General features: G+C 42.8%; 1 protein-coding gene across 2 annotated transcripts; it reads right to left on the bottom strand.

The window, feature by feature from the left end:
* Nucleotides 1-100,059: 100,059 nt before the first annotated feature.
* TLE1 (TLE family member 1, transcriptional corepressor) lies at nucleotides 100,060-179,318 on the bottom strand. 2 transcript variants are annotated; one of them, XM_033164501.1, is made up of 20 exons: nucleotides 179,092-179,318; nucleotides 177,995-178,095; nucleotides 176,064-176,127; nucleotides 175,616-175,660; nucleotides 153,666-153,728; nucleotides 151,534-151,638; nucleotides 141,859-142,063; nucleotides 141,068-141,084; nucleotides 126,330-126,446; nucleotides 124,025-124,078; nucleotides 123,439-123,591; nucleotides 122,306-122,450; nucleotides 120,843-121,033; nucleotides 118,050-118,126; nucleotides 112,088-112,337; nucleotides 109,534-109,781; nucleotides 103,192-103,339; nucleotides 102,375-102,525; nucleotides 101,618-101,694; nucleotides 100,060-100,703 (listed from the first exon to the last, which is right to left on the bottom strand). In XM_033164501.1, exons 1-20 carry the CDS (start codon nucleotides 179,113-179,115, stop codon nucleotides 100,596-100,598), a joined length of 2,343 nt encoding a protein of 780 aa, XP_033020392.1. In that variant the 5' UTR covers nucleotides 179,116-179,318; the 3' UTR covers nucleotides 100,060-100,595. The 2 variants fall into 2 exon arrangements, with proteins under 2 accessions (XP_033020392.1, XP_033020393.1); XM_033164502.1 differs by having other exon boundaries at nucleotides 151,564-151,638.
* Between the last annotated feature and the right edge of the window lie 109,040 nt (nucleotides 179,319-288,358).

Genomic DNA, 288,358 nt, shown 5'->3' with positions numbered 1-288,358 from the left:
TAGAGATCATTTGTTGCATAAACTGGAATAGCAGGGAAATCTCAGGTAAAATATGCCAGCTGAAATGTCCGAATCCCCTACCCTGCAAATCACTGCAATTGGAGTGCACTGGGGATTTAATTCACTGTGATTAAAAGCTAGATCTGTCCATCAAAACATCTCCAGCCTCCCCCCTCTCAGATTGTGGGTGTTTCCCCCAAACAGCTTGCTTTTGCTCCAGTAATTTTTGTTTCGGAAGGGCTTGTTTCCCAAACATGGAACAACTGTTTACAGGTATACCTGTATATACAGAACCACAGTGATGGGCAGTCATGGTAACATACAGGTGGACTTGCCTGTGGCCTGATATATGTGGCTGCATTGTAGTAAAGCAGGCTTCCTCAGCCTGGTGCCATCCAGATATGACATACTACAACTTACAATGGACAGCACAGCTGTGTTGGGCTCCAAAAACATCTGGGCGGCATCAGTTTGGGGGAAGGCTGTACTGTACAGTTTGTGCCATCCTCATGACTATGCAGGACTGGTTGGGTGGCACAAATCCATGGGCATGGCCTGGGGGCGGGGGGGCAGCTGCCCTCCCAATCAAGTAAATAAATAAAAATACTGACCAACTGTGTCACAGATAACTCGGTTCTGCCCCCACCCCTAACAAAGAGCCTGCCCGCCCCCCAAAATAAATCCTGGCTATACCCATGCACAAAGCTACCACTGCTTGCCACACCTTCATAAGTTAGGTGTTCATGGTTTTTACTGCATAAATTACCGTATTTTTCCATCTATAAGACACCCCCATGTATTTGGGGGGACTCAGATTTAAGAAAATGGGGGGAGATGTATCCATGTATAAGATGCCTCCTAATTTTTTACATTTTTAAAGGAAAAAAACCTAGTCTTATACATGGAAAAATACGGTATATTATATGCTGCATATAGTGTTGATACTGCTGGTTTTAACCTGCTATTTATTTTTTGCCATTCTTTCATTTTACTCTGTCCTGGACACCCATGAGTGGAAAGACACAGTATCAATATACTGAATATGCTTATTATACAATAAGCATGCCACCTTTAACGCCATTTTCATCATCATAATTTAAAGTGCCAGCATTTTTGTGCATTTATCTTTATAAATGGTTCTTTTAAACTGCGCTTGTGAAAATATTTCATTCCTGATATTGCCTGCAATCAAAATGAAGACACTCAGAAATGAAGCAACTGAATGCAAAAGTCAAATGACATTTTATAATACTGATTGCTATGCAACTAAGTCATTAATATGAGGTCAGGTCAAATAATCCAGATTTATTAAGCCAGGTCAATTTTCTTTTCTTTTTCAAAATAAGAAATGCAATTTTTTAAAAAAGGAAAAGAAATGGAAACATGGAAGAATTAAGTCTGAGATGATAAAATTACCACAAGGAGACACACTTTAAAAAAAAATTACCTTTCATTCTCAGAGTCTAGATACAGTAGCTTTGTTTGTGAAAGCTGATATAATTGGCAAAACACTATCATTTTAAATCCCAAAGATTGCTAAAATGCCATTGTTTCACACTAGAGGTCACCACCGGTAAGAAAATATAATTCTAGCATCTTTTATTTTTCAACCTTGTCACTGTAACAGTGTTGAAAGGTTCCCCCACCCCCATCCTCCTGGTAAAGGGATGAAGTTCTACTAAATGTCTTTATAGTCCAGAGAAATTTGAATGGATCAAAGCTAGGTTTTTAATGAACCTTTGTCAGTAATATAGGCAGCAATATTTTGCGATAAAATAAGACATCATTCTCAATTCAAAATGGTTTTAAAACATGGATGTGATCTCTGAATAGCTTTACAGAGGCAGCACAATGTGGTATTTAGCCCTATTCTGTACTGCATTATTTTATTTTCCTTAATTCTATTATGGACCAAAGTAGACATTGTGGTAAATGTGTGACAAGTATACACACACACAAAATCTAGTTCACCAATCCTTTTACTTCCCCATCCTTGCTCCTCACAGTCAGTGATGCAGAGCTAAAAAGCTGAAGGTAAAGGACCTCCGACAGTTAAGTCCAGTCACGAACGACTCTGGGGTTGTGGCGCTCATCTCGCTTTACTGGCCGAGGGAGCTGGCGTTTGTCCGCAGACAGTTTTCCCTTGTCGTGTGCCCAGCATGACTAAGCCACTTCTGGCAAACCAGAGCAGCGCATGGAAACGCCGTTTACCTTCCCGCCGGAGCGGTACCTATTTATCTACTTCAACTGGCGTGCTTTCGAACTGCTAGGTGGGCAGGAGCAGGGACCGAGCAACAGGAGCTCACCTCATAGTGGGGATTCGAACCGCCGACCTTCCGATCGGCAAGCCCTAGGCTCAGTGGTTTAGACCACAGCGCCACCCGCGTCCCAAGTCCCAAGATGCAGAGCTAGGGATGAAGAAATGCAATTATAATGTCCCAAGACGAACCAAGCATTATAAAGGGGGAAAGGGGAACTAAGTGCACAGCTACCATGTTTGTGTAACCTATTGTCTGAAGCGGGCCAAGAACTTTAAGGGAAACTTAGTAACTTTTCCCCTTTTCTTTGATGGGGTTCCTACTTCTTACTTTAATTAAAAGCTAAAGTCTGCATTGCAGATTCTGGGGTTGCGGCGCTCATCTCGCTTTACTGGTCGAGGGAGCCAGCGTACAGCTTCTGGGTCATGTGGCGAACCAGAGCAGCGCACGGCAACACTTTACCTTCCTGTCAGAGCGGCACCTATTTGTCTACTTGCACTTTGACGTGCTTTCGAACTGCTAGGTTGGCAGGAGCTGAATGTCTTTTGTTGAAGCCCAGTGTGTTTTACAAATTGAACCTATACAGTCAGAAGTATCCCTGAATTCAATGATTCTTACTCTCAGGCATCAATGCATAGGATTTCAGGTATGTGGGATGTAAACAGAGAGCAGTCAAACTCAACATTGCTAGAGTGGACATGAAGGTAACTCAGTCCTCCAGGCATAACTTCCTGCTACCTGGACTGAGTTAACTTCCTCTGTGACCAGAAGTCGGTGTGGTCTCACCTGGGAACAAGATCCCACGACCAGTCACCATTTTCTCCTCGTCTCTTCAAGGAGCAACAAGCATGTTCTCCTGGCTCTCCGCCAAGAGAACAAAGGGAGCTACTTATCCCTATGGAAGTAGCAACCACATGTAAATACTTTTTACTAAGCAAGCCTGCCTTCTGAGAACGCTGTGTAACTCAGGAAGAATGTGAGTAAACTCTTTTTATTCATTTAAGATACATTGTGTCGTGTGCAGTCTTTTTAAGAGGGATATAGGGGAATTACACCAGGAATATATATATTATTTTAGGCTTTAGCAAGCCTGTGCAAGCGCATCTGCTGTGTGTGTTTTAAAAAGGAATGAAACTCTGCTAAGTTTGGAGCTTGCTATCACAAGCTGGGATTGTATATATCTGACAATATATCCTCATCGGTAGGCTGAACCTTTTACAAGTGGGTGATAACTTAACTTATATAATGAAGGATCACTACAGCTGCCTGCATTTTTTGACTGTCCTTGGGGACATGACAATAGGAGCTGACATGCTGAGTTTGTGCATTTCAAAATCATGCACTACAGCACTGCACAGAAGATGAAGTTGGGTTCAACTCTCTAAGTATAGCTGGACGTGATCTGCTGGCAGTGCCCCAGCATTGTCTGTGGTATTGCAAGGAATCTGCCCATTGGATCACAGAACAGGCACTTGATTGACATCCAAATGAATTGCTGCCCCAAGTGAGTAAGTTGTGTGAGCACCAAGGCCATTCATGCATTATACTTTTGTTACAGGAGTTATCTTGGAAAATTTTACCACAGAGCTAAAAAAAATAATTAAGTGAGAGTTGCCTGTTCTGGGAACTGTCAATATTCTTATCACCAATAGTAGCTGGGGTGGTAGAGCAGAGCAACGGGGCTGCTCCCCTGATACCAACATCACTACCTCTTATCTGGACTGTGCAGGGATGAGGTGTTGGGCATGGCAGCAGTAAGGGCAGGACGGTGCAACTGCGGTGGCAGAAAGATCAAATACAGAGTGAAGCACCATCAGATCTTGTGTTTTTGTAGGTTTCTGATTTCTATCATACAAATTTATGGACTGACCATTGAGTCCAGTCGCGGATGACCCTGGGGTTGTGGTGCTCATCTCGCTTTACTGGCTGAGGGAGCCAGTATACAGCTTCTGGGTCATGTGGCCAGCATGACTAAGCCACTTCTGGTGAACCAGAGCAGCACATGGAAATGCAAGAGCAGTACCTATTTATCTACTTCCACTTTGACGTGCTTTTGAACTGCTAGGTTTGCAGGAGCAGGGACCAAACAACGGGAGCCCACCCCGTCGCGGGGATTCGCAAACAAAGCAGAAGCCATGTTCTCTATTCTCAAAAATCACTTTTGAGGACACTTCTCTAGTGTGACATTATGAAAATTCTCAAGTTCACATTTACCCCTGCTTACTCACTCCATGATGTAGAATATTGTAGCAGAAAAAAAGTCATTCATGGAAGAGATGCCATATAAAATGCTCAGACTCTGAAAATCTGAGTGCACTGAACAAAATGAAACTGACAAGATCAAGCCACTGTGTTTGGGTTACTATAATTCTGGATGGCTTAAAATGATAAATGAGCCAAACCACCTTGGAGAGTCAGTGAACCATAATAACTACCATTTCCCTGAATACTCTAGACAATTACCCATCTGGCAGGCTTGGATTTTTCCAGCTTCACTTAGATAGGATGTTCATTGTACAAAATGGATGGTGTGTGTCGAAGCTGAAATGCTGACTTATGAGATGTTGTGTCACGTGATCTTGGTAGTCTTTGGCTCCTTGTCTGTGGAAAACACAGGGCGCTTCAAATAATCCTGGAGAAATCAAGAGAGAATAAGGAAAGCAATCATGTGCACAGCCAAGTATCATACATGTTGTGTAGTCCTTTTGATATGGTATCATACGGTCTGAATAGACATAAAACATTTGCTTTTGTTCTACCCTTGAAAGGACATGAAGAGGGCAAGTCAATACTGATTATTTAAGATAGTACAAAAATCACTTTAACAATAAAAAATGGGTGGTTGCTTGAGGAGAGGAGACAAACTGAAATGTTTATGGAAAAAAAAATAGTAAAATGTGCTTTTGTATGTGTTTGTGATAGCACCTTGCAGGCAGAGGTCCAGTTAAGCCATATTGCAAGTTCCCATTCTTAATGGAAAGACATTTCCTACCTTGTTAGTCTTGCTGTTTAAATAGCACATGCAAATGGTTAATGCAGGGATGCTGCTGTCTTATGGAAAGTCACAGCACTGGGGTAGTGGGACAAGCAAAGGGTTCAGATCAAAGACAGTGGAGAGAAAATGAAGAAATGAATTCAGCTCTGCTTCAGGCAAGCTCTGGGAATGGCCTACGACAGCATGAGATCAAAAGCTGGGACAAAACATTGCATCACCAATAAGATCTCTTTTCCTAGCTGTTAGTTCCAGAAAGACTTTTGAAAGGGCAGTATAAATACAGCAAGACTCATAGTCAAGCATCATTGTAAGCGTGGGGTGGAGAAACGGGGGCCTTTCAGATGGTGTGGGACTCCAACTCCCATCAACCCCAGCTAACTTGGCCTCTGGTCACAGGTGATGGAAGTTACAGTCCAGCAGCTCCTGGAAGACCATCAGCTTTCTATTCCTGCCATACAGAGCCAGCCCACTGAGAGGAGGGGGCATTCCTGTGCGCTGCTTGTATTCCCTGCCTCTGCGGTGGAGAAGACAAGTGTCGAGATCTTGCAGAACATCGTTCCAGCATGCGGTGGAAATGTGGGAGGTGGGGCACAGCGATGGGAGGGTCAGAGGGAAGCAAATTCACATTTCACCTCAGGTGGAGAAGCGGGATCGACTGTCCCTGGTCTCTCTCTGTGTGTGTCTCTGTCTCTCTGTCTCTCTGTCTGTCTGTCTGTCTGTCTGTCTCTCTCTCTGATTCAGGAATGATAGCTCTCCAGGATTACAAGATACTGAATTAGGGAGTAGAGCAGTTTAAGAGCAAGGTACAGTACTGGTTTGAGAGATCTATTCCCAGCAAATGAAGATTCCCAGGGTACCCATGGTTAATTGTAGGACAAAAATGTAGCCTGTGCTCACAGACTATTTTCCAGAAGTACCCATCTCTGTTTCATCATAATTATTCAATTTTGTTGGGCAGCTGGTGTTGATTCGCTGCATTCTCCACTGCCCCTCATGAATCTGAAAGCTGGACCACAGTAGCTAACCCCCCAGCTCCCCTAACTCCTCATATGTCAATCTTAGCCAGGGTGTATTAGCCTGTGCTATTCTGCTGTTCTGAACATCAACTAATGCATTAGGTATAGCTATTAAATACATACTTACAAGTAACAGGAACTGGACTGTGACCCCATCCTGAATGATCTGGGTTTCTGGGCTTCATGAGAAACATGTGTCCCTATCCTCTCCAAGGTCACAGACAACTTGTGATTGTTTATATCATCTTCAGTTTCAGTGCATATTAGCCACAGTGGCTGAGCTGAGCTTCTCATTTAAAATACAGCACGCAGTATCGGACAGGATGATGAAGCAGCTCTGAATGGTTCTAACTCTATCACACAGAAGTGGCTGTCAAGCGCTGGGGCCAAGGAGGCAAAAGGCTTACCAGGCAAATTTACATAATTCACATGTTGCTCCTCTTTACTTCGCCAAACAACCAGATTCAGCCTGGAAGGAGAACAATGCAGGCTCCCCTCCTCCTCCTCCTCCGCAACCAAAGCACATCTTCATTTGCATGTGGAGTGCATTCAGCGCATCTCCTCCAGTATCTCATTTATTATAGTGCTCAGCACATGTTGGGACTTGCTTTCAAAAGCCAGCTGCACTCAAAGACAGTGTTTCATTTCTTGACACCATTAATTGGGTTATGAGTCAGAGCTCTAATGAAGACAGGTTATCGTGTCTCAGCGCAACTGTCTTGGGAGAGAGGCAAAACCCACAGAGGGAGGGGATTTAGTCAGCCTTGCATTGTTTATCAGGCACTCGGGGGTCACTAGATAAATGGTCAAACCCATCAGATGCTTCTGTGGGCAACTTTATAATGATTCTGTGGCCTCAAATGGATCTTGGATGTCCCTGAAACTTTAACCCTGGGAAGCCTTGTTAACAAATGGAGGAGTGAAATGAAGAGGAGAAAAGCAAGCAGACAGGAATAGATAAAACGATGTATTCTGAGTAGACTAAATGAACAGAGTGTTTTAAAAGCCCCTAATTGCTTTGCAAAGTCTACCGGTACATGCTCTATTTCAAGTTACTGTAAGGTAATTGGCAGTATGTCTGCAGGCTTATCTTAACAATGGATGAACCTGATGTAGTCTGGATGTTTTGAGTCAGAGAAAAAAAAAGTTTTAATTCTCCTTGAGATTTTCCAACCTCATTTAGACTCACAGAATTTCAGCTGAAAGTTACTCTGGGTTTCGGGCATGCCCAGGGATGCTGCCCAGTGGTGATACATGAAAGCAAAGCCTGTGGGCAGAGGAAGTAATGTCTGACTTGGTGCAACCGTTCCTTCTCATCTTGACAATACTGGAGTTCTGTTGACAACAGGGTTGCAAACAGTCTGGCACTTAATGGTGAACTGCACAGTCTTGATGCGGTGACCGGCGGATGGAATATCTGAGCTCCTGAAGTGGGTCATATCTATCTGATTGTGCAGAGGGACTATGTGTGCATCCCAAATGGAGACTGAGAACAATTAAGCCTTCTGAGTTTTACAGCTTTGTTGTTGTTGTTCAGTCGTTCAGCCGTGTCTGACTCTTCGTGACCCCATGGACCAGAGCACGCCAGGCACCCCTATCCTCCACTGCCTCTTGCAGTTTGGCCAAACTCATGCTAGTCGCTTCGAGAACACTGTCCAACTATCTCGTCCTCTGTCGTCCCCTTCTCCTTATGCCCTCCATCTTTCCCAACATCAGGGTCTTTTCTAGGGAGTCTTCTCTTCTCATGAGGTGGCCAAAGTGGGCAAAAAGGATAGGAGGTTCCTGACTGGTAGAAGCAGCTCTGGAGGTTATGTGAAGAGTCCTTCTTTTGGGGTTAGCACAACCTGTTTTGCTGCCTCCTCAATATTTGTAAGAAAGCATGTTATTACAAAGCCTACAGTTTTGATTCTTTCAAAGAAAGCTGGCCTTGCAAAGCTACCTTGGAACTTATCACAGAGAGCAAAGTACAAACCAATTGCCTTCACAAGGCATAAGAATAAAAGGCCTGTTGCTTCAAATATCCCACACTACATTGTGTAGTGGTTTGTTTGTTTTTTAAAGTTGATATGGGGAGGGAAGCAATTTTACAGCAGGACTACAGTGCTTGCGGAAGGAAGTTTAATCTTTTGTTCCACAGTCATGGAAGGATACAGAGAACCCAGAGATGGGCGACTTGGGATTTTTTTATTTATTTTTTTGTTTTGACTATGGCAGACCAACACGGCTGCTGTTCAGTCGTTCAGTCGTGTCCAACTCTTCGTGACCCCATGGACCAGAGCACGCCAGGCACGCCTATCCTTCACTGCCTCTCGCAGTTTGGCCAAACTCATGTTAGTAGCTTCGAGAACACTGTCCAACCATCTCATCCTCTGTCGTCCCCTTCTCCTTGTGCCCTCCATCTTTCCCAACATCAGGGTCTTTTCCGGGGAGTCTTCTATCAAGAGATAAAAGGAACAACTGGCAAGTTTGGCCTTGGAGTTCAAAATGAAGCAGGGCAAAGACCAACACGGCTACCTACCTGTAATTGGGAACATCAGGCAGACCTACCCAGAACTGAGAGGACCGGCGGCACCTCCTACCCTGCCTCAAGTCCTTGCTGTGCCCAGTGGCAGAGCTTCATGCTCTGGCACCGGGGGGCAGAGAGCAGGTGGGGCGGGGCTAGTGCACGTCCCGGGAGCGTGATGCGCCACCCACAGGGGCGTGGCGCATGTCCTGGGCGTATGGCACACCATCTGCAGGGGCATGGCGCCCATTGTGGGCAGGGGCGCAGCTGCGATGGCACCCCACTGGGATCACGCTGCTGGGGGCAGTGCACTCCCCCCACACTCCTCTTCCTCCGCCAGTGGCTGTGCCTCAAGCTCTTGCCATGCACTCTCTCTAATCACGAGAAGTGCCATGTGCAAAGCATTTATGCACACTGACCCGGCAACAGAGCTGTGATGGGTGGAAGAGAAGGGGAGGAGCTGCTGGAGACCATGTGAGCACATTTATATGAGTGCAAGAGTGAGAGCCAACATGCACAGCCCGCTTCCCTCCTCAGATCACCCCCTGCCCCCAAGTCCCAACAGAGCGGTGATGGGTGGAAGAGGGAGGGGAGCCGAAGAGCACAAGTGAGTACCATGTGGCAGCCATGTTCCTGGCGCTTTCTCGCAGGGGCAATGGCAATCCCCATCAACTTTTGGGGGCCCATCCCCCTCAAATATGTTTTTTGGGGGCTGCCAAAGACACCTTGGCCCCTAAGAACTAGTGCCTATGCCTGGAAGGTTTAAGTGTACAGCAAACCTCCCGTGGTCACACCAGATCAGTGGATTCTCTTCCTCTTGCCAACCCCCTCTCCTTATTCAACAACAGAAATAGGCAGCAGGTCACCCTCCAGGTACTGGGGCTACAGCTCCCATCAGCCCCAGTCAACATGTCCAATGGCCTAGCAATAACACAGGCTATCCCTCATCTACAAGGACAAGAGTGAGGCTTATCCTGTGCCATCGTTTTGTCACCCTTCACTGAACAACATGAGTGAGGCTTCTGATTTGCAAGCAAGCTTTATAATCTCTAAGGCTGGCGTTATTTAAATACTTTGTTTCCCCCTCATCCCATATGCCAGACCATTCATTCATGCCACACCCTTTAGCAAAAAGGGGAAACAGGCTGAACTTGCTTAGAGGTAGTGGTGGTAGTGGCATCAATAAGGAAGAAGTGTGGCAGACTGGCCTTCCTTTCAGTGTGCCAGAGGCCTCCTGAAGAAGTAGAGTGTGGAATTCTAAGAAGACCACAACTAGTCATCCGAAGAATCTAGACTGAATCATCTGGTTAGGAAGGAAAGTGCTGGCTTCCCTAACAGCATTAGTGGCATGCACACCCAGCTCAAGCTATATTACGGTGCTTCACAAAATTGAATTTTGATTGCACTTTGATGACATCTTGTTCTATTCATTCTTCCTCAAGGATTTTTCCAATCGCAGTTCCATGCCTGAATTAAGCAAGGCCACTTTTGTTCCAATCCCTTGTATGAAACGTGTGCTGGTCCTGAGGGTAATGCAAGAGGCGAGGTCCAAGTCCGGTCCAAAGTCCAAGGAGTCAACGAGGGGTCAGTCCGATGAAGTCGAGGCAGGGTGCAAGGCAGAAATCCGGGCAGGGTCAGGAACAGGAACACAGGCAGGATCTGGCAAGCAGCAATGTTGCTCCCGCAACCTGGGGCAGGATCTGACCACCCTTTATCTCTGATGGGGTAATGGCCGGTCCCAATCCCCTGATGACTCACCGCCCTGTCTCGCCTGAAGGCAAACACTCCTCCTGCGAGTACTCAGGTCCCTCCTTCTCTCAGCCCTGAGTCTCTGAAGCTTGGGAGACGCCGGAGGGTTACTAGACCCAAGGGTCACCTCAGCCTCTGATGGCCCAGCTGATGGCAATGAGGTATCCTCAGCACTGACTCGGCCCAGCTGGTGCCTGCGGGAGAGGATCCAACGCGGACTGAGCCTCCTCTGGTTCTGAGTCCGAGCCCAAGTCCCAAGCCATCACAAAACGAGAGGGAAGAGGCTGAAATAGGGGGAATATACTCACCTTGGGAGAACTGTATTCTCTCTAGAAGGCTTTGTATTCCTGGGAATGCTACCTCCAGAGACAGCTGCCTGTGCCACCTATTAGACCAGACCAGTCTTGGCAGCATAAATCACATTGGACTGTGAATGCCAAGGATCTAGAAAAGGCAGGTGATTCATGGTGTATCACTGGTAGCCATTCAGGTGGCAGTGGGACAACCCGGCCACTGGCTATTGTGAAAGTCGTACAGGAACTGAATTTCACACTAAAATGGCTGTACGCTGCCATGCAATGTTCAACAGCAACAAAATAATAATAATAACTTTTTATTTGTTTAATATGTGCTTATCGCTTTTTGAAAGTAGAGCTGTAATTTTTGGCTGAGTTTGGAAATGGAGACATTTTTGCATGCTCCATTGTATATTTGAATGCACTAATACAAGATGGGAGAGGCAGGTTGTCCCCTCTCCAGCACTCCTTTCCTTCCTCCCCCAGTAACTGCTCATTGCTCTGATGCACAACAATGATTACACAGTTGAAGTAGTCACCATTCATTCAACTTTAATGATGGGCAATTCACACTGATTTGCTGCCAGCTCATGCATTCATGCATCTGGATTTAGGAGGCAAAGGGAAGTGAGTGGGGTAGACATCAGACTGGCACCTTCCTCTGCCCTGAAAGTGAAACATATCCTTTCTTCACAGAGATTGGTTCTACAGCGTTGCTGTGCTTCCACAACCGAGCTCCTAACTGCTTTCAGTCTGTTGTGTCATTGGAGGGCAGCCAGCTAGCCTGGTGCTACCCAAGCACCATTTTTGCCTTTCCACTGCAATCGGTGTCCTTGGAGAGTCACATTAAATACTCAGTTAAGTGGTGATTTGCAGTGAAAGTGGCTTAGATTAACTTGAAGGCATCCAGCTTGATCCAGGCTTAAGTGTTTCTAGGCTCACTTACCCATTGCCCCAAATCACAGTGTTTTTCACTGAGATTAACACTCTTTGACATAGCAAACAAGCACACCATGTAACATTTAAGGGAATAAACTTGAAAGTGAAAAGAGACCAAAAGGCATAATTACCCAAGGCAAACTGTTTTGTTCATTCAGTGATTACAGTGGCTTTAAAGGCTTATAATTTATCATGGTATAGAACAATTTAAATCCCAGTTGTGTTCAGCTGTGGAACTGAAGCATTTCTCCTCCACCGCCCCATACGCGTCCCTCCCTCCTTTCCCCCTCTTTGACAGACTATTCGTTTAATATCATGTTGATTTGGATATGACATATGTCTGCCGAACAACTCACCGCGCAGGAGGGCGAAGGCAGCCAATGTCTTTACCTTTGCATTAGGTTTCAGTACACAAATAAGCAAACAGTTTAATGATTTCAAATGGGTGTAATTTCTTTCAGGTTCAAGTATCAGTTTGCTTGTTTTGCTACTGCTAATCACCTCTTAAACAAACAATTGCTTTATCTATGTACTGTGCCTCATTTCACTTTCAAATTATGTGTGCGTTTCACTCCTAACAGCTTATTATGATCTATAATTAACAATTTTGCTGAAAGCCGAGCTTTGCATTGAAGAGGGACCACATGTTATCTGGGAAGCACTTGAAACAGAAGGCCTCTGGTTTAATAACAAAGCTGACATTGACAAGGTAGTAGTGTACATACCCTTGTTTTGCCTTCCCACACAGATATTCAACAGGTTTAGGGATAACTCTGTGGAACTTCAATGAAGAGGGCAAGGCCGCATTGGGCTCTGGGCTTCAGGGCCCAGAGACCCCTGGCAGAAGGCAGAGTGGGGGTCCCTGTGTGAGTATGCCTGGCTTGTGCCAGGGGTTCCCTGGCCCTCCCCATGCTTTCCTCCCTCTTCATAGCTGTCAACTTTCCCCTTTTTTAAGGGAAATCCCCTTATTCCGAATAGGATTCCTCACAAGAAAAGGGAAAAGTTGACAGCTCTGCACATTGCACCATGCCCCTGGCCCCCTCTCTAAATGGCCACCTGGTGTCAGGAGTCGGCTTCACCTGCTGAGCAGCAGCCTGAAGGAGCAGAAGGCGAAGTGACCCCACCTGCTGCTGATCAGCCTTCTTGCTCCTGAGGAGAACCAGCTGGCTCCAGCTTTCTTAAGCAGGCTTTCCAGCCTCAGCCAGTTGCTGGAAACAACATTCGTCATTCCTGAAAAGACCTTGATGCTTCTTGTGATCTTGGACCCTCGGCTTTCTTCACTCCTGGATCATCTGGCTACGCGAACTGAGATACTCCTGACCTTAGAACTGGAGTGGATCTTGTATATGGACTCTGCCTCCAGGTCCAGGCAACTACCCCCCTGAAACTCAGCTGGTTGGCTGACTTCTCCCTCCCCTGAGCTCTGTCATTACTGGCACCACAGGACGACACCTGGCCAGTTTTGGGGGGAGGTGTGCCCGCCAAGGGCTGCATCAGCCAACCAGGCTCCTCCCCTGCATGGGTGGGTGGCATAGTGTGGTCCCAGGAACCCTCCATGCCCCAAGCCCACCTGGTGGCAGCAGCAACAAGGTTAAGGCTGGCACAGTCGGTTTTGTTTACCTTCCGCGCCCAGCCCCTGGTCCCACCTGGCACATGGACGTATGTGTGTGTGCCCCAAGTGTGCACAACAGCACTGATGACCACCCAAGGCACTTCCAGGAGGCTCATTCTGCGGTCACTCATAGTGGATGGCCCAGGCTTTTATTTATACCTCACGCTGCCAATTCCCTGACACAGTTCATGCATTTGAATGGAGCTTTGGTTATGCGACCACACAGTCACCAGAGAGTCAGAAATAAAATGGAAATATCGGATCTTTATTGTGGCGGAAGGGTTCACAACTTTGTGAAGAGGACATTTGGCTAAAAACCCTTCTTCATTTGCATATATTTTCATGTCATGTTTGTCAATACCTGGGCTTAACAAAGCAGGTTTGCATAGGGCCCTACAGGCAAATATGCATGCAGTCACACCTGAGGGCAATGCCAAAGGGTTATGTTTCTGTTGCCTTGGTATCCTTTCATTCCACTAGCTTTGCGTGAGATCTTATTATCCATTATCCATTGTTTGCCCACTATGTCATTAATTTTGACCACCTAAATTGTTCACTTCCTTACATCTTAACTCTGATTTTCTTATGGTGTTGGAGAGAAGCAACATTTTTTTAAATAAAAGCTTTTCCGGTCAGGACACCAATCTATACCAGCTTTGTTGGGCATATATGGGGAGAGATGCTTCATCTACAGCTTTTTTAATGTGGTGGGGCAGGTCATTGCATTTTTTTAAAGGAAGGCAATAATTTAGAGCCTTATGATTCACCATGTCGGGTGTCTGCAGTCAAGGAAAGTACTGGCTTTTCTGAGGGACCAGCAAAGTAATTCTGTGCCATGAGTGGGAAAATTGCAAGAGCCCCCTTTGGCCAGTAGCATATATGTGTGCACTGGAATACCAAAGGCCAAGATATTGAATACTGTGCATGCCAGAAAATTCTCACAACTCCCTTAACAAAATGAATGGTTAAAAAAAAAAGTTTTCTTGAGTAACAAAAGTACATACAGTGTCTCTGCTTTAATTTCATAGTCATTTCTACAGCTCAGTTACATTTGATGCAAGACACTAATGCTATGGATAGTGTAAGGTTGGGGGAGAAAAGAGATGCAGAGATAAAGCAGGGGGGAGAAGGGGAGATATTAAACTTTTGTTCTTTTACTAAGTATGTGTGTGAGGTTGTCAGCATCATATGGGTAGGTTCTCTTTCTATATTCATTTATTAGTTTTTGTTGGCAGTGAGAGAAATTGGAGGGCCCAGGGCATTGTTGGTTACGTTCAGTTGACTGCAGTGAGTTTTGTTTGCATGTGTGAGCGGGAGAGGGTTGTTAGGTCAGGTTAGCTATATTGATTCATATGCTGTTGGGGGGGGAGGTTGCTGTTGTCTTGGTGGGCTGTGTATCTAATAAAGGGGAGTCACAACAGGGTGAAGGCATCCTCTTCAGTTAGTTGGTTAGTATTTCTAGTAGAGCTGTTTCCCATACAGTTTGGTACCAGTGGTCCATGTTCACTCCTGGCGGTTCCCTTCAGTGGCTAGATATGATGCTTCTGGCTACTGAGAGTAGGTGGCTGATGAATAGGAATAGGAATAGGAATAATTTTATTGGCCAAGTACCAACATACTTGGAATTTTGCTCCGGCTACATTGCAATATAAACATACCTTATACAACACTATTCCGTTCACAATACAATAACACAGCAAAGGAACCCCACCCATAACTGGCCTCCCCTTCCACTACATAACTACAAATTTAACAATTTAATGGTGCAAGGGAAGAAACTGTTCCTGTGCCTAGCTGTTTTTGTATATAAAGCCCTGTAGCGACATCCAGATGGAAGTAAATCAAACAGATAATGACCAGGATGCAAAGGATCTGTGACAATTCCCTCTGCTCTCTTCCTAACAGAGTTTACTCGGTGAGGCAGTCTGTTTCCCCAGCCACCTGTTGGTGAGTGGCTGTTCCTGTTTCTCTTCCAAAACCATAAAAATTGGGTTTTCCTCCTGCCTTAAAAAAGCTCAGCAACTTTGACCTGAACCCCCCAAGAAGGGGGTAGATCACTGCCAGTTTTTAATTCTGTAAGTAGATCACATTCTCGTGGGGGCTGGCCACCCCGGCATAGACTATCCCCCCCCCACCCTTTTGACCCAAATTGGCTACAAGGATTAAGGTTTCTGTCTGTTCATTTTTGGTCAACTTAACAGTGTAAACAGTAGTTAGGTTTATTGATTTTTGTTGGTTTTTTGTGTTTATCCCAATTGTTTAATGGGATGCGGGTGGCGCTGTGGGTTAAACCACAGAGCCTAAGGCTTGCTGATCAGAAGGTCAGCGGTTCGAATCCCCGCCACAGGGTGAGCTCCCGTTGCTCGGTCCCAGCTCCTGCCCACCTAGCAGTTCAAAAGCACATCAAAGTGCAAGTAGATAAATAGGTACCGCTCCAACGGGAAGGTAAACGGTGTTTCCGTGCGCTGTTCTGGTTCGCCAGAAGCGGCTTAGTCATGCTGGCCACATGACCCGGAAGCTGTATGCCGGCTCCCTCGGCCAGTAACGTGAGATGAGCGCCACAACCGCAGAGTCAGACACTACTGGACCTAATGGCCAGGGGTCCATTTACCTTTACCAATTGTTTAATAGCTCACAGCTGGTAAGTCAGTGAGAGTAAAGGGGTAAGAAATTAAGCTGCAGACATTATTTGGAGAGTGAATGGGCTTCTGCCTAGACCAGTTTCTCAAGGATAATCAATTTAAGGGGAGCTGAAATTGGACTCTTCTTTTTCCTGCTTGCTTAGTCTACTCGGGGCTAATTGCAGGATGTGTGACTTCAACACATCTTGGATGTTTGGGGCAACAGGTGACTCAAGCAGAAGTGGTAGCTGCTCTGTTTGGTGTCACCAGATAAGCAGATGAGGAGGATGGCATTATCTTACCACCTCTCATCACAGTAGAGATTAGCCACCTGCACTTGATAGTTGTTAAATGGGATTAAATACAAATAGAAATAAGCCAGCGGCACATCCTAAAAAGTAAGCAATATTGCTTGAGCCTTGTCTATTTGGTTCTTGGCTCATGCAAATTCTAGAGGAAACCACAAGGTGAAAACAGCCTAGCACTAGAAATGACTACAAATTCGACTAATTGACATGGCATCTGTGACACAAAGGTAGAGAGAACTGTGTGTGAGGGCTGCCAAAGGTTTGGTAAAATCTAGTCACCGCACATTTTACATTCAAAATGGAAGCGGGAGATAGAAATGGCAAAGGAGAGATGGGCTTCCAGTGAAGATGGTTAAGCTAGGATTTCATGTAACCAAGGGGATATTCTACTATACATTGAGTTCATCTGATTTTCAAACCCTTTTTTAAGGGGGGGAACAGCTAAAGTCTTTCAAATTGATCTCTTAAACCTTGAGGACAACTGAAGTGCTTTTAAAACATTCCATGCATGCTTTTGTGTGCCTTCATACTTGGGAGTCCTTAAAAAGATTATCCAGAAAAATAAGAATAAATTCTGCAAGAGATGGGGGGGGGAGTGCAATTTTAATTGCATGCACAAGATACTTTGATAATAAAATCAATTTGTCAGATCAATTTTTCTTAAACAAGTTCATCATACTCTAGAGCCATGGGCTAATCAATAGGGACTGTTTTTCACCTGCTTTGCAGCCAGCCCTCTCCGGCAATTGCTAGAATTTCATATTGACAGGCAATAGGATGCTTTGAAGGCTGAATTGATCTGTTAGCCTGTAGTGCCAGAAGGCAACACCGCAACAATAAAGATCTATCCCCAGTGGACCTCGGGTTGGAAATCAAACAGGAGGTAAGCTGCTACATTATGCATTTGACCCTGGAGGTAATTCACAAGGGTACACATTTCTGCTTTTATTTGAAGCCAGGAAGGAAGAATATTACTGGAAGATCTATTGTAGGAAGATAGATTGGGACCTGCCAGTAGATCTCTGGGTGATTTGTAAAAGGGCAGCAAGGATTTATCAACTCCTAATATTTTAACAATTGCAATGAGAAAGAGGGTTTCCTTCCCTCCAAGACAATTAGGCTGTTGGAACAAAAGAAAGCTGGGAGGAAATCTAGGAGTGGAATTTTATGTAAATGAGCTGGGAGCTCAATTCTGCAACTGGAAAAAAAAAATGAATTCCTGGTTTGGCTCTGTGCTCAGGGACACCCTGGTTTTTTTTCATTGTAAGTGCATATCCACCACTATCCCAGCTGTCATTTCACAACTGGATCAGATTGATGGATCTTGGGGGTTCAACAACAACAACAAAGTATATCTCCAGAACCCATCCCAGATGCTTAAAACGTTTTAGCAAAGATGGGACGGTCAAGTTTAAAAACGCAGAAACAAATAAAATAATAATTGGTGTTCCATTCTTAACTTTTGATTAAGGATTTTCAGTTGAAACTGCAACATTTGGGAACTTACAAGAGAGAGAGAAGTGCAAAATAATAAATTATAGAGGCAAAATTGCCCCGTGAGCATTCATGGTTAGCTGCGGTCTGCATTTTATCCAATCCATTATTTCATTGTATTTATTTCCCAGGGTTCTCAGACTATCTTGCAGCAGAGTTAAAAGCAAGCTTAAAACAAAGCAAAGCAAGAAAAGCAGCTTTTAAAAGAACATATGGCAGAGAATCATAAACTTCATAAAGCTAGCCACAAACCAAGGCTTAGATATGGGGCCATGAAGCAAGAATTTGATGCACAGAACCCTTAATAATAATAATAATTTCAATTTATATATTGCTCTTTATCAGAAGATCCCAGGCAGTGTACAACAGCAAAACACATTACAGAACATCAATGATGAAAACATAATAAAAAAACCATAATGACAGATAGCCTAATAGCAAAATAATAACAGTCCACTCCCCCACTGCCAGTTAAGGGTAAAATCATTCACAGTGATGCTATCAGCTCTGTTAAAATCAATAGCTACTTTGCTATTGAATTCAGCATCTGATTGGTGGTGGGGGATGCATGACTTATGCTGTGTTTCTAATTATTTCTAATGTGCCCTTCAGAATCAGTAGCATACTCCTACATTAACTTCAGAAGTGAAGTGTTTCATTTCATAGTGACATTATTGTGGTTCCTCTGAGCTGTGTCTCCAGGCTGGGATAACCAGATGCCAAGGAGAACTAGGCTGTTGTATATTTCATAGTTGCATAGAATTATTCCACCCATTATAATCGCATTTGTATTCCTTCCTCCAAAGTGCTTGGGGGTTGTCCTAGTTTATCCTCACAACTTGATGAGTTAGGTTAGGCTATATTTATAGAACCAAGTTCACACAGTAAAGTTGACAGACAGCTAAACCAAGGCCTCTTACATCCAGATCAAATATTCTAGCCACTATACCACACCACCTCTCACAAGTAATCTACAGAACTATTAAATACACATACCCCCTAGGTTCCTTTGCACTTAAGTCGCCCTACTGCAGGCTGAGAAGAAGTAATGGCACCAAACTTCAGAAATTGGGAGGGTACACGCGTGCATGCAGGCAAACTCACAATATAAATTCACACAGTCTGGAGCTAAGTCCAAATCTTCTGAAGTTTTGGGTTCACCCATAGCAGCTGGCCTTTCCTAACATGGTTCCCCCCCACCCAAGCAAATCTAACTTTCCAAAGCTGGAGAGAGGAACACCATTTGGGATATTTCTAAGTGTGCTCAGGTGTATTACTTTCTGTTCAGGTGCATGGGAAATTGTTTCCAGTTCCTCTCAAGCCAATTCATTGATTTAAGAGTCACAGAGAACTAAAACTCCAAAAGCACCTTGGCAGGAAATACTGTTTCTGAGCTTATTTATGAGCACCTAGTTTCCAAGTATGAGGCCTACGGGCTTCTTCTGATTCCAGTGAATCTGTTCTTTGCAAACATAATTTTCTTGGGATGAGAGATGGGGAGGAAGGGCTGAGAATGAACTGCCCTGGGTTTGTTTTTTCCAACCTTTCTCAGCAAATGTTCTGGAGAGTCTCCATGCGTACAGGACGTTCCCCATCTCAGACATGTTGGCAGGCACTGGGGATGATGGCAAGGGTGTGAAAATGCCACACTTGGCCACATTGCTCCCTCCCCCAGCTCATGTTTTCCGAAAACTTAATGGTAACAGCTGAAAGGGGCTACTGTGCTTTTATTCTTCTTCAAAAAGCTACATACATTTTTGCTAGTAACAATGCGCATGTAGGGAAACCTAATCAAAAGGAGCAGGTCTTCTGTAACTGAGGGTAGGACAAAACAAAATAGAAAATTCTTTCCAGTAGCACCTTAGAGACCAACTGAGTTTGTTCTTGGTGTGAGCTTTCGTGTGCATACACACGAAAGCTCATACCAAGAACAAACTCAGTTGGTCTCTAAGGTGCTACTGGAAAGAATTTTCTATTTTGTTTCGACTATGGCAGACCAACACGGCTACCCACATGTAACTGAGGGTAGGACAGGGATTTGAATTTCAACAGGTGCAGCTAGATATGCAAGGGTAAGAAAAGCAGTCACTGATGAAATTCACTAATAATAATAATAATAATAATAATAATAATAATAATAATAATAATAAACAAATAAATTGATTATTTATACCCTGCCCATCTGGCTGGGTTTCCCCAGCCACTCTGGGCGGCTTCCAACAAAATATTAAAAATACAATAAAACATCAGACATTAAACACTTCCCTAAACAGGGCTGCCTTCAGATGTCTTCTAAACCCACACTATGCAAGGCAGAGGAGTTCACTCCTCCCTTGTATCTAGTATCCTATTTACATGGGGATATATTAGTGCTTTACAACCCTATTCCACGCATGTCATTTGGAAGGAACTCCTGTTGGTTTCAGTAGAACATACAGGTAAAGATAAAGTGACCCCTGACCATTAGGTCCCGTCGTGGACAACTCTGGGGTTGCGGCGCTCATCTCGCTTTATTGGCCAAGGGAGCCGGCCTACAGCTTCCGGGTCATGTGGCCAGCATGACAAAGCCGCTTCTGGTGAACCAGAAGGAAATGCTGTTTACCTTCCTGCCAGAGCAGTACCTATTTATCTACTTGCACTTTGGCGTGCTTTTGAACTGCTAGGTTGGCAGGAGCTGGGACCGAGCAACGGGAACTCACCCCATCGCGGGGATTCGAACCGCCGACCTTCTAATCGGCAAGCCCTAGGCTCTGTGGTTTAGACCACAGCGCCACCCGCGTCCCTCAGGCTTACCAGGACACTATTTCCTAACCATCACTAGGAGGCTTGCAGCACTTTTGACCTTAACTTTTATTTTGCTAGATAGTTGTCAAATGCATCAGGTAAGAAATTCAATATTTACAAACTTCAACATATGCAGACTAACATTGTCACCCTCTGGCTCTTCCTTTCCTGAATGTTCATTGTTCAAAAATAATGTAAAATGTTTTGAAATGCATAGAGAGAGAAATATATTTAAAAATATGTAATTTCAATAATTTTTTGTGGATTTCTTTAAATCCCCTAGATTCATGTTGAAATGGGATGCAATGGACTTTAACACATGCAAAAGTGATGTGGACCACAGATATTCTGATCCACCCATCCCTAATACAAGGCAGCAATTACAGTCTCCACCTACTGTTTACAAAGCATGATCCATCTGGAAGTTTTTCTCCTTTGAAAATGTGTAATAGATATTGCCAAAATTGATGCAAGCTCTCACTAAATCCCCCGACTTCCACATTCCCCGAAGAGTGCTTAACTACAAAGTCTTAGCTCCACCACAAATGTCTTTATAATATTGTTTTCTAAGTCACAGGTGCTAATTAAGCACAGCTGGGCCGACATCAACACAGCTCAACTGTGACAAATAAGCCAGCAAGAAATAATCAATTATCATTCATCACTAAATCCATTTACTCATTTTTTTTCTTATTTTTTTTAGAAGTACTAAATGGCTTTGCTCATGTGGTTTGGTGTGACTCATTCCCAAATTCTTGACAGTAAAAGTGAATTACGCTGCAGAATTTGGACTGCAATCCTACATGCTGTTGGGCTGGGTATTGTGGGTAAATCACCTGGTATTGAACAGAATGTAAGAAGCAGTTTTATTGCATGCAGTATTGCAGTAAAACAGAGCACTCCAAAGAGTACATAATGTTTACAGATTAAGAATTACATAGAGAAAGATATAGGATGTTGGGCATTGAGTGGTCAAAAACTAAGTAGGGGAACGTAGGAAGCTGTCTTATACCAGATTAGACCCTTAGTGCATCTATCTTGGGATTGTTTATGTTGAGTTGCAATGGCTCTCTGGGGTTTCAGACAGGAATATCCTCCTGTCTGAATTGTACCTGGATATAGCACAGATGGGGACACGGGTGGCGCTGTGGTCTAAACCACTGAGCCTAGGGCTTGCTGATTGGAAGGTCAGCGGTTCGAATCCCCACGACAGGGTGAGCTCCCGTTGCTCTGTCCCAGCTCCTGCCAACCTAGCATTTTGAAAGCACGTCAAAGTGCAAGTAGATAGATAGGTACCGCTCCGGCAGAAAGGTAAACAGTGTTTCTGTGCTGCTCTGGTTTTGCCAAAAGAGGCTGTCATGCTGGCCACATGACCCGGAAAAACTGTCTGTGAACAAACACCAGCTCCCTTGGCCTGTAAAGCAAGATGAGCGCTGCAACCCCAGAGTCATCTGCGACTGGACTTAACTGTCAGGGGTCCTTTACCTTTACCTTATAGCACAGATGCTCCGCCACAGAAGGGCAACTTTGTCCCACATGTTCCGTTTCTGAATGAGAAACAACAGCATTGTTTCTCTTCAAAGTTCCCATATGAAACATATTCCTCTGAAGTAAATCCTATTGATTTTGCTGAGGCTAACTTTCAAATAAACATGCTTAGAACTGCAGCCTTCCTTTAAAGTCCAATTAATGATTCAGTTATAATTTGCATGTCAAAAAATTATTTCTTTCAAGTAACCGTTGGGGTCCAGCTAAGTGGGGCAAGCTATTTGTCATGGGGCATGTTTCTCCCAGCTTTCCTCTGCTAGCCTGTATTACCTAATTCGGAGGCCTTTCAGATAATATAGAAAATCAATAGGATAAGAACTTTCACTGGACTGATTTCTATATTATGCAACCTTCATAGCTAACCACAGAATGAAACAGTAACTTACTTTTGGAAATGGGGGGTTTCAAAATAATGTGTTTTAGTCACTATTTATGCTTCTATTTTTTGCTAAGAATAGTCATTTTATTCTGTGTGAACTTCTCAGTGCTTTAGGTTGTGGTTTTTTTTTTAATGGTACTACAGCCTGTTCTGCAAGGAATCTGGCAGTTCTAAGAATCAGAAACCTATCAGGGGCTCAGCTACACAGCTGCAAATAAAATGTTTTAAGTGTGGTTTACATGCAATATACAATGTGACACTAGATGGCGATGGTGAGCCTTATGGAAAATTCAATGTATTTTTAAAAACGCTTTCAAAAAACATTTTCAGAATGGTTTTCATATGTGTGTAGATTCCACCCTGGGTTCCATATGAAGCAAATACGAGAAAGCCTGTGGCCGCCTCTACATACTGCTATACTACAGCTCCCATATTTCATGACTTTTGGCCATGCTGACTGAGGACCCATGGGAGTCCAGAAAGTTTCTACAGACTGTTTGTATGCTTCATCTTGCCATTTCTTTTTAGTGGCCTTGCTCATGTTCCTTTAGTAGCAGCCTACCATGCAGATAATGAGATAAAACTCTTCCCATCATCTTATCTGAGGTGCCATGAAAGGTTTTACCTGATTATTTTCTGTGTGTCATGTTGCCGTTAAAGTCAGGGAAGCAACTTTTTTTTTTTTAAGCTATCAACCCTAAGTCCACATCACAAACATTTTTGTGGGCCGCTGGTGTTGAGCTTTCAATGGCAGGAGATTCCTCCTGGTTACTGTTGGTTCTAATTTCCCATTGATGTAAACGCAGGCATGTCCAACAGGTAGATCATGATCTACCGGTAGATTACTGGACGTCTGTGGTAGATCACCAGTAGATCAGTGGCTGTCCCCAAAGAAGCTAAAAAAACTTTGGCTCCCCTAAAAAAAGCTTGACATCTTTGCCCTGCACCCCTAAAATGACCTGAACCACCAAAAATATGACTTTCCTTCCTAAAACGAAAAGCTCAATGTCGCTTTCCTCTTCCCCAAAGAAGCTCAACAACTTTTACATGAACCCCCACAAAAGGGGGTAGATAACTGCCAGTTTTTAACTCGGTGAGTAGATCAGTCTCTGGGGAGTTGGCCACCCCGGTGTAAAGTGTCAACATTTTAAACTTATTGCTCACTAGATGAAATAGTGAGCATTTTCTCTTCCCAAATCTCCCACAAAAAAAGTTGAAAGAAACGTGGTGAGATTAAACCAAGAAAGCATTCATCACAGTCTGTGAGAGGAAATAGCCCAGAGGTCTCCCCAGTGAGAGAGAAGTGCGGTGGTTCCTTGTGGACTCAGCTCAGCCTTAAGACATTAAATATTGATCTGGGGATCATGACTGAGCCCCTGGCCATGAGGCCATCACTTTAGCTGTGTGTGTCTGTTTTCCCATTGTCCATCTTGACTAATTAGAATCTAAACTTCATAAAAGACTGGAAACAGAGTTCTGGGGAAATGCCTGGCAGTCATTTGGCTCTATGCGGAGAGCGGCTGCATTGAAGTGCTGTGTTTTGGCCCATTAAGCATCCACACTCACATGTTTTTCATTTTCAAGGCTCCCAATAAACTGGGCAAGAACAATATCCCATTCCTTTGGGAAATAAATAGGACATTGTAAAACAGTTGGGCTACAATTAACCCTTCTGGAATTAACAGACAGTCTCCTGGCTCAACTCAGAGTATGTGGAAGGAAGGAAGGAAGGAAGGAAGGAAGGAAGGAAGGAAGGAAGGAAGGAGAGTGGAATGTTTGTGCATGAGGACGTGCAAACTCAAGAAGGCCACTTTTCACACGCAAAGCAAGGTGGTTCCTATTGCTATCTATGTACAACATCTAGAGGTTGGGGGAAACTGCATTAAGTTCACATTTAAAGGCAAACATTCGGCTGATCGCCGAAGAATTGATGCTTTTGAATTATGGTGCTGGAGGAGACTCTTGAGAGTCCCATGGACTGCAAGAAGATCAAACCTATCCATTCTTAAAGAAATCAGCCCTGAGTGCTCACTAGAAGGACAGATCCTGAAGTTGAGGCTCCAGTACTTTGGCCACCTCATGAGAAGGGAAGACTCCCTGGAGAAGACCCTGATGTTGGGAAAGATGGAGGGCACAAGGAGAAGGGGACGGCAGAGGATGAGATGGTTGGACAGTGTTCTCGAGGCTACTAACATGAGTTTGGCCAAACTGCGGGAGGCAGTGAAGGATAGGCGTGCCTGGCGTGCTCTGGTCCATGGGGTCACGAAGAGTCGGACACGACGGAACGACTGAACAACAACAACAACATACCAGATTTGCACTTTCTGAAACAAGATGTGAACCTAAACATACCAAGCCTTCAAAACCCTACAAATTTTGCAATGCAGTTTTCCAGCTAAGTAAGGTGTATAAAAGTGCATATACTAATGTAAGGTGTTCATTTACATTACATACATTAGTGAAAAGAACACAAAGAATGCATTATATGTGCATATTAGGAAGAATGCATACAAAAAGGGGAATATTAGGATAATTTTGTACTAAAATGCTGAGTTTTTATGAAGGAAAACTGCAAACTGATGTGGAAATGTGAAGATCTGAATTTAAGATTGGTGAAATGAGGAATGGAGAGAAACTGAAGTTGACATATTCGCCCCACCGAACAACAGCTGAATACATAGTTGGGGTCATTTGCATGATGTTAGTGCAACAACCATAACAAAAGGTTTGTGGTTGCATGATAAGAATTGGTTGGTTCATATAACAGGCGATGCAGTAAAAGCTGCACCGCTATATGAAAAATATGGAAAAGTCTACTGAAAATTATGAACGGGCATTAATGCAACTATTCTTGGTTGTATGGGAATAGATTGGGGCAAATGCATCATAGCAGAAAGGGTTGTGCATAACAAAATGTGCCCTTTGGAGAGGAACAGGGTAGGAGGAGTTGATGTACACATGTTGGGGGTCTCAAAAGACCCTCCTAGGCTCCTAAGCCACAAATCTGTAAGGCCAATTCTGACATCAGGCATCCTTTCCCTAGAAATACACGGGATTGGTTCACACATTCCCTATTTGTCACTTGATACCTGCAGAGTTAACTGATGCAGAGAGGTGGGGTTTTTTCCCCCCACATCTCAAAAAAAGGAAATTTTTGTTGTTATAAAATGGAGTCTCTTCACACATTCTGCTTCATGCCATCAACCATTGAGACATTTACCCATGCATGTGTAGAACACTCATCTGTGTAACAAGCCTGCCTTTTGGTTTTGCTCCCAAGCATTAACATACTTGGGAGAAGAGAGTTAGGAAGGTAGAGCCTCTCCCATTTCTGAATCATATCTAATGAAAAGATAGCATTCACTCCTTCCTTGCCCCCAACACACTGATCAAGAGCTGAATGAATTCCAGCCACTTCTGGACCCTTTAGGAGATATATATATATATATATATATGCGCGCGCCTGAGGCATTCAGAAACTTTGCCTGTTGAATGAATTATAGAACAGGAAGCAGATGGGCTGTGTATATGAAACAACCACTATCTGGCATGATGTGCTGCGCAATTTGGCTGCAAAGATTAAATTGAGCTATTGAATGTTTAATACACTATGCATAACAAATACAGCCACAGCCACAAAACAGCATAAATTACAGAATTGGTATGCACACCGACTTTCCTTGGAATCAATACACTGCCACAGCTCATAAGAGTCTGTTGTTTAATACACATAAAGAAGAGAAGAATTCTTCTATTAAAATGAGTTATCTGGGCTATTTACCAAAGGCAGTGATTTAGCGGTGGCAAAGTCTATGTAGTGCTGTTGAATGCAGATGATAATACTTCTTGTCCTTGTCGGCCTATTTCATTGCTCCTATCAGTTGCTGCTGCTCCTGCAAGGTCCCCTGGGTACATTAGCAGTCAGCCCAGGAAGTGTGTTTAAGTAATGGACATAATGTTCACATTTGCTAGACCAGCCTTCTCCCTAATCATGAATTATTCTTCCCCAAGGCTCAATTGGAACATTACTTTAGAAGCAGAAGATTTAATCCTTTTCAGCTGATTGGAGGGAATGATTACAGTATTATTTTCGTGTACCGGCTGTCTACAGTGAAGGTGCCTTTTTCTGTCCCCATCTTTAATAGGCAGCAATCTTTATTTCCCTGGAGGGAAATGGCAATGAATTCAAAATGGAATAAATCTTCAGGAATGCAAGGTGCTGGGGCCATAGATCACTGCTGGTTAGTTAATTAGTTTAGCCCTCGCTTGTTTCATCTCCAAGACGGAACACCTTGTGGCAAGCAAGGAGGGTGTGGAGAAGGCGAGAGAGAAAATAAATGATTATCTTTTGAAATAAATGTAGGTTGGGTTTTATTTTTTCTCTCCTTTCTTTTCTTTTAATATGTTCTGGAAATTTGGTTTTTATTTGATACAATCAATAAAATAACCAGCACATGTCTGACTAGAACCACTCTAGCTTTTAAGAATTATTCGATTTACTGAAAGGGATTACATCTCTATCCAGTGGAAACAGTTAAGAGATAGAAGCAGAATACTGGAGGTTTATAGACTAGCATGAATGTGATTGGAGTTGACAGATGGAGACATATTTACACTGAGAGTCCTGCATCCTCAGAGATGAGGAAGGGAAAGCAAATATATTCTTCATAGGCAGACTATAAAAGACACCTTTGAACACCTGAGCACAGAAATGCAGTTTGAGCTTTTAATTATTGAGGTGGTTCAGATCAGAGAGAAACAACCATACAACTGACAGCAACGTCAGAAGACCCCTGGTATTCATAAAGTGAGCTAAAAAGTGTAATACACTTTCCCCCTGATTTTTCATATTGATGCAGGGACAAGGCTGTGACTTTGTATAAAGGAAAGGAAGGGGGGATGCTGATGCAATTGAATTAGAGGGTAATCTGTCTCCCCTGTGTATAGATGCAATTTTCAAATTCCCCTGGAATTTTGTTTTCTAGGGTGTTTTCTTTTTGAAGTCATAAATATCAAAAAAATACCCTAAAGAGATTAACTAAATTGCAAAGGCCTTGGAAAAAATGCAGCTTTGCTTCTGATTTAAACTAGACTCCCTGCCCCCAATCACAAGCTGGCTGGCTGGCTGAGATTTATTTAAAATCAAAACCAGGTCATGTTGCCTTGGCCCTGATTATAAATATATTGCATTTAAGAGATGAACACGGTGCTTGTGAAGAGCTGGAAACCAGGAGTGCCCGAGGCTGGCATTTTTATTCAGTCTTTCTATAGCATTGGGTAAGAGATTAAAACCACCACCTTTTCAAATGAGTTTCACAAGTAGAGTGGGCTATAGAATAATGGCCATTTATTTTGTTTCCTACATGACACATGAGAGTGGAGATGGGAGACAGACCATGCAGGTGTTTTGGAGAGCATTGGGTCCAAGTTATTTTGTTTTGTTCCCATTTCCATAATTATGGCACAAGCTTAAACCCACTAAATGCAGTTCAGTTCGGATTTTCATGCAAACCTACCCAATTTCCAAAACAATATGCAAACCACAGATATTCTTCAAAATGTGCACTTTTCTGAATTCTGTGATGCAAATATAATGCACAAATAATGTGTATATTAGGGGCAAGTGTGTATCAAAATGAATATATTAGTGAAACTAGCCTATAAAATGCATGTGTTAGAATATTATATTTGCTTTTCCCTCCTCATCTCTGAGGATGAAGGACTCGCAGTGTAAATACGTCTCCATCGGTCAACTTCAAAAATGTGTATAAGCAAAACTGCATTCATAGTTAAGCATATATTACGATAAATTTGCACTAAAATGCTAATGAATTTTTGTAAGGACCTTTAAGAAACTGATGCAGCACAAGACTGGGAAAAGGAGAAACCGAAAGACAGAAATATCAATCCCTACTTTAATAGAATTTACTTCACCTGGCTGTGTTTGAAGGCTAACCTATTTCGCAAAAGATACTCTCCAGCTAGAGGGAGTGCACAGACACATGTAACTGAGCTCATCTGAAGGACAGCACTTCTTCCTTGGGGGAAAAAATATTCTTTTTAGTATTAAGAAAGAAAACAAACTTAAGGAAGGGTGTTATAGAGGCTTACAGAGATCAACTATGGGGAGAGAGTGAATAGAGACAAATTGTTTTGTCTTCCACAGAACTCTGGGACCAGTGGCGAAGCTGCATGCTCCCGTACCGGGGGCGGAGAGCAGGCGGGGGCATGGCTGCTGCGCATCCCGGGGGCATGGCTGCTGCGCATCCCGGGGGCATGGCATGCCACCCACTGGGGCATGGCATGCATCTTGGGGGGCGTGGCGCACAGCCCGCAGGGGAGTGGTACCCGGCGCGATGGGCATGGGCGTGGCATTTGTTGGGGGGCTGCGATGGTACCCCCCTCCACGATGGTGCCAGGGGCGGTGTGCTCCCCCGCCCCTCCCCTCCCTTCCTCCGCCAGTGTCTGGGACATCAAAAATAGGTTCAGGAGAAATAAATGGAACTACTAATTCAGCCACACATCATTAACTGTTTGGTCAAAGGCTTCTAATATGGATTGGGCATAGCTGTATCAGTGGATTTTCACCACAACAGTTAAAAATGGGCAGGGCAAGTTTCCTTGATGGCAAGGGGCAGGAGGCAAAAGTAGGGGCCACCATTATGATTTCCTGCTTTTGAGCTTCCCATGGCCATCTGGCGGGCCATTGTGGGAGACAGGGTCCAACACTAGAAAGATATTTGATCTTATCCTTTGATAAGGTATTTTTATGATTCCTTAAAAAAAAAAGCCCAGCATGAGGTTACATTGGGACACTGAATGTTGCTAATATGCATTTGCGGTGTTGCTTATAACTTGAACCATGGGGGATATTTACAGACTTTATTCCCCACCTCTTTATCTTTATTTATTTTTTAATGTCCAAAGTGACATACAGAATATTAAATTCATGTTAAATAGCATTCGTGATAAAGTAAGGAAGGAAAAAACTAAAGTGACATAAAAAGGCATTTTAAAAGGCCGAAAAGATTGTAGTGGCAAGGGAGAAAAAAAATCAGGTAAAAGTGTTCAAGAACAGAAAAGTTGTAAGGCAGTGCCACTAAGCTGCCTAGAAAACTACAAAGCATCTGCAGCACTACAAAGCAGAGGAGGATGTAGGGCAGTGCGACTGGCTCTGCCATGCTAGGCACTGAGCCAGTGTCCGCCCCTCTACAAAGACAACTTCCTTTCCTGACCAGATATGAAGTGCCCTGTATGTGCACCTGTACAAGGAAGGAGCTTGCTATGTGTGCTCTAATAAATGCACTTAGGTAAGAAGTTTCCTACTGAAAGCAATGGAAAGCAAAAATGCACGGCAATAAGAAAAACAGGTGGAAAATATTATGAAATTATGATTCTAATTAACAAATAAATGAAAAAGCGACTAAATGATACAAAGAAAATATTGCCTTAAAACTGTGGGATGTGATACATAAGCCAGTCGAAAACTTCCTGTTTCCTCCTGGCTGGGACATTCTTCCTTTGCATGTGACTAGAGGTGGGTGTGACCTTACCTGCCCAGGTAACAAAAGGGCAAGGCACGCAGCACACCCTCTCTCAGACTTCCTCTTTTCCATCTTCCTTTCATCGTGTGAACTGCAGTGACTGCCAGTCTACAGTCACTGGGATTAACTCCCATATGGGGTAGATCCACATGTATATACTTTGTAACTAAGTCTGCCTTCTGGGATCCAACTGTGAACAGAATGTGAGTAAACTACATACTTTACACAAGATTGTGGAGTGTTTGTTCTTTTAAGAGGGATTAAAAGGGTATTTACCAGGAACGTACAATTCAGTCTTAGACAGATTGAACTGTATAATAACACCGGTCCTGAGAGATCTGCATTGGCTCCCAGTACGTTTCCAAGCACAATTCAAAGTGTTGGTGCTGACCTTTAAAGCCCTAAACGGCCTCGGTCCTGTATACCTGAAGGAGCATCTCCATCCCCATCGTTCTGCCCGGACACTGAGATCCAGTGCCGAGGGCCTTCTGGCGGTTCCCTCACTGCGAGAAGCAAAACTACAGGGAACCAGGCAGAGGGCCTTCTCAGTAGTGGCGCCCGCCCTGTGGAACACCCTCCCATCAGAGGTCAAAGAGATAGGCAACTACTTGACATTCAGAAAATACCTGAAGGCAGCCCTGTTTAGGGAAGTTTTTAATCTGTGATATTTTAATGTATTTTAATATTTGTTGGAAGCCGCCCAGAGTGACTGGGGTACAAATAATAATAATAATAATAAAATTATTATTATTATTATTATTATTATTATTATTATTATTATTATTATTATTATTACTACTATTGTGAGAGGCTTAAACAAGCCTTCAACCAGCTATCTGCTGTGCATTTAAAAGGGGAATGTAAAACCCTGCTAAGTTATAGAAGTTAGGAAGGATATTAACAATTTTCTGAATCCTGCCATTCACTTGCCCTGGGAGTATAGGCTTGCTGTCAAAACTGGCAGCTATTCTTAATAACAAAGCTAATTTTTAAACGTTGAAAGCAAAGTTATTTTTCACAAGATGCCATAAAATGTTGGGCCAAGGGTCCGTTCTGCCTTTACCACACTTCAGAAGTTTTATTCTGGTAAAGCTGACGCAAGGAAGGAGAGTTAACCTCTCAGTGGTGGCACAATTTACCCCAAACAGCTGTACCTGTAAGGCTTTCTGCGCATGTTGCTATGAGCATGTGTATGTCTTGTCAGATCCTCCTGCTTCATTGCCAACATGTGGGTTTGTTCTGTAAACTGTTCAGTTGTGGGAAGAAAAAGCCCCACAACTGGTGCAGAAACCTGAGTCAGCCATGGTGTCCAGCACGCCTCTGCTGTGCTACGTTGCTCTCCAGGTTTCTGAGTTTTAGCAGAGTAAATTTCAAAGTCACTCACGCAGCAAAAGATGGTCTGCGTGCGTACCTCTATGTAAGAGGCTTGCAGCAATGAATCTCTCTTCTTTCTAATCTAGAAGCATTTATTTATCTACAGCACAAAGGACCCGGGAGATAGAAGCAGAACAGAAAACGAAAGTGCGTACACACAGAGAGCAAAGACCCGTATGTAGACCCACCCAGGGTACAGCACGTAACATAGCAGAGCAGTTGAACGCTGTCAGCTCTTCAGTGTCTGGAGGGCTTTTGGAAAGACACCCCTCAGGGGGCTCCTTCCTACAGTGAGTGTAGCTCCTCACTCCCAGTTATCACCAGCTCCCGTTCTTTTTCATTACTGTAAGCACCCACTTGCTTGCTTGCCAGCAGGGGGCGTAGCAAGGGGGGCGGGCCGCCCCAGGTTCCATAATGGAGGGGGTGACAAATTATCAAGGAACAATTTTTTAAAAAAAAATTGAAAATTTTCTTTGAAAATTTTTTTTGAATTTTTTTTTTAAATGCCTGCTCCAAAGGTCTTATCTTACTATACTAGGGATTATATAGCTATATATGAAATTTCATGCATATCAGTTAATATCTTGACCCTCCTCCACCCAAATAGCTGTTCACTTGCCTGTTTTCCTATGTCTTGAAGGCTGAAATTTCAGTTCAGTGGAGCACTTACTGTTCCCAACCCTAACCCTGTGGAAAGCCATCTAATTGGACTTTAATTTGATTTTGAGATGTTTTTAGGAGGTAATTTAATTATTGTTTGATTTTATACCAATGTTATGTATCTGATGTTAGCCACTCTGAGCCCGACTTTGGCCGGGGAGGGTGGGATATAAATAAAAGTTTTTTATGATTATTACTTGTTATTATTCCTTTGTAAGAAAATATGAAATAACATAAAACCATTTTGGGGGGAATCAATGGGGGGGGGTGACAAGAAATTTTCCACACCGGTTACCACCTGACCTTCCCATTCCTCTGGGGGAGGGGTGACAAAAAATGTTTGCCCCCGGGTACCAATTTACCTTGCTACGCCCCTGCTTGCCAGGCAGAGTGCCAGGCAGCAAGCAAGCAGTGGCAGCTACTGCTCCTCCTCCTCATCACGACTGTTGCCAGGATCAGAGCCCAAAGGCAGTTGAACAAGCAAGCAGGTAGCAGTTGGGAAGGGGGAGGAGCCTTCTGGGGCGTGGGCCTGGCCAATGCTATCCCTTGTCGCTGCCCCTGCACACATTCACTCTGCAGGAATGAATGTATGAAGAAGGCTGTTAAGAAAGCAATATTGCCTGCAAGTAAGTGAGGCAAATCCATTCCAATTTTATTCTGTGCAAGGAAACCTCATACCTTCAGGGGAAGCCAGGTAAACTCTCTGCCCTAGTTTCCTCTGAAGCAACATGGAGGAAGCTAGAGATAAAATTAAAGTTTGTAATGCACGTCGTGCATGAACATTGCTAGGTATATACAGGTATATCCCCCCCTCCAAAAAAAAAGATTATGTTAGCTGTGTTCCAGTACTTAAATAACAAGGCAGCTGCTGTCTAAGGGTGTACTTGGATTTCTCAGCTCCAAGGTTATGCTTCCAGAGTATCCTCCTGCTATAGCCATTTCATATTTCTCACAAAAATGAGCCTGAAAATCCCCCACAGGGATTTTGCTTCCCATCTATGGGATTTTCTTTTCTTTTTCTTTTTTTAAAACCTCTTTCTTACAACAGGCCAGCAGAAGGTTACTGAAAGGAGGGGTAGCTAAAAATGAAGCAAAGATAAGATGTTAAACATGAAATATGGGTGTCTACTGGGGGGCAAGGAAGGTTTCCACCACGTCCTTGTTTTATTCTCTAGACAGTCCTTTCTTGGCAGCAGTCCAAGAGATGGGTAGCAATACAGTTTTTATGAGTTGCTGTGGAGCCTCTGAGTAAGTTTTGAACTTGCTACCCACCTATCAATTCTCTTTACTTCCTTCCCCATGTAAGCAGTGGCAAATCCCATATGAGTGTGACGTATCATGAGTGCCAACAGCGTTTGTGACTCAGCAGCAATGTTCCTGCGGAAAAGCAGCATTGGCTCTTGGGCTCCATCAACAGGTTTGCTTCTAGGACTGTAGTCCCCCGAACCTGGGGCCATCTGCTATCAGCATCAGCCAACATGGTAACTGCTCAAGGAGGAGGAGGGTTGGAAGTCCAGCAACTGGCTCCCTGATCCTGGGTTGTTTTTTTTTTTTTTGTAAATTCAAATATAAATTCCATTCCAAAGCATTCAAAATTATTCAAATTCAAATTCAAACTTTATTTGCGTAGCCGACTGGCCATAGTATCTAAAAGACAAACACCAACAAAAATACAACAAATATGGCTACCAATAAAACCTTATAACCTATTAAAACTCAAGGTAATAGCTCCTTGGACCTTAACATAAATAGTAAAATGAAAATAATAATGATAATAATAAAATCCTATGCTGGGAATCCGGATGCCTACACTGTTGTCGTTCAGATAGCAGCTCTCAATCTCATTGCTCTCTCGATAAATCTGGCAACCTTCTCTGTTATCGAGCTGTTCTGGTCGGCTAGAAGTGAAAACAATTTGGCTTCACAAGAGCGGCCCGGGATGGCAGATAGGAGTGGCGTGATGGTCTCATCCCTCCGGTCTTTATATAGGGGGCAGGACAAGAGTACGTGCGACACAGTCTCTACATAGCCGGATCCACAGGGGCATAGCCGGATCTCGATTGGAAGTTTTTGGTATCTACCTTCAAGAACAGCTGAGGGTAACATATTTAGCCTGGCCAGTGTAAAGGCCCGCCTAAATTTTGGGATGGTTAGGGTTAGGGTTTCAGACAGGGCAGAACAACAATAGACCACTGCTTTGTACTATCACATCTCATAGATAAATATGTCAATAAAACACGTGGGATTCTATACGCAGCCTTTATTGACCTGAAGGCGGCCTTTGACTCAATTTCACGAGTCAAACTCTGGGCTAAATTAAACACTTCCAGCATTGATAAAAGATTACTATTCTTGATAAAAAGCCTATACAAAGACTCCAAAATATATGTAAGAACCTCAGTTAATGGGCAGCTGATTGGCCCTGTACCAACCAACAAAGGAGTCAAACAGGGCTGCATTTTAGCCCCAGCCTTATTCAATCTATACATAAACGACATTCAAAATTATTGTGAACTTGTTATCAATCCAGTACTAACCTGCACCGATTTTCAGAAGATTCAAGGCATGGGGTTTAAAAGCACACCTTCAAGCATCCCCAGGTATTTCATACTCCAGGAACTTTTTAGGAAGCCTGTCTCATGCTATGTCCCCAGGCCGACTTACATGAGCAATGAATGCAGATATATGCCAGCACGAAGAAGGCTAGGGAATTCCATTTAAGCAGCAACATTTTTAAGACCTCTAGCCCTTAGGAGATAATACTTGCTGAACATAATTAGATCTATATTTAATTTTCAAATGTTGAAGGATATGTGCCTATCAACCAAATATTCTTAATACTTTGAGTTTAGGATTGTTGGCTATCTAAAGAACTTTTAACTGATTTAAGATTTAAAAGGGATATGTACAAAAAATGGAAAAAGGGGGAAGTCACCAGAGAGGAATTCAAACAAATAGCCAGCAAGTGTAGAGACAAAGTCAGAAAAGCTAAAGCACAGAATGAACTCAGGCTTGCTAGAGAGGTTAAAAGCAATAAAAAGGGCTTTTATGGGTATGTCCGTAGCAAAAGGAAGAACAATGAAACAGTGGGGTCACTTAGAGGAGAAGATGGTGAAATGCGCACAGGAGACAGAGAAAGGGCAGAACTCCTCAATGCCTTCTTTGCCTCAGTCTTCTCCAAAAAAGAAAACAATGCCCAACCTGAAGAATATGGAGCAGATGATTCAGCGGGGGAAACACAGCCCAGAATAAGTAAAGAGGTAGTACAGGAATACTTGGCTAATTTAGATGTATTCAAGTCTCCAGGGCCAGATGAACTACATCCAAGAGTATTAAAAGAACTGGCAGAGGTGATTTCAGAACCACTGGCAGTAATCTTTGAGAATTCCTGGAGAACAGGCGAAGTCCCAGCAGACTGGAGGAGGGCAAATGTTGTCCCTATTTTCAAAAAGGGGATAAGAGAAGACCCAAACAATTACCGCCCAGTCAGCCTGACATCAATACCAGGAAAGATTCTAGAGCAGATCATTAAGCAAACGGTCTGTGAGCACCTAGAAAGGAACGCTGTGATCACTAAAAGTCAGCATGGGTTTCTGAAAAATAAGTCATGTCAGACCAATCTGATCTCATTTTTTGACAGAATTACAAGCCTGGTAGATGAAGGGAACGCTGTGGATGTAGCCTATCTTGATTTCAGCAAGGCCTTTGACAAGGTGCCCCATGATATTCTCGTAAAGAAGCTGGTAAAATGTGGGCTAGACAATGCTACCATTCAGTGGATTTGAAACTGGCTGACTGACCGAACCCAAAGGGTACTCATTAATGGCTCCTCTTCATCCTGGAGAGAAGTGACTAGTGGGATGCCACAGGGTTCTGTCTTGGGCCCAGTCTTATTCAACATCTTCATCAATGACTTGGATGATGGGCTTGAGGGTAACCTGATCAAGTTTGCAGATGACACCAAATTAGGAGGGGTGGCTAATACCCCAGAGGACAGGATCACACTTCAAAATGACCTTAACAGACTAGAGAACTGGGCCAAAGCAAACAAGATGAATTTTAACAAGGAGAAATGTAAAGTACTACACTTGGGCAAAAGAAATGAAAGACACAAATACAGGATGGGTGACACCTGGCTTGAGAGCAGTACATGTGAAAAGGATCTAGGAGTCTTGGTAGACCATAAACTTGACATGAGTCAACAGTGTGATGCAGCAGCTAAAAAAGCCAATGCAATTCTGGGCTGCATCAATAGGAGTATAGCATCTAGATCAAGGGAAGTAATAGTACCACTATATTCTGCTCTGGTCAGACCTCACCTGGAATACTGTGTCCAGTTCTGGGCACCACAGTTCAAGAAGGATACTGACAAGCTGGAACGTGTCCAGAGGAGGGCAACCAAAATGGTCAAAGGCCTGGAAACGATGCCTTATGAGGAACGGCTTAGGGAGCTGGGTATGTTTAGCCTGGAGAAGAGAAGGTTAAGGGGTGATCTGATAGCCATGTTCAAATATATAAAAGGATGTCATATAGAGGAGGGTGAAAGGTTGTTTTCTGCTGCTCCAGAGAAGCGGACACAGGGCAATGGATTCAAACTACAAGAAAGAAGATTCCACCTAAACATTAGGAAGAACTTCCTGACAGTAAGAGCTGTTCGACAGTGGAATTTGCTGCCAAGGAGTGTGGTGGAGTCTCCTTCTTTGGAGGTCTTTAAGCAGAGGCTTGACTGCCATCTGTCAGGAATGCTTTGATGGTGTTTCCTGCTTGGCAGGGGGTTGGACTGGATGGCCCTTGTGGTCTCTTCCAACTCTATGATTCTATGATTCTATGAATGCAAGCCATCCATACCACCTGAGTGACCTCAAAGTAGCTGTCTTAATACAAAGGAATTTCAGAAATAGACTGGAAAGAGAGTGGCTGAATTGCAATTAATCACCAAACTTAAAACCATGGAGAAACCTGGTCTGAACAAAGACATTGGATTCTTATCTCATTATACATGACAAAGCTATCTTTAGCCATCTCACCCCTTGCTTTTTCCTGTAAGACCAACTGCAGTCGTTAACAGTCGTCAACAGGTTTTCCACACCTATCAGCCAATCACCCATTCCCACCACCCTTCAGAGTAATACCCCTCCTCACTCTCTCACTATATATAAGGGTCTGGTGACTTCCATTTCAGTGTATCTGAAGAAGTGTGCATGCACATGAAAGCTCATACCAAGAACAAACTTAGTTGGTCTCAAAGGTGCTACTGGAAGGATTTTTTTATTTTATTTTGTTTTGACTATGGCAGACAAACACGGCTACCTACCTGTAACTCAATCTGAACGGAGTGACACCAATATAATTTTCATTTATATATATCACAACAATTATTCAGTCATAATTTTTTAAAATATTTTTATTAAAGATTTTCTTGATTTACAAAGGTAGTGCAATGTCTCTCTCGTATTTTTCCATATAACATTTTTACAAATCAGTTTTTGTTGTTGAGACATTAGGAAGAAAAGGGGGAGAGAGGTGGGTGGGATGGGGAGATAGGTGGGGTGGGGTGGCGATGTTTCTTTTTTACTTGATATGAGTAGGGTTTGGTGTCAGCGTTGTTTGTGTAGGTTCTCTGTTGATTCAGTGATAATTTTAACATTTTCAAACACCGACTCCCTTCCCCCTCTTTCTGTGGTTCTTTACATTTCATCTTCCTGCATACTCCAAATTATCTCAACATATTCTTTTATTTATCTAGTCCCATATACATCCCATATATTTTGGAACTGCAGGTTTTTACATTAATCCCGCCAATGTCTTAATCTGTTTACAGTTTTTAAATACTCAATAAACCATTTCCATTCCTTTCTTTAAAATTGTTGTCTTGATTGCTTATTCTCCCAGTAAGTTTCACCATTTCTGTGTAGTCCTTTAACTTCTGTATCCCTTCTTCTCTCGTTGGGACCTCTTCTTCTTTCCCTTTTTTGGCAAATAAGATTCTTGCAGCTATGGCTGCATACATAAATAAATTTCTATACTGTTTAGGTAGTTCTGATCCCATAATTCCCAAAATAAAAGCTTCTGGGTTTTTTAAAAAAATAAATGTTATCTTAAACATCTTTTTCAGTCCATTATATATCATTTCCCAGTAAGCTTTAACCTTATTACAAGACCACCACATATGAAAAAGGCACCTTCTTTCTCTTTACATTTCCAGCACATATTCAATTTGGATTTATACATTTTAGCCAATCTACTAGGTGTTTGGTACCATCAATACCAAAGTATTCAAGTTGCTATTTAAGTGTGGAGCAGAGAGACTGCAACCTGTCTTTATGTTTGTGGTTTTATAGACTTGCATAGACAATAATGTCATGTACCTTTCTCCTCTTCTTATCTGCCATTTCCCGACAGTAGAAATAATACCTTGATATCAGTGTCATGGGTTCGAGCCTCATATTGAGCAAAAGATTTCTGCATTGCAGGAGATTTGACTACATGACTCTCAGAATCCCTTCCATCTACAATTCTATGCTTCTGTCATTCTAAACTAATTTAAAAAAACCACTTCTAATCACATCATCCCATGAGACAAACCCAAATTTGCTAGAGCAGATCTTCGCATGCCTCTCTTTCTATTCTGTTGCAAATCCTTCACAAGAAGGGTGCTCTGCTCCTTAGGATTTCTGTTCTTGGATGAGCAAACTGCTTGGTTCTACCAGAGAATTATTCCATGTGCATCCCTTAGATGAGAGACGGGGTGCTACAGATGTTGTTGAACAGCTACTTCCATCATCCTTTACCATTGGCCATGCTGTTGGGGATGCTGGGAGGTGAAACCCAACAACATCTAGAGGACTGCCGGTTCATCATCCCTGCCTTGGATCAATGGGCTTGCTTCCTGAAAAATGTCACTTATATTAGCACCCATGAGACTATCCTCAGGATTATTTTTTCAATGTTATTGCTGAGTAATCATTCCTCTTTATGTGCCATGGATCCTCTTCAACTGATGTAAGATACACTTCCTGATTTTTATTGCTGTTTTAGTAAATGTAAAGGGACCCCGAAAATTAGGTCCAGTCGCGGACGTCTCTGGGGTTGCGGCGCTCATCTCACTTTACTGGCCGAGGGAGCCGATGTACAGCTTCCGGGTCATGTGGCCAGCATGACTAAGCCATTTCTGGCGAACCAGAGCAGTGCACGGAAACGCCATTTACCTTCCCGTTGGAGCAGTACCTATTTATCTACTTGCACTTTGACGTGCTTTCGAACTGCTGGGTTGGCAGGAGCAGGGACCGAGCAACGGGAGCTCACCCCATCGCGGGGATTCGAACCGCCAACCTTCTGATCATCAAGCCCCAGGCTCTGTGGTTTAGACCACAGCGCCACCTGCATCCAACCTATAAATGATAATTTTCCTTTCATTTGTTTTTATTAGGCTGCATATCCATGCTCATCTGTAAATCATAGCCAATAAATTTCCACCTTGTTTAAATGTTCTGATATGGGTAAATCTTCAAGAGTCCCATTGAACTCATGGGGTATTGCTTCTCAATTAATGTACATGGAATAAGCATCACACTCCCCTTCTCCCTCTTCTGGCAGAGATCATTGATCAGGGTGACAAAGGCAGATTCAGATAGCCAGAATCCCCAGTCTGTCTGCCTTGACACCAGCTACAGGCACTCAAGGCCAGTCTCAAAGTGAAGAGGGTTCCTGGGGAGCAAGATAGAAGATTTAAGGACCATGGCAACACCTCCACCTTGGCCTTCAAGGCTGTGCTGATGCTGCGCTGAGTAACTGGACAGGCAGAGAGGGATAAGATCCACTCTGCCCAGCTCTTCCACCCAAGTTTCAATGACAAAGGCCAGATCTGCAGTCAGTGTATTTGTATGCAACTGGTCGTTGTCCCATATGCATTTTGTAATCACAAAATAATAGAAGGAAGTGAATTTTTTAATATAAATTATCTTTTCACTTTCTCTGTATAATTGGCCTTGGCTGCCTGGCTGATTGCATTATACTAGTTTACTTTTAAAAAAAAGAAAAACCATTACTTACTTACTTACTTACACACACACACACACACACACACACACACACACCTTCCTGGTCATGCCACGTATTTAAAAGGACAATAAAACAGACCATTTCATAGATTAAAAAAGAACCTATTTTACCAAAGGAATCACATTTTCATTACTAAGCAAGCAAAGGAAAGCATCTGTGGGAGAAGTCAGGTAGTGTTTGATTTTTTTGGGGGGGGGACACGACAAATTGTAGACAGTTCTGACATGGTGTCTTCCTCTTTGACCATACTGCAATTCAAAACATCAGAAGGAGTTGACTAACCTCTGACCAGAGAAGTGACTTAATCTACCATGGCAATTGATTTGACTGTTAAAATGGAAATGGCCTTCAGCATAGGTACATGAGCTCAGAACTGCAAATTGTTTAAAGATGTACAATTTATAAGGGAAGGTGTCTGGTGTTCAATGAAGACTTAAATCTAAGCCCGCCAAATTGCTGTATCTCTTGCAGCTTTCAGATATCCAACTTGCCATCCAATGCATATTTGTTTGGAAGTAAGTCCCTTTGTTCTCAAATGAGCTTATTCCCAGGTATGCATTTGTAGCTTGGTAATCATTCAGAATAGGCACGGCCAATGTGGTGATTACAAATCCCATCATCTGTGACCACTGGCCCTACTGGTTTGGTCTGGTGGTGTTTGTAGTCAGATGACATCTTACTTAGTGGGAAGTGGGAGGCTCAGATCCTCAGTCCTGGCAACTGCCAAACCGGGGCTAGTCCTGCCCATGGAGTTCTCTGTTGGTGTTTTGTCTCTCTGAATTTATTTATTTAATAATAAATAATAATAATAATATCCTGCCCATCTGGCTGGGTTTCCCCAGCCACTCTGGGCAGCTTACAGCATATATAAATCATTGTAAAGCATCTACCCTACTGCTCATGTCTGAGTCTCTGTGCTGAACCAGCCTTGACAATGCCTGTCTCCTCCGCTGCTCAACTTCCAATTTTGTGGTATTGGGTGGGAAGGCTTGAATTGGTTTAAAAAAAAAAAAAAAGAGCTTTGAGCTCAATGCAAAACAAAATAAAAAACAAAAAAATTCCTTCCAGTAGCACCTTAGAGGCCAACTGTCGGAATACACTTCGTGGATCCGTTAATGATCCGCGGTTATTTGTTTATTTTAATGGTTATTAAGAACTACTTTTCGTATCCTTACACTTAAAAGTGAAAGTGAAAGTAAGAATGAAGAGTCATTTTGCCATTAGGATTACTCCGCCTTTAACTTGTAGTCCCGGTAATGTTTCAAAGTTATCAATGAACGTTTATCCTGCTTCCCGCCTTTTTGGAGGGCAGCAACAGTGGTTTTATTGGTTGAATTATTTGTTGTGATGTCATACCTGTTCCTAAATAAAAGGCTGAGGCTCCCCGCTTAGGCACGTTCTTCTTTAGTTCAGTCAAGTTTAGTTTAAGGGGTTTTTGGGAGCGGGCTGGACGGGCTGGATGGGTTTCTTTTAGTTAGGTTTAGTTTGCGGAAGATCTTTCGGTGAGGTTTTAGTTAGGCTTTTAGGTTTAGCCTAGGGCTAGATTTGCGGAAGATATTTCGGTTTAGTTTTATTTAGTTAGCATCGCGGAAGAATTGGCGCGCAGGGACTGAGAGCTCAGGGAAACTTAGCTTAGGGCCAGAAGACGAGCCTATGTGGGTTTTGCCAAAGCCACTAAAGATAGATTTGGTGTCTGTCGTCAATTTGGGGAAAAGGGAAAAGGTTTTAGGATTTTTTTATTTCTGCCGGTGAAATCTTATGCTTAAATAACATCCTTGGTTTGGTTTCCTTTATTGCTAAACGTTAGTGCAGGAGGTTACAAGTACCGGTAGTTCCAATTCAGATTCGAGGCATCCATTAGTTTTCGAGGCATCTATTTTATTTTGAGGCATTCATTCACTCACGCACCTTCGGAGTCATTTTCCGTCTTACTCAGCTACCTTCGGATTGTGAGACTTGGCCGGCGCCCGTGCTCATAAGCACGCGGGACGCTGGCCGCTTTCCCCCCGCAACTGGTACCTCGTGCGTGGGCAGCCTAAGCTCACGCACGGGGAGCTCCAGCACCGAACCCCGGCAGCCAACTAAGTTTGTTCTTGGTATGAGCTTTCGTCATACCAAGAACAAACTTAGTTGGTCTCTAAGGTGCTACTGGAAGGAATTTTTTTGTTTTTTATTTTGTTTTGACTATGGCAGACCAACACGGCTACCTGCCTGTAACTGGAGCTCAGTGCAGGTAGTCTCCCAGTGGCCAGGAACTCTGATTGTGAAGAGTGACACAGAGGGAACTGCAAGGGTGGTCAGCTGACCAGGGCGAACGTGCATTTCCAGTGGAAAAACTAGTGATCACGTTTCCGCCTTCTCTTATTTATATATTGAGGATACACTTTCCAGTTTCTCCTCAGTTCCCAATGATGCAAGAACATTCCTGCAATTTTATTATGCTTGTTTTTAAAACTGCTGGTTTTATCTAATTTTGATAATTGCACCGTGTCTACTATTTTAAAGTCCTTTTGTGCTATTTTAACATTTTAGAGTATTTTTAAGTTGAGTGGTATATAAATCTTGCTAAATAAAAATAACGTTTTTGAATCTGATTTTTTTTTTTTTTAGAGGGAAACCAGTCTGGGTCTTTGTAAGCCTTCTCGCCAGAAAAAAAGATTTCGATAGGTGAAAATTTTTGCCCAGTCATTTTACATATAGTAGCAAGTGTCATGAATGAGAAAAGTCATAAAGATGATGTGGCATGATACAATCCGCAAGGCATCATTAGATGTGCTTATGCCTCTTTCTCAGCAGTTTTTCAGTGTCAGTAAGAGAAATAAACACTGTTGAGAGTTGGCTGAAGGATAATAAATACACCAGTACCAAATGATGTTATATATGGGCATAGGTAAAATAGATTAAAAAAAAAAAAACCCTGTTTATGCTTCTTTAATATTCACAGCTGTTGAACACATCTATTTCTTATCTTTATTTACATTGTATTCTCCTCTGCCTGCCCTGCCTCCACATCATGGTTGGTAAATGGGAACCTTTTCCTTTACTAATTCTTGTAGCTATGTAGAGGCACTGTATTTGAGGGGACATGGCTGGGGGAGAAAGAGAGAAACCACCCCCCCTTCCCACATGCTAGAGGTACACCCAATAGCAAAAGGGCCATCACAGCTGCATGCAAGACATACTTGCATTCCAAACATTGAACATATTATGTAGCTTGACCATAAGACTGCAATGCTTTGCATATTTTCCTGGAGGCAAGGCCCACTGAATATAGTGAGACTTGCTTCTGAGAAAACATGCTTAGGGTTGCAGTGTAAGGCTAGAATTCTGTCCACGTTGTGGTGGTTGTTAGATATGTATAATTATATTCCATCTCCAAACAAAGCAGTCAAGGTGACTGACAAATCAAATGCAAAGGTTAAAAGCAAAAAGCAATAAAAATTAAGGACCCATTTTTTAAAAAATCATATCCAATCCCATTACAAATACAGGTTAATAAATCAGGGTTAAAAGGCTTGGAAAAATACAAAAAAAGTTGCCAGATGAGCCTTTTGGAGAAAGGTTTTTCCAGAAGTAAATCCTGAAATCCCATTCAGTGGAATTTACGTCAAAATAATGCATACAATTGTACTACATGACGTGGACAGGAAATAAAGCAAAAGTATGCTCCACTATTGAACTGTGGTCCATCCTTGGAGATAAATGGCCTGCATAGCAGGTAGGAGGGACGTGGGTGGCACTGTGGGTTAAACCACAGAGCCTAGGGCTTGCTGATCAGAAGGTTGGCGGTTCGAATCCCCGCAATGGGGTGAGCTCCCGTTGCTCAGTCCCAGCTCCTGCCCACCTAGTAGTTCGAAAGCACGTCAAAAGTGCAAGTAGATAAATAGGTACCGCTTTGTCATGCTGGCCACATGACCCGGAAGCTGTACGCCGGCTCCCTCGGTCAGTAACGCAAGATGAGCGCCACAACCCCACAGTCGGACACGACTGGACCTAATGGTCAGGGGTCCTTTTACCTTTTATAGCAGGTAGGAAGCCATTGGAATGGGCAGAATGACAGTAGCTAGACAGAGCAGAAACTAAGGACTCAGATAAAAGGTAAAGGCCTGACCATTAAGTCCAGTCGCGGACGACTCAGGGGACGACTGGCCGAGGGAGCCTGCATTTGTCCTCAGACAGCTTCCAGGTCATGTGGACTAAGCCGCTTCTGGCAAACCAGAGCAGCACACGGAAACACCGTTTACCTTCCTGCCTAAGTGGTACCTATTTATCTACTTGCACTTTGACGTGCTTTCGAACTGCTAGGTTGGCAGGAGCAGGGACTGAGCAACAGGAGCTCAATCCGTTGCGAGGATTCGAACCGCCGACCTTCTGATCAGCAAGCCCTAGGCTCTGTGGTTTAGACCACAGCGCCACCCAAGGACTCAGATATAACAGCTGCAAATAAAACGTTTTAAGTGCAATATACAATGTGACGCTAGATGGCGATGGCGAGCCTTATGGAAAATTCAATGTATTTTTTAAAACGCTTTAAAAAAAAATGATTTTCAAAACAGTTTTTATATGTTTGTAGATTGCACCTAAGAGTGTAGGGAGGGTCCCCAGACTGCTTTTTGTTTTGTATAAGTAGCCTCCGCTTGTGGTCTATTTACAAATAAATACAATTATTACAAATACCATAGGTCTCTGGAACGCTTTCATCCAAAGCACAGAATTGTTTTATTGTTATGAACCCAAGGGCCACATTCCCTCAAAGGAAAATTCTGAAGGGTTGCATGCCTGTGTTGGGCAGGGACAAAGGCTGTGACGCCTGCCTTAGTACAGTAGGCTACATTTTAGCCTTGCTAAAGTCTGGTTTCTACACACAGAGAGACATCCTTTCACCCTTCAGGCAGGAGAGCAAGAGACGTTGTCACAGTTCAAGGATCCGTTCCAGGCAGGTAAGAATGCTCAAGGAGGACAAGAAGCAGGGCCAGGGAGCTAAGTGGTTTGAGACATGGGTTGTGGCCTGGGGAAAGTCTTGAGGGCTGCATGAAGATATCTAGAGGAGTGCACTGAACCTCTGGATCCGAGCTTCCCCACCTCTGGGGAAACGAAGTACCGTCTCTCAAACTTCCACCGCACAGGGAAGTGGTGAGTCAGTAACAGCACACAGTGAGTGTTCTGGCACGCAGTCATCTATAAATGGGCAACTGCACCTGATTTTCCTATGTAGTGTCACTCAGGCTTGCTCAAATGGCACATATATCCTAAGGCTAACATTTCAATGGTTAAACTATATCTGGAACTATGCACAGACTATTCATAATGTGCACTCACCCCCGATGATAAGTGTTGATCTTCCCATAATAAATAGAGCAGCTTGCTAGATTTCCAATGGAGTGGTCACAGGAATGCCTGTGTGCAGTGCCCATAAACGGAACCACTCCCCGTGGAAATAAACAGAAATATACACACTGGGATGCTTTTGGACCCTAAATACACACAGTCAGCATATCAAATCCCACATGCCACACTGCAGCTTGATGCTTAATGATAGCACATGCAACAGCCTGGAGGAATTGTGAGGCTTCCCCGTAGACATACCCTAAATATATAACACGATTCCCATTTTTTAAAAATTGCTAGGATAGTTATGCAAATATCTACTGGTAGAACTAAGAGAGTGACACACCACCTCTGAAATTAAATAAGGAGTCTTGATAAAATAAGAATGAATACACGTAACATTTTTTCCCCAAGAAAGCACATTCCAGCTATGCATCCCAATCCCCTGATTTAGCCCAGACATAAAGGTAAATGAGACTAAAGTCAAGTAGTCTGAACCTAACACATGTTTACTCAGAAGTACAATGCAGCAGCAGCAATAAGATGGAATTTATCTAACAGGTGAAGAGTTACCAAGAAGATAAAAGACTCTTTCCCCCCCAAAAAATTATTGATTTTTTTTTTTAAAAAAAACACAAACAAACAACACATACAACAAAAAACATTACAACAGAATACACAACAAAAAATTAATAAAAACAGTTAATTAAATCTATCTAACCCTCTTTTATAACATTGTATATTGACTTCCTCACGCCCTCTCCGTCTGCTTTCCTTATAAATCATCTTTAGTAATTTCTTTACCTTTTTATATTCTAATGTTAATGTAAAAAACAACTTTTTCTTGATTTTTAATGCCTTAACATTACTTCATCTATAACTACGTCTTATCTAGCTTCCATATCTGCTGCCTATCTATTTCTTCCTGGTTGTTTTAAATACAAATCTTAGCCTAATTCTTTAAATATACTTTAAATTTATTCCACTCTTTCTCCACCATTTCATCCCTCTGGTCTTGGAGTTTCCCGGTCAGTTCAGCAAGCTCCATATACTCCATCATTTTCATCTGCCATTCTTCAATCATTGGTAGTTCCTCTGACTTCCAGTTTTTGGCTAGTAAGATTCTTGCTGCTGTTGTGGCATACATAAAGACGATAAAAGATATTTTTTTGTATGCAACAATGGCAGCAAGAATGCTACTAGCCCAGAGATGGGAGGAAGGAGAAGAAGAATGGCAGATGAAACTCATGGAGTATGCGGAAATGGCGAAACTGACAGGGAAATCCGAAATCAGGAAGATCAAGTATTTACTAAAAATTGGAGAAAATTTGTAACTTACTTAAAAGATCACTGTAAGCAGTTAAAATCTTTGGCAGGGATGTAAGGACAATTGTAATGTGGAATTATTTATGATAATTACGGTTAATTAATAGATAGATAATGGTAAAAGATGCGGCAAACTTAAATATGGAATCCATGGAGAGAGGGAAGGAGGTTGAAGGCTCAGAAGAACTTTGTATTCGAATGTTTGGAAAGGTATAATATGTATAAAATTATTAAAAACCTAATTGAAAATTAGTATTTTTTTTAAAAGATGGATTTTTTCAGGTTGACTGCCATGCTTCCCATACCTCTGAATGGAAGATTTGGGTCTGCTTGACCACCCAGGTCTCAGTGATGCATACAAGGTTAGTCCTCTAATCCATGACTGTACTGTATATGAGTAGGTTTTCATTTTGGAATGACTTGGCATTCACCAGCAGGGCCGTTAGATGGGAGCGTTGGTTTGATGAATCGGGGCAGCCCAGAAAGGGGGAGAGTCTTTAACTGTCTTCCATCCCATCTCCTCAGATGGCCTAAAATGCTCCTCTTGCCATATCTAAAGCAATATAATTAAAGTGCATTGCGTCCACACTCCAAAAATATCATATTCATGTGGTAACTTGTAAATCTAAATCAATTTCAGTTACATTCAGAGTCACCTTTTTGTACCTTTGCATTTCACAGTTCTTTGTAAGTAAACCATACTATGAAATTCAGCTTCTACTTTGCAAGCAGAGACACCTTCCAGTCTGTAACTATAAATCCACTTCCCTCAAACAATCACTGGGTGAAGCTAATGTTCCTACAGCCATGCAATCAAACGAGAGTCATAGTCTCATTTGCAACTCCCTGTCCTGATAGAAATACATATGTTCTAATCTCAGCCTTTGCTAGCAATCAGTATGTTGTACTCTTCTGTATAAAATAAGACAGATTTCTGTCTGTTCTAAAACTATCCTACCAATTAATTTAAAAGGCCATTGCCAGATGCCAAAGTGGACAGGGCATCTGTACAGTGCTGTCAAGTATCCCGTTTTCCCCGGGATTCTCCCTTATTTTAAGCAGTTTCCCGCTGCTCTCCCTTATTTTTTATTTCCCTTAAATTTCCCGTTTTTAATGGAAGCAGCTCCTCCCCTGCTGGCCAGGGACTGGGTGGGAAGACCTCGCCTACTTGGAGAGAAAAGCCTCAGCCCTCAAAGCAAGTGGGAGCCGTTTCCCGTGCTTACAGGGGGGTGTATTCCTCCCCCTGCATCAGCCCCTATCCGTTGCCACCGAGCCCTTCAGCCAGCCAATAGGCTGGGTGCCTTTGAGCAGCTGCTGCTTCCTGTCCTGTTTTGATGGGATCAGACAAGAAGACAATGGGGCTCCATTGCGCGGAGCACATGGCTGCCGCCCTCTTTGCTGGCTGCCCTCCTCTTTGCTCCGCTCCGAGTCCGAGCCCGCTTGGAGTTTACATTGCTGCTCCGCCCACTTTTGCTTCTGGCTCCACCCACCACTGACATGTGACTGTCCCCAGGATAGGTGAGACTGCTGATCCCTTATTTTCAAATCTGAAACTTGACAGCTATGCTTCTGTACCTTTAATAGTTGTGTGGAACAGAAGGATGTGGCAAGTATAACTTGTCACTCTACCCAAAAGTCAGCCAGAAATTAAGGCCCAGTTTATACATCACACTAGTGGTGAGCTGCTATCAAAATCTTGGATCATGTAACAGTGATTGTCTGAGCACACATACTTGGTAGGAGAGGATCATAATCAAACTAGAGCATGGGTAGGCAACCTAAGGCCCGGGGGCCGGATGCAGCCCAATCACCTTCTCAATCTGGCTCAATCTGAGTAGAATGTGTACTTTTATTTAAAATAGCATCTCTGGGTGATTTGTGGGGCATAGGAATTCATTCATTTTTTCCCTTCCAAAATATAATCTGCACCCCCAGGTCTGGGGGACAGTGGACTGGCCCCCTGCTGAAAAAGTTTGTTGACCCCTGCACTAGAGTAATCCTTCCATAGCTCTTTCTAGTAGCGTAGAAGTAAGCAGCATAACAATTTTAATATCCCTGTGGGACGGTCAGGCTAAAACACCTAGATATAAACAATACCACTTTGGGGTTATGTGCATGCAGAAACATATTACATTTATAAGCATAGTACATGTATATCCTACTTTTCCCTATATGGCAGATATAGTTCTCCCCCTTCCTATTTTATCCTCATCCTGAGGAGTAGGGTTGACTGAGAGATAGTGACTGGCTCAAGGTCACTCTGTGAGCTTCATTGGCTATGTCAGAATTTGAACTCTAGCCTCCAAGGTCCTAGTTCAACCCTCTCTGACCACTCCACCACTCCTGCTCTCTGATACAGAATACTGACCTGCAGTGTTATCAACTGTTCCAAATATAACATTGCTTAGAAATGATCAATGAGCTGTTTCTCAGCAAGTTAAGCAAAGCAAGCAAAATTATGCTGTTTTTGTGTCAGGTACTTAGCAGAAATCCCTTAATAATGTGTTTGAGTGCTGAAATCATTAATAAATGCATAATTCCCTAAGACAGGCTCGATTAAGTCATACGTGTATCCTCCTAATTAAAAAAGAATGACGTTAGGCAAATGAGTGGAATCTTTAAGAGGAAAGTTCAATGGTGATTCTCCCCTCTCCCCCAACCTTTTGGTGATTTTTAAAGCCTTAATTTTAACAAAAGAAGAAATTCTGTGACTTCTTAAAACCAATTCAGCATTCATTTGCTAATTTGCAGCTTCATTGCTAATCAGGTGGCTGCTTGAGTAATCCAGACAGTTAAGATTTGAGGGACAGCTGGTGCTCTTATGTAAGTAAACAGACAAGGGAAATGGGGCCAATATAAATCAACATGTAGAGAGGCTCAAAGCAAGGTCTTAAATGAGTGTTTTGAACTTTAGATAGTTTACTTTCCCTGGGCTTGTTAAGATAGCATGGCATATTTTGAGGGTCAGAACCAAACTCTTCGTACTTAACATAGGGAAGCAAGACCAAAGTTTCATTTCTAAATAATAATAATAATAATAACACACACACACACACACACACACACACACACACACACACTTTTTATTGTTGCAAAGTACTTTGGATGGGCCTTACCTGTCAAAGTGACATATAAATAGTTTTAAATGAGGAGTTTACAATGGTGTGAAAAGTTGAAAACCCTTATTAAGTTTGGTTGCAATTATTAAAGTCAAAGTCAGTTAAAACAAAATTATGACCCTTTCTGGTTTCATTTCATATTGTCTGCTGTGTCGCCTGCATTGTAGGGCTCAGCTAGTTTCTGGCATCCTTCTAGAACTTGCATGAAGTTTCATGAGGGAAGAAAAAGTGAGGTAAACCATGCAAGGTTAGATGAAATGGCCTGTGACAGTTTGAAGGTGGTTTCTCAGTGTCCCCAGGTGTAAGATGCAAGAAATCATAGAAGCATACACATTTTCTGTGGAGGCTTTATTTTGTAATCTCTTGGTGTTCCAAGTTATACAGTAGCATGTTGGTGAATGCTGCTCCCACGTTTATAATTCCTGCTAGCAGAGGTGTACTTTGTTCCAGGGCACTCTGGGATGGGTGACCCAGTGGTACAAGCACATCGTAGTATGCACATATAGAGCCCTTAAGTATTTCTGCAGTTTGAGTCTTAACTCAAACACTACTCTTTAAACATGGGAACTTGACACAGCTTCCTCCTCACTTTCCCACAGGACAAGGTGGGCAGAAGACTGACATGCAGTGCTGTCAAGTATCCCGTTTTCCCTGGGATTCTCCCTTATTTTAAGCAGTTTCCCGCTGCTCTCCCTTATTTTTTATTTCCCTTAAATTTCCCATTTTTAATGGAAGCAGCTCCTCCCCTGCTGGCCAGGGACTGGGTGGGAAGACCTCGCCTACTTGGAGAGAAAAGCCTCAGCCCTCAAAGCAAGTGGGAGCCGTTTCCCGTGCTTACAGGGGGGTGTATTCCTCCCCCTGCATCAGCCCCTATCCGCTGCCGCCGAGCCCCTCAGCCGGCCAATAGGGTTAGCTGGCGGGCGGAGCCTGGCTGCCTTTGAGCATCTGCTGCTTCCTGTCCTGTTTTGATGGGATCAGACAAGAAGACGATGGGGCTCCATTGCGCAGAGCACATGGTTGCCCTCCTCTTTGCTCCGCTCCGAGCCCGAGGCTGCTTGGAGTTTACATTGCTGCTCCGCCCACTTTTGCTTCTGGCTCCGCCCACCACTGACATGTGACTGTCCCCAGGATAGGTGAGACTGCTGATCCCTTATTTTCAAATCCAAAACTTGACAGCTATGCTGACATGTCTTCTTTTGTCCTCCCTGCTCTCTCCCCATACACGCTGGAAGGCAGCCTCCAGACAATGTGAAAATAGTTCATTTCCCCAGGAGCATGACTCAGGGAAACCTCCCCTCTTCAAAGAGCGCTATGATCAAAATACTATTTACCTCACAGATACACAGAGTATTTAGTTAGGGTGGGAATGTTAACTCTCACCACTGTGGCATGAGATAAGGAGGCTGACATGGCCTTGCTTTTGTTTATTTGAACCAGGGCAGGATCAAGGCTCCAGGATATCTCTTGCTGTAGAGCCAAAGCTTGTTTTGTGATTTGTAGTCTCCCTCCTTAAATTGTGGGATTACTGTTATGCATGAGGGAATGTGCAGATCAAGAAAATCCAAAGAAGGGGAGGAGGAAGCTACACTCCTCAGGCTTAACTTAATTTAAAGCAGTCTGATTGAAGTGGTTTGAGGTTTGTTGTATTACCCAACCTGAAAGTAAAACTGAAGATAAAAAGTTGACGGACTTTGCCAGATGCAGTTTCCACCACTAAGAGTATGGGCAGGAAGCGATGATCAAAATGCAGCTGGTTTTCTAGGTCTATTTGCAAACCTGGCTAACACGAAACCAAGGAGGAACATCAATTTGCAAATGCATCTTTATAAACAGCCACAGGAATGTCATAATTAAAGCTTTGCTTCTCCTTGTAAAGTCCATAATCGAAACAAAAGAAGCTCCAGAAACAAGCAAGGTTAGCAGACAGTGGCTAGGGAATAGCTCATATTGTACCAGAATATCTAATCTCAATCTCTGGCTGAGTGGGGGGAAAGGCGAACCACCAGTTATTAATTGCATTGATGTGTAGAGATGTAATGTAACCAAGGTTCTTATCTCATGGCTAAGATAATAAAAAGCCCACAAGGTGGGAGAATGAGTCTAAACAGATAATTAGAGTACATTGCATTTATATCCCGAAGACATTCAATTAGTATGAGATACTGATATAATAGAATTCTGACAACAATACAGTCTGGGGCCTTAGTCCCACAGTAAGATGCACTTACCCACACAAATGCACATTTCTCTTCATTTTAATAATTCTGCATTTACCAACACATATGCACAAATAAATCTTAGCATATCAAAAATATTTTCCCCATGTGTGGTGACCTACACATTTGAAATGGAGTAAAGTACACATGCTAGCTCTGCCCCCACCCCTGGTCACTATTTCTGTCACATGCCAATTCGCAGATTGGATGTATTTTGACATATTTTCACAGACCCTCCAAGTGTCCCTATTTTCCATGGACGACCCTGATTTAAGAGAAGCTGTCTTAGTTTCTGTTTTGATCCTGGAATGTCCCACTTTTCCTTAGGACATCCCTATTTTCATTGGCGAAATTTGGAGGGGTATGAAGTTACCCAACCCCTGAGCCATCTGAAGGCAATCCCATATAGGGAAGGATTTTTTTATATGTTTAATCTTTTATTATGTATTTATACATTGTGGAAGCTGCCTAGAGTGGCTGGGGCAACGCAGTAAGATGTGTGGGGTATAAATAGTGAAATTATCATTATGGAATGGGACGTCCTTATTTTCATCAGATAAATTTTGGAGGGCATTTTTTCATGTTTTGTAGACGATTTGTTTTTGGTGGTTCTTGGTTATTTTACTTATGTACATTGTTTAGAGGTTTTAATAAGTATGTACCAAGCATGGAAACCTTTGGCTCTTACATGATCTTTCCAATACTACATAGCCCAATTTTTTGAAAATTAAAAAGATATTAAACACTTGGACTACCACTCAAAAAATATATGTAAATGCCCTCTTTCCTCTTTCTTTCCGTTTGCTTTCCATTTCGAGAGAGAGAGAGAGAGAGAGAGAGAATGCTTTTGGGTTACAGAAACGAAATGGGTGCAAGATGACCCTTTCCTACCTTGCCCCTTCATGAACACAAACTCTAGCATGGCACTAGAAATACTTTAACTAATTAGTTGTTATATATAAATGATCATTGCCCCTAAATCAGGAAAACTGTTACATGCGCTGTGCTACCTCCTGGTAAAATCTGTAACACTGTTGTTTTTTAAATAATTGACAGAGTAAGTCACTGCAGTAAGATAAGGATTTATTGAGACATGACAGGTATTTCTGATATGGTGAAAGGTTTTTAACCCATGTATTCATGTTGCAATGATTCACCTAGACCAGTGTTCCCCAACCTTGGGCCTCCAGATGTTTTTGGACTACAACTCCCATCATCCCTAGCTAGCAAGACCAGTGGCCAGGGATGATGGGAATTGTAGTCTGAAAACAGCTGGAGGCACAAGGTTGGGAAACACTGACCTAGACCACCAAGGAGGTCTGAAAGATTGAAGATCACTTCAACTTGTTTTGGACATGTGCCCTGCAAGTGGGACCTAAGTTCCCTGCTAAAGAAAGCTCTTTAGTCAGTACTGAGCTGTCATAAGCCCAGACCACCTCAACTATACTTGCCTAGAGAATTCATCAAGCAATTTCATACTTAAAATCTTCAATAAATGCTTGGATCAGAAAGGGGCTGGTGCTGGGAAAGATTGGCAGAGATGGAGAACCTATGACCCTCCAGATGTTGTTGCACTCCAACTTCCATCACCACCAGCCAGAGTGGCCAATGGTCAGGGAAGATGGGAGCTGGAGTCCAACAATATCGATGGATAAAATTCTAGGAGTCTCCCATTTAAAGTAATTCCTTGAAACTCCTGCTAATTTATGACTATGTGCTAATATCTCAGACTCTGTGAAGAACTATTACATAAATCTTTTAAACGGTGTTATCATCTCTTGCACACAAACCATAATTTATCCTAAGGACTTCAAAAGGTCATTAGTTATCTCGGTTTCACTCCAGCCTGATATGGTAATTATTAAAAACAGAGACACTTCAGCCAACAAAGTTTTTCAGTTCACAGTTTCGTTCACCTGGTAATTTATAACCACTCTTTTTCAGGCAAAGACTTTTCATATTTTAAGAAGCATAAAAAGCTTCTGTTCAAGTTATTCACAGTTTATTATGGTATTAGCCACCTCCTGCAGCCTTTATTTTACAATATTCCTTTTATGATATTTTAATGCACACTCACTTTGCCAAACTCCTCCCCCCCCTTCCGCATAATTTTTGGATAAATAAACTATGTACATTCAGACTGGTCTTGCAAGCAGTCCTTTCCTTTGCAAGGAAAAAGGCAGCCCTTTCTGCAAATATTTCAGGGATCTGGTTGCAGTTGAGACAGTCTCAGACAGCCTCACATCTGTGTATGCTCATAGTTTGAATTTCCTTTTTATATCAAAAGGATAAACCTTCTGTAAAAATATTTGGAGTGTTTCGCCTGCAAAGTCTGAAACCCACCTCCAGAGGAACTGAAACAATATACAGCCCGAGGGGGAAAAACAAATACTGAACGGCAGGAAAACGTCTTCACACAAAGAGGGATTTGCCAAAAGAAAAAGAAAGCAGTAATGGTTGAACTCCTTTTATCAGTACCCTAACAAATAACACCTCCTGTGCTTTAAATATTTAATGTGAAATCATGGATTTATATAGCTTACAAAATGCCAGTGGCTTATTATCTTTACAGTTTGCATGACAGGAATATTCATATTCAATTCCACCAACTAAGACAACAGGAATTCCTCCAGGTGCTAATAGTAGATAGCTTGGCTTGCTGCTCCAGTAATCTACTAATTATAGAATCCCTCAGGTTGAACAATGTCATTAATCTGATTAAATTATTTATATTGAGGGAAAGCTAAATCTTATTAGGCCCTCGGTATTTTGGATGTTGTACAGCAGTATGAATGGCATCTTGGAACAGCTGTGGAGCATGGATGATTGTCACAAGATCTGTCAAAGAAGTTAGAAGCAACACACACACACTCAGTCCTCACACACCTAAACCCTTTATGAATTATTATTATTATTAGAGGTACACCACCAGGGAAAATCATCCATGTATACTCTGGAAGCATACAACTTCCAGAGTATGCACTGTAGCACTTTATACAGCTGCAGCACTGCTGAAGCTAAGTTGATGTTGACTTGGTAAGTGTCTGAGTCGGAGGCCTCCTGGAACCACATGTAGATTCTGCCAGCTGGTTTATATGTAACCAGAACAGTTATGGTTGCTACTTCCTCATAGCTTCTTCCCACAATGGTAACTGTGGCGATCACACAGGGTCCCCGGTCGTTTGACGGACTATTGATCCCTGTGCCACCACGCGCTTTGCTGCCACCAACCAGGATCCCCTCCCTGGTAATAACTTTCACAGTCAGGGTGCAATTTTAAACAAAATAATAAGTGTTTATTTAAAAACTTCAACAACTTAAGATAATGGTTACAACCCTGCCTACGCTCACCACTCTACCTCACCACCAACCCTCACACTCAACAACCACCCACCAACCAACTCCCTCGATCAACTGCTCTTCCTCAACTCCCTCAACTCCCCGCTCTCTAACTCTAACTGACTCCTTCAGCTGCCCCTAGCTCCTCCCCCCCTCTGTTTATTGGACCGCCTAGGGCCAGCCACTTAACCCCTTACTTACTTCTTCTATATGTATTCCCTAGAAAGGCAAACGCCACATACCTCCCCCCTTAAATAAGTTTGATTCAGGAGGGATAACTGCACAGAGTTATACTCCTGATCAAACTGCGTGACACCTTAATTCAAACAAACATTTTCTATGTTTACTAACCTTAACTCCTCATCTTATACTGGCTTAATAATTGTTTTTTTTTCACATTATATACAATAGATCATGCAATATTAAACCTTTAGTTAACTGCAAGAAAATTTGCAACTGTCCATTTTAATCTTTGCCTTTGGGTCTTCGTGATAAGGCATCTGCAACGATGTCCAGGATCCTTTCACGCTCCTTATTGTCCTTAACCGCCACAAGAAGTGTCTTTCTCTGGGCACCAGTCTTTTCTCTGCCACACGTGATTGGATGCAAGTTGGATGCAAGTTGACACAGTCCAACTCCGATCCCTGCAGTCGATGCGTCTGTAACTATTGTGGATTCCAAGCTGTGTAGAGTCTTTGTTTCTCAGGGTCAAAAGCTCTCTTGGGTCACCCTCTCTCTCCTTCAGGATCTCTGTTAAGTGTTGAAGCCTGAGGTCTTGTACAAACGTCTCCATGTCACCAAAAACTGCATTAGAACTAGTTGTCTGGCTTTTTAATTCATTGGGAACTGCTTTCAGAAGTTTGTGGAAAGCTGCTTTTTTAGTCAGCTTGCTGAAGCTTTTTGGACACACGGGTTTACTTAATGAAAGTAGATTAAAAAGCTCTGATTGCCTATTGCTGTTAGCAATCTCCCTTGCTGTCAGTCCATCTTTGATCTGTATTGAATTATCAGTTCCCACTTCAAGCAATTTGAAGACTACTTTTTTATGTCTTTGACGTGGTGGCCACGTTAATGCTGTGTAACCACGTTCATCTTGGGCATTTATTTGTGTTGCATGAGCAGCAGGGTACCCAACTTCCCACCACACAATCTCTAGTGTAGGAAACACTTTCACTTTCATAGAAAGTTGATGGGACACCCTGGCAACTATAACTTTCAGTATGTTTTTCTTTCTATATTTCCAACTGATGAATGGTTTATCATAACTTTGAATAGTTGTTCTAACTGATCTCACAGATAGGTCACTTTTTAAAACAACTCTGACTCCTCTTGAATGGGCGTAACCCATAAGCTCAGGGTCATATTTTCCAAAAATCGCCACTGTGGTAAGATGTGACCAGTCATAAACCTTCCAGGCCTGCCCCCCAATGTCAAATATAAAGACCTTGCATTCTAAATATGGGGCTTCCTGTTCCTCCTCCCACAGGATCCCGGAAATAAAACTGTTTACTAGATCAATGTTTACTTTATATGGGCGCTGACGTCCTGCCACGTCACTGCATGGAGCCCCTCGGAAAGGAACGTTTGCAATTGAACAAACATGGGCCTTAATTGAGCCTAGACAGGTATAATCATAGCCGTACCATGGAACACCCATCACAATCTTCTTTGGATTAATGCCCATGTGAATGTATTTTTCATATTCCATTATGGTGTGGTTATATGGAGCATTGGCTCTGGCTTTGCATTGCAACCACACCTGACTCTGTTCATCGTACGGCATAACAAATATGAAATCGCAAGACTCTGCAATCCCGGTGTCAATGTGTTGGACTACCCCTTTTGCTAGTCTTGGAGTATTACTGAAAATCGTTTTATATTTTTGTAGGATGTTTCTTATTTCTTCCTGCTGTGAATGGGTTAAGGTAGGGGCTAGCTTAACTTCTTGTATATTACATTCTTGCTCCCCTCTCCCCTCCCAGCATGGTATTTCTGCTTCTTCTGGGTCCTCTCGGATAGCACAGAGAGCCCAGCTTTCATTTCTCTGGTAAGGCTTAATCATGTTTATGTGAACTACCTTGCGCCCCTCATCCCCCTGCTGGATAAGGTAGTTTGCATTATTTATTTTGGACACGATTTGGGATGGTTCCTCCCAGGCTAGTTGCATTTCATTCCCCTTTTTGGTCGCTCTAGGCAAGGGTCCTAACCTCTGGAATGGTGTGGAGATTACAGGTAAAGGACACAGTTTTGCCTTGGTTTTGTCCTGACCTGATCCCTGCCTTTGGCAAATCTCACAGGCTTGGCAATACATTCTAATTTGCTTCCCCATGCCTGGCCAATAGAAATTTTGTGCCACTCTTCGTTTGGTCCGAGTTATCCCCATATGTGCCCCAAAAATACTATTATGGGCTTGCTTTATGATAGTTTCTCGGTACATGTGAGGAACCACTAGTTGTCTGCGGTTTCCTCCTCCCCCTTTATAAGGTGTGCTAAGGGCTTCACGATATAACAGCCCCTCCTCTAGGCAGAACCTCTCTGGGCAATCAGGGGTTAATGGAACAGTAGATTTTGCTGCCTCAAAACAGCTGTTTAGTCCTATGTCATTCTTTTGTTCCTGAGAGAAATTAGTCTTTTGAGTAGTTTTAAAAGGTATTAGGAAGCCTGGCTCACTCAAAGTTTCAACTTGAGGACTCTGAGTCCTGCCCTCATTGGCAACTGTTTCGCTTCCCTCAGTATCAGTTGACAGTCGGCCCCCCTTGGTGCGGGTAATAACAAACGCACTCTGTACATGCTCCAGGAGATCCCAACCGATAAGCACCGCAGTGGGGATTTCCTCTGAAATGGCCACTTGCCACTTTCCACTCCAGTCATGTAACTTAATGTTTACCTCAGCCATTTGGAGTCTAACTGGCTCTTTGGCGATTCCTTTTATTTCTATAGTTTTTCCTGGAATTACTTTATCGGGACTGATTACCTCAGGATGAACAATCGTGATTTGGGATCCGGTATCTTTTAACCCTAGATATTTTTTGTTTTCAATCCAAATATTTTCTCCTGACTTTCTCAAGAGCAAATCATTCTGTTTAATCAAGTAACAGTGTATTACTGAGGCCTCAGGAATCTCCTCTGTCTCAGGCCTAGCTAAAGCTTCGGTTTCCGTGGCAACCTGCTTAGCCTCACCCTGCCCTACTGAGTGGATACAATAAGAGTGTTTTTGAGTGTTTGTGCTCCCAGATTTAACTTGTTCACCAGTCTTACATTCAAAGCTTCTGTGGCCCAGTTTATTGCACGACCAGCACCTCATATCTCTTCCCCCAGTATAATTAGATTTATTTTCTTTTACCTCAGAGGTATGGGTGTTAGTTTGGCCCACGTCACTTGGGCTTTTTGACTGTGGTATGTTTCCCTTTTTCATTGCCGGAGAAGAGCTTCCTTTAGCATATTGAAATTGGTTTCTGGGGTTCCCCCACAATTTCCCGCCAAATTTTGGACTATCAAATCCATGGTCCCTAATTTCATTAATTTGGTCAGCTATGTTTGCTGCCTCCTGGATGGTTTTAGGACTTCTTTCCTTTACAAGATATTTCAACTCCCCAGTTATGGTGGCATAAAATTGCTCCAACGCAATAACCTCTCTGATTTTTTGAATTGAATCCGCACCCTCCTGCTCTAACCATTTTTTGAGGTAATTTGTAATTTTTGCCCCCAACTGAGCATACGTTTCTTCCCTCAACTTTGTCACACTCCTGAATTTTTTTCTTAGTTGTTCTGAGGTAATTCCAAACCTCGTATAAATTAATTGTTTAAACATCTCAAAGTCTGTGGACTGTTCTTCTGTCATTTGGGCGTATATTTCTGCCAATACCCCACTAATTCTAGCCCTTAAGATCACCATTTTCTCCTCATCCTTCACTTGGAAATCTTTACAGGCTCTCTCAAATGATATCAGAAAAGCCTCTGGGCTATCTTTCTCCTTGAACTCAGGGAATCGCTTTAAATCCACTTTCCCTGGTGTTTGACTACCGGTGTTATTACTATTGTTTTGATTCTCCATTGCTGCTAATTCTAGTTTCCTCATTTCCAACTGAAATTGCATTCTTTCGCTCTCTTGCTGAGCTCTAATTCTTTCTTTTTCTAATTCAAATTTATATTGTTGTTCTAGTTTCCACTTTTCTAATTCTATAGAAACTTGTGGCTCTCTCGCCTCAGGTAAAATATTAGTGGCATCTTCTAAGCTCTGCTCTTCCCTCAGAGGATTCCCATTTTCCTCCCCTTCAGAGCTATCTTGAGCTGGTTCCCTCACAGGGTTCTTTGTCTTTTTAGGTGGCATATTGTGTGATTGAGGATTGACAGTTAAATTAACAAAATAAGAGAAATCTCCTCTCAGCACTGTTCCCCCTGGCTAGGTTTCTCCAGACTCGGGTCTCAAAGTTCTGCTATGGGTCTTCTCTCTACCCGTTAAGCTTACTTCCTCGGACCCCAAGTCAAAACCCCCTGCCAGAACAGATTTGTGAGCTCTCTTTTCTCCTTTTGTTATCTTAGCCTTGCAGCGTCCTTGGGTACCCACAACTACACCCCCGGGCTAGGTTATCACTTCACAGATTTACCCTTCCCCTTCCAGGTGTATTGTTTAACCCCAGCTGCTTCTGCCAATTTTGTGGTGAACAGGCACAACGATTCCAATATCCCTCCACGGGCTTATTGATGTCTCCTGCCGGCGTATTGATCTTATCCCGCCGCTGCCGCCAGTTTTGTGGCGATCACACAGGGTCCCCGGTCGTTTGACGGACTATTGATCCCTGTGCCACCACGCGCTTTGCTGCCACCAACCAGGATCCCCTCCCTGGTAATAACTTTCACAGTCAGGGTGCAATTTTAAACAAAATAATAAGTGTTTATTTAAAAACTTCAACAACTTAAGATAATGGTTACAACCCTGCCTACGCTCACCACTCTACCTCACCACCAACCCTCACACTCAACAACCACCCACCAACCAACTCCCTCGATCAACTGCTCTTCCTCAACTCCCTCAACTCCCCGCTCTCTAACTCTAACTGACTCCTTCAGCTGCCCCTAGCTCCTCCCCCCCTCTGTTTATTGGACCGCCTAGGGCCAGCCACTTAACCCCTTACTTACTTCTTCTATATGTATTCCCTAGAAAGGCAAACGCCACAGTAACATCTCTATTGGTGCTGCAGCCAGTAAATTCTAGGCCTGTTACTTGAGATGCAACAGTGTCCAGTGTCAGCACCCTCAATGGAAGAAGTGGTGCCAGTCGGATTATTTCCCCTTTTAGTCTATCACAAGCGAGAAATTAATTCAGACACTAGTAGTACACTGTAGGACAAATCCATGCTTAGTAACCAGATGCTCTCTAAATGTTGAATTACAAATACCTCCCTCCAGTAGTTGGGCTGTTGGTTATGGATGATGGAAGGAGAAGGGCAGGCTTTTGATACATGGACTATAGAGCCAGTGTGGTGTAGTGGTTGAGAGTGGTAGACTCGTAATCTGGTGAACCGGGTTCGCGTCTCCGCTCCTCCACATGCAGCGGCTGGGTGAACTTGGGCTAGTCACACTTCTCTGAAGTCTCTCAGCCCCACTCACCTCACAGCATGTGTGATATTGTCCATTAATGATTCTATTCCATGGGTAGGCAAACTAAGCTCCGGGGGCCAGATCCAGCCCAATTGCCTTCTAAATCCAGCCCGTGGATGGTCCGGGAATCAGCGTGTTTTTACATGAGTAGAATGTGTGCTTTTATTTAAAATGCATCTCTGGGTTATTTGTGGGGCATAGGAATGCATTCATCCCCCCCAAATATATATATATATATATATATATATATATATATATATATATATATATATATGTTCCCATTGCGTGCGCGGCCGACACCACCTTGCTCCGTAATCACTGGACCAAACCACATCAAATTTAGGACAAAGCATAACATGACCATGGGAGAAGGATCTAGCATAATAAAAATTAAAAAAAACCACACCTGTCATGCCTAAAATATAGAATAAAAGCCAAAAAAGGCGCACACATTACGTGTCACCAGCAACAGAACTGAAGACTCCAACAGCATCCAATAGAAAGGCGGATTGCCCGTTGATGTCATCAGACTTGCGCCAAAAAGAAAACCCCGTCCACCATTTTATAACTGCCATCTGTAAGCACCCAAGGACTTTCTGACACAAACTGCTTAGTGGAAATGTGGGAAAAAGACAGAGCAGGAGGCAGGGCAGTTGCGGAAGAGAGGGGGGAGGAAAAAAATGCGGGAGCAAAATAAGCCGAAGGCTGCCTGAGAGGTCGCACTGAGTAAGACCGGCTCTGAGGGGATTTTGTCGCTGGGGTGCGTAATTTTGGGACTCGGATGGGGGAGAATGCTCTTTTTAATGGCGTAGAGCATGGGGCCAGTTAATTGTGAGGAGGGGGGGTTGTGGGGGGGTTGCGCTTTTACAGTAAAAAAAAAAAACCAGAGCAAGGCCCGCAGTAGGGCTCCATAAAGTGGCCCGTGCCCTCACTTAAAATGGCCGCCGCAGCTTCGCATGCTCCGAGGGGGGGGGAACACGGAGCAGGAGGCATGCCTGAGAGGTCGCACTGAGTAAGACCAGCTCTGAGGGGATTCTTTCGCTGGGGTGTGTGATTTTGGGACTGGGTAAGTTTGGGACTGGGGTGGGGGAGAATGCTCTTTAAGGTCGCCATTGCCCTCTCCTAAAATGGCCGCCGCAGCTTCGCGTGCCTGGTGTTTTTACATGAGTAGAATGTGTTCTTTTATGTAATGGGAATCGGTGTGTTTTTACATGAGTAGAATGTGTTCTTTTATGTAAAATGCATCTCTGGGTTATTTGTGGGGCATAGGAATTAGTTCATTCCCCCCCCCCCCAAAAAAAAATATAGTCCGGCCCACCACATGGTCTGAGGGACAGTGGACTGGCCCAAGGCTGAAAAAGGTTGCTGACCCCTGCTCTAAAGGGACAGGGAAGAATGAAAACAGGAGCTTCCAGAATACTCTCGGGGTCAGGAGAATTTTAAAAAGCAAGGGGAAGAAAAAACCCACAGCAATGCGTGGCCGGGCCTAAAAACACTTACCTATGACTGGAACATGCCAAGTTCTTTGAGATTTTTCAGAACATGGCATGAAGCACAATGGGTGGGATTCACCTAACCTTTCCCCCCTCTTCCCGCCCTGCAAGTCCCCATGCCCAGTCAAACTGACACTTGTGGGGGTCAGGTAAACCCACAGAACAGTATACAGAAGGAGGAAAGGGGGATCATGTTCAATTCCCCCATTCAACTTTTTGAGTGTGTTATATGCATGAATCAGCAATACAGTATACGTCCAGGTAACTGAGTAAATTTTGTATATAATGAAGATCGTACAGTTTTCTCTTTCACTTTTTTTTCTTTTGGAAGGCATCACCGTCAAAGTAAAAATACCCAGGAGCATTTCCCCCCTAGATAAATGCATTTCACTGCATAAATGCTTTCACTTTAAGAACTTTAATATCAATATGGATTTCACATGCAATTCACATAAAAACCAGGCCAATATAATGAATGCACTATATAAGAGATTGAATTATAGTTGTGCATATTCTGCATGGTATGCAAATGTTAAACTAACCATTGCTTTCCGTCGATGGCGCACTTCATTTGGACTTCTGCCTTCTGCATTATTTTCTGTATGCACCAATCAACCTGCGAAAGCACACAAATCTCAGAGGAGGGCTAATTTTCTCTTATGTTAACATTCTCTGAGGATGTATTATTAGTGCTTAATGGTTTTTTAGATTGAGTGTAATACTCCTCAGCATTTCCATTTTGGGTCGGAGCACAAGTCTTGCTAGTGATAGAAAAATTAACATGCTAGACAGAATTGCCCTGAGTTGTAATGTTCCTTAAAATTGACACACAAATTGGCTCCAATAGGTACCCATCTCTTCTTTTTGCTGCTATTTGAATTGGCTGACCTGCAAGTCTGGTTAACTCCACCGCGCACCAGAAAAGTGGATATATGAACGAAACACAGCTATCTTTAGCCCAGTCAACTGCTCCATATGTTTACCCACCCTCTATTATATTAAGCTTTCTGCACAGGAGTTATGAACTTAAACAAAAACATTATTAAGTGTGGACTCATTCTACTCTAACATTAATTACTGTTTCATAAATCTATGGAACAGACAAAACGAGGAAGGATTTCTTGACCAAGTTGCTTCTTCCATCTAGCATGACACTTACGGCTAATTGCATGCTGAAATTCCCCAGGAGGTTCCACGTACACCGAAGAACAAAACATTTGCCTGGTATATAATGGAAAAGGGGGGAGAAAGGAAACTCTAGCAGCTTTAGCCAGAACTCATTGCTGGAGTAGGTCACATAGAAAGACATTTTTATAATGAGCCATATGTATACTTTCTTATGGAGGCTTAAATTATCCTCGGGAAATATGATTTCTGTCATATTTACTCTTATCATTCTAGCTAGTCTTTAGAATATGTGAAAGAAGCTACACTAAACCTTCCAGACTGAGCTTCCCAACCAACTTTTCAATCAGATGGGACCAAAGATTTGTTGACCATTTTTCTTTGTCTTTTTTTTAAAAAAAGAGCAATAAACAAACTGGAGATGACTGAATAACATACAACGCTCTTTTGCCGTGCAGACGTTGCTTCTGCTTCTCTTTGTTCTTAAATCTTTCCCACTTACCTGTTTGTGTGTCTGTGTTTGTTCTTTTTGTTCACTTCATCTTGTACTGTGAGTGCTGGGAAAGATGGAGCAAAGGAGTACATTTCTAATAAGGATGTAGAAAACAACATTCTACGGCTGCACTTTCCTAAAGCTAATATATACTGGGGAAATGGTCTATAAAAGCCATTCATTTGTATGTTCAAATTATATAAAGAAATGTGTGCCAAAAATGCCAACTGCTGATGGCGTTAATACTTTTAGTAAGGACACAAATTGGGCATGCTAGGTGTTAGAAATCTAGTGATCAGCCAATTGAAGAGTTACTAAACAAGATACAGGAGGAGCTTGAAATGGCATGGCTGGTGACATGTGTTCAGGAAGGACGGCTGGCTGTAGCTGCCAATTATAAGAATGTTTGATGGTTCGGTTCAAGAGGCCTACAGCATGCACTTGCATTTGATTTACCAAATTAAATGATGTAAGAAATGAATACTAGCATTCTAAATAGCGTGCATGTAACTGTACACTGACAGGCAGTGTAGTTTGGTGGTTAGGATGTTGGATTAGGGGCTGGGGGGGGGGCAAAGTTCAAATCTCCACTTAGCCATGAAGCTCAGTTGGGTTAGTCATAGTCTTCCAGCCTTCCCTACCCCACAGAATTGTTGTGAGGATAAAATGGGGATGAGGAGAGCCATGTATGCCACTTCAATCTCCTTGGAGAAAAGGTGATATGCCCTTGGAAACATGATCAAGTGAAATCAGTGCGAGTTTGGACAGGTTTACACAGACACATTCCACCTCTCAATGGGCTGAATTATCAAGTGATCATCATGAAAGCCGGGTAGGTAGCCGTGTTGGTCTGACGCAGTAGAAATAATTAAAAAAAAATGTCCAGTAGCACCTTAAAGACCAACTATGTTTGTTCTGGGTATAAGATTCCGTGTGCATGCACACTTCTTCAGATACCATGTACACAAAAGCTTATACCCAGAACAAACTTAGTTGGTCTCTAAGGTGCTACTGGACAACTTTTTATTTACCATGAAAGCCATCATAAAAGGTAAAGGGACCCCTGACTGTTAGGTCCAGTCGCAGACGACTCTGGGGTTGCGGTGCTCATCTCGCTTTACTGGCCGAGGGAGCTGGCGTACACCTTCCAGGTCATGTAGCCAGCATGACTAAGCCGCTTCTGGCGAACCAGAGCAGCGCACTGAAACACCATTTACCTTCCCACCAGAGCGGTACCTACTTATCTACTTGCACTTTGACATGCTTTCGAACTGCAAGGTGGGCAGGAGCTGGGACCAAACAACGGGAGCTCACCCTGTCATGGGGATTCGAACCACCGACCTTCTGATTGGCAAGCCCTAGGCTCTGTGGTTTAGACCACAGTGCCACCTGCATCGAAAGCCATCATAGATGATTGCAAATCACAGAGAAAACGTTTACATCCCTTCATTTAGTTTTTTCATTAAGTCTCCAAGGGAGGCAGTTTGTACATTCAGCCAGCAGGAAGTGAGTAATAAACTCATTGGACCAGAGTCAGTCAAGTTGTCCCACTAACAGGCTCCAGTGCAGAGGTGCCAACCTCTGAAGGAGAATGGGGGTGCCGATGTCACACGGCACATGATGTCAGGATGTTGGGCAGAGCTGAAGAGGTGGTAGCAGGGAAGCAGCACAACTTCAATGGCCACAGCTCTGCAGCAGGAAGAGGAGGAGCCAGCCATGGCGCACTCTGCACTTACCCTCCTCCACCCTTTTTGAACATGGGGGGGGGCAGTCCCCATCCAAAAATATTGGGGGCCCAAAAGAGCTCAGCCCCCTAGGAGATGGTACCCCTGTGCCAGTGTAAGGGCTCTTGCTAATGCAATGGGGCTTCCCTCTCCCACTTCCCCCCCCGTGCCCCCCTCAATTATCTCTGGAGGGTCAAGAGAACTTCCTGAACAAATGTACTTGGGAAGCAGAAGAGAGGGCCATTCCATTGGGCACAAATATTTGCCTTGCATCAATGGAATGTTTGTTTTATTATGACATTGAATTCTTCTCCCTGAGTGATATGTCACTGAAGGGCATAAATGCATATATGAATCTGTGGCCCCATATGACAGCATTCAAATAAATAAACCTTCAAGCAAATGGATTATTGATGATTACAATATAGTGAAAGAAAGCTAGATTCATCATTAAATCTCTAGCAGCTCTGCTACAGAATAGCCACAATAGTACAGTATTTCTCAGAATGTTTTTTTTTTAATTATTTGCATTTTTGTGGGGTAAAAATATGTTGTTCTTGTTAAATACTGTGGCTAGTCCAACGACTATATAAAAAGCTGCCATAGTATAAATCAACCAATAATTTTGATTACCACTGTTTATACTTATTTTACACATTTAGTGTAAAATCCAGCCAAATTATGATTTTTAAAAATGTATTTTCAGTTTTCAAAGAAGTTGTACAACGGGGAAAAGAAAGGAGGAATCAGTAATTACTTTTTTTGTGAAACAAATTATGTTATGTTTCCTTCCACAAATAATGCATGCTTTGGGGGTTAACCGTTCCCATAGATGCAAGTTATTTGTCTGACGATAAGACTCTCAGTCATGGTTTTCTTCAGTGCAGGGCTGACTTTTTTTATCTGATTGTAGTTTTGACATCTGACATTTCCGCATTCACCCTTCATCTACCAAGACCGTCCCCTACTGACAAGCCAGTACTGTCAAGAATGGCTTGCTCTGTTCTTCAAGATCTGTAACACTGGGCTATTTTAGGAAAGCCTTGTCTTCAAGCATGGGGTTCCTTCAAGCTTTGTGTGATGCCAAACTTTAAGAAATCGCTACAAATCAAGATGATGATTGAAGTGGCAACCGCAGAAGTTAAATGTCTCCATGCCAGGAAGTCTTTTCATGCCCTCCAGTGGTTGTGGACGTCTCAAACAGTTCACTTTCCGTGCATCTGAAGGGCAGAAGCATTAACAAACACCTTTGGGAAGAATGGTGAAGAAACATGCCATGTACTTGCTTTTTTGGTGCTAAAAATGGGTCACTATTGAAAGAATATTATCTTTTAAGCAGAGTCTTCAGTCCAGCTTCATTTCAACTTAAAGATACTGTAATGGCCTTGTGGCCAGGTAGCTTGTCCTTAGGTGGTTCGCAGTGTTTAGAGCTGGTCCCCCAAGCATGGGGTCTGGCTGGCTAGTGGCCACAAAGCTAGAGACCATTTGCCTCACCTTTTCCCACTGCTCACTCTTCAGGAAGGCCTTGTAAGCAAATGTGAACACAAACTTTGCATTTTCAAAAATGATTTCTAACAATAAAAGGTAAAGGGACCCCTGACCATTAGGTCCAGTCGTGGATGACTCTGAGGTTGCAGCGCTCATCTCGCTTTACTGGCCGAGGGAGCCAGTGTACAGCTTCTGGGTCATGTGGCCAGCATGACTAAGCTGCATGGAAACGCCTTTTACCTTCCTGCCAGAGTGGTACCTATTTATCTACTTGCACTTTGACATGCTTTCAAACTGCTAGGTGGGCAGAAGCTGGGACCAAACAATGGGAGTTCACTCCGTCGCAGGGATTTGAACTGCCGACCTTCTGATCGACAAGCCCAGGCTTTGTGGTTTAACCCAGAGCGCCACCTGCGTCCCTTTCTAAAAATACGTTGCCATAAAAGTTTTGAAACTGCTAACAAAAAAATGCTGTTAATTTATTTAGCAATATTTGCATGCTGCTTAATCTAATAAAATAAAATAAATTGCTAAGCAGTTTGCAGAAAATAAGGGTGCATTTCTGGTTGCAACTGAGTGACTCCACAAAGAGTAACGATACCATTGCAAAGGTTCAGTGACAATGATGTGGGGACCAGAGAATCTCAATAACAACTGAGGCAGAAAGACTCTGCCAGCAGCAACCACTTACCTTCTCCTTCCAGATTCAACCACCTGCACATGGAGGAATCAAGCCCTGAACTTTTGCAAAGCTTCAGTTTAGATACAGGGAAAGAGGAGAAGCCAAAGAAAATTTGGGACTTTTCAGTTACCATGTTGGACTAGAGTTAAGAGATGGCCACCAGAATTCTGGTGCCTCTATTTTGTGATACATTTTCTTCCTAGGCAGTTTACTACAACACTGAATCCCACGCATGGCCAACAGTTACAAATGATGTGAGTTGTAGTCTAAAATCTTTATCTCAGTTGATATCTGTTTTAGATTGGTTTAGGTTGTTTTAGATTGGAATTTCTTTTTCTTTTTTGTAGAAATTATATATATCTATAATTGTCCTGTAGCACCTTAGTGACCAACTAAGTTTGTTCTTGGTACAAGTTTTCATGTGCATACACACTTCTTCAGCTAGGTAAGGTATCTGAAGAAGTGTGCATGCACACGAAAGCTCATACCATGAACAAACTTAGTTGGTCTCTAAGGTGCTACTGGACAATATTTTTTATTATATATATATATATATATATATATTTCTACTGCATCAGACCAACACGGCTACCTACCTAAATCTTTTTTGTGTGTAAAGGTAAAGGGACCCCTGACCATCAGGTCCAGTCGTGTCCGACTCTGGGGTTGCGGCGCTCATCTAACTCTATAGGCCAAGGGAGCCGGCGTTTGTCCACAGACAACTTCCGGGTCATGTGGCCAGCATGACTAAGACGCTTCTGGTGAACCAGAGCAGCGCACGGAAATGCCATTTACCTTCCCGTTGGAGCGGTCCCTATTTATCTACTTGCACTTTGACGTGCTCTCAAACTGCTAGGTGGGCAGGAGCTGGGACCGAGCAACGGGAGCTCACCTCATGGCAGGGATTCGAACCGCCGACCTTCTGATCAGCAAGCCCTAGGCTCTGTGGTCTAACCCACAGCATTAAACCTTTTTAATAATGGTTTTTAAATATGCAATAGTTTTAGTACTTTTTATATGTGTAATTGTTATATATATATATATGCCATACACTTCAGGATGCCTAATGGGAAGTGATTCATAAATGAAATAAATAAAAATAATCCAAAACATCTGGAATGCACCAGGTTGGTGAAGGCTGCTTTCGCCACTTTATTCTTGTAAAAATTATTCCAGTTTATGGCTCTTTCTCCTAGCTACCTTTACTTCCTGTATTCTTGCAAAGACTGCTGGGAATCGTAGTATTGCAGGAATATCTATAAATAGACAGATGAGAAGACACTATCTGGACAAGACCTTATTGTTTCCAGTTTCACTGCCAGTTTTTTTTATGGGAGATAATGATGTACCTGGAGATGGCTGTGTGATAGATATGTGTTTCTTTACTGTGCTTAAGAAGCTACCACATGTACATGCAGATGTTGATAGAGTACATAAATGAATATAACATGGGAAAATGATGGCTCCATGCTTTACAAAGCAAACACAAAAGCTATGTGCACACTGTTGCTTACCCTAAACACCAGTGAACTCACAGCAACTGCATTGATTATATAACATGTAGAAATATCTTATTTTTATCTGGTCTCTGAGTGAGTTGGTTTCTTCTCTTGTTATTTATGTCACCAAGCTTCTGGACTTGGCAGAAACAATTAGGAACACAAGAAGCTGATTTGTACAAGCTTAGTTGGTAGAGAATGGGACTCAATCTTGGGGTCATGGGTTTGAGCCCTGTGTTGGACCAAAAGAACCCTGCATTGCAGGGGGTTGGACTAGATGACCTTTGTGGTCCCTTCCAACTCTGCAATTCTACTCCCGTCATCCATGATCACTGGTGACATGGGGGGCATGGGAGTTTCTCTTACTCCTGTGCTAGGTTCTTGATCTGAATTGCATGTGGAAGTCAAGGGAAATGGTTCCAACTATGAATAAGGTGAGGATCTGAGCAAGCACCCCTGCTAAAATGCTTGTGACCAGAATCAAGAGCAGGTCAGCTTTGTCTTCTTCTTCTGCTGCTGCTGCTCCTTGCCCATGGATTAAGCCTGGGAAGGGAGAGGGCAGTGGGTGAAGTGATCCTGGGAATGGCTGTAGTAGCAAAGAGGACTAACTCATGAAGTTGTCTTGGGTAGGTGGCGAGCTCTTTGGTTGTCAACGGGTACCCAATGGCAACAATCTTCAATGCTCCCTCAACTTCAAGGTTGGATGAAGATGTTCGTTCCTTGTTATCAAAGTGAGAATACATAAACACTTTGGATTCCCTAGAACTACAGTAGCAGCACAAAAATAATTTAGAGATAGATCCAGTGATATAGCTACACGTGAAAGCTAGTTCTGAAGCCAGTTCAATATTTACTAACAAAATCTCTTCTATTCCAGAAGAGAGTGGATTATAGCAATTCTACTGAGGGAGGAAACAAGGCAAGTTTTAATTTTTTATTATTATTGTTATCATCATCATCATCATCATCATCATCATCATTATTATCACCACTACTAATGTTGTTGTTGTTGTTGTTGTTGTTGTTGTTGTTGTTGTTGTTGTTGTTATATGACACTCAGTCAGTGCTTAAGGGAGCCCCACTGCAATGGATTCCTTCACACTAATTCCAGGGATATCAATTATTCTACAATCACAAACAAATTGGTCAAAAAACAGTAAAAATCCAACACAGGCAGACACCTTTTGAAACCCACCTACCGAACAGCTTATGGGATCTGTTTATTCATTCAACAAATATATGTTGAAAGATTAGGCTGGAGTTGGCTGCCATTCAGCAAGATAAATGTAGAGTAGACTCATTTTCTGCCTCACTTAATGCTTAAGGATTTGTATTAAAGGAGGTAAAAGCAGAGGGTGGGGAATTCCAGCCACCTAGATCTTTGGAGTGGGATTATTTTGCCAAGGACCTCACACAGAGGGTCTGATCAGCCCCCTTACATAGAGTGAACGGTCTATCCCCCCCCCCCATAGAAAATTGACAAAGAAAGAAAACTGGCATTCAAGGAGCACTTGCAGAGACTATTCAGACTCCAAAGACTGGTTTTCACAAATAGCATCAGTAAAACTGTGTCTGGACTATGCCACTTTGAACTGCAGATGATTCACATGAAAATATATTCCTATGTATAGAAAACCTAGGATGTTGGGGAACTACGCTTGGACATTTATTTCTGACTGTTACTTTTCCATACGCTTTTTGTATCGAGGGAATATTCAAACAATCTGAAATGGCATCACTCAGTTTTCCCACCTCATCCACTTGTTTGGGCCTTAAGTGACAAGAGAAATAACAGAAAGCTAGAAATAGAGTTTTTGACTGTACAGAAGGGGTGAGGAAACACAGTCTGAACCCGAACTGCCAAGCCTCCACCGATGTGTGTCTGCCTTCTAGTCAGCATCTCAGACTCTCTCAGGGGACCAAGGGAGGCAGGTCCTGATTGAAAGGCAAGCATAACTACAGAGCCTATCTAGTGTTGGAGATTCATTCCCTGTGTGCAGTCATGGGATTGTTGTCTGTCACATGACAGTGTTTTCATTCCACAGAGTGGGAAGTAGGAAGTGACGGAAGACAGGATGTTTGTCTTACTGTGTTCCCCGAAGTGCGAATATTGTCCTTTGTTCTTTTGCTTTGCTGTTTGATGCTAGAGAGAGAGGGAGCCATGTTGAAGTGCTCCATGTGTGTTTATATGTAAATAAAGTGGATTAGCCAACATACTGAGCAAGCTGAGCAAACCTCTGCGGATCCCTAAATGTGCTGATGTCTTCTGGCATCGGTCGCTGTGATGTTCGGGCTATGGAATGCTTAAGAAGCTCCCGAACGATCGTCCAGGAGGGAGGAAACATGCCAGTTGGGCATGTGTTTCTGCCAAGGTCCTACTTGTGAGTAGGACATTTCCTGACATCTGGTAAGGTTTTCTGGCTCTGTACACATTCCCATTTACTCTGCATCCCATGTGCTCCTACCATTGGTTTTGGAAGTGTTATATACAAAAAGTTAGCCCCAATCAATACCTATCCTGCCATTTCTTATTAAATACTGCATGTTGATGTGTTTCTGCCAAACCAACTTTGATCTGAATTGAGAAAAATAACAGCTTAGCTGTATTAGGCTGGCCTGTCTCCATGCTCCCTTTCTTCTCCAGCCTATGGGGAAATGAGTGAGAAAGAGATGGTAACCAGGAGAAAATTGATCGGGAGAAGTTTTTCTCCCTCTGTCATAATACTAGAACTTGGGAATATTGAAATAAGTGGAATGACGAAGCCCTTCTTCACACAGTGCATAACTACTGGTAATAGAATTTCCTCCCATAAGATGTAATGAACACCAACTTGGATGACTTTAAAATAAATTCATGTAGGATAAGGCTACAACCTTATCCTCAAACCTCAGATATGCTGATGATACAACCTTGATGGCAGAAAGTGAGGAGGAATTAAAGAACCTTTTAATGAGGGTGAAAGAGGAGAGCGCAAAATATGGTCTGAAGCTCAACATCAAAAAACCTAAGATCATGGCCACTGGTCCCATCACCTCCTGGCAAATAGAAGGGGAATAAATGGAGGCAGTGAAAGATTTTACTTTTTTGGGTTCCATGATCACTGCAGATGGTGACAGCAGTCACAAAATTAGAAGACGCCTGCTTCTTGGGAGAAAAGCAATGACAAACCTAGACAGCATCTTAAAAAACAGAGACATCACCTTGCCGACAAAGGTCCATATAGTTAAAGCCATGGTTTTCCCAGTAGTAATGTAAGGAAGTGAGAGCTGGACTATAAAGAAGGCTGATCACCGAAGAATTGATGCTTTTGAATTATGGTGCTGGAGGAGACGCTTGAGAGTCCCATGGACTGCAAGAAGATCAAACCTATCCATTGTAAAGGAAATCATGCCTGAGTGCTCACTGGAAGGACAGATCCTGAAGCTGAGGCTCCAGTACTTTGGCCACCTCATGAGAAGAGAAGACTCCCTGGAAAAGATCCTGATGTTGGGAAAGATTGAGGGCACAAGGGGAAGGATGACAGAGGACAAGATGGTTGGACAGTGTTCTTGAAGCTACCAACATGAGTTTGACCAAACTGTGGGAGACAGTGGAAGACAGGAGTGCCTGGCATGCTCTGGTCCATGGGGTCACGAAGAGTTGGACACGACTAAACTACTAAATAACAACAACAAGGCTACAATAATGGCTATCAGCCATGATGGGTACGGTATGTCCTGCCTAAACTGTTGGAAGCACCGTGCCTCTGAATATCAGCAGCTGGAATATCAGCAGTGGGGGAGGGGTGCTGTTGTCCCCAGTTTTGTTTGTGGGCTTCCTTCATTCTGGAAAGAAAAGCTCAGTTAGAGAATTTCTGACTCACTTGGGACGCCATCATTTGCCACCTGAGGTGACTGCCTCACTCTGCCTAATGGTAGGACCAGCTCTGACCACCTGTGCTTCAACTGCAGCAATGGTTAAGAAAATGATATGGCAAAAAAACAACAGAAAGAATTAAAGGAACTATTGGAAATGAATATAAAATGCAGCAAAATTGAGATGAGATTAGGGCCCTCCAAACCTTGAAGCATGGGAAGTCCGCCAAAAAAATGAATTATAATTTGGCAGAATATTTGGATTATTTTATATGTATATGTATAATTTGGAATATTTAATATGGCTTTGATTGGTTTGTTAATTTGGAAATTTAATGAAAATGATTATATATATATGTGTGTGTGTGTGTAATACCTTTTACCAGCTAAGCTTGGTGCACCTGCTGTGCTTAAGAAGCCAGACCAGGCCTTTGTCATTCATGCAGTAAATCAGAAGGGGAGAACAAATGTGGCCATCCATGCCTCTCTATCTAGCCCTCAAGGTTCTCCCCAAACAAAGCCTTTCCACAGGTGACACCCCTCTTCCTAAGACGGCATCATTTACCAGCCTTGTTCCATTCCCTCGTTGGCATTCAACCCCATAGAATTTTGTCCATGACGCAATGCAGCCATTAAGTCCATTGTCCATTCTTAGTTATTTCCAATTGAGATTACTATGATGTGTGCTGAATTCGGTTGGGGCTTCCTTTGAAAGCATTTCAGAAATCTCAGTAAGTGGAGCAATTTTTAAAAATATATCTCTCTGAATATTACCACATTCATTGGCCATTGATTTGTTTTCTGGGTAAATTCAAATAAATGATTTTGTCCTAGAAAGCCGTATTTGACCTTGGTCACACCCACACCATCCATTAAAGCACTGTTATGCCACTTTGACAGTCGTGGGTGTCAAATTATGGGACTGGATTTTAAGGGTCCTGGGAATTATAGCTCTGTTAATGTCTCCTAACAGCTCTTAGCACTTCTAACAAGCCACAGTTCCCAAAATTCTTTGGGGAAGCCAGGACTCTTAAAAGTGGTATAAATGTATGACCAAGAATGGCCTCCACTAAAGAAATGATCTGCTGTTGCATGCCCAACACACTGTGGCACGTGGCTCAGTTTATATGGTAGCTCTGAGATAGTGGAACAACCTTCTTAAGAAAACTTACCTGGTCCAGTCACTCCTTGTACTTGGCAGCTAAAACTTATCTGCTCCAGTGGGAAATTTCAGGTGTAGCCTTATAAGAGTCCAACTGCTTCTGTCTCTGCTTCTTTACCATTGTCAAGATTCACTAAGAACAACTTTTTGGGTTTACTGTTTTTTTCTAGTACTGTATGAGGAATCCTAATGCCAAGCAAGGCTCCTACATGTTGACCTTGTGAGCTGTTGTTTCATTATCTGAACTCAGAATACAAGTAGACAGACCCAAATGGGACAGGGTGGTGACGGTACATTTCAACAAACACATCTTCGTGGCCTGGCCCCTGACTCCTTAACTGTTGTTTTGACAGCAAACGGACAGAAACCAGAAACAAATTTCAGCTCCACAGAAATACATGTTGTCAGCATCCCCGCAAAAGATGGAACAACGAGTGGAGGCAAAGATCAGTGGTGATGTCAGAGATAAAAGCAACTAGTCACAGGTGGCAGGATTTGTTGAGGGAAACTTGGGAGTCTATGGGCTTTCCCTCATGATATGGAGGGGGGAACCCTAAATATGATGCTAATCATGTTGTTAGATGAAATAGGTAGCTCATGAAGCACATAGCAGACCCCTCCTCCATACCAAGATCCTGTTCTCAATCAGCCCCATTTCCCAGGCTGGCTATTTTTAAAAGGGAAATTGTGTACTAAAGGGAAAATCTGTGATTAAACTTAATTTGGCCCTACAGAAGTGTAATTCGATAGAGGGTAAGTTAGGAGGAGTTTCCAGCAGTTATGTTGCAAACCAATGAGAGATAATAACCAACTCTGAAAAGATGTTGGTTCTGAAAGCTAAAGATAGGCACACAATAGTTGATATGAAAAAGTGACGGCCTTAATAAAAATTGTGGCAACCAAATTCAGTGTCCTGAGAGGGGAAGAAAAACGTCTCCATTCCACTGGTGGATGGACTCCATTGGCTATCAGCCTGTAATAATAACAGGAACTACAGTGTTCCTCGAGTGCTGAAGAACACCAGGGAAGAATTTATACCTAGAACAGCATCCATTTTCAGATGAAGGGCTGCAAAAGTTGCAAAGTGTTAAATAAAATGTACTTTTCTGCACTTATCACCTGCATCGTTTTATCAATTTTGCCACAGCAAATATATTTGTTGTTCAGTCGTTCAGTCATGTCCGACTATTCGTGACCCCATGGACCAGAGCACGCCAGGCACGCCTATCCTTCACTGCCTCCCGCAGTTTGGCCAAACTCATGTTAGTAGCTTCGAGAACACTGTCCAACCATCTCATCCTCTGTCGTCCCCTTCTCCTTGTGCCTTCCATCTTTCCCAACATCAGGGTCTATTCCAGGGAGTCTTCTCTTCTCATGAGGTGGCCAAAGTACTGGAGCCTCAACTTCAGGATCTGTCCTTCTAGTGAGCACTCAGGGCTGATTTCTTTAAGAATGGATAGGTTTGATCTTCTTGCAGGCCATGGGACTCTCAAGAGTCTCCTCCAGCAGCAAATATATAGTAGTATCAAATATATAGTAATCCAATTGATACCAAATTGCCTTTAATTCCATTGAGGTGCTCCCACACTTTTGCAGAGGGAGTAAATTGTACTTGGGGAATTTCTGGTGCTAGACTTAGAAGGAGAAAAGAGAACAGTGCGCTGCAGTTTAGTTACAATGATGGCTGCAATCTTCTGTGTGCTACTTGGGACCATATTAAATCAGTCTGTGGTCTAATATGATCACATATACAAAGTATGGCTGAGGTGATTCACTTTCCCCCTTGAAAGTAGTGACTTTGGAGAGGGAGAAGGCCCCAAATCTTACCTTTCTGAAGAAGTGTGCATGTACACGAAAGCTCATACCAAGAACAAACTTAGTTGGTCTCTAAGGTGCTACTGGAAGGAATGTTTTTTATTATTATTATTTTTTCTTTCCCCACTGTTATTCATAATTGTCAACACTTATTTACCCCCCCCCCCAGCACTATTTTCTTAATCTCTCTGGTTCATTCCTTCTCAAGTGGTCGCAGGGAATACACACTGAATGTGATGATTTACATTGATTTAAAGCTATCAGTTAAACTCACTAAATAAAGTCAATCAGGGTTTGGTTGTGCACTTTCCCATCACTTTTTCAGCCCAGGATATACATAACCAATTACCTTGCTTAAAAGCACTGAATGGAACCTGCCCACTGAATCATTGTAGCAGCCAGGGGTGGGAGGAGGTTATTGGAATTAAGATATACACACCCTACCGAAAAATGTTGTGAGATCCCCTGCCCAGCTTTAACTCAGCTCTAATACTTATATATACCAGAAAATCAGTGTAGATATAATAAAAACCAGTGCAATACTGGATCTGCCCCAAGGGATTTCTGCTATGGCAGTAGTTATAACTAAGCACCTAGAATTATCATTTCTTACTTGCTGCCATCAAGTAATTCCAGCCCTATTTCTTTCCACAGTTAATAAATCCATATTTATCTTATTTTATTCCTATGGAAGGTACGACTCAGTCTGGAAATGGCCATGCTATTCTCATACCAGTCATGGCCATAATTATCCCTGTCAATAGCCTTATTGCACTCATTACACATTATTATGTGCACAGAAAAGTGCACGAAGACCTGGCACAGTGTATCCCATAATTTAAGTGCCCAGGCCTGGGCTTAATTTAGAAAAGATAAACTAAATTTGGGGGAAGGAGTTGCTGACTTTGAACTGCTTAATCTAAAACATATGATTTTTGTTATAAAGGATATGGCTTGACACTCAAAAATTTAACCTACACACTAAAGTTATGCTAGGGAAAAAACGGTAATGTGGCTCTAATGAATTCACTAGAGACCATTTGCATTTTGAAGCACACATAAAATGCGACCATGTGTGTTAGGTTTTGGCAAACTGCTAGGTATTTTGTTGCTGTCAGTCATCCAGAACTTCCATGTATATCTTAGTACTGTTGCATTTAACACAGCAGCAATCTAGGATGGTCTCCTTTTGAACACTTACTAATGCTTAGCCTGGAAATGGCAAACTATAGATGTTAGACCTAATGGACAGTCACGCTATATTTACAGTCTTCACTGCTTAGAGTAGGGTTAGCCAATGCCGTACACCCCCCAGGTGTAGCTCTCATTATAGGCCATGCTGGGGCTGAGGCTGATGGGAGTTGGGATCCAGTAACATAAGGACCTCAGTTCACCATGTTGGCTGCCCTTGGGCTTACAGAAAGTAAGCAAGTAGGGTTTGGAGTGTGGCCCAGAAACTTACTCTTGGGAACAAGAGAGTGGTTGTCAGTTATCAGCCTGGACTGTGTTAATGACCTCCAAAACAAAGCCCTTGCAATGTCTTAGACTTGGGTGAGGAAGAGATACAGGCTGCTGCACTCCAGGGGGACATCCAGCACCTCTTTTGCTCTCCCATCCTGAGGATGCGACCCTTCCACTGTCCTCTGACTCCAGGGATCAATCCCCAGTAGTGTCTGTATATCCCCAACCTTACAGAAACCATCAGTTATAGAACTAAACAAGAGCCAGATCCTGTGGGGAGGTGGGGCCAAGTGCAGAATAGCAGCCTTCATAAGACCCAGTTCTTTGCTTAGGCAACATTTCTTCGTAACCTGTAACAAGAAGAAAGCCACAGCCAGAAGAGTTCACTGGGAGCTTTTCTTGGTCCTGATAAGGCTTATAGAAATAGAAATACTTTATTGTCACTGTACCATATGTTTACAGTGAGATTAAACGAGCCCCCCTCCCCCCACAATCCCTCAGTCCTTGTTACACTCTATATGCTGTTGTGCGACCACCAACCCCAAACGTCAGCTGCAATGTTGCTGTCTTCCATTCAGCAGCCTCACGGCCCACAGGTAAAAACTGTTCTTTAACCTGTTGGTGCGGCTTATCATGCTTCTATATCTCCTGCCCTAGGGTAGGAGACTAAAAAGGTGCTGGCCAGGGTGTGAGTCATCCCTGAGAATGTTCCTCGCTCTTCTGAGGCAACGGTCTCCTGCGATGACTCTAGTGGACTCAGGGGACAGCCCATGATGTTGTGTGCTGTATTCACCACCCTCTGTAGGGACTTTCTGTCCATGGCTGTCAAACCAGTGTACCACACTGTAATACAGTATGAGAGAACACTTTCTATCGTGGACCGATAGAAGGAAATCATCAGTTGTTGTCTAACATTGTTCTTTCACAAGACCCTAAGGAAATGAAGTCGCTGTTGGGCCTTCCTAACCACCTGGGCTGTATTGACCTTCCAAGTAAGGTCTTCACTAAGTTGGACTTCCAGGAATTTAAAGGAAGAGAGTCTCTCCACACAGCCCCCCCCCCGATATACAACGGGGCTAGCTCCCCTCTCTTCCTCTGGAAGTCCAACACCATCTCCTTTGTCTTGCCAATGTTTAGGTGCAGATTGTTCTCTGAGCACCATGTGGATACCTTTTGAACCTCCCCCCTGTACGCAGATTCGCCTCTGCCTGTAATTAAACCCATTATGGTGGTGTCATCAGCAAACTTACTAACTGCAGTAGATGGGTCAGATGAAATGCAATCATATGTATACAACGAATACAGCTATGGACTGTATTATCACTATCTTGTCTAATCAAACCACGTGCCCCTGAATCTGACTCTACTTGATTCAAATCTGCTCAATGAGACTTTACTTGACATGATCATACCAGAAAAGTTTTTTTATCTGGTATGATATTAATTAAACAAGCTTGTTACCACCTCCACTGAGAGCCTCAAGTCTCAGCAGAATAGAATAAATTGATACTAGAATTACAAGTCCCAGAATCCCTGGCTGATCCTTCTTGGAAGTCCTTCTCTTTAGGGAAAATGGTATGCATAACATCAGCTTCCTGCCCAGAAATTCTGGAGTTGTTCATTCCAACCTCTGGCAAGAACGGATACTCTGCCAGGGCCTGGGAGTGCTCACTGCTGTTTCCACCTCCTCCTGCCCCAGGGGGAAACAACAGTTTACACAATCAAGGAGACTGTAGCCCTACTTGCCAAAAGCTTCAAGGCCAGGAATGTGTTCACAATCTTTTTTGTAAATGTGCATGGAGAACTGCTTGGTTATATAATCACCTTTGCTTGAATGCTTGTGGCAGCCCAGAGTAGTTGGCTGAAGGTCACTTCATGGAAGAAAAAGATGGTTTGTTCCAGAACTGTCCAAGCAGCTCCCAAATTACGTCACCATCACATCACATTGATGTTCCAGATCATGATCTCTAGGTGGACTTCTCAATACCACCAGTGGAGATTCCAAATTGGTTTATGTCATATACCAAGACTGGAAACTGACAACAGTTAGAAGAATAGCACTGTAGGTACAGACATGTACTCATAAGAATATCTTATGTATATGTTGGCAGTGTTAGAAGAAAGAGCAAAGTGCAACATCATAAAATATGTAATGAATCTTTGCTAAGCCTTTCATAAGAATTCAATGAGACTCAACAGTGATCTATGCCAGTTTGGGCAATTACCATCTACTTAGAGCTCGGCTGCAGTTGCTCAAACTGCTATATTTCATGGATGTTCTGCCAACAGCATAACTTACAACAGATACACTTTTGACAACACCAGTTGAAACATTTCAAACACAATTCTGGAAAGTGTAAATATGGAAAATTAGGTTGACTTTTTTGGTATGCCAAGAATACCCACGGTGCTTTATGGTGACCTGATTCAGCAGAAAGGCAAACAACAGCATGAAAGAATGTATTTATTGTGTCTCAAGCATACAGTGCAGGTCACTGCTGTTTTCTGTTGACATTGTAGTGGCCCTTAACACTCCTAGAGCAGTTTATTCAGCTGTGTCTACAACACAAAATGATGTGCCGTATTTCCTCTTAAACCATATTTTAAACTTTCTGGGCCCAGTCACACTTTTCTATACATTCTAGGTAATCCAGCGGTGGGTGGCTTACTTCAGAAGAGGGCTGGTTTTTCCTGTGGTTCAACCACCTGAGGTAAAACACTGTATCTTTAAGCCATCTAAGTAGCAAAGCTCATAGGGTTCAGCATTCATATAGGAATTCACAATTTATAAAGTATTAAATCTCTCATATACAGTGCTAGAACCCATGGCCCAATGAAATGAAAGGGTGGGAGATGCAGGACAGACAAAAGGAAGAGTTTATTCACATGGGGCAAAGTGAAGCTATGGAATTCTCCACCACAAATCGTTGTGGTGGCCCTCAACTTAGATGGGTTTAAACTGGAACTAGACACATTAATGGAAGATAAAGCCTTGCCCTTGTGCCCTGTCTGGGTTTTGCATAGGCACCCGGTTGGCCACGGACAGAAACAAGATGCTGGACGAGATGGGTATGGTTCAGCAAGGCTGCTCTTGTGTTCTTAAATTGGGCCCTAAACACCTTAGCTTTGATGTCCCATCACAGAATCTACAACCAGCTAAGACTGAAGAGATTCTTCCTTGCATATAAGAGGCACACTGAATATACAGAGAGGCCGTCTCAGTGGTTTCTCTTCAGCTTTACCAAGGCCAGACATTTTTAAAGGCAGTAGTCACTACAAGGTTCAATAGCCAGACTTCACTATGCATTTTAGTTGTATTTATATGTGCCAATTCATACAACATAACATGGTGGTGTACAACATGGTGGTATTCAGCTAAGTTTTATTCAGCGCAGACTCATAGAAATTAACGATCATGACTAAACTGGGTCCATTAATTTTAATAGGTCTACTCCAAGTAAAATTTAGTTGACTGCCACCCAATATATGCAATAAAATACAACGCACCATAAAAACTGTAAAAACAAACAAACATTAAAATGGCTCCCCCCCTCCAAAAAAAAACCCCTTAAACAGTTATATTGGCCACTTTACATAAAAAGAGCTTATCTGAAAATCAACTTTGAGGGTGCCTGCCAAATCTTTGCTGAAAGTGTGTTCCACAGCCTGCGACTGACAGCTCTAAATGCCCAAATTCTGGTTGTGGTCACTCATGGGGGACAGCTAGTTGCAATTCTTCAGATGATCTCAGTGTTTGAGTTGGGATATAAGGATTCAGGCAGTCCTGAAGACATCCTGGACCCAAGTTGTACAGGGCTTAGTATAGTACTACAAGAGCCTTCAACCTGGCTCAGTAGCACATGGGCAGACTGTGCAGATATTTTAGCAAAGATGTTACATGCTGCTTGTTATTTGCTCCCATCAGCATTCCTCTCTTAACTGGAGCTTTCAGACCAGTGCCATGGGCAGCCCCACAAAGAGCACATTGCAGTAATCTAGTCTTGTGAAGTAGTAGCTAAAGCAGGTTTGGAAGTGGGCAACCAATATTAAAATCTCACTTCAATTATAAAGCCTACCAGGCAACCTTGGACAAATTACTCATTCACACACCGGAACTGACTTCAAAAAAAGGAGTTGTGAGGCTAAAATGCTTCTTTGAGCTACTTGACAGAAGAGCTGAATACAAATATAGCCAACAGAGATTAAAGACACTTCACTGAGCAGCACGAAAAGGAGCAAAGTGTAAATCTAACTACAAATGAAAGCAGGGTGAATCAGTCATAATATGTGAAAGCAGCCTTTCAGGAAAGAAAGTGAACCCTGACATATCTCCAGTTACAGGTAGGTAGCCGTGTTGGTCTGCCATAGTCAAAACAAAATAATAAATAAATAAATTCCTTCCAGTAGCACCTTAGAGACCAACTAAGTTTGTTCTTGGTATGAGCTTTCGTGTGCATGCACACGAAAGCTCATACCAAGAACAAACTTAGTTGGTCTCTAAGGTGCTACTGGAAGGAATTTATTTATTTATTATTTTATCCTGACATATCTTTTAGGGTTACTGAACTTCAGCTAGGATTGGTTTCTCTTTTTCACTATTTGATGAATACGACACACAGTTGTAACACTTAAAACATTTAAGATGTGCAAAACGTTCCTCCGTGATTAGGAAAAGAGTAGCAGGAACATTTGCTCTAGCATAGGACATTCACAGCCCATAGGTCCAAACCAGGGTCTGGTTCACTCATAATGCTAAACCAGGGTTAACGTCAACTACAGTTAATCATAGTTAAAGAAGATGTGTTTGGCATATGATCACTTAAACCCTGGTTTATGATATTACAGAATAGACTAGCAAGTGACTGAGTCTTGATCGTGGCTTGACTTTTCGGCCACTTTTCTTTCACAGGTCTAGAGCTTTTGGATGGTGGCAGATCCTTAACCATAGTTAAAGAGAAGGTCCAGGTCCAGCTGTAACGCTGAACTGTGGTTAACATTAAATAAAGTGTTGTTTTTTTAATGACTTGAAATCTTGGTTAATGAGCAACCTTTAATAAACACTAAGCCACAGTTTAATAAACCATGGTTTAGCATTATGCAGGCCCAGATATGACATGGCAGGCTGGTGCATTTTATTCATGTATCTGCTCCACAGGTAGCCAACATGGTGCCCTCCAGATGTTGCTGAACACCATTTGCCCCAGTCAACATGGCCAGAGCTGACGCGGGCTGTAATCCAGCATGATCTGGAAGACACCACCTTGGTTTCCCCTCGTCTACTTCATCAGGAGCCTGACAAGAATAATCAATTGTACTCCTACTGACCTTACAGCACTCATTGCTTTTAGCAAATTTACCTCTACCCAGCTTTTCCAGTGTCAGAACCAGGTGAGAGTGGGGAATTCCTAAAGCAATGGAGGAAAGCAAGGTAAGCCTCCACCCCCTTCGTTCTGCCCAGACACTGAGATCCAGTGCCGAGGGCCTTCTGGCGGTTCCCTCACTGCGAGAAGCAAAGCTACGGGGAACCAGGCAGAGGGCCTTCTCGGTAGTGGCACCCGCCCTGTGGAACGCCCTCCCACCAGATGTCAAAGAGATAAACAACTACCTGGCATTTAGAAAACACCTAAAGGCAGCCCTTTTTAGGGAAGTTTTTAATGTGTGACATTTTAATGTATTTTAATATTTGTTTGAAGGCACCCAGAGTGGCTGGGGAAACCCAGCCGGATGGGTGGGGTACAAATAAATTATTATTATTATTATTATTATTATTATTATTATTATTATTATTAAGCTCAAAGGGCATGAGGGAGCATTTTATCTCCCCTCCCTGCATGCTCCTTTTCTGGGGTGGGTAAAGAATATATGTCCTCCCCTGATTTGTGTGCAAATGGAACAGATAAAGTGCACAAAATACATGTAGGTGTCCTGTCCCATCTTGTCTGGCCATGAGGAAAAAACTTTTTTTTTTTTGGATCTGCAATAGTTCCAAGGTCACTGGCCAAGGTGTGACACAGATAAACACAGGCCAGAAAACTTTGTATAGGCAGGGACGTGACATTTTCACCCAGAGGTAAGAGAATGGCTTCTACAGGTAGACTAGATTGTTTGGATGTGGTCATAGGAGGAAAAATACATAGCACCCTGTTTCCACAGTCAGAAGAGAGTCTCTAGATCATTGCCTGAGCCTTTATGGCATAAGAAAAAGAATCTCTGTAGGAAGAGTGAAATGTGTTTTCTCTCTTTCTCTCTCTTGCTGTGGGACGCCCAGACAAAGCCCCTATCTTTAATTTCTGCTTTCTTTCATTTTGGTTTTGATAACATGGGTTTCTTCAGACTAGTGTAGCAGCAAGCTCCCCCACCCGACCCCAAGGAGCTGGAGACACAGTCAATAACTGGCATGTTTTATTTTTGATTGAATGTCTTGCTTGAGGCATCTTTTCAAGGCTTTGCTCCAAAAATGTGGGAAATTGCTATGGATCAACCTCAGGACTTTAAAGTAGTAGCACAGTGTGAAACACTTTTTATAAACACAGACTGTAGCACACTGCAGAAATAAAATAGCAGGTCACTATTTTCTTCATAGGAGAGGGAGGTGGACACATGCCCATTTCTAACATTCAAATATTCACAAGGCAAAGAAAGGCACCCCCAATCCCCATCCCAATAATGCACCTGTGACAACCAATGCAAGCCATGGCCACAAAGGGCAAATGAGATCACGCCCTCTTTGAAAAGCCTTACTTTGCTTTTTAGCTGGGAACTCACTTAAACTTTCCCCCTATAACCTCTTCCCCTTTCCTCATCCACAGGTGTCTTTATGGGTGTGTATACATGTACATGCATGCAGTTTGCAGAAGTTAAAACTTGCGTTTTTCCACAATCCTAGAATGTGAATTTTAGTATTAATCCATTTCCATTTCTTCAAGTATTTTGGGATACAGCCACGAAACGGCACAAAGCATTGAAAGGGGGGAAATGCATTAAAAGATGGAGGTCTGGAAGTAATTCAAAGAGAAAGGAAAGGTGGGCATGTTTTCTTTTTGGGGGTTCTGTACGCTTATAGCATCTCTCTCGCTCTCTCTCTCTCTCTGTCTCTCTCTCTCTCTTTTGGGTGTGTTTTCTATGAGCTGCTATCTGAGGGGAGAAGGGAAAGATGCAGTAACCCGCAAGAGAAAATAGGAAATTTCCCAGTGAAGATTTTGATCCCAAGTGGAGAACCTGAAGGCCTTAAAAGCTTGGCTCTTGTTCAGGGCAGGCTTTTAGACTTCAAGTCTCAGAGCAGAGATAAGGAACCTCAAGTCCAAGAATGCAGCGCTCTGGGCATCTCTATCTGGTCCACAGGACTCTGCCCAGGCGACTGACTCCAATCTAATGATTTCATCCGGCTGCAATGCCTCCTTCAACTGTGATAATACTCTTGGCTTGCCTTGCGGAAGGGAGAGGTGTTTGGCCTCACCCACCACTGGGATGCAGCCCCACAAAAGGTGGTCTGGGGTGGAATGCAGCCCTCGAGCTGAAAAAGGTACCCCGGCCTTGACATAGAGCTTCCAAAGTCAATTTCTGAGTCTGGTTCAGGAGAATTTTGACAGCATCTCTCAAAATCACTATGCCGAAGTGTCCATACTCAGCCAGACATCATGGCTGTAGCTGGTAGCAGCTTACAGTAAGGTGCCTTCAGTTCCTTGGCTATTTATAAAAAACAGCAGAGGAGAGACATCTTCAAACATTTGTCAGTGTGTTAAAAGCTACAGTTATAGTGGATTTGAGGAAGGCCTAGATAATGCATTTGTTTTCTTGAAGCAGCAATGTTGTTCTCTCATTACAGTGTATGGTTTCATGTGAGGGGAAGAAATGATATTCTGTTCTATAGATTGCTCACCACCACCACCAGTGGAATAATCTGAAAAGCTAGGAGAAACAGAGACATCTGGTTTCCTCATCTGGAAACCCACTGAGAGAGAGCAAGCATTCAAAAACGGTGTACAGAACACAAAAACATCCTGACCACGTGTTTTGTAAAGTTAAACAGAGAAGGGCCTATTGACAGTGAACACAGACCATGCTCGGCAGTCATAGCCATAACAACCATCTCCTCATAATTAGCCATTTGGGGTTGGGGAGAATTTCTTGGGGGGGGGGAACCAAGGGAATGCTCACATTTCCATTCCGAAATGGAAATGAGAAATCTGGCACATTTCTCGGGGGGGGGGGGGTATGATTAATCCTACTAGGGTGGCTAATATCACATATTTGAATCCTGACTCATGGTTGTTAATTGGCCCACATGGTAACTATCATAGCAGCCTAGAAGTTTTCCTTTTATGTTATTTATATTTTATTGAAGTGATGTCAACTAAAAGAAATAAAGCGATACAGAAGAAAGAAGGAAAAGTAAGGAAGAAAAAAGAACCAAGATAAATATAAAAAAGAATATGCAAAAATGGAATATATGATATTCCCATACAATCTTATATAAATTGGTATAGTGTTATTATCCTAATACTTATGTTAATAGCCTTCTACATTTTGTATTAATCCCTTCCAAATATTATCGTATTTATCCATACAGAATCTGCACCTGTAAGCAGTCCGTTCATAGGTTGCGAGTGATGTCATATTGCCAATCCATTGATTAAAGGGTATCATATCTTTATTTTTCCAATTCATCAATATCAGCCTCTTGGCCACCATTAGGGTACGTAAAATCCATTTTCGTTGTCCCGTTGATCATTTCCATACTGCAGGTATATAGTTCAATAGAATATTCTCCACTGAAAAAAAATTAAAACTAGCCTAGAAGTATTCCTGTAATATACAGCAGTAGCTCAGTCATTTCTAGATCAAGTGGTATCTACCCTGCATCAATTCGAAAGATTGTGATTTACAGACAAAGTAGTATATGGAGCATGATGCATCGTCTGAGTGGACTCATTGAAATAAACAGAAATGACTAACTTGAGTTCATTAATTTCAGTGGGTCTATTCTGAGCAGAACTTCTAAGGCTCAAACATATGCTAGATTTTCCATCTTTTTTCTTCTTTTTTTAAACAACACAGAGCCTGGGTGGGATGGAAGTCTTGAGTGGAAGAACAGCACAGCTGTTTTATTTCCCTAGCAAATGTGAAAAAGCTATTTGGGGAGGGGATTGTTTTCAGCTGGAAAAAGACCAGAGGAAAAGGTTTAAGTAGACCCCTTCCACAAGCTCTTGCTCCACAGATTCTCAGCCCATTAGAGACAGGCAGGGCTGTAATCTGCACCATGAAAGCGGGGAGAGATGAGTAAACAAACTAACAAAGCCTTCTCCACCCTTCCTTGGTCTTTCCTGCAGCCACCAAGTGGCTATCTTTATTTTCTGGCTGCTTCTACTCAAAGCAGCCCTTTCTGGGTTTTACCTTCTGATCCAGCTCACTCTTTTTACTGGAGTCCTGTAGAAGAGCAATTAGACTCAGGGGCTTCATGTAAAGCAAAGCAAAAACAAATCCAGTTTTTTGAAAGGCCCTAAGTTGTTGTGACCTGCCCACCTAGCAGTTCGAAAGCACATTAAAGTGCAAGTAGATAAATAGGGACCGCTCCAGCGGGAAGGTAAACGGCGTTTCCGTGCGCTGCTCTGGTTCGCCAGAAGCGGCTTTGTCATGCTGGCCACATGATCCGGAAGCTGTGTGCGGACAAACGCCGGCTCCCTTGGCCTATAGAGCGAGATGAGCGCCGCAACCCCAGAGTCGGACACGACTGGACCTGATGGTCAGGGGTCCCTTTACCTTTACCTTTAAGTTGTTGTGAATATATTTCTAAGAAGGGGGTGATCTCATTGTAAAACAGTTGTAACAGTTAACCTTTAGTGCAAATGAAAATAATACAGAGAAGCACATCTATCTAAAGCTAGTCTACACAGTTTCCCCACCCAAGCAAATATTTACCAATACTGTAAAGCGGTTTCCAGAACTTTTGGTTTAGCTTCTGTATTCCAGGACCACTGCAGCTCTCTCCATTATGGCTTCTCTTCTGATTTCAGCTCAGTCTTAATTCCTTAAGAGCAAAAACTCTTGGCCACCCAGAAGGACAATACAGCTATATCTGGGTTTACTCTTTCCCATAATTTCTTTGTTTCTCTCCCTCAACCCATTTTGTGTTGTAAGGTTCATTTCCCCATTAGGCGTCAAGTTTCCTAGGTTGAACAGTTGACCCTCCTCACAAGAGCCCTTAAGACTGAAAGCTACCATTTGACATCTTCAAAGCAAAACACAAAATAGCTGGAACAGTTTCATTCCTTCACACTATCTGAACAGCTTTGGGTTAAGAAACAATGATAAACAGACAACAAACTTGTTTTTTTACACTGTAATCCTGCACCCACTTTCAGAAAATAAAACCCACTGAAACTAAATGGGACTTACTGCCGAGTAGAAATGTATAAAAGTCCCCTCTGAGACTATGCCTGGTTCAACTGTTTGGAACTCATAGGTATTGAATGTAGGAACAATTGGGCTTCCAAGAATGTGTCCTGCTAGCCTCCTAGGCACAGACACACTTGCTGGCCAAGTTCTCCCAGGCCATGTATGATCATCAGTTGTCTGAAGGGAGCTTGTACATATATGTGCATGCACGTAGAGCTCCATCCACAGGAACACAAACCCAACCCTTCAGACTCACGCCAATCATATGTCAGCATCTAGGAGGTAGGTGTGGGGCATTTTTGAAAGCCAAGTCATGTGTTCAATACCCTTGGGTACCAAACCACTGAACAGAGAGGGATTCTGTTAATCTTTGCTTTGGAATGTCTTGTTCTCAAGCAATTGATGCTTCTGTGTGGATGTCCTCCTCTGCTCAGTAGCTCTACAAATATTATTGACGATATACCTATTTCAGCTATTAACTTCCCTTCCCACAGTCACATGTGCCATTAATCTGCATGATGTACCATTGTTAATAGGACAAATAAGCTAGTGATTAGTTATGTCCCATGTGAAATTGTGACAGCACACTGATAACAGTTCTCTCTCTGAAAAGTAAGATTTCCAATAGACTGAGGTGATTTTGGAATTGCTCAGTTCCATGGCGCACACCATTTTAAATGACTTTTGTAACCCTCCCATTTAGGCATTTCATACTGTGTTAAGGCAGTCTACTTATCAGAACACTGTTTTGTGCATTGTTCTTTGCAACAAAATGTGGGTTACTTTTACTAGTTTATTTTCACTTCTTTGTTAAGATGGTTTTGTGTTCACTATGAACATCTGTCCACCTGAAAATGTTGACCTCTTATTCAGAGATGATGCAGTATACTTCATGACTCACGTGAGTTAAGATGGTTATAGACTAAATGCCAGAGACCAATATACATTTTAATCACACTACTTGTGTGTCCTGAGTGCTCACTGGAAGGACAGATCCTGAAGCTGAGGCTCCAATACTTTGGCCACCTCAGGAGAATAGAAGACTCCCTGGAAAAGACCCTGATGTTGGGAAAGATGGAGGGCACAAGGAGAAGGGGACGACAGAGGACAAGATGGTTGGACAGCGTTCTCGAAGCTACCAACATGAGTCTGACCAAACTGAGGGAGGCAGTGGAAGACAGGAGTGCCTGGCGTGCTCTGGTCCATGGGGTCATGAAGAGTCAGACATGACTAAATGACTAAACAACAACTTGTGTGTCCAGTGGGGAGCTGCTGAGATAAGCATTCATTCTCCCCATGTTTACTTTCTATGTAAAAAATAGAAAAGTAACCAACCCAAAACTGGCTCTTTGAATTCAATTCTGGTTCTTCTCATTCTGTTGATCAGCCAACACCATCCTGATCATTCAGAAACAGATGCTTTCACTCCATCATGCAGTACAGATCAAAACAGGAAAAGAAGAACAGAGAAGGGGCAGCAGTCTCTTGGCTATGATGATGCCAAGCTGTTTACAAACTTTTTAAAAAATGTAATAAAAGCACAAGGATACTTGCGACTATCCTTTCAAGAAGTTTTATGCTCAAGTCCCCAAACAACTGTTCTCTGCCATTTCCAAGATGTGAGGCAGTCTCTATCTCTAACACTTAAAAGCTTTCCAAAGGAGGGTGGCTACCAGCCTAGCTAATAATTTGTACCTTCCTGCAACCGCACATAATACAGCCTTTATTCAGTAAATAGCAAAGCCGTTTCACACCAAGCCAAAGGTCAGCTTTTGCTGTATTAATAGCTGCTCTGGGAGGGTCAGTGTTGTGCTATCCTACATTTTTTCCAGGGCCTGGAGATGCAATTTCCTACAATCTGCAGGCAATTTCCCACCAATTTTCTCGGGGAGCTAATAGGCTGTGACAGGAGATGGAGCTAGCAAGCAGCAGGCGGCTTCAGAAAAGACAAATTGCATCTCTGCCACCTAACTGGGCAATCTAGATCGACAGAGTTTATAGCTTTGTAGTGTTATTGGGCCCCATGCTAACACCAAATCATTCAAGCTGCTATCTGAATTTCATATTCTTCTTCCATCTGAATTTGCTATCACCACATATCACCCCCCCGTTACAAAATAGATTGTATACGATTAGTGGTTTAACTGCCTTTCAAATAGCTTTCTAGACATCGTTCAGATTCAAAACAGGAAAATGCATAGACTTGCATCTGGATATCACAGTCATGTTTTCCTTTCGAATCTGTTTTCGGAGGAGGCGGCCCATGTCATCCCAGAGGATTTGCAGCCATAGGAGAAATTAATTTTCCTGAAGTTTAATGGGAAATGCCATAATTCCAAAAGACTCACTGCGCGAACACATACCCATTAAATAGGTCTGGGTATGCATGATTGTGGGAGAGCACAGTACGCAGTTAACTTTCCGAGTGTTTTGTGGGAAATTCAAAAAACTATTTTGGAAAGCAACAGAACATGGTTGCCATAGGGCTGTGGCTGGTCACAAAATGGCTGTTGGGGGCAGGTTAGTCACAAGCAACAAGAACAGAGCAGAATACCAAAAAAGGGACACCTTTGACTCCAAAGCTTTCTGCTGCAGAGTTCTGTGTACCCATTTCAAAGAAGGTAAAATGTGCCCCAGAAAAATGTATAAATGAACCCTGGAAGACAAGAACATTCATATACAGTCACATTTCTGAGCAACAGAACACCCAGAAGGCAAGTGAATTAATTTCCCTAAATCAACTTTAAATGAACTTGCTGGCCCCATCTCCCTCTCTCTTTCATGACTCTCTTGCATACACTGCAACTGTGTATTCACCAGCAAGCCCACCCCCTGCTTCTCTCTCCCACAACCTTCTCCCTCTCATTGTTCTATCTGCTCTCTCCCCTTGGTCCGGTCTTCCTCTTTTCTTGCTTTCCACCTCTTGTGCTCCCTCTGCGTGCCTGCCCACCGCCTATCCTGTTTTCTGCCTTTACTCATTTCACACTCCCTATTTTCCCTCCTTCAAGCCAAACACACCCAAACAGAGCTCAGCCACAGTCTGTGCTTCTCCCTGCCCCTTCCAACCAGCCCACTGGTCTGCTGCCATCCAGTTGAAAGGAAGTGGCTGACTGTGCCAAGGGCCTAACAAGGAACTGCAGGCAACCAGAGGAGTAGTACAGGGAGGTCATTTAAATACTGCTACAAGTGTGAGCAAATCACCTGGCAGGTACCATGGCAGCCCTACGGGGGCACATGGGCAACTCCAGCTATATACCATAGGACTAAACCAGAGCTTTCCAAACTGTGTGTTGTGACACGTTAGTGTGTCTGTGTCGTGGGCACTTCCACTCTGTACAGCCACCCCCGGATGTTTCACAGTCTATGAGTGCTGCACCAATGACAAATGGTCCCCAGCTGCAACCCACCAGACTGCTAACTGGAACCTGCTTGCTTCATTTACCACAGACGAGGATAGTGTGAACAAAAGTTGTTTATTGTGTACAAAAGCTTGTGGTTGCTGATAAATAAAAGGTGTTCAATAAGCTTATATCGATGGTCCTATACCGGCCTATTACCTCTAAATGATACCGGCCTATTACCTCTAACAGTCAACTAAATAACAATAACAACACGTTTCACAATCTGTTTATCCTCTCTGCTAACTTCCACCAATGCTACACCTCAGACTCAAACTCCCAGCTCTCACTCCTGACTCACTCCTCAACTAACTCAACTGCTCGACTCACTCAACTCCCCCTACTGACCACAGGGAGGGGTGTTTTATACCCAGGCTGAGCCCGCCCCTAAGGGTTCTAACTGTCACAAAATTTAACCCCTACCTGGCTTTGGGCTACTTCTCCACAGTCTGTTGCAGTGTAGTGTGTCGCACAAGCGCTCCCCACGCTCCTCCCAGGGCTGGAAAGGGGATAGTTTAACCTCTGTTTTACTAGTAAAGCTGATTTACTGTGTTGTGAAATAATGCATGTTTAACAGTGTGTCACCAACGTGAAAAGTTTGGAAAGCTCTGGACTAACTGACTAAGGAATAAAGACCCTAAATTCAAGGTAGGAAACTGAAGTCAATTATGAGGTCCTTCGTGTCCACGTATGCTAAGGCAGTGTTTTTCAACCACTGTTCCGTGGCACACTAGTGTGCCGCGAGACGTTGCCTGGTGTGCCGTGGGAAAAATTCCAGCCAGAATATCAGCTTTGTGTTCAGCCAAACAGGCCCTGGTTGCGCACTGAATAAAGTATTTTATAATTTTTCATATTTCTGTTTACTTACTATTTCATAATAAAGTAATTATAAAATACTTTCTTTGTGTTTATTTGATTCCTATTCAAGAGAATTACTTTATATATATAGTCAATATAGGCACAGAGTTAATTTTTTTAACATTTTCTAATGGTGGTGTGCCTCCTGATTTTTTTCATGAAACAAGTGTGCCTTTGCCCCCAAAAGGTTGAAAAACACTGTGCTAAGGAGACAATGGGAAGTTGTCCTTGACTTTCTTCTCTCCCTGGGGGGGGGGGTCACCTTGGCAATGCCAGAATAAAGAGAATGCATCACCCAACTGTTCTTATGGGTTGAATTACTGGGCAATTCATGACAGGAATTTAAAATAGCAACTCTATGCACCCTTAAATATGAGAAAACCTTTAACTCTAAAATTAGCTTCCCTCCCCACCCCCCAAAAGAAACAAGTATGGTAAAAGTTAATAGAACTATGAATATCCCTCTCCATCATCTTCAAACAAGGGCAAACAAGGTAAAATGTGAATTTCCAATGAAGTAAAATGTTTCCCAGTGGGGGAGAAAATATAAAAACATGCCATAAATTCAATCTTAAAGAGCTTAATTACTTCACTAATGAAAAATGTAAAGTTACCATGAAAGTGTCAAAACAGCCTTTCATTCCAATTCTTAGATTTAAAACCACACGGCACTTAATATACAGTTTCATATTTAGTATTTTTAATGAAGTGCTGCTCTTTCAAAGGATGGAAGAAAGTTAGTTACTTGCAGTCAAACACCAATAAGACACAATATGTAATTACCATTCTCAATGTAACTGTTCACACACAACATGGAGAGAGAGAGAGCGCAGCTGCAGCAGGAATACAGCTTCTAAAAATCCTGACTTGGAAAATGATTTGAATTGAAATGATCATGGAGAATGGAAATGCACACCTGGGCCCATTTTCAATTAGATTCACCTGCAGTTTAAAATCTTTGAATCAGCAGGTTCTGGCACTGACTTGCCATCCAATAACTACAGTAGATACACTGCATCAATGTAATCTTCATTGTTGTGGTTTCTAAGAAGAATCCTTTGAAGGAAAGACTACAGAGCAGTACACAAGACCACCCTCCCATGTTCACCCAACATTTCAGGAAGCTGTAGAACCATGCCAACTACCCCATTCCACACGCCAGAAGTCCATTTGTCCTTTGTGCATTCTGGTCTGTCTGTGCAGGTTGGGAGGAGCTGGCCACATGGATCCAAAAAAGTTATGATGCTGGAAGATGAGCCCCTCAGGTCGGAAGGCGTTCAACATGCTACTGGGAAAGAGCGGAGGACAAGTAAACTGCGGGAGGCAGTGAAGGATAGGCGTGCCTGGCGTGCTCTGGTCCATGGGGTCATGAAGAGTCGGACACGACTGAACGACTGAACAACAACAAATGAGAGGAGACAGTTCCCATGGTCATGAAAGTGGTCCTAGTGTGTCCACTCCTGCAAAAAAACTAAACCCTCTCCCTGGACCCTGAGCCACTTGACAACTACTTCAGTGTCACCAATGGTCCCCGGGGGGGGGGGGGAAGGTGCTGCTCAGAGGTGCTTTTGGAGGAAACTTACTGTCTTCAATCTGGATTCAGGATTGGTATTGACACAAAATTGTGGCCTTGTTTTTCCTGAGGAATGATCTTCTCTGGGAAGAGAGATGTGGACTACAACCTTTTTTCTCCTACTAGATCTCTCAGCAGCTTTTGGTCCTGGCCAGTCTGTGAATTGGGGGCTGGAGGTGTTGCTCTGTGGTAGTTCAGCTTCTTCTTGCATCGCTGCTGTCATCTGGGTGCTGTGTCTCTACACCATGGCACTATTTTACACCCAGTGCTATTTCACATCTATATGAAGCCACTGGGAGCGGCCATCAGGAAGCTTGGGGCGCAGTGTCATTAGTACGCTGATGATACCCAGCTCTGTTCCTCCAACAAATTTGAGTCCGGAAAGGTGAACCAAGCTGAACCAGTGCCTAGATGCAGTAGTGGGCTGGATGAGGACCAACAGACTGAAAGTGGGCAAAGTACAGGGTTATCATTGGTCGCAGCCATTGATAGTCTTATATTTTATGAATTTGTCTAGACCCCCTTTAAAGTCACCCTAGTTTGTCACTATTACTACATCTTGTGCAGTGAATCCTATAGTTTAACTATATGATGTGTGGAGAAGTTCTTCCTTTTGTTTGTCCTGAATCTTCCAGCATATAGCTTCGTTGGATAACTTCGGCTTCCAATATTATTCGAGAGGGAGAAAAACATTTCTATCCACTTTCTCCATACCATACATCAGGCATAGGCAAACTCTGCCCTCCAGATGTTTTGGGACTACAACCCCCCTCATCCCTGAGCACTGGTCCTGTTAGCTAGGGATGAGGGGAGTTGTAGTCCCAAAACATCTGGAGGGCCAAATTTGCCTGCCATACATATATTTTATGTACCATTATGATGTCCCACCAATACTAATCTTCTTTTTTTTATAAACTGAAAGTCCCCAAAGGTTGTAAGCTTTCTATGTAGATCATGAGTCACTGAACTCCACCTATGTTCTATGTCTGGGGTCCCCAAACTAAGGCCTGGGGGGCCGGATGCGGTCCAATCGCCTTCTAAATGCGGCCCACGGGCGGTCTGGGAATCAGTGTGTTTTTACATGAGTAGAATGTGTCCTTTTATTTAAAATGTATCTCTGGGTTATTTGTGGGGCATAGGAATTCGTTCATATATTTTTTTTCAAAATATAGTCCAGCCCCCCATAAGGTCTGAGGGACAGTGGACCGGCCCCTGCTGAAAGTTTGCTGACCCCTCTTCTATGTGCCTATATCTGTTTGTGCATTGGATCCTTTTACATGGCAACAGAATCTGCAGTTGGTTGACCAGTATGGTAGCAGTCGTCCAGGACTAAATAGTACAATCCTCCAATACATTCTTTCAATGCGTGAGTAGACTCAGACACTGTTATGACCCAGAGCCTTGAGTGCTCTCCACTGTGTGTATCAGAGATGGGCAACCAATGGCCCTCCAGATGTTGTCCTATCAGTTCATGATGGCATGGCCAATGGTGCAGGAGTTGCAGTTGAACAACATTTGTGGGGCCACAGGTTAGCCATCCCTGGTATACATGGACCCCCTGTGTAGCAGGCTTCTCCATTTATCTCAATGGGAGAGGAACTGCCATTATCTATTCCTTGCTATATATGCATGAAGCTGTCTGCAAGTGGAAGTCTTTTCAGTTCGGGAAGCAGGGGAAGTTTGGAATCAGGGCAACTGATTAACATCTCTTCTGATTACACAGACAGTGCATTGGCAGTGCCTAACTTTTCTTCAACTGAAGCAAGTGACATAGAGAAATATGCATTTGAAATGGACAAGTAAAATCTTAATGTGCAATTTCTTCAATAATACATGCAGTACATTTGCAAATACTAATTTGACATTAAGGTTACTGTCATATTAAGCAGAAATACATGGCTGATTCATTAGGAGCAAGTAATTGAATGACAGCACTAATATAGAATTTATAAATATTAAAATAGTACATTAATTTTAAACCTAGCTTTGCAGTGAATACTTGGGCCAATAGATAAATTGGATAATTCAGAAAAATTAAGAGGAAGCTTGGAAGTTATCCAAAATATCTTGATGCAGTTAACCAAAAAATAAGAGTTATTAGCTTATCATAATTGCAGCCAATTTTTAAAGTAACAGAGTACTCCGCTGTGGATTGCTGCAAGGAAGTGGAACAAAGCGTGTGAAATGAACAGATGGATTTGATTTTAAACAAATTAAGCCCACTCCCTGGGATGTAACAAGTGATTTTGTAGTTTTCCATGTTATGGGTTAACTTCCCACTGTGACCTTCTCAGACTGCTTGCTAAAAAAAAAATCCTTGTCATTAAGCACAATCCTTGAAGGAGTACAAGGGCTTACTACTTCCCGTTGAAAAGCTACCATCTTCAGCCTCTATGTCTAGAAGGCCTGCAGCACAAGATCAAGCTCACATACAGCAAAATGAACATGCCTGTGATCGCAGAGTTTTCTATAAAAGACAGAGTTCAAAGTAGGCAATCCATCTTGTGTAAACAGGCCTTGGGAGCACACCGAAAACTCAGACACAATCAATTCAGTAATTAAGTTGCGAAACAATCTATTATCTTCAGCCATAGTATATTCTCAGCTTTTTTTTTTTAATGAGATAAAGTTGATCACACCCCTTACTTAGGAAGGTTGATAACAGCTTATTATTTATATCCCCCAAATAACTTTGGAATTGAGATGGGATACCTCTCCATGTTAAAAGGGACGCGGGTGGCACTGTGGGTTAAACCACAGAGCCTAGGGCTTGCTGATCAGAAGGTCGGCGGTTCAAATCCCCGCGACGGGGTGAGCTCCCGATGCTCGGTCCCAGCTCCTGCCAACCTAGCAGTTCGAAAGTATGTCAAAGTGCAAGTAGATAAATAGGTACCGCTCCAGCGGGAAGGTAAACGGTGTTTTCGTGCGCTGCTCTGGTTCGCCAGAAGCGGTTTAGTCATGCTGGCCACATGACCCGGAAGCTGTACGCCGGCTCCCTCGGCCAGTAACACGAGATGAGCACCGCAACCCCAGAGTCGGACACGACTGAACCTAATGGTCAGGGGTCCCTTTACCTCTCCATGTTGGAATACCATAAGCATAACCCAGAGTTGCACCCACTTCCATGTGTGCATGACTGTCATTTGATAATCCACATCGATCATAGGAAGAGAGGACACATATTAAAAACAGTTGCCCTAATACAGGGGTAAAGGTAAAGGGACCTCATAGGTAACATTTCAGGGGTCATGTAGCAATGATGGGGATGGTCACTAATATACACCTCTCCATCCAGGCTAGTAAGAGGTATGATATCACAGTTCAAAGATGCATTCCTGCCTGGTAAAATGGCAAGAGGAAGGTGAAAAGCAAGCCTAGGCAGGGTATGGATGCTTTTAGCCTAGGAGTGGAGGTTCCCCGTTCCTGCCTAACAGGTGGCTGGTGCTATTGGAGATTCTGGTGCCAACCAGGCACACCAACATTTAACAAAACACGATTAAAGTAACAGGTCACTGGGCTATGTGTGCATCTCTGTTTCATGGCCATTATTTTATATATTTGCAGTATTTCTACCCCAGGTTTTTATGACACCTCATCAGGGCATCTTAACAATCAATAAAAGGATACAAACAAAGCAACAAACACCCCGGCAATAAAAACCAAAAGCTACTCAGATTAAAAACAGCACCTATTAGAAGCTCACTGAAATCTAACAGCCTTCCCTGTCCTCTGAAAGGTGAGAATCCAGGCAGACCTCTCTGAGCAGACTGCTCCAAATTCCAATCTCTCGTGTCACCTGCCAAATACCAGACAGTGGATAACTGTGTAAAGTGGATCATGGTGTCTGGGCAGCTTTGTAGAGGTAAAGGAAATTCTTGGTATACTCTGGTCCCAAGCCACCGAGGGTTTTATAGGTCAAGCCCAGTAGTGTAAATTGTACCGGGAAACAGCTAGGTAACTAGTGTTTATCTATGTGATGCAAAAAAAAGCAGTCTCTACGCTACAAGGAAAATGGGGAAAGTTTTAGCCTTAAACTGAAAATTACAGAGGAGAATCAGCCTCCCGGTGTCAACTATTACTGGTTGCTGTAAATCTACTTCAGGAGGGTCAGACAGCATGTACACAAACTCACCTGAAAATGTGATAGACAGAAGATTTTTTTTTTTTTAAAGTTAGCCATATCATTGCATATTATGCTAAGCCTCATAACGGTATCTTTCTGGACCAAGTCATCAAAATAAAGTGCTGCTGAAAGATAAGAGTAAGAACACCTGGAATTCTGTAACAATTTGTAATGCCACAAGAAACTGAAATTCTGCAACAGAATTATGAATTATGCAAATTGGGCACTCTATATATTCACTTAATCTGCCTAAGCATTCACTTACCAGCAGCCATATCCATTCCCAATTTCTGGAAGAAATAGGGTTCCGTATATATGCACATTCCTGCTTTTATTTATCCTGAGAGCCAGAGACGTCACACTTACAAAACACACGCCATTGACTCTTTTCTAAGCCTTTTAAGCACCTTGGTTTGCAAAACTTTCTGAAAAGCGAAGAAACCATGAAGTCCAAGAACAGTAGGGTGAAAAAGAAGAAGAAGAGTTTGGATTTGATATCCCGCTTTATCACTACCTGAAGGAGTCTCAAAGCGGCTCACATTCTCCTTTCCCTTCCTCCCCCACAACAAACACTCTGTGAGGGGAGTGGGGCTGAGAGATTTCAAAGAAGTGTGACTAGCCCAAGGTCACCCAGCAGCTGCACGTGGAGGAGCGGAGACGCGAACCCGGTTCACCAGATTACGAGTCTACCACTCTTTAACCACTACATGACACTGGCACACTGATGGGAGAAAGATAATCCAAATGGATTAAGCCATTAGAAATACTCTTGATACGATACATGACAGGGCTTTGAATGGTTAAAAAGCATAATGTTGGCCTTATGCCCCAGAACCAAATGCTGCAACCACACCTGCTCATTCACCCATGTTCATATAGCTGCACATCTGATATGTGTCGATAGGTAGAAAACAATACTAATTTTAAAGGCCATCAAATGAGGCTATTGAGAATAGTTAACATTTTACATTCTGAAATCAGAGTTATATATATTTGGGCTGCTACCATTCCATACTGCTATAAAATGGATTCGGTAGAATGAGCATATAAATTGAAAAGAAAACTAATGTCTCTAAACTAATGTCTCTCCAGGCATTAGATGCAGGAAAGGAAATCTGTTTCCAAATGGGAAGCTGTGTCTGTAGTTAAGCCAATGTTGTGTTGATTTGGCTTCCAGGTGACACTTTTGCATCAATGTCGAGAAGCTGGCCAACGCACCACTAGGCAAATGCCCTAGAAAACTAACCTTCAACAGCATAAAGAATTCCTTCACTTTCTAAGACTGCTAACCTGTACCACCTTCATAAAAGCAGATAACCTGCACTTGGAAAATACTGTAATTCTCCCTAAGCCCTTGACTCTGCATCTTTCCTTGAAAGCAATGGAATGGCCCAGAAGGAGCAACATATAGGACTGCTATATGTTGGTGTTTTTTTCCTGCGAAGTAGCAAACTGCCATGGGTTACGAACCACAAGCTTGTTTACCATAGCATTTCAATCCTTAAACATTCACTTACAAACGTTTTGAATAAACAATTCATCAAAATTTGAAGAAAACTACTTTTAGTAAAATAAGCCTCAGAGCTCAGCACAGAGCGTTGTGTTCCAACTAACTTTTACTCAAAGGAGACGCACTGAAATTAATGGACTCAGATTTGTCATGCCTCTGAATTTCAATGGATCTTCTCTTGTTAGGACTAGTATTTGATGCACCCTAGAAAGACCTTATCAAATATTGCAAAAAAAAAAAAATTCTACTCTAGCTTGATACAAAATTTAAACCATAAAATGATTTTTTTTAATGACTTAAGGGGCACTGGGGTGGAGAGAAAAAAAGAGAGACCATTTATTGATACTAAAGCCTTTACTGTATTAAACCAAATATATTTACAATTTATACAAATGTTTGATCTTCAACAAAAAATACAAAAAACCCATATCCCAAGAGGCAAAACCAGGAAACAAGTTTATCCAAGATATCACTGCTCTACACAAGACAGAATGCAGGTGGGATTGCAAGTGCTGAAACATAATCCCGCATATTCAAGCAATGAGCATGATTTTTATGAGGTCATAAAGAGAAAAAAAAAACCAACCCAAAGGCTTCAACAATCTTCAGCAGACTCTTGCTTTTAAAATCCATCAAAACTATGCTACATTAATCCATTTTGCCTTCTTGCTTCACATCGATCCAGGAGTTGGATACCGAAATGCTGCCTTCTGTTTAATACATGTTGAATAGCTTTGTGTGACATTGTGGAAATCAGGTTCTTCCTCTTTTTCTTTTTCTTTTTTTAATTAAGAAAGGTAAAATCTTTCTATGTCTACACATTAAGAAAGTTTTGGCCCAGTTCAACTCGTTATGTCTCCAACACAATTTCTCAGTAGATAACTTCATAGACAGTAGCTTTCTTGTCTCCAGAGCCGGTAACTATGTATTTATCATCCACGGAGATATCGCAACTAAGTACAGAAGATGACTCTTTGGACTAGAAGAAAAACAACAGAGTTATATTATAAATGTATGCGGTATGAGTGTTGCTTTTCTAGAATATACCAAGTTTCTAGAATATACCAAGTTTCTGGTTTAAAAACAGTTACAGGTGGGTAGCCGTGTTGGTCTGCCATAGTCAAAACAAAATAAAAAATTCTTTCCAGTAGCACCTTGTTGTTGTTGTTCAGTCGTTCAGTCGTGTCCGACTCTTCGTGACCCCATGGACCAGAGCACGCCAAGCACGCCTATCCTTCACTGCCTCTCGCAGTTTGGCCAAACTCATGTTAGTAGCTTCGAGAACACTGTCCAACCATCTCATCCTCTGTCGTCCCCTTCTCCTTGTTCTCTTTCCCAACATCAGGGTCTTTTCTAGGGAGTCTTCTCTTCTCATGAGGTGGCCAAAGTACTGGAGCCTCAACTTCAGGATCTGTCCTTCTAGTGAGCACTCAGGGCTGATTTCTTTGAGAATGGATAGGTTTGATCTTCTTGCAGTCCATGGGACTCTCAAGAGTCTCCTCCAGCACCATAATTCAAAAGCATCAATTCTACGGCGATCAGCCTTCTTTATGGTCCAGCTCTCACCTCCATACATTACTACTGGGAAAACCATAGCTTTAACTATACGGACCTTTGTCGGCAAGGTGATGTCTTTGCTCATACCAAGAACAAACTTAGTTGGTCTCTAAGGTGCTACTGGAAAGAATTTTTTTATTTTGTTCTGGTTTTAAAAGTCACTTGTGTTAAGATACATGCAAAGAACGGGATAACCCCTTGTCCCCTTCCCTGAACTCTTTGGTGAAAGTGTGGGACACAAATGTGAGTTAAGACTGGTAATAATATCTTTGTTCCTACACCACACACACCACCATGAGGTTCAAATCCCTTTCATTAATATGCCGTTCCTCTTACCTGGAATATGCTTGCACCATATGGGGTTCGCCAGGCATTTAGGAGGTTGTCTTTTCCAGTACTTACAAACCATTTGCCTGTAATGTGAGCAACAATGAAAACACAGTCAAATAATTGACACCAACAGGCAGACTTGCGTATTTCCCCCCCCATATTATCTTGTATCTAAAAGCACTTTTATCATATGCCTTAAATGTCCGCCATGTTAACAGCTTTGCAGGAGGGGGAAGGGGGTAGGCTGTGAAAGATTGCACAAAGTCACTTTACAGAAAACCGGTACAGTAGCCTACTAAATTCAGTGGCCTGTCATTCTTGACAAGCATTTGATGCATGGTTAACCAACACAGAGTACCTGAAATCAGCCGCAAGGCATCCCTGATCTCTCCTCATCCAGGACAAATCCACCTTTGTGGATTTATATAAATGATTTAACTAAAGAGACACAACTAGCTCAGTAAAGCAATGGGCACCATTCAAAACTCTTGATATTCCAACATTCTATAGCCTCACAACCTAAGCAAACTCTGTGCCACCAGCTGAGTATGAAAGCTGCTTTGATGATATTGCCACTTTATAGGCATGAGCCACCTCTCACTAACCTCCTGGGAGAGCTGGTAATAGGGTGTTACCTTTATTTTCCAGCTGTTAAACCAAAATAAATGAAAGCATTCAGGTGCCTTGCCCTAAGACATTCAGCTCAGGTGTGATTGGCTTCTAGAAATACTGGTGACTTCGAGCCGCTCTTCTTCCAACTTACCACAATAAGCAAACTTGAGTGACAGCACACAGCTCTCATGCAGATGAAGCTGGTATTTGTCTGGCTTATTTACATGCAGGACTTCCACATTACTGCTCTCCATTCCCACAGCCAGCCACTCACCAGTGGGGCAATAGCCAAGGGAAAAAATCTTTAAGAGAGAGAGAGAGAAAGAAAGAACCCTTTATTTTCCTTGCAAATATTAGCAGGAAAGGAAGGAAACGAGAGACAATAAACTAAGGCTGCAATCATAAACCGCTTACCTGGGAGTAAGCCCCATTAAATTCAATAGGACTTACTTCTGACTGTGCCATCACAAGTCATTTCGCATCTCTTTTAGAACGAGAAATCATTATTTGAGTCCAAATGGGAGCATTGAAGTTTATTAAATAAGAAGGGTGCATGCTAATTTTGCATTATGTGAAGCAATGGCACACATGCTGTGTCACCCTCTCAGTGTTCTGGGGGCATTTCCACCTCCTTTGCTTTCACCACTCCATCCCAGGAAAAAACGCCAAACTGCATTCTTAGCAGAGTTCACTTTTTTTTAAGATACCATTTTATTCCAAAGTTGTGGGATTACCCCAATGGATGCTTCATTAACGATAACAGCTTTGCTGCACACTAAATGCTTTGGCTGAAAGCAGCCTGAGACTATACCAGAAGCCTATGTGAATAATAAAAGCAGATGTAGTGCTAATAATTTTGCTAGTATTAATACTCCAGACTTCACTCTAAAGTTAATAACCAAGATAAGATGGAAGTTGTTAAGTACACCAGTCAGTGCCTGAAATTTGCAGTAAGGAATACTAGGCACCTGGGATGTGAAGTCGTGCTGCTGTAGTTGCCGTCCTTCTCTCAAGTCCCAGGATCTTACAGTGTTGTCCAGGCCTCCCGTCCAGAGCTTGGTACCATCATTAGAAATGTCAATACAGCTGGCTCCATCTGTGTGGCCCTGGAATTGCCTGATAAAACAAACCAGATTGAATAATGATTTCCTGCCAGAACTCAAGGTAAACACTGTTGTGTTGTTAGTTTTGGACTCTGTATGTGTGTCATCTCCTCCACATCACCCACCTGATGTGTGGCAAGCGGCAACGCTGCTCCCTCCCCAACCTGACATAAAATACCGCACTGTACACAAAACTATTTTGCAGGTGCCAAAGCACATGGAATGTGCCACTAATCGTCTAAACAGGAACTAAGTGAACGTTAGCAGAGATTTTGGAAAAGGTAAGTTGACAGTTTGATAAACTGTAATGTAATTCACTATGACGACACCTGGAAATAAAATAAAATAAAAACTTAACAGGCTCCTGGGCTAAACTAAAGTACAGAGGACAAATTGCCTCAACAGAGGCAGCCAGTTATTTATAGGCTTTGTTTAAGCTGTGAATCAAGAACATAAAAAAATACTTCAGCTACATAAACACATGCAGGAAGGGATCCAACAAACATAATCTTTTTACTTGTGTTGGCTGAGCCTGCAAAATGATGCCCTTGGTAGCAAACAGGTCATGAGCAGCCATCATTATTCAACAATGTTTTACATTTTAAATCTCGGCATTTGGAAATCCCTACCCTTGGTAACAAAGAGTCAGCTCGAGCCTTCCTTAATCCCTAAACTGGAATGTTCTAAGGCGCCTTTTACCATCAGCAATTAGCCTCAGCTTCATGCTTTAAAAGCAAAAGAGGAAGGCGTAGAACGACTACCATGGGACACCCTATGAATCAACATGGCATGTCTGGAGTCATTGGTCTGAAAATTCAAGGAGTTACCAGCTCGTGCTCTCCTTTTATTTTCTCTGACTTTTACCAACACAAGCAAGGGCAAGAAGTGAACCACAACAAATTGGCAACCAATACTTATTGCTCAGGAAGCCCTGGCAAGAACTAAGCTGCTCCAGTCACAAGGTACGCAACAAGAGAGTAAGCAGGAACCCTTTATTCCAGAAGCCCACATTAAGAAATTATGCTGCCTCCTTTGCTCAGGTAAATGACAGGTGAGCCAGTCTACCCCAAGCTTTCCCCATGTCTATATAGACATGTGGTTACTTGGAAAGCCCTGTGTGAGCTAGGACCTAAATATGCAGAATGCTTGAACACTGTGATGTCTTCTGTGAGATGCCCTCCCTTCGGAGGTGTAGTTGGGCTCAGAGAAGGGATTGGTTCCCTTTCTTGGCAGTGCCACTTCTAGCTGAGACTTGCTGTGTGGTAACGCCAAGAGACAGCCTTTTTATGGTGAAGCCCTAGCTTTGGAGCTCTCTAACCTCGAGATACAACTGGCACTGTCCTTACTGAGATTCTGATGACAACTGAAGCTATCTGCCCAGACCTTTGTTGGGGTTTAGTGCCACGATGGACCTGCCTTTCTTAAATCACAATTGTATGATAGGGATGTGGAATGTGTGGCCTTACAGGGATTGGTGAACCATAACTCCCATTTTTCTCAATCAATGGCTATGCTGGATGGGGCTGATGGATACTGGAGTCCAACAACCTATGGAGGGCATCAGGTTCACCATCTTTGTTGTGCTCTGTTCATGAACTTGTATTTTAAACTGCAACCTTCTCTCTAGAATTGTATTTACAATGAAGAGTAGGCAGGAAAACGTTTTAAAGATATAAATGTCCCATTATGTGCTCATGCTTTTGCTGGTTGCTAGGCTGTAGGTTCAGGCTGGGAGTATCAAATCTGCTTTGCAGTTATAAGATGGACATTTTAATTGTGGTGTTTTAGCTGCTCCCATTGATTTATGAATTAGATCTGATGGTTTAGGTTTAGTTTTTATGATACATAACTTAACACATGTGGTCCAATGAAAGGCAGGGTAGATTTTTCAAAAGACATACACTGATACATACTGTATATTCTGGTGTATAAGACTACTTTTTAATCCAGGAAAATCTTCTCAAAAGTCGGGGGTCGTCTTATATGCCGGATGGAGAATCTGTGGTCGAGTATATCTCAAACTCTATATTTTAACTGGAAAAGTTGGGGGTCGTCTTATACGCCCAGTCGTCTTATACGCCAGAAAATACGGTACATAAAAATTCCCAGTTATTCTCTATCTAGAGCTCACTATCCAACAATTACCTTGGATTATTGTCCAAGAAAGCTCCATTATAGAATACATTCATTAATGCTCATCTAGCTTCTCTTGCATGAACCCAGCCAACTAACACAATATGGTTGTGGTCCTATAGTGGCATCAGAGGCCAGAATGAAGGAAGTTAATCATGATCTATGCCACTAACTTGGCACAGCACTTTCATACCTCTCCCTAGAAAGTACAAGTATGTGTAAGACAGTTTAAACAAGAGGAGGTGAGAGCAGAAAGAACTACAAATCCACTCCTGGAAGTCATTTCAGACATTACTTTTATCTGCATGCATCTTAAAAGTCAATTTTGCAAGGCTCGTGTGTCCGACCATTCAAAAGTTAAATATATGGGAGTCTTGAACCGTGTGCTTTTTGCACCTCTTTACTCTGTTCTCAAAAGCAACATTTATAAAGTGATTGTGTAATGCTGTGATTTATCCTTCCAGTGAACAAGCCTCACTGTCTGACAACAATGTTCACTTACTGAAAAGGTCTGGTCCACTATGCAATTAGCACAGTAAAGAAAGACTGAAAACCAGTTGGTGCACAATTATGGATTGTGGAGAGCAAAAGCTAAGACAAACACAGGTATCAAGGGCAAATGTGCTGCTCTTTAGACACAAGGCAGAATTCCTCTCATGGGCCACTCGCATGACACCTCATGGATGACACACAAGCAGAAATTGCAATTAGGCATATAATCGCCATCCAGATAATATAAGCATTTTTTAAATAAAGAAAATGAACTGAGTATATGTCTTAGCAAGAGAGTGCTTCATTGTAGTTTTAGAAGCAAGATCACAGTTTCCAGGAGTCAGGATTTAGGATTTCAGTACCCTGAAAAGCTATTTGCCCTTTTCCATTACTAGCAAAAAGCAGGTGGGGGGGGGAATAAGGGGGGGGGCACGGAAAACTGCTTGATTTGTATAAAGGCGACAGAGGTGGCAAGTTTTGGATTTACTTGAGTTTTGAACCAACTTGCTGTAGAATTTTGACATTTTCTTTAAGTGCCATGTTCACACAGCCCAGTTCATAATTAAGATGACTCATTCAGCCTGTTAAGTGTCCAGAAATGCTAAGTAGCCAAACTCTGATGCTTTAAATAGCCACTCATTAGTATCAAGACAGGTGCAAATGTCGGCTGCGCTTGCTGAGATTTATTGTGGGCTCCTGCCAATTGAGTTGAGATGTATGAAAAGTTGGTCTTGTGGCCCACCAAACACTGTCATATTATAAAGCTATTTTAAGCCGTTAAAAGTCACTGCCTTGCCAAGACGTTCACATTGAGGTGTACCTACACACTCATTCTTTAATCCTGAAGGCCCGAAAGGAAATTACTTATGTGGACATTATGTTAATCACACTCCCTTACCTTCCAAACCTGGAAGTGTTAGAGACTGCGAAAAGAAAAGTCACTTAGCCTCTGGGGGGCTGGTGAGAGAAGGCTGATTAGCAGCCAAAAATATACTAGGAAAAGAACACACAGGATTTGTGAGCTAATTTCTAATTTTTATTTATCTTTTAGTTAAATAGAAGATTTAAGAGCTGCCTTGTGCATTTGTACCTATACTGCCAATAGCTTTGGGATAGCTCAACATTAGTATAAGCATTAAACGGGTGTTGTTGTTGTTTTAAAAAATACTGGTTACTGGCGGCAAAAGGTACAGACTGAAGCTGCAAACCACAAAGTTTCGGTTAGCTGGCTTCTACCTACAGCAGAAATGCGGAGGCCTTTTTCAAAGATATCCAGCTGGACAGTGTAAGACTTATATCCTTGAATTCACACCAGAGGAACCGGAATAGCTTCTGAAAGAGTTCTGGAGTAGAAATGACCATGTTGAAGGATGGCTTGAGCTCAGCTTTTAGCAGATGCCAGCAGCACACAGCTAACTGGAGCGACATGCATTCTTAAGCGATCAGAGCTGTATTATAGCACAGCTCTCAAAATGCACCATCTTATTGACTAAAAAAGGGTTTATTTCCTATAGCCAAAGTCAGTACTTCATCAGGAATGTCTCAGTGATGCAGAGCAGGAATGTAGCTAGCTGGCAGGGCTGAAGCAGATGAGTGTTGTGGGGGTTGCCCTGAGGAATATGGAACAGGAACTGGCATTATGTCCAGGAGGGGAACCAAGAAAGGATATGGGTAGTAGAGCAGTAAGTAGAAATAGGCAAAGGTATTTAGGTGTACCAGGCTATATTAAAAACAACAACAAAACAACAACAACAGCAACAACAACAGGTAACTTAAAAAAGGTCAGATGGGAACATGGCAGGCAGGAACCCAACCTGAAGGAGCCCATTAGAAGACAACAAAAGTGATAAAGGAGCAGCCCATAATTTGCATATAATAGAAATAGGGGAGAAATAAGTGGGCAGGGAGTGCCATAATTTCACTGTAACATTGTCAACTGTCCCTGATGGAAGCAAACTCAATCGGAAATTATTCAGTCTCTCATTATTTGCAGGCATACCAAAGGACTTTTTTTTTGTTCTTCTCCTCCCCTGATGCATGCTATGCCAAAAGCAATTGAGGGCAACCAGATAGCCTGAAAATGAGCTATTAATATTCTGGCCCATTCAGCATTTTCAGAGGGGTCTGCAGAGCACACCTGCTGTGCTTTGAGGAAGCAAAGATGGCAAGCAGCCAATTTGGGGGGTTTTGTCTGTTGTTGTTTTTTTTGAAAGCTAGAGATGTTGATTTGTGACTACATGTAAATAAACAACATTATCTAAATCTGAGCTAAGTGAGTGACTGCTGGAAACATGGTAGATGTTTCCAAATCTCCCATGAGTTTGTATCCTGAATGTGACTGGTCATGCTGCCGCCACACACATAACTAGGCTTCTTCCATGCTCTGGAAATCTGGAAGAGTGGTTTGTGGGATGTGGAGGGGGAAAGGTACTGCACTGCACACTTGGCACTAAAACACAGATGAATTTGAGGCCAAAGGTAATCTAAATTTTGCACCAACAAAATCTCAATTCTCGAATTATGCAAATGAAGAAATTCTGCATAATTTATTCTAACATTTTTGCTAGTCTGCATAATTATTTTGATAGAGGGCATTGAGCCCATTCCTCTGCTGTTGAGAATCTTGTTCAGGCATTTTCCAGGCTTCTGGGTTTCAGTGTGCATTATTCACACACTTTTGAGTATACACTCACAACCACAAGTGCTAGAATCTGGTTATGTAAACAAACAATAGAAAACCAAGGTTCCCTGGAGGCTGAATTCTCCATCTATATCCAAATTGTGCAGCTTTCCGAAGCTCTCATTGAATTGTAGAATACAAACAGCCCTGCAAAGGGCAGCTTGAAGATACATGTATTTTGCTTCAGACACGTTTACAGATGAGACGGCAGATGAGGGGGAAAGTGGTGAACTAATTCAGCAAGGGAAATGGCTAAGCACATGCACAAAATTCTGAGCTAGGTGCAAAGAAAACAAGAAACGAGGGCATCTCGACAGGACCCTTCCTGGCTTGCTAGTTGCCGTACAAAGGGAGATTCAGAAGCACAGCTTCCTGATTGCTGGAAGTAATTAGAATTTTATGTCTGCTGAACTCTGGAGTCAGTAAGGTGGCAGCGCCATTTCTTCCATCTCTGCCGGCTGCCCTTTCCCACTTCTCTGCCTATGACAGGCTTCTGTAGCCACAATGGGTGTATTTGGTAGAGTTCTTGGCATCTGATGGCCTCAGGACATCTCTAACGCACTAGTTCCTCCCTGAAAGGCTACAACTGCCCTGTCTTATGAGCTCAGTTCAACTGAAATGGAACAGAATACAAGTGGTTGGTTGACGGTGGGATCCAACGGAAGGAATGGGTAGGGCAACAGGAACAACAACAAGAAGAACAAAACCCAGTTTGTCTCCAAACCCAGACAAATTTCATAGCTCTCCATTGCTGATTTTCCGCAATGGCCAGCCCACTCTGAATGGCTAATATAGGCAATTTAGCACTTTCAGTCATGATGGTGTAATACTGCTACATGGTAACTGCACATACAAAGGGGGGGGGGGAATGGAAGGAAATTGGCTGAAAAGCAGCAACTAACCTGACCAATGTCTGATTGTGCAGATCCCAGACTGCAATGTTCCCATCGCTACAGCAGGAGAAGCAGACCTTGGAATCAGGGCTGATTGCCAGAGCGTAGCAGGCAGGAGCCGAGGACGTCAACTCTGCTTTTATACGCGGAGTTGGAGCTGCCAGGTCCCAAATGGATAACGTGCTGGCTTCCCCGCCAACAATCAGGGTGCATCCGTCGGGGAGCAATTTGCATGACCGAATGTAGTTATCTCTGTTCTGTGGAGGCACAAATCTCAATGACATTAATATACATTCTCTGCAATAATGCAAAAGACATGTTTTCATCTGATAGCCAGACTTTAAGCGCTGTAAGTTCTGAAGCTGAACCTCGCTGGCATGGCATGGACAATCATTCAACGTTGAATTAGCTTCCAGGGCTCAGCACTCTTCCTTTCACTCTGCACTGGCCTTGTCACGAAGGTCTTGTTTTGTATTAAGTCAGAGCTCCCTGTTATGTCCTAGCCAAGGAACTCTGAGTTAATGTTGTCAGCTAACACAAACCAGGGCAATAAGCCAGGATTTTCATGCTGAAGTCGGCATACAATGGGTAGAGGGAATGGTGAAGGAGGAGCACTCAGCACCCACTTCATAAACCATGGTTTATGTAGCTTTGCACAATCATCTGAACAGGGCATATAATTTCCAACCCACATATGTCACTGCCAGTCCTGCCTTCTACATCTAAGCAGAGACAGCAGTTAAGAAAATTCAGTGAATTTCTCTCTTGAAAGCATAACTCTTTATATTGTTTTCAATATGAGCGATGGCAATTCTAGCATCTTCTAGCAAAAAGAACCCGATCCAATATAAGTGTTTGTTTGTTTTCTAACAATGTGATGCAGTGCTAAAGAAATCACTTTGGACAAAATCAGTGTGCCCACAGTGGTTACGTAGGCTCTCTTTGATAATTCATAACCCAAGTTCCTAAAAATATCTGTTGCTGAAAAGCTTGGGTTGGGAGAATCAAGGAATAGAAAACCCCAGGCTCCAGCTATCTCAGGTTTTAGTCTATAAATGCAGCAGTTGTCAAGATTCCCATTTTTAGTAGCCACATTAGAGTGGTAAAAATTCTGAAGCAGCCAAGAGGATAAAACTAGTAACAAATCATGCAGTGCTAGTAAGGAGAAAGCCATTATTTTTGTGTTTCTTTGTGCCACACTTCCCTTAATTCAACAGAGCCAAATTCTGTCAGGGCAAGAGACTGTTCTCTTCTGAAATGGATATTTGGTGTCAGGTAATGTTGTGGCAGCAGAAAAAGACACATTAAGCAACGGGGTGAGCTCCCGTTGCTTGGTCCCAGCTCCTGCCAACCTAGCGGTTCAAAAGCACATCAAAGTGCAAGTAGATAAATAGGTACTGCTCCGGTGGGAAGGTAAACGGCATTTCTGTGCGCTGCTCTGGTTTCGCCAGAAGCGGCTTAGTCATGCTGGCCACAGGACCCGGAAAAACTGCGGACAAACGTCGGCTCCCTCGGCCAGTAAAGCAAGATGAGTGCCACAACCCCAGGATCATTCACGACTGGACTTAACTGTCAGGGTTCCTTTACCTTTACCTTGAGTATAGGACTTGGCTTGAACACCCCCATTAAAAACTACCATCAACATTACTGCTTTCATACAGCTTCGTGGAGTCAGATTCAACTCTCTGGTTCTGTTAGTAGAAGCCCATGCAAAGACTCCCACTAGGGCTGTTTCCCCCTTCTCCTCTCTCTGTGTGTGTGTCAGATGTCCAGAACAGCATGCAAAGAGGAAAAACACAATATTGTTCCAAAATGCACCTTGGGAGTAAGCCCTTTTTATAATATATTTATCAACCTTATCAAAGGTTCCTAAAATATTATTGATTAAAGTTAAGTATTTGGTAAAAATGCCACATTTGTTAAGCCACTCGGTCACCATTTTACATCTGGCAAACAGTCCACCTTAAGATCAGCCTGCGCAATCCTTAACACAATCAGAGTTAAACTCTGGATTTTCTGACCCACAAAAGTTTCACTTCTTCAGTAAAGGCTGCAAAATGGGTGCCAAAATCAACAAGGGAAAATGAAGCAGCTGTAGAAGATGGGCACTGGTTCTTGCAAGGCTTGAGCGCAAGAAACCAGTTCTATCTGCCATTGCCATGTAGAAGCAAAGCAGGGATGGGGGACCTTTCTTTGCCTGAAACGGTTTGCTCTTTGGGGCAAACCTCAGGGGGCCACCTGGGCAGGGCCAGAGAGTGGGTGAAACAATGAATGTACATTTTATGTTTGTTCAGTAGGCTTGTTTATACACCCACCCCTACCTCTCTGAGCTCCATCTAAGAAAGCAAGGTTCATGGTCCAACAGGTAATTGCTCCTTGGCTTGGGTTTCTCTGCAGCTCCATTGTTTAGCTTCTATTATTTACGTTTAAAACATTTAACTTTCTTTCTTTTTTCTACTTAGGGGTGCTTTTAGGGGGTTCGGGTGTTAGCTAATGACCTAGTTAAATTCACCAGGTTCCTATATTTCAATACTGGGTTCCAGTTTCTATAGGATAAACTTACCAGACAGTCCAGCTGAGAAACAGGACTCTTGTTGCCAGGCTGGCTGATATCCCAGACTTTGACACATCCCTTCCCACCAGTGTACACGTGCCTTGTTGGGTTGCTGATGGTGACGGCGCACACCACTTCCCCGTGATTCAAGGTGTTGATCTGGCGAGCGTGCCGCGGTATTCCTGGTCCAATGAGAGCATCTGGGGGGAAAGGAACTGGCTGCATCTGACCATCTGCAGTGACGTGAAATGAGTATGCTCTGTTTGGGATGAAAAGAAGAAGGTGAGAGGGGAAGCCCCAGGTCACAGAGCTGGCCTATGTCAGTTACTAAATCATAACTGTGTACCAGTTCACACTTGCAAGCAGGGTAGATGTTGTGGAGCAGCTACTCTTGCTCAAAGAAAGCTCATCACTCGCGCAATGCCAGTAACGTGGCTTCTTTCCACACAACTGTCACCTGGCTTGGGAAATAACCATGTGGGCACAGTTTTGATGCAATGTTGTATTTGCAGAGTGAAAATGTATTTTTAGTTCCTTGCCTCCCCCAGCAATTCACACATATCAATTCCTGAGTGCAAAACGCAAATCAACATGAACAGGTGCCTAAATTTATCTGGAGAAATGCTGTCATGACCTTCCAAGGTACAGCATCTGCCTGGCATCCAGAAGATCCCTGGGCTCAACCTCTGGCATCTCTAGGTAGGGCTGGGAATGTACCTTGCCTGAAGCCCGGGAGAGGCTCTGTCAGTCAGTGTAAACAACACTAAGCTAGATGGACCAGTGGTTTGAGGCAGCAGAAGGCAGCTTCCCATGCTCTTGCGATCAGATAGATTGAATAATGGCTTCACTGCTTAAAAGATTACTTATTGTGGCCCTACAACATCTCCCCTGCCCCCTGAAAAAGGTCCTTAGCCATTCAGTGATTCACAGCAGATGCCAAGGCTAGCTGATTTATCATAAATTCAAGGGAGAGGGAGGATTCATTGCATTCACTTAGAGGCCCAAAGCACATCACATGAACCAAGGGAAGTAAAATAGGAAATAAAGTGCTCTCCTCATCCACATCGTACTTTCACTTACTGCTAGTTTCCCATTTGCTAGATTCTCTGTAGGGCTTGAAATATTGATTATGCAATTTAGTTAGTCTGCGCTCCCTTAAAAAAAAAAAACAGAAGAAACTCAGCCAGGGACCTATCACCATCAACATATAACCAAAATTAGTTTCCCTCCCTCAACACGCTGCCTGAAGACTTTTGAACTACCTGGTCAAGTAAGACACATTGGCCCCATTCAGACCTAACAATTGCAGTTTAATCCATGGCCTATTAGACAGGAGGAGTGGTAGGCTATGCGTTCGCTCCTCCACAGTGGTACTGAAGCAGGGCACATAAAAGGACGAGAAGAGAGGGAGTGAAGATGGAGTGCCTGAACACAAATCTCACTCTCAGTCTGTGGTGTGTGGGGTCACACTAATAAACTATGGTTCATTAGACCAATATTGTTATATCGGAAGATCAACATGGCCACGTACCATTTTCACTATCCAGATATGCACAAGTTAGGAAGCTGTGATCACACTGATTACTGCTTTGTATGGAGGTGAAATTACAAAAGGCTGCTCCACCAGAATAAAACCACAACTACAACTAGACAGAAAGGTGGAAGTAAACTAGAAGTTTAGAAGGAAACTCTTTTGGAAAGAAAAGAGGTTACAGCCTTGATGTCTAAAAGGCAGTCTGGGATCTCTTGCATGGAAAATAATTTGGGGAGCAGTACCTCAAAGAATAAAAGAGCAGTGATATGAGCTGGGGGGGAAATGTAAGTGCTTTAATTTTCCATGTTCGTTAGTAATGATAAATAGATGCCAACTGCAAATTCAATGCTAGGCAAACTTGAACAGTTTCAAAGTTCCAGTTACAGGTGGGTAGCCGTGTTGGTCTGCCATAGTCGAAACAAAATAAAAAATTCTTTCCAGTAGCACCTTAGAGACCAACTGAGTTTGTTCTTGGTATGAGCTTTCGTGTGCATGCACACGAAAGCTCATACCAAGAACAAACTCAGTTGGTCTCTAAGGTGCTACTGGAAAGAATTTTTTATTTAGTTTCAAAGTTTTTAGCTTTGCTTACTAAATAAAAGTAAAACAAACAGGCTAAATTAGAGCACTCTCTAGGGCATCAGTAACTTTTCTAACGTGAACTGTACGTGTTCCATGCAAAGAATACTATGCAAATTAGCCTAATTTCCATTGCAAATTTTTCCGGTTCAAAATTTCTCCAGAAAACCCACACCACTGTACAGAAGGACACCTAACTTTTTAGGACAGCTTACAATTAGGAAGAACTTCCTGACAGTGAGAGCTGTTCGGCAGTGGGATTTGCTGCCAAGGAGTGTGGTGGAGTCTCCTTCTTTGGAGATCTTCAAGCGGAGGCTCGACAGCCATCTGTCAGGAATGCTTTGATGGTGTTTCCTGCTTGGCAGGGGGTTGGACTGGATGGCCCTTGGGGGATTCTATGATTCTATGATTCAATTGACCAAAGCCACTACAACTCTTATGCTATGCATGCTGACTTTTTACCTTTTTATGCATGCTGTCTTGAAAGTTTCACCGTGCACAAGTGTGTACAGGGTTACTATATAAAATGGCCAGCAGTAGAAAGGAGACTATATTTTTTAAAAGAAGCTTACAGTATGTTTGGGTGTTAATGCTATCAATCAACACAGCAAGCATGATCCCCATGCTTCTAGCATTTGCATACATCATTAATGCCCAAAGTCAATCTCAGGATTTTAAAGACAAGTAGCCTTTAACAAGGGCCAGGCTATTTTTTTTAAAAAAAAGTGTTGTGGGCCTTACATTCTGTTAACATGTTGTCAGGTTGTAGAGGAGAAACAGGAAACAGGTTGTCCAGAGGGAGTTCTTTCAATAGCAGCAGAATGGAAAACAAAAGTGTGTTCCTAAGAGGCTGATTTTTATTTTATTTTATTTTTTTAAATAAAAACAGCAACCAATTCTATTCTAATTGTCATCAGCTTGTACAAAAATGCTATTTTCAGGAAAGACACAACTAGCACACAAGGCTCTAAAACAAACCCAAACATAAGGCAACGCACAACTTGCTCCGGGTATGAAATAATAATGGAGCACCAGTCAGCTGAGACACGGAGGGAGTTGCAGTTATTTGTTTGGGAGGCGAATGGAAATCTCCCCCCTACTAAGAAGAGGATGCACAGCAAGGACGCTGCATCCCATTTACAAAATAAATTCAATGTGACATCTCGATTTGTGTGCCTGAAAGAAGCAAGCTTTTCAGACTGAAGCTGAAAACTCTCCTGCTGTCAATATGAATCTGTGGCAGACGGCGCATTATCTGTACTCCTACACCAGAAATTTTCAATAGACTTATCTATCACAGATAAGGATATGCCATCAGAAAGTTGCCATGGGTAACTGAAGGCATCCCGCTGCCTTGGGGTGATCAGGCGTAGCGTCAGCCTCGTTTCAAAGGCAAATAATGAAAGGAGATCAGCTCAGCACCTAGGATTTTCAAAGTTTATCTTGTCTATTTATATAGTACGCACAGGCTAAGATGGAAGCTGTGTCCAGCAAAGAGAAAGGAGAGAAAGAAAGAAAGAGGGGGGGGGGAGTAGAACTAGGTATTATGGAGTATTGTTTTTAAATAAATACATTCTAAGAAACATGGGCCAAACAATAACAGCCACTGGGTTATTGAACTGTTCAGGCCACCAAAGGTCCGTAGCTTCATATTGCTGTTCGTTGTTAGCACCTGACATTTTGCAAGCATGCAATTTAAACAATCGCAAAAAATTATCCTGCTCCGTGGAGCCTGGTCCATTAGGGCAAGAGGGGCACTGTCCACCCTAAAGCCTCAAAGCCCAGTCTCTTCTCCGCTCTGTACATTCATATTTGATACAGTAGCTCACATTACAAGACACTCTGGACATGCTTCATCTCCTGTGCTGGCCAATCACATCTCTGGGCAGCACAGCCAATCACAATCACCTCTATGCCCCATTCCTGTCTCCAGGAGTGGAAAATTTCAATGGGAGTACCAGGGAACTGTTATGTATTGAAGTTCTCACCCTAGGCCACTAGGGGTGTTGTGTATATAGTTTCACTCCGCCCACCGTGACTGCAGTTCTCACTCAGGTCCACATGCAAATGAAGGATTGAGAGTGCCGTTCACGGATTGGGTAGCTAGAGAAAGCGTTGTTGCTGTTGCATGTTACTGAGTACTAGATAATAAGCAGGCTGGCTCAGCCCTTCAGTCCAGTTCTGTTCCAGCCTGAGAATAAAGAGAGCTGCTTGGAGAATCACTGTGTCGTCTGCTATGTCCACCCACTATTTAATAGGAACCCCTCTGAATCTCCATGTTGATTTTGTTTCTCTGGGAATAAACTCTCGTCAATCCAAGTCCCTCAGAAACACGCTGGAAGTGCCACAGCACTGGGGCAGAGTTAGGGGGAGCCTCCCCACCCAATCGGATGCATGTCTTTGCAAGGCTGTGTTCCATTCAATGCAATCCAAAATCAGGAGCAGGCCTGCCAGATATAAGACTTTTAATTTAGTTTCCCCCCCCCTATTTATCAGTATTATGCTTATATCAGGCATGTCTAAAGTCTGTTTTGGGGGCCTAATCCTCTGATCAGTTTAATCCGGCCCCCACAGGCAGTTCCTTCCCTGGGTTCTAAAAAAGGTCAACAACTTTGGGGTAAAATCCTGAAATAAGGTCAACAACTTCAATCCTAAAAAAAGCTCAACACCTTTGGTCGGCCCTCATGCATGTTCACTTCATCAAATCTGGCCCTCTTTGAAAAAAGTTTGGGCACCCCTGGCTTATATCTATTCCACCTTCCCTCCAAGGTGCTGAGTGTAGCATACATGGGTCTTCTTTCGCCTCATGCTTTCCTCACAGTAGCCCCGTGAAGTAGTTTAGGCTGAGAGACAATGACTGGTGCAAGGTCACACAGGGAGTTTCATGGCTGATTTTAACCCTTGTCTCCCAGGTCTCAGTCCACTTCATATCTCTCCATGCCACATTTCGGGTGGTGGGGAATGCACAATTACTTCCCCATAGACCTGGGCATCTATGTGTTCCCCTGTTAACAATCCTGTGTGGCACTTTAAAGATGTACCAATTCAGGTTGCAATCCTAGACATACCTATCAGGGAGCGAAGTCGTGGTATTCAGTGTGGTTTACTTCTAAGAAATGTATAGCTTCTTTGGCATAAACCCACACTAGAAATTGAAAATATAGTGGAGTACTATTTCTAAGACGATAATGCCAAAGTGTCCACAGTAGCATGGCAAGGGATGAGGATGGGGAGATATCCCAACAACCTGGCTATGCCTCTAGGTCTAGTGGGCATCAGTTGCCACTGCTCTGAATAACCACACAGGCCAGAAAATGAAGAAGTAGAAGCTCTCAAAATCTCCACGCAAAAGCCAGAGGTAACATTGTGCTGTAGCCACAAATGGCATGGAACGCACAGCCATGTTTACATGCAAGTGAGAAGTAGGGTACATATTCCCATTTTAATGATTCCTAAAAAATTTATCTTCAGATCATACTAAAATTAGAAACAGGAATTTCTATCTCGTATCTTCACAGGAGAGGTTTTCAGATTAAAACCAAATCAAAACAAGGACATATTTTCTTTATTCCACCCAAGTACTAAATTCCTCCTCAGCAGTCTGGTGAGGCAAAGTTCTAGGAAGCACATCTTGCCAATTGCTTCTAACATGCCAACGAAATGGCATGCACTAGTAATAAAAACAGTATGAAAATGCTGTTGGTGATTGTATTTTGAAAATCCTTATCAGCAGCTGGCTATAACCTTTCTGGAAAATTCCACATACCATCCCCTGTGGAACTGTCATGTGTTGACAAAAGGTAAACAGAATGAGCCCTGGCTGATTTAGACTTAGTTATGCTGTCAGACGTTACTTACGGTTTTCCTCCAGGGATTCCAGTCAGATTTGGAGGGATGCCGGGTACTCTCATATGAGGAGGAGGATCAAATCCAACCTGATAATGAGTAAAAAGATGTCTCAGAACTCATTGACCATTTAGAAAACACACTTTCCCCATTGGCTGCACCAGAACAAAAAGCATTTTCATTCCATAGCCACTGAGCATGCTCAGCCCTCACTGGGCTGTTCTGCAAATCTCCTGCCCCTCCTTCTGTTTTTGTTTTTGTTTTGTGAAAACTTGCTTATACGTCTCCCTTCTGCATGGCTGCTGCCATTTTGGCTACACAAGCAATGGCTCTCACAGCATGAAGCTCAAGAAAGACAGACATGGATCTTATACCTCATGTGAATGTAACAATGAAATTGCTTGTTCAAAACCCAAGTTAACCAAACATGTGGGCCTGTTGACCATTGGCCCAGGCAGATAGCTGCTAAATTATATTCGTGCATGCCTCATTTTGTGGTAGACAAATCATGCATACATCAAAGTACAGCAAAGCCTTGATCAACTTTACTGTATTGATTTTATCTGCAGTAAATATCAACACTTCTGAGTTTATAATTCCTTTGTAGTGATGATGAGAATATGGGTTTTTCTTATAAACAAAACAATTTAATAATGAATGATATTGTGCACCACAAAAAGTAAGTGTGTGTGCTCAAAGGTTATAGACAAGACATAAGTCTAAAGCATGTTTTTGAAGGCCTTGAAAAACCGCAGAATGGCTTCATTTGGACATAATGGGAGATCTGTAGTGAGTTTGGAACATTTGTACTTCCCCTTCCTCCTCTGGTGTGGCCATAGCTGTCAACTTTTCCCTTTTCTTGCGAGGAATCCTATTCGGAATAAGGGAATTTCCTTTAAAAAAAGAGAAAAGTTGACAGCTATGGGTGTGGCATGAGGTGTTTGGAAGCTTCCTTTGTCTAGACTTAACTGCAGTTTGCTATGTCATCTGAACCTTGACCAACAGTGGTTGTTAGTCGAAGCAAGCCAACGTTTAGTCAAAGTTTATGACAGAGGACACCAACCAAATGCCTGTGGGTACCATTGTGCTCAAGACGACTTCCAGAGGTGTCCCAGACTCCATCATCATCATCATCATCATCATTATTACTACTGCTACTACTACTAACACTACTACTACTGGGACACGGGTGGCGATGTGGTCTCTGAATCACAGAGCCTAGGGCTTGCCGATCAGAAGGTCGGTGGTTCGAATCCCCGCAACGGGGTGAGCTCCCGTTGCTCAGTCCCAGCTCCTGCTAACCTAGCAGTTTGAAAGCACGTCAAAGTGCAAGTAGGTAAATAGGTACTGCTCTGGCGGGAAGGTAAACGGCATTTCCATGCTCTGCTCTGGCTTTGCCAGAAGCGGCTTAATCGTGCTGGCCACATGACCCGGAAAAACTGTCTGCGGACAAATGTCGGCTCCCTCGGCAAGTAAAGCAAGATGAGCGCCGCAACCTCAGTGTCATTCACAATTGGACTTAACTGTCAGGGGTCCTTTACTTTTTTACTACTACTACCACTAAAAATAAGTCTCCAACCCTCGTAGAAAGCAGGTTATGGGGCAAAATGTGCAGGTACCTTCTAAGTGATTTCTGTGAAAGGAGAGTGGTATAGCTGCATTGTATACTTTTCCTGGAACTGAGGGATGTTCTCTGTTATTATCAGACGGCAACACCATCAGTGTGCATGTAAGTGAGAAATCAGCTGACACACTGCAGACTCACCATGGTAAACCTAAATAAATGTCTCTCTAATTTTGTGTTATACCATGCTCCACCATGCTCCGTGGGAGCCATTTCGTGTTATGCCGCACCCTCTCTATGGTAGCAATTTTGTGGCTGCTGCCTCCAGCACACTCTCAAAATTCAAAATGCATCCATTAGTCCAAAAGAGCTGGCATTCCCTGGTTTATGAAGTCCACTTGTTTCAACTAACCACAATCAAGACTAACCACAGTTTAAGGTTTGGATGATAGCTGAGGATCTTTCCATCTCTGTGTCATGGCTGTGATGGAGGAGCCCAGGAGGGAGTTCTTGGGCCGAAGATTTGGACACTCTCATAAAAACTAAACTACCGTTTAATGCTGCACCTGTACGTAGCCATGCAAATCTCACCACATGATGAAATTGATCCACATACTGAGGAATTTGGAAGACTGGGGTCTAAAAAAGCCGAGACAATATGTGATGGATTTGTGCTTCTATGATATATCACTTCCATTGCAGAGCAGTCTACAAGGAGGACGACCCTCTATTTCAGGGATGGGGAAGCTGTTGCCTTCCATGTATTTGTCGGACTACAACTCCCATCATCTCTGATGCCTCTAGCTAATGGGAGCTGAACAACTTCTGGAGGTTTCCCATCTTGGCTCTATTTAAATGATACCAAAACAGAAAAATAAAATCCCGTATGCAACAAAATGAACGTCAGAGACTCACTAAGTGTATATATCTTCTTCCCCAAGAGAATAATCAAGTGCTCAGCAAAGCAATAAAACAATTTTATGGTTTCAAGCTACCTTTTAAAGGAGCAAAGCAATGAAGGCTGCTTTCAAAAACTAGACAGCATGCATAAATAGGACACATACACCCTTCACTTTTTAAAAGTAGTTTCAGCTACTCCTGCCATGTAGCTTCATGAGCCACACGGCAGAGCAGTCAAGTCTCTGGTGCCGTTATATCCCAGGAGCTTGACAATGCCAAATGATGCATACGGGTTTCTCTCTGTGAGCCCTGTCCCCGCCCAGTTCAGTTTGCAAGCCTACCATAGGGGATCGCCCATAGGCAACCACAGCGGCTGCGGCTGCAGCAGCACTCATTTGCGGGGACATGTTGTGTAGACTGGCGTAGGCTGCTCCTGGGCTGGTCAGCTCTCCATTCATGCCAGCATGTGGCACCATTCCAAATGGAGCAGGGTACGGTCCGGGAACAGCGAGAGGTGTCCTCAAGCCAGCAGCTGCAGTACAATAAGAAAACATATTGATGCTCAGGACAGTTTCACAGAAAGCAACAAGCACCCTGGAATTCCACATGGGCGCTTCTTCCACAAAACCCAAACTATTCTGTCTGCGGCGCTAGCTATAATCCAAACTGTGCTTAACATCGTCTCCAGATTGCAGCTGTGTAGACCAGCACTTCCATATTTATGGATTCCATAAACATGGGAGCAGAGGAGTCTGTAGCCCTCGCCCCAAGGTTGGCCAGGGTAGTGGTGCCTAAGCCGTGTCCCCAGCAATGATCGGGGGGTCGGGGGTGGGAGATGGCTGCTATAGTAAAAGGGGACTGACAGGTAGAAGTGAGGGGAGGGTACAGTCTCCTTCTTCTCTGAAGTAAATGATATACATTAGAGCAGGCATGTCCAACAGGTAGATCGTGATCTACAGGTGGATCACTGGACGTCTGCGGTAGATCACCGGTAGATCAGTGGTTCTCCCCAAAGAAGCTAAAAAACCTTGGCACCCCTAAAAAAAAACTCAACATCTTTGCCCCGCACCCCTAAAATGACCTGAACCACCAAAAACAGGGCTTTCCTTCCAAAAAAGAAAAAAAGCTCAATGTCACTTTCCTGCTCCCTAAAGAAGCTCAATAACTTTTACATGAACCCCCCAAAAGGGGGTAGATCCCTGCCAGTTTTTAACTCTGTGAGTAGATCGCAGTCTCTTGGAAGTTGGCCACCCCTGAGTGTTCCACAGTTGAATTCCGTTAAGTGCTCTATAATTTTAACTTTGATCAATTACTAGTTCTCAAAAAAAATTATTATAGAACTGTGCATATGATTGCGATAAACCCATTTCAACAATACTGAATGTGATAGCTTTTAACATTTGCCCATTAAAGAAGCAGGTGTAAAGAGGCACATGAAAACGTAGATAACATTCATCACATCCTGACTGCCTGGAACACACACACTCTCTCTCACTCCCCACACCCCATGAGAAACACTTCCGGAGGTCGCTGGGCATATTTCTTTTGAGACTGGGCATAATTTGCTGATCAGCTGCTGAGCGGGGTCCTTTCAACACCCTCTTTTCTCTTTGTAAAATAAAAAGCACGATCTGCTTTTGGCCCCTGGGCAATTCAGCTCCAGGGACCACCATTCGCTCCATAAGACGCACAGATATTTCCCCTTACTTTTTAGGAGGAAAAAAGTGCGTCTTATGGAGTGAGAAATACAGTAATTATTATGAGTATTCATGAAGGAAACAACATCAAAAGAGGTTTGCAATACCTGCTTGGTTGACCAGAGGGTCCATGGATGGAGGTTTGCCAAGGCCTGGACGAAGGCCTGGAGTGGCACTGGTTGCTGGGGTTGACACATCACTTCGTGGGGTTGGTGTGCTGGACTTCAGAACTGGTGTGCTGCCCTTTTCATGCTGGTATCAAGAAACGTTGCTTTTTATCCAGGCCATGTTACACAATTGATCACAATAGCAACTGAGATGCTGAGTGCTAACTGCCTAATTCCCTAGACTTATTTTCCTAAAATTCCAAGGAACATTAGCAGCATTTATGCTGTATGTGAAAATGAGAGCTTTTAAATTAGGATTTAAACATCAGAGAGAGAAAGAAAGAGAAGACCAATTTAAATCATTGATATAAATCAAGATTCCCATTTGAAAATTCACATTACCTGTACAGCATACTAACTGGTTGCCATAACAATGAAAACGTAATGGTTTGCAACTAAATAGAGGTTGGAGCCCATAAGTGATATATAAATAAAACATAAGAGATACAAATAAAACATAACATTTAGAAAATCTAGGAGAATAGTCACAAAAAAATCTAAAAAGAAATCCATGCTGCTTTGTCTGGTCGAGAGTCAAAATATTCATACATTTGGTTAACTGATCAGTTCAAATAATTGAAAGGTATTAAATTAGTTTACAACATCACCCATGTACAGTAGGGTCAATGGATGATGCTAATGACAGAAGATCACACTGCTTAGATCCTAATGCCTAAAATGTGTGTCTAAATATTGAATACTTTCTCAGATTAATCCAAAGGTCCTAGAGACAAATGTGTGTTTGACAATCTGTTGAGAGCTGCAGCCTAGAAAATTTAACTGTTTTGACTTTCAACAAATTAATTTGACAGAATTGCAATCCATATCTCAGTGAACTGAAAGGGCAAAATTCTCACTGATCTCGAGAGGGCTGGATTTAAACAAGTGTTTGATTAGAAGGCATTTCATTTATTGGTTGCACGACCACCTTATGTTTTCTTAGGTGGTGGCTCACTCGCCCACTCCGTGTCACACCACCCCCTGACATGCCCCATTTACACATGACGTTGAAATAAATAATTATTAGGCATCCAAATATACAACAGTGGTCAGGCCAGAAGGGTAACACTCACCAAACCGATTTCTTTGGATTTCATGGAAGTCGAACTTCCGGATGAGGCAGTAGATGCTGGGCTGCTAGAGGCATCTTTCTTCAAGAGGCGGTTCTTGTCTATGCCGTTCTCACGTGGTGAATGAGCAGGACTTGCCCGAGGAGATGAAGGGTCCTGAATGGGCAAAGGCAATAGCAAGCACTGAATTAAGAAGTTCCTGATACAGGGCTGCCTTCAGATGTCTTCTAAAAGTTGTGTAGCTATTTAGCTCCTTGACATCTGATGAGAGGGCACCTCTACCGAGAAGGCCCTCTGTCTAAAACCCTGTAGCTTCGCTTCTCGCAGCGAGGGAACTGCCAGAAGGCCCTCAGATTAAGAACTCCAAACCATCCATGACTTGTGGTGAAAGTATTCTGCATGGAAAATCACTACTATTGTGCCCACTCCCCTGTGCCTATGCAAAAGACCAGAAACCACAGGGAGGACCAACTCAGATATTCAACAAGGGAGAAGCAAATGTAATCCACAACTTTTGGGAACATGGTGCAGTGCCTTGGAAAAAAAACCCCACTTCCAATTATATACATTCCAGTGCAAAGCAACTTACCTCATTGGATACATCCACGACTAAGTTGTCGTCGCTTTTGTCCCCATCACTGTCCTAAATTTAAAAACAAAATATTTGTTTTTGGTCAGTACTCCTGACTACAGTATGTCTATTCACTTTAGCTGTAAAAGTCAGACATAAATACAGATCAAATACGTTGCAAGCCCATGGCTTAAACAATACAAATAGAGAGATAGATAAATAGATAGATGATAGTTAGATAGATAGATAGATAGATAGATAGATAGATAGATAGATACATACATAGATAGATAGATAGACAGATAGATATAGACAGTGGTGCCCAGAAAAAAGCACTGGATATAGATAGAAAGAAGTGCATTTAGCATCTTCATTGTAGAGTTTCTGCTGTTTGTGAAGGATGCCCCTCTTTAGCCAGCTTCTTCTGTACTGCTGATTTCTGTCCTTGGTGGTGCTGCTACTGGGGGCTGCCTGGTTGGCATTGACCCATGACTTCATCAGGTAGGCCTTTTCACAAATGGGGAACCACCAAGAGAAGGCTCTGTCATGGGTAGAGATGGGAAAGGGCTGGGGGGAAAAACCAGGAAAAAATGGGGCGGGGACCAGATTTTTTCCATTTTTCCCCAAAGCCTTTTTTCCCCGGAAATTTTGGAAAAAAAGTGTGGAATATTCAAACTATATCAAACTGGTTTTTTTCAATTTTTCCAGGAAAAAAATGGCTTTGGGGAAAAAAGGAGGGGGGGACACCTGGTTCCCTCCCCCAATTTTTCTGGTTTTTCCCAGGCCTTTCCATCTCTACCCATGACAGAGCCTTCTTGTTGGTGGCTCCCCATTTGTGAAAAACCCCAGCTGATGAAGATTATCTGTCTTCCACCTTATTTTAAAAATCTATTTATTTGATTTTGATAAAGATACAAACAGTAGCCATAAATGTAATGGATCATTTTTAAAGAAAAGTATAATAAATCAATATCTCTGATGTGTGGACATGGTCATTATAATAAGGTAATACAAAGAAATATATAGAAAGCAATACAGTTAACCAAGATCTGTGAATGTTAACCATAAGTTAATATGCATTTGAAAAGATATAAAATTGTTTTCTTTGTTGCATGCATTTTTTAAAAAAAGGTACCATATATTACCAAAGTTGTCTGTTTCATTTCCTTTTCCAAATGCTTTCATCTTGTATGTTAACTTTCCCACTGGGGCACTGGACCACGTTTCTTGATACCATACAGTGTCTCTCTCATTACTGACTTCCAAGAGAAATTTAAAAATATTCCTGTTTACCCAAGCACTTGATGACCATGTGTTATTATTCCTGGCAACCTTGAAATCATTGGCTGATAAATGTGTTGTTTTTTAAAACGTTTTCAAAGAATGTATTAATCTGTTGTTATAATATTTTTATGATATCAATGTTTGCTGTCATTGGCTTCTTTGGGAAGATTGTAAACTGAATTACTATGAATAATCATCACTTTTCTGGGATGCTTTTATGTGGAAGGATTTCCCTTTTTTCAGAACTGTATAAACTATTTTATTTGTTTTTAGTTGTATGAGTACATGATTGCAACCTTTCCTGGGACCTTATGGTGAATGACAGGTAAGAAATGAATGAATGAATGAATGAATGAATGAATGAATCATAACCAGATAAAAAGAGAACATCGATTTCTCTTTTTCTGACTTGCTTTGTCCTATCCCACCCTAAATAAAAACACATCTGACAAATGTGCTAGATAATCTGATATACAAGGTGGCACCTGGTCCCCACTCTTCCACAGAGTCTCTTCCTTTTGCTCTTCACCTGTAGGTTATACCATTCTGCTGTTTCTACTCTAGGAATCTCTCAGGTGGTCTCTCATCCATACAACATACACTTCCAGACAGGCTTAGGTTTGGCAGCAGAACTACAGTTCAGGCATTATCTGGGCTAAAGATATCCTATTGTTAGTATGGTTATCAAGGATCACAGAAGCAAGATCATTCATTAACAAGAAAAAAGCCCAGTTCAGACATAATGGCAGCCTTAATGACAGCACTCTTGGAATGATGAGAGCTGCAGGTATCCTGGCAACCTGACAGAATTCAGAGAAAAGGTGCTGAGAGAACCAGAAGGTGGTGAGGAAAGGAAGGAAAAGAACCACAATTCATAACTAATAAGATCAAAGTCTCGACATCCCTTTATATGAAGCAAAAGTTAGGCTGCCAGTGTTCACTCTTCCACATACATGACCATATGGAGCCCAGCTATGAGTTCCTCCATACACGCACAGTATCTGAAAGGAAGTTAATCATCGTTGACAGATTTACTTACATAGTGGCTCGAGTCCTTATCATCCACCTTTCTTTTTTTCATGTCGCTGGAATAGTCAGGTCCATTCCTTCGTTTATCTGTGCTCCGCAGGCTATCCGGAACCAAGAGTGAGTTACTCTGTAAACACAAACACAAGGTTGCAGACATTTACCTTAAAGATCTCCTTGCACACATTTCCTAAGCTAGAAATAGGCACATGATGCCCTTGCATTCATTTTCAGATAGCATTTTACTATTCAAGTACATTAATTACATTTCCAGATAGCACTTTACAAACATAAAAACCTTAAAAGCAAATTCAGATACCCACAAAGCAGCTGTTTTAGGAAATAGGTTTGTGCAAGTCACCTGAATCAAAGAGCTTGTTATTATATATCATCTTTTTCAAATGTTTTTATGGGGGGGGGGAATTCAGGGGCTATTTACTCATGAAAAATATTTCAGCCAAGCATAAAGCATTTGTGCTTCTGAAAAGGAGTTTCTCTTAATCTCCTCTTAATTTACAGCCTGCCTTAAAATTCGCATTGCTAATTGTTAATATATTATTCCTCCTTTAAGTGAAAGCCTGTGGAAAGGAGCAGACAGCAGGAGTGCCAGCTCTGTTTAGATTAAGGTTAGCAGACGTCCCCGTTTCCCAGGACAGTCCCCAGATTTACAAATCAGTCCCCATACAAAATCAATTGAAGTTTAAAAGTTTCCCGGGATTCATTGAAAAAAATCTGGTAACCTTAGTTTAGTTCTCAGTTGAACAGAGTGGCTCCAGTTTGAAGGTCACCAACCTATTTGGTGCACATTTGGAAACTGAAGAAAATCACAGGCATCAGGTAAAGGACCCCTGACCGTTACGTCCAGTCGCAGATGACTCTGGGGTTGCGGCGCTCATCTTGCTTTACTGGCCGAGGGACAGTCCGCAGACAGTTTTTCCGGGTCATGTGGCTAGCATGACTAAGCTGCTTCTGGCGAAACCAGAGCAGCGCATGGAAACGCCGTTTACCTTCCTGCCGGAGCGGTACCTATTTATCTACTTGCACTGGCATGCTTTCAAACTGCTAGGCTGGCAGGAGCTGGGACTGAGCAACGGGAGCTCACCCCATCGCAAGGATTCGAACCGCTTCTTTCAAGCCTAACTTGGGCAGGGCAGGTGGAAGAGGAATTTGTAGATACCTGTGGGTGCCATGTTGGTGACTCCTGTTCTAGATACATAGAAATTTGATAGGTCTGCATCTCTCTGTGCTCGACAAAAAGATTTATGTAAGAAACTGGTATAACAGAGGTGGGGAACATGTGAACCTCCAGAGGACCTTCAGCTCCCATCACACTTAGCTAGTATGGCCAATAGTCAAGGATGCTAGGAGATATAGTCCACCAGGATCTGGAGGTCCACAGGGGGCAGTGCTTATTATTAAATTTGTCTACCACCCTTCATCTGAAGACCACAGGGCGGTTCACAACAGGTTCCCACCTTTCAACTATCAAGCCATACAAGAATATAATAAGTCCTTCAGATTCATGAATCTTTTCTGTTTTATACTTTACTCCTATATTGCTTTGTTTAAAATATGCTGTACACCAATCATGAAATTTAATCTGCTTGTGTGTCATCCTACTAATTTCAGACACAGAGAAATTAAATTAATTATTTCAGTGAGTCTGCTCTGAGTATGACTAATGTTGGATATCACCCATAAGAATCATAAACTGAAGAAACACAAAGCAGTACGAAGTGAAATGACCTTACTGCCTAACTGATAAAACACACAAATGGTTGGTCTCAGCCAATTTACTGCTTAGCACTTCTTTAAAAAAAACCAAAACCAAAACAAAACAAAACCCCACTTCCAACATAAAACTCAGAATGTGAAAGGAAGGCCAAAATACAAGAGCAAGAACTAATTGTGTCCACAATCTACAGGCTACTTTCTTTTAGATAATGCTAAGTACAAACTGTTGACCCAAAGGGGAAGAGAGGCATTTTAGATATTTCTGGGTCACATGATAATTTGACATGCCTCCAGTTCTCATCTTCCCTCCAGCAAAAGCATTAAACATGTCACAATGGGTTCTTTTAAGTTTAGGATTAGCATATGCAAGAAGGGCAATTTGTTCAATGGTGTGTTAATGCCATGAACAATGCTGAATGAATGGTTGGTGGAGGGGGGAGGAGAGAAGAGGGGTCTTTTCACAAAGACCTGACAAGCCTCATTTCTGAAAGTCATCTTTACAAGGAAGCATAATGCTAACGCACTTTAACAAAAGGCATACCAAAAAAAACCTAGGGGGGAAAACCCAGGAGCACCACTACTTCAAAGAAAACTGTTATTCACATATTAATAATTACACCTGGAAGCAAAATAAAAAGGTAATATTACTAAGAGCTGCTCCCCCCCAACCCAACCCCCCAGGAAAACCACCCTAGGAGCTTTGTAGTCCTCATACACCAATTCTTAACAGCAAGGAGAAAAGAAAACAAGACCAACAAGGGCACCTAAAGCAATCTGAACTTTCTTCAGCACTCCAAGAATTACACTTTAAAAGCAAGCTTCAACCCCTTTTATTTCTGACTATTCAAGCTCAACACACACTAGGGATCTTACATAAAGCATATGGGAGGGTCTAATGAAATCAAGTAAAAGCAGCTCACAGTCTTGTCTTTACTGCAGTGTTCTGTGGCTGAAAAGGCAGGTTTGTTGGATCACTGAACTCATTACCTTGAGATATACAAAGTTGGGTTTTTGTTTTCTACCCCCTGGGTGACTCAAGGAAACTAGGAAGGCTCAAGGGAGAAACTGGGAGCAAATATTAAGTTCCCATTTTGAAAGATCTTTTAATACCAAAACACAAACATCCATGCATACCTGTATACTTTACAGAACATTGCTAGCGGACAGGTATGTTTGTTTGTGTATAAGAGAGAGAGAGACAGGATATAAGAACCAAGTGTGTAGAGATCCGTATTTCATCAATATTCACTGTCCCAAGACAGTACAGTGGTACCTCGGTTTACATACGCTTCAGGTTACAAACTCCGCTAACCCAGAAATAAAGCTTCAGGATAAGAACAGAAATTGTGCTCTGGCGGCGCAGCGGCAGCAGGAGGTCCCATTAGCTAAAGTGGTGCTTCAGGTTAAGAACATTTTCAGGTTAAGAACGGACCTCCGGAACGAATTAAGTACTTAACCCGAGGTACCACTGTATCTCAATATATTCCACCCAGCCTTCACTATTACAAATCTATCAGTTTCCAGTCCCCCTAAAATTTCCTTCCCTGTTAAAATTTCAATTCTTATTTGTAGATGGTGGCGCTGTGGTCTAAACCACAGAGCCTAGGGCTTGCTGATCAGAAGGTCGGCGGTTCGAATCCCTGCGACGGGGTGAGCTCCCATTGCTCGGTCCCTGCTCCTGCCAACCTAGCAGTTCGAAAGCATGTCAAAGTGCAAGTAGATAAATAGGTACTGCTCCGGCGGGAAGGTAAACGGCGTTTCCGTGCGCTGCTTTGGTCCGCCAGAAGCGGCTTAGTTATGCTGGCCACATGACCCGGAAGCTGTCATGTTGAGCCTAGAAAGCCAAGATCCTGCTGTCGTTGGGAGTCATTTGTGCTGGCCTCAGAGGCATGTGGAGTGTTGAAACAGCCCAGTCTACACTGGGAGGGGTCTTGAGGGCACATGAGGGGCTCAAAATCCTCTTTGGAGGCCTGGGCCATTTGAGACATTTGCAAGCATCTGGTGGATGGAAAACCCTTGACAGACCTCCTAATCTAGCAAAACATCTTGCATTATAAAAGAGGTTACCCTGAATGAAACAGCTCACCATTATCACAGGACTATAGAGCTGAAACGGGGACAAAGGGGTGCAGCCCCCTGCAATGCAGGAATCTTCATTGGGGGTTGCGTGACATTACAACATTCATGCCAGAATTTTGCCTTGGGAAATATGGAATTTGATCAGACAAAGACTCTGAAAAAACGACTTTCCAGAGAAAAAGGCTGTAGCTCATTAGGAAGTTTTATATTGGCAGGGCCTCAGGCTCAATTCCTAATAGTTCCAATGACAGTGCTAACCATACTGAGCTAGATGGATGAGTGGTCTGACTCAGTCTAAGGCAGATTCCTATTTACATTATAACAGGACCCCAATGACTTGTCCACTGACACAGCTCTGATTTTTTCACTGCTACATAGAAAACAAACACTCTCAAAATGGCCGGCACTTTCTATTGATCTACAGTGCTTACCTTATGAAAATTTTGAAAGCACATTCATTTTTAATATCGTGCATTGCAATTTGTAATACTAAGTATGGTTTAAAATCAATTTGGCTTTGGTTACAAGACCATTCTCATAATCAGCATTTGCACCAGCACTGTCTGTTGTAATGTTATCATAGCAATGCTGCTGTAATTCCATAAGTAGTACAATACTGTGATTGAAAAAGCGGGGGGAAGAGACCAGAAGTTTCCCTTCAAATTGAGTGTTACAGAAGTGTACTGACAGGTGTGACCAAGAATGGAATATTCTGCCTAGAACTATTTGCTTGCCACCTGTTTCACTGACTGATGCCAAGTGTTTTCTTTCCCCTGAGTATCTGATGCATCCTTATTGTCGCTGCTTCCCTTTTAATCTGCATTTTATACTTTATGTTGGGAGTGTGCACTGAGATTTCTAATGTTTAGTGAGGAAGGGCCACAGCTCAGTGGCAGAGCAGGTGCTTTGCATGAAGAAGGTCCCAGTTGAAAATCCCCAGCAATCTCCAGATAGACAGACTCAGAGAGAACCATTGAGATTTGCCGCCATTCAGTGCACACAGTACCGAGCAATTCGCTCACTCTCAAGTTGTTTTACTGTTTGTAAACTGCCTTTAGTGAGCAATAGGAAAAGCAGGATATGAAGGCTTTAAGTTTGTGTGTGTGTGTAGTGCAAAGATTGGCAACAACAGCTAGATGACTACTGGATTTGCATGCCTATATGCCTGCTGATCTTGTGTATCCCCTTCCAGAGGCAATTTTCAAGGTGCTCAATCCTACACATAGTGGCAGCTGCAGACAATCGGCTAGCTCTGAACATGCAGTAGACATGTGGGTGTTCTGAGCAGCTGCCATGCTGTTCTTGAAAATCCACCTCAAGCTTTCTTCTTCTTCTTCTTCTTCTTCTTCTTCTTCTTCTTCTTCTTCTTCTTCTTCTTCTTCTTCTTCTCCTCCTCCTCCTCCTACTTCTCCTTCTTGTTTTTGTTATTATACTGCCCTATACCTGGAGGGGAAGCAAGTCCCCCCCCCTCCAAAAAAAGACTTTCAATTTTAAAGACTGATAATGTTATGAAGATAAAATAAAAAATAGAAAAAAATTCCTTCCTTAAAGGTAAAGGTAAAGGTAAAGGGACCCCTGACCATTAGGTCCAGTCATGTCTGACTCTGGGGTTGCGGCACTCATCTTGTGTTACTGGCTGAGGGAGCCGGTGTACAGCTTCCGGGTCATGTGGCCAGCATGACTAATCCGCTTCTGGCGAACCAGAGCAGCACACGGAAACGCCGTTTACCTTCCTGCCGGAGCGGTGCCTATTTATCTACTTTCACTTTTGACGTGCTTTCGAACTGCTAGGTTGGCAGGAGCTGGGACCGAGCAACTGGAGCTCACCCCGTCGCGGGGATTTGATCCGCCAACCTTCTGATCGGCAAGCCCTAGGCTCTCTGGTTTAACTCACAGCACCACCCGCGTCCCTCTTAGCACCTTAGAGACCAACTAAGTTTGTTCTTGGTGTGAGCTTTCGTGTGCATGCACACTTCTGTTATTTTTAAAATAAAGGTTTTGGTCACAGGCAGCAAATGGGAAGAGAGATGGTGAATAAAACAGACCAATTTTTGTAAGGGCCTATGAGAGAAGCTGCTTTTGTACGGAAACCTGAGGTACCAAGAAGTCAAAATCCAGCCCTTTTTCAGCAGCATCACCCAGTTCTATCTTTTGAGATTAGGTTGTTTGCTTTCAAGTAATCTTGCCAGTGTTATGGATACACAATGGATCGTGACTCAGTAGGATGTGAGATCATTCTCTGGAATTTATCAAAGCAAAAGAATACAGAAATGTTTATGAAAAACAGACAATAAATCAACTCACACAGGGTGGTTGTGTACACACCCTGAGCAAAATATAGAGTGGAGGAACTGAGCTAGCAGCAATGGGGGTGGGGAGAAAAAAAGGGGGGGGACATACCCAAATATTACTTCTGACAGGCTCAGTGATAATGTTCATTCAGAAGAAAGGAAATGTGTTTGTGAAAAGGATTGCTAATTTTGCTGCCTTTTTATTGTGGTATGAACTTTATCTTGGAGGCAGAGTGGCAAAGATCTTTAGTTCCACTGAAGTGAGTAATGAGAATAAATAACAGAAAAAAATGTGAGAAGGGGGGGACGGGACTGTTTCACTTAGGAACTTTATGCATTTCCTGCCAGAAGTATTTGCAGACTCACCAATAAGTTTGTCCAAAGTTATCCTCCATCCACTGTGGTATAACTACTGAAGCAGTGGCCAGGTAGAAATGAGCCAACAGTTCAAACGTCTGGCAATATGGAAGTGAAATGTGTATGGCCAAAGGAGGTCCATTGTGGGTAGGTTTTTCCCAACCCACCACCATCAAGATGACTTCAGTCCTAGGGTGCATTTTGCCTTAGCCCTAAGGTCAGGGCTCCCTCAAAGCACAGCAGTTAGCAATGGTACTTCCACAGGAAATAACTTTCCATACATAGAACTTATACTTTTGTTGCTAGGTTATGGAGTCCTGACCACATTCGGATGTTTTTTGTTAAATCAGCAGCCACACTACAGCAGTAATTATTAATGTAGCTTGGTTGAGGTTTAATATTATTTATTTTGACCGCTTTAGAATTCTAAACAAGGAGTAAAGGTAAAGGTAAAGGGACCCCTGACCATTAGGTCCAGTCGTGTCCGACTCTGGGGTTGCGGCGCTCATCTTGCGTTACTGGCCGAGGGAGCTGGCGTATAGCTTCTGGGTCATGTGGCCAGCATTACTAAGCTGCTTCTGGCGAACCAGAGCAGTGCATGGAAACGCCATTTACCTTCCCACTGGAGCGGTACCTATTTATCTACTTGCACTTTGATGTGCTTTTGAACTGCTAGGTTGACAGGAGCTGGGACTAAGCAACGGAAGCTCACCCCGTCGCGGGATTCAAACCGCCGACCTTCTGATCGGCAAGCCCTAGGCTCTGTGGTTTAACCCACAGTGCCACCTGCGTACAAAGCAAGCATCCTGGTCTTTAGTATTTTCAACAGTTTATTTTGTTGCAATTCTGCTTTGAGTCTTGTGCACTTTGGTAAAAAGGTATGATGATAAAATTGATTGTTATTATCTTCACCATCCCATTACAACTGCCTATGTCTTGCTGCTATCACGTCTTTATATGTGATAGCAGCAAGACATAGGCCTAATCTCCATACTTTGAATTCCAAATTTCTACTAAGTGAAAGCACAATGTGTCGTATACTAACTGTGGAATTATACCTGTTATAGTTACAACTATTTTGTAGTAAAAACACCACAATGAAACAAAACAAAATGGGGAGGGTTTCAACTCCAGTAGGTGACTGTTTCAGAAACACTTATTTTCCCCTATAGTGGAAAATCCCCCATTTGGGAGCTTTATCCCTTTTCTCACAAATGCTGCCAATTTTTGCAGAAGTGTCCAAAGTTTAAAAATTCCAGGGTAGACAAAGCAGTATAATAGTTTCATTGAGTTAGGTAATGTAAATTGATTGCATTTCTGTCAAATAATTGTTACCACCTTGCTAAGAGAAACATGAAACCAGTTTGTTTCATCTTAATTTCAGTAGACTAGACATTTTAATTGAGGATAATCCCAGCTTTCATGGTCAGAACCCAATTTATCAGGGATTAAGAACATGAAGTCTACATTATTTATCCAGATTGGCCTAAGTGATTAAATCAATTTTATGAGTAATTCCACCACCACTCCATTTTTTTGGTGTTGTTACTCAAAGATTCCCTTCTACTATAAATTCAAAGTGTAGCTTCTCCTTTGTTTGGGTCTACTCTGTTGAATGGGAATTACCATTAGTTTCAAGGGCCCTTACACATTAAGTTAGTCCTATTGCAAACAAGATGAATAATTCAATTACATCAAAACTCTTATTCTTTCAAGGAGCTCAGGGGGTGGGCTTTGACCTCATTTTAACTGTGAGGTGTTTCAGGGTAAAAAGAACTTGCCCCAAACTTCCCATGTGAGCTTCATGGGTTTGAATATGGGATTTCCACACCCAAACCCAGCACTCTAGTAATTGCTATATCATACTGGCACTCATGGATGATAAGGCCCCTGTAGTTCTTCTGTCATTAAATTTAAATAGTTAAAACAGTGGGGGAAACTAAAAGGAAAGGGAAAGCAGTCCCACAACAGATGGATTTGCTTAGCTATACTCCCTTCTCTCCATATTCTCCACTAGAGACCCTTTCTGGCCTGGGGAGCCAAATGAAGGTCTCTGAAGTATGGAAGGGAGTCAAAATGTTAATAAATTTATAAGAATGTGCATGTGCGCACACCCGCGCTTGACTATTATTATGCTAAATATTAAGTAGAGGAACATGTATGATGATGAATGCCGGGATGGCAAAATGTTTGCACCCGGAATAACCAATATTTACTCATCATGAAATTCTAGCTCCTCTCTTTTCTCAAAGAGGAGCTCAAACTTGCCCCATGAATGTTTCTGTAAGTCTTTCAATAGCTGCTAGTATTTGATTATTTATGAATGGTAGATGAATGGGTGTTAATAAAGGTAGTCACTGTTGCTTCAGCAAGTCATTCTTCAGCTTACTTGCAAGTTCTTTGCCTTCACAGTTTTAAGAAGAAGAAGAAGAGTTTGGATTTGATATCCCGCTTTATCACTACCCGAAGGAGTCTCAAAGCGGCTAACATTCTCCTTTCCCTTCCTCCCCCACAACAAACACTCTGTGAGGTGAGTGGGGCTGAGAGACTTCAGAGAATTGTGACTAGCCCAAGGTCACCCAGCAGCTGCATGTGGAGGAGCGGGGACGCAAACCCGGTTCCCCAGATTACGAGTCCACCACTCTTAACCACTACACCATGCTGGCTCTCCAAGTGTGCTGAGGGGGGGGGGGGTGCTATTGTGTTGCACGCACAGAGAACTGAAAACTAGGCCTCTAGTGACCAAGATGGATCCAGGATCACTTCCAGACTACACTCCCAGGGGGGATGTGAGCCCATCCAAAGCAGGCAATTGACCAATTATCTGGATTTGAGGATTCAGTCAGTTTGTTGGCCCTCATCCAGCCCACCACCAAGTCCAAACAGTGGTCCAGGGCTTGCACAATCCCTCCCAGTTCAGATGGACATCATCAGTGTACTGATCTAAGAATACTTGCAATCACCTTCCCTAGAAAGGGGGCATTTGCAATAAGGCTGTAGCTCAGCGGCACAGTTTTGGAATGAAACCATCTTACGGTTTCATTCCAGAGAGAGGTTTGACAGCCTTCACAGTGGATCCTGGAGAGGGAGAAATACAAGTTGTTCTCTTTTTTAGTGTCGGGCTGGCACTTAAGAGTAGTTGCTAAAGTAGGGTTGTTTATTGCCCGATTGTGTCTGCATTTGGACAGTCATGGTAAGATATTTTGGTTTAAAAAAAGGTTGTGCTGCCCCTGGGATTGAGATAAAGGAGGCTTTAGGAGTTCCTGAGAGGAGACATCTTTTCTGCTAGTTCCATTAGAAGCTTATCAAGGAGGCCCTAAACAGGTGGGCACTGGATGAGGGGGTCTAATGTTCCAACATCTGAGCCAAAGAAGCCTTGGCTAGTACATCGCTTGACATGACACAGGCTGAGAGTCTGCCATATAGGCAGCCATAAGAGAGATTACGAATAGGGTTAATCTTTTTATCCCCCCTGAATTTGATCTCGAAGCTCATCCAGTCCTGGCAGAGTAGGAGCTTATGCCTGAAGCCTTAAGGGCTGTAGCTGAGGCATCAACATCTCCCTTCAATGTGTTTTCTAACTTGCAGTCAATGTGGTATTTATTATCTGCAGCAGTAAGGCGTGTTGCGGCATTAAGACAAAGCCATAACCACAGTATCTTCCCTGGGAGAAGAAAACAAGTCTTCTCTCTCATTAGAGAAGGGGTTGGAGCTTAAGAGAGATTCTGTTTACATTAAGAGACATAGTAGGCTCCTGCCACTCATTTCTGAGTGCGTATTCAAAGACAAGCTTGTGGCAGTACCAGCAGATTCTTGGCATAAAGTATAGACTTGATGCAGGATCAGGTGCTATTGTAGTCAACCCTGTTTTGAAGTGGAAAGAGGAAATAGTCAGGCCTGCTAGGGCTGCCATATTTTGAAGAACGAAAAAGAGGACACATTTGCCAACTTCTGCTTTCAACTATGGATCACTATGACGACTCTACCCATGAAAAAGAGGACGTGTCCTGGGAAAAGAGGACATATGGCAACTCTCTGTAGAGAAGTCAAAAGTCTAGTGCCGCCTCAGCCAATGGAAAGGATGCAGGTTTAGGGCAGGAAAATGATAGATCATTTAGAGCAGCCTTCCCCAACCATCTCTCTTCTCCCTACCCCCCACCCCATCCCCGATTTCCTAGACTACACCCCCCCCTTTAGCATAGCTAATGGTCAGAGATGATGTAAAGTCCAAAAATCTGTACACTAAAGGCTGGAGAAGGCCATGCTAGAAGGATGGCAGGGCAATAGTAGAACCCCCACTTCCACCTCTGGGGCCCTAGCATAAAATGAACCCTCTAGGCCAGGCTTCCTCAACCTCGGCCCTCCAGATGTTTTTGGCCTACAACTCCCATGATCCCTAGCTAGCAGGACTAGTGGTCAGGGATGATGGGAATTGTAGTCTCAAAATATCTGGAGGGCCGAGGTTGAGGAAGCCTGCTATAGACTAAAGTCCACATTTATTTAATGAGTTTGTATGCTGCTTTTAAAGCAAAAAAATAAAAATTCTTGCCAAAGTGGTTGAGAAGCCACTTGAAACATTAAAAAATCAATTTAAAACCAGAAAATATCATTTAAAAAAATCCCAAAATGTATTAAAAACTATTATGAAAAGCCAAAAGACCAGCATATATCCAACAGAATATGCAATTATCAAAATCAGGAAATAAAATTGGGCCGTTCTGCAACTCAGAGCGACCTTGTGGCTGAAGGCAGTTGGACCTTAAGGCCTGTTTCAGACATGCAAAGTTTGGCGTTTGTCTGATGTTGCATGCAATTGCAACTCGCAGCTGAAATGGCAAGCAGATGGAAAGGGGAAATCTTATTTCCTTCATAGGCAGGAATGTCTGTTGGGCTTCAGAAGCAGATCAAGGACAGGCATGTTGGTACTGTAAACCCCTAGCCCCCGAACTATCGAACTACTATGGGGCAGTAGTTGATGATGAAGGGTAGGGTGTCAGTCATCATTTGATGCTGGTACAACTGGAACGTATTAACCTGAACAGATTGGGAGCCAAGCTTGCATGGGATCTGAGACAATTAGGGGAAGCAATTAAGGTTCCATATTTCATCTTTGGCGGTGTTCATGGCTTGTAGGGCCATATTCAGATGCCACACTAAACCAAAGTCAGCAAAACAGAAATGAGCTGCAGAAAGTCTCAGATTCACATGCTTCTCCCTCCAATCTTTTCTTCCGATGCAGCTGCAAGGAGTTTAGACACAACCAAGTTTACATAATCATTTATCTTTCTGTTGCCCAAACCAATGATTTGTTTGAAACAAACCAACTTTAAAAGATGAGTCACCAAAGTGGTTTGCTTAAACAAATTGTGGTTAATGGTAACCATGGTTTCAGGTTTGGATGCAAAGCGAAACTGTGGTTAATAGAAAACTGAAGTAAGTTTTCTTTATTTGTTTGTTTGTACATACCCCGCCCATCTGGCTGGGTTTCCCCAGCTACTCTGGGTGGCTCCCAGCAGAACATCAAAAACATGATAAAACAACAAACATTTAAAACTTCCCTAAACAGGGCTGCCTTCAGGTGTCTTCTAAAAGTCAGGTAGCTGTTTATTTCCTTGATATCTGGTGGGAGGGCATTCCACAGAGCAGGCGCCACCACCGAGAAGGCCCTCTGCCTGGTTCCCTGTAATCTCACTTCTCGCAGTGAGGGAACTACCAGAAGGCCCTCGGAGCTGAATCTCAGTGTTGGGCAGAACGATGGAGTTGGAGACGCTCCTTCAGGTATACTGGGCCGAGGCTGTTTAGGTGAAAGTTCCCAACTCCTCCTTGCAGCTGCTGCAGAGGAAGGGAGAGGCTGTGTAAGCCTAGGGGTCACTGGAACTCATTCTTACTGTGCTAAATTATGTCTTGGTGTGCTGTACAGTAGCTGGTCCTGTTGTGGGGGATATTTATTAGGATTCCCTTCAATACACCCAGAAATGTAGTTCCTAGCCAGACAGGAAAAAGAACTCCAGCAGTTTGACAGTTCAGGTCCTGCAATGATTCTTACTGGGCACTAGAATATTTACTTGCAACTACCGGTAAATCGGGACGCAGGTGGCACTGTGGGTTAAACCACAGAGCCTAGGGCCTGCCAATCAGAAGGTCGGCGGTTCGAATCCCCGCAATGGGGTGAGCTCCTGTTGTTCGGTCCCTGTTCCTGCCCACCTAGCAGTTTGAAAGTACGTCAAAAGTGCAAGTATATAAATAGGTACCGCTCCAGTGGGAAGGTAAACGGCGTTTCCGTGCGCTGCTCTGGTTCGTCAGAAGTGGCTTAGCCATGCTGGCCACATGGCCTGGAAGTTGTATGCCGGCTCCCTCTGCCAGTAATGCGAGATAAGCGCCGCAACCCCAGAGTCGTCTGCGACTGGACCTAATGGTCAGGGGTCCCTTTACCTTTACCTTTACTGATAAATCAGGAAAACCCACCTCCTCTCTTTTTCAGGAACAGCTCCAAAAGTGTGATGGCAGGAAGAGTAAAAGCAGCATACTTACAGTGCAATAAAATGTTTGCCGTGCAGAGATGAACACCAAGGTAATATTTGAGGTATTATTAGAGAATACAGAGTACATTTGCTTTACATTCTCTGTGATGGCTACATGCTAATGGTGCTAGCAAATATTCCACTGACTTCTTTCCCAGACTGTTCTGGGAATGAACAGTCCTTTGGAGTAGCTTTTTGGGGGAACGAAACAGCAGGGGGAATGGAGAAACTGGACCAATCATTCACCCTGCCTGCTGGTGGGACTCAGAATCCAGGCTATGTTTCACAGGACACACTTACGAAATATTAAATAGCGACCCCCTCACATACAGTGAAGAGGTATTAAACTTTGAAGAAGCTAGTGTAAGTGGAAGAAGAAAAAGTAAAAGGTGTTGTGTCTGAGCAGCTGAAACTTACAAGTAGACTAGAGGACAGTGCAACGTACACTGAGGGTGATAAAAGATAAATGTACTATAAAAGATAAATTGTTTTTTTTTTTAACCAAAAACGAGCAGCAGTTTATTTCAACTGCAAATGAAACACAGTACCCTCACTACAACTTCACAGGGATGGACGTGCTTCTGGGATGCATTCTGATCATGTGACAATGCTTCTCTCTCCCCCCCCCCCTTGCACACAGTCTCTTGCACTCTCTGGGCAACATATCTGCTCTTCCACCTTTGCCCGAGGCTTTGAAGCAAATTCTTTAGACAGCTCAATAGCACGCATGGGAAGGTTAAAGCAACCCAGTTATATTTCTTGGGGAATGTAGCGAACTAAAGATGACCTCACAACTTTGGCAGATATCCCAAATGACTTCTCAAGACTTCCAAGTGTCCGGAGGAAAGTCATAAGCAACCCCAACAGAATTTGTACTTCTAATACCCTAATGCACTTTTGAAAGTTCCTGCACTCTAGTGTGGAATAAACTGGAAAAAAATATGAGAGGGGATGAGAAAGACATTCATTTCACATCTTACAAACCAGTTTTGAATGTGTGAAAACCCTGGAAAGTCCAGTTCAAGGGACATCCAAAAATCAAATAAAATTTTTTAAAAATGCTATGTAATGGCACTGATTGTAGTACAGATATGCTGCATGACAGACATATGGTCTAAATTAGGCGTATACATGGCCAACGAATCATGGTGGCCCCTCATGCCAACAAAAAGGTTCTTTGATGAACCATATGAGGGTGAGTAAGTGGTTTTTAAAATAAATAGAACACTTTAAAAAAAGCCTAAGAGTGACACTAGCAATACATTCCAAGTACAAGACAGATTAGATGGGAAATGTCTGATATACTAATCACAAAAGGAAAGGCAGATTAGAGAAGAAATATCTGATATGCTAATCAGATACTTAACACATAAGAAGACAAGGTTAGAAAAACTACAAATCCCTGTTACCTACCTGTAACTACAAATCCCTGGTATGGCTAATGTGAAAGTTTTTAATCTCACCTGTTTTCACAAGTACACACATACATAATGCAATTAATGCAGGCTTGAGCAGTTGCTATCCAAAACCAGATTAGTATGTAGGGATATTATCATAGCAGCTACAAAAGCTGTTCAATATAAATATTATTTTTATTTTTATTATTCCAACAAAGCACTGCAGTATTCATACCACAGACACTAAGCCCATTATCTAAACTAGGAGAGAAGGAGCAAGTAAGCCCTACAGGGAAGAAAATGTGAATATCTGGCTATCAACTACTGTAGTAACTGAAAAATGTTAATGTTAGCAGGAATATTGGTACTTACTGTGCCCGCATCTCTGTCTGTTCCCGTAGTAACCAAGAAATGCACAGACATGCCCGTTCAGACACAGAGGCAAGAACAGAAATAAAAAAGGGGGGAAAATTAGAACACAAGCCGCGAACAGTTTTAAAATGGCTTTTATTTATATAAGTCATTGCACATTCCTAATACAGTGATTTCCTGAAAATTACATTTTGTAAACATGATTTACAGTTTAACCATACACAAAGCCTAGTTCTTTCCATGACAGAATAAATTACTTTTTTCTTTTTCAAAAATTATTCAAGTGCAATTTTGCCCAATATTTAAAGGTGTCCTAAACAAACCTACAAAACAGTTTTGATGCTCTAAAACTTTCATTTCAGCACATTCACCTCGAAATTTGACTCGTCATTTGCCCTCCCTCCCCAGAACTCTTTCCATTAAAGATCACTTTCTTTAATCCAAAAAAGATAAAATTACCCATTTATTCTGTTTTTAACAATTTTCCACAATATTGTGCGGACCACTGAGGTTACAACTAAGCATCTGTCAGGATGTCAAAATGTCCTGCATTTCATAAAAGCAAGGGATCCTTAGCGATCTCCCAGCTTAGAAGACTGAAAAACTTCCAAGCCGAATAATTTTGCTTCAGTGGTACAAATGCAGAATGCCATTCTTAAAACGTTTGGCAACCAGTTTGCTCTTGGCTTTCGCTCAACATAAGCGCAATTTCTTTAGAGACGCCTGCAATTTGCAGCAAGGTGCAAATATGCACCTGGCAATGTCCTAATCAGGCTTTCCATGCCTCTCACCTCTGTGGTGGTCTGCATCATGGTGCTTCTTGTCATCTTTTATTGCCAAGTGAGACTGCCCACCTAGAGCACTGGAGAGGGCAAGGAGGCCAGCGCTGCTCCCAAGCGGAGGAATTCCAGGAGGCTGAAGTCCTGATGGGTGGGGGGTTAGAGGCACTGGGGGTCCATGGCCGTGTGAGAGGTGTTGAGCCTGCAACTGCTGTTGCTGTTATTTGTGGGGTATTTCCAGGCAGAAGCAGCGGCACGTAGACCATTTGGAGGGATGAAAGAAAAGGAGAACTGGTTAGCCAACTGAACTCATTGATACTTCCAGTTTTCAAAGCCCACACTACCTTCAACCTGCTCCTAATAATCACCCCGTACCAGGTTTCACAACTGCTAGAATATTTCCTCAGATATCGATCCTCCTTTGTATTACAGAACTGAGCCCTGTAATTTAATCTAACAGCCTGACTAACAGGAGATTTGTGCAGTCTAGACTCCTGAAGACATCTGGCACCTCTCCAAATCCACCCCCCGTATTAACAGAATTAGCGCAGGCAAAACTATACAGTTTGCACACATTCCTCCTACTCACCCCCCAAAAAGCTAATTTCCACTACTACTGTGTTGCGTGATTACTTTTTTAAAAGTGGTGACTTGGAAGGTCTGATCTAAAATAAGGCCCCGCCGCAGCTTCCACTAGGAGTATTTCCTGTGCAAAACAGCTCAGCTGGAAGTGTTACTTTCCAAATGCATTTCGTCACCCAACATTTCTAGATGTTCCCTATTGCTGCTCTTCCTCCCACCCACACTTAAAAACTGACTCCTGCATTAAATTCTTGACAGGGCAGATGGTTGGTCTGAATGAAAAGTTCACTTTGATTACTGTTATCCTCAGTACGCTTACATCTGAGATTTACTTGGAAATATTCTAAACCTTGCAGCTTAGTCTACTTGGAAGGCCGATCCAAATCCTCTCATTTCCAAAATGTGATAAAATTACTTATGTTTGTAAGTTCTCTCATGCAAACAGAAACTCCCCAAAGCTGACAGCACTGTGTTGGACACATCCAGTGGCACCAAATTCCAATTTCCACCTACCCCCTTTCATTTCAGTTACAATTTGATTTAAAAAGCAAAATGGTTGCAACAGTCTGTTATATGTCTAAACAGGAGAACTGTATCAAGTCTAAGAGGAACTTGAACCTGGAGGATATAGAAGAAATATCTCCCCCCCCCCTTCTATGTACTTTAGATCAAGAATTTCAGATGAACAGGCCTAATTATCAGTTTTATTTACCATTTAAAATTTGAAGATGGGGCATTTGGACAGCTAATGAAATTTAGGACTTAAGAGAGCTCAGTTTATAAAAACACTGAACAATCAAAACTCATTAGGTGGCTTTGGACAAGTCATGAGCTCAGCTACAGTCCCCCCATCATTAAAAAGCTAGCCAAGGGTTATTGCAAGGGCAAATACTGTAAAGCATTTCATATTACAACTGCTGTAAAAAGGATATTCACAACAATATTTCTCAATGAGAATCCTAAATGCATTCTAACAAGGCACAGCATGCTAAACACTAGATATACTAGCATACGTTTTAACAAGCCCATTTCATAACCCATAGCTTATAGTTGGCTTGATTTGAAATTGGCCAGGGTTTGTGACAAACCATAATCACATGCAGAAGCAAGAGCCTTTGCCCACGCAAAAAGAGACTCATAGCAGCTCAAACTAGCACCAGATTGAAGGCAGTGGACTTTTAGGTTGGTTGCCTAAAAACAACTTTTGAATTTTACTTCTAAAAATATGGGAAGCCTACTCACATGGGTGCCAAGCCAAGGGGATGCAAAAGAATAAATAAGTAATTATTGTGAAAATAATATTGGGGGGGGGGGGCAAATTTTATCCTCATTCAAAAAGCCATTGCCAAGTCTGCCCCTGCGCTCACGCACACTAATCCGTGGTTTATCATTATGTGTAAGTGAACTAATGTCTCACCAATGGCAACATTCGTTTAGCCTTTTTTAAAAAACACAATAGATTTCTCTTTTCATTAAGAGAAAATATGTGTAAGAACAATAGGAAACTGCCTTTTACTGGAGTTGGATTTCCCCATTTAGCTTAGTATTGCCCACTCTGGCTAGCAACAGCTCTCCGGGGTCTCAGGCTTCAAGAACTCTTTTCCATCACCTGTCATTTGATCCTTTTCCATTGGAGATTCCAGAGGCTGAACAAGAAACCTTCTGAATGCAAAGCATGTTCTCTAACAACGAGCTCCGTCTCTCTTCTCCCCAATCCCCACCCCTCCAGCATTCCATCTTAAAAACTGGGTCCATTTTTTTCCTCATTATCAAGGATATTAATGGGTAGTGCCCTTCTTCTCCCATTTAGTCTTCAAATTTAACATTGTGCCTACAGCAACTGCAATGCTGCAGGTTCATCATGAAATAGAAAGATGCCAATAATGAAAAGGGGAGTGGAATGGTGCCTTAAATGAGGTACACACTTGTCAAGAAGCAAAGCACAACCATGGCTAAGGACTGTACACCAGGCATGGCCAAACTCGGCCCTCCAGCTGTTTTGGGACTACAGCTCCCATCATCCCTAGCTAACCGGACCAGTGGTCAGGGATGTTCGGAATTGTAGTCCCAAAAAATCTGGAGGGCCAAGTTTGGCCATGCCTAATATACACCTTTACACTGGAGCTAAAACGTTTAAATGGAACTAATTTGATTAACTGATTGTTCTACAAACATGACAGGCTCGTGTAAAAATGTTGTTTGCAGATGGCATCTTCCTATGGGGCATGCCTCTTTTTTTTTCCAAACAAGCATGGCTAAAACTAAAAGGCGAAATGTACTTCTTTTCCGTAGCCATTGTTCATTTTTTGCAGAGCCAAAAGCCAGTCAATTAAGACTCGCGTGATTAAGTGACACTTTAAAAATAAAATAAAATTGGGTCATACACTTAGTTTTTGTGCAACTACAGACTTGTCAGGTTTGAGTTAGGGCGTGGTAAGTGGGATGGGCAAGGATTTCAGTCTCCTGGTCCCTGCTCTAGAGTCATTGCTACAGGTAAAGCAACAGGTTGGGTGCAGATCTGCTTTTCCAAACAAAGCCCAATTCCAGGCAAGGAGGAAAGATATTCTGTGTGCGAATAATGCCTTCCTTTAAGCTTAACAATAATTTAGTCAAGTTACCTTTAAGTTACATGTCAGAGATCACCAGCTACAACTACTAAAGTAAAATACAATTTTAGCCATGACATGCTTCCAACCAGCAAAACCAAAGAGGGATCACGTAACCTAGACTGTTAATGGGTCTCTCTCCGTGGCTGTCACCATTGACAGACAACAGACACAGCCTAGAGGGTCTCAGTATACCAGTTCATTTGGCTAGAATTAAGAAACAGTAACTAAGTTAAACATTCATAACTAAATGTTTACTTTTTACTGCATTGGAACCGGAATGACTCTTAGAGTAGGGCAGGGCTTAAGTCTTCAGGGGATCTCTCTCCCCCCTCTTCTGTGGGAAAAGGATAGGAAAACCAAGGAAGGAAACCAGCACTTCACCGTATATGTTGTAAAGTATGTTTAGCAAACCAGATTAACAAAATTTACAACAAATGCATCTGAAACTTTCATTTCTTGGAAAAAGGGTTGGAACAGGGAATAGGAACACAGTACCATATGTTTGAAAACAAATTAGGAAATACTTGGGAATGAGGGTGGAATGGAAACTCTGGTGCAAAATGCGTGGCAGGCTTTTTAGCTGCCTGGATGAATTTCTCATGTGTCTGTACTCCGGTCCAAAAATCTGCCTGGTAAAGTACTTCACAACTTTTTCCTTTTAAAAAAAACTCACACTCACATCATCCATTATGAGGTACAGCTTTATCTGTGATGTGATAAACATACGTCCACATCTAAAGGGGGACAAGGGGTAACAGCAGAGTATTCCCCCCCCGAAACACACTAAATTCAGGTTTTTTGCATACTTCTGAAATGTAGTTCCCCCAAAAGACATTATATATTTTGTTTTGAGTCTCAGCCAATGGAAGCCTCACTATATACACAACAAGATTTAATCTCTTGTTCCATATATCCCCTACAAGAAGCTTGTTATTCCATCTTCCCATACCCTCAACCAACCCCACCCAAACTCTAATTCAGCACTCGACACTAAACACACAGTGCAGACAGTTCCAAAAATCATGCAAGGCTAAGCTGTTCTAGAATTACACTTTTGAATTCACTTCTCTTTGCGCCCATTTTTTTATTTTACAACAAAAACATGCATCCTAGTTATTTATAGGCTTTCTAAAGATTAACTACATGCTCATAATAAACCCTCAAGAGGTTAACCTCATCCCCTTAAGCTTCACACACTACAATCTCAGAGATAGCTGGCAACCACAGCCAAGCAGAGGAAAAATAATCCAGCATTTTGCTAATCCTTTAGTCAATCACCTCATGCAATGATGGAAAGCCCTTTGGAGGCTGACAACTCAATCTGTCTCACAAGTGCTGTCAGCCCAAGAGATACATTTCACAGAACCATTAGCAGCACACCTCAGAAAGGAGGAGGGAGGAAACCCAACACCTCTCTCAAGTATTAAATTCTTTCTGAACAAGCTAAACTAAAAACATTCTCATAGGCTGCCTGTTTCTTGTGAGTGTTGCATGCTGAACTCTTAGGTAAAAGGTAATGGCAAAGGACCGCTGACAGTTGTGGCGCTCATCTCGCTTTACTGGAAACGCCATTTACCTTCCCGCCGGAGCGGTACCTATTTATCTACTTGCACTTTGACGTGCTTCCGAACTGCTAGGTTGGCAGGAGCTGGGACCGAGCAACGGGAGCTCACCCCGTCGCAGGGATTCGAACCGCCGACCTTCTGATCGGCAAGCCCAAGAGGCTCAGTGGTTTAGACCACAGCGCCACCCACGTCCCACACTCTTAGGTATGTTTCTACAATTCATCAAGGTGGCAGTAGTTTTTAAAGACATTTTTTCCCCAATCTTGTAAAGTGATTTTATTTGCTACCAGTGTCATTCAGATTTCCTGGCATGCACAACTTTTAATTTCCCAGCCTGTTGCTTAACTATCTTCTCCCAATCCCTTCAAATTATACCAAGATAATCCATTTAAGCCCTTCATGCCATAATCTAGATTCTCTTCACTACAAGGGGGGGAAAAACCCAAACAAAACAAAAGTACACCATGCTTAAATACTGAAAATAAGGGTACCATAATGGTTCCCATCTCTGTTTTTAAAACCCTACACATGAGTAAGGTATCCCCCTTCAGGCTAATGCTGATTGTGCCTTGGCTGGGGGTGGGGGGACTGGCCACTGCACATACTTCAATTGGAGGGAGTTGCACTGTGTGCCCCTCCCCCTTCGTACGTTCGAAAATAAATGCCTGAAGAGGACTATTAGATTGTACTATTCAGACAGGACCAATACCCAGAGACAGATGTCTGGTTTACAGGTTCTCTTTTGTAGGGAGCTCCTTTTGTTCCTTCCCCCTAGTATCTCTCCTCCCCACAACACACATTATATGTGCCTGCCTCTCTGACCCAGCCTGCTTTTTCATTTCAAAAGTTTGTTCCCCACTAAACCCCCCCCCCCACTTCTTGCTGCTCAATTAATGTGCCCAAGTGGGAAGGCAAATGCAGTCTTGCCTCTAGCAGGCCCTTCTCAATTAAGGAGGCAAAGAACAGAATTTACAATGATTTGGCACCATTATCTCATGTGAAGGAGCACAGCCTATTTCTTAAGTCAAGAAGCATAAAGTTTGCAGACTCTATGCATAGTAAACTCTTTACAGAACACCTATTAGGAATATCGGTAACTTCCCACCCAAGCTCCTTCTTCTCCTTCCCCTCTGCTGCTTCTACTTTCAGAACAGAAACCTCTTTAACACTCTTTAAGCCACTGGCTACTTGATTGTGCTTCTAAATGTTGGAGAATGCACCAGCCTATTTGCATTTTAAAAAGAAGTCTTTCATGATCTTTCACGCTCACAATAGACCGTCTAAACCGTTAAATTACTATTTCTTTTATTGGCTTGAAAGACACTGCAGTTTAAGAGCATGCCCCCCCTATTGTTTTTTACACTAAGTTGGGTCTCTGAACAATACTGACAGCTGCTATCAAACTGGGCCACGTTTACTTTCAGTGCAGCTGCTGCTTGTAGGAACAGACAGGCTCCGGATGCCTGCTCCCCTCTGGGGAGACAGGCTGACACAGTGCATGTTCAATGAAGAGGAGCAAAGGTCCACTGAATTGTCATCCCAATTTTATGCTACTCCAATTTTCCAGAGTGCACACAATCCCTTTCAAACAAATCAAGCATATGTCAGAGCATGAAACTTATTGTGCAGCACAGGATAATTATTGATGTATATAAATGTGGCAATGGGAGAGATGATCTCTTCTTGGACCAACTTGGTGGAAACGTAAAGGGGGGAAAATAGTGAGGTTTCCAGTGTGTGTGGGCGTGCGTGCGTGCATGCGCACGCACGCACACACACAAAAAAACATATACAACTATTCTTCAGGCTATAACAGAATTGTCAGATCAGCTATGCAAGAAGGTGAGATTGGGGGAAAGGGTGGATTGTGGGAGTTTGACTGTGCTAGATAGGGATGCATGTAGTATTTATGAATACTCACTGAGAACTGAAGTATATTTCTGCTGGCAGTGACATGTTAATACCTCAAGGCTGCAATCCTATACACACTTACTAGGGAGTAAGCCACACAGAAATCAGCAGAACTTATTTCCAAGTAAACATGCACAGAATTGCACTGCACGTCAAGCAAAATTACAGCTGCTGGAGGACTTAGAAAAAGAGCAAATGTCCCTAGATTAAAACTATGTTAGCATATTAAGCTAAAGAATGGTAGACTGAGTCCTTTAAAAACACAACTGTCCAGAAATGTTATGCTGGAGCTGCAAAGCAGAGACTCAGGGACTTATATTCAATTGAATGGAGTTTAAAGAATGAGCTTGGGTCAGAGCTGTACACCCTTCTCAAGGTAGACAGGCACTTCGTAGCAAAAAAAAATCAAACCCAGCCAGACATGCCACAAAAGCTTCACAGTCCAGTGTCAAAAGGTTTTTATGATGATGATGATTGTGATGAAGAAAGAAATGTATTTGCACTGTTCTGTGTCTGCTACAAAGCTCAGAAAGTATACTTGAAACCACTATTTAAAATATGCCTATTAACCAGAGGTGTTTGTTGTCAATGTACACACACATACACAAACACACACACACAGAGAGACTGAGACACTAGATAGATGAACTTTTGAGCTGAACTTTCAAATTAAGAATTTATTAGACAAGCAGGGGCTGTTAAGACATCAGACAAATAGAGACTTAATTATTTTTTTAAGTAGTTGATTGGATGGGAGGGGGGGAGAGAAACAAGGATTCAGTTCAAAAGGGGGGTATGTTTATGCAAAGCTAATCTGTCAAGTGTAATAAAGCAGCTTGAATAAAATTTAAGCTGAAAATCCACTGACACTCCCCATTGCAGGGAGGAATAGCTATTAAAAGGAAATGAAGGTCACCCTCCCAGTTTATTTCACCTAATTGACTGCCAATAGCTTACCACAGGCAAAGCGACAGCAGATCTACAATTGAGAAACTGATAAAAGGAGAGTTTTCAAGCTGAGACTCATTCTTTTAATCCTCCCTCCCTCTTATGTTTTTTTCCATCTCCAGTTGGGATGTAATTTTAAGCACAGATGGATTAACTGGTTCCATTGTCTGTAGACATCATTGGACTATGGCACTGTTAATCCATACAGCAGCATGTCTAATTATCATTACAAAGTGTCTGAGGGAACTCTAAAGACCAGCAGGGCATCTTCTCACAAGCAATTAACATAAATTGATAAATGAATAATTTGAATCTGCTCAAGCACTCGCCTATGAATAAAATCAGGAGGAGGAGGAAGACTACTTCTTGTTTCTGCTCCTTTTGCTTACTGTAGAAGGGCAGTAAAGATTAGTGATATTTCTAGAGTATGGCAGCAGGGCTTAGGAAATGAACTCGTGGCTCATGAACTTCAATAATGCAAAATAGGTTACAGAGCAATCCTCAGAGTTGCTGGTCAGTGGACATGTCTGCTATGGAGGCCCCATCCTGCAGAAAGCTCCACAGCTCTGGACCTACCATTGGTAGTCTCATTGCTGTATCCCCACAAATGGGGTGTTTCATGGGGTGCGGGGTGGATGCGGGGCAACCGCATGAAGGGGCCTGTGAAACAGGCTCATCACCTACACAAGCTTGGAGATGGTTTAGTTCAGGCATGTCCAAGACGTCAATCGACTTGGGAGATCCTGGGGCAGATATTGGTCAATCGCAGGCTGAGAAAGAAAGGCCTTTCTCCGCAGCCTTGGACACAGCAGCACCCACAGCTGCCACCAGTCCATAGCTGTCAATTCCCCCCCCCTTTTTAAGGGAAATTCCCTTATTCTGAATAGGATTCCTCGCAAGAAAAGTTGACAGCTATGCACCCACCAGTCTCGTGCAAGCCTGAGCTCCTCCTCCTTCTGAAGCCGGCTTGCCTTCCTTCCCCGCCGCCCACAGTGTGCTGCACTCACGGGCGTTAAGAGCTCCGGCAGTGGGGTGAGGGGGACGTGGTGGAGGCAGGAAACAAAAACTCCACACCTGCTCACCTGCTTTGCTCACCAGAGAGGAAGGCAAAGAACAAAACACATGGGGGAAAGCCCCCTTAACTGTCCATGAGTTTGAGCGAGGGAAAGTCTTTAACGCAACAGTAGGGGAAAGACAAGGTAGAGGAAGGGCGTGGGGATGCTGAGAGGAAGTCAGCTGCGATTTAAAGCAACAGTAGGGGAAAGATGGAGAAGCCCGGCGCACTCTGACTGGCTCCTCAGATCTGTGTAAACTAATATAAAAATACAGTTTGACTTTTGTCACTTGTTTAGTTCCTTGTCCATCTAACAACTATTTGGATCTGTCATGATGATATCCAAACATAACTACTGTATCTGTGAAATAAAAATTTATCTATCTATCTATCTATCTATCTATCTATCATCTATCTATCTATCGATCTAACTAACTAGAATGACTTTGCCAGTTTGTTTTTTTTATATTGGATTGTAGATCACACCCTACTCGAAGTTGGACATGCCTGGTTTAGTCAATTCCCCCTTCAGTTGATTTCATTAGAGGGAATTTTACAAAAGTTTGTCTTCCAGGGTTAAAAAGGGGGAAAGTGTCACCCACTCTTCGTCTCCTGCCTCGACCAGTACAAGTCTGCAGTGCGTTGAAAATGTTGGACCACGTCACTCTCTGACTGCTCAGTTAAGTTACTTGCAACTGAAACTCAAGACGTGTACACTATGAATAAATCTCAATATATTGGCTGCAGACTCAGAAGTGAAAGCTTTTGCAGCCTATTAATTCCCATACTCCAAACTAGACAGAGCAATAGCACAAATCTAGAAATATAGGGTGCAATACATAGGCCCAAGCAGGCAATATTATACTTTCAGTAATTATATCAGATTTTGAAATTATACAGGTGCCGAGGACAAATAATGCTGAAGAACTAGCGTTAAGTATCAAAATTATTACAAATCAAATATTTAACACATCAAAAACTACCAATTCAATAAGAAAGGAAAGCTGGTTATACACACTGTAGGAGGTAGACCTGGTAGGCCACGTACCCCGATGATGGCATTCAGCTCAGCCATGGTCACTTGTTTGGCACGTTCTACTGCTTGAGCAACTTGTTGTTGATGCTGGAAAGACAAACATATCATTCCCATTGTTAGAACCAACCTAACTGAACAAAGCTGGAACCAAGTGACATTTCATCAAGGGGCAGAGTATTTCCAAGCCACCCAGCGAGCTAGTATATATATAGGCATTCTGTGTGGAAAGGATGATGCTTGAAAAGGCAAGCACGTGTCTTTTGATTTAGATTTTTCTTAAATTCAGGGGGGTTTCTTATTACAACTCTTGACCGACAGTTTTCATATACCCTCTGTTCACCATAAATAAAACAATAGTCAAGAAGCCAAATTCACGTGTCACAATAAGCCTAGTTTCCTGGTTTTTCAGGAACAAGTAGTGCCTTAGCTGCAGTGTATCACTCTTGCTTCACAAGCCAGGAAACTGCAATTCAGCTTGGCCTCATAAGGCAACAAAAACCACGTTTAAGGTTGGCAAGCAATCCTGGCATGTTAAGGCGCAACAAGCCAGCATCCAACATCCAGATGTCTCAGAGAGGCACACTTAATTGCAGCTTCCTGGTTAGTTTCTCCCATTCATGCCAGAGGAGGAGTAAAATGGGAGTAATCAAGCAGCGTAATGCTCATTCCCAAATACACCACAATAAGTTGCAACCCAGGCTTATTGTGACATGCAAACTCAGCCAAGGAGAGGAAGAACCTTACGACCAACTTAGATAAACTCTTCCAGGATGCTACATCTTTAATCACATACACATTATAATTATGTGGTTTCAGAAATATTTGGTGGCAATATGGTTGTAATCTACAAGCTGTATTCAGGAACAGCAGCAACAACTGCTTGCTCTACAACAGGCATAGGCAACCTAAGGCCCATGGGCTGGAAGCAGCCCATGGGGGTCGTTTAACCGGCCCATGGACCCCCACTGCCTGCTCGGTCGGCTCCCGTGCGCTGCGCTAAACTGGCACGGAGCAGAGCGGGGACTGCCTTCCGCGGCGCTGGGCAGCTTCCCATTGGCTGCAGGAAGCTCCTCCAGCCAATGGGAAGCTGCGCACGCCTCCTCCGCGCCAGAAGGAGCGCTGGAAATGGTGTTTTTGCGTGCATACGCAGGCACACACACACACACTGGCCCACCATGGTGTCTGCAGGATCGCGAACCAGCCCATGCCCAAAAAACGTTGCCGACCCCTGCTCAACAACATAGCCTGCAGCACTACAGCCCCAGCATATAACCATTACATTCCTACCCACCAATCAAGTATGCAATCAAGTATGTAAAGAGAATAGGATTGAACAATTCCAGCCTCTATGGTGTCCACTATGTCAGATGACACAATCCTACGTGCAAAGTAAAAACCATTTTTTCATGACAATTCAACAAACTTTCCAGCAACATGGTCATACCTCTTCTGTGTCTCTATTATAATTATGCATGAATATGGTATCAAGAATTCTCTTTCAATAATAATAATAATAATAATAATAATAATAATAATAATAATTCCAGTTACAGGTGGGTAGCCGTGTTGGTCTGCCATAGTCGAAACAAAATAGGAAATTCTTTCCAGTAGCACCTTAGAGACCAACTGAGTTTGTTCTTGGTATGAGCTTTCGTGTGCATGCACACGAAAGCTCATACCAAGAACAAACTCAGTTGGTCTCTAAGGTGCTACTGGAAAGAATTTCCTATTTTGTTTCAATAATAATAATAATAATAATAATAATAATAATAATAATAATACTTTTCTCGGAACTGTATTTCACAAATGCCACTCAAATTGTATAGCGTGCTATCATTAAATGCCGACATTTTTATTTACACAGAAATTAACAAATGGTTAGCTGCCTTAGAAAGAATAATTTTGTGACTGAGCTATTTCACCAGTTATATAGTTGGTGCGCTGCTTCTCTCATCTGCTATTCCAAATTTACAGGGGGCTTGCGTTCTTCAGCTACAACAGATGTTCCTCACTCTCGTGAATTTTGATAAAATTAACATCTTTAAAAACTAGCTAATTTAAAAACAAAGATGCAACATAATTTCACTTTTTAACAGCTGAACAATTTTACTTACTTCTTGAGACAAAAATGGGATGACTTGTGCACAGATTGTATTCAATCTCTTGGCAATTTCTGTCTATAGAGAAAAGTAAATATTTAGATTAAAACATGCCATTATATATTAGTTCATTTACAAAAATCATATTAAGTACAAATATTAGGAACATTTAAAGTAGGCCAGCATTAGGTGGAGTCTAGAGTGTATGTGATTAATCAGAGCAGGTTTCAGTCTGTTGAAGGACATCTGTTAATGCCTCCACTACCTCATATCTACATATATTAGAGCACAAATCTGTTCTTCATAAGTAGCTCATTAGCAAGTAAAGCATTGGTTAAAATCCAGCCTGAGCTAAATCCCTTTAGACTGACAAATCTATTGTTCTTCCATGTTATTGGCCACATAGAATAGGATATGAAAACATTTGCCACAATAGCATCTTCAAAATACTAGGCTGGTGGTTGAGGCAACCATCTGATCAAAGTCTAGATAACTTAAGGAAAGAACAATATTTTAGTAGCAAGTATTTTTTATCAATTAAGCACTATTTCCCAATAAACTCTTATCCATAGGAGGGGTTTACTATTCTGAAGTCAAGCAACATCATGACCTGGAAGGTACTAGATTGGATTTTAGATTAACATGGAAACAAGCCAGTCTAAGTGGAAGGGTCAGTTCTATAACTCAGTTATATTCTGCTTTATACACAGAAAGTTCCAGGTACAATCCCCAGCATGTCCAGAGGGTGCTGAGAACGTCCCTTGCCCCTACATCCTGGAAAACCACAGCCAGACAGTGCTGATTTTCTGAGCTAGATGGAGCAAAAGTATGATTTAGTACAAAGGCAGCTTCCTATGCTCCTATGAAATTATAGCTGAAGTGTATGAGAATTGTTTCTGGCTTAGTTTGAGGCTCGGTTGTACTCAAATTCTCAATTCAGGTAAATTGCTGGTTCAGTTTAAGCACCTCAGCTCTGGTTAAGATAAAGCAGAGGGGTGCAGGATACAGATGATTCCTTGAGAATGGGGAAGACTGAATGATAACAATGCAGAGATACGCAATATTCACCTGGATTAAAAGTTATCTAGGTTGGATAACTGCACATTTCTCCTGGGCCTTCACCCCTCTATGTCTGAATCACTTCTAAATATGTAACATAGATGCCATCCAAATGTAACAGAGCTTACCAAAATTGAAACTTAAAAGATGGAAAACCTTGAGTGATCACACCAAGGAACAGTAATATTTACCCCACAAAATTTATACGTGCACAAAGGTACCAACAGGGCTAATAAATAATATTACTGTTTATTCCAAGTTAAGCATAGAACTCTGATGTACATTCTTATGTTACTATGCTAAACTATTGGAGGGAAGAGATTTTACACACACACACACAAATGCCTCTCTGTGACCCCCTTTGAATAATTTCTGCACTTCATTTTATTTATTTTGAAAAATTAGACCCTTCCCTATGTAATATACCTTTCAAATCTGCTAACAATCCTATCTTCACAATTATGACTTTCAAGTAATAAGGGATGGCCCAGATAATGGGGTTGTGTTCTGCCAGCTTTTAATCCCTCCTAGAAGATGCTGCTAAGGGAGGCGGGTGGCACTGTAGTCTAAGCCACTGAGCCTCTTGGGCTTGCCAATCAGAAGGTTGGCGGTTTGAATCCCCGCGACGGGGTGAGCTCCTGTTGCTCGGTCCCAGCTCCTGCCAATCTAGCAGTTCAGAAGCATGCCAGTTCAAGTAGATAAATAGGTACCACTGTGGCAGGAAGGTAAATTGCAGTCTCTTGGGAGTTGGCCACCCATGTTGTATTGTGTTCCTGTTTAGTGGAAACGACTGAATACTCTTCTCATTCCTATGCTACTGACTTCACCTGCAGTGTTCAATTAGCATACAGTCATTCCTAGTGTTGCATTAAGTTCGTGTTGACTTCTGGGTTTTGCCGCACACACGTGTGCAGAAGCGTTCTGCGTGCTGCGCAAAAGCGCTCTATCGCGCCACATGTGTGCACAGAAGCGCGCTAATGCGCCGTGCGCATGCGCAGAAGCACCACTCTAGTTACAGACTTTTCAGGGTGTGAATGGCACCCCGGAATGGATCATGTCTGTAACTAGAGGTACCACTGTACTTAAAAGGAAACCTTGAAGCATCCTATCCTCTGCCTACCATCTGAAGGGTGCTAGTTCAGTTAAGTTCACCAGAAAGCCAAACAACTTCAGACTTTAATTCAACCCACAAGCTCACATCAATTAAAAGAAAAAACACCAAAAAGCCATGTTCCAGAAATATTCTGAAGTCAGAATTCAACTTTTTAAAAAGAACAATAAAAAGGATGGAGCAAACCAAAACCAGTCAGCCAATCAAAATATAAGCCATATTTCAGAGATGTGCTATAAAATATATATGGTATTAAATCTCTGGAAGGCCTGTCACAGACTCTAAAGTTCATGTAGTATTCATGACTTCTGAGCTGTCACCAGTTTGACACAGTTTATCGTTTGATTTCTGATCTGCAAATATAGAGGACAGTTAAAACAATGAGGGATTAAAGAAGCAAGGCCTTGCAGATACATCAACACTAATTGCCCACGTTCTCTTTGGCTCCTAGCAAAGCAGATTGCAGAGGCCGCACATGAAAGCCCTCGTTCGCATTTGTATGGCAGCAGCTTTCTGTGGAGCGGCTCAAGTGCCCTTAATTGTTTATGTTCTTAATGCAAGGCCTCTTGAATGCATTCATTTTTAATAGCAGGCTTGAGTGTGGGGCCTATCAAAGACTACACAGAAACTCCAGTCATTAGACCTTGCTATCAGCAATGATGGCCTTTTGATTTATTTGCAAATGACAGGTTTGCCAGCCCCCCCCCCCCAGACTCAAGGGTTGCCCTCCTTTCTGAAGCATCAGCAAAATCAACCTGAAGGAATTCAGCTGCATTGTGCAATATGCAGTTAAGACTGCAGTCGGTTTTTGTCACTTGTGAGTCTGTGTCTGCAAGTTCTTCTTATTAAATGGAAAGTGTTTTGACCTAAAAGGTAGCTAACTGCGAGTACCAGTACTTGTCTTATGCCAAATGTTAGTTCTTGCGTGCCTCCCCACCCCCACCCCCACACCAACCCACACAACTTGGAACACCTTTTAAATAAGCTCAAGAATGGCCATTATTGAATTTGCACCCAATTTTTCCTACATACTCTGCAACAGGAAACAAAGACATTTAACCAGATTAAAAAGGGTATCACATATTTTAATAACTACTAACCAAACCCTTCCCTAAATTTCAAAATTTCTATAAGTCACTGGTTTTTCGTTTGTGGATTATTTAAACCATGTGTAAAGTTAACGCGTTTCCAAGTTCAAACTGGAAACTTTGGTTAATAATCTATAGTATGCCTGCACAATGCAAGATCCCATGCAGAAATTTGTAGCACTTTCTCAGAGTATTTGCAGCACTCGGGAATTATATCTATGCCCTCTGAGATGCAAACCTTTGCCTGGGCCTTTGGTGTGTGTTGCCGTCTTAAGTGTGAAACTACCATGAAGGCAAGAAGACACTTGTCCGACAGTGCTAGAGAGGGAGGTGTCACTTGGCACCTGGTGCTATTTATATTTTATTTTATTTTACCCTCAAAGCCCAGTGCTGGCACTGGACCACCCTTGCTCCTCGTCTGACAAGTGGAGGAGTTAAGAGCTCAGAAGAGAGGGAGGGTGCATGCGCTCTCTTGGCTGGCTTTCTACAACTGCTCCTGGGTAGCATACACACACAAATCCATTCTTTTGCTTAACAATGAAGCTTGCCATCAGCAGAACGAGGTAGCAGAGTCCTGAGGTGGCACTGCACAAACAGGGCAGGGAGCCTTCTTTTTAATGCACCCCAGTTTAAAATGTCCCCCCCCCCACAAAAATAGCCCATGTGAAAGAGAATGACCTTCTAAACATAGGTGAGGAACCCCTTTCAACCCTTGGGCTGCATGGGCTCCTGGGAGCCTCCTGGGAGCTGCACAGCAGTGGTAAAGGTAAAGGTAAAAAGACCCCTGACCATTAGGTCCAGTCGTGTCGGACTCTGGGGTTGCGACGCTCATCCCACGTTACTGGCTGAGGGAGCCGACGTACAGCTTCCGGGTCATGTGACCAGCATGACAAAGCCGCTTCTAGTGAACCAGAGTCCCACCGGAGCGGTACCTATTTATGTACTTGCACTTTGTCGTGCTTTTGAACTGCTAGGTTGGCAGGAGCAGGGACCGAGCAACGGGAGCTCACCCCATTGCGGGGATTCGAACCGCCGACCTTCTGATCAGCAAGGCCCAGGCTCTGTGGTTTAACCCACAGTGCCACCCGCGTCCCTGCACAGTGGGACCAAATGCAAAATTTGGCAGAGTATTGGATATGACATCTAGTTCTGTACAGTCCAGTCATGCAAAAAAATGCAAGAGGTTTCTATGAACGTACCTCCAGACTCCTACCAGGCAAAGGAAGAAGCATTATCACAGTTCAAGAATATACTCCAGCCAGCTCATGGCCTGCGGGAGAGTTCCAAGGACCCAGCAGAAAAGTTTGGAGGGCCATGTTTGAACACCAGACCAACCCTCTGCCTGCTGTGCTAGTGGGGATCTCAAAACACATTCAACAGTGATACTTCATTCTGCTACATGCACAGACCAAGCGTGATCTTGCGTGTGAAGAAGATGGGCAAAATTTGATTCCTGTTTGACAACAGATTCTTAATTCTTGAAAAATTAATTGCAGATGTTCTTCGTAACCAATGACCCCTGTAGTACATTAGCAGCAACAAACAATAAACCCAAGACAAACAGCTGAGAAGTCTCACCCTCCATTCTGGGGGGTTTCGACGCCAAAATCAGGATGTTTTCCTATCGCAAACAGCTTCTCATCAACATACACTCCAATCTCCAAAATTTTATCATTGCAAACTCTCAGTGAAGGAGGACTTTCTTTGCCTATACAGCCAAGCCCTAAAGTGATAAAAAAGAAGTCGAAAGGAAACAGGCTGCACTTCCTGAAACCTAGGAGACATTCTGCCTGGACAGGAAATGAAGGGATGCAGGGAGAACTGGATTCTCTCACTGTAATAAAACGCAACAAAATTATGGTGATTAAACAGCTGAATTTGCACCCAATTGAAAGCTCTTTTGCCTCACCATTGAAAGCTCTTTTACCTCCAGTTGGTTTTCCTGATGTAAGCAAGAGGGGGTAGGGACAATAAAACTTATTCTCTCGGCCAGAACAGGCATGTGGGTGACAGAATCTAGTCCCATTCACCCAACCTCGCTCATGAATTTATGTTTTCTTCTCTTCTCAAGGTGATAAAAGCTATCTTGAAGTTTTAACTTAAATGAGTGGTGTGCAGATTTCAAGTTTGTGGGATCTAGCTTGTTTTTAACTAGATTCAGCAAGCAGGTGGGTTGGGGAATCATTTTTTTGCCATTGTTAATTAATTAGGAGCAAAATTTTTGAAGATTTCTGGAAACAGCTCAGAGATCTATCAGTACAGTTATACCTCGGCTCCCAAACGCCTTGAGCGGCGAATGTTCCGGCTCCCAAATGATCAAAAACTGGAAGTGAGTGTTCCAGTTTTCAAACATTTTTGGGAAAGCAGAACATCTGGCGCAGATTCTGCTATTTCCGGTGTGCCTGCACAACTGGAAACCAATCGGAAGCCGCGCCTTGGTTTCCAAATGTTTTGGAGGTTGAACAGACTTCCGGAATGGATTCCGTTCCACTTCCCAGGTGTGACTGTAGATCCTGATCTACCTTCCACCCACCTTAAAATCATTGAACTCTCATCCCCAACTAGTGAAGAAGCAAAATGTGTGTTTTATGGAGCATGCATGCATGTCTTATAAAAGTATGAAATTTCTAAAACATCTTAATAAAAATCTTTGTTGCATAATTACAATGCAACATCTGACATTCACTTCTCAGGAGGATAAAAAAACATTTCCTTCATGCACTTTCTCCTCCTTGAACACAACACTTTGCTTGTAATTGCTCTACTACCTTGGAGAGAACTTCAGATCAGCATGGCTGTTAGCTATTTATAAACAACAGTGTGCATGGCACATTTTGCAAATATTTTCCCACACATCCCTTTGGGTTGTTTTTCACACCCACTGGCAAGAGTGTGCAAAAGTCACAGAACGATAGGATTGTAGACTTGGAAGGTAGAGGCATCAGTATCACACACACACGGGTGACATAATTCCCCCCCCCATAATAATATCTGGGGCACAACTCAGCACCTCTGTATGCTGAAATCATTTGAAAACAAACCTCAACTTAGGAGAGGTCAATCTAGCTGTGGGGTCTGTTGCACAATCTTTTAGCTGCAAAACCCAGACTGGAGTTTGCCTTGGATTAGAAGCAGTGATTACCCATCAAATTTCTCATTTAGGACCAATTTACATTTACACACGAAAGTAGGGAGGGGAGGAACTGAAGCAGGCAGCATTGCGGGGGTGGCACACAACTAAGCAATGTACTGAAAGTATGTGGGAGTAAGTTTTGCATGTCATCTGAGTGGAAGCAACCACTGAAGAAACACACAAGTCACACTTCCTGTTACCTCTGCATCTTTCAAGTTCAAAGCTGCCTCAAAACTTCATAGCCTTTTCCTTCCACATTCTGGCACATCAGCAAAATCGCCAAATGCAAAAAAAGAGAGAGAATTTAATAACAGCTTGTCTAATTGCCAAGCCAACATCTATGCTGGCTTGGTCATGTACACAGAATGGAAGGTGGCTGAATCCCCAAGGTCATGGCTCTACAGGGAGCTGGCTTCAAGTACCAGGCCCATTGGCAGACCAACTCTGTATTACAAACATGTTGTGAAGGCTGGCAACATCCGCAGTGCCTGGAGACAGTCAGTGGCCAGAGGAGGAATGCAGAGAGAAGAAATGCCATGGTACAGCAGCGCAACCGGACACCATCTTCCCCAGCTGCAACAAAACATGTCTCTCCCATACTGGTGTCTACAACAGGTGCTGCAACCTTCCAACAATTTAGCTTCACCCCCAAAGGCACGCTCCTCCATTGTCTCCCAGATGCAAACCAATGACCAAGTCTTCTTCTTCTTCTTCTTCTTCTTCTTCTTCTTCTTCTTCTTCTTCTTCTTCTTCTTATATTGTGCCTTGCTTAATTTTATAAGATTAATCAACTGCAGCCATTTATTAGGTCTTACTCAAGGGGATATGTTGTTGTTCAGTCGTTCAGTCGTGTCCGACTCTTCGTGACCCCATGGACCAGAGCACGCCAGGCACGCCTATCATTCACTGCCTCCCGCAGTTTGGCCAAACTCATGTTAGTAGCTTCGAGAATACTGTCCAACCATCTCATCCTTTGTCGTCCCCTTCTCCTTGTGCCCTCCATCTTTCCCAACATCAGGGTCTTTTCCAGGGAGTCTTCTCTTCTCATGAGGTGGCCAAAGTACTGGAGCCTCAACTTCAGGATCTGTCCTTCTAGTGAGCACTCAGGGCCGATTTCCTTGAGAATGGATAGGTTTGATCTTCTTGCAATCCATGGGACTCTCAAGAGTCTCCTCCAGCACCATAAAGGGGATATGCTCATCAGCTAGTTTCTCCTGCTCCAATGAACATTTTATCTGACTCACCACAACTTGCGGTAGACTTCAGACCATCCTTGAACAAAAACAAAACACCCCATCTAGCTCTTTCCACAAGGCTAAACCTCACCTGCCTATCCAGGAAGCAGTCTTTTAACTCCTATAAGAATCTTTATATCTCCAAACAAATCCAGCTCCTAAATAGCGCATCTGCTGAAAACAGAAGGCCTATGTACAGGGTACAGACTGGAGCAGTCCTATGTTTAAATCACACCCCTGACACCAGGTGGTTTTTTTAAATAAAAAAACACCCACCCAACCATCAACCATGCATAGTATGCGGTGGCCTATATAGAGAGCCCAATGTGCTAGCTCCCATTGGCATTCAGAGGCTCTGCGCGACTGTATCACTTGGTTGCAACCATGTACTGCACAGTTGTTAAAGATCTCCTGGCATAAGGGCAGGGCTAAAAGTGCCACCTCATTCTGGGCTGTTCTGGGCCATTCCGTGAAAAATGAGCCTGATAAGAAAAAAATTGTTTTTAAAATATACTTATTTTACTTATAGTTTCATTAACTAAACATATTAAAGTTCAATATTCCAAAAAAAGAGAAAGAATTGGAATGTTTTTTTCATGAGAAATTTCAACTTGAAGTTTCAGTATCACTTTTCTGATTGTGTACCTTAATTTTGTTCATTTGGGTTGGCATTACTTTTTAAAGATAAACAAAAGTTGTGGTTGTCATTGTTGGTATATTATTAAAGTGAAGAACTTTGTCTACACATTGGACTTGAAAAATTCTAAATAGGTAATTTATTTCTATTTTATTTTTATTATTGAATGGGATGCTGTTTCAGTGTCCCACCCGTGACAGCAAAAGGTACAAAAGTTTATTTTGTGATAAAACTAATTTATAGCTTATGTTTGTTCTATTGTGAGAGTATGTGTTAGAGTATAATACACCTATCAATAATAAAAATGCAGTTAATTAATCTAAACACCATGAAATTTTAATAATTCTTTTTCTGTCCCACCCGTGACAGTTTTCAACTTGTTTTATTAGGTTGCTAACTGTTGTAGCATGGGTTAGTGATTTCAGCAAGTGATTTCAGCTCTCTGACATAGCAGACAGGAGACAGATTCCTCATGTAACAATTCTTTATTCTGGCAAAGAAGACTGAGGGACTGAGGAGAGAGGAACTAGCTAGAAAGGGATACATTTTGGAGGGGGAAATCTCAAGCAATCACAATTTTCAATTTCCTAATTGAAGCTATAAGTAGGAAATACATTTTTTCCCTTCCACACATTCTGATCTTTTGAGCCTTACTTGTTGTGATTTGGAAAATGAAAAATGCATGAATGGTGAATGCAAAAAGTATGTACTTAATTTGCACACCCTAATTGATGAAGACTTAAACATGTCGTCTAAGATTTTCTGGAAGCAATGAAAAGATGACTGTTCTAGCCGGCCTAAGGTTTTTGAAGCAAAAGGAACCATAGAAGCAGCTGTCAATGAGCTACAAAATCAATTTAGTAAATTTAAGAAGCACGTCTTTGTAAAGTGATTACAAACTAAAGCTTTCAAAAATATGAAGGACACAGTAGCTGATGATGAGGTGATTCTTCGAGTGGATTTTGCTAAAAACTATTTGGCAACATCGCAAGACGAAATCCAAAGTGCACACTGGACCCACAACCAAATCACAGTATTTACTGGTTGCGTATTTTACAGTATTTACTGGTTTACGTTCTTTTGCCGTGGTTTCGGATCACTTAACCCACAACAAATACTCAGTATATGCCTGCCTAAAAGCCATAATTGAAGAACTTAAGAAAGAATTTAACAGGCTGACAAAGGTCAAAATCTTTTCTGACGGGTGTGCTGGTCAGTTCAAAAATAAGGACACACTGTCCAATCTGTGTTTTATGCCTAAAGACTTTGGTGTTGGTGGGGAATGGTTTTTTTTTGTTTTTGTTTTTGTTTTGTTTTTTTTGCTACATCCCATGGCAAGGGTGCTGTGGATGGGATTGGTGGATTAACTAAGCGAGCAGTTTGGAATGCAGTGAAACAAAGGAGAGTAGTAATCAATTCAGCCTCAGATTTTGTTAAATGTGCTGAAAAATCAGTACCAAGAGTGAAGTTTGTCCGTTTAACACCTACTGATATCAGTGCAAATATGGTGATGCTAGATGAGCGCTGGACTTTGGTGAGGAAGATTCCAAACGTGCAGTCTAACCATTATTTTAAAGCTAAAGACAAAAGAAGTTTAGTTTATGGACCTTCTTTTCTAAAGTCCACCCACGTAGTCTTCACAGAAGTGTTCAAGTTAAAATTTTCTGATGTTTACAGAGATTCTGATAGTGACACAGAAAAACAAGATGGTGTAGCAAGTGGTACAAATGAAACAGATGTGCCGGTGGATGGAGTGAAGCCATTCGTTGATGGAGTGACTATTGGGACATATGTTTTAGTTGAATTTGAAACGACTACAAAAAGACAAAGTACCAGGCCTACTAAATATAGATATGCTACAATATGCCAAATTAATGTTGAAGATGATGGAGAAGTCAAGGTGATGTGTATGTGAGCAGTAAACAATTCTGGAAAGCTGTTTCAAGTTGATGAAAAAGACAGATCATATGTGCAGTTTGAACATATTCTTAGTATCTTACCAACCTAATGTTAAACGAGTCAGAAGGAACATTTTTTATGAATTTACTGAAAATGTAGATGTGTTTGAAAGTGGTTGATTGGCCCAGAGATGGACTAGAAGAATTTTTTTTAAAAATTGATTCTTAATTTTAGTAAATACAACATTATACTTTGTAGGCTATGGTAGATAGTAAGGATAGTAACAGCAATAGGTTTTTTGTAATTATTCAATTTTTAACAACCTTAATTGTATTTTAAATCGAGTGTATGCCAGACGCGTCCCACCCGTGACATTTCATTGTCCCACCCGTGACAGCATTTTTTCCTTAATTTTGTATCATTAAATTTCTTAAACTAAATTTCTGATTGCATAGTTGCAACCAATAAACATTGATTTAAACAGATATGCTGAGTTTATCATTGATTCACCTCCCAACTCACAGAGTTTTTCCATAAACCAAACTTATCTCAAGCTCCATGTCCTTTTTTTGTCCCACCCATGACAATACTTTAACATTTAATAAAATTGTCAAAATAGCTATAAAAATAATAAAAAAATTAGTAAAATGTTCAGTATCTTATTAAGAACATAGTTTAAATTTTGGTTGTTAATTTTTATGTGTATTTACATTCTTACACATGTGTGAATACCAAAAAACATGGTCCAAGTGTCCCACCCGTGACAATGGAATGGCCCTTCTTGATTGTGCCTTGCACGCAAGTAATGTCTAGCTGGAACTACATCTTAGATAACACTTAGAAGAAAAGCTATGAGAGAAAAAAAGGCAACAGAGCACATTCAGAAACATTTTAGCAACACCTAATAATGACAATTAGAACCCCAATGTTCACCAACATAAGAGTTAATTCTTTACTAGAAGTACATATAAAAGCAATCATTTTAAAAATACAGTATGACCCCCGAGGGTATTGGGAAAAGAAATCATCATTAAAAAGGACACTATTATCACCTAATTGAAATGATACATTCAGGCTTCCCCCGGAACCAGCAACCAACTGAACTTAATGCTCTGCTTGTGCTATAGAAGGCCCAGCAAAACAGACATGAAAACTCCATCTGAATGAACAAAATGTTCTTCTTGCCATTTACACTGTGTAACAGTAATCCACCAGGGAATAAAGGTCAAGGCTGCACTTTTGGTCATTACTGAATCATTTGAGATGATCTGTGGTGAGGAAAATCGAAGGCTGCGAGTATGCAGCAAATGGCTTGACCTCAGACCAATTTTAGTCTCCATCTGTCTAACAGACATGAGGATAAAAGCTCTTTATAGGGTGTTCTTGGATTTTTTTTTCCTTTTTAAAAAAGCATTGCAAGCCAGGATTCAGCCTGATAGAACATTAATAAGGAAACGGGAGCCTTTTGTGCAATTGGAACACACTTAGATTGCTATTCTTTATTATCTGAAATACTCCCATTTTTCAAAGTCTCTTTTCTTAACTTAAAAAAAATAAATGTTGAGACACAATGATTTGGATCAAAAGATACCAAGTGAGGAGTGCTTCCAGTTGCTGGGTTGGGAGAGGAATCAATAGCCAATTCCTGTATATGCAAGTTCCCACTAAGACTGGCTCTAGAAGGCCAGGGAGAGGTTTTAAGGCAAGACACGAAGCAGTAGCAATCCCCCCCATGCAAATGAGCATGCCTTACTCTCACGCACTGTGCTCACTTGATCCAAGCCAGTTTGTTTTATCGGGTTCTACCTTGAGTAAGAGCACATGTTGCGATCGGGACCTGGCAAGACACATCCCATCCTGTGGGGGTGGGGCCGGCAGCCAGCCTTAGCTGCTATAGGGTCTAGGGGTGTTGCTGGGCAAAGCTAGATGTAGCAATTTGTGATGGACAGCTCAGCGTCCTATATATTCCTCTGCACGCAGGGTGATCCTTCTCTTGGCTTCGGCTGCTGATCACCCGTCCCGCCCCCCCTTTTTTTCTTAGGCCTCTGCTTTGACCTTGCTCTGCCTGTCATGGGGTCGTCTGCTTTGTAGCAGGGGCCCAGTAGGAATTTGTCCATCTGGCCGATTGGCTGTGCCTTTTGGTTTTGCCTACTGCAGTAGCAACTTGTCACAACTTGTAAGGTTGGTGGTTAGGCATTGGTTCCTGTGTGGATTGCTGGATTGGGCGCTGCCCATCCAGAATCATGATGATACTGGGAATTCCGTTAAAGGAATCCGGCGACTCTTATGCTTTGTCCGAGCCCCGGTAGGGGTTAGGGCCGTGGCCGAGTCCCCGGGACCATGGGGAGATGGTAGCGTGTCCGCCCCCCGCTCCTTAACTCTCCTCAGCGGCATTCTCCCAATCGCTGGTTTTAGGCCAGCCTCTGTCCTGGTAGGACAGTAGTCTGAACCAATGCCTATGCAACCACTCACCGAATTTGTATTTAAATAAAGCTGTGGCCTAAATTATTGCCAAAAACCCAAACAAAAATTATGTCTCCTGTGTCAATTCATTGGGGGGTGGCTTGAGGTCCTTGATACGCAAATAGGTTTCCTATGTTCAGAAGTATCTTCAAGTCAAACAAAAGCAGTCAACATGTGCACAGCCAAAGAGTTATAGTCACAGTGAAATGCTGGTAATATCTATAGCCCATTTACTTTTCAGGACCTGCAGGCAAAGTTGTTCCATAGTTAGAAATTAAGTATTCAGACATTTGAACTTGCTAGTTCCCTAAATATCCTGCCATATGCAACCATTACTTAATCCCCCCTCCCTCTAATACACATGCATTATTAGCCTCCTTTAAGGGGGGAAAAATCCTGCTAAAATATGCTAGTCTCTTATTTTGGCAGTGACAGCAACACATTAAGAGGCAATGTGCCATTTCAAGAAGTTTAAGCCCCCACAGTATATCAATGTCAAACAACAGCATGTCAAACTAAGATTCAATTCAGGTAAGTGCCACTGCCAAATGTTCTTGTTCCCAGACGTGCTTTAAGATTATTTTTATTGCTTAAAATTTAATTTGTTCCAACTCACGTCTCCATGACAACATTGGCTAGCCCTGCAAATCATTTGGGTAATTGGATATCTTATCTCTCTATTGCTCTCAAATCGAATGATTCTGCTAGAATTGTAACAGCCAATCAAGTTTACAGGCCTCCTGAGTAATAGACTTAGAAAAGTAGCCACATTCATCTCCTATTTACAGCCATATTAACCATCACACACACAAAAGCCATAGAAGGTGGCCTTCAACTACATTTCAAGTTATCAGTGCTGTCACCATTAATATTATCATCAACAGGAAGGGGTGGGAAAACTTACTCCAAACAGATTAAACTCAACTGATAAACAGGAATACATATCCATTTCCAATGAGCTTTGATCAGGTGCTGTCTAGATATATTTGCAACCGCAGCGCATCACTTCAAACTTCCCCAGCTTCCTTACATCCAATGTAATGCATCCAACGTAATAACTGCATTCACATAACAGGATGGCAAAATAGCATTATCAGCCCCCACCCAGCATAGAAATTCAGATCACCATGTTTTGACTAGCATGTGCCATCATGTTGTCCGGATAGCAATAATGTGAGTGGATGCCAACCTCAAAAAACCCATTGCATTATGCTCCTCTTGTCCTTGTTCATTATTCTGATCCAGTTAAAACCAGAGCAATTTGATTCAGTGGATTTAATTTTCCTAACTGGCTTGTGGGTGGTACTGTTAATTGTTCACCTTTTCATTTATTTTCAAGCCATGAGCGTTCTACTCTTTGTGAGGGCTAAATTGCACCAGATTAGTTTCCAAAAATAAGTTTCACTTCCATACAGGAAACTATGGGTAAAGTCACACGTGTGAAATGCAGACATGCACATGCCTCTTTTGTCACCTCAACAGGCCAGCCGGGGATCCCCAACATTTTACACATTTCTGAAGTTGTCACATGACTTACACATGCAATTCTTTACCCTGAAGCAATACCTGCGCAGGCATATGAGGCAAGTCTAAGTTCACTTATCTTCACACATGGTACCCCTTCTCCCTTTCTCCCGAGTAAGCTTCTAAGTATAATTTACTGGTACTATATATTCATGACTGGTACTGATGTACAATAGTACTAATCCCCCAATTCATTCATTAATATACTACTTTTCATATAAGACTGCAAAGCAGTTTACAAAGAAAAACAAAATTAAATACAGCACATAAAAAAACAACATCCATAAAGTTGGTTTCCACTCACTCAATACCCACATGAATTCCAAATCTATTACTGTAGTGCCATCAACCTACACCAGCCCCCACTAAACACTCTCAACAGTTACTGATCCCAACAATTCCTTAGGTACATATACAAAAGACCACAGCACAACATTAGCAGCCTGGATGCTCCAAGATTGAAACCAAATTTAATCTGGGACTCCACCAACATCAATGAAAGTCTAACATGGTCACCCATTCACACTGGGGTTAGTGTTGATGGCAGAGGAACTAAATTCTCACCCTAGTTGTCAAATACAGTGGTACCTCAGGTTAAGAACTTAATTCGTTCTGGAGGTCCGTTCTTAATCTGAAACTGTTCCTAACCTGAGGTACCACTTTAGCTGTGCCGCCGCGTGATTTCTGTTCTCATCCTGAAGCAAAGTTCTTAATCTGAGGTCCTATTTCGGGGTTAGCAGGGTCTGTAACCTGAAGCATCTGTAACCCAAGGTACCACTGTAACTACAGAGAAGTGATATTCAATCAGCCGCTTTTTAAAGGGTCACATGCTCTTACCCTAGCACAGCATCACACCCCACACTCTGCCAAAACACAGTAATAAAGGGGGTAGGTCTCTTGCCCTCAAACACCCCAAAACCATGGCTCAGCAATGTTTATAATATTTGTGAAAGGTATTGGTGGGCCTTTAAACTGTGCTCTGCCCTTCAGCCTATCCACGATGCTAAAATATTATATAAATAATTTAATTGAAGGTTTCATTCCCTTCTGAGCCTGTTCACACCCCCAGTCATATTTGATTCATCTGACGGAAGAGAACTGATGCCCATTAAAACCTTATGACATAATGTTAGTCGGGTGGCACAAGAAATAATAGTTTTTCAGCTATAGTTTGAAAATACATTCTTCCATTGATAAGATAGTTTACTTAAAATGGTAATCTAAGGGCCAATACATAGTGACTCGGTCAGTTATGACACTCTACTGAATGTGTGAGGTGCTGGCACTTAACAATTCTGAAACTGGGGTAATATAAAGTATTATGAAGGCAATGCCTTATATCTGATCTGCAAAGATCACTTCTTGTTGAAAGAACGAACATCTATGAAGTCTACTACCATATGCATATACAGGTGAAACTCGAAAAATTAGAATATCGTGGAAAAGTCAATTTATGTAAGCAATTGTTTTCATTAGCTACTGGAGTTTAATATATGAGATAGACACATGACATGCAAAGCGAGATATGTCAAGCCTTTGCCATAATCATCACAATTACAACAAACATACAGCTGATGAAAACCCCCAAGTTGAAATTGTTAATTTGGGGTTCTCATCAGCTGTACGCCATAATCATCACAATTATAACAAATAAAGGCTTGACATATCTCACTTTGCATGACATGTCTCTATCTCATATATTAGTTTCACCTTTTAAGTTGAACTACTGCAAGAAATGAACCGTTCCTCGATATTTCTAATTTTTCGAGTTTCACCTGTAGCTGCTTGCATGAAAACGGTGCTAAAATTCAGTGATCTTTACTTTTAAGTAAACATGTATTTGCCTGGGCTGCATGTTACAGGTGCATGGATGGCTAAGAGGAGCAGTGTCAATACATGGATAACTCTGGGAGCCTATTCACAGAACCACTGTGGGTTATTCTTTTCTTTTTTTTAAAAAAAGTGTGTGGCATTTTGCTCTTGTCAATGGGAAACTGAACTTGTCACCACAAACAGATTGGTGACAGTGCTCACTGAAGCTCATTCACACAACCAGCTTATTTCAGGCAATTTCAAAGAAAGCCAAATAAGCTAAAGAAGTCCTTGTAATAGCTGGGAGGGGTATATGTCTTACCCCCCCATCTTCCAGGCTTAACTGAATGCCATCTTGACCAGGCAGCAAACAAAGACCCCTTGTGCTTGGCTCTCTTTCTACTAAACTGAAAGCTACCTTTGTGTTTCCACTCACTAATCCATAGAAGCCTTTCACATGGCACAAAACAGAGGTTGCAGCATTTTGTTCCCTAAATCAATTTTCTTCTCAGCCATCCACTAGATGTTCCAGCACAGAGAAAGAACAGTCCTTCCCTTCTAATTCAAAAATCCATACTGCCATTGCCCTTGCAAACTGCTAAACAAGCAGTATTGGCAATTCACTTGTGTTCAGTAATATATTTACTGCAAATCCCAATGGCTTGCCTCCTAATGCAGTTTTCTATTGTGTCTGTTCTTGTCAATACACTGACTGGTCACCTTACTCCATAAGCTGCTTTGACCGACTGTTTACCCAAGATATCAAAAGGCTGAAAACGGAACAAAAAACAATCCACTGTGGCTTGATTTTCTGTCCAATCATTTTTTAAAGCCTTACAACGTAAGAGCTGCCACTTAGCCAGCAGTTTGTGTCACTGCTCCAGAAGCATGGCCCATGGCAGATCAGCCATGTCCTACTTTTTTATCATTTCCAATCCGTCTTAATTGTTTAGATTGCCCCAATTAACCACAGTAAGACTGCAGGTAAGAACTCTTTACACACTGCCAGCCAAACCTATTGCTGAGGTTACAAAAGGCACATGCAACTGTCACACATTTCAAGAGAAGGTTGCCCCTCAGAGCCAACTCAAACATTTAGAAGGGGAATGCGATGATGTCCTCTCCTGTGGCTGAACCCCCTCAGAATGTATGCAGTGGATTGCTTCATAGAAGAGATTCACTTTTCAAGATCTTCCGGTGTGTGAAAAGTCCTGTTAAGGACTGAGCAGCTGCAGAGTGGTGGTGGTGCTGGGGATTTTACTTTGCAGAGAAATAACAGTTGAGGGCCAAATTTTAACTCTTGCTCTTTTTTCAACATTCCTCTGCACCACCTTTCCCCGCCATTGGAGTTCCCAGATATGCATTTCCCCCCTGAAAGCTTGCTCTGTGGCCAAATGCCTGTCTAAATCCCTGGGCCAAACTAGACTGGGATGTGCTCTTCAGCACACCAGTGTTAAAAAAAAATATGTTCAGCTTAATTCCACAAAGATAGAGAATAATGCATTTGGCAGAAATTCAGACAACATTGTATGACAGCAATTAAAATGCAGCAGCCAAAGGAAGGAGAAATTATATTTAAATATGTTCTAATTATAGCCTGAGCCTGGATCCTCATGATTGATCCTCTTCCCTACAAAACAAATTTCCTGCATGTAGAAAACTAGATATATTTACAGATATCTAGTTTACTAGGAAGGTGAGCCTTCCTCCCTTATCTCAGCAAGAACTAGGTGAACACTACTATGCCTCTTAAGAAAGGTGTAGAGAACCAAGGAAGACTCTTGAATGAAAAGTAGATCTAGGGAAGTGCAACTGGGTACAGATTTTCTGAGGTGCTGCAACTAAGATATCCAATGGAAGGCAAGAGGTGCGGGGGGCAGATTTTGGCATCGCAGAAAGTGCCACTGAAGTTTGAGAAATCAAGGTCTGCCACTGCTTGAATTGTCACTCTGTTCAACCCACTATTGTCAACATCCACTACTGATGATTTAATGAGCAATCAGGAAGAGATTTTTTTGCAGGAAGAGTCTTGCATACAAGGGAGCTTTATGAGTGCTTCCTTAAATGAAGGAGAAGAATAGCGCTGTTAGCAGTATGCACCGTTTTTGAAGTTGCAATTATTTGGAAGTGAGAAGGCAACAAGCCAGACTGAAAAGGGGGAGAAAATATAGAAGGGCAGAGTGACAAGCTTGCCTGAAGGCAGGTCAGAAAGATCATAGCAATCTACCCAAAGCAGACAAAGGCCCACCTGTCAGTTTTAGGATGGCTGGAACTCAAACACTGTAGTAGTTTATATAGTCTGTCAGTGGGTTCAGCAGTGATCAATCTTTCTTTGGCCGACTGCCACTGAACAAAGGCTAATCTTACACCTAAACAATTTGGGTTTTAACACACGAGAAGGTTTACCTTCTGGTTTACTCTGAAGGCCAACAGACATGATTGGCGAGAATGACACACAGAGAATGCTTCCTGTGTGGCTGATAATATTCAAGAAAACTCTGCGACTTGGCACCAGCTTTACCACAGTAACCACTGCTAACCCTGACTGCTATAATGAGCGACTCTTTTAAAAATGAATTATTGGCATGAAACTCATACATTTTACAGCTTGTTCCCTAGAAGGATCTACATCAGGTTTCGATGGAGTACCATGCTTAGCACTTCCAAATGCTAGCTAGGGAAAAACCTTGTTGCTGCATATGAAAAAGTGTGCAGTTAACCGCAAAACACTAAAAGTCAGCCAGGTGGTTCGTCCTAATATCCCATGTAGCCAAAACATGCCATCTTCCAGGGAAACACCCTTTTTGCTTTCTTTGTACCAGCTAAAGATTCCGATTCATGGAAGGGGAGCTCCGGATCCAAGCCAATGCGGAGATGGAAGATGTTTCATGGTATTAAAGTTGATTTCATAGGCTGAAGTGCAGTGTCAGTTTAACTTTACTAGGCAAAATATGCCTGAATGAAGTATTTTTTTAAAGAGCTCTTAAAAATAGATTGAGGCTGCATTCCTATACACACTGACTGAGAAACAATTCCCACTGAAATCAAGAGGGGGGCATTTCTGAGTAACTTGACTTATCTAACCTATCTAAAGCAGTTTATGTTTGTAAGAACAGGAGCTAGCAACATACCATGTGTATACAGAAACCCCAACATTGCCCCTTGAAATGGGCAGCATGGAAGGACCATTAAAGAATCACACAGTGAGGATGTAATAGCGGCTGCCCATATCAGCTCCCCATGTCTTCTAAGAAGGGACATGGCAGAAGCTGGGCAACAGGATGCAGGCCACTAGCCTCCACACTTTTATTGTCAAGACTGAGTTTTTAAAATCCATCAGTTATTCCGCTACTGTCTGCAGCTTTGGGTCCTGCAGAAATCTCTGCTAAGGAGGGGAGACAATTTACACATATTCCTCCTTCCTGCTGCTGCTCCTCGTACTCCCTGAAAATCTGTTCTAGGTGGCTGAAGAACGCTCAGCATGGAAGGGGTTTAGGGGGAATCCACAGAATATTGCTTCCCCTCTTCTTCCATTTGCAGAGGCATACATTGGAACAAAGCTATCCCTCAAGCAGAATGACGACACTGAGATCCATCCTGGAAAAACACTGACGACACTGAAAAGCCACTATAAATGTATGCAATAAATAACTTTTCTCCTTGAATTGACAGTCTGGATAACTGTCTATCTGTTTTTGCAAATGCGCTGCAGTGTTTTACTATATTCAGCCTTTGTTAACACAGGAAGGCATGGAGAAAGATGTATCTGGACCATATAAAAACACACTAGATGCAGGCCCCATTAACATCAGAGCTTAGTGAAAAACTTTCCCCATCACTGCATTTTTCAGTTAAAAAAAAAAGATGTTGTCAGAAGTGACAACTTTTGTGTCCCTTGATGATGCCTTGCTAAGCATTTGGTTATAAGCCATAAAGCAAGAATAATTTCAGCCTGTCAGGAGTCTAGCTAATGCCCAGTTTCCCCCTAGAGAGAATTCCTGTCAAACGTAATGAGAGCTCTGAAGGCCCTCTCTACAACATAATGAGCACTTAGGCCATGCTGGTGATCCGCCAGCAAAAAGCATCAATTTGAGCCTTGCTACACCCCAGGGGCTACACATCACCAGTTTTAATAAGAATTATGATTACTCTCCACCAAATGCCCAAGAACATACTGTCCATGTTTTAAGATCAGGGAGTTTCCTCCCCACTTTTTAAAATTTTAAGATGATTTGGACAGACTTGAGAAGTAGAACTTCTCATTTTTCAGAAGCGATTGCTTAGCTGGGGGCATGGATTGGTTTCAGTCTGTGAAATTGAAAACACTGGTTTCTTTATTGGTTTATCTACCACTGCATACAGTGTAAGGAGTATGCAAACTTCTACAAAAGGCTTAAAACATTTCCTTGCCAATTTGCAAGCGATTTGTAGGCAATTTATACTGCAGCCTAAAATATAGTCTCTGCCACAGGTAATACCATCCTGCCTATAAGATGCATGCTAAAATAGAAAACAAAACTATTATAGTAAATACACACATTAAGGCTAAAGCAGAGGCCTCAGCTTCAGGGCTCTTTAATTTAGGGGTTTTAATCTTTTAAAAGTGAAGTCAGTTTTCAATCCACTGCTCCAAATTACACATTTTCTTCTGCTCTACCAGAAGATAATTTAATGTCAGTCACAATGTTAGATTAAAGTACTACCAATTAAGCTCACAAAGCCCATGATTTGTAACAAACTGGCTGCATTTAGACCTCTGTTAAATAAAAGGTGTCAGCAAATAGCAGCTTAGACATTTTGTTTTTCCAAGAGAAACTTTAGTATCTGTATCAACAAAAGACGAGCAGTTTCAAAAGAAATACAGGCAACAATATAGAGAGAGAGAGAGTCCAGGAAAGGCGGGTTGTGGCTTTTTCCTAAAATTCAGCAATACATCCAAATACTGAAAGCTGCCAGAGTATTTATGTGAATGAATACTTTGAATGCAAACATGTATTACCAAATGCACTTTCTATAGCTAAAAAGCACCTCTACCTTTGACACAGTGATAACTTTGCATTACCAAATACGATGTTCTTACACCCAATGGATTTTACAGACAAAAAAAAAAAATCAAAGAGTTCAGAGTTACAAAAGCAGAATTCAGCACTGAAACACACTTGCTTAATGGAAGCCTTTGAATATACTGAAGATGTGAAGCCTGAACTAATCAATTTCTTTGCTGTGCCCTAGCCGGTCAGCCATGCTCTTTAATTTAATGAAACAAGAGTTTTAGATGAAATAGCACATATACATCAAGAAAGAATCGTATTGTTGCACTTTGAAATGTGTCCAACTGTGCAACTTCATCTAATGATAATTTTTTTAAGAGGCCATCGATTTCTAAAAGACTTATTGTACCAGCATCTTGATGAAAAAGTGGATGTCAGCATATCTACAGAATACTTACACCCTGCCATTAATGCTTTCTTTGGCAGACAATAACTACTCAATTGAAGGTCCTTTGGGCTGAGCAATCATTTAGCTTTTCTTCTCTTATGAGGTTCTTAGTGCCTTGTTCCACTTCAATACTCCTTTTTATTCACCATTATAGTGGCCATAAGTGTGAATTTTATGGGAACTTGCAAACTCAGTCATAACCAAGAGCTTTCCAAGTCACTAATCTTTTCATGCTTTTAAATTGCTAGGATTTGAGCAACCATCAACATATGCACTTGGACATAAGAGACTGGTTAGGCAGATCCAAGATTATAACGTGGAGTTTTCTCCTAGAAATTGGTTTCCTTGAAAGCACTTAACTTGAAATATTTTTGAAGACTTTTTTAGAACAGAGTAGCAATCATAACTCATTCGTATTTATGCCAACCCTCATATGGCCAACTGGTAGTTTATTGAAAAGCTATGTGAGTTCATCTACATACACTATGGCTTTTTAAAAACTACAAACAATTTGCATCACAGCACTCTAGCAGTTTTGCAGTTATGTATCATATCAATTTCTTACCTGTTTGTGCATTTCAATATTTAACCCATATGACATTTCATAGTACTACAAAAAAGGGAGGAAAAAAATGTGTTAAAATCATGCAAAAGGCAGCAATCCTCTTACAATGCTGATGGAGCAGGCTTCTTCAATCTACTACTCCAAAAGGCAATAGATAAAATTGTAAGCAAGCAGGCTTTCACTTAACATTAGGAGAAAATTCCAAACAGGAAGAGCTGTTCAACAATGGGACCCTCTACCTCTGTAGATCATGGGCTCTCTCCTTGGCTGGGGCTGTTTAAAGAGAGGGCACTGCCTGGAATGCTGTAGTTTGATTCTGCACTGCGGATCCTTCACTGAGCATGGGGCTAGGCTAGGCTGGGTGACCTCCTAGGGGCATTGCAATGCTATTATTTCTGTGTTTTATCAAAACAAATAAGGAGACAAGATTGTATTGCACAGTATTTACCATCACGTAGTGCCTTTGCATTTCTGTCTTTTCACTTGCCAGCTTCTCACATTCCAACTTAAGGCTAGGAAGAGAATAATAAATTTTTGAAATTAAAAAAAAACACACACACACCACGACACAGGTATTTTTAAGTATGTCAGTTCAAGTATTTGCCATTGCTTGCATTCTGAAAAGAAAGTTGTTTGGAGAGCTGTCATAATATATCACAGTGTAAATACAGAGAAACTGTAGCATACTGCTTTAATATGGAAGATCAAGCTCAAATATGCAGAGCACATAATATCAACTCAGAACAAATTAAACACACATTTACTCAGATGATGTATAGAAACCATGGTTCCAATAGGGATCTATGATCGTTAGAGGCTGCAGTGAAGTACAATTCCTGATTTCTTGCCAGTGTTAATATTCAGAAAGATAGTACATCTATCCCAAAGATAAAACACTAGAGTTCAGAATAATTCTAGCATTTCACATCTTTACATGTTCTTTCTAAGCTATCACTTTAAAACAGCAAAAACTACCTGAAATTATATACTATTTATACTATACTACTTCAATATTAGTACATTTCCACCTAGTATTGCACTATAAAGTTACCTGTTTAAAAAACTAAGCAAGAAATGAATCAGTATAAATTTCATAATCGATTAGCACCTAAATGATAGCTAGGTACCAGCCCTTCTCAAAATTAACATCAGTTAAAACCCATGCATGCTTTTCTCCTATAAGGTGGACCATAGTGTGATTTAAGTGATGCCATTAAGAGATTACAGCATCACATGTATGCGTTAACTACACCAGTAGTTGATGCCTTTCAGCTGAAAGTAAAGCCACAATAGGAATGGAAAATTGGAAATTTACTTCTCCCATGTTTGGGAGCCAAATGGAAATTTACTTCTCCCATGTTTGGGATTACAATCAAAGTGTGTTAATTCAAAATATAAGTCTATAGGCCATCAAGATAAATCCTTTAGAAACTCAAACTGTTTTGCTGCTTCTCTCTCTCTCAAAGGGTATTTGCAGTGGCAGGCTAGAATACCTGATCAGCTCATACTATCTTAAAACTTTGCTGTCTCAGAATACTACTTATCTGAATTGGCTTGATCTTTTGAGTTAGAGGAGTTAAAACTGTGTACACATGAACCTCAAGCTAAATAACATGATCTCAGTATGTGTGTGTTTGTTTTGTTACAAACTAAGATAGTACGCTAACAAACCAGGTCTAGGACATGTTTGCTTGGAAAAGCCCTACTGATTTCATTAGAACTTGCCTACAGTAGACTTACCTTGCTTTCATGCATGTCAATGCCATATCTGCTGTTTTGGCTTTGCGTATTTACTAAGTGAGTCTCACTGCACTTATTGGGAGTTACTTCTAAGTGAACTTGCACATGATGAAATTATTAGTGGCCTGGGTTCAAACACCATTTTGTCAAGGCAGGAAAAAAGGAACCCTTTACTAGCAGCGGTGACAAGTTCCTAGTATTCAAATGCCTCTGATTCCCAAACAGCAGAAGTTTAAATCGATGTTTCAATCATTTAGTAGTGGAATGCAGGAATATGACGACAAGAATACACAGGCTGACCAAATGTCAACTCAGTCTCTTTCAAAACTTTCCAGAGCAAATATTGACAGTTCCTGTGTAGTTCTGAAAGCACATTCTGGGGGAGGGTGGGTTAAGTTCACCTGAACTGAAGAGCAGATGCAAATTGGAGGGGGGGGTCCTGACCATTGTTTTTAAGTGAGTGACAGCCTTAAACTGACTCCACACGCCACCACCTGGGCACAACTACAAAGTACATTTTGAGCAAGCAAAACACACCCCACTGAACAAGCATGCTATGGAACAGCTTGAAATCCCCGAAACAGACATGGCCCTACACAGTAGAGGAAGGCAGGAATGAACTGACCAGGCCGCACCCACCTGTGATACTGAGCTTGAAGGAACTGGAACTCCTCTTTGATTCGGTCTAGAGATTCTGGGATGGTGAACTTAAAAGGCTGTCCTGCAGCCTGGTGTGGCGTCTGGAGGAAGAGCAAGAAAACAAAGAGTTAGGAGGAATCTGTGTAGATAAGAGGCGAAATCATCTCTACAACTAAAGTCCAACCACAGAGCACAACCCAAGGAGACAGTGGCACATGACACTTAAAAAGTGGGGGGGGGGGCTTCAAGCAGCACTGGGGAAACTGGGCCTAAGCCCCACCACCAGCCTATGGATGAGGCAAGGGGGCGTCCAGCAACCTCTGGAGGGCGACAGGTTAGTTACCTGGCACAGAAATGTCTCCTTGGAGATTCACAAGTATTTCTCCATGGTCACATGCTTGGTGCTGCTTTTAAAAACCTGCTCGTCCAGGCTGCCAACTTGAATAATATACTGGGGGTCCAGCTAAGCCCCTCCCCAATCGATTACATGACACACCATTTGAAGGGCAGTATCCAACAACTTGGGGGCTCAATTATTTTACTGGGGGGCTGAAGACCCATCTGCTCCTATGCTGCTTGCTTTCTTTTAACAACAGTTTTGTAAAACGCTCCGGGAGATCCTCAGAGGCAAGATGCTGTCTCCTGGACCCATCACCTCAGGAGACACTTCAGGGGCGTCTCGATTTCATTGGCAAGGCTTTTTTCTTTGGAGTGCCGGTGGGGAGGAGCGCCGGCTGCCCATCTCTTATCTAGCCACGCAGTTGGGCTGCAAAGCGGAGATCGACCAGAGCAGCAGCAGCAGCCCCCCCCCCCATTTCTCCCCGCCATTGTCGGCTGGTAGACAAACAAGTCCCAGAATAAACAAAGGAGTCGGCGCTGCTCGGCGGGCCGAGGGAGCGAGGCGCGAGCCCGCCAAGTTCCTCCGGCCTCCTGGGCCGCCGAGCGAGCGCTCCTCCGGCGGGACGGAAAGTGCTTGCAGGCGGCCGAGAGGGGCCCGCCGTCCCTCGGAAGCGACCCTTGCACGCACTTTGCCCGGACGGGGGGCGACCCCGGTGGGGGGGTGGGAGACACACAAGCGGAGAGAGGGGGCCACTTACGGGATGCCGGCTCTGCGGAAACATGACTCGGGCTGCTGCTGTTGCGGCTTTGCTCCTTCGCAGCTTAATTGCCGACTCGGCCGCCGAAGTTTAAATCCCGAGGGGGGAAGCGCACAAAAGGGAGCCGGCGGGAGAGGAGCGGGACCGGGAGCCCCTTACTCGGCCTCGCGGCTCAACTGCACCATCCTGCCGCCGCCGACGCCGCCTCGCTCCAGCCTTAGCCCAGCCGCTTCCTTTGTTGTGAGCTTTTGGAGGGGGGGGGGGAGAGAAATGTCACCGGGAAAGGGGAGCCCTGGCCGGGCAAGGGGGTCGCCGGAGGTGTCCGCAGATGGGTCGCTTCTCGTCGCAGTCGCCCGTGCTACTCCTCCGACGGGGCTCCCTCCCCGCCCGCCCGCCCGCCCCCCCAGCAAACAATTCTCCTCTTTCCCTCCTCTCGCCCGGCTTCAAACTTGCGAGGTGCACTTGTAAGACCCAAAACTCCCCGCCGGCGGCTCCTCCTCCTCCGATCTCTTTTCAACTCGAAAATCCAAGGAAGTCAAGTGCGCAGTCCGACGGAAGGGCTCGGTCGCCACAGCCGAGGAGTCCCCCTACAAAAGGCCACGCGGCTCCCGGCGCCAGGAGGGAGACTCGAGGCCGGGTCACGCACGGGACACGAGGAAGGAAATGGGGGGGGGGGGGTGCGCGGTGCTGGATCGTGTGCGCAAAGCGAACCGACTTAAGGAAGCGGGGGATCCACCCGATCTCCTCCGAGCCCGGAGAGTGGCAAAGGGAAAACCGCCCCCCGCCCCCACCAGCCCCGCTTCAGCCTCGCTTCCCTCTCCCCGCAGACAGGCGCAGCAAACGGGACAAAAATGAAGGGAAGCCGCCGCGCTGCCTCCGTAGGCCCGCCGCGCATCGGACGGCGCAAAGCGGCCTCCGCACTAGAGCCCCGCCAGGAAAGGACGGAGCGGCGGCGGCGGCGGCGGCAGCATCCCAGCTCGCCTTCCCGCGCGGCCTCTTCTCTCCCCTCGGCCGCCTTCCTCGCTGCCTTGCTCAATCCCGGGCCAAAGTTCTCCCCAGGATCCCTCGAAGAAGAAACAACATCCAGGAGGAGGAGGCGATCTCCCTCCTCGTCGTCCCGCCGCAAATAATCACAAGGATTTCTCTTCCATGGAGACAAAGATCGGCGCGTAATAAGGAAACTCCGCGGGACACGCAGCCCAGCTCGGCGGCGGCGGGATCGCAATAAACGGGACACAAAGTATCCGCCCGCGCTGGTTACATTAACACGCGGTTTCACACTCCTCGAGCTAACCAGCCCCTTGGCCCCGCCCCGAGAGATGGGGGAGGAGGGGCGGGAGCCCAATCGCCTGCTCAGGAACCAACGTGGGGCCATGACATCAGACCAATGGGAAGCCGGCGCTGGCAGGCCTCGCCTTCCCCCTTCTCACTCTCTCTCTCTCCCCCCCCCCCCACGCCTTTGCTAGGAAGGCTTCCTCGCGGAGCTGCAGGACCCCTCAGAGCGAGCCAATGGGAGGCAGTGGAACAGGCAGACAGGCAGGGAAAATGGGAAGGTCGGGGAGAAGGAGAGTGGAGAGGCTGAGCTGTCAATCAAAGTAACGTGGGCTTTTGAGAGAGACCGGGGTGGGGTGGGGAATAGGCTAGGCGCGCTCTCTCTCTTTCTCTCTCTTATTATTATTATTCCTTTACCTTTCCCCGCTCTCTCCAGAAATCTGTGAAAATAACACAGAGAGATAAATAATGCATCCCTACTACAGGACAGGCAGTAGCTGGAGTCAGATACAGTAGATGCTGCCCTGTTTAAGCTAATGGAGGAACGAAGACCATGATGTTGCCTTGGAGGGCGGCGTGTTCACAGCGATCTGTATCAAAGTTTCCTCGGAACAACTCTCCGGGGCTTCAGAAAAATGTAGCCTCTCACAACGGCTTTATCTTTAATTTGTCAGAAGGCTCTCCGTGTGTGTTTACTCAAGTACCCACGTAGCCCTAAAGAGTAACGAGTCACTTTTTGGTGCCTTAGGTGTATTTAGCCATTATTAAGACTTAACAGTTGGTCAAACATTTATTTATTATTTACCTGATCAACGGCCTTTGAATTTAGGCCTATCTGTTTAGGTGATGATAAAATAAATAAATAAGAGCACTCGACACAAGGCCACGCCATTCTTTGCAAGCTCCCTATAGAGCCCAGGGTTGCCCTAGTTTTGAGAACACCAAAGGCATGTTTGACCTCTGATGTCCCTGCTATCTCTGCAGGCACATTGAAAGTTTTGTTCGTGGGATAAAGAGGAATTTAGGCAGCGGCTAACCCACCAGTAATGAGTTTAAAGAGACTGTTGATAGGATAGGCTCGAAATCCCTGTTTGGGTTAAAAAAAACCTGCAGTGTAAGTAAAAGAGCTGTGGATTTAGTTACTAAATGCAACGTAATGGCATTCTGTTCACAGTGTCCCATATAGAAGGAGGGCGTAAGAGCCTAGGTACCCCCTTTTCTCCCCCCACTTTTTTAAAATCACTTTCAGCAATACAGTTCAGTGTGTACATTTAAAAATACAGCCTGAGAGTCCAGCCCTACCACTGTTAATTTGGCCACAGTAACAACTCCTTTCTTACGACTAAACCTAGCAATAAATTACACTCAACTTCAGATAGACATATAAGGTGCCCTTTGTGGAAGGAGAATGCTATGCCAGGGCTTATTTATATACCGCTTTTGGGGCAAAAGGCGCCCAAAGCAGTGAAAAACACATTAATATAAAAGAAATATACAATAAATCAATCAAAACCATACAAAATACCCATAAATCACACTGGATATGTGTTAGGAACTCCAGCAAACCCTGCAGCAAGAAACAGAAAAAGCATCAATTAAGGCACCCCTATCTCTCTCTCTCTCTCTCTCTCTCTCTCTCTCTCTCTCTCACACACACACACACACACACACAAACACCCCTAGGGTGCACACACTCCTTCTCCCTCTCTCACACAGAGAGCAGGTTCCACTAACATGTTCTCACCCTAAAGCAGAAACCACTTCTCTGTCGCACCGCAGCCAGTTAGCTAGCCAACAAAACACTCATTAACTCCACATTACAAAAACCAGAGCCTGGGGGGGCAGGGTGTGGGGGATAAACACAAATCTACAAGCCTAGCATGCAACACCCAGTCCTCTCTTTTCTCCCACGAGTGTGCGGGGGACAGGATCCACAAGAACAAGCTCACTCAGAGCCGTCTTTCCTATTGGGCTTACTGGCACATTGCGCCAGGGCACTGGCCTTTCAGGGGCGCCCCAGAGAGTGGGGGAGCTGTGCGGCTTTGCTGGTGGCCTCCCCTTTCCCTGCACGCACGCCAGCTGTGCCCCATCAACCATATGGCTGGCGGGCTGCAGCTTCCTTCCCAAACCTCAGCGAGAGGAGAGTGATCCCCACAGAGGCTTGGGGAAAGATCGACAAGTCGACAACTCTGGGAAAGGGGGGAGGGCGCCAGAGGGATCTTTGCACCACGGCGCCGGATATGCTTAAGACGGCCCTGAGCTCACATACTTGAATGTGAAACGACGGTTCTTAGCATCTCCACCAAAAAATAATTAACTTTTCATACAACTTCACACTTTTACATAATGGCCTATTTAAATAAAAATAAAAATAAACTAAACTAAACTCAAAAAGGGCACACCACCCTTTGAAGGTTGCTTCACCACATCATGCCAGCTGGATGTTTTATAGCTCAATGTCCAGTCCTGAAAAGAGTCACAGCAACCCCCGTTGCCATGCCAAGGAGCTGGTCTTTGCTGCAGGTGTTTCTCAGCTAAGCAAGAAAGGTTACTGGGTGGTGGGGTGTTCTCAGTAACAAATCTCTTCACCATACAGCCAGCAAGTGTCAGCTTCCTAGCCTGGGAGGCACCATGTCAATTGGGTGTTTTATAGGTCAATGGGCCCAGTCCCAAAGTCAAGAAGTCACAGGTGATAGGTTGCCTCAAACGCCTAATAATAAATATATCAGTTTGTAGATCAATTTCTTCATAAGCGTAAGTGGCTAAATTCACAGTGTGCTCCTGTGTCAGGATTTCTTCATGTACTAATTTTGCAAGGCAATGCTATGCATGTTTACTCAGGAGTAAAATGCATGGCATTCCCTGTAATTGTGAACTGAACTGCTGTCTCGGAAGTTGATGAGAGTGCCTCACTCTTCATACTTAGCAAAAATGACACCGTTTCTGATCTGGAGGCTTATAATCTAATTATGCCCACTTGCTGATTTTTGTGTCTGCCGCAACGTCCAACACTTATGTTTCTAAGCCTCTGCTAAAGCAGTATTTGCTCTTGCATTCAGCTCACTTCCACAATTAATAATTCTGAGATCTTATCTAAACAGGAAAAATGTGGTATGATTAAAGTCTACACTGACTTAGATGAAGTTCATAGCAGTATGAATTCTGGATTGTCCATGCAGCCAGCCCTATCATTAGGCAGAGTGAAGCAGCTGCCTCAGGCGCCAGGTGCTGGGGTGGGGCATTGCTGCCACTGTGTCCACTACGCTAGCCTGCTGGTTCCTAGTTGATCTAGTGGGTGCTCCTCAAGCCATCCTAAATTTGGGATTGGATCAAGCAAGATCCGTGGTCAGGCAAAGAATTATGGACATAGGGAGACAAGAGGACTGCTTGAGGCCCCCTGATTACATAATTGAAGAAGACGAAAGATATGCTGCTGTCCCGGCAGCATACCTCCATTTCCTCGCATCCAGAAATGCAAGAACGGCCTTTACTCTTGCCAGAAGTTTGGCTCTGCTCTCGCCGGTTCTGGAAGGATCTTTTGGAAAATTCCCGTACGCTCAGAAGAAGAGGAGGAGGAGGAGGAGGAGTTTGGATTTGATATCCCGCGTTATCACTACCCAAAGGAGTCTCAAAGTGGCTAACATTCTCCTTTCCCTTCCTCCCCCACAACAAACACTCTGTGAGGTGAGTGGGGCTGAGAGACTTCAGAGAAGTGTGACTAGCCCAAGGTCACCCAGCAGTTGCATGTGGAGGAGAGGAGACACGAACCCGGTTCCCCAGATTACGAGTCTACTGCTCTTAACCACTATACCACACTGGCGCCTGCCCATTAGGGGAAATAGGACAAGCCAAAACTAAATTTTCTCCTCTTAGGCATAAATCACAAGATGACCCGGATGGTTGCCAGATTCTGCACACAGATTTGTAGGTGTAGAACACCCCCTGGAACATATAGATCGCTAGGAAAACTGCCGTAGACGGCTTCCTGGGCATCCCAGGGGCAATCTGCATGTTAGTTTAACCTTAGGTCATTTTGTGTTCATGCGACTATTTTAATTTTAATCTATAAGCTGTTATTGTATATTGTTTTAAATGTCTATTCTTTCATTTTTGTGAAAGCAGTCTCAGTTGTGCTTCTTGAACTGCTCTTTGACCATAATAATAAATTATTACTATTACTATTAGCGTGCTGGTCTTATGGTGGAGGGTGCTGTCTCCTCACCACTGCTGAAGATTCAGGTGCTAATTCAGTTGAGAGGATCTTGTGTTTTATCTTAGGCAGCAAAATATCTTGGGCTAAACTGTTAATGGCTTGCTGTTATGCCAGCCAAATTTTACCCCCTTTGTAGAAGGACACGGCCATTTTTTCTTCAGCCCTTTGTGCCTTTTCAGGTGACACAACTGTCAGTGAAAAGGCTTGGCCGGCAGGTGAAACACCAGGTGCAGAGCTTTGGATCCTGGCCTGTAAATTTACAACAACCACGCTTACTATATTGCACAAATAATACAGAGCTTAATCAATTTCCATACCTGTCACAGCTTGCAACTGTGATTTCAAGTTGCAATGTGGGTTATTCAGAAGCTGATCAAGAGAGATTACAACAGGACAATAGACAAGCTTCTCTGAAAGCTTGCCTACCACTACAGATTTTTCTCTTCGAGGGAACTTTTGGGTTTTTTCCAGGTCACACTAGCAGTTCAAAAAAGACAAGGTTGAGTCCCAGTAGGGTCAATGATTAGCACACGTTATGAACTGACTGGAACAGGCGCCAGGATTTTCTGCCAAACAGATATCACAGAATCACAGAATTGTGAGTTTGAAAGGACCATGAGGGTCATCTAGTCCAACCCCCTGCAATGCAGGAATCTTTTGCTTGAACCCATAACCCCGAGATTAGGAATCTCGTCCTTTACCAAAAGAAGTCGCTGCGGAAAGGTGTGTAGCAGTCAGATGCCTGGGAATGAAAGAGGGAAGTCATATATATTATAGCAATGAGAACTTTTGTTATTGAATGGCAAATAAATGTAACAGATTAAATAAATAATTATTAGCAGAGTGGCAATTAAATAATATAATTACATTGATTCTGGTATCTTAATTAATGCTCAGCTATGGGCAGAGTCCCCTTTATAAAAGGAAATAGACACACATAAGGATGTTCTTAAGACCACAATCCGTACACACTTACCTGGGAGTAGGTCCCCATGAGATTAATGGTGTCCACTTCCAGGTAGATCTGTATAGGTTTGCACTGTGATATGTGTATATGGTAGCCACACACCAAGAAACAAAGTTAGTGTAGAGATACGATAGCTAGGTTTAAGTCAGGCTTTACTGTATGTTTAACCTGCTGGTACAAGTTTGTTAATATGACCTAAAGAGATAATTCAAATAATGTATTTTGCAACACGATCAAGAGTCTTTCCCCTTCTCAGACTTGCTGCAAAGATGCTGAATAGCTTTATGTAATCTTATTGATCGAAGTTAATTTTTGCAGGGCATGTTTTAACACATACTGAAAGTACACGTTGTTCATGTTGCTCTGAACAAGTGTTTTTGAGCCACCTGAGATTTTGACTTTGATACCAGAGAACATTTCTTCAGTCTCTGCTATTGAAATGGCAGCGGGAGATCAGTGGGATATTTAATGCAATAAATGCTGGCCCATTTGCATATTTAACTATTTTTCTTGTTCATTTGATGGTGGGCTCATAAAAATCTGCTCGTTATTACCCTGATTCACAAATTAAATTGAAGAGAGCTTCACTGTGGCCTTTTGAGTTGCTTAAGGAACACCCACCCACACTCGTCAGGGGCATTTGAAGCTTTATCTATAAATGAATTCAGACAATATGTATATATTTACCATTGCTGAGCAATATGTTCAGTTCCTAGGCACAGATATTTCCTGTGGAGCTAGTTTGTGCATATCATTCAGCACGTACTACACTGGCCAGCCATGATTTCCATATATCCCAGTCCCATGGAATAGCGGTTTGGAGTGTTGTACTAGGAGCCACAGAGCTCATTGGGTGACCTTGGCCCGGTGGCCGGGGATAACATGGAGAAAGGGGGAAGAACCATGTCTGCCAGCTTGAGAAATAAATATATGATGCAGAATGCAGCAGGTAGACTGCAGCGGGTATTTTATGGTGCTCAGGATGTGATACCTATACTAAAACATCTACCTGCACTTTACTGGACCATTTCAAGTACCTGTTATTAATATACAAAGCCCTGAACAACTTGGGTCCAAGTTACCCTAAGGACTGTCTGAGCTTTCGTATCCTAACTTGATCACTGATATCATCTGAAGGAACATTTTTAGTGATTCCCCTGTGTTGCAGAGGCTCAACTGTCCTCAACTGGGAGTTGAACATTTCGTGTGGAAATATTCTCCTAGCAGATATTTAGCAGCTATCCTCAGTGCTAACCTTCAGACATCTCTTGTAGAATTTTTTCTTAAATGCACACAGGTCTATTCAGATATTTGGTTTCCTTTCTTCAAATGAGGCAGTCACTCTTGGAATTATTTTATGTTGTGAGCAGTGTATAAATACTTTTCTAAATTAATAAATATCATGCCCATGCTCAATAATGTGGCCCCAATTCAAATTATTAACACTATTTTGTGATCTTGTGAGAAAGACTCTGGGCCTGGAAGGTGAGCCTGTTTCTCAATGATAAAGAAAAGTACAGTAGCATTATCAAGAAGCATAGCCAAAGACAATAACCTAAAAATGCAATGCTAACCGTGCCTACTCAGAAGTAAATTCAATTGAATTCATTGAGGGTTACTCCCTGGTAAATGGAGCTTCCGAACTTAAAAATGGAAAGCCTAATGCTAGTGGTCAACAAAAGAGGTTAAAGACTGTCTCAAAGCAAATCTAAAAACAGTAGTATAAACACCGACAACTGGGAAACACTGGCCTGCAAGCGCTCCAATTGGAGAACAGCCTTTGCCAAAGGTGTCATGGGCTTTGAAGACACTTGAACTCAGGACCAGAGCCGTCTCATCCATTGGGGCTGGTGGCGCGGCGCGCCAGGGCGCAATGGCCTGGAGGGCGCCTCCGTCCTCCAGCCCCGCTGGCAGCGCCTGCCGGCAGCGCCCTCTAACTCCCGGCAAGGGAGCTGGCCGGCCACGCCACGCCCTCTGGCTGCCCAGCAGAGCACAGGAGCACAGCTCTGCGCGCCCTTCCAGCGCTTCCGGGACGGGAGGCGAGGGCGGCCAGCTCGCGCTCCGCGCGCAGCCGGCCGCCCGCCCGATGCAGCGCGAGCTGCCCAGCCGCGCCGCGCTGTCCGGCTGCGCGCGGCAGCGCGAGCCGGCCGCCCTCGCCTCCCGTCCCGGAAGCGCTGGAAGGGCGCGCAGAGCCCCGCGCCGCTCCAGCGCCACGCCCCTCATCCCCCGCTCGCCCACCCCCCTCCCAAGGGGCGGCAAGCGCGGGAGGGAGGCGGCGGAGAGGCGGCATGGCAGGGGCGCCGGAGGGATAGCCGCGCCAGGGCGGTAGATCCCCTTAAGACGGCTCTGCTCAGGACACAAGGGAGAAACATGCTAAGAGGAAGGCACGCTTGGCAAATCCACACTGTGATCAACTCCCGCCCAGAAACCAATGTCCCCACTGTGGAAGGCGTGTGGGTCCAGAATTGGCCTCCACAGTCACTTATGGACTCATTGTTAAAACCGTGTTTATGGAAGACAATCACACTTAGCTATGAGTGATCGAAGAAGAAGAAGAAGAAGAAGAAGAAGAAGAAGAAGAAGAAGAAGAAGACGACGACGACTCCCTGGTAAATGGGGCTCCAATTGCACCCTAACTCAAAAGAGTGTGTGCCCAAAGAAACTTAATAGTGTCATCAATTCTAATAACCAGTCTATGCTAAAATATTATGTTAACCAAATCATTACATAACAATCCTATTTCTTTCCAGTTTCCGTAAGTTGAAGTCTTACAGTCACTAGAGGCAGTTGCCAATTCAACCTATAAACTAATTATAGTCACTAAACTTTTCCTTGCTAATTAAAAGCACCATCAGAAGTTCATGCTGCAAAGAAAGTAACTTGCACCCACAAACTGGAATACATGAATACATGCTTACACCCTCTGTCATACCAGACTAATGACTTCTCATTACCTTCAGGGGGAAAATAACTGAGCTGCTGTATGGGAAGGAGCACTGTCATGTGATCTTTACCTACTCCCTTCAAATTGCTTGGTGCAACCCTTTACAATCTGTTTTGTAATAGTCTTTCTAAGAACCTGTTTGAAAAAGCCTAACAATTGCAGCCAATTCTTACTCCCAGATATATCCCAACATTCTCAGCCTTTTTATAGATACTAGTTTCAAGCAGCATAATTAACTATTGTCTTTTTCTTTTATATTCTTGCTAAAGACACATTTTACCATGTTGAAACTATTATTCAAAAAGTTTAAAAAAAACACCTTACTCTCAGTAGACTACAACTTACAAAAACAATACTACATGACAGTCAAATATCACTCCCAGATGATGACATAATGCTCCCCTAGCCATATTTACAACTACAGTGGTACCTCGGGTTACAGATGTTCAGGTTACAGATGCTTCAGGTTACAGACTCTGCTAACCCAGAAATAGTACCTCGGGTTAAGAACTTTGCTTCAGGATAAGAACAGAAATTGTGCTCTGGCGGCGCAGCGGCAGCGGGAGGCCCCATTAGCTAAAGTGGTGCTTCAGGTTAAGAACAGTTTCAGGTTAAGAACGGACCTCCGGAACGAATTAAGTACGTAACCAGAGGTACCACTGTACATTACTGGTGAAAGAGGCTATGTTAAGATTAGAAGATTTATTCTGCTTTTTAAAAACACTTTTAATTACCGGTAATATTGTGCCAGGCACGACTCCTCAATGTAACTTATAACAGGATATGCATTATTACAAAAAATTTACTGATGAAGACCAATGATCAAATATGGTTGAGAAGTTATAAGAATTAATATGCTAAAATTTCTATTGCTTTCAAATAGTGTATGTGTAAATAAATTATTGTTGCAGGATAATTTACTGTTGATCCCAGCTCTGAGTCCCTTTCAGATTCTCTTAGTACTTTATCTGTTCAAGTAACAGAAAAACATCTTTCCACCAGGCCACCCACATTAAATAGCCATGGTCAATTGTTCTGCATTCAAACAAAGGTTACTCCATTTTTATAAGGATACAAATACCACCTGATGTAGCAAGATCATGCCTTGCCTGGAATGATTCTGTGGTGCCTAATGGAGAACACTAATGAAGAACATAATTTGAAACTTAATAGGGTTTAAGGTCATAGCTTCCCCTTGATTCCCATACTATGATAATTATAGTACACTTCCTCACGCAGAACTTCAAAAGGCACAGAGACACCAGCAGCTTCAGTCTTGTCTGGGCAATAAATGAGCAGCATGTGGAGACGGCATCCAGCACTGAGTGGCTTCCCATTTCTTCTGTTTTCTCCTTTCATGCCTACTTTTCTATCCTAAGAATGTTACTACTATCTAATTTACAGGGGAGGGGTGGAAACCTAACAGATTAATTGGACAGTAAAGTACACAGTGAGAGTACTCAGGCAATTTTGGAGGCAAAGGGATGAACACATAATCTCTCCTCAGGACGCCACCTCCAAGTGAGGTTTGGAGGGTGGTGACAAGAGAGAAGATATTTTCAGTGGTTGCCGCCCCCCCCCCCCATTTATGGAATGCTCTCTCCAGCAAGGCCCACCTGGTGCTGACATTAACATCCTTGTGACACCAGCAATTATTCAGCTTATTGTGATACAGTGACTAGCCCAGAGGTCAGCAACCGAAGGCCCATGGGCTGGAAGCAGCCCGCGGAGGTTGTTTGTTTGTTTTTTTTTTTTATAAGATTTTATTATTTTCCAATAAGACAAAGAAAAAACAAAATACAACATCAACACAGAACATAATAAACAATAAACATAATCAACATAAAAACAACAACAACAATAAAGGCATAAAAAGAACACATACAAACCTTAACCTCTATCTATCTTTATACATTTCTTGTTTCTAACTTCTCTATTTGGGGACTTCCCCCGTTCCCTCCCCTGTCTTCAAAAACGAATACTTCTTCAAGGTAGCTTTATATATTATTCAATTAACATTTGCCCAAATTTTAATATACTTAGCCTTTACTTAGTCAAATATCTTAATAACTATGTATCTTGTCTTAACAACCTATCTTCACATATTTTGACACATACATCTTTCACATAACAAAAATTCCTCTTACCATTTATATCTAACACATATCTACCAAAGCCAATATTCTGTCTAATTCTGCTCAAATATTCAGTTTGACTGATTTAACTAAATAATCCTTGAATTTTTTCCACTCCTGTGACACCTTCCCCTCCCTCTGGTCCCGGACTCTGGCGGTCAGTTCTGCGAGTTCCATATATTCCATCATCTTCATCTGCCATTCCTCCACCGTTGGTATCTCTTCTCCTTTCCAAGTTCTTGCCAATAGAATTCTAGCTGCTGTTGTGGCATACATGAAAAACACTCTATCCTGACTGGGTATCTCCTCATTGGTTATGCTCAGAAGAAATGCCTCTGGTTTCTTACAAAAGGTAACTTTCATTACCTTCTTGAGCTCATTATAAATCTTATCCCAGAAAGCACTTACCGCTGGGCACAACCACCACATATGAAAAAGGTACCTTTCGCATGTTTACATTTCCAACATACATCTGACATTTTGGTGTTCATCTTGGCAATCTTAACTGGTGTCAAATACCATCTATAAACCATTTTCATTATGTTTTCTCTTAAACCATGACAAGCAGTAAATTTGATACCTTTCTGCCACAATCTCTCCCAGTCATCCATCATAATATTGTGTCCTACATCTTTTGCCCAATCTATCATTGACGATTTAACCAATTCATCTTTTGTATGCCACTCTAGCAAAAGATTATACATTTTGGAAAGATTTTTAAAGTTTGATTCTATCAGTTCTGTTTCCAGTTTTGATTTTTCTACTTGAAAACCAACTTTTTTGTCCATTTTGAATATTTCATGAACCTGGTGATAATGCAGCCAGTCGGGGACCTGATTTTTTACTTGGTCATAGCTTTTTAGCTTAAAAGAGTCCCCTTCCTGCTGCAATATGTCCATATATCTTAACCAGTTTGCAGACATATTCGGTCTCTTATATGCCTTGGCCTCCACTGGAGAGATCCATCTAGGAGTCTTTCTCTCAAGCAGGTCTTTGTATCTAGTCCAAACCTGATATAGGGATTTTCTAACTATATGAGATTTAAAAGTTCTGTGGATTTTAACCTTGTCATACCAAAGGTATGCATGCCAACCAAACATGTTGTCATGTCCCTCCAAGTCCAACACATCAACGTTCTCTAATTTAAACCAATCCTTTAACCAGCAAAAGGCCGCAGCTTCAAAATAAAGCCTTAAGTCCGGCAGGGCAAAGCCTCCTCTCTCTTTAGAGTCTGTTAAAATCTTAAATTTTATTCTTGGCTTTTTGCCCTGCCATATAAATTTCGATAGGTCCTTTTGCCATTTCTTAAAACAATCTAGTTTGTCCAAAACTGGTATGGCTTGGAATAAAAACAGCATCCTTGGTAGAACATTCATTTTAACCACTGCTATTCTTCCCATTAGCGACAGTTTAAGTCTTGTCCAAATCTCCATATCTTTTTTTATCTCCATCCACAGTTTTCGTAGTTATCCTTATACAGGTTCAGATTCTTGTTTGTGAGATTGATACCTAGATATTTTACGGATTTAACAAAACTGAGGCCTGTGGCTTCTTGTATTCTTTGGATCTGTTCTGCACTCAAATTTTACCTAAAACCTTGGTTTTCTGCTTATTTAATTTGAAGCCAGCTACAAGTCCAAATTGTTCAATTAATTCCAAGGCTCTGGGGACACTGCTTTCTGGTTCTTGCAGGGATAACATCAAATCGTCTGCAAAGGCGCGTAATTTGTATTCCTTCTCTCCCACTTTAATTCCTTTTGTCTGTTTATCTTTCCGAATCATATTTAGAAGGACTTCCAGGACCGTAATAAAAAGTAAGGGGGAGATAGGGCACCCTTGTCTTGTTCCTTTCTCTACTTCGATCTCCTCCGATATCACACTGTTTACAATGACTTTTGCTCTTTGTTCTGTATAGATGGCCTTAATGCCATTTAAAAATTTTTCTCCAACTCCCATCTTTTCCAAATTCTTTTCATAAATGTCCAGGATACTTTATCAAAAGCTTTCTCTGCATCAACAAACAATAGTGCCGCATCTGTATTTATGTCTCTCTCCAGTTTTTCTAAAATGTCGACAATAATTCTCGTATTATTACTTATTTGTCTTCCTGGCAAGAAACCTGCTTGGTCTCTATGTATATAGTCTTTCACACTCTTTCAACCTTGTAGCCAAAACATTTGCGAAAATTTTATAATCCACATTCAAAAGGGAAATTGGACGATAGTTTTTCATTAGAGTCTTGTCTGTATCTGGTTTTGGAATCAGTGTGATAAAGGCTTCTTTCCACGTCTCTGGTGCCCTATCTCCTTCTAGTATTCTATTGCAAACTTCTCTTAACGGCTGCGATAGCCAATCTTTCAATGTCTTATAGTATTTTGCTGTTAGTCCATCCGGTCCTGGAGCCTTCCCCAATTGCATATTGTTTATTGCATCTTCTATTTCTTGCGTCGATATTGGGTGGTTGAGAGTTATTAATTTTTCCTCTGGGACTTTTTGCAATCCATTCTTTTCCAGAATCGGTCTATCTCTACTTCTTCTATCTTCTCCTCCTTGTACAGTTGCTTGTAGAATCTCTGAAAATACCATCTGATTTCCTCCGGTTTCTCTACGTTTTTCCATTTACCTACCAATTTACTGATGACATTCGCCTTTTGTCTTTTCTTTAATTGCCAAGCTAGTAGTTTTCCACATTTATTAGCAGATTCAAATGTTCTTTGTTTCATCATTTTCACTTTCCATTCAATATCTTGGTTCATAATATTCGCATATTGGGATTGCAAGTATTGATTTCTTTTTGTATTTTAACACATCTGGGATGTCCTCTTAGTTCCTTTCCTTTTCTTTGATTAATTTTAACAATCTCTCCATTTCTGCACTTTGTTGTTTCTTCTTTTTGCCTTTTTCACTAATGAGGAATCCTCTCATTACCGCTTTACTTGCATCCCAGGCAATCCTTTTCTCCACTTCTGAAGTCCAATTAATCTGAAAATATTCTTTCATCTTTTTCGCCGCTCTTTCTACTAGCTTGGTATCTCTCATCAATGCGTCATCCATTCTCCAGCAAAAGAGTCCTTGGAAATCATTTTAGGTTTACCTGTACCGGATATGGTCTGAAGCGTTTAGGGCCGATTTCTGCCTTTTGTAATTTTGGAGCCAATTCATTCGAGATCCAGATGTAGTCTATCCTCGACCATGACTGCTGAGATTCGCTGAAGATACGTTGCCTCTGTTTCTGTGGGATTTTTAATCTCCATGAGTCCACCAAATTCAAATTGTCCACCATTTCAAAGAAAGTCTTGGGGAGTTTCCCATCATTTGTTAACTTTGTTCTTTGAGATCTATCCATTAATGTGGAAACTGCCCCATTAAAATCTCCAAGGCAAACTACCTTATAGTCCAAATAATCCAGCAGCAAGTCATGTATTTTTTGTAGAAAATCGACTTTTCCATCATTTGGTGCATAAAGGTCCCAGAATCAAAAAATTTTTTCGCCTTGTACGTTGATTTTCAATTGCGATGTATCTCCCTTCTTCATCTTAATAGCTGTCTTGGCTATATTTCTCCTTTGCATAAATCACTACTCCTCTCTTCTTGACCTTGTCCGATGATATGAACTCTTGGCCTAATTTTTTGTTCTGTAGTAGCTTCTGTGACGCCGGACTATGTGGGTTTCCTGTAAACATATTATGTCCAAATTCTTCTTTCTATGCTAGAAAATACTCTGCGTCTCTTTGGTCTCTGATTCAATCCCCGAACATTCCAAGTCATTAACTTGAGCGCCATTTCTTTGTTTATTCCTCTCCTCCAGTTGCCTGTCCTTTCTTATCTTGTTCTGGATCTTGGCTTGGCCCTGGTAATCCCGGCGGTGGTGGGAATACTTCTGGAAACTTGTAAAGCTGTGCTGGGTCCAATGGAGTTCCTTTGAAGAATTCCAGATGCTTGTCCACAACTTTTGCTTTTCCGCCAGGGACCTTATTCTTATCTTTTTCCCTTCAAACGTAATGCCAGGCCTTCTGGAAATTCCCAACTGAAGGAGATTTTCTTCTTCTTAGCTCCGTCACCAGGTCGTTATAAGGAGCTCTTTTATCTAAAAAGAATCGGGGGATATCCTTATAAAAAATTACTTGTTCTGCTGTACCACCAGGTTGTTTCTGTAATGTAAATCCAGGAAATAGTCTCTGTCGTGTCTATCATGCAGCACAATCAAACAGTCACTGACTGTTTTAGGTGCTTTTCTTTCCTCTGGAGCCTCTTGGTCCGAATCTGAAGGCCTTCACTATGCGTGCTGAGACGTTTACCTCTTCTAACTCCCAAAAAGTGAAAATAGTTCCACGATATAGGCTTTTAGGTCTTCCCCTCCAATTCTGAAGACCCCTTAGACGGATGTTTCCTTCTCTCTGATGTAGTTGCAGAAAAGCAAGGGACTCTTCCACAGTTCTCTGTCGTGTTCCAATATTTTCTATCTGCTCCAAATCTAGATTGGTCCAATTTTTCCTCCACCTTTTTATTTTTTCTCTGACCACCTTTAATTTCCTCAGAGTCCTTTTTAACGTAGTCACCTCCGCCCAATTTTATTAATTTCTTCTCTGTTCTTTCTTACATTTTCCTCAATTTGGCCAATTGATTTTCGTACAGGTCTGGGTGGAGGTTGTTAATATCAGCCTGAATATCCACTTGGAGTTTTTCTATTGCAGAGTTAACTGTAGTATTCACTGATGCACCAATAGTGTTCACCGATTCTTGTGTTTGCTTCAACCCCTTCGGTGACACTTTTCAAACCTGCTGCAATTTCTGCCACACTTGCAACCAATTTCTCCATTTGTTCATGCAGGTTGAGGAAACAGAGCCTTTCCTTTTTTCAGAGCCAGTTCCTTTAGATCTAGTTGTCCATTCCTGTGGGCTCTGCAGCTGTAATCTCAGGTCACTCCAGTTGCTGTAGTAACTATCTCAGACATTCACAGCAGAAGACCAACAGTCCCCCAAAAAGTAAACACCAGGTGGCCTGCAGCTAGCTTCTGAGAACAAAGAGGGCTGCTGAGCCAGGAATCCACAACAGTCCGGTAATCCACTTTTAGGCAAGAGTTCGGATTTTTCAAAAGTTATAAGTTCCTTAAAGCCAAGAAGAGGTCTATTTTAAATAGCCCAAGTCAGTATCTGTTTCTCACTTGCAATGTACCACCAAGTCTATAAAATAGCTTGTATCTGGCTGCAAAAGAGTCAAAGGTATCTCCACTGGTAACAGTCACTGTACACTGGAACACCAACATTGAAAAAATGGCAACAATATATTGCAGCCCGCTACTGACCCGGAATCCTAGTCCAGAGGGGAGCGGTGACTTCTTTTGCCATATCCAACTGTTTTCAGTCTTAAACAACCTTTAAACAACTTTTAAGTAACTTTTAAGAAGTTTGGCAGAGTTCGCAAAACTTTCCCGTTAGCCGCGGCTTTGATCTTTTAGCGCTACCAAGCTCGCACAAACAGTTCAAAGGGACAGGCTTCCTTTTGAAGTTTCCTCTGCAAGCAGTGCTCTTTAAAACTTGTAAAAAATCAGTATTTTAACTTACAGAGTTCTTTGGAAGTTTCTATGTAGGAAGTGCCGGGTGCTCAGGTCTGGGCGGGATGCGCTGCTTTGATCCTCCGCAAGGCAGTCGCTTCTTCAGTCCCGTGCTGGGGCTCCGCTCGCCCGATTCTCCCCCTTACGAGGGTAAATCAGGAGCGGAGACGGCACGTCTGGGACCCACGAGAGCCGTCGGTCCACGGGACGCTCTTCCCGTGGCTTTAAGGGACCCGTGGCGCAGGCACGGAGCTCCCTATCGCCTAACGGAGGGACCGGAGCCGTCGGACTCCCGTCCGCCATTGACTCGGCACCTAACCGGAAGCCATTGACGTCGGCACCTAACCGCGGAGGTTGTTTTGACTGGCCCATGAGCCGCTCCCGAACTGAGCCGCCCGCTCGCGTGCTGTGCTAAAGTGGCGCAGCGTGGCGCAGGGACTTGCCTCCGTGGTGCCGGAAATTGGGTCTGGTGCATGCACAGATGCCCAAAATCATGGGCAGGCGTGCAATCCGGCCCAGGGAAGGGATCTCTGAGGGACCGATCCAGCCCAGGCAAGATAAACATTGCTGACCCCTGGACTAGCCCGATATCACCCAATGAGCTTCATGGTGGAAGTGATGGGGATTTGACCAGTTTCCCCTAGTTTGGACACTAACTGCTAGTCCTCACTGCTCATGATTTGTTGTGGCCCTATTCACAGGACTGGTACAGTTATCTTTTGCTGTACATTTGCTTTATGTATTTTTTCCTTCCCTTCTCGTTTGGTGTTTTGTATTTGCTCTGATCGCATCAAACTGTGCCAGCTTCTACGACGGTTTCAGTCAGGCCATATGGCAGGCCAAGGCCTAGCGGGATTGGAGCATGAGACACAGACCAGAAGAGTAACATTTGTGGGAAGCCACATGCTACTTGGTAACAATGCATTCAAGCAGATTCCTTCATCTTCCATTTTAGCAACATTACAGGGTTAAGACAGTCACTGCTGTCTCAATGAAGCCCTTGTGTTTGATCTCAAAGAGGGAGGGAGGGGGAACCCTCACGTGCAAAGGGGGGGGGGAACAGTAGCAGAGATCACGAGCGCTTAAAAGAAAAATAAGATCAGCCCCCAAGAATCTCTTCTGGTTTCATGCAATATGGTAAAATTAGAGATTGCAGGAAACCAACAGAATTAATTTGGGAACGCTGAAGAAAAATGACCAGGTTTTATGAAATGACACATTGACTGGGCCAGTATGCTATTTTTTTTTTTAGACCAACAATTTCTTTGTTGAGGCATAGATCAAAAGAACCGTCATGTGTTTTTCATTTTGTTCTAAGCCAAACTGGAAAATTGCATCCAGATGTTTAATAGGCATTCTGTTGCCTCCTCCTTCTCTCTGTCTTTTTTTTTTTTTTGCATTGATTAGATATGTTGGTGCTGTTTACTTACAAGTGTAGCTGGATCATTAGCTAATGCAAAAATGTTTGCAGTGAGTTGCTAATTAGGTCTTTTGGAAGCACTCCATGCTCGTGAACAATTTGTACAGTGGGCTGGATGGGAAAAAAAAATAGTTGCAGCAATTGAGATGTTGCTTTGCTCTGTGTGTCTGGGGGCATATGTCTGTCTCTTTTCCCAATCTTCCTTTGCCTACAGGGATTGATGTTTGATCCCAATAGGTTGAAGTGCAAATAAATTAGGGAAGAGACCACACAGCACACACACACTTCCTGTAATATAGCGTTAAAAGTTAACATGTGCTGTATTCTTGACAAGGAAAATGTGGTAAACTTTGAACCATAATATTATCACATTCACATAATTTTTGGAGCATACTTTAGAGACAGATGGGGAAGTCATTTATGATAAATTAGTGTACTTGAATTCATTACTGTAATGCTTATAATTAAAATAGCTCCCTTACAACTTCAATACCTTTGCAGGTGCTTAGAAGCGACGAAAGAATGAGAAAGCTTTTTGAAAGAGACTTTATAGATAGAAGGGGTAAAAAAGATAAGGGAACAGAGAAAGGCTCTGCCAAGTACTGTGCTTTCCCATTTTTAATGTATTATGCCAGGTAAGATCTTGGAAAGGTGTCAGAGATATTACCCATTACAGTATTGTCAAAGAAATTGTTTTAGACTCCTTGGCTCCAACCTGATAACCTTTTAGGTGCAGCATCACCTTTCTAAGATTCTTGACATTGTGAATGAGCTGCATAATGAAGACCACCTGCCAGTCCATCACTTGCTCTTGCTGGCACATGCCAGTGGGAAATGTGCAACTCCTGCCGTTAGTAAAGCCATTTTTACTAACATCTTGCAACATTTACTTATTTCCACCCTACCCGCCTTCCTCTTCCCTTACAGTTTGTTTTGTTTTGCATCTGGTCTGAAAAAACTACACATGGGCTTTTCCCCCCTCTGCTGCCGCCACTGCCATTTTGTGCCGGAGCCGCTCTGTGGTGGCCGGCGAGGTCTATCCGTCGCCATCCGGCCACAGCCTTGCTGCCTGTTCTCAGGACTGAGCCCGGGGGCCCCACCCTGACATGAGAGCTAAGAGGCGAAGGAAGCGAAAGCGCAGGCTGAAGCGCAAAAGGAGAAAGATGAGACAGAGGTCCAAGTAGATGTCTCACAGTGCTACTGAAGCTGCAGAACCAGAGCACGAAAGGGCAGGGCCTTGAAAAGCTGATTTCCAGATAACACCTTCTATTTGCTGCTGCTAGAAGACTCCTTGCCTATCTTCAGGAGATTCCTTCTTAAAGCTTAGGAGCAGTGGTCTTTCAAGGGGTGTGTGGGCCCCTGAGCTTTACTCTTCTGGACTGATCTTGTTCTTTGTGGCTTGTATATTTGTATACAATAAAATTCCTTTTTTGGGGGGAATTCAGCACATTTTTTCCCCCGTACCAAAAGAAAAAAGAAAAACTACACACGGGAGCTCAAACGACCATTTACAGACATATGTGGATATTTAAGTGGTCCTAATAAAGAGATTAATAAAGACATTATTACTGTTACTTTTAATTCCCCTGCAATGGAACAACAGTGCTACTTGCCATTTATATGTATGTATAGAGGCCATGTGGGACGCGGGTGGCGCGGTGGTCTAACCACAGAGCCTAGGGCTTGCCAATCAGAAGGTTGGCGATTCGAATCCCTGGGGTGGGCTCCCGTTGCTTGGGTCCCAGCTCCTGCCCACCTAGCAGTTCGAAAGCACGTCAAAGTGCAAGTAGATAAATAGGTACCGCTCCGGCGGGAAAGTAAATGGCGTTTCCATGTGCTGCTCTGGTTTTGCCAGAAGCGGCTTAGTCATGCTGGCCGCATGACCTGTCTGCGGACAAACGCTGGCTCCTTCAGCCTATAGAGTGAGATGAGTGAGTGCACAACCCCAGAGTTGTCTGCGACTGGACCTAATGGTCAGGGGTAAATGTTACCTTTATAGAGGCCATGGACACCAGATGAGCTGTATCACACACCCTAATTCTCTACAAAAAATAAAGTGCATCATAATTTTAATATAATTACATATTTAATATACAACTATAACAAAGGCTTGGTCTCAAAATGACAGCAAATATGTTTAGTATCAATGAGTAAAGAGGCCATGAACTAAATGGCATCCCAGTAGCCTTTACCTAACAGCTACAGCAGGACTCCTAACCATGTCTGTTGAGCAGTAAGCCCATTTAATTCAATGGGGTTTACTTCCAGGCAACTGGGATTAGGATTGAACCTAAAATGATATCAGTTTATACATTCATTTTTTTATACATCTATACCTAAAGCTGTAGAATCACAATCTTCCACACTATAGAAAATAAAGGAGTATTGTACACACAAATTTGTTTGGCTTAATAATTGGACTGAAAATATAATAATAGGAAAGTGTACTTACACATTATGGTGCTTGGCATAAATGGATCCCATTGTTGGCCAGGATATATCTGAACAGGTTTGATAACAGAAGTCTGAAGCAGTCTGTTCGCAGAACCAAAATGCAAATAAAGATGTCCATGGTAAGTTGATACTAAAACTTTTGTAGAGGCGACAATAATTGTGTGAATTTACCTTAGAGCAGCGTTTCCCAAACTTGGGTCTCCAGCTATCGGTGGACTACAACTCCATCATCCTTAGCTGGCAGGACCAGTGGTCAGGGATAATGGGAATTGTAGTCCAAAAACAGCTGGAGACCCAGCTTTGGGCAATGGCTGTGAAACAGGAACCCTCTTCCTACCTGCCCATCCTCAATTATTGGAAGCCCTGAGATATCTGGATTGCTTTATGCATCATCATGGAATGCATGCATGTATGAGGGGACTTCCAGGTCATGTCACAAACATGGAAGCAGCTTCTCTGAGCTCAGAGAAGTCTTGGGTGGAGGAATGGGGGTAGCAAAGGCAAAACACACCCCCTTAAAGCACCCTGAAGGTATCGGGGTGATGAAGATTGCCCATTGGTTGCCACTCACTGCCTTGGATGGAGATGGAGGACTTTGTAACAGGCGAGGAGGGGCAGGGCATGGGATGGCATCTAGTTGACTCCATTACCAAGAAGCTTCGGAGCGTGACCATGTACGTATTGGACTAAGTGCAATGGATAAAAGTATGATACATAATGCGGCAGGGAATGGAAACACCAGGGAGGAAGGGTGGAAGTCAACTTATAAAAATTATTTTAATTTGTATTAAATTTGACGTTAAATTGTTAAAAAAATCTTTGAAATTGAATGGAAATTCATTGGCAAAGAACACATGCATGTGGGCACGTGGGACCTTCCTTACTCTTCCATCCCAGCAGTCACCGAACCTGCGAACAAAGCTCATGCACAATTTGTAAGCAGGACAAGTAGGCATGATCTCATTCACGCTGGTTTCGGTGGGTCGGCATCACTGGGCCATCTGCTGAGAGGGACCTTGAGCAGAGGACCCAATCAGCATTGGGAGGAAACAGAGCATTCTCTCTCCACTGGCCTTGCACAATATTTCCAGATGGTTGTGCAGACTGGCCCGAGATGGGACAGTGGGGACAAACAAATGGGATGCTGGTAAGGAGGTGGGACCACTGAAATTATCTTGCTCAAGCCTTTCCCACAAAAAAGAACTTGAAGCTAACACTGGTCCCATTCTTCCCTTCATTGGTAAATGAGGTATTACAGTTCACTGAGGAACTGTATACCGGTATACGGTATATATACAGTACTATTCCTACCGATTATAGTCACAAACTTTTTCTGGGGGTTCAGATTCATGACAGCAGTTCCTATGCTACACTCAGAGATGAAGAGTGGGGGCTGGGCTGGGGAAACGGTACAAATTGCCAGGGCCTGGTGTTCCAGAAGGGAGCCTGGGGTCCAACCATCTTGCATACGTTTAATGTAATTCTTAACCACGTATATATTTCATGTTCAAGGCATGCACCCTTCTGAATAACAGCTTGCGAACTTGTGCTGTGAACTGAGAATTGCTGACTCTATACGAACATTTGCTTTCATGCTTTGACAGTATGACGGAGCGGTCTCGTCTTATTATGCACAGTCACACTTGTGCATTTTCATAAGTGAACCCTGTGTGAATACAAAAAGTTGTTGTGTGATACACATTGTGTTGTGTCATGCATACAAGTTTTAATGTTTAAAGCATGGGTAGGCAAACTAAGGCCCGGGGGCCGGATCCAGTCCAATCGTCTTCTAAATCCAGCCCGCGGATGGTCCAGGAATCAGCGTGTTTTTACATGAGTAGAATGTGTCCTTTTATTTAAAATGCATCTCTGGGTTACTTGTGGGGCCTGCCTGGTGTTTTTACATGAGTAGAATGTGTGCTTTTATTTAAAATGCATCTCTGGGTTATTTGTGGGGCACAGGAATTCGTTCATTTCACACACACACACACACCCAAAATAGTCCTGCCCCCCACAAGGTCTAAGGGACAGTGGACCAGCCCCCTGCTGAAAGAGTTTGCTGACCCCTGGTTTAAAGTGTATGGTTAGTTCAGCTATGGCCGTTTGTGCGCGTATATTACTGATATTAGTCATTAAGATCTTAATATTCTCAACAGGTGCAGACATTAACATAAAATTGTATTAACATAAAAATGAGATCACACATTTATTTTATACCCTGTATAAAGATGTTTTGCTGGTCTGTCCTTGCTGGGGGTGTGTGCTGGCTATATTACCATACACAGGCGTTTAAGTTATGGATATATAAGTAGCAGCTGCGTATGATAATAAGGAAAGCATCTATTCTTAAAAAAATCTGGCGTTCCACCACAATTGACTTTACTCTAGGATTCTTTTAAATAGTCTAGCTTGTTTAGTTTGGCAGAAGACACTTTTACAAATGCTCCTTTTTTGAAAATTTGCCCTGTTTTCATCATATTTAGTTTCTTCCAGCAGAACCACTTCATCACACGTGAATGCCAGAACTTCCTAACTGGTGACAATAAGACACAGTAATAAACTTTTCCATCACAGCTCACGTCTGAGTTTTTCAGGGGGGGGGGGGAACCCACAATGTTTCCCCTATTTGTCACTATCTAATTTCAGATATTAGACAACTACAAGGTCTAAATCCAACAAACATCTGCTTTCATTTTTCCTCTTTTCAACAGCCTATGCATAAGGAACATGCAACATTTGGGGCAAAATGAGATTGTCCAAAGTGTTAAGTTCTCTGTGTTGTTGTCATTTTCTCTCTCCCTCCGTTGTCTAAACCAAGGACACAATTCTGGGATTAAGATGTAGCTGTATGATAGCCATCCATGGCATAGCTGTCAACTTTCCCCCTTTTTAAAGGGAATTTCTCTTATTCCGAATAGGATTCCTCGCAAGAAAAGGGAAAAGTTGACAGCTCTGATCCATGGTATGAAACACATCATCAGTGCTACAAAATCCCTAGAGAATTCCAGCTTTCTGTATTGGGTTCGAACAAACCCACAAAGATGAGATCAACGGCCCAATGGCTTAGGAGAAAAATGTGGCTCCCCCATTTCTCCACTCTGCTGGCAAAGTATGTGCCACTTTGCATCAAAATTTAGTTTTTAACCATAGGGTGTTTTTTTTAATTCCTTTTAAAAAAAAAAGGCCTCCAAGACCCCAAGAATTTAGCAGCAACCCACTCCCCTACGAATCCATGGACATAGCACTGGAGCACAAGTTTGAAAACTGGTGTTTTCTCTATTGGTTTATTGGTGCAGGGTCTTATACACAAACAAACCCAAACAATAATGTTTTTTTAAAATACCTGCATATTGGTTTCACTATGTGGGGAAAGAGATGTCTTGTTTTACGGCACTGCTGGCGAGTGCTCCTGGTATAATTATCGTGGGTGGATCGCAGGAGTCTGAATAGCAGGGAGATCAAAGGAAGATGAAATTACATTTGCATTTACTGCCTCCCTTTGCAAATGTCAATACACATCTTTTATGAAGCAAATTTGGGAAGTGAATCATGTACATGCTTCAAATACACCACCACCAGGTAGGTCATAGATCAAAGGGGCTAAACTGATGTTAAAGGTCAAATTGCATAAATTGGAGGGGGGGCTGTGCAGTTATATTTTTAAGAATTATAAGATTACCTTTCTCAGTGTTGTTTCAATCTTGGGACATAAGAAACTGTCTTATAGCAGTTCAGATTCATTATCCACTTAGGCCTCTATTGTTTACTCTGACCAGCAGAAACTCTCCCAGTCTCAAGCAGATGTCTTGTTAGCTGCTTGCCTTTGTTGTTGTTTAGTCGTAGTCGTGTCCGACTCTTCGTGACCCCGTGGACCAGAGCATGCCAGGCACTCCTGTCTTCCCACTGCCTCCCGCAAGAAATGCTTTGGTGGGTAGGTGGCAGAGATCCTTAATTTGCAAAGCATTTAGGCTGCAACCCCTTTATAAACCCCCCAGAATTCAATAGGACTTCTGAGTAGACATGGTTAGGATTGCAACCTTAATTTATGTATTTACTCAAAAAATCTTAATACAAAATCTTAATACAAAGCAAGTGAAGGCCAACAGCACCACAAAAGCCTTGCGCCACTATTCAGACAACCAATGTCTGCTTTCTTGGCCCTCTGTCTGCCTTTGTGCTTCCTGAAGCAGGTCACTTCAACCTATTGCTGCTGACAGGGTCAGCCCTTGAGACCAAATTATATGGGGATAATATAGGTACCAATAACTGGTCCCTTAGGGTAGTAGTAGCTATGGAATTTTCATGAGGTTTAGTCAAGTGGTATGCTACTTATTTTCATTCCACTCAAACACACTAAAGAAAGCAACTGCAGAAAAATTACCACTGGGAGGTTTTCTAGTTTTATTCCAGTAATCCAAACACCATCTTTAACTACCACCGACCTGAATCATCCCCTATTATGCTGCCATTGAAGAATGTTAATTAAATCATACATAAGAAGAGGCCAACAACCCACCTCACCAAGCAAATATTTGTGTGGAATAAGTAGCCTACATCTTGGTCCATTGGGATTGCCAATATTGCTATGTTTCCTGGGTGATCGTGTTCTACAGCAATTAAGAATAATCAGATAAAAAAAACAACACACCTGGGAGGTGAGGCGGTGCCTTTTTGTTGTCTGAATCCTGGCTGATCTACTGCAAATCACCTGGAGATCTGCCAGTAGATCCTGATCTACCTCTTGCCCTCCCTTGCCTTTAGGGGATCACCTGCTCCCACATCAGCCTGGCTGTTACATACTGCTGATGCGGTCGGTCTGTTGGCACCATCAGAAATAAGGCAGGTGGAGACCAGGGAGAGGGCTGTGGCATGCCATCTGTGGAACTTCTTCCTCAGGGAAGTGTGTCGGGCATCTATCTTAACTTTTAGGCATCTTGGCAAAGACTTCCTTTTTTGCTGCCAGGCCTTTAAATATTTAAAGTCCTTTGTGATGTTTGCCTCCTGCTGTTGCTACCTTTTGTTTTATGCTGTTTGATTTGTGTTATTGCGATGGTCATATATATATTTAATAGCTGTACACCACTCTAGAAACCAATGATGAAGGGAGGTACAGATTGTTTTTTAATGGAACACATATAGAAATAGGCAAACTGCAATAATGGTATGGTGTATGTATACCGTGCTTTTTTCTGGGGGTACACAGGAGTGCGCATACCCCTAAACATTTTGTGAATCTAAGTTGGCCTCACTGAGGGGCAGTATTTCAATGAGTAGGAAAATGAGAGTAAGCACTGTGTGTTTGTGTGTGTGTGTGTGTGTGTGACACACACACAAAATGATATGAGGTAATGACACTTAAAGTGTGATGCATTTTCTACTGGCAAAAACACATTCCTAGGTGGTGGGGGGGTGTCCTGCAAACTGTGTGTAGAATTTCACATATGCAGAAAGCACAAAAAACTGCTTTGTGTGGAGAGAAAATGCATATGATTTGCAGTGGCCATAAATGGACTGTTTGTGGTTTCTGCGCAACAAATGGGGTTGAAACAAGGCATGTCTGGCTTCAGACCACAAACTGCATAGAATGAATTCATGCTGTCAGGCTACTTTTTTTCTGCAACTCCCCCTCCCCGCTTTCCCCAGGTCTTGCATGCTGAGACTTTACCACAAAGTTAAGGCACGTCCAGACAACTTCCTGTCCTCTAAGTTCAGCAACTTAGTGGTAAACCAGAAGCATAGAAAGCCATCAATGTGTGAAATTCAAGTATCTTGTAAAACAAAAACAAAAAACCCTACTATTCCAGAGCTACACCAGCTGTGAGAAAGGCCCAACCATCACTGATCCCCACAACCTATGTTGTAGACAACCAAGGTTAATCAACAGGGTGCCCTCTGGATGTTGCTGAAATCCCATTCACATGCAGGCTGGGTTTGAAGGGTATAGGGTGGTATATAAATTAAATAAATAAATGGGGGGGTGGCTGAGAAGGATGCAAAAGGCATGCGCCAGCCCCACAAGTGGTGTGGGCTCACAGGATGCCCGAGCGACTGAGTCCCTCCCAGCTGGAGGGTGCCCAGGAAGAAAGTGGGGGCACGGGCACCCTGCAGGCCCAGCACTGCCCGAGGAAAGCAACACAGGGCCAGCACACACCTTCTGCGCCCCCTCAGCCCCCCTCTAGCTGGAGGATTCCTGAGAAGAATGCAGTTGCTCTGGTGGCACACCCTGCTCCCCTGGCATGCCCTGTCCTCATGACGCAGCTTGTATGCTCCCACACCAGGCCCTAGCAGGGCAAGCTATACTGCTGTGTATAACCACTGGGGACACTGGCGGAGGAACGGGATGTGCGGAGGGAGGCGGACCGCCCCGGCACCACTATTCCAGTAGGGTGCCACCGCGGCACCCCATGACACGCGACACACACCCCCACGCGCTGGACACCACGCCCCCACAGGCACATGTCATGCCCCCAGAACACGTGCCACGCCCCCGGGGCGCCAGCCACACCCCCCGTCTCCCTCTCCGCCCTGGTAGCGGAGCATGCAGCTCACCACTGACTGGGGGAGGGGCAGGTTTACAATCCCCACTGGGGATTTGGTGGGGAAAACATGTGACAATGACACTGCCTGTGTAGGTCTGGGTGTCTTGGCAACACTACAATTGTTTGGCCAGTTTCCCCAAGCTGACCATTTTTCAGGTGCATGACCAAGGATGGCTAGGTTTGAAGGGAATCAACAGGCCCAGAGGGTCGACACCAGCTTGTGAGGGAGATTGGGGGAGGGGATGTCACATCAGGATGTCAGAAGATCTAGGAACATGGTGGCAGCATGGCTTCAATGGCCAGCAAGTCCTCCTCCTGCTGCTGCTGCTACCCCCCATGGGCTGCTTTCTCCTTCCCCTCCATGGCAGGAGAAGGAGCTGGCCACTGAAGCTTCACTGTGCTATGCTTAGCTCTGCGTTTGGCCCTGATTTTTTGGAAAATTGAGGGGTCCACCCCCCAAATATTGTGGGGGCCTGAAAGGGTTGGCTTCCAGGAGTTGGTGGCCAGGTCTGCACTTTCCCTTCTCACTCTGGATCCTTCATGCTTCCAATGGTGCTGAGCAGGTGTTCGCCACCATTTTAATTTCGCACGCTGCCCTGGAGCAATGCTACACTGGGCAAAATTAACCTGGCAACTATACCCAGACCCTAATTCTAAGAAGGAAACCAATCATTATTGCATATATTCAAGCAGGTTAATGGACAGAAATAAATAATGCCTAATTGTACCAAGAAATAGTGATGGGCAAGAATTCAGAAATTTGGAGGGTGAGGTGCTGGAAACAACCTTTCTCCATATACCCCAAGTTGTGAGGGAGGGAGGGAGGGAGGGAGGGAAAGCAGCAGCTTCAAAAACAGCCCTTTCCTAAGTTTCCTCAGTGTGGCTGATGAAGGTTTTAGAGCCTGCTTGGCATCTGCATGGCTGATGTAAAGTCTTGGCAGTGTAGGCGTTTTTAATTCCTCCTGACTCATTGACTTCCATTTTTTAGTGATTTAATCAGTGCCGGCCCATGACTTTTTCTGCATGAAGAAGAACCCAAATGCATCTCCAGCCCTGGTGGGACCAGCGCTAGAAAAAAGTATTGGGGCACTGTTAATTCCTGCCTTCTATTTTCCCAGTCAACCCCACTGCATGCTCACTGCTTTAATTGTGGCTCAAATGAAACAAACTAAATTTATGCATGCATATTTATTTATATTAGATGCTATAAGCCCCTTTTCGTATGGGGGGAAAACTGAAGGTAGCTTACAGACAATAAAAAACCAATAAAATAAAATTACTGTTTCAAGTGGTCATCCATTTGTGCTTTAATACTACTAACGCCATTCAACTGAGGAAATAGACATCATGGTGGAAACTGTGTTTCCTTCATAATCCTAATGTGTGGCTGGGATAATTTAAAGAGGTGGACTAGCAGGCTGGGGGAGGGTTCAGAATCCTCCCCCATCTGCTATTATTCATTCATTTTACAATATTTATACCTCACCCATTAGCCAAAAAAGCTCTCAGAGTGGATTACAAAAAAAAAAGTTCAATGGTGATCACTGCCTTCGGTCCACAATCTAAAAGGACATAACACATGAGGAAAAAGGAATGGGAGGGAGGAGGGGGAAAGTAACATCTTAAGTTCCAGCCAGTCGTTGTCTTGCCCTTGATAAAGAGCAGTCCCTCCCCAAAGTGGACCCCCTCCAATCAGACCCAGGGATGGAGCCAGTGACCATGTCCAGACCAGGAGGACAAGGCAGCTCGTCCCACTCTGGGGAGGGATTACCCATCATACATGATGTTGGGGCAGAGGTGCTCCTTCATATGTTGCGATCATGCCTGGTCCCATCCATACCTACATTCAAAGCACTATCATACCACTTTAATAGTCACAGAGAATCCTGTGAGCTGTAGTTTATCAAGGGTGCTGGGAACCGCAACTCTGCGAGGCCAGCACCCTTGATAAACTTCAGTTCCCAGGATTCTCTGTGACTGTTACTAGTGATTTAAATGGATGGATGTACCTGTGTTGCTTTCTTCCATAGAGTTATCTTCTGTATACATTTGGAATCTTTCCCCTCCCCCTTTCTTTTTGGCTCAGGTATAACTTTTTTTAAAAAAACAAACAAACCACATTTTATTTCTAGAATCCTGTGATGACAGTCCTGGCATAACTCTTCCCAATCCCCTTATTTTCTTTTTATAGATGATGAATATTGTTGTACTTTATTGGTCTTATACCAACACACAGTTCTTTGTCACAAGCTGTAAAACCAACAGTGTGATGCTCTTTATCTTTCAACCTTGGACTTCACCCTACATGTCATTTGGTTTTTACAGTTTGTGTGAAATGTACACTCATTTGGCACTCATTCATGCTACCCTCCCTGAAAACAATTGCTCATCTGTAACTTTTCAGCAACCCATTTTATGGGCAAACATTATTGTATAAAAACATGTCTGATGCAAGGAAACGCCCAAAATCCTGTCCCCGGCAGGGAAATTCTGAATTGTATTTCTTTTGATATGTTTTGCTTCCACAAAGGTATATTTGACCTCTAAGGATGCATTATGAGAGCTGGCAATGCTTTCCTAAGGTCTGGCTGTTGGGGCTATAAACCAGTGTTGCCCAAACAAAATTATGTTGACTCAACACAAGCATACCTGCTTGGTTTGCAGTATAACATAGAAAGTTTCTCTCTCTCTCTTTGGTACAATAACTACAAAAGAAATTGCTCCATGGGAAAGAAAGAACTGCTATGCTGGTGAATTCTTATTTCCACTATCATGGTTCCTGCTGTTCCCATTGGAATTGGTCTGCTCCGTCCATTTAGAGAATCAATTCAGAAATGAAAGAAAATAGGGTGAGTAGGAGAAAAGAAGGTTTCTTGGCCTTCCAGATATCACATATTTACTGTGTTTTGCTGTATCCCTCCCCCCCCCCAGCTATTTACACTGATCCAATATATACACACAAACATATATATTGTCTTGTTGTTTAGGTAGCCTAATTTCTGTTGTCTATGCTCTGGTAACCTCTAGGTTGGATCACTGCAACGTGTTATAAGCCAACTTTTAAAAATAAACAACAAAAAACTCGGTCTGAAACCATCACACATCTGTTGTACAGTGCATTAGCTCCCTAAAGATAGATATTATTTTCCGGCATTGATGGAGAAACCATGAGAAACTTGCCACTTCTTGCTAAGCACATTTAGTGCCTTGGTTCTTCAGTTGCCTGTTTTCTCTGCATCACATTGTATGTGGGGCTGCCAATTGGTTTCTGGGATCAATTCAAAGTGCCGGTTTTGACCTATAAAGCCTTAGATGGCTCAGGACCGCAGTACTTCAAAGACCACCTTTCTCCATATGAACTGACTCAGACCTTGCAATAATCACTTGAGAGATCTGGAGGGTGGCGACACAAGAATGGGCCTTTCACTCCCCATTTGTGGAATGATCTCCCCACAGAGGCTTGCCTGGTGCTATCACTAGGTATATTTAGGTGCCAGGAAAAACTTTCTGCTATAACCAGGCCTTTGGCCTTTAACTATCTGTGGCCTTTTAAAAGTGGGTTGGTTGCTTTTAAAAAAAACGTATTTCTTTTTTCTCTTGCTTTTAATGTATTTATGTGGAGTTTATTGTCTGTCTGTCTCTTTATAAATCGCTTTGGGTTGCCCTGGGCAAAATAAAGCAACTAACAAATCTAATAAATAATAAATAATAATAATAATACCACTTCAGTGGTTTCTGGCTGTGAAACGGTTTGTTGTTGTTCAGTCGTGTCCGACTCTTCGTGACCCCATGGACCAGAGCATACCAGGCACCCCTATCCTCCACTGCCTCCTGCAGTTTGGCCAAACTCATGCCAGTCGCTTCAAGAACACTGTCCAGCCACCTCGTCCTCTGTCGTCCCCTTCTCCCTGTGCCCTCCATCTTTCCCAACATCAGAGTCTTTTCCAGGGAGTCTTCTCTTCTCATGAGGTGGCCAAAATATTGGAGCCTCAACTTCAGCATCTGCCCTGAAATGGTTTATAAATCTATTAAATTAATTAACTGGATATATTTCTGAAATGAATTCGATCCAGACTAAGGATGCAATTCTTGACTGGGAGTAAGCCCTACTGAATTCAGTAAGACTTACTTCTGAGTAGTCGTGGTTAGGTGGCTCATGCTGTACGTTAGGCAATATCTGCACCATAAATTTAAGGCAGTACAACTTTAAAGAGGCATGACTTCCCCCAAAGCATCCTGGGAGCTGTAGTTTGTAACAGATTCCCTATCCCCCTCTCAGAGCTTCAATTCCCAGAGTTCCCTGGGAAGAGGGGTTGACTATTAAACCACAATGGGAATTGTAGCTCTGTAAAGAGAATAAGCTTCTCCTGGCAAATCTTGAATGCATAATAAACTAGAGTTCCCAGGAGTCTTGAGCCATGATTGTTTAAAGTGGTGTGATACTACTTTAAAGTTATATTGCAGATGGGGCATTAGCTGAACTTGGTTCATTTTCATGCCTTAAGCATCATTGATGGGAACTAAGTGCAGCTAACTTGGTCTGGATCTGTCCCAATGTGTTACTATGATGACACACAACATTGTTTGCCTCGGTGTACCTATAACATAGTCCACCCTGCCTGGCTGATACATGTATGAGTAAGTTTCCTAAATCTGTTATCAGCAAACTGCTGGGCCTCTGCCCCAAAGCAGGTGCCCTTCTCACTTCTTGTCCCTGGAGGGAAGTCTTATTGTGTCCATTGGGCACTTCCTTCTGAATAAGCATATTGAAAATTTCACTCTTTAACAGTGCAATCCTAAAAAGCGGGGAGTGAGAAATCTGCAGGCAGCTTAACAACCTTATCCAAAGTTGTGCTGGGCTGGTCACTTGCCAGAGCATGGAAGTGAGGGTGGAGCCCTTTTTTCTGAGTTTGTAATCTTTGATTGTTGTTCTTCTTTCCCTCGCACTGGGAACAATGGGAGGGAAATATAAGGGTTGGACGCTGGCTCCAAGCCTGGCAGCATAAATTTCCCATGGGACTGAGGCGTGTCAGGGAACCAGGAAAATTCTGATCTGAAGGATCCTCCTCGGAGAAACACTGCCCCCCTCAAACTGCCCTACCGCAGTTCAAGGGGGATACTGACAAGCTGGAACATGTCCAGAGGAGGGCAACCAAAATGGTCCAAGGCCTGGAAACGATGCCTTATGAGGAACAGCTTAGGGAGCTGGGTATGTTTAGCCTGGAGAAGAGAGAAGGTTAAGGGGTGATATGATAGCCATGTTCAAATATATAAAAGGATATCATATAGAGAAGGGTGAAAGGTTGTTTTCTGCTGCTCCAGAGAAGCGGACACGGAGCAATGGATTCAAACAAAAAGAAAGAAGATTCCACCTAAACATTAGGAAGAACTTCCTGACAGTGAGAGCTGTTCGGCAGTGGAATTTGCTACCAAGGAGTGTGGTGGAGTCTCCTTCTTTGGAGGTCTTTAAGCAGAGGCTTGACAGCCATCTGTCAGGAATGCTTTGATGGTGTTTCCTGCTTGGCAGGGGGTTGGACTGGATGGCCCTTGGGGTCTCTTCCAACTCTATGATTCTATGATTCTATGCCCTGACATGCCCCCCTTTCAGCCCTATCAACATGAGAGTTGCACAGGCCTGGAAGTTGCCACGGCAGCACGGAGGGAAATCCAATTTCAGATCTCCCTCTCTGACCTTGGAGGGGGAGATCCAGTGTATCCTTTAGCCCAGGGCCATAAGCTTTCAGCCCAAATGTCTGCTACTGAACCATATAATTACAATGTAGTTAAGGCCCCCATTGACTGCTCTATTATGTATTTGTGAGAGCATCTGTGTCATATGCATCTGAAGAAGTGTGCATGCACACGAAAGCTCATACCAAGAACAAATTTAGTTGGTCTCTAAGGTCCTACTGGACCTTTAAATATATATATATATTTCATATGCACACGTCCTATTCTTCTGTACAATGAGCAGCTCTGAGACAACATGCTGACATCTGCACTGAACTGCTCATAGCTTTATGCTTATGTGTGTGTGTGTGTGTGTGTGTGTGTGTTTTAATTTAAAGGAATGCTCAAAGGAATTTTCATAGTTTATTCATGGCTCCCTGCCCTTTACTGGGTCTTTTGATAGCTTCCTTGAGTAAAATTACCAGTAAGTCACTGAAAACTGGCAAATATTAAGGACATTTTAAATGCCATAATTATACACATGAGGGAAATCATTAGTAAGTGAAATGAGCTGTTTTCTTTTAAAACGTCTTCCACTGCTATGCTGCATCGAGATTGCCAGATGGCAGCTATTTGCCCTGACCTTCAGGTGTTGTTGTTTCTTCCTTCCGTGTGTGTGATTGTATTTTCAAATATTTCATTCCTTTCTAAAGCTAAAAATGAGGAAGAAAACAATATGGAAGTAGGCAGAGGGGAAGAGGTCCTTGAAAAAAGGCTGCAATGAATGTGTGCCCTGGCCGTTGCATTTTAAAAGGCAGCTTGATCATCAAAGCAAAACTAGACTTACATAGAGATATGGGCTGCCTACATACTACATAAATATGTTTCAAGCACACCCCAAGAACCCTGAGAACTGTAGTAAAGTCCTCATAGAGCTAGAAATCCCAGCACCCTTGCAAACTACAGTTCTCAGGATTCTGAAAATGCGCTTTAAATGTGTGGTCTGTCTGCATCTGTTGATTCAAAATAAAAAATATTCCTTCCAGTAGCACCTTAGAGACCAACTAAGTTTGTTATTGGTATGAGCTTTTGTGTGCATGGTATCTGAAGAAGTGTGCATGCACACGAAAGCTCATACCAATAACAAACTTAGTTGGTCTCTAAGGTGCTACTGGAAGGAATTTTTTTAAATTTTGTTTTGACTATTGCAGACCAACACAGCTACCTACCTGTAACTAGATCTGTGGATTCACTTCAAATACAGAAGCACTGAAGGACCTAGCCAATCTGTTACAGACCAATACCAACAACCCTAGACAAGGATAATCTTTTTCACTTACAGTGTCTGGCTAAACCGTTTACTACACAGGAGTTGCGGCTGAAATTTTGCTTAAAAGCAAAATGTGAAGCCAATGTTTTGGTCTGTAACCCAGCGAAACATTTGTGGAATGATGAGCGTATTTTCAGCCTTCTCCCTTCTCTAAAAAAGGAGTCCCAGTAAGACTGGCGTTATTTATCAGAGGAGGAATTACTCATCTGTTGCTAGTTTGCCACATGCAAAAGTTGAGGCTCCTCACCAAGCAGAATAGATGTGGAATTTTGAGAGTAGACAAGAGAGTCTCCACAAGACTGAGAAAACTTCTCAGAATCAGGTCAGATCCACAAATCTCTGACTTGTGCCACCCACCTGCCCCATCAAACCATATATATTTATCAATCATAATTACAGCCACATGTGAGCTCTGACCATAGCTGTCAACTTTTCCCTTTTTTAAAGGGAAATTCCCTTATTCTGAATAGGATTCCTCGCAAGAAAAGGGAAAAGTTGACAGCTATGGCTCTGACAAGCTGATTCTCATCCCATTCACTGTGAGGCATGTACATTCGATGACTTTACTTTTTGAAACATGTAAATGGAAATGCCTCAACTATTTAAGAATTTTTATACACTACAGTGGTACCTTGGATTAAGAACTTAATTCGTTCTGGAGGTCCATTCTTAACCTGAAACTGTTCTTAACCTGAGGTACCACTTTAGCTAATAGGGCCTCCCGCTGCCACTGCCACGCGATTTCTGTTCTCATCCTGAGGTAAATTTCTTAACCCGAGGTACTATTTCTGGATTAGCGTCTGTAACCTGAAGCGTCTGTAACCCGAGGTACCACTGTATTTGATAAAAAACAACAACATACCTCTTAAGGTACATACCTGTAAAGTGGTATAATAATTATTAATGATATACAGATAAAATTAGCAGAATTTCCTGATAAGAATACACAATAAAACTTTATATCTGGATGAACTTCTTGCAATTAAAAAAAGAAAGTTTTAGTGGGGATCTAAAAGAGTATAATGAAGGTGCCTACTGAATGTGCATGTGCAGGGAATTCCAAAGAAAAAATGCTGCTACGCTACAAGAGAAACTCTTCACAGATATGGAATGAACATTGTATGACACTTGCTGAAGTGCAAGTTCCACAGATTGAAGTGGTCAAGCAGCCATATATGGGGCAAGACAATCCCTCAAGTAAAGTGTTCCTAAGATGTCAAGGGATACCAACAGTCAAACAGTAAAATCAGCAGCCAGCACAGATCTTTGAGGAGGGCTGTAATATGCTGGCAGGACCGCATTCTGCACTGCTTGCTGTTTCTAGGAAAGTTCCATGGCATTGGACACTGTGATCTGAGCTGCAAAATCAATTATTATTATTATTATTATTATTATTATTATTATTATTATTAATAATAACCTGCCCATCTGGCTGGGTTTCCCCAGCCACTCTGGGTGGCTCCTAACATAATACTATTAATAATAATATTATTATTAATAATTAATAATAAAACAATATTAATATTATTAATAATTAATAATAATAATAAGCAAGTGATAAAACATCAAAAATTAAAAACCTCCCTAAATAGGGCTGCCTTCAGATGTTTTCTAAAAGTCAGGTAGTTGTTTATTTCCTTGACATCTGTTGGGAGGGCGTTCCACAGGGTTGGCGCCACTACCGAGAAGGCCCTCAGCCTGGTTCCCTGTCACCTCACTTTTCGCAGGGAGGGAACCGCCAGAAGGTGCTCAGAGCTGGATCTCAGTGTCCAGGCAGAATGATGTGGGGGGAGATGCTTCTTCAGGAATACTGGGCCGAGGCCATTTAGGGCTTTAAAGGTCAGCACCAACCCTTTGAATTGTGCTCGGAAACCACAGTTTGCCAGGTTTGGATAACACAACAAGCTTAGTTAATCAAAAGCGGAAGCAAAAATAGCTAAAACACTTCCTTATGGGATGGTAGGGGCAGTACACAAACCTGAAGTCCCACCATGGTTTATCATGCTCTCAAAACAGTTCCAATATCTTAAGGGAAAAGAGGATTTCCCCCCAGCTGTTGGAAAGGATACTTGAATAGATGTTCAGCAGAGTGTGACATGCCTAGTGTCAGAGCACACTGGTTCTAAATTATGAATCATATATTTGCACTATAGCAACTTTCAGTTTAACATGACACATTTCTGAGTCAGTGAAAAGGTCCTCTACTCCTTTCTTTTTTGGCTTGCAGTCATCTCATTATATTACCCGTATTATTGGAAGACCAGGCCACAAATGCCCTCATTAAGATGTTCTTTGTCATTGTAGCAACATATGTTTAATCATTTGTGACCACTTGTGTGACTGCTGATTTATTTATGAAAAGGTTGACATATCCTGAAGGTGCTGTTAACGGATTATTCACACACACGCATACCACCAGCCTGATCTTCATTATTATCCGCTTGTCATTCATCATTCTATTTCAATATTTCAGTGACCCCGCATGGTGAATTGTAACACATGGAGAATGGCGGTTCTGAGGGCATTTAAATGTGAATGTTTAAATGGGTGGTGTGTATCTCTTGGTTGGCACTGATATCGCACTGCCATAAGGCTTGCAGGTTGACACATTGCACTGCCCTTGTGAATAGAACAAGAATCAACCGCCCAAAATATTGTGTCGACAGCTAACGTTGAAGAAGTGATCGCGTTTTCACTTTTAGATGTGGCTTGATTTCGGAATTTATTACAGGGATCTCTTTCAGCAAAAATGGCAGAGCAGTAAATGCAGTTTTTGCTTTTGTACAGTAGGATAGTTTCTTCATACTCCCATGGCCCTCTCAAGTCAGGAGCATTATCAGAGTTCAATGAGACATTCCAGCCAAGCAGGGAGGTTACAAAGCCCCATGAAGAGTCTTGGGGGGCCACACAGAGATGCCCGGAGGTCCGCATGGAGCACCCAGACCTGAAGCTCCTCATCCCTGGTGTATAGTAATTTTCCCATGCTTGTTTAGAAGTAGCAGCTGTACCCACCCCCCAATCCAGGTTGGAACTGGCATATATAGGAAAAGGAGGTTGACAATTCCCATGGCATTTTCCCACTGGACCCCCCCCCCCCAAAAAAGTCCTGTATTTGCAACAATGGTGGCTGTTGAAAATTGTAGCTGTGTGGGGTCAGCATCCTTAACAAACTACAGTTTGCAGAATACTTTGGGGGGGGGTTAAAATGGTGTAAGAGTGATTTAAATATGTGGTGCAGATGTCTCCACTGTGTGGCTCCCTGCCCAACCAGGGCTAGCATTAGAGGTTCACATTCTCAACCAGCTGAAAAGGCCAAAGAAGGCTGACTCCTAACTGCTGACTTGTTTATGCTGCTCCTCACATTGTTGCTCCATTTACTCATCCACCCACTCAAGTGGGCAGGTGTTGAAAGTGGCAATTCAGCAATGAGGCCTGGCTTTCTGGTTAATAACCATTTCAAGGTGGTGTGCACAGTAAAAATGTAACAATGTAAGACATAAAAACAGATTTTAAAAAAAAAACCCTACTAAAATTACCTTCACAAATTCGAAGTAATTAAAAACTACACTTTGGCTGCAATCTGTACTGGCTGCCCCTCTGTCACCAAACCAATTTCAAAGTTCTTGAATTAATTTAAAAAGTTTTGAACAACTAAGACCAGAATGCTTTAGGGGTATCTGGGCCCTTCTATTGCAGCTTAATCACTGAGATATTCTGTAAGGTAAAGGGACCCCTGACCATTAGGTCCAGTCGTGTCCGACTCTGGGGTTGCAGTGCTCATCTCACTTTACTGGCCGAGGGAGCCGGCGTACAGCTTCCAGGTCATGTGGCCAGCATGACTAAGCAGCTTCTGGCGAACCAGAGCAGCGCACGGAAACGCCATTTACCTTCCCGCCAGAGCGGTACCTATTTATCTACTTGCACTTTGACGTGCTTTCGAACTGCTAGGTGGGCAGGAGCTGGGACCGAGCAACGGGAGCTCACCCCTTTGCGGGGATTCGAACCACCGACCTTCTGATTAGCAAGCCCTAGGCTTTGTGGTTTAACCCACAGCGCCACCCGCGTCCCGAGATATTCTGTAGAACAGCCTTTTTCAACCTTGAGATCCTGGATATTGTTGGACTACAAATCCCATCATCCCTGACAACTGGTCCTGCTAGCTAGGGATGGTGGGAGTTGTAGTCCAACAGCATCTGAGTATCCACAGTTGAGAAAGGCTTCTGTAGGTTGTCCCCCAAGTTGGTAAGGCTAATCTGATGTCAACACAAAACCAACCCTTCTCTGTTATCGACCCGGTCTTGTGGAATGCTCTTTTAATAGAGATTCAGCAGGTGTCTTCAGTATTAATTCTTAAACATTTGCTGAAAACCTTTCTATGCCACCAGGTTTGTGCAGATAGTTAAAGGAGGGGGGTGGATTGTGGTATTTAATATTTTTAAAATATATAAATAATATCCTAACCCTCACTTATCTGGGACTAAAGCCCACTGAACCTAATAGCAATTAGTTCTGCATGGACATGGTTAGCACTGTGCTATTAGCCCACAATAAAAGCATAGTTCCATACAATCAACAATCAAATGATATGGAGAACGCACCCTACCCAAGAAAAAGGTTGCTCATGTATTGACTACCTGAAAAAGGTCCCTTGCTTGATCTCTGGAAATGGGGCAAAAGGGCATATGTATCAGGGATAATTGGTGATGTATGTTTTTTTCTTAATGTATCCATGCTGGGTGGTTTCCACTCATACTCCTACATACTCTATGCATGACATTAAAGGGGGGAAATAGCCGAACAGGAGTTGCAACTTCCAAATCGACTTTCACATCCCTCCTATTGTACAGGTTTTGAATTAGCAAGTTAGAAGAAGTAGTGAACTCAGTGTTGGAGTAAAGGGGAAATCTAAAATTGGGGCCTGGCTCTGCACACCCTCAGGCCTGAGTGAATCAGAGTTATTCTATGAAAAGCAGGAGATATTTTTATCATCCTGCTTCTTTTCTGATGCATGTGTTGATTGAAATGTCAACAACCTGCCAAATACTGACAACTTGGCCAAGGCAACTTTGTTTAACTAATTGGCCAGTATGTTTCCCAATATGTGTGTTAGGGACTTAATTAGGATGCAATTAATAAGTGTTTGTATGCGTTGTATGGGACAGTGGTATCCACTGAAGTTTTATTTACTGGCAACATATGGCAATCTGGTAAACTATTTCCAAAATGACAGTAACTTTACAGAAGTGTATTTTTTAGAACTTCCTTAGCATTCTTCCAAAATATAACATGTTTTACAAATCTTATCCTATTTACCACCCTCAAAATTCTGAGAAGAAAGTTACAGTAGCTTACTGAAGGCCACCCAGCTACAACAGATGCTCCAGAAGTCAAGAAAAGTCCCATAAGTAGGTTGACCATATAGAAAGGTAAAGGGACCCCTGACCATTAAGTCCAGTCGCAAATGACTCTGGGGTTGCGGCGCTCATCTCCCTTTACTGGCTGAGGGAGCCAGCGTACAGCTTCCGGTTCATGTGGCCAGCATGACTAAGTCGCTTCTGGCGAACCAGAGCAGTGCACAGAAATGCCGTTTACCTTCCCGCCGGAGCGGTACGTACTTATCTACTTGCACTTTGACGTGCTTTCGAACTGCTAGGTGGGCAGGAGCAGGGACCGAGCAACGGGAGCTCACCCTGTCGCGGGGATTCAAACCACCGACCTTCTGATTGGCAAGTCCTAGATTCTGTGGTTTAGACTACAGCACTACCCGCGTCCCAGGTTGACCATATACTCACTGCCAAAAAAGAGGAAATGTATCACTAAAAAGGGGTACATTTCCTTGCAAGGATGACTGTGGCCAGGTGACCTGTGTTTCCGCTCAGTCTGCTGTTGAGGTGTAACTATGAAAATCTTAAACGGGAATCGGAACAGACTGCCCTTCGAAGAGAGGACTGTCGCCTATAAAGTAGAATACATGCCCCCCCTAATATCAGTGGTAGATCACATGCTCCGGTTCAGTGGATAATCATGTGAATTTAGTTCTTCCTCATTGCCATTTGTAATATTCCAAATAGAGGAATGCTGCAACTGTTTTATTGACAAAAGGTGGGTTTGTTCAGCGTACTTTCAACCAATTTAACTGCTGTTCTGGACTGAGTCAGCAGGACTCTGCAGGAATCCTGAAGGGACATGCAAAAAAGATATGCAAAGCATAAATTCCCCATGGGCACACTTGCACACATTTCAACACCTCAAGCAGCTCTGGGTAAAACAAAGGTCTGGGGCAGACCTTTGCCTGAGATCTTGAGAGCTGCTGTAAGCCAGAGCAAGCATTACAGGGCTGGATGGACCAGCAGTCTCAGCCATAAGAATGTGCTTCTGTGGCTCATTGGGAGAACAAAAGCTACAGCCAGTCCTCAAATGTGTGCTTTTAAATGCTTTTTTTCACAGAGCTTTTCATTTCACGACAAATGGTATCTTACTACCATGCAGACAGAATAGAGTCCAGCTGGTTGTGATACGCACCTTTGTGCTGTTGTGTGATGAACAAATTACAGAAGGAATGTACAACAATGAGACTAATGGTTAACACAGTGCATGCTTGACTGAAGGTTTTCTTCCTCACTAACAGCATCAAAAGCCAACACTATAAATGAGCTGAGGGGAAAGGACTAGACAGGTTCATAGAAGATATGAATACGATTGGCATTCAGTCAGATTAGGGCAGTGAAACATCATGCTTTGCACATCCCCTGTACTTTGAACTGGAGTGTAGGAGGTGCTGGCAAGGAAGAATACAATTTGACTGACCACAGTTGGCGATAAAAATGTGGAGATAAATGGAAGATTTGACCCAGTAAGAGTCCTTTTCTTCTTGTTGTATCTAATGTACAAACAAGGTTGTTGACTTTAAAATGGAACAGTTTAAAGCTGATACTTAGGGGGGAAATATGCAACAGAAACTCTGCTAATTTAGAGCTAAAAGGAGCAAATGAGATCAGTGACAAATGTTGCAATGCATTCTCACTTCCTAAGAGGAGTGCTTCTGGTCGGGGTGCCAGCCAGTCAACCAAGCCTTCCCCCAGGATATTCCATTGCACCTCATCCCATACTGGTTTTCTGGTTTTCTATTCAAAGTGGCACTCAGCATTTCAGAGCTATATTGGACTGTTTGGAGGAGGGTTCCTCTTTTAGGGGGCTCTGTGGAATGGAAATAAGGGTACTGTGCTATGGTGGGACTGAGTCCAGAGAGTAGCACTGCAAGAGTGTTTTTTGGCCCCCTGGCGATTATGCTATGGGGTGCTTCAGGGTACTATTTTATTATGAACTTAAAGTTATACTAGAAATTGTTCAGAGTTCTACCTAAAACCAAACTTAATTCACATTCAGTTCAGCCAGCAATTATGGAAACTGAATAAAAGCACCCACTAAAAGTAATTTCTGGAATAGTGACAAGATTTTTTCCATTTTAGATCAAAGCTCTTAAGGCGGAAAAGCCTTCCTAAAATAGATGTTCCTCACTGCACAGCGAAAAGTCTTCATTGAGGGGGCAAGGTTAGCCTCTCTAGGGACAGAGCTGCAGTCTAGGCACAGCCCTGAGAAGGCCTCTCTCCCTAGCTTATTTCCACAATCAAACAAGTGGTGAGTCACACCCAGGATGACCTCCAAAGCTGGCTATTGTTGCTGTTGTTTAGTCATTTAGTCGTGTCCAACTCTTCGTGACCCCATGGACCAGAGCACTCCTGGCACTCCTGTCTTCCACTGCCTCCCGCAGTTTGGTCAGACTCATGCTGGTAGCTTCAAGAACACTGTCCAACCATCTCATCCCCTGTCGCCCCCTTCTCCTTGTGCCCTCCATCTTTCCCAACATCAGGGTCTTTTCTAGGAAGTCTTCTCTTCTCATGAGGTGGCCAAAGTATTGGAACCTCAGCTTCAGGATCTGTCCTTCCAGTGAGCACTCAGGGCTGATTCCTTCAGAATGGAAACTCCATGGGACTCTCAAGAGTCTCCTCCAGCACCAGAATTCAAAAGCATCAATTCTTCAGCGATCAGCCTTCTTTATGGTCCAGCTCTCACTTCCATCACTACTGGGAAAACCACAGCTTTAACTATACGGACCTTTGTTGGCAAGGTGATGTCTCTACTTTTTAAGGTGCTGTGTAGGTTTGTCATTGCTTTTCTCCCAAGAAGCAGGCGTCTTCTAATTTCATGACTGCTGTCACCATCTGCAGTGATCATGGAACCCAAGAAAGTAAAATCTCTCACAGCCTCCGTTTCTTCCCCTTCTATTTGCCAGGAGGTGATGGGACTAGTGGCCATGATCTTAGTTTTTTTGATGTTGAGCTTCACACCATATTTTGTGCTCTCCTCTTTCACCCTCATTAAAAGGTTTTTTAATTCCTCCTCACTTTCTGCCATCAAAGTTGTGTCATTTGCAAAACTTTGATGGCAGAAAGTGAGGAGGAATTAAAGAACCTCTACCAGTGCTTTTTTCCTGGGGGTACTCAGGGGTATGCAGTACCAGCATCCTTTTTTTCTAGAAGAAAAAGAAGAAGAGTTTGGATTTGATATCCCGCTTTATCACTACCCGAAGGAGTTTCAAAGCGGCTCACATTCTCCTTTCCCTTCCTCCCCCACAACAAACACTCTGTGAAGTGAGTGGGGCTGAGAGACTTCAGAGAAGTGTGACTAGCCCAAGGTCACCCAGCAGCTGCATGTGGAGGAGCAGAGACGCGAACCTGGTCCCCCAGATTACGAGTCTACCGCTCTTAACCACTACACCATGCTGGCTCTGAGAAAAGCACTGAGTATAGCAATGTTGTGCTATGATTGTATTCTAGAGATTTCTGATTACTGAACATTTTCTAGTTTAAGTTATAGAATTGGTTACAAGATTACCGGTAACTGCACAATGCACTGCTTTTAAAGGAATAATGAATACCTAGCAGGGACTCTGGAAGAGACAGTCTGGTGTTTTATGATGCTGCTGAACATTGTAAGTCTACAACTTCATGGACATGAAGTTCATTTCTAGAATCCATGTGATGTGCAGAAAACACATGTTGTCCAGTTTGATCATCTGAAGGACCTGCAACAAAGCTGTCAAAATTGTATTGTGAATTCCTCGGGACAGGGACACTGCCTCCCCCCTAAGTTATTTTGTGAAGGACTGTTAATGCAAATTGATGGTGCTGTGTGTGTTTATACATAATAATGACACACACACACACACACACACACACACACACTTTTCTTGCTTATACCTTGATGATTTAATGTAATGGTAACTTATTATACATTTTGCTTTTACAAGGATAGTAGTTGCCCATCTTATTATGTTGTAATTTCAATTAGGCTATATTTATTCATGCAATGTTAATTAGGAAACATGCATTTTCAATTACCATTGTGGAACTGAAATTATTTGCAGTGCTTAAGTATAACAGTGGGATTTCAAGCAGAAAGTTATCACATTGGGATAATGAAATGACAATTAGCACTTAAATATTGCAATTGTTGGGAACAGTTATCCATCCATAAGATCCCTAGTAAAGCTAGGTTGACAAGCTCAAATCTAATCTTAAGCAAGTAAGCGGTACAGTATTTTCAGAGAGACAGGTTTATGTCTATAACACAGGTGATTTTGTCGGAATTATAACATAGATTGAGGCTGGAGAAGCTGTGGCCCTCCATATGTTGTTGGACTCCACCAGTTCTAGCCAGCATGATTTGAGAGCCAGTGTGGTGTAGTGGTTAAGAGCAGTAGACTCATAATCTGGTGAACCGGGTTATTTATTGTTGCTCCTTTATAGGGAGCTGTCCTGTCAAAAGTCCTTTCTTGTTCATAGTGCCCTAGGCAAATTGCCATATGTTATCAACAGTTGCCAAATCAACATTTCAAAAATAAGAGACACCCTCAAGTCAGTAGTATTAATTTTCTAGTATGCCGAATTGTTCTGAAACAAGAAAAACATCAAAACAATTAAAAAAAATCCTTCCAGTAGCACCTTAGAGACCAACTAAGTTTGTTATTGGTATGAGCTTTCGTGTGCATGGTATCTGAAGAAGTGTGCATGCACACGAAAGCTCATACCAATAACAAACTTAGTTGGTCTCTAAGGTGCTACTGGAAGGATTTTTTAAATTTATTTTTACAACTACGGCAGACCAACACAGCTACCCTACCTGTAAGAAAAACATCATATTTGATGGTGCTGAATGTAGAATTGGAACAAATCACTGAAAGAAGCTTTAATACACATGACACTAGGAACTCTTGTAATTGGCCCAGCACTGGTTTGGAATGATGGGAGTTGCAGTCTTGTAGCAATGGGAGGGCCACTGGTTCCCCACCCCTGTTTTAAATGGTTTGCCTTCTGTGCACAGTATGGGACCTCTGATAATATTATCAGTATTACTGGAGTTTACATGCTTGTGTGTGTAGTTAATTTCATTCATCTGTATATTATATTTACCAAAAAAAGTAAATTCATTTTGCTATGATTTTGAGGGGAGCAGATCCCTCTAAATTCTTAAATTTAGTAAATGTTATAATTTAACTAATATTTGGAGTATTAAAGGAAGATGCCAGGTGCAGTGTACAAATACAGGCTACACTGGTTTTCCTATTCAGGAGATTGGCTGATAGAGGCACCATTAAGACACAAAGAGAGCAGAGGACCAGTCCATTAAGAGCAATTGGTGGTGCATATATTGTCCTGGCCTGCCTGGAGTGTTCTGGTCCATAGGGTCACGAAGAGTCAGACATGACTGAACGACTGAACAACAACAACATATTGTCCTTTGCCCGGCCCTGCTCTGAGTAGTGGGCAGAGACAGAAGGATTAGGAGGGAAAGGTTGTCAGGGTGTGTGATGTCACCACAGGAAAAAAGTGTCCTTTTAAATAAAGTTTATGAATACAGAGAGAAGGAAGGGGGCTCCATTTGGGCTGACTGGGGAAAGCTGCACCCAAAGACCAGGGAATATGGCTGGATTCTGCTCTGGAGGCAAGCTTGCTGAAGCTATGGGAGAAGAGACCTTCTTAGGATGTATTATTCTGCACTCCCTCCATCAAGGCTAAGGTGTATATATATCTAAATGAAACCATGTATGTTAAAGACACTATAGTCTCTGCTGTGCTTCATTCCCCCCCCCCCCCAAGAGGTAATGCAAACCCTGGTTAAGTGTAAAGAGCCCTGGAATCTCACACCACCTAGCAGAAACTGGGGTGGCCCATAACACTATATTACAAAGCAATTCTCCTAGTTCCCCTATTCACAAATCACCTAGATCTCACAATTATTTCCTATACCAGTGGTGGCGAACCTATGGCACGGGTGCCAGAGTGGGCATGCAGAGCCCTCTCTGTTGGCACGCGCCATCACGCCAGCAGTGCCGTTATTTGGGGTTTTCAAATTGGCCAGCAGCTTCCCCCCACGCCTCCTTGTGAGTAAACTGCTCCCACCCGGCCGGCAGCAGCTTAGAGGCAGTTTATCTCCCCAAAGCAGCTATATTCCTGCCTCCCCGCCCCCCGCCCCCAGCCATTGGTGGGATTTTTTTACAGCCAGCAGGCTGTAGTTTGCGTGATTGGTGGCTTTGTCAAGGGTTTTCATTGATTGGTTGCTGCCTGCGATCCTTGAGACTATGTGTTGTTTCTGCTCCTTGTGCCATAGGAAGCGTTTATAATTCATGTGAGTGTTATCCTAGCCCCCCCAAAAAGCTCTGCTAGTCTTGGCAACCCCCTCCCCAAAAAAACTCTGGGCAATGCCCCCCAAGCTCTATGTGTTGTTTCTGCTCCGCGTTTATAATGCGTGTGAGTGTTTTTCTCCAAAAGGTTCGCCACCACTGTCCTATACCAACATGATCTCCAGCAAAAACACACCACTAGTGTGAGTAGTAACGGTGCAACCCATGTAATCTTACGTGAATGCATTACAGTCGTACCTTGGAAGTCGAACGGAATCCGTTCCGGAAGTCCGTTCAACTTCCAAAACATTCGAAAACCAAATTGCAGCTTCTGATTAGCTGCAGGAAGCTCCTGCAGCCAATCAGAAGCTGTGGAAGCCCCGTCAGACGTTCAGGTTCCAAAAGAGCGTTCGCAAACCGGAACAATCACTTCCGGGATTCCGGCGTTCAGGAACCAAAATGTCTGAGTTCCACAGCATTCGGGATCCAAGTTACGACTGTACTGTTGATGCACCATAAATCACAAGAAAGGCAGCTGTTCAGTTGTAGAAGTGGTAGGAACAAATGAATCAGACCCTGGATTTATCAAAATTATAAAGAATTGTATAATAATATTCATACTGTTCTGCAGAAGCTATTCTGCATGATCCAGAGAAAAGTGGAGCACTTTTAATTAAGTCCCATTGACTTAAATGACAGAAGTTTAAACACAAAATCAATTGGAGCTTAGAATATTTAAGCTTGGTGGGATTGTGTCCTCACCACCCATCCCCCACCCCCATTTGTATCAAGTGTATATGACAATTTCCAGGCAAAGCAGCAATAGTGTACTTTATATGTGAATGCCAGCTCATTTGATACAGCAGTAATCTTGATTTATAATCCATCAAGTTATTATTAGGCATGAGATGAAACATAAAACCATGGATAATCAAAAATCTGAACTGACATTCTGACATTGATTACAGCAGCAACAAACAGCCTTTTGAAGAGGATTACACTGAGCACAGGCATCGTCTTCTCTTTCAGCCAGTCTGTTAACTAATTTTGCACCATGCCCTACTGTTAGGCAACTGGTTACTGGGAGCAAGGTGAGGACTAAAATGACAAATCCCAGCAGGACTGGGACTGGAGCCAGAATGGAGAACTAGGTCAGATCCTATAAGAGTGTACAGGTGAAACTTGGGAAGCTGGCTGTATACACCGAGGAAAAGGGAAGTCAGTTACAGGATCAGAGTCAGGATGAGGAGTCAGAAGATGCTGGGATTTGTAATGTAAGGTGGCAGCAAACAGAATGCTGAGCGAGGAAACAAAAGCTGGAAGATTAGGAGGAAAGCAGGCAGACATAGAATCATAGAGTTGGAAGAGACCACAAGGGCCATCCAGTCCAACCCCCTGCCAAGCAGGAAACACCATCAAAACATGTTGTGAAGGAGAACAAAGGACAAATGGGCAAGCTGACCAGCACCTAAAGAGAGAAACTGTGGAGTCACTCAACCAAAGCTAGAATTTCTGTTGACTCAGACAAAATGAGCCAGGCCTGATCTGGAAGCCCAGTACATTTCCAAACACAATTTGAAGTGTTGGTACTGACCTTTAAAGCCCTAAACAGCCTTGGCACTGTGTACCTGAAGGAGCGTCTCCACCCCCATCGTTCAGCCTGGACACTGAGGTCCAGCGCTGAGGGCCTTCTGGCGGTTCCCTCACTGCAAGAAGTGAAGTTACAGGGAACCAGGCAGAGGGACATGAGATGTCAAGGAGATAAAGAAATACACAACTTTTAGAATACATCTGAAGGCAACCCTGTATAGGAAAGAATTTAATGTCTGACATTTTATCACCGGTATGTTTTTATGTGTTGTAACTATGTACATTTTTTCATTTTGTAAGCTGACTTGAGCGTAGTTTTAACTATGGGAATGTGGCATACAGATAAAATGATGTATGTATGTATGTTTCTTAAATACTGACTTTGAATGGTCTCTAAAATGGATGGCTCCATTTTCAGCTCCATATAGCATTGGGGCCACCATAGACTTAGCATTAAATACTTTTAGAAATGGCACTGCCAAATTCATATCTTTCACTGCAGATAAAGTTTAAGATCTCTTGAGTAGAAGTAGAGGTTATCAATCTATATAATCTATCTATATATCACCAATTTCTAAAGTGTGTCTGATTAAACTGCACTTTAAGCTCATCAAAGTTTTCTACCTATTCAGCTTCAACGTACCCAAAGACTACATGCATTCTGGATCTTTTCCAAAATGGACCTCCTTTAATTTTAGCATAATTAATCACAAAATGTTTCTGTTGGTCTTTAAATTTTCTCAAAAGACTTCACAGTCTATCTTGTATAACACAGAGGAGTGCTGTATCCTCAGTGCTCATGTAAGCTAGAATTTTACAATTCTGAAAAGAAGGTAGAAAACAATTTGTATTTAGAAATTGTTCAATGGTATGATTTACATAGAAATTAAAGAGAAAGGCCTAACACATCTTGATCTTGGAATTATATCATTTTTAGAGTTGTCCTTAAAATGATGATCATTATATAAGAATCCCATCCTTTAGGCAATTAATCTTTAAAAAATCGACCAAAATTGAACCCTATCCGCTGCATACTGAATCAGAATACTTTTGCTGTGCCATATTCTCACCAGGCACCTTGCCATTTGGCAGAAGACTAATCAAATCATGGACTTTCCTTCCAATAACACAGTGGAATGCTTAAAAGATCCTGAATATTAAAAATAATGTCCTACCAGTTTAAGGCTATAAATAACAAACATGAAAGTACAAGAATCTAAGAGTTTTATCCAATGTTAATCACACTCAGAGTAGAAGCACTGAAATTAATGGACTTAAGTTAGTCATATCCAAATTTTTCAATGAGTCTGTTTTGAGGATGACTAATACTGAATACAAGCTTATGATTTGTGCTGATCTCATAATTTCCCTCCAACATTCTCCCAAAGTCCCCATACATTTTGGGACAGCATTTCTTTAGAACCCATGTAGGGCAAATGTAAATATTAAGTGTTAGGTCAGTTCTATGAGGTTACTCCAGAAGCAAGATTAAACAGATTGTTAACCTTTACATCTAATTATGTCATGAACATAACCTGCCATATATATTCTCTACTGTATTATTTCAGTTTAAGATATACCTGTACACAGGGGATCCTAGAGTACTGCATGAAAATCACATTATGACCCCCTAAAATTCACATGTCCAAGGGGCTTCTGCTGTTTAGAATCTGCCACTTTAATGACACTGCAGAGAAAAACAACAGGATCTTCTCTCATTTAGAATTCCCAGACTCTTATCTGAAACCAGAAGATTTATGACATCCTATCTACGTTGGTCTTGCTTATATTGGAACCCAGATATAAAAAGTTACCAGAAAGGAATTTTTTTTATCTCTGTTAGTGATGTCCTCCTTGGGCATACTTCCACATTTCTCCCAAGACTTAGATCTTCCCCCCACAAACCATTGATTCTTACCCACTCCTCCCCTCGTCCTGCCCAGTTTATCTTTCAGCCACATTCTCCCCCATCTTTTTCCTTTACTAGGAACTCTAAACATGTTGCTTTTTTTCTTTTTATCTAGCAACTAACTGTGATGATCAGATTGGCCATTACCTCCCCAATGCCTTGCATGTGTCCTTCCCTGAATCTGTGAACAGGAAATAAGAAATCGAAATGGGGCATCAATGAAAGTAGAAGCCAAAGAAAACAGAGGCAAAACCTCAACAGATGCCGGCAGTGAAGAAGTTCATTGAAAAATATAGTTGCTCAACTTGCTTCAGCAAATCTCTTTCCTCAGGAGCAAAATGTCCCACCTTTCTATTCCACTTGTTAAAGTCACACACTCAAACCTTTGTGGCCGCAGTGCATGTTTACGCTTGTAACACTTGCCTTAGGGCAGAAGTTTTCAACCTTTATGAGCCCATGGCTCCCTTGACCAACTACAGGTGAAACTCAAAAAATTAGAATATCGTGGAAAGGTTCATTTCTTTCAGTAATTCAACTTAAAAGGTGAAACTATTATATGAGATAGACTCATGACATGCAAAGTGAGATATGTCAAGCCTTTATTTGTTATTATTGTGATGATTATGGCGTACAGCTGATGAGAACCCCAAATTAACAGTTTCAACTTTGGGGTTTTCATCAGCTGCATGCCATAATCATCACAATTATAACGGCATATCTCGCTTTGCATGCCATGAGTCTTTCTCAAATATTAAACTCCAGTAGCTAATGAAAACAATTGCTTACATAAATGGACATTTCCACAATATTCTGATTTTTCGAATTTCACCTGTACATTCTTTCTGTGGCTCCCCTGTGGGGAAACGCACTTCGAGCCTCAGAAGCCTGGTTATGTCCCCCCCCCTTTCCCGCAGAGCCGGCAGCCCCTCACCCCTTTTCAAACACCCTCCCTTGTGTTCCCTCAGCCTCCTTTCCTCTCCCCTCTCTTTGAGAGTCCTCTGGGCAGCCGCCGCAGTCCGCCCTGGTCTCTGAGCCACCCCCCAAATGAGATGCCTCCTCATGCCACCCCACTGGAGCCTGGGAAGAGGATGCCCCCAGCCTCAGTGGCCCAACTGAGACTGGCCTAAGGTGAACGTGATGTCACTATCTTACTCACCTTGGGAGGCTGCAGTTGCAGCAGTGGGCCCGCATGGTGGAAATGCTTCCCCCTCCAGGGGCATAGCAAGGGGGGGCATAGGGAGCAAACTGCCCCATGTTCCATAATGGAGGGGGTGACAAATTATCAAGGAACAATTACTGCCCTACCAGGGCGGTTCATAAAAAAACTTTTTAAAAAATGCCTGCTGCAAAGGTCTTATCTTACTATACTAGGGATTATATAGCTATATATGAAATTTCATGCATATTATCTTGACCCTCCTCCAACAAAATAGCTGTTTACTTGGCTGTTCCCCTATGTCGTGAAGGCTGAAATTTCAGTTCAGTGGAGCACTTACTGTTCCCAACCCTAACCCTGCGGAAAGCCATCTAATTAGACTTTAATTTGATTTTGAGATGTTTTTAGGAGGTAATTTAATTATTGTTTGATTTTATACCAATGTTACGTATCTGATGTTAGCCACCCTGAGCCCGACTTCGGCCGGGATATAAATAAAAGTTTTTTTATTATTATTACTTGTTATTATTCCTTTGTAAGAAAATATTAAATAACGTAAAACCATTTTTGCGGGGGGGGGATCAATGGGGGGGTGACAAGAAATTTTCTGCACCGGGTACCACCTGACCTTCCTACGCCTCTGCTTCCCTCCAACGCCGGCACTCAGCTCCTAGGCAGGCATTGCACACAACAACACAGGAAAGGCCAGCACGGTACCTGCCTGCCTCCCACTTGTCTGCCCATTCCCAACGGCAAGAGCCTGTGGACTGGCTGGCTGGGCTCCCTCGCCCACTTGCTTGCTTACTCCAAGGCCGCCTCAGCACCCCCTGGCCAGCCCCAGAGGCACCATTCGCCTGGGGAGCTTGTAGCCAGGGCTGCTGCAACCAACAGCTGTGCAAGCCTTTGGGAGGCAGAGATGCAAGAGGGCATCAGAGGAGGGAGGGAAGGAAAGAGGGACAGAGTCCAGTCCTGCCTGCGGCACCCCTGACCATCCTTCAAGGCACCCCAGCACATTGGTTGAAAACCCCTGCCTTAGAGGATGTGGCACAGAATCAGTGCCCAAAATATCTATTTCTCTTTCAGTTCCTCCATTGAGGCTAGGGATGGGGGACCTATGGCTAGGAATGAAAATATATATCAATTTCAGACTCTCATTTTCTTCTTTCCCCAGTCTTAAATTTAGTTCTCCTCAATTCTACATGTGTTTGGGTTTGTTTTGTTTTGTTTTGTTTTTTAAAAAGAACAAGTCGTTAAAATTCAGTGTGATAGGCCCCCAGCTGTACACATTTTTTGCAGAAATATTTCTCTAATATAATGCATTTCTGTATGTTATTTTCATAATTACAAACATTTTTATACATATTTTCCCCTAATATACACAGTATTTAGTTGGAGAACTGCATCATAAAATTCAGGAAAAAAATGAGAATATTGAACTGGGTTTCAGTTCAATATTGTTTCAGAAATGTACCGTAAATTGGATAAAAACCAAATTCTTCTCCCATGCCTACCTGTGACCTTCCAGATGCTGTTGGATTTCAAGTCCCATCAGTCTCAGCCAGCATGGCTATTAGTCAGGATGATGGGAGTTGTAGTTCTACAACATCTATTCTAGGCCTTAGGGGCTATGGCCTGGGGAGGAAGCATGGCCTGGAGAGAATCCTGAGGGCTAGAAAGAGAAGACTGGAGGGCCACATTTGGCCCCAAGCCTGAGATTCCCACAGCTGGTTAGGTGGTAATGTCTATTACTTCACTTACTTCAACATGTAGGAAGCTGTCCTGCTCCTTCTAGAGGCCTCCCTGCTCATTCTGTTCAATGTGACCCTGGATTTCTTCTCCAAAGTTTCACCCTGATGACACCACTGGGAATTGAGGAGTGTGATTGCACATTCAGCCCACATTTGTGAGCTTCGCATATTAATTCCACGGTCAAAACAGAACCTTAGTACACATAACTGTACTTTCAAGCTTCCCAATCGTGTGGAGATCCCCACACAGAGATCATTGTATATGAACAGGCTCCCTTCCAAATTCCAAACAAATTTGTGGAGGTGAGGAGTAGGGACAGAACACATGATCCACTCCATTAACTCAAAGAACATCTGAAGGAGGTTAATGACAGTATTTCACCATGTTTAAGTAAGCTAATCTATCCATAACCTGACACAAGGAAATCTGCTCATAAACTAATGCCTTCATGGTTTGGAGATTGCATTGAGCACAACTAATCATGACATACTGTAACTGGCACAGTTTTCTTTTTAGAATAGGTCAGTGGTCTCATAGTTGGTGGATTTTATGAAACAAGATTCCATTTTATTGGTTTAGCTTGGCTAGATCTTGAATATATACAGAAACAGGATGCAGTTCAATTTTTTCGTGAGCATTTTGCTATGTAGGGGGTTTCATTTAAAAGCTTCTTAAAGAACAAAACAAAAACAAAGTGCCTTTCTAATACATGGGCAGGAGCCAAAAACATAATCTCCCAAATGTGTTTTCCTCTTTAGAAAGTCAACAGAGTGTTTTGTATGGTCTGAAGTCAAGAACATGTTTATGCATTAGTATATATAGCAGTAATGAAGAGAACTGAAGGAAACATTGGGGCCCTATGGACCTCCAAGATTTTCCAAGTCTTGGCAAATAATGCACAGATTTGAGACCTCCACTATGTACACAGAATTATATTGTATATACTACCAGTTTCAGACTTTCTTTATTCACTCTTACATTATGTACCGGTAATCAAAACCACAGTATCCACACACAAGAGGGAGTTATCAACAGGCTCAGGGTAACCCCAAGCTATAGACAAAAAAAATGCAGAAAAAAGAACCAAAGGGTAAAATCCCCCCCAAAAAGGCCACATAATAACTCAATGATACAGATGGTAGTGCCCAACTTCCACATTCCATCAGCGCAAGGATTTTTGCTTGTGCAACAGAAGCTCCCCCTCCACTTCTTCCCCCATTCCCTCCCCCAAATCTGCTTTGAAGGGTTGCAGGGGAACCCAGAAAAGATTTAGGGGAGAGAGGGAGAGAGGGAGAGAGAGAGAGAGAGAGAGAGAGAGAGAGAGAGAGAGAGAGGAGGAGGAGGAGCAGAAAAGTACCATTGTGCAAGCTGAAATCCTTGCACTGATGGAGCAAGTTAATAAGATACCACCTTGAATGTTGAGTGACTAAAGCTGTTTAAAGAACATGTGTGGGAATAAAGTGTGGAGAGGGTGTGGCACCAGATCTGTCACCTCTGGATCCATCCCTGATCTTCATGTGCAGAGGCTGACATTCTATAGGGATATTGCTTGTGCAATTGGCTGAACATGCTTAGAATCCTCCCCACGACTAGGAGCCCTATGAAGTCAGCGTTCCTGATGCACAGATGATTTAAGCATGAGGCACTGAACATACAAAGAGTCCCCCTTCAGCCTTTCTTGCTCTGCCTAAAAGGAGGAATTTTGGGAACGGGGGTTGTGTATGCATGGCCATGCGCCAACACACTTTATTCCTGCATGTGTTCTTTGGACACCTCCAGAAGGTTTGAGAGAGGAAAAGCCTGACAGCTGTGTTGGAGCGGGTAATAGAATGAAGTGTTTAGAATAGAAGCAGGGGTGTAGGGAGCTGCTTTGCGCGCCCTGACGTCATCCCAGCACCCCAGGTGGACCGCATGTGCGGGAGGGGTGCTGGCCGCTCATGCCCACTATCTTGGGTGGGGGGCGCGAGCGGCCGGCACCCCTCCCTTCCGTGCGACAGCACGGGATGTTTTAAGGCTGCAGCGCGCGCTGCAGCCTTAAAACGTCCCGTGCCGCCGCACGGAAGGGGGGCCGGCCGCTTGCACCCCCCACCCAAGATGGCGCCGATGGTGGGGGTGGGGTGCCGCCCCGAGTGTAACCCCCCAGGGCAGTACCCAGGGTGGCCCGCCCCCCACCCACTTGCTCCGCCCCTGAATACAAGGACAGAGATTTTATTGTTTTATATTGTATTGTACTATTATATTGTACTGCAGTTTTCAGCTGAATCATTTTAATGTGTGTGTGTGTGTGTGTATTAGTTATTTTTGTAGACTGCTTAGAAACTGTTTTAGTATTAAATAGTATTTAACAAACCTTGCCAACTGCCATGATTGATGGCAGATATCAACAGATCCCAGGGGTTCAGCCACTTTGTGTTTGTGGAGCTTCCGAGTTGGAAGATGTCCCATGCTATATGTGTTTCTGTTCTCTGCATTCTGAACCACACTCTAAATTTCCTGGGGTTATTTTAGCCCACTTTAGTTTTCCCCTTTAGAAAAGCTAAGCTATACACTCGCTGATGCAGATACTTCTGCAACTCGTTTTTGGATTCATTTTCTGTACATACAACTTTCTTTTCTGCTTTAGAATTTTTGAAAATCTCAGCAAAAAGCACTTTTATTTCGGAAGCCAGTTGTGGCTGTGATCAGTGCTATCTTTATGGGGGGGGGGGAATGCCAGAACTCACCATGAACTCTTGTTCTCTTATAAAGGCAATGGCACTCACCTGAGAGGTGCTGGATCTGAGTTCCAGTGAGCCCTGGTTGTGATATGTAAATTTGACAAACCCATTGGTATATTTGGTTAGCATGCTGTTCCCTCAATGTCAGGGGTTTTTCTACTGCCTATATGGAAGAAAGTGCCAGATAGTTGGGTGAAGGGAGAGCACTTACCTAGTCTACTACAACAGCACTCATGGAGTCAATTTAAAATCTATGTTTTATAGCCTTGCACCTATACAAATAACAGGGCATATAAGATACTTAAAGGTAAAGGGTAAACCATTAGGTCCAGTCGCGGACGACTCTGGGGTTGCAGCGCTCATCTCGCTTTACTGGCTGAGGGAGCCGGCATACAGCTTCCGGTTCATGTGGCCAGCATGACTAAGCCGCTTCTGGCGAACCAGAACAGCGCACAGAAATGCCGTTTACCTTCCCACCGGAGCAGTACCTATTTATCTACTTGTACTTTGACGTGCTTTCGAACTGCTAGGTGGGCAGGAGCTGGGACCGAGCAACGGGAGCTCACCCCGTTGCGGCGATTCGAACCACCGACTTTCTGATTGGCAAGCCCTAGGCTCTGTGGTTTAACCCACAGCGCCACCCATGTCCCCCCCCCATGAATACACTATTTTGCAGTTTTCCAGCACTCTGTGTATGCATGAAGGTTACCTCTCAAGACACAGCATTGCGCCATCAAGCACCACTGGATTCACTCTACTACTTGGTGCCTGCAAAGAACATTGCACAGTGGAGAAAGGTCTATCATTGACACAAGGAATCCTATCCAGAGCTAACTATGGAAAACCCAGTGTGCCTACTAATCTACCCAAAACTTTAAAAAACAATATCCACCTACTGTATAGATGGAACTGAATGACCAGTAAAGTGTATGTATTGATTTGAAAAAGTCTCCCAGTGGTTTTGTCTGTGTAATCAGAGCAGTGCATGGAAACACCGTTTACCTTCCCGCTGGAGCAGTACCTATTTATCTACTTGCATTTTAACATGCTTTTGAACTGCTAGGTTGGCAGGAGCAGGGACCGAGCAACGGGAGCTCACCTCATTGCGGAGATTCGAACTGCCGACCTTCTGATCGGCAAGCCCTAGGCTCTGTGGTTTAGACCTCAATGCCACCCGATAGTTACTTATCTGAAAATCATATTCAGTTGCGGACGACTCTGAGGTTGTAGCGCTCATCTCGCTTTACTGGCCGAGGGAGCCAAGGTTTTAAAGCAAAGATTAATGTTCCAGGGGAAATCTGTTCATTGATTTAGGGAGAGACTGTAACTCACTGGTGGAGCCCATACTTTAAATGCAGATGTTCCAGGTTCAATCCCTGGCATTTCCAGCTAAAATGTGGATCAGCTACGCTGCCAGTCAGACTGAGAGCAGGCAATACTGTACTCTGCTAAAGGGACAAATTGACCTGGTATAACAAGGGAGCTTCCTATTTACTTCTTAATTTGCATAACAATAATAGGAAGTGGGGACAGGGAAAGGAATCAGAACAGGAAGGAAGGCTTGTATCCAAAGTAGTGCTGATTCAGTTGTTCCATTAGCGCAAGGATTTCTGCTTGTGCAATGGAACTTCCCCCATTTCTTGTCCAGTGCCCCTCTAATTTTTTTCTGGATTTCCACCCCAGTGCTCCCAAGCAGATTTGGGGTGGGTGCAGAACATAAGGTGGAGAAGAGGGGGCCTTCACACGAGGGTAAGTTCTTGCACTAGCAGAACAAGGGCATTGGATGCCACCCTTGTGCATTGATGTGCACCCTTGCTGCACATCAATGTTTTGGGAAAAATGCAGTGCACTTTCAGCATGTCTCAAATATTATCAAAGGAACAAGAATGAGAGAACTTTGTGGAACCTACACGGTGAAGGGGGGGGGAAGAAGGTCAATGTGGATTTTCAGGGTTGTTAAGATTTAGCCTGCTTGAATTATTTTGTGCTTGTGGAAGTTAAGCAGATGAGAAACACATTAAATAAGATGATAGAATATAGATTATATTGTGCCCCCTCCCTTGAACCATTGCACCTACCCCAACTCTTCCCTAAGCTTTAGCTCAATGAATGAATTCTCACCCCCTTCTCCCTCCCTCTCTTTCAATTTGTTAAGATGCTGGAATCTGCTTTGTGAGATTTATGAAGGAACTTGAAGCGATTAGTTTCACAGTGCATGAAAATTCCTCAGGTTCAGAGGGATGTCCAATCTGTTACACCATGAGCTGTTGACTGGATGAGAACATGAGCAGCTCGGAGCCATAAGGAGATTGTGTTGAGTTATTAAACACTTGTGGCAAAGCTGCTTATTGTTAATTCCCCAATGTCCTGCCGAAGTGGTTGGATAAGATCATATCGGATTAGATCAAAGAGCCTGGGAACCGGCCTTTCGAGCAGATTCGTTTAATCAATAAAGAGGGGGGAGAGAGAGCAGCAGCAGCGGTACCAGGATCACAGGAGATTAGGATAAGGAAAATACGAAACAACATATTTTTTTTCCTCCTATTTAAGAAAAATAATGTAATTCTGCATGGCAAAGAGTAGAGCTTTTCCTTTCTTTCATTCTTTCTCCCTCCCTCCCATTTAAAAAACCTTAAATTCCTGTAACTGTATCAGCACAAAGAGAAGAATAAATGACTCCCTTTAAAACTTCATTATAGAGCAGCCAGTTTAGAACCAAGCATTTCCTAATACAGTAATACTTCATAAGTCAAGACACTGTAAAAGTACTATTAAAGCAATCAGAGCTCTAAAATACCTGCTGAGAGGCGAAGGGGTGGGGAGACTCCGATCAAGAAGCGGCTTTTGCTTAAATGATTCCCTTAAGGGGGGGAAAAACAGTTCTGCACAAAATGTCGATTGTCCCCTTATATTTGGGAGCGGGAGGAAGGTGGGTGAATAATCTTGATTTTAACCAAGTTTATTTAGAAACTGCTGCTAGGAATTCCAAGAGGACTGATTTCTAAGTAAGTAGAACTACACTCCCAGAGTTGTACAGTAATTAAAAGGACTAACAAAATTCATTGATATACAAGGAATATGTCTATTCCTGGTTGATAGATTATAATGCTGGATGCAATTCATGTTCCAGAGCGTCTGTAGTTGTGAAGTCCTACATAGACATAATATCATTTTTAAGAGGGAGTTTAAAACCAATTTCCATAGGCAAGTACAACATTAATCACAATAAAATGGAAAATAATGAGAAAAGGCCAAATATTATTAGTCTGCTTACTGTTGCTGGGAAAATTCTCTTTGATTCACAGTAGGATTTGGCCCCAAATGAATTAGCAATGCAGGTGCCTGAAGAAAAATGATTGGCCATAATAGTATTATAAAAATTACACCTGATTTTAACAAAATATAATTTATACTCGGAATTAAATATGGATATATATCTATAAATCCATTCTATAAAACTTAATTTTCCATCCAGATATGCTGATTACCTCAGGCCTTGCATACCTTCGCTGACAGTTAATTACTACGGAACGCTTTAACGCTATTTTCCAAATCAGCAGGCATGCATAAAATGACTGCAATCTAATTTGACATATTATTAGTGATGATTATTGTCATAGATAAATTAGATTGAACAGAAAATAACCTTCATCCTTAGCATGTTTTAGCTCTCAGAATTAATGTGATTTGGTGAACACACATAAATAAAAGTCTGATGAGTCCCCGCTGACTGTGAGGCCGGCTGGTGCTGAAGTGTATCAATTTCATGCAGATGATGAATTCCTTAAGCATTCAATGATAATCATGCTTGATTTGACAAGACTTTCTCATGCTATTTTAGGGCCTTAATTTTCTGTGAAGTTCTGTCAAGTGCTCATCAAGCACCCACTTATCTCCCTATCTTAACCTGGCAACCAATCACAAGGTTGCCTAACAGTGCCGCTACCAAGTACCAAGGTATTAATATTCTGGTCATGTGACTGTCCAAGGAGAGAAGCCAATCAATGGCTGATTAACATTCAGGTCATGTGACTCCCAAGGAGAGTAAATGAGTTACACAGTAAGACATCAAACAAATTTTCATCTTGAAAGAGTGATTGCTTTTTCTGCTGCTGTGATGTTTGTCAAATTCACTCTAGCCTTGTCCAATTAAGCTCCATGAGATGAATTAATAATGAAGAGATGTAAGCATTCTGCCAGCGTGATATCTGCGCTGAGAACCACGGCGTGGAGACTGAGGGAGGGGAGGGGGAAGGAAAATGGATTGGAAAAAGCCCACATCTGGATAGCTAGAATAATTGCTTTCCAAACGTTGAGGCTGTTTTGTAGTATTTAGTTTGCATTGCACTTCAACTTAGAGGGACTCTTTGGGGAGCATTCAGACAACCAAGTTTCCTTTTCCAAGGACTAGATGACTTTTGCATTCACCAACCTGTGGAAATTCAGTGGATAGGAATGGCAAAAGGGGTTGATAGGCACTCCCACAAAGTATTTCCCGCTCCTCCGCATTTCAGCCTCAGTTCATTAAGGTCCTATACATTGTGAATTAAATCCTGGCTCTCCCAATAATGGTTGTTGCACCTCCAGACTTATTTTTCTACGAAACTAGGACATGTGACCGCATCCTTAATGTGATGCACTGTGAAGTCTCATTATTTTAATCATACAGGGTGGGGATGTGGTTGGGCGTTGGGGTGGTTCTAGCTTGCTCATACGGTAATGGCAGAAAAGTGTTTTTTCGAAGCTGAGTTCTCGTTGTTTGGCAATGTTGTCAAATGCAGGAGGGAAACTGGGCAAACTCAACTTGTGTGTGGAATTCACTCAACCACATTATATGCAGCTTTCATATAATTGCCATATCATTTAAAACTACCACATACAGTGGTACCTCTACTTACGAACGCAATCCGTTTCAGGGTGCCGTTCGCACCCCCAAAAGTCCATAAGTAGAGCGTCGCTACTGTGCGTGCGCGAAGTACGCAGATTGCTTCTGCACATGCGTGGTGAACCCGGAAGTAAACAATTCCAGGTTTGCCGCGTTCATAACCCGAAAAGCCGCAACGTGAAGCAAACGTAACACGAGGTATGGCTATATAGGCTCACAGCCTGGCAATTTTTTACACACTTGCAAGCTGCATCCAAAGGGACCCAGGTGGCGTTGTGGGTTAAAGCACAGAGTCTAGGGCTTGCTGATCAGAAGGTCGGCGGTTCGAATCCCTGCCACGGGGTGAGCTCCCGTTGTTCGGTCCCAGCTCCTGCCCACCTAGCAGTTCGAAAGCACGTCAAAGTGCAAGTAGATAAATAGGGACCGCTCCAGCGGGAAGGTAAACAGCGTTTCCGTGCACTGCTCTGGTTCCCCAGAAGCGGCTTTGTCATGCTTGCCACATGACCCGGAAGCTGTCTGCGGACAAACGCCGGCTCCCTCGGCCTATAGAGCGAGATGAGCGCCGCAACCCCAGAGTCGGACACGACTGGACCTGGTGGTCAGGGGTCCCTTTACCTTTACCTTAAGCGGCATCCAGCAATAGCCCCAAAAGCAACCCTAGTTATTGAGATGGAAAGAAGCCTACATTAGTGACTGAACTCCTGCCACTACGAGTCAGCCTCAATAAAAAGCTAGGGCTAGCGCCACCATTAGATAATATGAGGCAGCTGCCTTAATCAGCTGATTCTTGGAGTTACAAAAAGGCAGTAAATTGTTGGTTATTTACCTTAATGCATCCACTGCTCCACGTCTGGTAGCAGAATTTATTGGGCTGGCCCTATGCTGTGCCTCCAAAATATAAACAGATTGTTGTGGTTCTCCACCGAGAAAGGCAGCCATTCTGAGTGTTTTTCATCTCCCCCCCCCAACTGAATCGGGTATGGCAAAGATCACACCCTTAAAGAGTGCAATGACCAAAGTGGACAAAATATGCTACATCTAGAAAGCCCAATTTATGTGTCAAACTCGACATACTGAATTGTTCTCAGATCTACTCAGGGCTATGCAAAGCTGGTAATAAGCCCAGGCCAGATGGGAAGGGTAAGTTCCATTTCAATAATCTTTACCAATTGGTCCCCTCTTTGCCTTTCCCAGGGGGACTTGGAATAGGCCCCCCCAAAATCATAGGCCTATGCCAATCCCCACCCCCCGGCTCCCACTCCTTCCTGAATCTCCTGTATTCTATCCAAAGACTGTCAGAAAACATTTCTGGAAAAAGATGGTTAGCCGAAACCTTTTCCTCAGTTGGACAAAAACTATCACTTGGGTAAAATCAATCCTGAATTGCCTATAGGACAAATATTTGCAGAACTCTACACAAATATACTTCTGTTCAGTTTATTGAAGGTGTTAGTAATTATTTTTATGGGTGACCATGTAATAACAACAGGTTTTAAGGCAAGGGCATTGGAGTTGGTCACTTAAAATAGTCATACAAAGTGCATGATTTACACGCAAAGAATGCAACAAGGTTTCAGGAACAACTATTTGAAGTTGCTGTATTTATTCCAACCGGCCTACCTCACTACATTTGGTCTGTCACCAAATTAAATTCATAGACAGAAACACAAATGTATATTTAAATATAATTATAATCCCGTTTAGCAAGAGCATGCTTAACGTGGATTTCCACCCTCTGAAAGCATTGCTGCGAGTTTTATTCAGTTGGAAAGTAAATTGCATTTCAGTGCCGATCCTATGCTAAATTCTGGTGACATGTTTAGAGGAGAGACCCTATGACTAATAAAGCTTTCATCCACTCACTGAAAGGAGTTAGTCACCTAATGGATTTCTGGTGATATGAAAGAGAGTGTCGGATCCCACTTATTAAGTTCTAGCATGAAATTAGTTAAATTCCCAAGGCATTCTTAAAGCAATATATTCTGGTCGGCTTAACAAGGGTGTTAGAGCATGCCAATTAGCTAGCAATCTGAAATAAACAGTGGTTACAGAGAGAGGGAGCTTATATCGGCAAAGTTAATAACATTCTTAATGGGACTTCTTGGTATGGTGGCTCAAGATGCTGTGAGAAAGCAAGATGTGGAACACGCTATATTCAAAAGATCATAAGTCAATTCCCAGAGCTGCTAGTCAAGGATTTTGTGAAAATTGCAAATGGGGAAGCAGCAATTTTTCTCGTTGTTGATAGGCAGGGCAAAGGAGATTGAGGCAGGAGAGAATTAAGCTTTCTGTAGGGGAAGGAAGAAAAAAAACAAGGACAGGGTTAGGATGTCAAGTGGTGGTGGTTAAATTTCCATACGGTACAAGGAATGGCTCTTGCTGCAATCCACAGACCAATTATAAGCCAGCTACACAGCAGGCATTAAAAGACACAGGTACTGTGTGACATACACTGTGGAGCATGATAATTGCAGGCTGGCTAATGACTATTAAGAGTACATTTCTTTCAATTTCACAGTGAAGCCGCAGAAACTGAGCTCCTGAAAATACTGGCCCCATTCAGCTAAAGTTAATTGCGACTAACCTGGCTCAATGGGGCCAAATTTTAAGTTGTTCGGGAAGCCACTTGAGACCAGCTCTGAATTTTTTGACAATCCAGCTCAGTGTTGTCTACTTTAACTGGTAGCTACTCTCCAGCAGAGGTTTTCCACGTCACATCCTACAAGAGACGTGTAACCACTCCAAACAAAAGGAAGGGAGATGCTGGGACCCACCAACACGCAAAGCTCTTTCGCGGAGCTATTACCCATCCCCAACCATGATCCATTGTTATGTTGGTTTTAAGGACATATACTTTTAAGTTTGCTTGCCTTTTTAAACGTATCACCTTTCAGGAAGAAAACTTCTGCATGGTCTGCTGAAGCTCAGAAGCCAGAGGTGGATCAGGGTACAGTATAGCTTCTCTTGCAAACTTCAGCAGTTACCATTCATAGTCTTGTCTCCCTGCACTATTAACTGCCCCCAGTTTCCATGACCTTCCCTCCATTTTATCTACATGAAATACACTGATGCATTATTATTTTTGCCAAAAGCTGTAAAAATGCAATACTTCGAAATTGAAAAAGTTCTTTAAAAATAAATATAATTAGTATATTCTGACTACAACATTTGAATTCCCCTTGAAGAGTATTTGAATTTGCTTGGTGCAGCAATTAGAGAGCAGCACATTCCTCAAGACGAAGAGCACTTTTCTACCACAGGCAACCTATATGGCAGAAAGGGAGGCAGGAGAACACAAATGAGGTTCATTTCCCATTAATCATCCCAACATTAATATTGTTTGTTATGTTTCCAGCAGCACCATTCATCTTAAGCTATCATAACACACTTCAGAATTCAACATTTTCTACATGTGAAACATCAGCTCATTAAGCTGTAGTTTTACTTACTTGTAGTGCAACCGTGCCAAGAAGAACTCAAGTGCTTAAAATGATTAGCTGATTAAACATTAACAAAACATAACAAAAATGGCCAATATTATTATAAGCACCACCAGTTAATGACACATTTAAATCAACAGACAAAAAAAAATGCCTAACTTTCTGTCTGTTGTTTTAAGCGGTGACGAACAGAGCAGTAATTCTACTTTTTCTGCATAACTTTGCATAATTAATAGTTCCCCCCCCCCCCCGTGCAATGCATTGTTTGAAATAATTTTTTGTTTCAACAGCTGATTTCATTAAATTGTAAAGCTCTTTGTGTCTAATCCTTTGAGCAGCACTATTGATAGCAAGAATGCTCTGAAGCTAGCTTTAGAGGAAGCGAGTTCCTGCCAAGCTGGAAAGCAGTCATGAAGTTACTTGAGAAATAAGGCCTTCAGTGGTAGTGGTTGTGTAGCTAATCCATTAGTCTTTTATAAGGACACTGCTCTGCACCCTTATGGCTAAATTGACCCAACAACCAATCAATGCTTTTATTTGCTGAGTGGCTGTCCCTGAAAGGTCTTATTGCGGGTTCCAAGCAGTAATCAAAGCTTCCATCAGTACCAGGGCACTGATGACAAAAATGGCCAAACTTTCAATGAGGTTGGCTCGATTCCAGTCACACCATTTTGAAGATACAAAGAGGCTGTGTTGTGCTGTGGAATTCATTTTCTTGTTTACTTCCTACAGAAACAAGAGCATAATCAGCACTCAGTGCATCGGATCAGACCGCTGAGTTGTTGACAGAAGCTCACAGAGGCTTGCCAGCTTTCCACATGAAACACAGGCTTTCTTCTAATACTACACCCCCTACCGTCTGTCTCCCTGCCAATTGTAGCACATCAGAGCGACCATTGAGATAATGACCGTGAAGTCTCATGATACACTTTGATGAAGTGTAACATTTTTAAGGGATTTTTGTCTGTGCCAAAGCGATAGACACAGCTGACCAAAAATCACCCCATCAAAATCAAGGCTGATGAACAGCAGGCAAAGACATGTGTTTCCACAGAGAAGAGGGAGATCAAGTTAGAGCCAAAGACTTTCCCAGTGACTCTCTGCGCCGCATATTCTTTCCTCCTTAAAAAAAGAAAAACACTTTGCTGCTTCATAAACACATGCCAATTCATCAGTAATACAGACACACAAAATGATTATGTCATTGCTCATCAGAAAACTTGTCCAGCAAGAGTACATTCTTGGATAGGTGTTGTAAATTAACTGCACTATTATAAATACCACTTTTATGTCAAAGTGGAATCTATGGGAAGAAATAGGTTTGCCTAAACTCCATTGTATTTTGACATAAGACCTTTCCATGAGACAATACTATGTAGTATGTAAGGAGGAGAGGGCTGGGATACTGAGCATTTTTCTGCCCCTGACCTCCATGTGTTCAGTCAAAGGTCTGAAGACAGCCCAACTGAATGCGTGACTGAGGAGCATGCCTTTTGCACAGTTTCCAAAAGCACAGAAGGCCCCACAAACATACAATTCATACACATATAGGCTATATTCACATCTTCATCTAGATGGTGACAATGGGAGCTTCCCTTGAAATGCTACGGTAGTAGCAGTTTCTAAGATGTGATTTCTGGTCAGGCTCCAGAGAGAAAGAATCATAGAACTGTAGAGTTGGGAGGGACTCAAGGGTCATCTAGTCCAACCCCCTGCAATGCAGAAATGAAGCTTTCCATCCACATCACAGTCCCAAGGCTTCTCAGGCTTCTCTGTGGCTGCCGAGACCACATAACACTGGTCTTGAACGACCTACATTGGCTCCCAGGACATTTCCGAGCACAATTCAAAGTGTTGGTGCTGACCTTTAAAGCCCTAAACGGCCTTGGCCCAGTATACCTGAAGGAGCATCTCCACCCCCATCATTCTACCCAGACACTGAGGTCCAGCTCTGAGGGCCTTCTGGTGGTTCCCTCACTGCGTGAAGCCAAGTTGCAGGGAACCAGGCAGAGGGCCTTCTCGGTAGTGGCCTGTGGAACATCCTCCCACCAGATGTCAAAGAGAAAAACAACTACCAGACTTTTAGAAGACATTTTAAGGCAGCCCTGTTTAGTGAAGCTTTTAAAGTTTGACGGACTATTGTATTTTAGAGTGGGTAGGGAAACCCAGCCAGATGGGCAGGGTATAAATTATTATTATTATTATTATTATTATTATTATTATTATTATACCAAATCCCATGCACATTAACTGCATGCATGTAATTAACCTCATGCCTAGTTTGACCCAAAGGATGGTTTCCCTATACAAGCCATATCTGCTGATATTCCCTCACAGGCACATCTGTTGAAGGTGCATCTTTTTCACCCAACCAACTTAATATGGAAGGACTTGTCCAGTTAATATTTCAAATTGCTTTTCCATAAAAGCAATGCCTTGCAGCACGCTTAAAGTGTTGTGTACAGGTGGCAGGACTGCGCCAAAACTCTCAATGACTGAGAGCCAATTCTGGCCTTCCATCTTAGCTGACGTTAAGAGGTACAGTGGCATGAACTGCTCATTTTTATGTATTTGAGTTAGTTAGAGCATTCATACTAATAACAATAAATACAACCGTACTTATATAAATGCAGCATTTAAAGCAGCTGTGGAGATTATAAGAAGCTTAAAGCTCAGGCAGATTAAAAGGCCTGGAGAAAAAAACTATTTACCTGGCACCAAAATGACACCATCGTACTGTAGGTGCCAGCCCAGCCTCCTTTGGGAGGGCATTCCACAGCTGAACCCGGACAAATAAAAAGATTCTGTCTCCTATAGCTACATATTTCACCTCACTCAGGGGGCCCCTTAGATAAGGACCCACAAAGAATGTAAGAAAATACCAAAGGCTTATGTGGTGCAGCAACTTGTTTCCCATAGTGATCAACCAGATGCATATGGGAAGCCCAGAAGCAGAAGCTGTTGCTGTCCAGAAGCCCTGCATCCTGAAGCATACTGGCCTTTTATCAGCCTGTAGCCCCCATGTCTTGTAGCCATCGATAGTTATACCACCCATGGGTTTTTCTAACCCCACTCTAAAGCCCTCTAAGTTGGTGGACGTTGCCACACCATCTGGTGGCAAATTTCATAGTGAAGTAAGCACATTTAACTCATGAGCATTCAGCTTTACATACTTGGCAAAGTAATATTTTAAAATTAAAAGAGGGCAGGCATTTGGGGAAAAAGACTTTGGCAATCCCACCCGCCATTGCACCCAATGTGTTTTGACTATACACGATTTTGGCTTTAGGCCTAAATCCCCGGAAAGTAATCCTTGTCTAAATTGCGGGCTTAAAAAGGTAAAGGTAAAGGGACCCCTAACCATAAGGTCCAGTCGCGGATGACTCTAGGGTTGTGGCGCTCATCTTGCTTTATTGGCCGAGGGAGCCGGTGTACAGCTTCCGGGTAATGTGGCCAGCATGACTAAGCCACTTCTGGTGAACCAAAGCAGTGCATGGAAACACCGTTTACCTTCACACCACAGCGGTACGTATTTATCTACTTGCACTTTGACGTGCTTTCGAACTGCTAGGTGGGCAGGAGCAGGGACCAAGCAACAGGACCTCACCCCATTTGGGGGATTTGAACCGCCAACCTTCTGATCGGCAAACCCTAGGCTCAGTGGTTTAACCCACAGCGCCACCTGCGTCCCTAAATTGCGGGTTTAGTGTGTTTCAAAAAGTAACTGTGCACCCATTAAGATTTAATGGCCTGGTTAGTATTTATGGAGAGAGGCTGTGCTTCAAGTACCTGTTCCCAGTATATCAAGGTCCTTAGAGGTCAAAAGATTAAATGGAATGGGAACAGCGATGATGCTGCAACTCTGGCGAGTAATGTTCTTATCACCCAGACCCATTCAGCAGCTTTGCAGCATATTCTGAACTAACAAAATTTTTGGCCTGTTTTCAAAGGCAGCCTCACATTGCAGGATGAGAAAACCTGTTTAGCATTGACCACCATTAAGGCCAGTGCTGATATAACTTCTCAAAGTTAAGGCAGGAGGAGGGAATTGACTCACAGCACACTCCAGATCTCTTAACTATGGTTAAGAGGGAGCCAGCATGATGTCGGCACCAGCTCTGCCTCACAAGACGTTTTTGAAACAACCCCAAGTGTTTCTCAAAAACACTTGTCAAACAGCAAGAAAGAGCCAAGCCTGAACACATGAAGTAGCTGTGGATCTACAGGCAGAAGAAGACTCTTCCTCATGTTTAGTTTAAACTTCTCTCTCAATTGCTTTTCTGCCATCTTTACTGAATAAGATGATAAGAAGAATTATCTGCATGGAATGCTGCAATTGCATCAATTTCCATCAGTCTTCCACAGCTTGGTGCCCTCCTTATATTGTTGGACAGCTCCTGCCCACCTAGCAGTTCGAAAGCACGTCAAAGTGCAAGTAGATAAATAGGTACCGCTCCTGCGGGAAGGTAAATGGCGTTTCTGTGCGCTGCTCTGGTTCGCCAGAAGCGGCTTTGTCATGCTGGCCACATGACCCGGAAGCTGTCTGCGGACAAACGCTGGCTCCCTCGGCCTATAGAGCGAGATGAGCGCCGCAACCCCAGAGTCGGACACGACTGGACCTGATGGTCAGGGGTCCCTTTACCTTTACAATTCCCATCATCACTGACAATTGGCTATCCCAGCTGGGGTAAATGGATGCTGTTCAATGTATCTGGAGGGCACCAGGTTGGGGGAGCCTGTTCTCCTTGACAGCCTACCTCCCACTTGCCAACTAAAGCAATGAGGTCATTTCGAAGAAGAAAAATATGTAATTTCCCCAGAAGAACAGCAGTCACTGTTAATTTGTTTATATTAATTCTTTCCAATGCAGTCAGTTTTTAAATTGCACATTCCCTAGACACAAAACTAGCTGCTATTGGGACCAAAATATGCAAACTCCCCAGATAGCTAAACAAAATCAGAGCTGGCTAAAAATTGTCCTGGTGGTATGTCAAAAGAGAGATGGGGAGGCACACAATCAGCCACAAAGGTTTGCACACCTGGACTTTCCTATAGCAAAGACTATGTTTCCGAATGCTTGAAACAACTGTCTAGTATCGTATAAGCATTCTGTAATTTCCTTCCTCTGCAGCATGTATTTGGATTGGTGTGCTGAAGAATGACAAATGAGCAATGGTTAAACACAGCCAAGGCCAAATGATTCAATATTTTCCTGGCTTAATGGCTAATGAGATAAGTTAGCCCTTTAATTTTGTTTATGAACATGAATCTATAAATTAGCAGCAGCAGAAATTCAAATTTTAAAAATGGCTATGAGGTGAGAGACCTTGGAATTCTACGAGCGTTGCGCATGTTTTAAACTTCTAGATCCCAAGCAGAGTATAACAAGTACTGTACTATGCCAAACTTGCATGATCAATCATCCATGCTTTAGTCAGATGACAGAGTTGTGCCACTGTTTGGTCCAACATACTTAAGAAGGTTCTGAAAGTTATCAAGTGACAAGAAACAAGCAATTGTCTAAATCTGAGCGCCCCTTTAATCTCAAGGCCCTGGACCAAAATGGTCCTCCTGACTCCTGATCTTTCCCATGCAAGCCTGCTTTATATATGGGGTTGACTGGCACATGGATGAACTGGTTTGTACATAGACATATCAAGCATCAGCTAGCAGCCATTACTGAGATTGTGGCAGCATATTCTCTGATAACTACCTCAAAATGTGTTGCGTAATCAGTTCAGTATTCCCAGAATTTTCCTGTATATTGGAGGAGGGATATTATGAAGGGAACAAACAACCAATGCCATCAGATTGAAAGTACATAGGGTGTTACTCTCCTGGTCGTAATCGCCTCCAACATTGTCCTGAATCTCTATTTATACATAACAGAACCTGGACATAGTCTAACCCATGGGTAGGCAAACTAAGACCTGGGGGCCCAATCACCTTCTAAATCTGACCCACGGACGGTCCGGGAATCAGTGTGTTTTTACATGAGTATAATGTGTCCTTTTATTTAAAATGCATCTCTGGGTTATTTGTGGGGTATAGGGATGCGTTCATTCCCCCCCAAAAAATATAGTCCTGTCCTGTCCCCGTCCCCCCAAGACCTGAGGGATAGTGGACTGGCCCCCTGCTGAAAAAGTTTGCTGACCCCTGGCTCTAACCACTGTGTAAGCTTTGTGAAAACAAATCAGGAGCAATGCAGAATTAAGTGGAGGAACCCTTGAAGTATTTTCACAATTTGCTCCCATGTTCATTGAGAGAAGAAGAAAGAAGAGGCAGATTCTCTCTCCCCCCCCCCTTTAACCTGTGGACTCGAGCTCAGCAGTGCATTTAGTTCTTTGCCAGAGATTCAGATTTCTCCGGGTCTGAAAATCATGACTTGGTTCTCATTTGTTTTACCTCGTTGCTTTGAAATATGTCTTTCCCGCTCAGACCAAACATCCAGATTTAGTTTCTACTCTAATATTGCCTCAAGAGCCACACACTTCTTTGAGAGGGGATACTGGGCCTTGAAAGAGTTTTGTAAGAGATTTATTGGGAAAGATTAGATTTAGGGCACTGCAGTTCCTTAGACCACCAGTCAACTGTTCCCGCTGCCATTTAAAATTTAGTGCATTGGAAGGAGATGCTTGAACCAACACTGCAACCAGAGTGGTAGTATTTTATAGAAAGAGACTTCGTATCTAAATAATTCTCGTGTGCTCTAAATGAAATTGTTATTCTGAGAATTCAATTAGACCTGACATAACTCTGTAAAACTCAATACCTCTCAGCAAGTTCTCTTAAATCCAACTCCTTGTGGAAAGTAGAAGCCTCGTGTAAGACTTGCACATAGCTCCAGGAAAGGGAATAAAAGCCATTCAGAACCCAGAGCAAAATTACTTCTGTCAAGATTAAATTAGTCACAGGAGTATAGATTTTTTTTAAAAAAATATTTTGTTATTTTTTTCCTCTGCCATGTGAATTCATTCATCATTAAGTGTACATTATTTAACATTATTTAACAAATTTAAATAACTGGTGGTTATTACTGTGTGAGCTTTCTACTGGTGGGTAAGTGACGTTTCGGTGTCTAGACAGAGAATACAGAACAAAAAGAAGAATGAAGTTGATTTTAAAAAAATGAATTAGAACAGTTCATTTACCTCTGTCCCAGAAAAACTGATATGAATGAAGATATTAGACTTTCTTTTTCCCAAAATCTGATTGTGTGATATGCAGCTGTTTGTTCAGCAGCCGTGGGGCCAGTTCCTCCTGAAAGCAATCACCAGCCCCAGCTCCCATCAGCCCCAGTCACCACAGCCAATGTGAAGGGATGATGGATTCCACAACTTCTGAAGGGCACCACACTGGTTACCTTTGATGCAGAACTAAGAATGAGATTGGTTATGATGACATCTCCTCTCACCCCTTGCAGAAAGGGGCAAAGGTTCTCTGAACCGTTATGGGGCTGCCCTGCGTGATCGGCGGGATGGACAGTCTGTCCTGACGCATGCGTTATGATGTCACGACGCATGCATCAGGACGCCCCGCCCCCAGGGGGGTGCTCCAGTGGCAACGCCGCCCCGGGGACCCAAGAGGCTCCCTACGCCTCTGCTCAGAGTGACAATGCTCTGTGCAGGGGCTAAATGGAAATCTTAACATCCTAGCACATGGGTAGGCAACCTAAGGCCCAGGGGCCGGATGCAGCCCAATCGCCTTCTCAATCCAGCCCATGGACGGTCCAGGAATCAGCATGTTTTTACATGAGTAGAATGTGTCCTTTTATTTAAAATGCACCTCAGGGTTATTTGTGGGGCCTGCCTGGTGTTTTTATATGAGTAGAATGTGTGCTTTTATTTAAAATGCAGCTCAGGGTTATTTGTGGGGCATAGGAATTTGTTCATTCCCCCCCCACCAAAAAAATATATAGTCCGGCCCCCCACAAGGTCTGAAAAAGTTTGCTGACCCCTGTCCAAGCAGGTTGATATGGGGTGAAATGAGCTGTAAGAACTGAGTGCCAAACCACGAATGGCTTTAAAAGTTAAAACCAGCACATTGAATTTATTTATTTATTTATTTCATTAGTTAAATTTACGGTATTCATCCAAGGACCGCAGGGTGGTTAACAACTTGAAAAGACAAAAATACATAACATAGTAACAGACCAAAACAACAAATCCCCTACACAGTTTAAAATGCCAAATCTCCCTTATCTGTTGATCCAGTCACAGACACTGTTAAATGAGAATGGTACCAGTATGACTTGACAATGCCATACTGCAACCTGTTCCCTCAATACATCTACAACAAGAACATTTTTACAGACTACCTTTGGAAAGTTTGCATGTCTGTAGGTCTCTTCTATTCCTCTCTTTTTATCAGCTTCTTAATCTAACCCATACCCGAGTATTTCAACAGAATGATGTTGTATTTCTGCAAGCCATCTGTCTTACAGGCACTAACTCAGCGGAATCATGTCTTCTGAGCACAAGCCTATTTAAATAAAGGGAACTGCTCCATCTAGAGTTACATCTTGCACACAAAAACTACGTAACTTGCTTAATTAATAACTGTACTATATTTAATATTTTCTGCAAGCCTGCTGTTCTAAGCACCTGACATACAGGACCTGTTATCAATGAAAAAATAAAGCAAACGCAGGCCATACAACAGCAGACTAGAATCAACACTGAGAAAATAAAGCAATCTTGCCCTGCTGTAGGAAATTTTGTATTCAACATTTTTCATCTCAATCGGGTAAAGTTTTACTGTTTACTACTACTGTTTTTCATGTGGCGCCTTCTAGAAGTTGGCTAGTTCTGAGCTAGAGTATTGGGCTTGGCAGCAGACATGATGAGGTCAGAGTCAGACCCTCCAAGTGTCCCAATTTTCCAGGGATGTCCCTGATTTAGAGAAGCCATCCCGGTTTCTGATTTGATCTCAGAATGTCCCGCTTTTCCTTAGGATGTTCCTAATTTCATTGGAGAAATGTTGGAGGGTATGGAGTCATCCAACCCCCGAGCCGTCTGAAGGCAATCCTGTATAGAGATTTTTAAAAAGTGTTTAATGTTTTATTATGTTTTTATCTATGTTGGAAGCTGCCCAGAGTAAGATGTGTGGGGTATAAATAGTGAAATTATTATTATGGAATGGGACGTCCCTATTTTCATCAGAGAAATGTTGGAGGGTATGTGAGGTAGCATGACACAAAAGAGGTTTTTTTTGGAGGGATAAAGGAAACAAGAAAACATAGGCACTATTTCTTTGAGAGTTTTTGTAAAGACCTGCTGGAATTGATAGATTTCAAGGGGAGGAGCCAAACAGTACTGGTTTTTCAGTAGAGGGGAGGGAAAGAGAGAGAGATGGCCTTGCAATCCCAACTTCCTCAGTCTCCTACAGCCTGTAGACGATGCTGGAGCCTGGCTTCCATCAGCTTCCCTCCAATTATACACCTGCCAATTTCTGGATTCCTTAACTGTTCAGCTAAGGGTGAAGACTGCAATGTGGGTAAATGACTGCAGTTATCAGCTGTTCCAAAATACCATGAAAATAATTGGGAAAGGTGCATGTGATTTGCTCAGGGATGGTCCTCCAGATGTTGTTGGACTCCAACTCCAATCAGCCCCAGCCAGCATAGCCAATGATCAGGGGAGTTGTAGTCCAATCAACAACAGGAAATCTACAGCTTCCTCACCGCTGCACTAACACTTTCAGTCATACCAATGAATGAGTACACTTACAAAAGAGTGGCAAAACATAGTGGGAGGAAACAGCATTCCCCAAACATGGGTTCAAGAGGGAGGAGTAGCAGACAACATGCTATTCTTGTATCTAAACTGAAGATCCTTACACTTATGTCCCTGGATATGCCTGGCTCCAACTTAAGTGTGATGGTATCCTATACATATTTTTGCCCAAACAACCATCTTGTATTTAGGTCCCTTGTGACTCCAAATACTGTCCGCAGCACTCATTCAAACGCAGCATCTTTCAGTGAGACAATACTCAGAAATACATAATGCAAGCCCTACTAATCTCAGACAGATCTTGCACTGGTTTCAGCACATGCCCACAACATCTGGAGTTGAGAAATGTAGGAATTCCAGGTCACAAAAACAATGCAGAGGTTCCATGTTCAAACTCCCACAATACCACTGATGTGCTCTAAAATCCCAATGGAAAATTCAAAAGTTTGAAGTTACAGAAGATTCTCAAAATGCATGTTTGCATTTATTCCATTTATTTCCTGTACTTTATGATGTAGTAAAGTGGCGTGATGTACTTAAATAGCAGATATTCCTTTTAAAAGTTTTTGTTTACCAGCATAATCTATTAAGTATCTTGCAAAGGCAACAAGGCTTATATTCTCATACTGCTCTGAAAAGAGTCTCACGTATAACTGATTGAATATCTTTTAATAGTCGCATTTTTCATACCAATTAACAAACCATTTACAAAACCTTCTTTGGCACCATGAGCTCCATTTTCTGCTAAAAGGTAGCTTTTTCACTTGGAATTTTGGGCACATCTTTCAATGAAGTGAATGCGAGATGAATCAAATGCGCCAGCCCTAGGCAAATTGGGGTCCAACTATGGGCACGGAGAAACATCACCAACATCACTGGAGCCAGAGTTTCCTGCTGCCAACATCATTACTGAACTTGCTGTTCCCTTGGGACACATATCACAAGAGCCACTGTTGTTAGAGCAGGCATAGGCCAACGTGGCCCTCCAGATGTTTTGGAACTACAACTCCCACCATCCCTGACCACTGGTTCTGTTAGCTAGGGATGATGGGAGTTGCAGTCCCAAAACATCTGGAGGGCCAAGTTTGCCTATGCCTGGGTTAGAGTGTTGGACTACGGCCTGAGTGCAGTGACAGTCTCTCTACTTGGGATTTCCAGCATCTGAGCCTTTCAAACAGAGGGAAGTCCACTGTAAAGAAGGCAACCAGGACATCCTAAAAAGGAAGCTTGAATTGCCTGTCCTATTTGCACCTCAGATAGGCCTGTGGCACATGAAAATCTAGCTCCCATCACTAATAGCCAGTGACCCTTCTAACTCTCCATTAATATATTTGTTGCTCTTTGCAAGTACTGAGATTTGGTTTCATTTTCCTGGCTGACACCCACTTTCCCTGAAAACCATTCAGCACTTGGGGGGTTTGACAGACATATAAAGATAAGAATTCCTGCACAGGAAACAACTCGTTATCAGACCTTCTGCCTTTCAACTGTTTCTTAATTCAATACTCCCACTTTGTCACTGTTTCATTCAATCTCTTTACTCTCCATAAAAATGTCTACCTGTCTATTACATTCATTTATACAATTTGCAATGATAGGTTTAATTTACTCCAGATGTTGGCTGTGCTTTCAGGAAAATAGCTATGCCTTCAGATCCTTGTTTTCTCATAATTATGTGCCATTGTATCACAGTTCCATAACGATGTCTACTCGCAGTTTGTTTATCCAGTCAGCAGCTCTGAGGTTGCTGGGTTTTCTTCTTCTTAAATCACACAAAGGTTTTCTTATTTAAGCATTAACAACTTTGCCTCCAGTTCATTTTATATGAATGTTGTTTAGCAACAATATCTAAAAATGGAAGCATGGTATTCAGAGGCAACTAGTTATCAGATGCTGGGAGAAAAGCAACAGAAAACAGCTATTCCTCAATGTCCATATAAGACATCCAATGAGGTTTAATATTTGATGGTGGTATTTTATTGAAAAAGCAAAGGCAGTTGTGAGGGTCCATCAGGAGGAGGAGAAAGTTCACAGTTGGGCAGCCAGAATGTCACAGAAGACTGGGCAAGCTTCTGAGTTCTCCAGAGCACTTTTGACAGACCAGAGAACCAAGAAGTCTGATTTAGGCCAAGATATGTACTGTGGTATCTGCTAAGCGTTTCAGGCATCAGGTTATGCGAGATTAGGCTGGTTGTTGTAGCCATTAAGGTTGAAGGGCCATAGCTCAGTGGCAGAGTAACTGCTTTGTATGCAGGAGGCCCCGGGCTCAATCCTCAACATCTCCAGGTAGGCCAGGAGGCCCTTATCTGAAACCCTGGAGAGCCGCTATCAGTCCATGTGGGCAATACCAAGCTCCATGGACCAATGATCTGGTTCAGTACAAAGCAACTTCCTATATTCCTATTTAAACTAAATTGTACGACGAACTAACTGTAGACTTGAGTTAGTTGCTGCTAGGTGCTGTGGGCATCAGGTTACAGCAAGGATTCAGGAATAGGGAAGCAATGGTTTATCCCCATTTCTTGAAAACATGACTGTTGCTGTTACCCAGATCTGTCTTATATTAATAGTCATTTGGGATGGAGCCATTATTAAAGAAGCAAGATGTAAGGCAAATTCAAACTGGGAATCACTATTTGTCTTAGAAGTGAGTTCCTACAGGTGTTTGTAAAACACATTTGGAGTATTATATTTTCTCATGGATTTTAGTCCATGGCTGTTGTGATTTTGAAGATGAAACTCTGCAACAGGAATTACTCACTTGATTGACAAGGGATTTTTCCCCCCTAATCAACAACCAACTTTTTCTTTTTGCTATTAACTTGTTGAACCTCAATAGCTTATTCTTCAGCCTACTTAGCAGGCACCTGTTACAAACAAGAATGTAAGTGAAGCCTCAGCCCACCAAGTCTCAAATCTTGCCTTTAACAGTGTGAACTCACAGTTGCTCTCTAGAGAAAATGTATAGCTGCATCAGGCATTCTGAAATTACTCTGTAAATCACACCAGGTCCTGCCACTCACTCTTAGTTTCCAACAGGCTAGGGTTTCATGGCACTCTCAGCAAGAGGCTGTTTCATACCTGTCTTAGTCATGCGCTACTATTGATATTCTTGTCTTCCTGTTATTAATCCTCTGTGAATTTGGAGAACATCTTGAACTCCAGATGAGGAGCCAATGGCCACTAGCCTTTTGGGAGAAACCATTCCTCTCTTCATGAAAGTGAATGACAACTCTCTGAGTAATCAAGCGAGAAGTTGTATTCACACTGTCAGCAATGTGACACCAGCTAAGAGGAAAAGCGAGACTTATGGGTACAGTAACTGCTTCGCCTGACAACCACTGGACCTTAAGAGTACTGTTTCTATAACCTTGGCCGAGGCATCAAAAGCCTCTGTGCAAGTCAACTGTGCGTAAAGTTCTAGACTTAAATAAATGTCATAATTTCCATGGGCAGTAAATCATGCTCTGCTTATATTTTCAGCAATGCATTTCAGTTGTGGGCCAAAAGTATATATAGCCTTTTCCTATTTTATTAGCAATGTGTCATATATTTAGTAGAAAGAACACTTTTGCTTTTGCAGTTTTCCCGTACTCCTCTTGCATGAAACTCTCACGTTCATGAGAGCAATCCCTGAAATAAATGGGTTATCTGCTGAACCAGCATGTTTAGTCTGATTATTCCAGGGATTCCCCAACTGTATGCTGGAGTTCAAGTGTGCCTTGAATAACTGAAATGCCCTATTGGCTACACTCACCTTCTATGCCTTTTGTAATAGATAAGACCCCTGTGGCACTGATCTAACTCATACTGATAAAGGGTTAGTAACATCCTCTCAAGGGCAGGAGGAAGCTTACCCTAGAATTCTCAATCCAGCTCAGAAGTTGTGAAGAATCACTATTTCCCAGAACATACAAGCCCATCCATCCTTGATTCCTCACTGTCTGTGCATAAGGGACAATGAGACACGGAAACAAAGAAAACACATTTGCTCCATATTCTAGAACGACCCCTGCCCATTGTTTTGCAAGCTGACTGCAAAAGCACCCACACAACTTTTTGAGCTAAAATTATGTATTAATTATTATAATTAATTACTATCCTTATTTATATCCCACCTTTGCCCCAGAATTGGGACTCCAGGCGGCTCACAAAAAAATTAAAGGAATATGGATAAAACACAGAAAGCTAAAGAGTATATAAAAGATAATAGTTTAAAAGTAATTAAAATGATACATTAAAAAATAAGTTTGTAAAATCTAGTAAACAGGTTCAGTATAAACAAAAGCACAGCACTATTAAAATCCCTTTTCTTATAAATAGTCAGTTCCCCAAAGTCCGCTGGAATAGAATGGTCTTCACATGCCAACAGAAGGACAAAGAGAGAGCTAGTCTAGGAAGAGAGTTACAAGTCTAGAAACAGCCACTGAGAAGGTCCTCTCCTGCATCCTCACCAAACAGGCACGTGAGGTTGGCAGGACTGAGAGAAGGATGTCCTCCAAAGATGTCAAAGCCAGGCAGGTTTCTACTGACTGCACTTTGCCCATCACTTTTCCACTGCACCAGTCATGGACTATTGTGGGTGGGGTAGAGGGACCCCTGACCATTAGGTCCAGTCACGGATGACTCTGGGGTTGCAGCGCTCATCTCGCTTTATTGGCCGAGGGAGCCGGCGTACAGCTTCCGGCTCATGTGGCCAGCATGACTAAGCCGCTTCTGGCGAACCAGAGTAGTGCACGGAAATGCCGTTTACCTTCCTGCCGGAGTGGTACCTATTTATCTACTTGCACTTTGACGTGCTTTTTAACTGCTAGGTTGGCAGGAGCTGGGACTGAGCAATGGGAGCTCACCCTGTTGCAGGGATTCGAACCACCAACTTTCTGATCGGCAAGCCCTAGGCTCTGTGGTTTAACCCACAGCGCCACCCATGTGTCCCCCCCCCCCCATGAATACACTATTTTGCAGTTTTCCAGCACTCTGTGTATGCATGAAGGTTAGCTCTCAAGACACAGGATTGAGCCATCAGGCACCACTGGATTCACTCTACTTCTTGGTGCCTGCAAAGAACATTGCACAGTGGAGAAAGGTCTATCATTGACACAAGGAATTCCATCCAGAGCTAACTATGGAAAACCCAGTGTGCGTACTAATCTACCCAAAACTTTTAAAAACAATATCCAGCTACTGTATAGATGGAACTGAATGACCAGGAAAGTGTATGTATTGATTTGAAAAAGCCTCCCAGTGGTTTTGTCCTTGTAATCATTGGGAATGTATTTTAGGAGCCAAACAGCTACAAACTCTGGCAGGCAAAATACGATTGGAAACAAATTGTCAGCTATTGTTTCAGTCACCCGTTGACCATTATCACTTTTGATATTCATTAAAGTTATGTGTGAAGAAAATGATGGCTCAATTCTGTTTGGTGGCTTCAGAGGAGCAAGCAGGCTGCAGCTGAGTTAACAGCAGGCTGCATAACTGTGCTTAGCTGTCAAACAGACTTAGCTTCATTTCATATTTATTGGCTAGCCAGTGAGCTAGCCAACAGCAGTGAGATGGATTTTTTAAAAAATAAAAATGAAATCAATTGTACAGCAGCAGGAGGAAAGCTCTCCGCCCCCTGAATGCCATCTGAGCACTGCACATCTCTGGGAACTGTAACATCCAGCCTAATGATATTATTATGGTGGACTCAAAAGCTTGGTCACTATTTTGTGGCATTTTGTATGGTCATAATGAAGGGACTTGGGGGGTTTCAAAATAAAAGTTTAGCCATTTGAGTGCTAATGCAACTGCTCCTTCCCATAGGAGACAACCCAGGCACTTCAGTCATCACCCGAGACCCTTCTCTGTGTCCCATTTCCCAAAGAAGTGTAGATGGTGGAGACTAAATGGACTTTCTCTGTAATGGCGCCATCTTTGGAACACTTTCCCCATGGAGTCACACTTGACACCAATTTTACGATCATTTCAGCACCAGATAAAAACATTTCTATTGCCTAATGCTTATGGGAAAGTTTGATCATATTCTTGCTACAGTTACTCAATCCAAACTTTTGTTGTTGCAGCTTTACTGATATTAACTATTTTAAAATATGGTTTTATTATGTTTTGCTGCATTATTTATACTTTTGGAGGGCTGGATTTGGCCTCTGGGCCTGAGATGCCCCATCCCTGATCGGAAGCTCTCCATCAATTCCAAAAGAAGAGTTTAGCTAACACCTCCTCTTTTATAGGTCAAACATCATGCCATCATACTTAATTTAAAATATTTATAGACCACCTTTCTGAGTAAAATTCTCACAAGGTGGCTTACATAATTGCAGCTGTTTAGGGGGACAGCTTCAAAAACAGAATAAACAGAATAGAATTAAATATAATACAATGCTTCCAAGCCACCCACAGTACTAATATTTTGTGTGTGTGTGTGTGTGTGTGTGTGTGTGTACTGACCTCAGAGTCCTTTGCAGATTCCAACAGATCGCTTCTCCTCTTCAGCAATGCTTAAGGATGGGGAAGACATTTGTTTGCTTCACATTTTAATGCAAATGCACCAACTCTCCCTGTACCAAGATTAAGAAGTACACATATATTAGTGAAATTAATGTATAAAAATGCTTTATATTAGGAGAAATTGCTAGTGGATCTGTGCCTAGAAAAAATGTATGTATTAGCCAAACGTTTTGCAAAAATCAGTATGCATTTTCCTGCAGGTTTTTTTTTTAATTGTAAACTGATGAGCCACACTGAAAAATGAAACAAACAAACAAACAAAAATTCCTTCCAGTTGCACCTTAGAGACCAACTAAGTTTGTTCTTGGTATGAGCTTCTCTAAGGTGCAACTGGAAGGAATTTTTTTGTTTTGTTTTGTTTTGACTATGGCAGACCAACACGGCTACCTACCTGTAACTGAAAAATGACTACCTGTATCTGAAGAAGTGTGAATGCACACGAAAGCTCATACCAAGAACAAACTTAGTTGGTCTCTAAGGTGCTACTGGAAAGAATTTTTTATTTTATTTTGTTTTGAAAAATGAAAGAATGAAAAGAACCAAAACTGAAAGATTCATCCATACCTAGCCATGCACCCAAGGCACCATTGCATTGGCAGGGTTCTGCAGCTATAATGGTTCTGCTGCCATTTCACACCTCTGAATCAGTGGTAACAGAATGTCTGTGAACATCCTCAGTAGGTCAGTGCTGTGCAGGAGCACCCAATTGGCTCCACCAATGCATCTTCCTTGCAGCAATCTCCCTGCCATTTTGATCTTCTAGGTACGCAGCAGTGATCCACCTTCCAGGATGCTAGCATAGTAACTTCACTCCACCAGTGAGCTGCTTCTGTTGCTGTTGTTTAGTTGTTTAGTCATGTCCGACTCTTTGTGACCCCATGGACCAGAGCACGCCAGGCACTCCTGTCTTCCACTGCCTCCCGCAGTTTGGGAATTGCTTCTACCATTAAGTTTCTCCGCTGCAGTCAAGCTTAGTAGCAATCTTATACCCAACCAGCAAACAACGCTCCTGGATACAACTGCTCTATTAATAAAAAAAAATGATATTACAGAATCATAGATGCAAAAGCTGTGCTCTTCTTCTGATCTATGAGACCGAAGGAAAGTCCTGTTGGCCATGACTTCTCAACTGTAGATAAGCTCCCACCATGTGCCATGTAGCTAAAAGGAAACAGAGCCACCTTGGTTTGCAAACAGCGGACACTTAAGGCCATCTAATGCCATTGTAGGCCAAACACTTGTCACATATGTTTCCTTTAAAGGACAAGAGTCAAGGGTTAGAGGAACTTTCAGGGGCTGGCATACACAGTGAGAAAGAGCAGAGATGGCAAAGACTCAGGTATACGAAAATGGAAACGCAACCAAGTACTTAGTTACTCACTCACTCAGTAATTGCCATCAATCAGGTGCCCACCAGATGTTCTGGCTCCCATCAGTCGCAACTGACATGGTTGTGATGGCTGGGACTGATGGGAGTTTTGGTCCAACATCTTTAGGGTACCAGGTTGGTGAAGGCTGGCTTAAATTGAAAGGGGGGCAGGGTTAGAACGGTCTTAACCTTCTAAAAAATAGTAGCTAAGGGAGCAGCAAAATTCAAGAAGTCTGGGCCCTCGTTGCCATTCAAGCCTATAACACGCACTTTTTGCTCAGTACAACCCCCACAATTCTCTCTCTTGCCATGCAAACAATATGAAGGCAAGGACTTATCTGACAGCTGTTCAGTGGTGCCTCCCAGACTCAAAATATTTCAAGATGAGGACTAGATGCACTGATTCTTCTATACATAGTTATTCGAAATCTTAAGGCTAAACACAAACACTTGCTTTATATTTTGCCTGCTCATTTCAGTTGTTCTCATCTTAATTGTTCTCATCTTAATCAATTAGCCTCCTGATAGTGGGGGCAAATAGTGATTGAGCATCTGCAGGTGTTTGCATGCCTTCATCCAACATTTAGCTATCAGCCATCTGACCCGCTTGGCAAGGTAAGCTATGGCAAAACAGAATGATCTATACTTTTTAAGTCTGTTTATCTGCAGACACAAGAACTCAGAACTTTGCACTCACAGAAAACTGGGCCTGGGAAAGAACAACTATGAAATACACTATGGAGCAGTTGTTTGGTTCATTAGCAACCAAAAGCAATAGTGCTTTAGTTGTTGCATGAAGACTTTGATCAGTAAAGCTGTACAATGTCATTATGTAAAGGAAGGAAGGAAGGAAGGAAGGAAGGAAGGAAGGAAGGAAGGAAGGAAGGAAGGAAGGAAGGAAGATCATGAACAGGTCATACAGTAGCTGATGCTCTTATATATCCAAATACACAAACCTAGAATACATTTTTCTATTTATTTAAGGAACTGCCCCTTATTCCAGAACAGGGAGCTCTGAAATCAATCTGGTGATTTCTCTCCTTTTTTCCTGGAGTCCTGTGGTCCATCAATGCATTTTAGATTAACAAAACAAGAGTGCCTGCTGAGGATTTCTTAACAGATAAGACATAAATTATCTGTGTTAAATGATTCCCAAGAATTGATTGCTGGATCGTATCAATGTCACCCGAGTCAAGAATTTGTAGAACAATCCAAGCAACCGGCAGATGCTAGGTGCTGCAATAGGAACTAGTCACTGATTTACCACAAGTCTAACATTTCCACACCACTGGTCCTTAACATCATAAAGTTGTGAAATATAATGAAAGCATTTTGTTTCCAAACACTACAGCTTCATGAAGTTGTAGACATGTAGACATGTTGGCTGTAACCCAGGGTTTGCAAGGATGCACTTTCTCCTGCTTTCTGGCTGCAGTTTCTTGACCACTGAGCAGGCCCGTCTTAGAGGGATCTGCCGCCCTGGCGCAGCGATCCCTCGGCGCCCCCAGCCTGCCGCCTCTCCGCCCGCCTCCCTCCCGCGCTGGCCGCCCCTCGGGAGGGGGGGTGGGCGAGCGGGGGATGAGAGGCGTGGCGTTGGAGCGGGCGCCCGCGCTCCGGCGGGCGGAGGATGAGGGGCGGGCGGACGGGCGCTCGCGCACCGGCGGGAGGGTGGGCTGCAAGCCGGCGGGGGGGGGGGCGGGCTGCAAGCCGGTCGCCCTCGCCTCCCAGAGCCCCAGCTGGAGTGCTGGAAGGTCGCGCAAAGCCCCGCGCCGCTTCAGCGCTCCAGCTGGGGCTCCGGGAGGCGAGGGCAGGCGGCTTACAGCCCGCCCGCCCGCCGGCGCGCGAGTGCCTGCCTGCTCATGGGGGCGGGGGCGGGTTGGGGAGGGGGAGCCCGGTATGTCGGCGGGCTCACGGGGGCGCCCCTGGCGCGCCGCGCCACCGGCCTCTATGGATGAGACGGCTCTGCCACTGAGGCTGGCAGGGCAGAAGGCAGAGAGACCAACAGCGGGTGGAGCCAGAGCCAATGATAGGCAGAGCCACCTCCCAATTGGTTGTAAGTAAGAAGGCAGACATGTGGGGACTGGCTGAGGTTGGTGCGTAGTGCCCCATTTACCCTTATGAACCAGCCCCCACTGGTTCTTGTCCATTGGAGGCTGCTTTCTCAAGCTCCTGAGATAGCCTGGCTTATTTTGGTCAGCAATGACTCAAAAACTCAATTGCATATGCTCAACAAATTGTGTGGCCCTCTTGATCAGAGGCTTTGCCCTCACCATATCCTGTATATTTGAAACTGTGGTCTGGCAACTATACATTTGGCATTGGTAGCATCTTAGATGAATGAGGAGTGTAGCCTGTTAAAATGCACTTTCCTTGCATATGCATAAAAAAGAAATTGGAATTAGGTCCACATTTCCAATGACTGCCAACACATTCTGTGGATTAATTCCCACTAAACCTAATTGTTGGGCTGTTTCAAACTCATCTAGCACCATTCACACAAAGTACAATACGAGAACCTTTGCCAAGACCCTTTCAAATTTGGGCCATTCCCAAAAAATATCTATTGTGGTGCCTTGGACAGCAAAGTATATCCAACATCCATCCCCCTGAGCTATTTTGGCTTATTTTGTTTGGCTTGGCAAGGCTAAAGTATAAATCATGAATCAGGAGAAAACTTGCCAATCTGTATTTGGAGGAAACCATAATGGTAGGCAGTAAAACTTGTTGTTTGTCACTGCTCGTTCACTGAAAATGAATTTGTTCCTATGGTAACGGGTATTCCCATGTCCAATAGGATTAAGGTGCTGATGCAACATGACAATTAAGGACGTGAACAATGTTAAGGACATAAAACCAAGTGTGTGTGTTACTGGATGGGACATAAAAAAGAAGATGTTATTACAATAATGGGAGAACAAAGTAGACACCTTAATATTTTCTCTGTAAAAGTAGCAGTGACTGGTATACTCAAAATTTGTTTCCTAGGAAGATCAAGAATACATTTTACTTGGCCTGTCCACATACAGAACATTGTTTCAAAATGATGACAACTGACTGCCCCTTTGCATAACAACAGCCAAGTTTTTTTTAGGACAGCTTTCCCCAGTCTGGTGTCCTTCCCAACCGCCCAGTGTTTCTGGACTATGACTGATATCAATCCTGACCAATGGCAATGCTGGGTGGGAATAATGAGGACCTGGGAGTCCAAAATATCTGGAGCATTCCAGGTGGAGAAAGACTGTTCTAGGGAATGTTCAAAGCAGAGTCCCTGCAACTCATTTCACGTCACTTATGAAACAGTTGTTGACAAGATGCAGTTGCATTCAATTGTTTTTCAGGTGGTGTCATGCACATTAGTAATGAGATCCCTATTAAAAGACTTCAAACATTTCTCACATTCAGTCGTGCCAATGGTAAAAAGCAGGCCTAGGTAAGCACGGCCCCCCCAGGCATGAGTTGGCAACGTGTTTAGTCACACTTTTTCAAGAGAGTGCCATTTTGGCACTACATATATGTTGCTGGCTTGTCAAGGACTACCTTGAGTGTGGGGTAGAGGTAACACCATCTATAAGATCTCTTTAAGATTCTACATATGTGGCAATTAGGAAAGGAACAGGCTCACATTTCCATGCTTTTAAAAAGGTGATTTACGCATGCGCATGCCGTTCACACCCAACGCAAAACACATAGACATTGTACTCGGGTATCTTTGTGGCGTGAGAAACTGCCCACAATCTCTGGAAAACTCATTAAAATGGTTGCTTATGTTCCTCTCCAACTAGAAAGGAAAACTCTGTTTACTGCCAAGATTAGGTTGTTAGAAATTTCAGTGGATTTCTTCTTCCTCCTCCTGCTTTTGATTACTCGTAAGTTTTTTGTAGTGTAAAAGTAAATTGCATAAATTGCATAAATTCAAGAAGCTTTTCGTTTGGAGCACTGAAATTTTTATCACAGGCCATTTACCTTCCTATCATCATTCCTGTATATGGAAATGGTTGAAAAAGATACAGTGTGTTAATGAATCCTGCCAACTTCCAGCTCTTCTCTTTGTTTGTCCCAGCCTTCTCCATGCCAGCTTTACAATCACCTCCTGCCAGATTTGAGCTTTGAAAATTAACATATTTTGTATATGACATATGTTTGAAATTAGCAGGAAATGCAGCCAAGAGCTAGAAATTAACCACAAAAAAGTTTTTATCAAACATTTGGGAGACGGAAAAGAATTTTGTTGGCTTCAAACATTAGGACACACTATTGTCTATTAAATTAATTCAATATGTATCACTTAGAAACTGACAGCATAATGTTGCCTGCCTGCCCGCCTGCATCTGTTCCTCTATTTAAGATAAAATTATACATTTGTGTGCATGAGAGCTCTCTGTGGGTGTACACACACACACACACACACACACACCAGGCCTAGTGCATCTTATCCATTTCTCTAATTAGATGTGCCACATCTTAGGAACTGTCTCTGCTCCGTATAAAGCCATTTCGCAATGGTGATTCAGGTCTTGCTGCCCATCACGGCTGGTTAGTTCATGAAGCAAGCTGAGACAATTGTCTTCAGTGGTGGGTGTGGGAGAGAGTGGTGAGTTGAGCCTCGCAACTGCCTGCCTGGGATTTATCCACTGTTCTTCATGGTATTCAATTCATAGTTCATAATCAAATTTTCAAATGAATGTTAATGCATCATCCTAAGCCTGCGCTATTGACAATGGGGAGAAAATAAATGCCAAGTGGAAAGGATTTTTGTTTTTTTCTAAAACGAATATTAAAATGCAACATTCTCTTTAATAATATTGCAGGTGGGGGGTGCAAACCCCTTACGCACCCAGTCTTGGAAGACGAGAACCATCCTTAGTGGAAAGATCAGAGAAATTAGTGTGTGATACTGGCACGAATAAGTGCTGACAGGGGAATTCTCTGAATCCTCCAAGCACCTGAAATTTAAGCAGCATGTTTAGCAACAAATATATTTCTTTCCCTCCCAGAAGTATATAGCCACTCACTTTTCATTTTTTGCTAATGTATCGCAGTGCTTGCTAATACATTATGCAAACTGTAGTTTACTTCCTGAACTTAAATGGCAAACTGATTTTTTGGCTTCCATTCATTCAGCTCCCTTTGCTGCTTAGGGAAAGTCATCTTTTCACACGGAGCCTCAGTCTAGGCAAATGCGACCACAACAGTTGCCACACGCGTGCTGCATGATTCATTCGCCCAAAGCCTACTTCAAATTGTTATAATTTCAGCATTACATCACGCCTGTCATATCTGAAGCCTGTTTTCCTTTCTGGTTTTTCCAGCTCTTACCCCCAGCCAGCCTGCTAAAATATGCTGGAATGCCTATGTTTCGATGCTCTGATTCCTATCTTGCTATTACAGTAGATTCAAGATGGGTCTTGGGCAAGGTATGAAAAGCAGAATAAAATTACAGCAGATGATGGCCCAGATTCATAAACAAGAATATTATTTACTCATGCCCCAATATAGTTCATATTGAAATTATTTAAATTTGTGATTCAGATGCTGCACTAAAATAGTGACAACCAGCTGAGGTTTTGCTAGAAATGAATAGTTATGTGCTCATTCTCTGCTATGTCAGCCATGCAACTTCTCCAGCAGCTTACAATGAGGTCCAACAAAACTGCAAACAGTAATATGTGCAGATCTACATCAAATATCATTGAGTCTCACAGTCTGAAATTCAGTAAAAACGGACTTTCTTTTCCAGCATAGCTGTGAGGAGGCAATTGGAAGCTTTCAATTAACCACAAGTTATTATTTTGACCCAAGCCAGAACTGTTGTTAATCTTCGCTATGGTTTAAGAAAATAAGCCAAGACAAACCATAGTTTGAAGTTGGCTTGCATCCCTAAACCATAATTAAGACTGGCCATAGTTTGTCTGGTTTGGGGTATAACGAGGCCAGTTGACATGCCTGAGGCTCATTCACATATTGCAAAGCCATAGTTTAGTGTTATACCTAAATGAAGCCAATCTGGTGATTTCCTTTACCTAAAGGGGATTCACAGAGTCTCACATATAGGAGTCAATTCATTAGAGTAATTTAATTGTTGATATTATAAAGGACACATGAAGAGGTGAAACATTATGGGACCACATGGGTTAACACAGCCCACATCACTGATGTGTCTGGCAGCCACACACACACCCCCCCACAGCTCATCCATTTGGTGTGCATGAGAAGGGTCTCTACATGTATAGTAATGCACTTGTGCAAAGCTCCTCCACACAAAGGGGGATCCTGAGCCAATCAGGTATGTGGATAGAGCCTCTTCTCATATGCACTGACTGCATGGGTGGTGGGGAACATGAGTGCCTGGTGGGAGATGGGGCCCCCTCACATATTATTTGATTGTATGAGATGATCATCTGCACTGGCTTTCACAGAAACAAAATTCAAAACGTCCTAAACATGGACACCACTGAGAATGAACTATAGACCATAGTGCAAGCCACACCAAAGCCCCCTTCATTTGTGAGACATTGCTGGTGCTAGTATTTTCCTCAAATGCAATTGCTGCTCTGGGGAGATACAAGACTGTATCTCAGGCATAGGCAAACTCGGCCCTCCAGATGTTTTGGGACTACAACTCCCATCATCCCTAGCTAACAGGACCAGTGGTCAGGGATGATGGGAATTGTAGTCTCAAAACATCTGGAGGGCCGAGTTCGACTATGCCTGCTGTATCTCCTTGTTTATAGTGCAGTTTCATACTGCAAGCCATTGGGAAATGCAGTAAAGAGTGGGAGGTTCTTAAATCATATGTGTTGCCTTATCTTTCTTGATCTTGCAATGCTGTGCTACACATCCCTGTAATTAGTTGCAAATTGGGCAGCTGGTGGGGGATGTTTGAAAGGTCAATTCCCTTCTTTGATTTAGGTAAACGTATGCCCACCTGCGCAGTCATTTGCACATAAAGTTAGTGTGCCTTCGCCCACTTTTTTCTTAAAGCTGAACACATAGCTATTATATAGTAAATGGACATTAAATAAAGCTGATTGAAATCTCTGCCTTGTGCTTAATAGTAGGGTATTGATTGGAGCTGGACAGAGAGTGGTGTGTTACAGTGTTCTTTTACTCACTTTTTGCAACTGCACCAGCTAGATGATGCATGGTCAAAGACTGTTGCACATTAATCGCGACTCATCACAATTTGCAGCGCAGGCAGTATTTCCAATGTGTGATATATGACCATACAGAACTGTGCAGAATAGGATGCGTTTTAAAGGGGGGTCACATGCCCAAACAAGGAAGGAAGAAATCACCAATATCCTCCCAGCTCCATTTTGAAAGATGAAGGTTTCGGGGAAAGAACCCTCCTCCCAAAATAGGTGGCTATCCAGTTGTTGACAATAACATGGAGGATCAAACTTCATTCCCACTGACTCACTCCCACTCATAACAATATGCCATAGTTATAATAGCACATGGCTGGTTCACATGAAAACCACAACAGCGCAAGGACAATACAATAAGTAAAACGAGACCCCCAAAAAATCAAGCGCTAAAGGCTAGAACTAGTAGCATTACTACACATTGGGACCTGCACCGTGTGACTCATGGGTAGCAGTTAGGGAGAAATTGGGTTCAGTTTGCCTTTAAAGGACAGTCTACCTAATTCACATTTCCCCAAACAATATGAGAACTAAAACAGTAATCCTTTAAAATTTGCACTTCTCCGAATTTTTCATTGCACTTCTCCAGCATTTTGTCTACAAAAATGCATATACTGGGGTAAAGTTGACATAAAAATGCATAAATTAGTGAAAACAACATACAAAAGTGCATTATATTAGGGGAAATTGCTTTGCAAAAATGTATAATTAGACCAAATAACATACAAAATGTGTATGTCAGAAGAAACTCACATTAATATGCTGATGAATTTTCATGATGACTTTTTTAAAAATTGCAAACTGATTTGGAAATGTGGAGAAGTGACCTTAAGATTGGAAAAATGAGAAACAGAGAGAAACCAAAATGGGCAGATTCTCTCATCCTTACTGAAGAGCAAGAACGAAGCTGCAGTACTGTAAAAAGAATGCTAATGTCAATCAGACTAGTATCATCAGCTTGTCCCAGAATGTCTTGGCTAAGGAACAAATCTTGGCCAAGAAACACAACCCAAGGAAACATTTTCTGCTGTACAGGTTACCGTAGCTCACAGAATCGAACCATAGGTGAATTGTCTATAGTTAAAATCCATTGTGGTCAAGGATAACTGGCAATAATAGGGAGGTGAAATGGAAAAATGATGCTGAGGAAGTCAAAGTGATGATTAATCTACCGTAAGCAGTTTGGGAAGAGGAGTGGCATCTTCCAGGAAAAGCATTTTCAGCAGAACCATTCACTCACTGGCAGAGGTAGCTCCTTCTTAGAAATACCTTTCTTCTTTAAAAAGTGGCATTTCTTGGAACAGTTTCAAAATGTGATGGATCAACACTGGTGCAACAGTAGAGCTTGCTGATGTTTAATGGCTACAGAGATTCTTTTTAGTGCCACCACTTCCCTAGCCAGAGAATCCTTTAGCCTGAGTGGAAGAATTTCTAATAAAATTAAGTTACAGATAGCTTACATGAATGTAGAGGCCTCTTTCTTTTATAAACCATTGACATTAGTGCCCTCTAATCTGGCATTTTTCCCAGCTCGAAAGCTGCTAATAGCACTTTATTTCTTTTGCTATTCCATTTTTTTTTGTTCATAATATCTAGCACACTGATGTGTGGGAAAACATCGTCCTATAAAAATGTCCTGATCTTATCTTAGCTAATGAATTAAATCTAGGGGTCACTGTGAGAATGCCATATTTAATAGAGGTCTTAAAGCACTGCACTAAATAAATACCTTTCATCTTGGTAACCCTATGACCTAAATTTTTAATTGCTGGAATTAGCAGCTTCTGCTTTAAATGGAATCGGCAGAGATGTGAAGCTGTTGTTAGGTTACTTAGTACAAATGCTCACTGATGTGCAGACTGGAAGATCCTGGGTGCATGCATAATCAATAATGCATCTTGCAAGTCTGGCAGAGTTCAATTGCCATATCTATTAGACCTTGACTCCTAGTATCGTCCTTTAAAATAATTAGTCAATCTTTCTGGGACTAATTCTATGGTACATTAGCAACAGCGGTGGCACAGCACGTAAAAGCTGTTTACCACCACGCCTCCAGAACCGTGACCCAATGGTCCATTGTTACTCGTTGCTAAGTGTAATTCCATGTTCGGGGGGGGGGGGGCGGCAGGATGAAGAAATTGCAAAGTTTTCACTGCTAGTATCTTCATATTATATTATTATTCATTTCATTTTATGAATCACTTCCCATGGAGCATCCCAAAGCAATTTCACAATACAATAAAAAGTAAAAGAATTGCATATATAAAAACAATTGAAAACCGCCACATATATAGAAACAATTAAAAGAATTACTTATATACAAACAACATCAGTTACTCAAGAGTTGTGGTGAGATATTCTATTTCCAAAAAATGTTTATCTCCCATCAATGGTTACCAGCCGCTGTTCAGAAAACTTGAAATCATTGGGTGTCTTCCCAAATATGGTGGGATTATTGTCTTTCTATAGTAATCATTTCAAGATTTGCAGCACAAATCTAAAATCACCATATGCAAATATAATATAAATTGATGCCCACCTTTGTCCTCCCTTCTGGTGTTGCAGATTCTCTATTTGTGACACTGGCCACCCAGTATCTAAATCCCAACATTACTATCCTACTAATTAGCCAGGGATTATGACGATCTAGAACAGCTCACTAATGGGGAAGGGGACTGTGCATGCCTGATATACCCATGACCATTACCTATGCTCCAGCTTGCACACATTCAGTATTATTGCACACATTCGGTATTAGTGTAAAAGGGCCCTTAAACTGTACAGTTGGATGTGCTTTGGAGCACTTTGCACAACTGGGAACCTCGGCGCAAACAGGGTTCCACCGCAACATGGAGACCTAGAAAAAAAACCCGAGATAAGCGAGAGCCGCTCAGTCAGCTCTGCGCATGTCCCCGACGTTGCTAGGGCAACAGGGACGCAGAGCTGACAAAGTTTCTATAACTAACATTGAGGCAGTCGCCTCTGAAATTCTGTAGGACAAACATTTAAAAAAAAAAACACCACTGGTGTGATCTATACCATAGACCACATATGTTCTAGCGCCCGTTAATTTAACGGGCTTAATGTCTATCTAGTTTGGTATAAATTAGCAACTATGCTATGGTATTATTTAGTTCTGTGACAAAATCTGTATTCCATTTCCTTCCTCTCAATTGGCAATATTTATTTGCAATTTGCAAAAGGAGCTTCCATTTTTCTCCATTTTTTTTCTTGGGGCACTTGAAAGTTTTGTTAGAAATTCAGTGAGTGCAGGGTTTTAAGCTTGCCTTCTCACTGCAAGGTTGCCAAGGGCGATATATATGTTCTCTTATTTCCAGTAAACATTTCTCTAGTCCTCTGCAGCCTCCTGGCTGCTCTTCCTAATCTGAAAAGTCCAGTGGGAGGAGTTGTTTCATGATATATTCTCCTGGGCTTCAAATGAAGCATGATAACCTAGGAAGGCTGCAGAGTGCAGGCCACCAGAGAGATTATTTGTAGGATGAAAGAATAACTATATGCAAATACTTTTCAGTCACCTCAAAGCTAAGGTAAATGCATCAAAAACCCTGCATCCCACTCATAAGAATTTCACTGAAACATTTTCTCCTCTTTTTAATGCAATTTCTTTTTGCATTACTTGATGAGGAATGGTTGGCGCACAAGTGAATTTTTTGGAACAGCACTTTGTTCTCATGCTGTGGCTGTGTTTTTTTTGTTTTTGTTTTATTAACTGTCCTGATTTTAGTCACTGTTATATTTTACATATTATGGTATTTTGTGTATTGTGGGAAAGCACCCTGGGAACATGTTGACGTGATGAAGCATGGCCTACAAATTAGAGGAATAAAATAATACAACTATATATATATAGAGAGAGAAAGAGAGCGCAATGTAAAACAATTAAGCAAAAAGGAAACAATATAAAACCAGCTGCGAGTTGAGTAACTCAGTAATGAGTATCAGCTTAACAGCACAGCTAAACACAAAAATAATTTACTTTCAAGCCATTAATGATGGAGCCAAATATTTACATACCTTAGGAGAGTTTCCACAAATATAAGGCCACCAACAAGAAGACCCTGCCTCTAGTGCCTGACAATATCATTTATCTTCATTGTGGGCTATTTGCAGGGCCTCTAAGTGAGGCTGACCTTAAGGCGCAGGCAGGTTCATATTGCTGCAAGCAGTCCTTTAAATAAAAAGGTACAGTAAAGGTAAAGGACCCCTGACAGTTAAGTCCAGTTGTGAACAACTCTGGGGTTGTGGCGCTCATCTTGCTTTACTTGCCAAGGGAGCTGTCATTTGTCCGCAGACAGTTTTTCCAGGTCATGTGGCCAGCATGACTAAGCCGCTTCTGGCAAAAGCAGAGCAGTGCATGGAAACGCTGTATACTTTCCCACCAGAATGGTACCTATTTATCTACTTGCACTTTGAGGTGCTTTCGAACTGCTAGGTTGGCAGGAGCTGGGACCGAACAACGGGAGCTCACCCCGTCACAGGGATTCGAACCGCTGACCTTCTGATCAGCAAGCCCTAGGCTCAGTGGTTTAGACCACAGCGCCAAAACCATTTTGCTTTTTAGCCCATGGAAGCTCTGTGGTTTGTATCAAACTTTGTTTGATACCAAGAGTAGATGCACTGAAATTAGTTCATTTCCATTAATTTCAGTTCTGGAAATTAATGGAAATGGTGTAATTTGGATACAACTGCGTGCGCACCGAAGAGCGTGTACATACCTCAAATTATTTTGAACCATTTCAGCACCAAAGATGTCTTGCTGTAACCTCTGAGTCTTGCACAAACAGAAATTGAGGCAGAAGTTTCTTTGTGGAACAGAAAGATAATTTTCCAACTGGACTTATATGGTGTACCACCAACAGCATTATCAAACCAGCTGTAGTGTGTGCAGAGCTCCTCATTTTTATTCATGTGTACGCCAACCTCCTGCAAATATAGCAGAAAAAGAATGTAAAAATAAGTTAATGCTCAAAGCCAAACCTGCTAAAATTAGTTAACCAAATTACATTAAACCCTCCATCTGCTTGTTACAGTATCCTGACAACGACAGCAGTAAAGCAAATTTGCTGACTGGTTTATTGAGTGTGCCACTTGTTCAAAATAGAAAATTAAAACAAAGTTCTCCCCTGCAGTACATATTATTTGTACCCTAATGCTACATTTATACAAATACTGTTTTCTTGGAACGGCTGTATATTTATTCATCATGTTTTTTTCAAGCGGACTTCTAAAGCTTCCCCTACTCCCCACAGTAACGCAGCAATTATCATTTTAATCATAATAATTTGTGTTGTTTATAGTGAACAACTATAAAACACAGCTTTCTTTCTATTTTACCTTTGGGCCCCATTAACTGATGCTGAGAAATTTCTTTTCCCAAGCTGAATAGGCCATCACACCTTTATTTGTACTATCAATCAATCAATAACAATTTATTCGACCGTCAGTCAGAACACAATCATCCATACAAATTTTAAAAACCTGAGACAACTCAGAGGGGTTTACACTAAAACATACAGTAAAAGTAAATTATACATAAAAACCCATATCGATACCATCGATTTTGACCTTACGCTGTTTAAGGGCCAAAAAAAGAAATTTGGCCACCTCAAAAGTTGTGGTGCCAGTAAAATTATTCAGCAAAAACGAAACCTGACATTCTCCATCTACCAGGCTAAGGTGGCCTAAGAGTGGAGCTATCAGTTTCTGTCTAAGAGCAACATAAAATGGGCAGGTCAGGAGAATGTGTTCGGTTGATTCAACCTTTCCCGAGGCACAGGGACAGACCCTCAGAGCATATGGGACTCCCTTATATCTTCCCAACAGGACCTCTGTTTCCAGGACGTTTAATCTTGCTGCTGTGAGGAGTCTGCGATATTCTACATATTGGATTTCCACCAGGTAAGGGGCTGGTGAATTCCGGAAGATCTGCTCCCCCAAAAACATCCCTGGTTTCACACAAGCAATGTCCTCTTGTCTTGCAATGTCCCTCAGTCTTTGAGAGATCACAGCTTTGGCATGAGAGAATGTCATGGACTCCAGAAAGAGCTGTGACAGTCCGCAAGTCTGCACTTCGTTTAAAATCTCTTTTTCCCACATAGATTGGAAATCATCCCTTAGTATCAGGGGTGCCATGCCTACCGGGTTAAAACAAAGTTTAAGCCATAACCAAAGCTTGGTCTTTAGGGCCACATATCGAAAGGCTTGCCAACCCACTTCTAATCTCATGACTGCACCCGCTACAGACGGGGGAATCCTGAGAATAGCTCTGAGAAATCGAGTTTGGACAGCTTCCAATCTAAGAAAGTCCCTGCGTGTTCCCAAAGATATGCCCGCCAACATAAGAGGGAGAACTTTCATTTGAAAGAGCCTCAAGGCAACTTTCACAGATTGGGCCTGGTTCTTAGCATATAAAGATCTGATCATCATGGCTGCTTTAGAGGCATTAGCAAATATATACTCTTTATGAGCTACAAAGGACCTATTTGATCGGATCACTTGGCCCAAATATTTAAAGCTGTTAACCTGTTCCAGTGTAACACCATTCATCGACCACGAGAGCAATTTTGGTCGAGCAGAGCAAACCATAACCTTAGTCTTAGCATAATTTAGTTGCAGCTCATGTTGTACACAGTATTCATGAAGTGCTACTAACATTCTCCTCAACCCAATCGGGGATCTAGCCAAAAGTGCGGCATCGTCTGCGTACAGGAGGACATTTAGAGGCCGGCCAGCTAATTTGGGAGGATGGTAAGCATTGTTGGCCATATGGGCCACCAATGAATTAAGATAAAAGTTGAACAGAGCAGGGGCCAAAAGGCAGCCCTGTCTTACTCCCCTGGAGGTGGCAATAGGGTTAGAAACTAAACCCTTGTTATCTATCCTGACTCTCAGGAAGGTGTTCGAGTGGAGATTAATTATCAGAAGGAGAAGACGACGATCAATTGTTGTAGCAGCCAGTTTTGTCCATAGCTTTTTCCTGGAAATCCGATCAAAGGCCTGTTTAAAGTCAATAAAGGCCACATGCAGGGTTTTAGGAGTTTTGTCTGCGTACTTTTCAGCTAGGTGGTTCAATATTAATATCTGGTCAGTTGTGGATCTTCCAGGGCGAAAACCTGCCTGTTCATCAGCAATAATATTGTTACTCTCCATCCAGTTTAAAAGCTTGGTTAGCAGGTATCTAGCATAGATCTTCCCGATGACATTTAACAGGCTAATCGGTCTAAAATTGCTTGGCTCTGTACGTGGTCCTTTCTTATGGATTAATACAATCAAGGCAGAGTTCCAGCTTGGAGGGAATTTTGTTGTGGTGTTTATATATGTAAAGAGGGCCGCTAAGGGTGGAATCCACCAATCTTTGTTAGCTTTAATGGCATCGATAGATATAAGATCGTCTCCAGGAGCCTTGCCCGTTTTAAATTGATCTATGAGGGTTTCAACTTCGGGGCAGGTGACTGGCTCCCAGTCCGGCAAAGGTTCCTGATTCACCATTTCATCACCTTCAGTATGGTCTGCGTATAGATCAAAGAAGTATTTTTCCCAGGTATCTGCAGGGATTTGTGGTTCAATCCTGGCTAATGGCCTGCCCAGGTAACCAGCAATTAGGTGCCAAAAAGCAGATTGGTTTTTATTTTCCGCTGCTACCAACAGTTTACTCCAATTATTCCTTTCAGCTGCGTGTTTCTTTTCTTTTAATAGGTTTTTATATTCCTTCCTAAGGATCAGGAGGTGGTTGTTAGGTACAGGGTCGTTTGATGCTCTATAAGCCAGGTATTCACTGTACAGGTATCTCTTGAGGTTCTTACATTCCTCATCGAACCATTTTCTGTGGTAAAGCTTGCTATTCCTTGTAGGGGTCCGCGCCAGTATTGGTTTTAACGTTTCAAGTAAATTATCATACATTGGTAGCGGATCTTCTGCCATGATAAGGGAATCTCTTGTCCTTTTCAGCTGGTCGGACCAAAGAAGCACATTCAAGTGCTGTGCCACATTGTCAGACCATTTTAGTGCTGTGGGTCCTATCTGTAGATGATCGTTTGTTAAGTGCACGGAAGCGTATCTGTCCAATTCATCTGCCAGAGTCAAAGAAAGTTCTATCGGGAAATGATCACTCTCTACCCTCGTTGCCACCTTGAAGCTGGATATCTTTGGAATCAGCTCTGGGGAGATCCAAATAAAGTCAATAGTGGAGGCCCGTAGCCCAGTCCAGTAAGTAAATTCAGCTGGGTAGTCAGACTTAACTGCCCCATTTAGAAGGAATAGGTGAAGAGCCGACAAGGTTTGCCTGCATTTAAAACCAGCGTATGTAGCAACGCTATCTTTAAAATTTCTAGGTAGAAGCTCAGTAGTTATCAGAGATGTTGAGGGGTAATTGTTGAATTTATTAAAAAGGATTTGATCAGTATGTGCAAGGCGACCATTAAAGTCTCCCGCCATCACAAAGGTGGCTTCAGAGTATTGTTCAATAAGCATTTCAAGTGTCCTTTGAATTTCATTCCATCTCTGGTCGATTAGGTTTTTCTGATAAATTGGGCGTAAATATACGTTAATCACCACTATTGTTTCCTCTGTTGTATGTAACTTTATAGCTAGCATGAGTGCAGACTGAATATCTATTTTTTCGGCCTGTAGGTTAAAGGCCAGAGAAACAAAGGTGGCCAAGCCACCTTGCGGTCTACCAGGTGATAAGGGATTCCGTATTGCACTCAGGTAGAAGCCTTTGTATCCTGATAGGTAGATGTCCTCATCGGCCCATGACTCTTGGAATAGCAAAATCTGGCTGCCTTTTACGTAGTCAACGAAAGACGGGTCCATAAGCTTAGATTTAATACCGGCTACATTCCATGATACAAAGGAGAGTGTCCTCTTTTGCAAGCTAGTTGACTGTCATTTAGGGGGAAAGGTAGTGTCCTTAGGAGGCTGAGAGGACCCCGCGAAGAAATCAGTTATTTTACTTTGTAGGAGTGGCTCAAGTGGGGGCCGCACTGGCATAGAGTTCAAGGAGGGATGGACAGGCTGACGCAGCTGGACATTCCCTCTATTGGGTGGAGTTTCTAATACAGACAGGTCACACGCCTCCATGGTGTTAGGGGACGATGTGTGGAGGGCCTCCAAGTAGAGCCGTCGGTCTTTAAGGGATTGTGTAGCAGTTCTCACAGGGACGGCAGAGACGGGCCCCCTAGTAGGCCAACCAGATGAGGTTGAGATGATCTGGTTTATATGTCCTGCAGGATCTTCAATCAGCACGGTGTTAACTCTCAGCTCTGGGACCGCATCCTCCTGTGTTTGTCTCGGTATCAGAGGAGACTGTAGATCTGGAACTGCCTCTGGGGCTAAGCAGGGAGAATTCACTAATGCATCCGCTCTTTGTATGTCGGTAGAGTAGGAGGACTCCAGTTCCGGCATAGAGGAGTAGGATGGCAATGATTTATTAGGAGAGGTAGGATTTTGAGCATCCTTCTTCGGCTCGTTATCCAAGAGGGGTGAATGTAGATCTATTAATGGTGGAGATAGATGTCCAACTTGAGGTATGGAGTAAGGATCTGTTTCCTGGAGAGAGGCCCTGGCACCCAGCAAGGGTGTCGCACACTTTGGCATAGGGCTTTGAGGGATTAACTCCTCCATTTCCATAGAGCACGGTTCTGCTGAATTGGGGTGATTGATGTTCATGAACGATTTAGTATGGAGGATGTGCAAGAGCTGTTGTTTAAGTGAGTCCAGCCTACAGATTATTCCCTGTTGTTCAGTTGTTGGTAGCTCACCAAAAGAGGCGATAAGACATCTTTCCTCCGGGGGTGTCCAGTGGTTGTCCTCACAGCTATGATCCTTTGCTACTACGGTGGAAGCATGGGACATGGATTGTTGCGGGACATACGTGTCTAAGGTAGGTGGCTCAGGGTCCCGGATTGTATCTGGGATAATAGGTGAGGGTGTCTTATCGGGTGATCTATCAATTAGGAGTGGTTTTGTCTTGGAATCGGTGAAAACTCTTGTTGGTATAATGCCGCAACTTGCCAGGAATGCTTTCCGCCTGATGGAGATAGAGGGAATCCTTGAGGAATAAAAAGCGAGCATTACTTTCTGGTGCCTGCGCTGATAATTCAGTGGTAGCACTGCAATAAGGTCGACTTGTGATGACACAATGTTTAGAAGTTTGCTTAGATGCTCTTTAACACCACGCAAGGTACCCCACCGCGGAGACCCATCCCAGATAGTGAGGCATAATTTCCTTGGTTGCAGAATCAGCGATTGGTGGGACAATAGAGGATTAAGTTGAAACTTAAAGTTACCCAGTTCTTTGTTACTCGAAGGGAGGTAATGCTGTCTGCCTGGATCACCTATTGCCACAGGTTGAGCTGCCTTCGGCGGAGGGAGAACAATTTTTTGTTGAAGTTTGCAGAGTTGTGAGGATAGTCCATCGAGTCTTTCAAAAATACAGTGAAGAGTTCTGATTATTAGATGGAGCTGTTCCCAACTAGTACAATCCCCCCGTTCAATTTCTGGACCTGACGCCAGGGGGGGTCCATCCCCTGTAGCTTTTCCATTTACATTTATAGTCTGTGGAGTATTCAAATCCTCCTCTGGAGTAACCACCTTGTTATCGCAGACATCTTTAAGGGGAGAAAATCTGTTTTTTATTGGCACCATGAAGGTCAGTTTACTAAAAGAGTCCTCCAATTTAGCTTGTTTAGGAGCTGGTGCTGAGACTGCTTCCTCTGGGTCTCTGCTGCGTTTACTAGTAGGCGTCATAATGAAGTGGGAGGAAAGCCAGAAGGACAAGAAAGACGAGAAAAGAGATAAAAGCCCAACTTCATAATACCGAAAACAGGGTGTGGAGATGCTGCAGAGGGGTTTTCATCAAGGCAATTTCCCTTACCCCCGATTAGCCTTTTCAGCTGGGAGTCTCAGTCGCAGTAAAACTTTGTCCAACGCCAGCAGACAAAGTGTAGCTCTTAGTAATTCACTTCTTGCCCTCTGCCACGACCATCACCAGCCTCAAGCTTGGCAGGCTGAATACAGTCAAGGCTTAAAATCAGCGTTGCAACTCCCAACATAAATTGTCTCGTCACTCCTCAGCTAAGGCAGTGGTGTTCTCCCCCTCTCTAGCAATCTTGACCGGCCGGTTGATAAGAATGACTGGGATCAGGCTGGAGCCGAGCCAACGCTCTCAGCAATTACTGTCCCAAGGAGCAGGAAGGAATTTTAAAAGTGCTTCAAAGTGCTTCAAAGAATATATAAAAGTACTTCAAAGTCTTTAGAGTCTTTTCCGGTAAGTAGAATTTACACCCAGAGAGTCAAATTAAGATAAAAATTTGAAGATTAAAAGAAGTCCGAGGAGCACCGATAAACACGTCTTACCTCGGCGCCATCTTTATTCGACCCCTATTTGTACTAAAAGCTCTGGCAAAAAAGGGGGGGAGCGTTTGCTCATATACCTACAGAATAATCTTATAAGAGTGAAACTATCAGTGAGAGAGTAGCACTCTTAGAGATACTGCTAGCTTTATATTTCAGCATTAGGGCTGTAAAGCTAGTCAAACTGACCTGGCGGTTTGAAGTTAATGGGACTTACTTTTGAGTAGGCATGCACATGCGACACTGTAATGTTGAACACATTAGTCCTCATATTGTTTAAATAACCCTGGAAGACAATAGCCTGGATCCAGAAATGATCAAACACAATACATGGTTGTGTGCAACTAGTGTCATGCACAATCACTCATTGTCACTTATATAAATTGATATTCCTGTGCGCCGACCAAAAAACCTCCTTCACCTCAGCCAGCCATTTTCAGACAGCAGGGAAACCCCCCCCCCCCCCATTAATCTCCCTAGCCTCAGCTTCTGCCAAGGGCCTTACCGCCAAAAAAAAACAGTTAAGAGGAAGGCCTAAACTCTTCTTAGTAGTTGCAGCTCCAGGCAGGAAAAGGTTTTTAGGCCCGGCCCATACCATTCCTTATGGCGGGGGGGGGATGTAGGATGAGAAAGCTCAGCAACTATGCTTCGCTCCCTATCCTGTCTCCACACACAATCCTTTCTGCACTGCTGTATCGCTTTATAAACGAAACTCCAGTTATCAGAAGAGAAAAAAGTGCCGCACACAAATGTATAAGGACCCTACCAGTTCCCCACCACCCCTCCTTGCATCGTTATGGTCCCTTCTGACCCCAGAAGGAGACAGTAAATCTAGGGCAAGGGTTTAATTCTATTAAAGGGGCATTTAAGAGCGAGACCAGGGTTCGAATCTCGCTACTAAGCTCGCCGAGTGACCCTGGGCCAGCCTGAGCTACAACACAGGGTTGTTGTGACTGGGACAAACCAGGCGTCAGCCCAGGGTACTACTACTACTACTACTACTACTACTACTAATAATAATAATAATAATAATAATAATAATTCTTATTATTAAATGAGGTGGAGGGAACCATTTATACCCACTTGAACTCCTTGGAGAAAAAGGGGGCCTACAATGCTATGAGCAGCCTCACGCTACAAACCTCCTGAGGAGCCGCCTTTCACACACAAAAACCTGTGGTTGCTGTGGTTTTTGAAATGTTTTTGTAATGCTTAGGTGTAATGTTGAGTTTATGTTAGGTTAGAAGCTGTGGGGAGGAAGGCGAAAACGGGGGAAAGACAAACAGCAGACAGGCGGAAGTTGAACGGGAGAAGCTGTGGGGAGGCAGGCAAAAACGGGGGAGGGAGATAGGCAGGCGGAAGTTCAATGGGATAAGCTGTGGGGAGGAAGGCAAAAACAGGAAATACGGAGAGGAGGCAGGCGGAAGTTCAACGGGAGAAGCTGTGGGGAGGCAGGCAAAAACGGGGAAAATATGGAGAGGAGGCAGGCAAGAGTTCAACGGGAGAAGCTGTGGGGAGGAAGGTGAAAACTGGGGAAAGACAAACAAGAGGCAGGCAGAAGTTCAACAGGAGAAGCTGTGGGGAGGAAGGCGAAAGCGGGGGGGAGGGAGACAGAAAGGTGCCAGGCAAGAGTTCAACAGGAGAAGCTGTGGGGAGGAAGGCTAAAATGGGGAAAAAACAAACAGGAGGCAGGCGGAAGTTCAACGGGAGAAGCTGTGGGGAGGAAGGCTAAAACGGGGGAAAGACAAACAGGAGGCAGGCGGAAGTTCAACGGGAGAAGCTGTGGGGAGGAAGGCAAAAACAGGAAATACGGAGAGGAGGCAGGCGGAAGTTCAACGGGAGAAGCTGTGGGGAGGAAGGCAAAAACGGGAAATACAGAGAGGAGGCAGGCGGAAGTTCAACGGGAGAAACTGTGGGGAGGCATGCACTTTCTCAATTACATCTTCCTTTTCCATTTCACAAAATGAGCCACAGCAACGCGTGGCCGGGTCAGCTAGTATAATATATCATAAGTGCACCCTGAGAATTTTATTGAAGAGGATGAGTCTTCAGGAGGGAAGAGGACCCTGATCTCTGCCCCTCTCTTACCTCAGCACATCATGATCAGCTACAGACCACTGAAGAAATTTATGAGGATTATTGCCTATAATCCCTAGTGTAAAATTAGTTTGGTAAGCAGTTATCAATTTCCTTTGGAAAAGACCCATAGCTTTGTGGTAAAGTCTCACACACTAAAGGTTGGCTTCTCCAGACAGGGATGGTGGAGGGGAAATCTCTCTCCTGAAACCACAGAGATTCACTGCCCATCAGCATATTAAATGTTCATGTTGATTTTTTTCAGGGCTTTTAATTTTTATTGCTTCTTTTATTTCTTGTATGGTATTTATTCATGATTGTGTTCAATATTGTATTTTATGGAATTCAAATTGTAAAGCAAAAAAAAAATACAATATTAAAAAAATAAAAGAAGCACTAAATATATAATTAAAAAACATACAGCATTTAGCACTACCCATTACAATTGCTACAACAGGCAGAAAAATCATTAAGTCTTGGCCCTCCAAGACTCTTGACAATTTTCAAGTGGTCCATGGTGGGTGGGAGTTTGGGAACCACTGGCACAAGTTATCTTCCTATAATGTTCCTAATTATCTAACTAGCTTTTCATAGCAGGATGTTGCATTGACATGAAACTACAAATTGGTGCTGATATGGTACTCCTTGTATATAATTTGGAGGGGGGGAATCCAGTATGCATCTACACAAGGGGTTTATTTTGCTCAGATGGGATCTGCTTTGACTCAAGTCTGCAATTATCCCTTGCTTATTTGGATGACAGCAATGGGAATGGAAGCAGAAATAAAGACATTTTCCAGAGGAAGGTAGTCTCTTTCTGCAAAGGCAAAGAGTTTTGTGGCGCTGCACCAAACTGATTATGGCATTCAGCTTTCGTGGACTGCAATCCACATTATCAGATGTATGAAGTGACCTCCTCAGTTGCAGGTGTGTGTGAATCTTCTGCTGAAAATAGCCTCTTCCCACCAAAGCTGGCATTTCCCCTCCCTGGTAAAACTTATGGACATATAGAGCTATTCTGGGAACTGTTGGGAGGATCAAGAGAAAAAAACCATGAAGTTCCAAGAATCATACAGTATGTGGTTTCCCCGCCCCACCCCCTGTCTGTTGGAGAAGTATGCTGAATGAGCCACAAATTATTATTCCAAAACCAAAGTGGGATTGCAAGTCACATTACGGGTTTCCACAAAATAATATACAATTCCATCTTAGCGCTTGTCAGAAAGCATACAGATATTGGTTGGGTAACAGGCAATTTAACACGCAATTTGTGTATTATTGGCCAAAATTCAAATATTCACAAAACAAATTCTGCATGCCCTTGTGGTTTCTTGAACAAGCTCTATGACATAAAGCAAACTGCTTTTGAAACTTTCAAAGGTTTCCATTCAAAGGGGATTGGGGAATGCATAATTCTACTGGGCATGTCCCAGCTGACCTCAAGCAACTCTTTGGATCTTTGCCATTGATTGTAATCTAGATGGAGTTAGGTATAACTAAAACCACTGAGGCCAATGCACTTAGTGATCTGAATTCTGTGCAGTGATTGTGATGACTGAATATATATCAACAGTCATAAAATTCTCATTTCTTGCAAACCATGGGAAATGTGCTTTTGTAAGAAAATGTCTTCATACAACCTGTATATTTTATGAACAAACAAGGTTTTGAGGGTATGTGTGAGGCTATATTCTGTTTCAATTTCAAACTGAGTGCAGCTGCAGTAAATTTAGTTGTGTTAGAATATGCATTGGGCCTGTTTCCTTCTAAAGAAATGTACTGCCTGATCCTAACCATCTTTACTTGGAAGCAACTTGTATTAATTTCAGCAACATTTAAATCCCAATTAAGTACGGTCAGAACTGTAGCCTTAATTTTACATTTGGACAGAGTTCTTTTTGGAGTAGCTTTATGGCAAAACAGATCGTGTCCAACGTCATGCCACCTGCATAAACAACTTTCTCCGTACGGCTTGCCCTGAAAGATCTTTCCCAGGCTCCACAGAGGAGAACAATGTTGCTGTTTCCTTTCCAGTACAATAGAAGCCAATGCAGAACCAAGTACAGTAAAACTCAAGGTGATAGTTTAAGCTGGACACTTACTACAAAATCTTGGAAAGAATTTTTTGCATAAAACAAGTTTGTGGATATGCATGTAATATTGGCAAGATAATAATATAGAAATCCCAGTACTGCTATTTCTGCTTCAAAATGTATCAACAATTACACAGAACGCAGAAACGAACAATTGCTATACAGTAATACTTAAACAACTGGCAGAACTTCCTGTCTTACATTGTCTTGCAGTTATTTCCTACTGAAATAGAACTAACCAATGCCATTGTTCCAAAAATGACAAACCCTCAACTGTTTGAGAAGACCTAAATCTTTTTTTTTTTTTTGTTAATGTAAATTTCTTCCTCTACAGTAGCCACCAAATTTCCCTCATCCATTATCCCACAACTGAAGCTGTCAATTATTCCAATAGTTTAGAACAAGTACAGTATACAAGTAGCAGTTCATACTAAGTTCTCGTGCTTTAAAAAAAACAACTACAAATTTGGAAAATCAGAAAAGAAATAGTTTTGGGTTTTATATAATGTACTAATAGCTTGTTTCAAATGCAGCACTAAATCACTCATTTTGTCACTCATTTCTACCAGGGCAATGGAACATTCCCCATCTCTCCTCTTCTCCCTCTCCCCTCTAAATCTGTTCTGGGGTTTCTCCCAACCCTTTGGAGCAGATTTGGAGAGGGGGAAAGTTCCTTTGTGCAAGCATAAATCCTCATGGAGCAAGAGCAGTGGATGCCCCTTGTATACAGGTAACTCTCAGCTTACACTGGGGTTATTTTCCGGGAATAACGCCTAAAGCCATGATCGTGTATAGTCAAAACACACTGGGTTCAATGATGGGTGAGATTACCAAAGTCTTTTTTCCTGGATGCCCACCTCCTTTCTGCTCTCTATGTAATTAAAAAAATTTTTTTTGGACAAACACGTAAAGCTGAATGCACACAAGTTACATGTACATAAGACACAAGCTACCTGTTTTTTAGAAATTGGACCTACAACAAAACATGCTGTGCCTCCTATGTGCTGCAACACTCATGTTCTCCATACCCTGGTCTTCTTTCTGTATTGCTCCTCCTTCTTCCACCTTCTCCTGCTCCTTTGCTTCCTCTTCCCACAAAAACAACTGTTTTCTCATTAATTGTTTGCAAAGTGTTTCATAGAATCCTAGAATTGGAAGGGACCATGAGGGTCAGCTAGTCCAACCCCCTGCCATGCAGGAACCTTTTGCCCAATGTGGGGCTTGAACCCACCACCCTGACATTAGAAGTATCATGCTTTACTGACTGAGCTGTGTTGGGCCTTGGCCCAGTATACCAGAAGGAGCGTCTCCACCCCCATCGTTCAGCCCGGACATGGAGGTCCAGCGCTGAGCGCCTTCTGGCAATTCCCTCACTGCGAGAAGCAAAGCTACAGGAAACCAGGCAGAGGGCCTTCTCAGTAGTGGCCCCCACCCTGTGGAATGCCCTCCCATCAGATGTCAAAGAGATAAACAACTACCTGATATTTAGAAGACATCTGAAGGCAGCCCTGTTTAGGGAAGTTTTTTAATTGTGACATTTTAATGTATTTTTAGCTTTGTTGGAAGCCACCCAGAGTGACTGGGGAAACCCAGCCAGATGGGCGGGGTACAAATAAATTATTATTATTATTATTATTATTATTATTATTATTATTATTATTATTATTATTTAGCGGGATATGCATGCTACACAACGTGGATAACTAAATCACTTCCACATTTGCACTGAGCTACTTTTCTCTCAAATGTTGCTCTACTTCTGTATTCTTGTAGTAAGACAGCTGCTTGCAGACCTTGCACATCTATTTTGAGTTGGAAGCAACTCGATCCAAGTGAGTTTTGTGGTCACTGACCAGGGCTAGAAAAGTGATGCCATCCTCTTCAGTGTTGGTGCTTGGATTGGGGTCAAAACACCTGATATAAGTGCTTATTTATGATTCTTTAAAAATCCCAATAGGGTGGTTTGTTTGCTTTTTACATATATTAAAGGACTGTATTGGGCAAAATAAGCTGGACTCCTGAGAACCTTGGTAAGATCATTTACCCCAAACCTCTGCAGCGATTGTTGTTGCACTTGGAACCATTAATAATAAGTGGGGAAAGTTGTGTTTCTGATTACGTTTCATCATATGCCAAGGCAGCTGCTGGTGCGGTAGCAATCTGCAGCAAATTAGATGGCAGTTAAAGTGAGATTTTCCACAATCAAGAACAAAGCAGGGCCAGTTAGTATAAGGACAGCTTGTTCTTGTTGCTAATGTGCTTAAAAACTTGCTGTGCATAATTCGAAACAGCTCCTGTGCAAGGATGCCGACTTTGGTTTCTGTGGTCTAGAGCTAAATCAAAACCAAATGGAGGAGGTTGAAGAAGATGATGACAAATTAGATACTGACATCTTCTGCTCTGGCTACAGAGATTATTCTTCTTTTTCATTCTGACTATTGATTTAAAAGTTAATTTCCCACAATATTAAAATACTTAATGGAAGACAGATGACTGAAACCTGGAATCCCCAGCCAGCTAGTTGCTGAAGGAAAGCTCAGACAAACTACCCTGTACATCCAATACAAATTATTTAAAGATGTAATAAACTGTTATGGAAAAAAGTTGTTGAGCGCCTCCTTAATGCTTCGTTGAATGAAACACTGAGAGATTCAAGCAAAACATTTCTCCATCCACCAACCGGAGAAAATGAAAGCAATATGCAGCCCAAAGGAAGACTGGCACTCTTTGACCTGATACTTTTCTCACTCAGCAAGGCAGTAGGGTCAATGTCAATGGTTTCTTTTCTGCAGAACCTACAGCTCTGTTCTGTCCTTATCTTCAAAGGTATAAGAGGAGAGATGGGGAACCTATGGTCCTCCGGATGATGTTGGACTTCACCTCTCATCAGCCCTGGCCACCATAGTCAATGGTCAGGAAAAATGGAAGTTGCAGTTCAACATATTCTGTATCTTTTGTGTGCAGAAATCCACACAAACAAATGCACACAAACAATCCTTCAGATGCAAGCTGCAGCTGTTGTGAGCCAATTTTCTATTATACACTCCCATGCCACCATGTTACTAGATTGCTGATTGTACAAGAAGAAGAAGAAGAAGAAGAAGAAGAAGAGTTTGGATTTGATATCCCGCTTTTCACTACCCTAAGGAGTCTCAAAGTGGCTAACATTCTCCTTTCCCTTCCTCCCCCACAACAAACACTCTGTGAGGTGAGTGGGGCTGAGAGACTTCAGAGAAGTGTGACTAGCCCAAGGTCACCCAGCAGCTGCATGTGGAGGAGCGGAGACGCGAACCCGGTTCCCCAGATTACGAGTCTACCACTCTTAACCACTACACCACACTGGCTCTCTGTACAAGAGTCTTATTACTGTCGTTGCATATATTGGCAATAACTTCTTGGGTAGATGGTTGTGTTTGAGTCTATGAAGGGCTCCCTTTGAAGATGAAATTTAAGCTGGTCTAGAATATCTCATCTGAATGCACCAGGTTAGCAGTTTGGCCCTCATAATATAAGATAATTTTCATCTTATCAGTCTTGTACACATAGGTTTAAAACTGTAGTTTGCATGCAAAAATAATATTGCCCAACTCATGATACTCCAATAAAGCTTCATTGCTCAAAGGCAGCCTTTGCCTTTCCCATCCTGATGCCTACCAGATATTTTGGCCTATGATTCCCATTGGCTCCAGCCAGCATGACCAGGAACCTCAATGGTCATCTGCCAAGGCAGGAAATCCACTGCTGCAGCATCCTTGTTAGGTGTCTAGCCACCCCCTATGTAAAACCACTAATGAAGGGAAGTCCACTGTCTTCCAAAGCAGTCTGCTGCTCCACTCTCAAGCAGTTTGTAACATTTTTCAAATTTCTTGTAAATATGGCTCTGGTCCTACCACTGGCTCTGGTCCTACCTCTGGAGAAACAGGAAACACCCCTTCCCACATCTATGTGACAACTTTTCACATATTTGAAGGCGGCTACTCATTTGCTCTTTAGGCTTAAACAGGCCGAACTCCCTCCTTTCACAAGAACGTTCACAAGAACTTCATTGTCGCTCTCTTAATGGACACACCCCAATTTGCCAATATCTTTCTTAAGGCGAACACAGCACTCAAGCTAAGTTCTGAATAACGTAATAGAGTCTGAAGGCAGCACAGGAGACCATAATCCTTTTACTGATGCTTCTGCAATTTGGGTCACGTGTTTCACTTCCCTTTTCAGAAATACACAAACCACCAACCGCACTTACCTGATACAAATAACAATTTTGATGGGATCTGCTTCTTTTTTATGAAGAGGACCCAAGATCACAGATCATTTCTCTCCTCAGTGAAATGCTGCCCCTTTTTGATATATTGGACAAACCTGACAGCATCAGCTACAGAATCTGTGGCACCTGTCATCGAGAATGGAAGAAATTTCACTGCAAGTGTTAGTGAAAGTCTGGTGTTTGAATTCTCACTTTCCCTAAGACAAAGAACTTTTTTCCAGTTCGGATAAGCTGAATGAAGTCAGAGACTTAACCACAGTATACACTTTCTTCTTCCTGTTGTGGATTATCTGTCCACAGCTGTGCCACAGTAATGCATCTTTTCCGCTCACGAGACCTTCAGAGCAACATAACAGTTGCTGGTATCGTGTCTCAAGGACCAAATTAGCAAAAACGAATTCTCTGAACCACCATTAATAATTCATAAATAAAATTTACGAGAGACTCATTACAATAGGAGTGAGGAAACATTTTCAGCTCAATGACCACATTCCCTTCTAGGCAGCCCCCCAAGGCCCACGGTGGGCAGAGCCAGAGGCGAAAATGAGTGGAGCAACAAAAGTAAATGTTACCTCTGTACAGTGCAATAGTTTCAACATTTGTACACCCCATATCCAGGCAAGTGGGAAGTCTCACCATAGTCCAAGGACACATTCTAGTCAAGCGAGAACACTTGTGCTGCAAAGCCTAGCCAGGGAGGGTTTTGGCCATATGCTTTGAGGGCCACATTCACCCTCGAGTCTGATGTTCCTCACCCCCAATTTAGGAACAAAAACAGGACCTGAAAGAAAATGTTTCTGTGTGCAGTTCTCCTGTCCAGGATGCTACATCCCCAATCCCACCCCTTTTTCCTTCTTAACAGTCAATTAGCAACCTGTAGGCACTGAACATTCTCATTGTTTTTTAGGGTTTTAGGGTTCTCCCTGAGCATAGTCAAGCTTCAAATTAGCTCCTAATTGATTCATTTACTGTAAGCTTTTCTCCCTCTCTCATAACACTAGAGCTCATGCTCTTTAAAGAAGAGCAATTTGCCATTTCTCTAAAGTGATGGTCACTTTGGTGTCAGATA

Source organism: Lacerta agilis, chromosome 11 (assembly GCF_009819535.1).
Source record: "Lacerta agilis isolate rLacAgi1 chromosome 11, rLacAgi1.pri, whole genome shotgun sequence".
NCBI lineage: Eukaryota > Metazoa > Chordata > Lepidosauria > Squamata > Lacertidae > Lacerta > Lacerta agilis.
Note: the sequence above shows the minus strand (reverse complement) of the source record. Positions and strands in the feature narration are given on the sequence as shown.

Bases quoted from the DNA above. Each gene is read 5' to 3' on its own strand.
- TLE1 (XM_033164501.1), bottom strand. From the start codon at position 179,115: ATGTTTCCGCAGAGCCGGCATCCC. The intron at 175,661-176,063 runs GTAAATACTGTG...CCTTTTTTGTAG, and splicing joins TGCAAAGGCACTACGTGATG to TACTATGAAATGTCATATGG. The intron at 109,782-112,087 runs GTAAGTTTATCC...GTGCCTCCACAG, and splicing joins TTTCTCAGCTGGACTGTCTG to AACAGAGATAACTACATTCG.